Below are 284159 nucleotides of genomic sequence, written 5' to 3' on the forward strand. Positions count from 1 at the left end.
TCACCTCTACCTTGTCTAATGCTCTTCAATTATCATGTACCACTGCCAAGTGCAAAAAAAGATTTCCAGCTCCATACAATCCAGGGTTAACAGGTAGTCTCTTGAAATGTCTTAGAAAGAAATACAATCTTTATAAGAAAACTCAAAAACAACCATTTAACTCGCGTCTGATAGCTCGCTAAAAAGCGTACTCCAAGGTATTGTGCAAGCTGCTCAAAGACGCTAAAAAAGTTACTATGAGAGCGAAATCATCAGTGCGGGAAATGACGTGCGAAAGCAATAGAAAGTTATAAACTCCTTCCTAAATGAAACATCGGTGAATCCTTGCCAAACAAAAATAAATTCACACAACAGTACATTTGACAACCCATCTGACATTGGAAATGCTTTTCTAGACTATTTGACACCCAACCAGCCAGTTCCGCCTGAATCGCTCAACACCAATTTCGAACGATTGCCGTAGTTTTTTTCTTTTACCCACTTCGCCTGAAGAAGTGTGTAGGGTTATTCACAATTTGAATGACACGGGTCCGGGATTGGACAACCTTAAGCCTTCAGTATCAAGTTGATTGCGCATCTCATCTCTGGTGCATTCGCCCACATTGTAAATCTTATCTTTAAGACTGGTGTATTCCCATTCGTATTGAGAAACGCCAAGCTAACACCGTTGTTTAAGAAAGGGGACAGACTTCACATATCATACTACTACCCCATAGCCGTATTATCCTTCTTTAGCAACATTATTGAAAAGCTACTTGCTCTGAGGCTTACAGGTAACATATAAAATTTAGCATAATATCGCCGAATCATTTCGGGTTCATGGCTGGGTATTCCACTGAACTTGCTTTAATATTTCTCACTGATAAATTTAAAGAAGCCATTGATGCGGGATGTATGGTTGGTGCGCTGTTTATTGACCTGTCTCAGGCTTTCGACTCTCTTAACCATCACATATTGTTTAAAAATAAATGCAATTGGTATTACCGGCCCTGCTCTAACGCTAATAAAATGCTATTTATTCGATAGGGAAACAAACTGTGTGCATTTGTGGTACTTACCCCGAATTCAAATAACGAATATAGGCAACCCACAGGGATCTCTTCTTGATCCTTTTTTACTTTAAATTTTTAACAATCATCTCCGGCAATGCCTTAAATTTTCATCTGGTGTACTTTATGCTGACGATACCACTATCTTTACAACTGATATGAATTTAAAATCGCTAATTGTGAACCTTAATGCTGATAGTAATAATTTAGCTGCATGGTGCCAGGAAAACATGTTAACCATTAACTCGTCCAAATCTCTATTAACGGTATTCAACTTCTTTGCTAGCACTACGCCACTTTTTTAGGTGTTGAGCTTGATATAATTTATCAAGCTCAATACGAATACGAATACTTTAAATACGAATACTTTCATTACGAATACTATTTAAAGTTGGTCCTTATTTTGGGTTGAAGACTCTAATTTCATTGTACTATGCTTTCATTCATAGTCACATTATTATTGCATATCGTCTTGGGGAATACATACCCGACGCACCTGTCCCCCTTGCAACATATCCACAATCAAGCCATAGGGATCATTACTCATAGTTCTTTCCGTTGCAGGTCTTTACCGCTGCTTCGTGGGCATAAAATTTTATCGGTGTCTAATTTGGTGAAGTATTCTCTTTGCATTATAGTATTTAAATTTTTCAGCGGCAGGCTTCCTAGTCCGATTATCACTGCCAATCAGCTTCCACTTCAGAGCTGCACCCGTTTTGTCCTGCACAACAATGTTTTACTTCTTAAAGCTAACACTAATTATGGTAAACAAGTGGTGCATTTTTCTGCTGCTTACGAATGGAACTGTTTGCCTCACTTGACAAAACGTGCCTCAAATATTTATTCATTCTAAAAAAGCTTACGTGCTCATCTTCAATCAATTTTAGTTCATTTTGCTTGCTTTTTTCACATGTTTTGTTTGCTTTTTTACTTTTATTGTGCAATTTCAGTTTTGTAACATCTCTTTTGTCTGTCACCATAATACTGTAACCACTGTTTGTTAAATCATTTACTTGTTGATGCTTGTAATATAGGAGGTCCCCCTGCTGTCCGTGACTTCGGGACCTCCTCCTGTATATACCCATTGTATGTTGTTTCTTCGTGATGAGTAAAGCCCCATCGAATCGATGTGAATTCGGAGGCCAGTAAGCCCCTATTCACCAATCATTATGATTATAATACGAACAAAGATATTGGGTATCACGTATAGCTTGAAAATGTGCTGGTGACGATTTTTTTCATCAGCTAATTATAGTGTTCCCTTGAGTTTGCTGATTTCAACGCCCAGAAGTAAATAATTGTGCCGCCTATGCTCAGCTAGCCCACTTGCCGGCACATATTTGCGTTGCTTCCGCACAGAAACTATAAACGAGCCTCAGTGAGCTTACCGCCACTGATTAGCGTCACCAGTGTGGCATAGCCGAGAACGCATGAGATAAAAAACATCCACTCCGAGAACAATTATGCAGTTGGATGGTTGGAAAAGCTATTCAAGAGGTATAATAGGTTTAAGGAGTAACTTTTTGAAAACACGTGTAGAATGCTATTGTTAGTTGCAACTTGAAATAGTTCAAGTGACCATGGTATCGCGAACTATGTATGCCCCTTGATGGTTTATTTAAGATTTGTCTTTGAGCTCCTCGCCGTGTTGTCTGATCTTCTGTTCGAAATAAACACGTGTTTCCTTTTCCCCATGCTGCACCGTCAATCTTGTTTTGTTAGCGAAAGGGGTTTGCTTTGCGGTCAGGGGCCTAGACGGTTTGATTCGCTGACCTTCGTCTGTCAAATTCTCACTCATGACACGTTGGCGTAAAATACAGCTACTTAGGAAGTTACGCTGACGTCCCCCTTCGATGTTGTTTTGGAAAGACAGGTGACGAGAATTTTCGACGCCATGTTGCCTCGCAGAAGACGGCGACCTCAACGCCAACGCCAAAAGGTACGTACGGCGGGCGGGCGAGGCCTGCCAGCTTCCTCTAGTTTGTACAACATACCAGCAGCTCATGAACGTGCGGCACAACAATGTTCAACTCCGAGACGCAGAGCTATCACGTGATCTTGTGTGGGTTTGTAAACCAATCCGATGACGTGGCCCTAGCGAGAAGTTTCCGCGACGGTATTTCGTACAACACAAAATGAAACGATGTGTTGGCTAGGGCACCTTGTTACGAAGTTTTGCGAACTGGGACAACGAAAAATTAAGATGACGCCCGTGGACCGAGGGCGTCCACGTGGGTCTCCTGAACCCTTGCTAAGCCAGGTGATAGATTTAAATAGTTCGAACAACTGTTTTATTTTAGCATCACGTCTGTGCATTCCTAGAGAGTGCAAATGCCGCGAAGAAAGCTTTTTGATTGGTTTATTGATGTTTTCATACGAGTGCATGGCAACGTCTGGCTATCTCATGTTGTGTTCTAAGCGGATCACGTCTTTACTTCGTTTGTATTCCGCAGCGGCATTCATTTTTTTCATAAGGGTGCTTCGTATGGGTCACTGTTCTAGACTCTTCTTGTTTGGCCTAAACTATTATCCATCTAAATTTATGCTCCCACGAGAGCTCAGCAGATACCCGCGTGCTAAGGAAATGCCGTAGAATCCTATTCGGTTACGGCCGTCTGGACGCGTCACTGTATTTCCTAATTTTTGGTTGCTTGTGTATTCATCATGCGTTTTAAACAGCACTGGTTCACTCCAAAATCTTTATCGTTTTCAGAAGCTGGAGTCGTTTTTAAATATTTAACATACATACTTCCCACACACCTCTGGTGTTAGCACTGTACATTTAAAAAAGCGCAGTGTTCAAAAGGCCCTAAGCTGCCGAAAAATGCTTCGTACACCAAGAAAAATACAATAGCGGGCAGATAAAGCATGAATGAAACTGAACGGAGCACGCCAATAAGCAGCAGCGCGATGTGGTTGGCTCGGTACCCTAGCGCGGATCTCAGTAGGGCCGCTGCACTAGTCTTCCAGTGGTATCCCTTGCTCAGTTCAGCGTGGCCTCACAGTCTATTATCCAAAAAGCGTACTTAACTTATCAATGTTTTGAGATGAAGCGGAATTTATAAACAGTCATTTATTAAATGCAGCGCATTTCAGTAACTCACGATGTCACCCGCGTTGACGTCCGTAGTCCGCACCGTCGTTGTCCCTACTATATAAAAAAAAATTCTATCCGGCGCCCGGTTTCGATCCTTCGACCCTGCGGGCGGGACGCAACGTACATGGAGCTCTACTCACTGCGCCACAAAGCCGACACAGAGTGGGACGCTACTAACGCGCCTTATATCGTTGACTCACTCAAATTACTGCTGACGAGCGCTCTCTGGTCAGCAGTTGCCACAAGTGCAACAACATTAACGTAACGCAAACTACTTAATGTCGTGCGCCACCGGAAATGCTCTGCATTTGATCGTGCCCCTCGCGAGGGGGATGTTTCGCACTTGATCGCACTTCCACTGCTCTCTGCGCATGCGCCCCGTCGCTATAGCAACGGAGGCGCGTCGTCTGCTTCCAGGACGCCGCGGCGCCAAATTGAAACGGGTGGTGAGCGGTGGTGCCGCACGCCGCTCGTCGAAACACGCCGTCGGAAGCGAGAAACGTCGTCGCCACATCTACGATCGAGATAAATAAATGCAAACGTAAAGCGCCAGACATTCGGCGCATTTACCTCATCCTAGCCATTCTTACTTAGCAACAATTACGCAACATGTACAAACGATAATGAGGGATGCGTTATCATCTCTTACGTCTAAAAACACACCGCAAATTTTTTGCATTCCCAACTCATACGCAATGCTTTTTATATCGTCGCGGGAGTTCTTTGTGAATGTGCATAACTTCTTCGGGAATTTGACTCCAATAAACGGTCTGTCCCTCTGAATTTTGTTAACGTCGGAAATATAGCTACAGCTTCATTATGTTGTTAATATCAGAAATGCCTTTTTATGAACGTGACACTGCAGACAACAGGCCCGCAAGTGACTCCTGATGGTTATAATCTGCCTTGGCATTTTGTCGTTTTTCCCACCACAAAGGTTTTTACTTCTTGGAAAATTCTCTCCCTGTTCATCGTTTTTGTACCTTATGTCTCTGGCGATTTTGAGGTTGATTTGATGACATATTGGGCTTCCGAGTAATATTTGCAAAAATCTGTCAGCGATGTGGCTCAGGTTTAGCGGCGACTTCTTCAAACCGACTGACGAATGTCCGCTAAGCGAACAGTTGAAAAAATATCCCGTATTTTTTAGCTCACCCAGGACTTGGAATGACTCACTCATGAGTAGGTTTTCTTCTAAAAAAGCTTTCGTTGCAAGCGCCGGAAATGTTCTTTCTTCTTTGCGCTTGCAGCGAAATGCATCTCTATCTGAACGGCGTCCAGTCATCCCATATCTATCACTTGAGTGGTCGTGACAAGAGGCTCTGGAGCATCGGTCACGCTGCTGCAAAGCCAGAGTTGTGCTTTTCAGGCGAGTCCTATCATTATTAAAAAGCCTGTCGAGAGCAACCCTTAGTCATATTGGTACCACGGCTGCCTAAGCTTCAATGATTTTGTAGTGTGAAGCATATTTTCTGCGAATGAGCGGCATCAACCAGGGGCGGTATTCTCGTAACTGTCCCTTTTGAAAACGTCCCTTTTGCGTCCCTTTCATCGTGACGTACTTCCGGTTAAGAAGTGGACGTGGGCAGCATGCAGGAAGGTTGGCAGTAGGTTTGCTGCGCTTGGGTTACGTTCCTTCCGGTTGTTTGCTGTTAGCCAATCAGGGCTCGCCAAAAGGGACACTTTTGAAAGGGACGCAAAAGGAACAAAACTCGAGAATACCGCCCCAGGACGTGGTCTGATAAAGACGAACGCACTGAGAAGGGCTCAAGGGCGGAAAGGAGGTGTATGGGGGGGTGGCTCAGGGTGTGAGACATTGGGGGAAGGTGCCCAACTTACGATGTTGCTTCTAGTTTTTTTAGACGTCAAGTCATCGCTTGAAGGGAGAAAAGCTTAAGAGAGGCCATTCGGACGTCTTTCGAGAAGCCAGAAACGTTCACTTCAGAGGGTCTTTCTTTCCCACTTCATTTATCGCACCCTCCCCGCTTCCTCTGCCGTTATTCCCTCTCCCGGGACGGTTGATTCATGTATGCTCCTAGCAACCATAAGATATGGGCTCCGCCACCGTGTGACGAAATCTGTCGGTAGGCCGGCCTTTCACAATCGCTACTACGGGGCTGTTGTAAAAACCCTCCTGCTGAGGTCATACAATCGTTCGAGATCTGCTACACTCCTTCTTATGAGCGAAAAGTGGTGGCGGAAACGGCTTTCTCTAGCGCCCAAAAAGAGGAGAGCTAGGAACATGGGTGAAAGCTCGATTGGAGGTTCATCGGAACAGTAAGACATGTTCCTTCGTTATAGAACGTTCTAGGATAGCACGATTGTTTTGTTGTTGCATCCTCAAAAAAATATTCTATTCTGATGTTGGTAATTTTGGTATCGGCCAATTATTATTTAAATTTGCGTTCACAAAAATAATGACAGAGATTAAAGTATAAAGCGCATACTCATACAAATATTTGTTTTGTGCGTGTGTACATTGGCTCTTTCACACGGGTACCAACACGGTCTTAATGAAAACGCACCAAGCTCACTAAACTGTCAAGGATTTTTGACAGCCTGAGCTTGCAACGGCATACTAAGCGATACTAATGCTGACAGTAAAAGCTTTGAAAATACAGTCTCAGAATTGTTGTTTATTAAGGCAATTATGAGCTTCGCTTCCGCGTTTTCTGAATATTATGTGGAGATATGGCTGATTCCTGTGCAGGGTGTCACCTCGTGATCATTTGCACTCTCCGATGAAAAAGCCAAGAATAGAGGAAAGTTTACAGGGACGAATAGGACACTAATAAATTCATATTTATGAGCAAAGTTGAACAAAGAATTTACTGACTGGATGGCGAAATGACGTTCGTAAGAAATGACTGATTCTTTGAGCACCGAGCACATAAAGGCGTACCAAGGAATTCGAGATTTTGTGAGTGTTATCCCGAAGTGGCATGGGTGCTAGACAAGGTTTTATACACTTCCTTTCTTGGATAATTGCCCTCATGTGTTGCGGTGAATATTTATCAACGTTGTTGGACCGGCGCAAAGCCAAAATATCTTTCAAAAACTCCAGCAATCCATAGAAAGTACTACAAGAAAATGGTCTGTTTAGCCTTCACTACCCCTGAAACGGAGAGTATTTAAGTGTGGTAAAATTGCGTTTTAACTGATTCAGTTGCGTCTTAAGCACGTTCGAATATCGAATATCTTAGCGCGGAACCAATAAATTTGCCGTTATGCAGAATGGCTCCCGTCCCGTGTTGGCATCCGTAGCTGTTGACTGGGTCCTAAAAAAGGGTCTGGACGAGTACAGCACGCATCCTCGACGTCCCTTTGCCACATGTTCGCCCGCTGGCCTAAAGTGCACCTAGTGAAGACGTTGTGGCATTCCACTTAAAAAAATGTCGACAAACGGTGCACGTACCTGCGTCTACTATAACCTCCACGTCATTTAGAGCTTTTGTTAGGCTCAACGTAAACAAAATTATAAGACGGTGCTTTGGCGTAACAACGCACCCTTTAGGGGTGATTGGCCAGGGGTATAATCCTGGCTGTAAAGCCTTCCGTAGCGCGTGCACCAAATCTAATTCACATCGCATTAAGTGTGGGACTCCAAATCGTTACTAAATGAAAAATTTCAAGCAGCCTTCATTTAGACACAAATACTTTGCTACTCCCATCTCGTAAGAAATACGTAAGTGTGTCAATTTCCGCTAGAAGTGTTACCCATAGAAATGCTCAGCAATTTTTAGTGGAGCTCCCTAATTTTGAATGTCCCAATAGTCTTTTTATTTTGAAATATTCTTTGCTGCATCTCAAAGAAATCGAAAAAGCAATGCTCTAACCGTCAGAAAATTTGTAGTGCCTTTAATCTTGCTTACGCCTGGCCAGCCCCATAGCGCAAATGTACTACCCCCCTGTGATAGTACAGCACCACTCCTCCCTAGTGCAGACTCCCAGAGTCCATTATCTACGCGAAGCCCGATAAGAATACTCAAGATTCGTTCTGCGGCCTGCTTGTGACCACTCAAAATTCTGACAAAAGCTTAACGGAAAGTGGGAGAGAAGGGGGCGGGGCGCGGAACACATGACGCCACTTATTTTTCTTGTTTTTTGGAACGGTATGGCATTGTTTAAAAAGCAGATAAAAGGTGTGATTCGAGGTTATCGACACAAAGCAGAAATAACATTAAGGCATGCTCCGAATCCGCCTAAAGAGTTCTCCGCTTTTCTAGATGCTACCGGAAAAAAACACATACAAAATTCGGGACTGCCTATTTCGGTTGTGCTTGGTGACTGTCGTAGAATTTCAAAAATTTGCTGCCAAATCATTAGATGACGCCGTAGGTGAAAAATCTAAAGTCCTCGCACAAACAAAATTACTCTTAACTTCGTTTGACATTTTCTTGATGGAAAAGAACAATGGCGCTTTTTCGGAGAGCGGTGAACTTCAGGTTTTTGCATTAATAAATTTCGCCTTCAAATGAAGATATCAACGGCCGTCATGTAGCAAATATCTGCTTGTCTTTTTTCTCAAGGCACGATTGAAGCCTGGAAAACGGGACAAAGCCTTTTATGCATAGACTTTGGACATCGCCATTTCCTCACTGGGGCTGTTTTCAGTGCTTAAGTAGCAATGTTTAGCTACTAAATGCACTTTGATGTATTAAGTCGCAACAGTTCAAACCTAATGTGTCTATCTTGATGCCGTATGAGTTTGGGGTGGCGATGTTCCGTTTCAGAATTCCAGGAGAAATTAATTGCACTTTCCCGAACGTTGTTGTAGAATTCGACAACCTGCTAATGTAATACATGTTCTCAAAAAAGTAAAGAAGACATACGGGACAACAAAAATAGTTAGAATACAGCAATAAAATATGAAGCTGTTTCAACGAGGCCCTTTGCCCTGGGGACTGAGAGAGTTATAGTGTCAGGAAGTGTGACGTAAGAAGGAAAAACTGATTTTCTTTGGACACAAAGCAGGTCCCAGTCTCCCACAAAAAGACGAGCATTGGCTGCTTGTTCCCATTGCTTGCGTACGTGATATTGATAAAATTGCGCAATATAACATGCTGCACAGGCGTCGTGGCTTTATTGCAGAATTAAGTCACTCAATAAATTCACTGTAGGAAGTTCGGGCACCTTTTTCTCAGAAGAAGACAGCTGCACCCCTCCGTAAGTCGGCGTATTCACTCGTGAGTACACTCATTTGTACGCACTCACGAGTGAGTACGATCTTGAGTGAGTACACACCAGAATAAAAGAGTGAGTACGATGAAGAGTGAGTGACGACGTAAGAGCAGAACTCTCGAGTACAGTACTCATGCGTACGCAGTACTCGTGAGTACATAGTGCTTATAAGTATGAGTACTCATGAGTACAGTATTCGTAAGTACACATTGCACAAGACTTCACAGTACTCGTGAGTACATAGTCCTGATGAGCACAGAAAACGTAAGGCGAAGCTCATTACTCTCAGTGAAATCCAGAAAAACGGCTCGTTCCTAGCTGCGTAAAGCTGATCTTCAATATCAGCCAAGGTGAAACCGGCGTCCAGTGCGGTTTTTATTGAATGCATCGAATCGCAATGGGTAACTGACTGCAAAAAGAACAAAAAATGTCGTTGTGTGGGTTAAAATAACAACAGGATGTGTGTGGCAGGCCTGCTAATCATGATATTTTTGAGCTACGATGCATCAAAGCAGTCCCTGGCTCAGTGTAAGCAGCTACGAATGTGACGGATGGAGCGTAAAATATGCGTCTTGCACACAAGCATTCTTACCTGAGATGAGGCGGCAGGGCAGCCGGAAATGAATAACGAGCCAGCTGTGCAAAATGTCTTGCGAAGGTTCGCCACCGCCGCATGAGTAACAACATTCAGGCGCATGTAGACCGCCTTTCCTCAACAGGTTAGCTTCAGCTCTGCGCAGTCGCTCGTCGAAAAAAGAACCTAAACGTTCGAAGGCAAATATGGCGGTGGTTCATTAAATTCATGATGCACCCACAGTCTTAAGAAGATTGGAAGACAAACAGCAGTGCATTTAGCGTTCTTGGCTCCCAATAAACTCGGCAAGATGTGTGCGCGTGCGTATGAACATTCGGAAACAAAATGGCTACGTCTTACCTCAGCTCACCGTGGATATAAAAAACAAACGCTTGGTTTAGCCTGTTTAACAATTGTTTTACCTGATAACCTTTGATTCAGGTGTAATTAATATACTTAGGTACACAATAATCGTTAAGCAAGTATGAAGGCTGTGCATAGGTCGGCGGCTACACATGTGACTATCATTAAACTTCGGTAGACACTGATCATTAGCCACATGTGAATAGCAGACATAATCAGTCGCTGTATTAGCATGACCGTAATTGTTGCTTCATACGATTTGGCTTGTAGGCGTCCTCTCTCGTAAAGGAGCTCTCCGGGCGATATAAGCGTGGTGGTCAGACGCCGCTTTCCCACGGCGGCTCAAAGCCTCCCGCTCTTGCGCAACGCTCATGGAAGACAGCCCGGCCTCGCTCTTAACCATGGCCAAGGTCGCACTGTGTAGGTGAGAGAGGTGCTCCTCTAAGCAAGCGCATGGCGAGTCACGTTGTCAGGCGGTGACCTGCAGATGCGTAGAGTGCATGCGCTATTCCGGCGCCCGCAGCGGCAGCTAGAGCACGTGGTGGCGGCGAAGCTTGGCGCGGCGACTCAAGTGGTGCTTTGCTAAGGATACGGCGCAGCAGCGGTAAAACGTAGGTCAAATTCGTGGCGATGGTGCAACTCGGCTGGGCAAGGTAAACCTTTGCTTTAAAGCTATCTGCGACCTTTCGCCAAGTTCAAAAACGACGTGGTTTATACCATTATTGTGCCAGCTGGCCTAAACAGCGGAAGCTTCTACATTACGCAAATAGAACACCCATCCAGAGTCAGTGGTGGAACCTGGTGGCTCGCCGCACACTCACCATCCTGCAAGCATAGCCAGAAATTAGAGTGGTGTAGAAAGATCAAGCACTAAATAGATCTGCGCATCCGTGAGCTGCTGGAAGTTCACAAAATATATAGCAGGCTGAAGTTCTCCAGCGCTCTTGAGGCCACACAAAATATATAAGAGTGGTATTCATTGAGTGAGCACCCCATCTGTTACAAAAATATTTTAACTTAAGCACCGAAATGTCCAAACATAAAGCAGTGGCGTAAATGCTTGCTTTTTGTTCATGTTTTAATGTTAGTGGGTGTCTTTTCGCTATCCGCTGATATAATGAAGCTTCCTTTTTATTTATGTCGAACTGTGGGAAATAAACACTTTCGTTGGTAGTCATGTACGTAGTCATGTACGTCATCATGTACGTACATGTACGTCGCCTTTCTTCATCCCGTCCTGAACGCCGTTTTGTTCATATAAAAATCCATGCAATGGATGTGAAATAGCTAGACCTTTATTTAAAGTATTTGCATATTGTGTCGAAATCTAATTTTAATATGTCCCACTGTTTGCATCACACTTCATTATTAACGCGGTAGCCTCCTAAGGCTCATTTTTCAATTTTGCTGTGGCTGCTAGCCGTCCGCTATCACCCGTGCTCATCAAGCCTCCTCGGAAATGCGTCATCGCTGCCATCCGGAAGCTACGACTGAATCAGCAAAATTCAAGGGATGGTCTGAATCGGGGTAACTGAAGCTTGGAAATCAGGACGACACTACGCCAGAGACGAAAGAAAGGACACGCATTTTTAGCAGGCGCCGCGCCTGCGCAAAGAAGTTTGTTCAACACCAAGTCAGTTTTAGCACACTCCACAGACACGGTAAACAGCCATGCCCGCAACGGATGCCACCACATCAAAGCGTCTTTCCACCGGAAGATGAAAATAAAATTCTGGCAATACATGAGCCGAAGCTACACCTGGGTCACGGGGCACGTAGCAGCGGAAGTTTCCGGAATAATCTCGACCATCTGGTGACCTACAACGGGAGCCAAAGAGTCGACACATGGGCGTTCCAGTTTTTGCTTCCATCAGAAAGACGGCAGCCGGGCCCGGGAATCGAAACCACATCCCTGGGCTCAGCAGCGCGACACCTTACACACTTGGCCACCCCGGCGTGGTTTCATCAGGACTAATGACGGCACCAGCATTGGGTCACCCAACTAAGCCAGGGGGCAAAATATTAACTCTAGTCTCTCAAAACTAAAGGAAGGCATTGAATATGAGTAGAAACGAGCTATAATTAACCAAAAGGTCTAATCCCATGAATTTTCAAACTATGTTACAACATTCCCTTGGTTCGGTTTCCGCTGTAAGGTACGTTTGGCAAACGACAGAGGGCGCTACACGTGGCCAAGCTAAGAATGACAATAAAATAGGTACGAATGTCTTCCCACAGCAAAGTCACGTAAGAGTGCTCGGCGTGGCTCTAAGGTAAAGTGGCAAAGCCAACCTCACAATCGCCAAAAAAGAGAAAACTGTAACCAATTACCCCCATCACAAAACGCCTAGCCAACAGAAGGCAGTAATTGAGAAAGGAGAATGAGCGGTAACACCCATTCAGCCACTAATCATGGGCTGGATATTGCAGAGCTTACCGGACCAAAAATTTACCGGCACCGCTGAAAAAAAAACACCACCATCGGGAAAGCATGTAGGGCAGTCCTCGGCATCGTAATTTTAACCGTGAGATGCATTGACAACCGGAGATCCACCAGGGTAACAGAATGTACAGCCAGAGATGGGTCCTGAAGAAGGGGAAGGCGATAAAATCAAATAGGGAAGAATTAGCAGCATTCGGAGGCAAAGAATAGACTCAGGCAGTGCAGAACAAGAACGGTGAATGGCAATGAAAGAGGCCTTCATCCTGCAGTCGACGTAAAGAGAATGTTGTTGATGATGATGACAATGAATAGGTCTCCAAATTGTGTCTTTATAACCCTCTTGAAGAAGTCAAAGAAATTACTCTCTTAGCATCAAGTGAGTGGCGGAGAAAACAAAATCGGGACGGGCTTTTGTATGCAACACAGGTTACCCCTATGAAACGAAACGACTGCACGCCTTTGTAGACAGGTCACCAATTAAGCGACTCCGCATGAAAACTCTCCTCTACCAAAAACGTGGATCTAAACCCACAGAAGAACAGGCACATGGCAGGATCAAGTTCATTTGAGAAAAGTTTCAAACCCATGAGACCACTTTATCAGCCTAATCCGTCACGTACGAAAGAGGCAGCAGTTGTCGTAGTTGACTACTTAGGCCTTCTTTGTGAATGCAAAACCCTTCTACGTACAGGAACAAAGAAGCGAAAGTTGGAGACATCCTCTTAGCAATCCGACTTGCGGAAGTATCGAATGGATACGTAAAAATTATTACAGGCTCTCAAAAGCCACTGGACTCTTTTCTGCAGGAACATTACCCAAACGCTTCCGTAATAAACTCCCTTTCACAATTCACAAAATTAATAACGTCACCTGGATGCCCAGACACGAGGGTCTGGAAGAAATAGAGGCACCGAACAGGTGGCCCGGGAACTCACGTACTGTGATCCTTACGACCGCAACTACAGCCCGTTATATGTGGTGCGAATTTTGCCAGCGAACTCGCAGCTGCAGCGCTACTCGTGCGGCAAAACAATCTACTTTCATATTTTCGGTGCTGCGGCAAATTTCCAAACGCCAAGCGGCGTTCACAGGAGCAGCTAGACTGTTCCAAACATTTGGCAATGTGCCACAGCAACGATATTAGATGGTCTTGTCGCACGAATGGCCCTGAAGTTGCAAATTCGCAAGCGATATTCACAAGGTTCACTGTGCCCCCCCTCCAAAAAAATGCCACGAATATCTCCTCATCCTACGCCTAGGAACGCAATTTCGTCCCTGGCTACAAGCTGGTCTCAATGCCGAAGATTGGCATACTCTGTGGAGAATAACCCTACACAAGCATGTACAAATCTAAGTGGGCGAAAATGTTCGGTTGAAACATCACACATTAACTTCACCATGCTAAAATAAAAAAAACGTCCATGCTCTTCCACACGACCTAGCTATGTACAGGGGTATGCTCAAGGGAGAACAACTCAAACACCCCATTATCCACTTTTATCAAGACACGGAAGGCAGCTTTGACCAGCAGGTTATCTTAAGATCAGCGCGAGATGTGGAGAGGGCAAGAATATAGCTGCTATATCTGGTCCCCTAGAATTTAGTTTCCACCACGAGCTCCCTACCATCTCTTTACTCCCCTTTCTTGAAGCTCAACTATTCCTTTCCTAACAAAGATCTTCATACATTCTCTCTCCCTCACTCTCTCTGTCCGCTAAAGAGCGAAAATGTTCTGTCCTGCTTAGCATCAGAGAATAAACACTTTTAAAACGCTGACACTGACACCTTCTCGCTGAAACTTACTAACAATCAATCCGCAGCCGAAACCTTTCCCGCTTACATCATAAGCCACAGCAACACGAAGGGACTTTGTCTCTCCTGGGCCACGGCTATTAAAAACTCTCCCTGAAGGTCTTTCTCTCTTCGGTGACGTTGAGAGCTAGTGAAGCTTAGGTCATAAATACAGCCACTGTGTTCGGAAACGTTCCCTGGCGTTGAAGTAACGCTATGGCGTCCTGCATCTTCAGACCCATACGTAGATGTCACTTGCAACATTGTTACTGTTCAGGAACGAATAAAATGGTTGTTTACACGCGGTGTGGCAGACACCTTTGCGGAGGCTACATTTCCCGTAGGTACGACGCATATTTCATCCCCGTACAGACAACGGACATATACTCAATGGTCATGAACAACTCATGTGTCATAGAAGAATGTTTCAAGCTCATTGGGAAATGATAGCGTCCTTTATTTATCTACCCCTCAGCTACTTTCTGCGGCTTGATCATTGAGGCGTATGCTCGGTCATAATAATCACCATCATCAGCCTGTGTACGCCCACTGCAGGACAAAGGCCTCTCCCAAAGATTTCCAATTACCCCGTCCTGTGCTAACTGCGACCAAGGTATCCCCGCAAACTTCTTGATCTCATCGGCCAATCTAATAGTCGGACGATCCCTGCCATGCTTGCCTTCTCCAGGCATCCACTCTGTTCCCTAATGGCCAGCGCTCTTCCCTTCGCATTACATGCCCTGCCCACCCCCATGTCTTTGAAGAACGGTTGAACACAGCTTTGAAGACACGCAAAGGAGGAGATTGTAGAAGAACACACACGCTGGGATGTGTAGAATGTGTTTCCTACTCCTTCCTCATGTACGCGTCTTCAAGGCTGGGTTCCACAGTTCTTCTAAGTATTTACCAACAAGCCCAACATAAGCTCTTCTACCCATTTCCTCTTCTTAATTTCTACTAATATGTCCTTAACACGCGTTTGTTCCCTGACCTACTCCGCTCTCTTCTTGTCCCTTGATATTACACTTATCATCTCCCGTTCCATTGTTCGCTGGGTTGTCCTCAATTTAAGTTGAACCATTTTATTGAGCGTCTAAGTTCCTACCGCGTAGGTGACCATCAGTACAATGCAGCTGTCATACACTTTCCTCTTCAGGGACAACAGTAGGCTACCATTCCTTATCTGATAATGCCTGTAAGATGCACTCCACCCAATTCATATTCTTCTATCTCTGCCTCGTGGCTAGGATTCAGTGTCACAACTTGGCCTAAGTAGACATATTCGCCTACCGCTTCCACTGCCTCGCCGTCTATCTAAAGCCGCTGTGCTCTTCCGAGGATATTGAGCATTACCTTAGTTCTCTGCATATTAATTTTCCGGCCCACGATTCTACTGTGCTTGTCCAGTGCGGTAATAATGCTTTACAATTCGTTCCTCGAGATTAGCAAGGCAGCGTCATCAGACATTTTTGAGGTTACTCAGGTATTCTCCACTCGCTCTTACGCCCACCTTTTCTCATTTCAACGTTTTGCATACCTCTTGTAAACATACGGAGAAAAACATTACGGAAATTGTACCTCCTTGTGTGACGCCATTCATTATAGGTATTTTACTGCACTCCTTGTGGAGGACGACCGTCGCTGTGCACCCATTGTAGATATCCTCTAGCATTCTTCATTAATGCTCGTCCACACCATGATTCTGCTATGGCTGGATGACTGCTGAGGTTTGAAGGAGTGAAATGCTTTCTCATGATATATGAAGGCTATATATAGTGTGTGTTGTACTGCTCGCATTGCTCTATCACCTGATTAATCGTGTGAATATGGCCTATTGTAGAATAGCCTTGACGATACCCCGCTTGTTTATTAAAAGTTGACTGAAATATAAGGTGTCAGATATTCTGTTAGCGATGACCTTGGTAAGTACCTTATCGATGACTGGCAGTAAGCTCATCGGCCTCTATTTTTTCAAGCCCTTCGTGTCACATTTCATATAGAATTCTATTGTGTTCGCACCCTTCCAGGATTCCGGTACACTCGCGGTCATTAGGCATTGCGTATAGGTTTAACAGTTTTTCTAGTACAATTTGGCTGCCTTTTTTTAAGAGGTCAGCTGTTATCAGATCCTCACCAGGTGCTTTGCCCCCATACATGTCTTTCAAAACCTTCTTTACTTCTGTCGTTACTTTTGGGATGACTACTTCCTCAAAACGACTTCCTCATTTGATATTATCCCAAAAGTTGCGGTAGTATAGAGATCTCTATGAATTTACTCTGTGACTATAATTATTTTATCCCTATTTGTGATAGCTATGCCTTGATTGTCTTTAAGTGATTGCATCTGATTTTTCCCTCGGCCTAAACGCCTCTTCACTGCTTTCACGCGTCCTCCGTTATTACTCAGTTTTTTCGAGATTTCGCACAAAAGGTTTGGTCGCGACCGTGTACCACGTTTGTATAAATTATTTTACCAAAATCTACACTCTCTTGACGTGGCGGAAGTTGGCTGCTTTAGTTGCAGTGAAATCTTGTTTATTAAATTATTCTTACTAAAGAAACGAGCCGGTTAAAATTGTTCTGCTAAACTAATAAAATAAGAACACTACTAGCGGGAAATACCTTATATCTGAAACACACTGGCCGCCCCAGAGGGCTCCAGTTGAAATTTCAAATTGATCGCTAAGACACTTGACAGTATACCAGGAAGGCCAACGAAATACACCACAAAATTGAATGTCAACTGCAGGCGCGAATGGTGTTCCGGAAAAAAAATCCAGGGCAATCTCCACTAACGTGAAACCTGGGGAGGGGCGAAGCATGCAGCGTATAAGTGTATTTAAAGATTGTTATTCTCTCTTGTCCCACGCCGTGCGCTGGATGGGCACCCGTGAAGTGCCGCTGGCCAGGAGCAATCTCGCGCTTGCTAAGGCGATGGCGCCCTCTGTTGCGTTGAACCAGATTTAAGGAATCTAATGAGAGATAGACTGGCCGTAAGTTGCCTTCGTATCACATCCCACAAGAGGCTAAGAAGTATGCTTGAGAGAAGAAAACCTGGCGTTTGAACCTACTTTCTAGAGGGAATTTTACAAATTTTTGTCATTATAGCAATTAGATCCGGATTACTCTTGTCTGGTAAATTAGTTTAAATCATGCTAGTTTATTTTCAAACGGTTTTATCTATCATTCACGTGTTTTTGACCATCGTTAGCCAATTTAATTTACCGTGACGACACGAGACGGCACCGACAGCCCGAGCCCGTAAGGTGCAAACCCCCTAAAAGTTTCATATTTAAAGGGACACTGAAGTGAATTTGTCAAGCTCCCGTTTTTGCTTGCACTGTGTAGACTGGCTCAAATTAGCACACTTTTCATCGTTTATCCGGTTGACAAATCGGTAATTATTTTACAAAGCGCGAAAGAAGAAAAACTACCATGCGCGGTTTGCGGCGGCCGCACAAACTAAGCTATGACGTTAGGAGGAGGGGGCGCCGTGATTGGACGATGCCCAAGGTTAGCAATCAAACAAGTTTCGGTTTCGGTTTCGGTCTGTAAAACAACATGTTTGACATTCGATGGCGTCGTTGGATGGGCATTCTCAATATCCCAGTTATCGTAGTACCACGCTTCTGCCATGTTGTCGGCTGTAAAATGCATCAGATAAACCTCCCAGGACGGCTTGGAATCGTAGCATTCACTATCTGAGGCCTACGCAGTGCATGAACGCCCTCCGCGTCCCCACAGACGCTCAAATGCATGCGCTTTTCCCCCATATTTGGAGCTTGCCTCGCTCATGCCTGTATGGTAAAAAGCGTGTTCGCACCAGGCCAAGGGTTTGTTGATTCTGGGCTGTGCCCACTGCCCGCAAGCAGTCGGTGCTTATGGCAACAGCACGCCAACGAGAACTCGCTAGCGCGCCAGTGCCAGCCTGTGCGAGTTCTGTGGACTAGTTCGTGGAGCAATGAACGTTTCGGCCCAAAAAAAGGTGAACTAAATATAGAAAACATCGGCGGAAAACAAAAAAGTTAACTCACAAAAAAAAAGCACGTACCCGCGGGGGATTCGAACTTGTGACTGGCAAAACCTAGACATACCTAGACTTAGCGCTCCAAACGACTAGGCCACGAAGAGCCGCTGGCGGCGATGGAAATTTTAGGTATATAATGTATAACCAGTTTACACTTTTATTTCGTTTTAGTATTTCAAGCAGCTTAGGTGACTATTTGTTGTATTGCGCTCATGCAGTAAGCGTCCCCCGAGTTTCCAACATAGCTCACGTCTAGCAATTGCATTTCGTAGACGGGAAAGCGTTCGCAGATGCGTAGTCGTGCTGCTGCCCGCTGTGCTTGTTCGCCCAGCGCAAAAAAGTGCTTCCCGCACCCCTGTTTTACGCTGAACGGTAAAAATATCAGTTGATTTTATTTCCTTAGTACCTATATTGACTTCGCTCACTCTTCTCCCCCTTCAGAGGCCTTATATTTTCCTACTGGCGTACCAGTCAGCGAAGCGTCGCATGTGCGCTTTTGCAGTGCTTGAGTGAAGCGACCTTGACTTGGAGCTAGATACAGAGTACAAACTAACGAAGTAAAGAAAGCCGCATTCTTCCATTCCCAAACGTGTTGTGGCTTAGTTTCAACTGATCGAGCGAATTGCGACGACCCGTCGGCGGCCGGCAGACTAAACGGTGGGCCGACTGACTCGGTCGCGGAAGGTCGGCGAGCCGTGCAGTAGCGCAGCCAATTGTCAGCTCCTCTCCTGCTGACGTCACACGAAAACGCCACAGAAAATGGGCGAGCGCAAAGAGAGGAGGACAACATTTTAGAATTGATTTTTCTACTAAATAAATTTGCGTAAACGCGCACAGAGTGGTCGAAACAGGGCCCAGGGACTCCGGACTACAGTTTGCGCTCGTAATCCCGCATTGTTTACAAATCACTTCAGTGTCCCTTTAAGGTAGCCTTGCCGTGTTTGTAAAGGTACCTTAGAAAAGGCAGCAGAACCTGTGCCTGATCAGAGCGCCCAAAAATGACTTCTTGTGGAGTTGAAAATTTTTCAAATATATGCAATTGTAATCAAGCTTTAAAATTTTTCCCATCTAATGTAGCGGTGTTTGACGTCCGCAGGAACAATCCTCTGAACAGGGTGAGAAATGGTCGGGCAGTGCCGATCGTCTACCCTAACGATGACGGTGGCTTCGAGCTGGACGAGGGCGCTCTCCGACGCATTCTACTGGGGAAAGATGTCGCAAATAAGCCAGTCGTGGTGGTATCAATCGCTGGAGCATTCCGAAAGGGCAAGTCCTTTCTGTTGAACTTTTTCCTCCGCTACATGCGCAGCGAAGGAAAAGGCGATTGGCTGGGCTGCACAAGTACTCCCCTTGAAGGCTTTTCCTGGAGCGGTGGAATCGACCGCCACACTACCGGCATTCTACTCTGGGATGAAGTGTTCCTGGTTTGTACATCATGTGTGGTTGGCATGCACCCTTCGTGATTATTGCCACTTTTGCAGGTTACCAGGACAGATGGCAGCCAGGTGGCAGTACTACTCATGGACACTCAGGGAGCGTTTGACACTTATACCACCGTCAATGATGTTGCCACCATCTTCGCCCTTAGCACAATGACCAGCTCTGTGCAGGTCTACAACCTTTCCCAGAACATTCAAGAAGACGACCTCCAGCACCTTCAGTTCTTCACAGAGTACGGCCGGATGGCTCAGGTGCGCACTGGCTTAGCTGAAGGATATGCAGACTCTGCCGTATATGCAGACTCTGCCGTATATGCAGACTCTGCGGTAGTCTGCAGATACGGTCTGCACAACTCTGAAACTTTAGCGGACGTTGCTCGACTTATTTTTTGAGGCCGCCTTCCCTAGCAACCAAATGTTTATATTTCTTTAAGCTTTCCCAGAAACTAAGGTGCCGCCATTGCCACGGCCGGGGTGTATAGTTTTTGGTAAGAAAAATCCGTCAGTCTCATTTTTCCCCTATGGCTCACAAGTACAATGATCCCAAAAAGAGCAGTTTATTAGATTTTCTCTTGTGTTTAGAAGGCAATTTATTAAGGATGATAAACAATCGGCCAGTTTTTATACACCTATACGTTCTAAACACTTACAAGGAGCTCTATCACCACGCCAGCTTCGGTACCCTGTATAAGTAACATCAAATAATTTGCTTTGTTCGCGGAAGAAAAAACACTCCGAAGTGTTACAATTGATTGCAGATTTTATTCACGTAAATGTTTTGCAGGGATACCACTTAATTGTGCATATCATTGTAATAATAAAGTAAAAAATTGAGGAAGGCACAGGCACATTAAAAACTAATGAAATAATTTATCATTTCCTGTTTTTAGTTTGCACAGGCTCAGTGCGTTTTGACCTTAGCATGTTGAAGGGGACTTCCGCACGCTGTTGTTTCTTATAGCGTTTTGAATTTTGTGGTATTGATACATTATTTTAAATACTGTACTTAATATGTTTGATGTATGACAAATCTGCAAGTGTGAATTCATTTCAGATTTATACATTTAAATTTAAATGCACATATAGCTAGGGTAAATATTTCGCAGAAATATTGAAGGCTATATTGCACATTGAAAATATTTCTACGAATGTTGAAAATTTTAAATGGCGTAATGTTTTATAATACGTGCTACTGTCTGACAAAGACGGAGTTGGGCCAACCAGCGTAGTGCGTCTACAAAGCTTTTTCATGTTGGCAATGCGTTACTCATCGATAGTTTTTCCTGTCTGCCTTGCCGAGTTAGCTGCAGACTCAGGTCAAGGTGCTCTTCATCCCAGCTTTCATCAACGTCTTCCTTCACCGATATCGGAGGAAAAATAGCGGTATCAATTGTATTATTGTATTTGCAGCAGCATGATGGCTCACACGCGCCGTTCCAGAAGCTCGTGTTTCTCGTTCGTGATTGGGCGCACGTGTCCGACGCTCAGCACGGGGCACAAGGTGGTCAAAATATCTTGAACAAGCGCCTGGACACTTCTGGGCGGGACAATGAGCAGGAGATATTGCGACGCCTCATCAAGTCCTCTTTTTCTGAACTTGGCTGCTTTCTCATGCCGTATCCTGGGCGTCAGGTACTCAATTTTGTGTTCCTATTGTGTGCACCTTTGGAAAGAGAAAAATAACGCAGGTGGCGACCGGGCAACCAGCTGAGGGCTGCCTTCCTGATATGGAAGAGGATTTCAAGCACCACCTTCGGGAGTTCGTGGAATCGTTGTTGGGTAACGACAAGCTTGTGACCAAGAGGATCAATGGCACGGAGGTTTCCTGCAAAGAATGGGTGAAATACTTCTCGGTGCGCCAAATTTCTATCCAGCACTAATCAAATCACAAAAAGGAGAGCTCTGAAAATACTGAACTCTAGCATCTTTCAAGTAGCAGAGAAATGAGTCCTGAGAAATATTTTCTTGAAGTACCCTGAACCTTGTTAGGCGAACACAAGTTTCCACCAGTTGTATTTAATGTTGCAACCTTGCAACACACTTCCTGTAACGTAGTATCAGCGTCTTCTTTCAATGCACCTGTAGTGAGGATAGTAAGTTGGAGTCTTTTTTCAAGTCCAAAGGCGATGCTACGAACAAGAGCACTGGATCAGAGCTCATTACACTTCTATCAGATGATTCGTAAAAAAGTTTTGAAAGGTACCGGAGCAGCACGAAAAGGTTGCCTCCTCTGATAAGGTGAGGAGAATGGCAACGTTCACGTGTATTGATGGACATTGATCAAAGCAATGATCTATGCAGGAAGAAATTAGTTCCCGAGCCGTAATTTTTAATCTACTTTATAAGGATAGCCCGAAGACTGTGTCAGCGATTTAGCGGTTTTTAAAAGCAGAGCCATTTAAGGTCTTCGTTGTGCCGTCCATACACTAAAAACTACCAAAAAATGCCGAGCGATTTACCCACATGGGGGATTGGCCAGGATTCTAATGCGCCCGCTACAAAAAGCTTTAATTTTGGATCTTCAGCCTCTGAGTGGAGAAAGAGCATACAATCACAGTCAAGCATTGGTTAAAAATTCTGAAGTCGAGTTTGGAATGAGCATTTTACAGAAGAGCTGTTTCAGCTCTTGCTTGTGCTTTTCATACCCAGAAAAAACACTAAAAAATGCTGAGCAAACGTACCCTCTGGAGGGCGGGGGGGGGGGGGAGATAAAACGAATATAATGAGCCCGCAACCAAAAATAGTATATTAGAAACTTGAGCATTCGCATGAAGAACGAGCATATAATAACAATCAAGAGTTACTAAATAAATTGAAAGTAGAGGTTGAAACGAAGGAATCAGCTGCACCAAGAAAATTCCGAGTGTACGGATTCTCGTGGGGCATCAGCCAGGAATTTAATCAGCCCGCTACATGAAACTGTAAATTATAAACTTTAGCAATTGCATAAAGCAGAAGCATATATTCACAATCAAGAGTTACTAAATACATTTGAAGTAGAGGTTGAAACGAAAGAATGAGCTTGCACGAAGAAAATGCCGAGCGCACGAACCCACGTGGGATTTCGGCCCGGTGATGCGCCCGCTACACAAAAAACTTGAAAATAGAAACTTCGGAATATGAATGAAGAAGGGGAATATAACACACGCAAGAATTCGTAAAACATTCTAAAGTAGAGCTTGGAATACGCTTGTAACGGCACAGCTCTTTAGGATCTTGTTTGCGCCATCCATACGCAGAAAAAACCCCAATGAAACTCCGAGCTACGTACCCACGCAGGGAATTGGCAAGGCGATATGCCCCCTATACAAAACTGTAAATTAGAAATTTGAGAATGCAAATAAAGAGACAGTATATAATCACAAGCAAGAATTGGTATCGTCTATTTCAATGGTCTCAAACACGCGGGCCGCGGGCTGCATGCGACCCGAGGACCGATCAATTGCGGACAGGCCGGCTCAAGAGTGTCTTCGTTCATTTATTTTTACCTGTTTTTTTATAGCGGCTGCGTGAGTGCACGCCTGGTTCGCGTAGCCATAGGGGCAAATGGTCAGAGACTGCCCGAAGCCGCGCCCCATCTTTTCTGGGATGCAAGAGCGGGGTTATGAGGGGATTGCGTACGCAGCTCGATGTTTATTACGGAATGGAGCTATCCTTGCGTGGTATGCCGGCAAATACTACCCGGAACAGCACCTTTTTTCGCTATGCACGGGACATCATCAGGAGTTGCTGAGGCTTGTGTTTCTTAAAACCAGAGGATCAGGCGCAAAATGTCTCTACTTGGGATCCAATGGCCATTAGGAAACATGGCATCGTCAAAAGAGGCATGCGGAGCGAATCACCTTCTTAGTTGTTTAAACAAAGCTAACCGCTCCGTCGCATGCTCTCGGAAGTCCATATGAGCATGTCCGATGTCGCCTATTACGCCACATGTTGCGAGCTGAAGTGAGTCGATGAGGTTGAGCTTATGGCGCCACGCCGTTATGCGCGCTGAGTTGGTCGGGATGCGGAACAGGAAGGATGCCTCTTTCCTCTTCTTTGCTTTGGTACTTCAAGGTTAACGTTGTGGTCGCCAAAGAGATCGGAAATATTTTTTCATGACTGTGTTTAAGATGCGGCGTTCTTCTGGAGCCACTTTCAGAAAACGAGTACAGGATATCGCTCCACAGGCTCAGTTGTCCACCGCTACGTTTCCAAGCACTGCTAAATGGGAAGGAACCCACTGGTAGAGAACGTTAAATTCTTTTCATTTAACTGCTGAAGTAGAGGTAGGAAACGTTGACAACTTTTATCTATGGGAAATCTAAGCTACAAAAGTTGTAGGGCTGACTTGGAATCCGTTAGAATAACCGCATGCCGCACGCGAAGCGATTCGTTTTTTTTATGGCCGCCTCGCTCGCTATACACCCCGCCGTTGTTGATGACGTCAAAAGGTCAATTCCAGCCGCCTAGGAAACGTTCATGCTGACAATCAGAAAGGCCGCTGCGCTGGGGTTTAATTGTCTGTCGACAGATCCGTCCGTAAACAAGGGAACACATTCTCCGTACGACCCTTACGGCGATTGTGTTTTCTCTTGAGCCACATTCTCGCTTGAGCTACTGATGTAGATATCTTCAAGCGAATGTCCGAAATCTCGAGCTGACACTCGAAACTCTCGAAATACCACGACGGCTACAAGTGATGTTTAGCATAGTCTATAGTATAGTCTCCGAGACAGCTTACGGAAGGTTTCGGGAAATGAGAATAGATGAAAATGGAACAGATAGCATAGGAAGTGACGACAAGCGGCTTACCTTGTACTTTGGAGGCGCAACGCGGACAAATTTAGAAATAGGTACGACCGGAGGAAGTAATTTAACAATGAGCAGTTAAACATCATCGCTGATTGGATGGAAAATAAATCAATAAATACCCAGACAAAAATTGGGATCACGATGAAATGTTTGCGTTCATAAAGGGTAAGATGAATGGAGCAAAGCAAGGAAACCGATGGAAAGGAAAGAAAAATCCGAGAAGCTGGTGGAATACGGAAATAAAAGAGGGTATTGACCAGCGAAAAAAAAGGAGTCGAGAGAACATAGAGATGCAAAAGTAGCTGGTATGGAACCGGGGGTAGTGAAGAAAACGTGGGACATCTACCGGGGGAAAAAACTAGAAGTGCAGAAAATGGTGCAAGCAAAGATCAAGCAGAAAAGTGAACAATGGATGGAAGAAATACGGAAGAAGGACAAAAGCCCATCCAAGAAGTTTTAGAACAATGTAAAATTACTAAGTTGAAAAAATGATATTCGTCAAAAATTCTTGATTGGTGAGGAGGGGAAACAGTTAGATGCAGAGCACGCATTGGCGCATATTCATCGAGTGATTTGTGAGGAGTTTAGGGCAATATATGTAGGGAAGCCTGCAGCGATAACATCAGTGCCACAAAAGACTGCGGAAAGTGAAATAAGTTTGAGCAACCTTTACTGGAAAAAATCAGAGCAAAAGGTTTCCCCCCAAACAGCAGTGGGTCCGGACGGAACACCAATGTAACTGATAAACCTGCTTGGGCCTAAAAGTAAGGCATCGTTTATGACGGCAATAGATACGGTGATACAAACCAAACAAATACCGGAGGATGAGCTAGAAAGTAGGATGGACTTAATATATAAAGACAGAGGCAACAAATCCACTATTGATTCATACAGACCATACAGTAACGTCAGTGCTGTATAGATTCGTAATGCAGGCGATAAAATCAGAAATTCAAGCATGGATGAAAGAAAATGACATGCTTGTGGAACTGCAGAATTTATTTAAACAATACAGGCGATTGGATGATAATTTGTTCGTGATAACGCAATGCATTGAAATTGCGAAAGCGCAGAATAGATCATTAGGGGTTACGTTCTTGAACATTAAAGGGGCATATGACAACGTAAACAAAAAACTTCTGTGGAGAATGCTGAAGCTCCAGGTATTCCATGACAAGTTATTACAGTTCTTTATAACAATCTCTAAAGATAATAGCGTGCACCTTACATGGGAAGGGCAGAAATGCGCCCAGCTGGTCAACACCCATAGGGGACTGAAACAGGGATCCCCTTCGAGCCAATACTGCTTATGCTTTACATGGCGGGGTTAGAAAAGAAACTGGAAGAAAGTCAAGTAGAGTTCATCCGAACGTATATGCTGCAAGGCGAAGTGGCACAACAGCGTATTCTGGGAATGCTATACGCAGACGACATTGTTCCTTTAGCTGATAACCAGACCGATATGCAATTGCTCATAAATATTAGCGGCCAGGAAGCCACCGATCTCGGGTTAAATTTTAGCGCAGAAAAATTGGGAATAATGATTTTCAAAGACACTAACACTCACGCAGTGTGGCGAGTTACCAAGAGTGAAGGAATAAAAATATTTGGGAGTGTGGATAAACGAAGGGGATAACTACTTAAGTACTCACGAGGAGCAACTTAATGGTAAGGTAAAGCGAAACGCAGCTATAATGAAGCATAGAGCTCTGTGGGGGTTTAACAAATATGAAGTAGTGAAAGGAATGTGGAAAGGAGTAATGGTTCCCGGCCTCACATCTGCGAATGCTGTACGCTGCCTAAAATCAGAGGTTCTATCAGACGTTCTATCAAGTGTACCAGGGAACAGTAGGCCGTTTGGCCTTACGCGCGCATAGAAAAACAATTAACGAAGGAGTGCAGGGAGGTATGGACTGGGCTTGTTTGAAGTTCAAAAAGCGCAGACTAAAATATGTTTTGAAAGGAAGTTGAGAGCAATGGATCAACGTAGGTGGGCAGCTATGGTGTTTAGGTACCTATACTTGAAAAGCGTGGACACGTTAAGGAAGACTAGAAGGCTATCGATGAAATATGGAAAGAACAGTGGAGAATCCAAAACAGCCATTGTTACCTCAAAAGAGGCAAGACTGATAGAAACGGATAAATGGAGAGAAAAAAGTTAAAACGTCGTTATAGATGTTGAGGGCTGAGAAATGGGACATCAGAAAGGAAAATTTCCACGATAATTCCCAGGGCAGTGCTTTGCTTTTTGAGGCTAGAGCAGGTTGCTTGCAAACTAAGAGCTTTGTGAGGAAGTATTCACGAAATGATGAGGTATGCGTGGTCTGCGGAAAAGAAACAGAAACTATGTGGCACATTGTGTTAGAATGTGAGGGTATATCCATCCAAATCTACATGAGGGAAATATTTGGCTTCAAGAAGCCCTAGGATTTTAGGGTAGCACAGAGGGAGTTAACTTCAAGGCTGTCGAGGAGACGAAAAGAAGATTAGAATGCTGGTGGACGAAAAGCAGAGAGGGTAATATTGCCTAGGACAGTTACCACCTGTAACAGGAAAAAAAAGTATTTTGTGCCTAATAAGTTTTTTGCGCCTGCCCTAAGCAGCGGTAGTACTAAACGAAGAGTGTAAAACATGGGTATATTAGTCCTTTTTGGTAAGATGATATGTCATCGCCCCTCTACAAATGGGAAACCAATAGCAATCATCGTCATCGTAATCATCATCCTTATACTTCGGGCGGTAGTAAAAACGACAAACACATTCTATTATCTTTATCCACTGCCCTTGATGAAACCCTAAGTACTGACACTCTATCCGCAGTTCGACTGCAAGTGCCCAAATTAAGGAATCACGTTTGCCCAATATACTTCGGATGGCAGTAAAAAGGACAAACACGTAAGATAAGCTTTATCCACTGACCCTCGTGAAACCCTCCGTAGGGACACTCGATCCGCAGTTCGACTGCAAGTGCCTAACTTAAGGAATCACGTCTGCCCATTATACTTCGGATGGTAGTAAAAAGGACAAACACATACAATAAGCTTTATCTACTGACCCTATCGAAACCCTACGTAGTGACACTCGATCTGCAGTTCAACGGCAAGTGCCAAACTTAAGGAATCACGTTTGTTTATTGTACTTCGGATGGTAGTAAAAAAGCCAAACACATAATATAAGCTTTATCCACTGTTAGTGACAAAACCCTACGTAGTGAGAGTTGATCTACAGTTTTACTAATTGTGACCCAAAACCTCTTTAGTGTGCTCTGTTACGCTGTTGGTTTGTGGATCATACATGTGTTGTTTTTTATCCAGGCCAAGGTTATTATACTGTAGTTTGAACTGAGGAGCATTTGGGTGGCTTTTCGCAAAGTAGAAAAGCTGTTTGAGAGCATGAAGTGTAGCGGGAGAAAAATCTTCACTAACCAAAATATCTTTTTCTTTTAGCTTCGTATGCACAGAAAGTATTTTGTCTTTTATTTTATAGGAGGAGAATTTAACTAGCATTGGACGACTCTTATTTGACACTTAGGTTCCCAAACGATGCGCACATTCAACAGCCCTGTCGAATGATTCCGCATCAACTACGGCTGTCAGGACATTTATTTGTTTTTTCCGATTGTTGCCATGTTTCACGAGGGTCAAACTTAGGTCGGCTCAAGTGGCCATGGAAAGAGTAATGCTAGGAGTAACGTTTAGAGACAGAAAATAAGCTTCGTGGAACAGAGAACAAATAGAGTACATAAAAGTTCGAATAAAAAGAAGAACTGTACTTAGGCTGGGCACGTAATTAGGCGCAATGGCAATGGTTGGACTACCAGGGCGACAGAGCGGACACCAAGAGACGGGTCTAGGAAATGAGGAAGGTCCAGTGCTTGACTGAGGGATGAAATTGGAAAATATGTAGGCAAATATTGGACTGCAGCAGCGCGGGACAGAAGCGGTTGGAGGTCTGTGGGAGAGGACTTCGTCCTGCAGCGAACCTACTGGCCTTCTGCCGTTGGTGGTAAGCTTTCAACGGCCGGTTCTCCGACGAACGGAGAGGGACCTCCGGCTCAGCTGTTTCTCCTTCCTTTCCCCACTGGTGCAAGCGGCACCAATGGTTCCAGGGAAAATTAAATTTTGTTCTTCACGCGCTTTACGAAGCTAATGCAAAGGCATACTTCTGTTACTGCAGAATATTACGCATTCGAACTGGTGCTATAACCTTCCCATGTTCTAAAAAAGCAGACTTCAACAAGTTACATTGCATAATGCGGCTTGAAGTATGATGCAGTAGGCTCAGGAATACAATCCGTTTGGCTCATGGTATAGCTGTTACGCCTGTTGACATTACACATGCACGTTAGAGTATGGAATTTTTAGGAGCGGAAACGAGCTAACGCCGCTGACGAAACTTTTTTATTTTATTTCTGATAATAACTGTATATCATATCAGAAAGGTTCAATATACAATTGCCAAGAAAGCTTTGACCCCACTAGAAAACGAAAGTGGCTGAAATTCACGGATTCTTCTTGTTGATTTGCCGGGTGTGTAATTATGTAAAACTGCGTGTGTGTTTTCAAAAAGGGATCGAGATGATACGATGGAGTGCTCCAAACGTGTGTACCACAACGCAATTACTAACTCTTGGCCTAGCTAATAATGGTGGTTTCGGTTTATGGAACAGTACCATAGGCTGTAACAGGGCTACAATGTCAGCAGCACGATGGGACGCGCTAACAAATGTTACAGCAATTTCACAACCTTATCGAAACCCAATTCAATGTTTGAAACATTGCAGAGCTGCCAATGGATCAGAAGGAGATTCTTATGTAGACTTATAAAGCAAAGGGTCAGAGACGGGGAGCGGTCGCCATACAAAAGAAAGCGTGCAAAACCAACCATATCCTTCACGTCCACCCCTAGCTGCCCCATCCTTGTTTAACGTTACACTCTCACCTAGAGCTGCCTGTTGCCTTCTTTCTTTACAACAATATTTCATCTTCGGAGTACAAATGCGCACATTTGTCATGTAGGCTTCAGTTGTAATCTTCATGCTGAGTTTTTTCTACCTAGGTAAGCATGTCTGGAAAATCTGAAAAAAGCTCACTTTGTGCACACAAAAGAGCAAATTCTTGTGCTCAACACGAGCTGTAAGGGAAGGGTAACTGAATGCGCGAACATTTTTGTTATATTATTTCTGGCAGGATTCGTTCATAGTGATAAATTCGTGGTCTGTATTGAAACTTAGCATGTGACTTCTCACGCGTTACTTCTTAAGATTGCCCCTGCATTACTAACAGGCGATGGCACCATTTTATTGAAGCCTTTTATCCTTCTATCTTGCAGAAGTACGCCAAAATCTTCAGCGGAAACGAGCTTCCTAAACTCAAGACCGTTCTAGAGGTGGGTATAGGTTCCTTCTTTGAAGTATGCCGTGAAAACAAGGTGTTCTTTCAGGTGACGGCTGACGTAGACAACATGATGGCTCTAGAGAAAGCCAAGGAAACATACTTGGACGGCATGGAAAAAGTAGGTCACAAATGATGGTGGCCAAAATAAAAATTGTCAACAATTATTATTCTTGTACACAGGCATGTGGACCAGACCAGCCATATCTAGACATTCCCGAATTCACCAAGCAGCACATTCTTCACAAAAATGCTGCAATTACGTTTTTCGAGAGCTTACCGAAGATGGGAGGCGATGTCTACTCCTTGCCATACGTGGAGAGACTCTTAAAGGTATGGTTTTGCCGTTGTTGGCTGAATAAGGCCCTTTAGTGCATATTACAAGCATGCAGTTTTTTCTTATTCGAATTTCATTTAGGTCAGCAAAAGTGTTTCTAGTTGCACATTCAGTGGTGAGCAAAATAAGTACAGTGCACACTGAACAACAATCTTTTCATCTGTAACTATTTAACTACTTCCATGAAAGTTTTTATTTAATATCAAACGCTTCAAATATTACTCATTTTAAGAAGTTACTTCAATAGGGCACAAAGAGAAAGGTGGCAAAATGTGATTGGCTCAGTCTTGCCGCGAATTACAAGAAAAAGTAAAAATCCCTTCTTTTCTGCGGAGAGAGCTCGAAAACTTAATAACAACAAAAAGACCATAGTAACAAACAAATATCTTTGTGTAAACACGTATTACAGGTTTTGAACTAACCAAACCTGACGTGTATTTGAAGGATACTGACCTACAATAATCACAGCAGACATACCTGCTCTTTTAGTGCCGAACATTACGTGTTCGGTCCTTTTAAACAGATAGGAAAAAAGCACAAGATACATTTTGATGGAATAGTAAAAGAGAAATCACCAACTGCGCTGCCACTTTTCTCTCTGCTGCACGCCAGAACAATGTTTATTTTATTCTTTTTAATATTTTATTTTCACATTGTCACTGCCCACCATAGCAATTGTTTTCCAGAAACAAATTTTACTTTTCATAGTTATACGGTCACAAGTATCAAACGAAAACACATGACGATATGAGAATGGCTGTATTGGTTGGCATTAGGAAGTTATGCCTTGTACTTTGAGGAAAACTTTATTAAGCGATACGTAAGGGGCCGTGATGCTCAATAAAAACCTGTGCTGCGAGTGCGGTGTACGACAAAATTCTACGTAGTCATTGGTCTTCTCAGGTTTCGAAACCTCGATGTCCAAATTAACGTCTTTACGTCCCTCGCGCTGACGAAAATGGTGTCGATGCTGTGTAAAGCAAGAGTAAACAGTGAGCAGTTTTTCCATATTACGAATATTGCCTGTCAGCACGCCTTTGAATGGCGCTTGCTAGACAAGCGGCCTTTATACAGGAAGACGAAGGCAGGGATTTTACCGCATGTAGAAGAGACAAGACGAATGGGCATGGATGGGTGCTGCTTAGTACAGATAAGCCCTGTTTTCCTTCTATAAAAATTTATTTTATAAATGCTCACACATACCACACAACTTAGGAAAACCGGCAGGAAATGCTCGGAGTTTAACAAGAAACTCCAATACCCAAACATCACAAGAGAAACGCTAAGCAATCTTGCTACCAAGCAAGCAAACGATTTCTGCCAAAACAAGCATCGAAGGCAAGTAGAAACAGCAAACAAAAGTATAAACAATGTAGGAAGTTAGTGAAGATCCTAAACAAGAAATTTCCCACCGACAGGTTTTCTTTACGACACAGTCCTTTTTTCCTGTCCTAGTAACCACATTTTTGCACAAAATGTCTAGGACACCTAAGCACTCGTTCAGGCGTACGGAACGCAAAACAATTAGTTTTGAATTGCAGAAATCGCATGCCCGAATTGTGTGTGCCACCACGTTTCAGAGCTACTGTTGTTTGTACAGTCTAGCGCTTACTGCCGTATGCGGTGCTTTAATACTTTGTCCCCATATTTGCTAAGCTGTCTTTCGGCCACTCATGTAAAACGAACGTGCGAAATTAGCAACTTTTATAAAGAATTGCTGTGTAGAAGGCAAAGTGTTAATTTCTAATCTCTGTAGAGTAGGATCTGGTTCCTACAGACGCATATTCCAGGGGTAGGCATGTGTCCTCTTGTTAGCACCATCATTTTCTCTTCGCGACATTTTTTCCCTCTTTCAGTTGCTATGGCTGAGTTGCGTGGCCGATCGTCCTTGTTAGGGCTATATATATACATATATATTGTGAGCAGTCGCGGCGTTTCTTTAATGTGATACGCAGCGCTAGCGACATCATCACTATCGCCGCCAGTGTGAGCACTGAGGTTTACGCTTCCCAACCTCTTGTACTCAGGCCCGTCGCCAATACCACCTGTTAATATACATCATCATCATCGTTGGAAGCGCGCTCACTGGTACGTTCGGTCTGAGCTGGGTAGTAAACGTGGTCTGGGAGATCTCGTATATATATATATATATATATATATATATATATATATATATATATATATAAAGAGAGAGAGAGAGAGATATGGATGGATGGATGGATGGATGGATGGATGGATGGATGGATGGATGGATGGATGGATGGATGGATGGATGGATGGATGGATGGATGGATGGATGGATGGATGGATGGATGGATGGATGGATGGACGGATGGATGGATGGACGGATGGACGGACGGACGGACGGACGGACGGACGGACCTGCTCCGCTCCCTTATGGGCAAGACGGAAACGAAGGCTACCACACACCATCACATCAGGCGCCTCATCCACTCCTACCCCGGTACGGAAGACCCGCCGCTGAGTAGTCTCAAGCAGTCTCTCCAGGAAGACCCGACGCAACCCCCAGCCCGCTACCCGCCCTACAAAGGACCCCCTAATCCCTCTCTCGACGCCCCATTCACGCTGCAGGAGCTGGAGGCTGCACTCCTGAAGCTCACACAAAACACCACCCCAGGCAATGACCAAATTCCCAACAAGCTTCTCCGGAACCTTGATCACGCAGAAATTGACCATCTCTTAGATTACTATAACCACCATTGGGCTGCTGGCACTCTCCCCCAGCAGTGGCGGCATGCGGACATTACGTTGGTCCCTAAGACAAACAAACCCATTACCACCGCAAACCCTCGTCCCATCTCCCTCACGTCCTGTGTTGGCAAGCTTTTAGAACACATGGTGCTTAACCGCCTCACTCCTTGCATCGAGGACAACGGTTATTTCCACACTACCATATTTCGATTCCGCCCGCACCTTTCTACTCAGGACATACTCTTACAAATCAAAGCGGACATCATCGATCACCTCACCACCTGGAGCAAGAAGTCTATCCTTGCCCTTGACAGTAAAGGTGCATTGGATAACGTCACACACGAGGCCATCCTCAAGGGACTAGCAACCACAAACTGCGGTCCGCGAATGCACGCCTATTTCACTGCATTTTGCCAAAACCGCACGGCCACCGTCCGCCTCGGGCATCTCCGATCCACGACTTTCAATCTCCGCTCCAGGGGGACACCGCAAGGATCAGTGGTGTCTCCGCTACTATTCAACCTAGCGATGCGAGAGTTGCCACCATTACTTAGCGCAATCCCCACGGTCAATCATGCTCTCTATGCTGACGACCTTACACTGTGGGTGGCACAGAGCTCCACCGGCCGGCAGCAGGATTCGCTCCAAGCTGCTATTGATGTCATTCAGGAGTACCTGCAGGAGAGGGGCCTCAAATGCGCCCCAGAAAAATCTGCGCTCATCACACTCTGCGCTCGCACGTACAAGAAACGCACGGACCCAATTCCAGATCCTGACCTCTTCATCGACAACCACCCAGTACCCAATGTCGCCTCACTAAGAATACTAGGACTAAACATCTCTAAGAACGGTAGCGGGTCTAGCACCATCCCCCAACTCCAGCGGACGCTCACTCAACTCACTCAACTAGTCCGCTGTGTTGCCCACCGTCGGTTCGGCCTTCAAGAACACGATGCGGTTCGCATCATTCAGGCATTACTGACCAGCCGCCTTATGTACGGGACCCCATACCTGTCCATCAAACCTGCGGAGCGAGACAAGCTCAACGTGATCATTCGCCAGGCTTATAAGACCGCGCTCGCCCTTCCGCCCACTACATCCACCCGCAAGTTGCTTCAATTAGGAATCCACAACACCTGGGAAGAACTTCTTCAAGCGCACAAGCTGTCACAGCAACGACACCTTCTCCTTACATATACGGGGCGCTGCACACTTCAACGCTTCGGTTATGCCATTCCCCCAGCCAACGACTGCCAGGTTGGCATACCGCCTGATATCCGGAATCGAATCACGGTGGCTCCTGTCCCCAGAAATATGCATCCGGAATACAACGTCGCCCGCCGAGCGACTCGTGCGGCCGCGTTGCACCGGCTACATTCCACTAGCTCCATCACTCGGTACACGGACGCTGCCCGCTACTCCGCCCAGCGAGCTTACGCCGTTGCCGTTGTCGACCACCGCTTTCAACAGCTTTCGGCAGCCACTATCCGCACCACCACTGCCACAACGGCCGACGAAGCAGCCATTGCGCTAGCAGCCACTACAGCCAAAGACTACGTCACCGTACTTAGTGACTCGCAAGAGGCATGCCGCCGATACCTTCGTGGCCTCATTACTCCCACAGCTCTCCGCATCCTTCAGGCTAATTACGAACTACCCGACATCCAACTCATCTGGGCACCCTGCCACGCTGACCTCTCCGAGAACGATGCGGCCCACGCCGCTGCCTGCCAGTATGCACGCCAGGCCGTCCCCACCGGCAGTCTCGTTGCCCAGATACCCCTCTCACCCCCCCCCCCCCTGATCTCCTCACCCACTACCGCCTCAGCCACCGCAGATAGCCTAGCGAGGGTCTCGGTTCTGGCAGCCTTGATGCCTAGGTAGCATAAGAGGGCTTCCCGCCAGTAACCCGCTCATGACAGGCTGTAGACGTTCAAGTCATGCCCCGGGGGTTGAAAAGAAGGTCCCCTTCTCCCCGTGTAGTCAGAGTGGCGCTGGCTACCACCCTCAAGAGTCAGCTACACTTCTAGTAAATATAATTAGCCCAGAAAGCGAAGGAGAACACAGTCGCCCAGATAGCCGAATTGGTAAGGCATTCGACATGTAATCGAAAGGCGTGGGTTCGGTCCCCACTCTGGGCGCGTGTTTTTCTTTCTTTCTTTCTTCTGTATATGTAAAAAAAATGTTTACTTAATTAACCGTTGTGAAAAAGAAAAGAGCCTAACCACACCCCTATGCCTCCTTTGGCATTGTAGACTGCTGACCTATCTTTCTGTATATATATCCTTTGGCATTGTAGACTGCCGACCTATCTTTCTGTATATATATATATATATATATATATATATATCAGGGTGTCGAACCGAAAAAAATACCGGTTCGGTTACGGTTCGGGTTCGGGTGAAATAATTTCGTTCCGGTTCAGTTCCAGTTCGACAAAATCACGTACCGAACCGGTTCGCGAACCGGTTCGGGAGCTTGAACCGGTTCGCGAACCGGTTCGATGAGTTGAATTGTCACTGAAATTAGAAAAAAAATATTTAGTAGTTTAAAGCGACAGTAAAATCAAAACACAAACAAAAACTCAAAATGCTGCTGTTCCCCAAGGGCGGAGGCGCAATTGCAAAGCAAACTTTAAACATTCACGAGATACTAGAAAAACAGATGAAGTGGTGACGATTTACCACGTACTTTCTCGTCCAGACTTTATGTTGTCCTAGCGACTATTCATATAGCAACCGCCAAGAGATATGGCTGTGGGATATATTTTCTGCCTTTTCATTTCTCGCAATCGTCGCTATGGAATCGCCCATCACGCTAATCTTGAAGCCTTAAATTTAGGTCTGCGTACTGGCGCGTTCAAATATCAGCGCTTAATAGTGTGCATTACAATCAGTATGTCATCGTACCGCCTGACCCCCGGCCATCGTTCCGTGTGCTACATTGCGGAATCTTATAACAGATTATGCTGTTACAAAATGAAAGGGAAATTTGACGCGCGGAGCATGAGATGAACATTTTTGGGTAGACGCTCTTTAATTCGTCCACAGCAGTACTCCCTTCCGACCCGCCGCGGTGGCTGAGTGGCTAAGGCGCTGCTGAGCGCGAGGTCGCGGGTTCGATTCCCGGCCTCGGCGGCCGCTTTTCTGATGGAGGCGAAAAGCAAAAACGCCCGTGTGTACGAAATTTCTGCGCATGTTAAAGATCCCCAGGCGGTCAAAATTATTCCGAAGCCCTCCACTACGGCGCGCCTCATCGCCTGCGCTGCGTCGGCGCGTTAAAGCCCACAATCAAATCAAATCAGTACTCCCCTCCGGAACAAGTAGCAGTAGAAGTAATGTAGCGAATTGGGCAGTCAGTACAAGTGCACCTTCGAAAAAAAAAAGCAGATCTGAAAGAGACAAAACTGCAGAACAAACAGAAAAGATGATCGCTGGGCGAATGGGACAGTGTGATGTACCGGCCTGCCTTTCTGCACGTGTCATCTGCTTTATTACTGTTTCTGCTTCCAAGACAAGGTCAAAGGCTGCAGTTTCTTGCCAAGGGATTGAGTGCGCACCTTAACAGTTTTCCCTGACATATCTGCAGTTATTTGTACTTGTAAAAAGCGGAACTTGTCCACTGTACTGTCCCCAAAAACGGTCGTGGGTAAGGGACGTCGAAGCCACTTGTGGTCAGCAGCAGGCGGTTTAGCCACTGAGCAGCTCCTGCGGTCACACTTGTCAAGTATTAACAATTTGCAGGTGTCGGACCTTTTAAACAAATTATGAAAAGGAGGAGAAGGAATAAACTTTATTTATGCGAGCCTTCGGTGCTGCTGTCTGGACACCCGCCTGGTGGGGGGAACAAATTATGAAATGCAAAAAGTTTGCACACATCGGGTATGGGCTTTCGCTGCTGCGCACTGGAGCACTCCTGCAGCCTGATTGCTCCCCTAAAGTCGCAGCTAGAGAAGGGCAAAGTCGTTTTATATCCCCTGCAAGCTGCGGAGAATGACATTTCGTTTGGTAAGCTTGCACTACGCTCGCGCTTCCAGCAGCAACAGACCATTGCTACATTGGTGCTCATTCATTTCTCTTGCTGTTACATAGAGCGTGGTAGCGTTCAATTGTCTGGAGGGGAAAGTGCGCGAGCGGGTACGAAGTTGACGGTACGTGGAAGAAAAAAAGGCCTGAATTGCATTGACTGTGCAGTGTCAACAAAGGAGGGTCGAACCGTTTCGGCATGAACCGGTAACCGTTATTTTTTTTTCGGTTCAGTTCCGGTTCGGGTTCAGCGTGCTCAAAAAATAACGGTTCGGGTTCGGGTTCAGTTCCGGCAAAAATACCGGTTCAGTTCCGGTTTTCGGTTCGGTTCGGTTCCGGTTCGACACCCTGATATATATATATATATACAGAAAGATAGGTCAGCAGTCTACAATGCCAAAGGAGGCATAGGGGTGTGGTTAGGCTCTTTTCTTTTTTACTACGGTTAATGAAGTAAACATTTTTTTTAATATACAGAAGAAAGAAAGAAAGAAAAACACGCGCCCAGAGTGGGGACCGAACCCACGCCTTTCGATTACATGTCGAATGCCTTACCAATTCGGCTATCTGGGCGACTGTGTTCTCCTTCACTTTCTGGGCTATTTATATTTACTAGAAGTGTATCTGACACTTCAGGGTGGTAGCCAGCGCCACTCTGACTACACGGGGAGAAGGGGACCTTCTTTTTAACCCCCGGGGCGTGACTCTAACGTCTACAGCCCGTCATGAGCGGGTAACTGGCGGGAAGCCCTCTTATGCTACCTAGGCATCAAGGCTGCCTGAACCGAGACCCTCGCTAGGCTTTCGCAGAATAATATAGTAAGGAAATGAGGGGCTCGTTGAGTAAATACAGAAAGATAGGTCAGCAGTCTACAATGCCAAAGGAGGCATAGGGGTGTGGTTAGGCTCTTTTCTTTTTTACTACGGTTAATGAAGTAAAAATTTTTTTAATATACAGAAGAAAGAAAGAAAGAAACCTGACCATATATATATATATATATATATATATATATATATATATATATATATATATATATATATATATATATATATATATATATATATATATATATATATATATATATATATATATATATATATATATATATATATATATATATATATCAGTGTTTTTGAACCGGAAAAAATACCGTTTCGGTAACGGTTCCGGTTCAGGTGAATTCATTTCGTTCCGGTTCAGTTCCGTTCGACTAAATCACAACTCCAACCGGTTCGGTGAGGTAAATTATTAGCGGAATGCAAAAAAAATCCTTTGAATATCAAAGGGAGGACGAAAACTAAAACTAAATAGAATTCTGTGGCATTCGAAATTCGGGTTTTTCCCAAACACGGAGAAAACTTTGCGCTCACCGCTTAATATAGCGCATCAAAAGAGGAAAAAAAAACGGAACAAACTCGGCGCTTCCTATTCCCGTCGGCTTACGACATTGGCACGAATATAACAAAAAAAACGAGCCTGCGTTTGGAGCTTCCCGCGCAGTCTCGGATTGGCCTTCAGCTTATGCGGAGACAGTATAGCAGCAGCATGAATAGTCATACTTGAAAAACTTAACGCCGTTCCACTCAACGTGAAAGCTGTGGGAAGTGCAGAGCAGTGATTCGCCATAATGGGCTGTAGCGGCGTTATACGGTCACTGCGACCACCCAATGCAAATCTAATTTCCCGCCTTCGCAGTGTTCGCGCGCCCCCTGCCTGAAACTGCGCCAGTTGTAATTCTGTTCTTTTTGCGCTTGCTTTTCCTTCCGTACGTGCCGGCCTTGGACTTCCACTTTTTTAAAGACGATAATCTTTCTTGGGCTACTTGAACCCCGAAACTTTGGTCTATCTGTATGTCTGTTTGTCTGTCTGTCTGTAACTCGACTCAGCCACCCGGCCAAAGTAGAATGCTTACGGCGCAATAGTCTTATTTTCGTTTACTATCGTAAAAACGAACCCAAAGAGCGTTCCTAACTAAATGAATGCTGGGGCTGCCGGTTAATTAGGTATATTGTGCCTCAAATTTGCCAACAGTTTTTTTTTTTTTTTGCGCTAAACAACGGGGAGATGTATGACAAGAACCAGCGGTTCACGATCTTCCAATGCGTATGACTACATAAACCGCTTGGCTTTCGAAGCCTCTGGGTTACGCCGCGACGACAGCGGCTACGACGGAACGCCTTGCACGTGGCTCTACTTGGGCTCCGCAAGCAGGCTATGACGACAAGGCGCGGCCCTAAAGTGCTCTGCACTTAAAAGTAGCTTCAGTAAGCCTGATCCCGAGGTTGTGTGCTATAATCGACTTAGGGAGGAGTCTAGCCAAGCAAAGCTAGCCAAATCAAAAAAGGACGCTTGCGCGAATAAATATGCCGAAAGATTCTGCAGTACGTTTGTTTTGTCGTTTCCCCGAACATGTCGTATGCGGTTTTATTTGTTGCGTTCAGCTGAGCTATCTATAAAGCCGGTCGTGCTCTAGCCATGCCGGCCGCGCTAAGCTAGAGTTCCGTCTTACGCACCCTATAGACACTGCGTTATCGCAATGAGTCGCTGCTTGCGGCAATAAACGCCATGGAAACAGTGTCAAAATAGGGACCCAATGTTTAAAACATGGCTCCTAGAGCAAGTAAAACTCATAAAACGAATGAACCATTAATACTTTATATTCGGAAGTTAAATCATGTCTTAGTGGCCCTCACTACTACATTCGAACAATAACCAACAGTCCCACCAACAAGTTATTTTAGAAAATCTAGGGGTAGGTGATTGACACAGCTGAAAAGTATAGCCCTTCACAACAGATGTCAATAAAGCGCTCTCAACAATCTCTTGATCAATCCGCGAACAAAGACTACGCAAATGTGGCCTACACCCTTACGTCATTTACAAATGGACAACCCCTGCAGGGTCCCAGCTCCACCACTGCCCACGTTGTTGTTGCGATGGCACAACAAAATTATTTCATTTATTCTGGCCCTGTCCCGCCTTCTACAAAGGCCGTGCGAAGATTTTAGCCCTTGGCTCGGTACCTACATCCGAATTCGAACACATATGCCGGGTGCGGGAAGATCCACCAACCCTTGATATGGTTACCGAATGCGCTCTTGAGAATGGTCTATTCAAAATGGTGTAGCAGCTTGTCCGACTCCCCTAGAGTGCACCACACATGCTCCGTGTGCCCGGTTTGTGTGTGAAAATTGAGGAGAGAAAAACGAGTTAACTGTGAACCCCATAAACAGCGAGCCTTTTCATGAATATCCAGAGAACTGTGTTAACAGTGAGCACCTTTTTACCTCTCTCCCGCTAGGGCATCTGGCCTCCTTACATCAATAAAGCAATTCTCTTTCTTGATCAATCAGCGAGTGCTACTACAACCAGTATTGTTCGGTGTCCAAGCTCGTGGAAATATTCCTAAAAGAAAACTGCTAGCCTACGTAGAATCCTTACAGCAACATACACTCAACAGTGTCGACACTTCTTGCAGGCAAGTATTGGTTTGCTTGCCCAAAAGACTATGTTTTACGCAATAATCAAATGCGGATGCCAACAAATCATGTAGAAGAAGGAAACTGTAGGCGATGCTCCAGAGTTCCATATTACACCGGTTCTCCATTTTGGACAACAAAATGCTTTCTCCCCTCGCGCTAGCATTGACCCAGACTTCTCAGAAGCACTACCTGAGTTCTGCCGAGAAATCCGACGTCACGGTTTGGTCATGCATGGTCGTCGAACCACGCTGTTCTGAAAGAACCGCAGCACCATTCACCAGTACACAATACTAGAGATTCGATAACAAAAGGTTGTCCAGGGTGTAGTCATTGCCACATCATCCTGGAGGTGGCGTTCCCTACGGTAACGAGCAGTAGGCGTACGCAAAAAAGATCCCTAAATGCGTCAACTCATTTTAGTGCTTAACATCCAAAAGGAAGCATTTAGCTTCAGGATATCGAGCGTGAATCCATATCCTTGTCCCGCATTTTGTACCAGCATTTTGGTTCACAAAGATCAACAATTCATTACTCAGGTGTGGCGGTTTTTCTGTGTGGGGCTGTTAAGCCACGTATTCCTGTAATTGGTTAGTAGCCTAACAAACTTGTCAAGCTGCCAATTTTTAGGACGTTTCAATTCATCGCATAAGTGAACGCAACTCTTGTTGTCCGCACAGGAAGTGCAGCAGTCGTACTCGAGGTTCATCGAAATCAACCACAAGAAGAGACCGAGACCCGCATTCACTCCGTCGCCGTTTTATTGGAGGATGCCCACCTCGGATCATGCGACATTTCTTGACGCATTGGTAGAACCCGTTTATATGTATCTGCGCTTGGTTAGCAAGGTAAGACCGCGTCGTTCTGTTTTCTGGAGCTGCACTGATGCAGCAGGTTGTTTTTTTATGGCGCACACCTCTGGCGGCCATCTCTGGGCTCAGCCGGTTGTCGGCGTAACCAGGGGAACGATGGCGTGGACCGACGAGTGAAAAAAAAAAGCGAACGATGAAATAAATCAAAGGAGGGGATTGTCGCGGAACTGGGAGGGGAGAGCGGTTCGCCTTGGCAGCGCGAGCCAGCGCTCTCCCAAGTTTGCGGGGGGGGTAAGGAGGGGCAATATGCTGTGCCCGCACGAGGCGCTCGAGGGCGCGACGGTCGGCGAAAAAGTGAGGGGGCGTGCGCGTGACTATGATGTGCGTTCGCTTAAGACGCACTTCGCGGCCTCTTTCTGAGATGCACTTCGCGCCGCAGACGCAGAGGCTCATCATCGCTTCCGTCGAGAGAACCCAAGATTGAGTGTTCCCTCAGCGCACTGCTGCTGCTCCCAAATACCGCATTAGGGAGTATCGTAATCGGCAGCCAATTTTTAGAGAAGCAGGTATGAATAACAGGAGTTCTCATTTTCATAAACGTACGAACAAGTCATTTACAAGCGTGCACTATAAAAGGTATGCAGTCTAACAGCCACCAGCGGGCGAGAAGCTGGTGGAGCAGGTGGCTCTTCGCTATATGTAAACTTTTATCCTTTGAAAGCGGAAACGGATGTGCCTCCTGCAAATTAGTAGCGAGACCAGGTGTTCCTCCGCAAGGCCTCAAATATTGAATCTCTGAAGCTTAGATTTTTAACACAAACAACAAATGAATTGAACGTGAATTCACTTATTCTTGAATTAAATGCGCGGAAGGCAGATAAATTACATGAATGTGCACTTTAAGTAAAACCTGTGAATTAGATTCCAGAAACAACTGTATAAAGTAGAACTGCGCTCAAAACTGAGCCTGAAAAGTGACGGTTACAAAATTCGTTTATTGTGTTTTTTTAACAGCGGGGCTGTTGTACAAGCCCTAAGTTCGCCGTTGCAGGGAAAAAAATGAGAGCCGTTCCACTCAATGTGAAAGCTATCGGTAGTGCAGAGCACTGATTCGGCATAGCGGGCCGCTCACTGCTACTAGCCCATGCATTTCAAATTTCCCGCCTCCGCTGTGCTCTCGCGCCCCCTGCCTGAAACTGCGCCATCAGTAGTTCTGTTCTTCTTGTGCTTGTTTTAATGTCGTATGCTGGAGCGGTTTTCCGTCATTTCGAACGCGTAATTTTTTTTTCGTGCGGGGCTGGCGCTGTTCTGTGTGATTTCGAACGCGCCATTTTTCTTTTGCGCGGCTGGAGTCTTTCTGCAGCATTTCGAAGTCGTCATTGTTTTCTTGCGCTGTCACTTTTATCGCTTACTGTCGTAAAAAAACAACCCAACGATTGTCCCCAACTAAATCAACACGGCCACTGCATGTTAATTACGTATTATTTGTCTGCAATGTACCTATACTTTTCTTTGCGCTAAACAACAGGGAGATGCATGACAAGCGCCAGCGGTTCACGAGTTTCCAACGCTTATGACTATATAAACCGCTCGGCTTTCGCAGCCTCTGGGGCACGCCGCGAACGACAGCGTTATCATGGGACGCCCTATTGCTCTACTTGGGTCCAGCTACAGAGCTAATTGAAAAGAAATTTGAAAAGACAGCCTGCTTGGGAGAAGTCTCGCGGCCGCCGCATTTTCTGGAAGACATTATGGATAATTGTAGAAATGGCTACGTGTGTGCCAATCCTTATATCCCGCCACCGCTGCATCGAGTCGATGACGATGAGCTGGTGGAAGGTCACAATGCTGAGGATGATTTAGCATCCACCATTCCCCGCTAAGAAGACGACGACCTCTTCGTTGCATATGACGAGGGTTACAATTACCTCAACCGTGAAAATAAGCATTGATACTGAAACTATATTATGCATCGCGCAATTCTCACCTACAACAGCTCCGACATTCAAGTCTTGCGCGTGAGTGAAAGCCCTCTGAATGTTTTTACCGTGTTATTACTTCAAAGCGCAGTAAAGACACTTTCATCTACAGTGAATATTACAGGCATCTAACTTTAATCATGTGGGAATGGCCCAAGCAGCGTAGCTTTGCTGCCGTCAGCTTTCACATAATATTTTACGTAGCTCCTTACGGAAGCTTTTTACCTAACCCCCGAAGGATTCTGTTGCGACCGTTGGTGTCAACAGAAAACTCCCACGAACAAAAAATTACACCATCTTCCCGTAGGGGAACCCTGAGTAGTATGCAAAGCAGCCATTGGGTCAATTCAAGTGCCCATTAGTTTTCCGTTCGTCAATTCCGTTATGTTGAGGTACGTAGCTACCGTTATATTTACAGTTTGGTTCCTATGGTAACTACCAAACTTATCACTTACCGGAACTACGAAATGGGAAATTGCATTGAGCCCATGGCTGTTTCGCATACTACTCAGGGTTCCCCTAGAGGAAGATGGTGTAATTTTATTAGATGCGACGGGGCGATGTCCCTCCCTTGTCGTTGTTGCCCCGTCCACACCCCCACTGCGCATGCTGGGCTTGCTGAACGCCCGGTGGTGTCTTACCCTTTAATGGCTCCTGGAGCGACAGTGTTGCCGGTGTCTTCCTGGGCCGGCACGAGACAAGCACGCTTCCCCTTAAAGGGATCCTGGAGCGGCAGTGTTGCCGGTGTCTTCCTGGGCCGGCGGATGGATGGACGACGGACGACGGAGCCAAGAGCAAGAGATGCTTCGCATCTAAAAAAGAAGTTGCTGGCACCGTCAAGAATCGAACCTGGAACGAATAGAGAAATGGAGCGAGAGCTTGTTGTGCTACCCATTAGGCTGCAAGACCACGCGGAGACGCAGGAGACAGACGCTGCACTCAGCTAGCACATCTGCGGGTTTACCCTTTGCGTTCTCACGGAATGGAACGTCATAGCGTCACGCAACCTCTCGCGCCGCTGCGTGCTCCGCTCCCGGCATGTATAGCTGCCGTGTGCGCGCCTTCCGCATGCACTAGGAGTTATAAAAATTAAAGGAAGCTCACACCAACGCACGCCATCGCTTTTCTCCTCGGCTCTTCGGTCGACCTCGTCGCCTTTGTCATCGGTGGGAGAGACGGAGGAGAAGGGAGATCCTCTAACACCGGGTTTGAGCTTCCTTTTATTTAAAAAATAGAGTTCCCACTCGTATTCTTCACCAATACAACTCAAGCAACCACCGTTCATTAATCATACACTGATTTAACCTCAGCAAGAATGATCTATTTGAAGTAATAAACGGTGTGGTTAAGTGCATTTTACTTGCCTCTGTTTTCACTCTTTGTAGCGCCAGTTGTGTGAATTCGTGACGTCGCATGGGTAATAGTTGTGGCGTCGAATACAGCTTTGCTATATGGCCATTGTGAAAGTGTCCCCATACCAAGCACGCAGAATGGTGTGCTTTAATTGTCATAACATTGGTCATATTTCAAAGTACTGCCCCTCCCAAACCGTGTGCCACTTATGCGGAAAAAAGCACCCAGAATCAGACGACTGTGGCCCGACGATTTACTGCGTGGTCTGTGATGAGTTCGGTCACATTTCGCTGAACCCAACTTGCCCTGGACGCGTACCTGAAACCACCCAGAGCTCTCCTTCCAAAGATAAAGCTCAAGAAATTTCCTGGGTCGACCGTGTCAAGAACAGCACTAAAGAAATATACTTTCCTCCACTTACAGCCCCTTGAAACGAAACAAGAAATGTGGCCAAGACAACCTACCAAAATCCAGAAATCGCCACCATCCTTGCTCAGTTGAATGCTCTTCGAACTGAAAATCAGCAACTTAAAGCTGAAATCGCTGAGCTCAAGCGAGCGCATGTACCCAAGCGGAACCCCCCAAATAACTCTCCGTCAAAACAATCTATGGAGCCGCTCACAGTTCGAGGCCGCAGCCCCAGCTCTAAGCGAACCCCTACCTCTCAGGCCAAAACTGACCCCCAGATGACCCAGACGTTGCAAACAATTCGCACGGAGATCCATCAAGAACGGCTTGTACGGTTGGACGACGGCCTTCGCATGCAAGAAAATTTTGAAGGTCAACTCAACCAAATCAGAGACCTTCTCCAGCAAGTCCTTAAATCTATGCGCCCTACGGAACCCATCCCCGAAACCCCAAGAAAAGTTGAACCACGACCCAAACCATGACTCCAACATCACTCATAGCCCTACACTTGAACTGCCGAACCTTCTCCTCAGCGAAAACAGTTCTGACCAGTAAAGTAAAGCAACTCAGACCAGCTTTCCTCCTCCTTCAAGAAACTTTGGATACCCCGAACATTTCTGGCTACGACGCTTTCGTAAATCCCTCGATATCACGAAAAGGAGCAACCCCCCGGTATGCAACAATATTGGTCGATGCGACGATTCCGTCTGTACAATTATTCCGTCTGCACAAGTCTGTACGCCTCGAACTCGAAGATGCACGAAGTTGTGACCATTTCTGCCCAGCCACCCCACGCTAAAAAGTTAGTCTTGGTGTCCGCCCACTATCAACCCTACTCAGCCTCCACCGGCACCGGCTCCTTCACATGGCTTTAATACCTTATCAATGCACATTCAAATACCCGAATTATCGTCGGGGGTGACTTCAATGCACATCATACAGCACGGGGATATTCAACAAATTCGGCTCACGGAATAAAGCTCGTTGAATTTACTGAAATCCTAAATATTCAACTAATCAACGATACAATATACCCTACCCGCTTCGTTCTCCGTCCATCCCAAAAGGATACCACACCAGACCTTACGTGGGCCTCGCCAGGTCTAACTAAATCATGGGTACCCTGCTCTACAACGTGGGGCAGGGATCACTTACCTATTATCATCCGATTTCGCGGCAAAAGAATCCGGGACGGGCGGAACAAGAAACAGTGCACCCACCTTATTTGGTCTTCCTTCCGAGATGATCTGCTTCAATACGACCCCCTATGCATGGTACATACCTTGCAGCAATGGCTGAAATTATACGGAACTCCTCTGCTGCTGCAATGGAAACTATTACATGCGATGAAGATTCCCCTACCTTTGACAATCACCTAGCCAACCTTTGGAAGCGATTGGAGTACCTCACCCAGCTCAACCGCTCTACTGGAAGAAGGCACAACATACTCTGACGTATCCGACATCAGTAGATGGTCATTAACCAATACCAAAAAGAACTATCAAGCGACAACTGGGTAAATCTGTTTCACAACCTCTGGAAAACACCAGGTTATGTTTCTTTATGGAAATTTTACCGAAGCCTTGGGGACAAAAAACGCATTAAGACGCCAATAATTAGCACCATCATGCTGAGCAGCACGAATCCCATGGATACCGAAGAGTTGTGGTTCGAAAGCTTCTGTCCACACGTATCACAAACTCTCCCACCTCCTCCACCCGAAATCCCGATCCCGGAACCGTGTTTCGACCTTGAAAGCCCTTTCACAATCGCTGAACTTTCTACGGCTATTCGTCCAGGCAGACCGAAGTCTGCCCCCGGACACGACGGCATACAATGGACCCACCTACGCAACATTCAAGAACCAGCTCGATATAAACTCTTGGAACAAATCAACGATTCATGGGAAACCAGGCAGGTACCTCCACATGTCAAGCTATCCCTCATCTATCCCTTACCGAAACCTAACAAGAAACACACCTCTCCTAACGATTTTCTTATCTTCGGCCAATCTCCCTCACACCTGTCCTATGCAAACTCATCGAACGACTCATTAACAATCGAATAGTGCACTACTTCGAGTATGCCGAACGATATCTTCACGCTGCGCAAACTGGTTTCCGCCGACATCCTATGGCTGCTGCGACGTGTCAATAATCGCTAAAGCTATTCGAGACTCCAGGACTATGTACTCGCACTGGACCTCCGAAAGGCGTTTGACTGCGTCAGCCAGAGCGCCATCCTCGATGAACTTGCTAAGGCCTTTCCTAGCCAACGAGCACAGGCATGGATTCGAAACTTCTTAGAAGCCCGCCCCATGAAGCTTCAAGGAACATTCCCAGGTTGGACCACCGGTACCTTCTACCTCGACAGAGGAGTTCCTCAAGGCTCGATCCTCAGTCCCACACTCTTTAATCTAGTCATGACTAGGATCGCCCGGAACCTTCAAAGAGAGACTAGTGCAAGTTTTACTTTTTATGCGGACTATATGACAATATGGACCGAGTCAAGGGACTACCCGCATGAATGAACTATGATTACGGCCCCCCAAAATGCAGAAGAAAGCATTGAATATACCCTACCGGATCTCGGGCTTTCCTTAGCTCCTAAGAAAACAAAATTTCTGTCAGTTTTTGGCCGCAATCCAGCTCCTGACTTTAGCCCACCTTGCATCATCGTTGGAACCACACCGATCACCGCCAAACTCGACCACATTCGTTTACTAGGCATCCCCGTCGGTTACAAAAGTAACCAGACTATATAGCTGGACCAACTAAAACAGAAATGGAAGTCGACTCAACATGCAATTTGAAGACTATCTAAGGAAAGCAAAAAGCAGTGCAGACACTTCCCCGCGCCATCGCAGTCGGTATTCTCACATATGGAGCCCTATCTTAAGCATTTATTTGTGCCCAATGACGCACTCTTAATGTCCTTCGCAAGGTGACTCTTCGTACCATCACTGGCTTACCACGCCATACAAAAATGTCTAACTTCCAATCTCAGGCTGCCCTTCCACCAATTGATTTGATTTGATTTGATCTGATTTGATTTTTTATGTCTTGGCAAAAATCAAGGGGAGGCTGAGACTAAAGGCGAACGTGGCCTGACACAGGCCTCAGCCACCCGATTTACAGCGTACATAACAACACGTCTGTTCACAAATTTAAGCATGATAGCACAATCGTAATAGAGATATAGCACAAAGCAAAGTCATTACTACACTTCTGATATATTATATAAAGCATAGGTCTCAGATTCACAAAGGGATCACAATGTATACATAAACGCAGTAATTCGTACGCATGAATTTTCATCAGTTACATTTCAAAATAATTACATTTCAAAAAATAATTCAAGAGTAAACCGACCAATACAACTTCAAGCGGAAAATTATCAATCCAGGTGCCATACTCACGGCCTGAGATAAGCAAGATCTCATCCCCTTACCTGATTTTCCGATACCCACTCCACCGTGGCAACGACCTCTCCTGACCATACAACACTCCACTGGTCATGTACTTCTAGAGACGATCATATCCCGAGTATTCCCCGACAACCGTATCCCGATCATATCCGGGCAGTCGATCATATCCGGGCCCCCACCAGTCACTTGATAGAAAACAGGCTGTAGCCCTACGAATATTGCAGACCAATTCATTTCCAAACCCAGTCCTGTACCACCAGATCTACCCCGACTTATATGACCCGAAATGTAAATTTTGTTCAGGGTGGGCTACCCTCTTACACATGATGTGGAAGTGCCCGCACATCGCTACGAACCCACACAAACACAGCACATATTTGCTAAACATACACAACGATGTGCAGTGGGAGGCCACGCTGCACAGCTCTACCGCTGAAGATAAACAGGCCCTGGTCCGAATAGCAAGAGAGGCCGCTGACTCCAATGGGGTCGGCCGAACCCTTGCAAGAAAGAAGACATAAGACCAGTCTTCTTATTTGGGCCCAATAAAGTCTTTTCTCTCTCTCTCTCTCTCTCTCTCTCTCTCTCTCTCTCTCTCTCTCTCTCTCTCTCTTTCCTGACCGAACCAACAACAACCTACCCCATCACCCGCACAACGGCCATTTCTAGACAAAAACGTCGTCAGAGGCTATTCAGCACAAAACAACCAGACCAAATCGACATCTATACTGATGCCAGCCTGGCACCACCAAATTTTGTAACTGCCTGCATTTCCGCAGATGACCGAACCATTATATGAGCCCGACACTCCAAAATTACTGTCACACCCACGGAAGCGGAACTACTCACCATTACCCATGCTCTTGACTATTAATGTACGACCGCCATCAACCCATAGCAAAAAAGATCAGAATAATAACCGATTGCTACGAAGCATTTCAAGAACTTTGACGACCAATTCCAACGCAGCCTTCCGTAAACCAAATTATCAGGCAAACAATGGCCCTACAACTGTATGGCATTCAAGTCCGCATAGACTGGACTCCTGGCCATGATTTGGCGTCACCGGGGAATGAGGCAGCCCACGAAGCTGCGCAGGAGGCTTGCTCTTTTCTCTCCTCCACTGACCCCGCCGTCGCCCAGCCTCCAGACCTTCCTCAATGCTTGGACACGACCGAAAGTACCAGCGTACCAGCGTACCCCCCGCTACCGGCATACACCGGTACAAACACGGAAAGAAACTCCGACTGAAGCAACTTACGCCGAGGGATCACGTTTCCAACTGACCTTCCTTTACAAGAACCCAAGAAATATTTATTAACAAATTCTATACAGATCCTTCATTTTCACCGGAAACAATTCGCAAATGGTACTACCCCCCCCCATTAACCCGAAATGTCCATACTGTCAGCAAGACGTCAAGGCTGATTTGCAACACCTGTTCTCGATATGCCCCAAATTCTCTCGATACCGGAATTTCACTTCCCCAAACCAAGACCCCTCATCCCTCAACCCGTATCAATCTCCTCCCATTAGATGAACGCACCATTAATCTTATAATACGCTTCGCCACTAAGAGCGGTTTAGCGCGAGTTATATAGCGATGGCCTACACCAGTGAATGCACCATTCAATGCTGAACAATTGTCCAGTGAGAAAGTGATGCCACCTCACGAAGGCCACAAACTCACTGTAGACAAGCCCCCTTCAACCATGAATCCTCCCCTCCCAACTCCCCCACAAGGCCTGCGGCCTTCCCTTTTCGAATAAAAGATTTAGCAACAACAATGGCTACATGTCAAACCACATTCCAACAAAGTCTCGCGGCTCAATGCGACCTGTCAGCTGTCCACAATCGTTGAGGGATTTGGGTTTGGGTTGGTGTGTTATACAGACAGTGCGATGCCTACTACGCGGGACGGAAACGGACAGCCAGATGTCCGTCTACTAGAATAAAGCTCGAGTCCTTCCAGGGTTTAACTCCGTATGGTACAGACGCGTGTCGCTCTCCCGGAGGAAGAACAGCGGGAACCGAAGTAGCGTCTGCCGGAACAGAAGCGCGAATGGGTGTGAAAACAACAGCAAGCCGTTACCACCGCCGTTGCCGCCGCAAGTTCCAGATAGTCGAGTAGCTGGGAATCTCTCCCGGATGAACAGCAACTTTGACGTGAACTAATATTTCTTGTTCAGCTTGAAGGGGTTAAAGCGACAATTTGGGCGGTGCCTATCACTTCGAAGCACGCTCACATAACCGGTAGCCCATTTACGCAGGCATGGGTTGGGCGTGGAGAGAGGAGGACGGGGGCGTGCAAACTCAGCTATATGTTTCATGTTTTCACTGACTTCATGTTCGTTGTGCTGGCGGGATATTTAAACGTGTAGGCCCACCGTCCCAATGCGAACTGTCCGGTGTCCCCAGTGGACGACAGGATTGAATTGGTGTGTTACGAAGACAGTAATATGCTTAGGACGCGGGAAGGAAACAGACAGCTCCATGTTCGTCCGATAGAATAATACTCGAGTCTACCCAAGTTTCATGGGGATAAGTGCTAATTGCTCAATCGCAAATTACAAATAAACGTGTTTCGTTTTGTGCACCTCGTGGACTGCGTCCATTTTCGCAGGGCAACCTTTTCCACAGAGTGAAAGGGCACTAATTTTTTACACTGACTATCCAATGCGTTTATTGCTTCAGCTGAGAGAAAGCCGGCCAGTAGCCGCTACATCGCTTTAAAGACGTTATTCTCATGCTAAAAAACTCCAATATCAAGAAAGAGATCAATTTTACAAGAGCAAGTTTCCAAGCTACTTGATGGGCATACAGGAGTAATTTTTGGCTGACGCACTTTGTGACCTCCTATTACAAGTAGTGGATGTGTTTGTTGACAGCGTGTTAAAAACAGTTACGATTTAGAAAAAGTTCAAAAGGTGTTGCAGAGTCCCTTTAAAAAATCACACCATCTTCAGGCCGTGAACGATGCCGAGGGTGCGAAGCACTTGGACGTAAGTTGCGTGTATTGTGTGAATGAGTGTTATCGTCCGTGCACGATGATGCCCTCAAAATTTATAAATGATTTTGGGTGCAGCAAGCGCACTGTAAATGACAAAAGCCACCCGCAAGACAAGTCGCGTCCTACGCGTTGCACCGCAGCGCCTTCTCGCGTAGTTCGCTGCAGTCACTATAGCTACAACTGCAATTCAGCTCCGTTCTTCGAAAATTATGGCTGAAATTAGCGTTGAAGTGCACGAGCCAGTTGTACAAGTCGATGTTCAGAATGTTAACGTTGAAGTCTCCGACAAGTATAAATGGGTCGCTGCTCCACGCCCATTCGAACGACGCGCCAAAGCTGCACTTTGATCTCGTGTTTTCGCGTAGCGCCCTCTCGTGTAGCTCGCTGTAGTCACTGCGCACGGACAACGGGGAACTTGGGGAGACACCGTCGAATGGCGGACGGACATTGCGAGGTCTTAAGGTGCTTCGCACCTGAAACGCTACAAAATCCAAGCAGACACATGAAGGCATAAGACCTCGACCAATGCCTCAATGCTCCGCAACCAAACTACCCGATGCCGTTCGATCCTGGCGATAATTAAAGCTTGAGGGTAAAAGCAAGAACGCCCATCTTTAGACATTTAGGCGCACGTTATTATCCCCAGGGTGGTCAAAATTAATCCCTAGGCCTCCACTACGGCGCTCTTCATCGCCTGTGTGGCGTAGGCGTGTTAAACTTCATAATAAATCCTTACTAAAACAGTCATGCTGCTTCCCGGGAGTAAAGAAAATAGTGAACGCGTTTATCGGCAGTGTTGCGGGATCACTTGAAATTTCTGCACGGTGTGGGCGTGAGGTTGAGACGCCGCCCTGCCGCCGTCGAGTCGACCAAGCACTTGTCCGAGAGCCGCTCCTGCGAATTGTACACGTGGACATGTGTAGGACGTGTATAGGACGGCACCTCGCTTTCGGGGCGTTGTCAGCATTCGTCTTCTTTCGGCACGTTGGGTGATGGGGAAATCATGCTTATAAAATTATAACGGTTACCAAAAAGCACCTTTTTAATGTTATCTCTGCGCAAGCAGCTTTGTACCTCAGAGGAGATAAATACCCGGATAGTTTAGCATGAAGGGCGAGGTCTTCTTTTTTACTAGAAAATTCGCTCGAGTGTCCGTTATAATCATTATATCATTTTAATCACAGTAAACTCGTAATGCATCTACAGAACTTCGTCGGATGATGTCAATGTCAAGAGTGTATCGTTGACAGGGTATCGCAAAAGAGGCAGAATAGAAATGCTTAGACAACAAACTGATCACTGTCATCAAAAGAAGAAAAAACAGCACGTGTTCGCTGCTTTCAGCCCACAGCGTTATCTAAACGTGTACTCTCTATTTTCCCTCTTCCTTTTTGTTAATTGAACTGTAGTAGAAGCATGGCAAGGGTCATTGCTTAATCGGCAAAACCGTCGCAGAGCAGGTGGCGAATTGTTAAGTGCGATGCTGCACTAACGAAATATTTCCAATAAGTTTTTTTCTTCAGGTCACTTTTACATTGCGCCGCGGTTGTGGAGTAATTTGCCTCATGGTTCAGAGTAGGATGAAAACACCAAAGGTGGTGGGTAGTTTTGATGGTTGTAACAGTAGCAGCCTTAAAGTCTTTTTCTTGGCCAAAACAACAAGCCGAGCATGCACCGACCACCCGGGCGCCCAGTCTTATTCTTCCCCTTCTGAGCTAAGCCAGTCGGCCAAGTGACGACGGACAGAGATGGGGAGGGATCCGAGCCGCATAGCTGAGCCTTCGGGCAATAAAATAGGCAATGCGGTAAATCAGCGTAGGCAGTGGGTCAGTTGGTACAACAGGGGCCAGATAGCAATAGGCGGGAGGGAGTAATCAATTGTGTAACACAAAGGTAATACAATGCAGAAAGTGTTTTTTCCCATTTTGTGTTTTTTGTACTGAGTGTGCTTCCGCAAAGTAATGTTGGTGAAATTAATTTCTGTTCCAACATCTCTGTCTGTTTCTTTTCAGGTGGTTGACATGCTGCTAAACCCAATTCGTTTTGGCCCAGACATGGTAGAGAATTCAGGCAATTCAGATTCACGCCAGAACGACTGGTAGGAAAAGAGCGAGTTTGCTTTTTTTTTTCTAAAAATGCTGTCGAGGGCATAAAATACTAAAAATAGAATTCCTAGAACGGTGCGCGGAGCTTTTACTAATTTGGCCAACGTCGTGTAAGTCAACGGGTACGGCGAAGCAGAGTCCACCTCGCTGAATTTTTCGAAAGGCGTTGGGAACGCACAAGATCCGCGTATAATCATTAGTGATCTCTACTTGAACTGCGACATGGTAAAAAGTTCTATAAACAAACGGGGACTCACGGAAGCCGGTCTGTATAGGTTTTTGCGCGGTTCTCACTGTTTTCGCGCTTTCTACCATGCAGAAGTTAAATTCCTCCCAGCCAGACATTCTGCGTTAAATAGTCCACTTAAACACAGTTTTAATGACGTTATTATAGAATATAGAAAACACACTGCTGACTATCAAGTGCATTGCCTGCAGTCAAAGCGCGCATACGTATGTGAAAACATTGCTGATCTATGAAAACTGCAGCGAAATGACAAATACTACGACATCAGTTGACACGATAATTAGGTATCGGGGTATTCTCTTCAATTAAACGCAACAAAAACTCTGCTAACACGAGCATCATATTTTATGTCTACAACCAAAGGTTCCAAACATCGAGGGCATTTATAAGTATTTACGGGCTCTGAATGCGAAACCATTGATTTCGAAATAAACCATGTTTAGTTGTCCTTCTGGTTCAGCGCTGCGAGGCATGAGTTTTAGTTTTGCGTAGGGCTAGGTTTTCTAGTTTTGATGTGCAATATGGAATGGGGTTATATTTTACACTTTCCAGGTTATCCCATTGCCTCCAGACAGTAATCATTTGAACAGCTATTGACGAAAATTCCACCGCGGTTCAGGGCGACCCCGGTGGTTGGGGCCTGTGACGTCACTGGGTGAAACCAGCGCAGCGCGTGCTTCAGTGAGCTTACTCTTGATGTGGTTCAGATCATGCGTAGCCACTGCCTAGCAACGGGCCCGTTTATTGAATGTCCGACGCACGTGCTGTAGAACGCTTGCATACACGGGGATTAGGAAGCCAGCATCTGAATCCGACCATACATTTTTTTCCGCAATGGGCCATCTATTTCCTTGACCCTAAATCTTCACGAGGCACGTCCTTTCGTGTTTTTTTTTTTTTTTGAGCGAAGCTCTTTAGCAAATGGTAATTTTTCGTGTACGTAGTTAAGAAAATAGGCAGCGTATCTGCTCCTGTCGTCGTAAATGTCTACAAAAGAGGATAATCTTTGTCGACATTTGCCAACTAAATGCATCCCTTCGCTTTCCCGCTCACTTCTCATGTTGTCCCTCTTGCGTCGCGCTCCTCCCAAGGTCAACACGCTAAAGTTTTGCTCAAGTAAATTTAAATTTACCGCGTTCCACTGCTCCAGGCCAGGTGCCTCGATGCCAGCGCTGCCATACAGTGGAGACACGCGTGAATCTAGGAGCCCTACTTCAACATTTCTAGAACCACGTTGCCCTTCTCCACGTGCGTTCCAAGCAGGACGTGGAACCTACCTAGTGGAACCTTTCGTAACAGTTGCAGCTTGATCTCTTAAAATGCCGCCACAAGCTATAGTGGCGCATGCGACAGCAGGCGACAGTGTGAATTTTTTTTCTGCACAAAATGTAGTATTTTATTTCGCAAAAATCAAACATCTATGAATTTTTTTATAAAGGAACACTGCAAATACCACTCATATATGGATTCTCTGCCTTGTATTTGCGCAATGTCTTGTTCTTGTTCAACAATGTTGGTCAGTATAAGCATATAAACCAGACTTAGACGTGTAGATTTCGCGGTGAGTACATAAGACTATTGAGCAGACTTCGTTTCACTTTGGGCCGGAAAAATCGTTTTTCTTTAAATTGCATATGGGTGTACTAACTGTAAAAACTTGGATGATTGAGGGTGGTTTATGAGTGCCTTGGGGCCCCGATTGCTTTCCATGAAAAAAGCCAGAGACCATCGAAAACGTGTTCATAGATTGTTGAGACGGGGTCTTCCCAAGGGACGTGTTACAGCGTACCTTAAAGAAAGATTTTCCTGTAGATAGTCATGGAATTAGGTTTTTAGCCATAGAAAATGGAGTGGGTGTTCCATACGACTTCATAATGTTACTGGCCCTACACGGTATATGGAAGGCTCGCTATATGGAATGATGTAGATGCGAGGCCATGGAGGGAATATTTTTGTGAAAATGTCCGCTACATAGTCGCGGTGTCGAAAGCCGAGCCTGGTCCGCCCGAGTGGGTGACTGTGCTGGAGAGTGTGGCGAGACTATCGCCTTTTTAAACATTACACACTAGCAAGGTATGTGCTACTGCATTTTCAAGTGGTGTGATTTTCTTGATGTTTTGCATGTATCTATTGACCCAAACCAGGCAATAAAAAAAGGCTGAAACGAGTCACAGACAGACAGAGAGGCAGACAGATATACAGACAGACAAATATTTCTGGGTTTAAGTAGCCGAAGAAAGACTATCGTTTTTAAAATGCAAGAAAGTTGCCGGGCGCCCGCCTCTGTGCGCGGGTGTCGCGGCAACCACCCGGCAGTTAAAAAAAAAACCAAGAAGAGTGACCCGTGAGAGCGCGCTCTTGAGCTTGTGCCTCGCGGTGACCGCCCAGCACTTTTTTTTTTTGCGGTCCAGCACTTAAAACCCCGGTGCCCGTTTGTCACGCCAGACATACCCATCTAGAAAGATTGCCCAAGATCCCCCCCCCCCCTCCAACTAACGTAAAAAAAAACTCCAGCGTAATCGTGGCAACACTTTCGCTATCGCAATCACCCTGCTCGCGTCATTTGATGGCCCCGCTCACGATATAGGTCTGTGCGTTCGTCATTCGCATGCCTCTTAGAAATGCGCGGGCTCGGGCGCAGGGATTGGTCGCAACAGGTCATCCGCACGCCCAATGAGGAGGCCGGTCGCCTCAAGGCTCGTCGCGCTGGGGTTCGTGAACGCAAACAACTACAGAGGGCCAGCACGGACCACGTGACCACAGAGAATGCTGCCAAAAGGCGTCCGTGGGCCCCGAATAACGAATCCGTTCACCGCAAGTGGGCAAAGGTGCGAGAGCGGTGCTGGCAACGTCCAGCGGATACCACTCGTCTGCAGCGGGAACTTCCGTCGCTAACGACAGCCAACGCTAGGTTCAACCGTGAGAGGCGAAACGTGCTAATGAACACACAACGTTTAATGACCAATTAATATAAGTTACAAAAATTAAGAAAGCTAACGCGTATACCAACAAAGATGAAGCAAAGGCCGTTGCAGCAAAGAACATGTAAATCGGCTGCAATCGTGGACTTAAACCGTAATGAATGTTGCGTACACCTTCGCTACATTCAAGTCCTACGCGTTAGTGCGAGCGTCCTTCATTTTTTATTAGAACGCCTCTTTTAATATACGCCTCTGAGCCAGCCCTTTCCCTAATACACTTACATCTATCTATCTATTCGAATGCCATTTTTAACCATGCGCGCGGAGCAGGTGCAGCCCACGCCATAAAAAGGGTGGTGGTCACGTAGCGTTGTTTTCACTGGTGCAACGCGTTCTTCCACAAGCTGCATCTCCCGCCTCCACCGCTGCGGGTCGGGAAACGACACCTGAATCCCTAACGCTAGCTGCAATCCTTCTAGAGTCACCAGCCTCATCATGCAGACCCACCCACTGTCTTACATGCCGGGCCCACCCGTGCTGCTCCACAACAGGTGAGCTGGTCAGCTGTCATTGCACCCCCGCCCACTGCTCGTGACCAGTTTCCCTCCCAGCCCACCCTGCAAGCACAACCTCCTGACTCCCACATTCAAAGCCTTCAAAACGAGAATACCAACTCCAAACAGCACTAAGAAGCTACTACTAAACACACGGTCACCCTAGAAAAGCACGTTGAGCACCTCCTCTCACAAGTGGAGCTGTTAGTCAAGCAACAAGCTCAGCGCGCCCATGACGCCGATGTCTTACCACTCCCCACGCAAATGGAGGTGTCAGTTCAAGACCACGTTTTGCGCCCCGAACACCCGACTCTTGCCAGGGACCCTGATACCACACCCGTTAGTTCTTTCGCCGCCACTCCCGTTCTGACAGATAAAAGCCATCTTGAACGCCTCATTCATGATATGGGTGAACGCCTGAACAGCCGATTGACCGCGCTTGATCGGCGCCTCCATGCCATGGAGGAAGCAAATCGTCAGGCCCGTAAAAAGCCGAAAAAGCGCATCTCTCCCCACACTGCCGGCAATGCTTCTACAACGTTTCCAATATGCCAATGAATAATTCCTCACCGCCCACGAAATCATCCGCTTCCAAACCTTTGTTAACCATATGGCAATGGAACTGTCGCTCATTTCGCAACGACCGTCTCTCACTCCCCTCGCCCTCAAACACTCGCCAGTCGTGATCACTCTGCAAGAAACTGACACAGACAGCGTGTCACTTCGGGGGTACACGACATATGCCACCGACGCAAGATCTCGAACAGCCGTCCTCGTTTAAGCCGCCCAAACAGCTCAAACCCACGCCCTACCTACCACAATTGATTACACATTCATTGAGCTCCTGCCCCGCAACTAGTCGCAAGCCAGCCTGTATGTCCTTAACATCTACAGTCCTCCAACCCAGCCTATCCCAAAGATCGACTGCCTTTTGTGAACCCTCCGACAACGTACCAGAGGACACAAACTGGTGGTCCTCAGGGACTTAAATGCACAGCATACGGCCTGGGGTTACCCCAGAAACAACAAAAAGGGTGCAGACTTACACGAAACTACTCTGCAAGACCAACTTCAGCTTTGTAACTCTCTCCACGTTCACACCAGACTTGGCAACAGTGTCTCGCGCGACACTACCCCAACCTGACGTTTGCGTACAACATCAAACGGTCTACATGGTCACGTCTGGACGAAACTCTTCGTAGCGACCACTACATAATACAGTTACAAATCTCCCATCGAATGAGCGAGCAGCCAAAAAATCGACACTGCGCGCATAACAAATTGGAAGAACTTCCGAGAAACCACCCCCGCTGATCCGATTACAAGTCACGAGGAATGGACTACCATGCTCATTCAAGAAACAAGAAAACACACCAAGGAACTTTCCCTTACACAGGATAATTCAGCCATCTATGCCCATCTCCTCCACCTCTGGGACACCCGTAGAGGGCTAATCAGGCGGTGGAAAAGGAACAAGACGAACTGCAAGCTGAAGATCCGCATTGCGAAAATTACGGCAGAAACCGAAGCGTACGCCCGTCAGCTGAGCCAGCAAAACTGGACGCAGCTCTGCAACAAGCGGCAAGGAACGCTGGGAACCCGCCGCACATGGTACCTGCTGCGTTCCCTTATGGGCCCCGGTGAATCTAAGGCGGTCGCAGCACACCAGATTCGCCGATTAATCCACGATTACCCGGGAACTAAAGACGACTTATTGGAAGAACCTAAGCAAGCCTTGGCGGCCCCACCTCACGTCCAACCCACCCAGGCACCCGACTACAGAGGCGATCCGAAACCCAAAATGGACGAGCCGTTCTCCATTGCCGAAATTGAGGTGGCAGCGTACAACCTCACCCGAAACACCTCTCCGGGTCGAGACAAAATACCCAACAAATAATTGCGAAACCTTGATCATGCCGTCTTAGAAAATCTCCTAGACTACATGAATGAGTGCTGGTTGGCGGGTTCCTTGCCCCCATAGTGGAAACGCGCAGATGTCACTTTGATCCCCAAGCCCGGCAAATGAACCCCAAGAACCTAAGGCTCATTTATCTGACTTCATGTGTCGGCAAATTGTTTCAACACATGGTTCACAACCGGCTCTAGCCCCACATTGAAGACAATCGCTACTCCCTGACACGATGTACGGCTTCCGCCCACATCTATCAACCCAAGACATACTACTGCAGCTTAAGGAGAAAGTGCTGGACGACCTTAAAAGCCACAGCAAGCAAGCAGTCCATCTTGGCCTTCGACATTAAGGGGGCATTCGACAACGTTTCTCACTAAGCCATTCTTCAAGGCCTCGCATCTACAAACTGTGGCGAGCGCACATTCCAATACTTCGTCTCCTTTCTAATCCAGCGCCCAGCAACAGTGGGCATCAAGCACCTTCGATCCGACGCATTTCAAACCCTACCAAAGGGCACTCCGCAGGGGTCGGTAGTATCCCCAATACTCTTCAACCTCATCATGAAAGACTTACCACCCCTACTAAAAGCCATCCCGAACATTCGCCACGCAATATACGCGGACGACCTAAGGCTCTGGGTCCCCACTGGATCTCCGGCTGACCAGCAAGACGCACTTCAAGCAGCCATTCAGGTCACCCATCAATACGTGAAAGCCCGAGGACTCGAGTGTGCCCCCGAAAAATCTGCCCTTGTAACCCTGTGCAAAAATCATATAAGAAGCGTCCAGATCCCATATCCGTTCCAGAACTTACCATTAATGAACAACCCGTCCCCAATGTCCCACAACTACACATATTAGGCCTCACCATACCTTAGGATTGCTCAGGCGCCCAGACTATCCTTCCCTTGCAACGGAATCTTAACCAGCTCATTCACCTCATCCACAGGATCTCCCATCAGCGATTTGTGCTACAAGAAGCTGACACCCTGCGCATCATTCACGTCCTCCCCATTAGCCGCGTTACGTACGGGACACCGTATTTGGCCCTGAGACCCGCAGAGAAAGAAAAGCTAAACATCGCCATACGCCAAACCTACAAGGCCGCCCTTGGACTGCCTCGAAAAATAGCAACAAGAAAACTTCTACGGCTCGGCGTCCATAATACATGGGAGGAACTGGAAGAAGCTCATCGTATCTCCCAATTCACGCGACTTGAGTTCACGCCAACCGGCAGGGTACACTTACGTGGCTCGGCTACAGGCCTCCCCCAAATGCGAACACAGGCAACGTGTCCCCCTAACCAACCGGCAGTACATCAAAGTCGCACCCATTCCTAGAAATATGCACCCCATCTATAACAAGGCACGCCGAGAAGCGCGGATACGAGCCCTTACAAAACGCTTCTCGAACTCTCCCTGGACTCGTTACACGGATGCCTCTCCATACCACCAACAACCCTCCCATGCCGTGAGTGTCACCAACGCAACGGTGCGGAACTGACGCCCGCTACAGTTCCCACGACATCTATTGAGGCAGTAGAAGAACTTGCCGTCGCTCTAGCCGCCACCACTGGAAACGACTACCTCATTATAATGACATACTCACAAGCCGCCTGCCGCAACTTCCTGCTAGGTCGCATAGCACCCACGTCCTTAAAAACTCTGCGAAGTGTGCGCCAGCTCCCGGAAATTCACATCGTCTGGACACCCGGAAACGAGTCATTCGAGGGGAACGAGGTGGCACACGCCGCTGCCCGCGTTCATACCTACCGGGCCATTTCTCAAGAATGCGAAATCACGCAGCCTCTTCGCTCTCCCAAGCCCGCTACTCTTAATTCATACACGGACATCCTCCCCCATTACCGCCACGAACGAACGACGACGCTACCCACCACCACATCCCCATTTATCCAGAGCAGAGGCGACTGCCTTTCGACAACTCCAGATAAATTCCTATCCTCACCCCACTATCCTCCACCCCACCCTCTACTACTCTACATGTACTTTCTGCCCCCAACCCGGCACCCTGTCCCACATGGTATAGGAGTGTCAGAAAACCCCATCCCTTACTCCCAATCCTCATCCAACGTACGAGCAGTGGGCGGTCCAGCTGGCCAGCTACGACCTCTCAGTCCAGCGGAGCCTGGTGGAGAGGGCTAAGGCAGCCAGCGCGGACAAGGGCTTCCCGGACTAGAGGAGGCCCCCCACCGGGCGGGCGTACAACCATCAGCACCTGAAGGTCGTATAAATAAAGTTTATTCACTCACTCACTCACTCACTCATTCACCCCGTCACCATACATTTATCTAGTCGGCACTATGTGTGGTCTTTTCTTCCTCATTTCATTTTATGTTGAGGCTGAGTAAGGACAACTATCAGACTTGCTAAGCTTCAGGCTATTCAACTTCCTGGTGAGACGTATCGCAGTCTTCAAAGGTTAATCCCCTCATGTATCATGAATTATACTTACAAATGGCTTAAGTCGACCTACAAGTATTTGAGGCAAGCAACAAACCGGCAGTCTGGGCTAACGTCGTGTAAATACATGCCTATCGCTCGTCTCGTTTGTCCTCTCGACGAGTAACATCAATGGCGACGTCATCATACCTCTCTTAGGCTCAAACTTCGAATCGTCTGCGCAGAGATGTAATCGTCGAAAGTACGCACCCGTGTCGGGAAGCTCCAGCCCCGCCGCTACCAGCATCGGACTGCGTTACTCCTCCTGGCATCCCCTGCTCTTGAGCAGCCGATTGAAGCTAACTAATATAGACGCCCCGCGACCAGTGGAAGATCCCGGGCGTTGTATTGTCGTGTGGCATCCACAGCAACATCGCGGAAAATGCGCGGGAACTGGCAGCGCAAGAGTCCTTTGAAACACATCTCGCGCTTGGAATAAACTCGTGACGTGGTGCCCCCGGGTCTCTCTCTTGCTACGGCGCACACCAGCGAACGTCCTTAAAACACCGTGCCCCACCCTACCCTTTTACGTGGCGGCAAGCCTTTGGGAGCATATTCGTTGCCTTGCGGACATCGCTGCTCCGGGGGCGCTATTCACCAAACTTATCATCACCGGTGGCGACGAAAGCCTCACTGGAGTGGCATAGCCAGAAATATTTTTCGCGTGTTATACGCCACCGGTAAAACGAAACGCAAAAGGGGAGAGATCCTGCACCCCAACAAAATTTTTGTCATTTTTTGTCTTTAATAAACCAGCACCCTTCTTTTTACTACTTTTTCATTCTACCATATCTATTCGGTGAGTAAATAGCATGGGCGATAAAAGGGCGAAAGGAATTTGGAGGGAAGGATGCGGAGCTCAGGAAATTTTGGGCGGTGTTCTGACACCGAAGCATCCCCCCGGTATTCATGTTATCTTGCCCTTTCACCACATCCGCCCATCTGTCGCTGTCGCCCTGAACGAGGCCCCCCTGGCCCAAGAACTGAACAGTAGCACAGCCCCATTCACAGTCCCCTGTGAAAAAGAAGGTGTGTGAGGCGCACTGCCTGCGTATGTGGTCTAATGGCCGACATCCTGAAAACAGAACACCTCACCCTCAATCCTGCTCCGTCTCATTTGTTTACTGTCACGTGACAATATTTGGAACAACGCAAAATATTCACCTCGAAAAATCTTTTCCCAGCACCGAAGGTGTTTGTGGCAGTGAAGTCGCCTGTATATCGCTTTCGTTTATAGAAATAAAAGTCACGCGTTTCTAAAACGTTCCCTATAACACAATTATGGCAATGCAAAATTTATGCATAACACAGCACCTTTTTTTTCCAAAAATAGGATAATGAGAAGATATCTCAAGAAAAAACGTTTGGCATAGCCTTCGTGTTCTTGAATAATTGCTAAACTCACTCTTCCAATGGTTAGTATATGCTCAGTATTACCAGGATCCATACGGGCAACAATTTCCCGCTTCTGAAAGTCGCACAGAAGCAAAATGCTGTGAAATTGCTCAAAGGATGTGCGCTATTTTCTTTGTTTCTAGAAAATATCATTGTTTTTCTAAGCTGACTTTACTTTACGCACTTGTGTTTAGCGGTGTAGGCGACATGTTGATTACAGAAGCCGTATCTCTGACGATGCCGTCGACAAAATTAGAGTACAAATTCAATACAGACCAAGCTAGCAGATGCAAACGTCTCAGAAGGTCTTACGACAATCAGTGAGCAACGTAACACAGTCTTAGAGGACTGCGTTGTTTCAATGAAAGCTGGAAGGATGCTACATGGATGTTCCCGTCAGATTTGTCGATCGATGCTTCAGTAGTATCAAGGACTTGATGTTTGTTGGGGGACTGTGAGTGCTTTGTCTGATCCCATCCCTTTCAGCAGCGCCGAAGAAGCCTTCGCTGACTACACGCGTTATCTGCAACAAATGCACCTGAGGACAGAGGAGGACGAGTTCCTAGGAGTAATTTCACCGTCGGAAGAGTACGGTATAAAAAAGTAAGCTTCATTTCCCCTTCATTTTCCTGTTCTACACGTGACCCACGCATTACAATCTGTTTTCAGCTTTTCAGAACCCAGCCAGATTTGTGCACAGCGCCGCCACGTTAGTTCTAAAATGAACATTTTGGTTCGTGCAACGCCGGCTACTAAGCCCGTTGATCTTCTGCTGGTTGGTGTGCACATTTTTAGGTTATACATAAATGGAATTAGCAACATAGCTCCATGTCGCCTTCTGTTTAGGAGGGCGCGCTGTTAAAAAGATGTGGGGAGTCAGCCGGGGCAAGCAAACAACCCCAGCGAATCTACAGGGCATGGGTGACGAGGGGGGTGGCCGTCTGATTCACGGCTTTCGCCGGAAAGAATCGTAAGAATGAGACAGAGCCTCGAACGAAGCAGCAACAGAAAGCCTTATATTTGAACAGGCAACATACGATACAAGCACGACGACATAAAACTTTAAAGAGAGGGAACTTCGAAACAATTACAAGTGCGAGAGAGTTCAAAGTTCGACAAACTGATAGAATCAAGCAGCGTTAACAATGGATATTACGAGGTCGAGCAGTTTACTAAAGGAAAACAGTTGCATGCATATACAAAGTCCCACAATATTCACCGACCGAGCCCGATGATGCATCGTTGACGAAGGCGATTCGGCTACCTGTGAAGCAATGGTTCGACGTAGGCCCGGCCGTCCGAACACGATCACGGTGACTCAAGACCTGGGAGTACGTTGTAGTCCTCCAAGGCACGGATCGCCGATAGTAGTGCGCACACTGGCAGAACCCGTTGTCACATCCCGACGTCCAAACGTAACTAATTTGTCTCGACTAGTGTTGTCACCTAAATCTCGAAGAATCCGCCACAACAAGCCCAAAAGCCCTCTAAAATCCGTCAAATATTTTGTAATAACCGCCAAAAAATCCGGTGATCAATATCTGTGTTTAGCAGTGTAAACACGGAAAGAAATAAATATACGGAGCAGCCAGGAAGCAATTAAATTAGTCGCGAGTGGCCTGAAGTATTTTCTCAATATTTTGTCTCCGGATTTCAGTTTTTTAAGTTTAAAGTTGTTACTGCATTCTTCTAAAACATTCGTCCCAAAACGGGTTGTAAAATAAATGATGGGCAGAAGACGCTGAATAAACAGACATTTTGGCTAAATTTATTGAACTTAGTTTGAGTGAACTAATTTAATTCATTTTATTAAATTCATTTTAGAAATGAATTCATTTCAGTAAATTCAGTAAATTCATTTCAGTAAATTCATTCAGTAAATTCATTTTAGAAATGAGGAAAATAACAGCACCCCTTGCATGGATATAAAACATAAAAATAGAGGTGTATATTGTTAGGGCGCTTGGTCAAGACCAGGAGAAATTATTGCACTGCTGGAGGCATGCATCTGTTCGAGTAACCTGTCCCCAAGCTGATGTCTTTTCGCCCATGGGTCTGACCACGGCATAACTGTGTCTGGTGCGAGCCTGTTTCTCAGCTTTGCTTTCAGTGTAGTATTGAACCTACTAGACAACTGTAAACGAAGCTCTGTTTTTATTTAATGCTTGTGTGTTGATAATGACCTTACTTGATAAATTATTCTGTTATATTCTGCGAGTGAAACTGTTGTATGCTTAGAAAGAAATGTCAGCGCATACGGTTTGCAATTTCCTAATTGTGTAAAGCGATACCGTGAACGTTGAATGTATTCATTTTCCCTCTGTATGCAAATATTTACTTCTTTTCTGTTTCTTTGTCAACTTTTATGTTTTCGCTGACCACCGCTTGAAGATTCCAATGCGGGGTACTGCGGTTCTGTCGGGCTGCCATTACGACAGCTCTTTATGGAGGCCGCCAACATCATGTATTCACGATGAGATGTGAATAAATATATTATTAGCAAAACGTTATATTACTACATTGCAGGAAGGGGGTGGAGATTGGCCGGCCAGTGAAGATACTAGGCACCAATGACGACCACAACTTGGAGCTGGACATTGAGGCACTCAGTCGAATTCTCCTGGCCGACGATGTGAAAGACAAACCTGTCGTGGTGGTTTCGGTGGCCGGCGCTTTAGCTAAAGACAAGTCCTTCCTGTTGAAATTTTTGCTGCAGTATATGCACTGTGGCGGCCAAGACGACTGGATGGACGACACTAAAGTTGCGCTGGGAGGCTTGTTTGATCGTGAGGGTGGCGACGGCGACGCAACGGGTGTCATGCTCTGGAACCAAGTCTTCTCGGTGAGAAGCAACGATTTCTCCTTTCATGTTGACTATGACGGGCACTATCTTAATGCAGATACTCCGCAGGTAACCACAAGCCAGGGCCAGGAACTGGCCGTGCTTTTCATGTACACTCAAGGGACTTGCGATGGCGTGTCCGCCATGGAGGACTGTGCCAAAAGTTTCACCCTGAGTACTGTGACCAGTTCGGTGCAAGTGTATAGCGTCTCGCAGAACATCACAGAAGATGACTTGCAGAACCTGCAGCTCTGCATTGATGAGTTTGAAAGGCTAGTGAAGCAGGTGCGGTGGAGTACGCCAAGCATGCTCGACAGACACTAATCTGCGCTACTTCTTTTTTCCCAGGGCAAGAGCGATAAACCTTTCCAGAAGCTTATGTTCCTAGTCAGGGACTGGTGCGACCCCTACGATGCGCCATACGGCGCGGAAGGAGGCCAAATCATCCTCGACAGGCGGCTCCAGATCTCCGAGGGGCAGCTCAAAGAACTGCAGCAACTGCGGAGCCGCATCCATTCATACTTCACAGAGATTGGCTGTTTCCTCATGCGATCCCCTGGTCCGAAGGTATGCTTTGTTGTGCTGTCGTGCGACCTCTTAGGATGAATGCTTATGACAGAGAAAATAATAAAGGCATGTTTAGGGGCTAGTTGGTACAGTTTTGAATTCGATAATAACGTGCGCTGCATATTTGGACGGGGGACACGGACAGTGAAAAAGACAAACCATACGATGGTGCGCAAGCTAGAAACTGGTTTATTGAAAGCTTTATCGTTATTTATAAGCATGCGTTGGTGAGTGTACATTAATAGGGTAAACATGATATCTTCGTGCGCGTGCGCTCATGTGCAATTAGACTTTTCTTTCATCATTTTTATCTCTTTTTCTGTGAGCGTTATTGTGGGCACGCTGGTACGTTTCTCAGGTTCCACAGACAGCATACTGAAGGCCTCAATCACTTCCCGAACCCTTCGGTCCTTCGAGCGTGACAGCACACTTGCTTGCTTTAGCTTGGGTCTACATCCGCTTGGGTTTACACGCACAAGGGCAGGGATCTTGTGGCGTAAAGCACGTCAACAAATTTGTCGACTGCGCAGTTGGAGTTGTCTACAAAATTCCATTTCCCTGCGGCGCATCCTACATTGGACAAACGGGCCGATGTTTAAATGAGAGATTGCGGGAGCACAACAATGCTGGTAATCAATTACAATCTCCAGGCCACCTTGCAGCCCACTGCTCAAAATGCGGATGTAAACCCAAGCCGTTTACTTTCTGCTTTCTTTCCGTCGGAAAGAAAGCATAACAGTCCTAGCCAGGCCCCCCGGGAAGAGGAACGTTGCCGCCGAAGGCCATGGCTTGCAGACGAAACAGTTACCGCTGCCATCGTGAGAGCGTCTTGACCACACCGGTGCCTAGCTCATACTCTGTGAAGCAATGGCTACGTCACGAAAAAATGAAAAGTAACCGGGAGAGCGAAATGCCAGCTCTATCTACTTATTTCCAAGCAAATACCGCATCGTTGCTCGTCGAGGAAACACCGAGAGAGCTGCTAAACGTGAGATATTTTAGTTTAAACAGAATTTCGTTCAGCCTTTAGTGTCCCTTTAACCCCACTTTAACAGCAGAGCTGTTGAAGCTTTTTGTTCCGCCGTTGAGGGTTAGCAGAAATAATACCAGAACATCCCGAGCAGATGCGAGCCTGCGCCTCGTAAGGACCGCCCCGAGTGGTCCAGGTTTGCTCGCGGGCTCGCGCCGCGCCAGGAGGAAGGGGGAGGAAAACGGAATACCAAGAAAATATACCGAGTGCCTTTCTTATAGGTATTTTACTGCTTTCCTTATGCATTATGATGGTAGCTGTGGACCCATTGTAGATATCCTCTGGTATTCTTACATAATGCTCATCTACCCCCTGGTTCCGTAATGCCTGAATGACTGCTGAGGTTTCGAGCGAGTCAAAGGCTTTCTCGTAATCTATGAAGGCTATATATAGGGGTTCAGTATAGTCAGTGCACTTCTCCTTCACCTGATTGATCGTGTGAATATGGTGAGGGTCGCTCGTTTTCGGCAAGCTGGGCCTTCGAGAACGCTGTCCAGCGTTCATGGCGGAATCTCCAGCGTACGGCTCTTCTCGCCAGTTCACGTGCGCTTGCGTCTGAAGTGGGGAGCACATTTGCAATGTCCGAGCTCATGCCACAGACGGCGAGTTCCCGAAACCGGTTTACGCTGTTTCTAGCGCGTGCTAACCAGTTTGGGTGTGATGTGAAAGGCTGCGGACAAAACCATTCGGGATTGCCATGTGTCCGACGACGGGAGAGGGCCGCCGGCTCTGCTGTTTCCCCAGCCTTGCCCTGGTAATGCAGGCTGCGCCAATTTTTAGGGGCGAAGCTCCTTAAAGGGGCCCTGAAAGGCATTTTGAGCAAACTAAATGAACTAGCGCACTCGTTAGATTGGGTCGTCAACGTCAGCTGTGCCAAGTATTACTCTTTTACGCGCAGCGGAAAGCTCACACTTTTGTTGCAAAGTCTGTCGCTTTTTTCTCACCCTTCCCTTCGTATTTTTGGACGCCGCCATCTTCACATGTCTACATCACCAATTCCCAGATGTTCGTCATGAGCTAGACATCCTGCTATTGGGCGGCTTTTTCACGCACTTCCGGCAATTGAGATGCGTCGTCTGCTCAGCGTCGGCTCGCCGGCTGATCTGCCAGCGGAGTGCCGGAGTACTTGGACATTTTACGACAAACGAAACAAGTGTAAACAAACGCTTAACCGTGTGTATTGAATGCAACACGGCCATAACACGACATGGATTTTATCTTACGTGAGTACGCACCATAAAGAAAGCCCCGTGGCACTTCTTTCGTGCAATCGCAGACAACACCCTGAGCCGAATGTCCGGGTTTGACGCGTACATTTTATTCAACTTCAAAACAATCCAGAGATGCGTTTCGAACGAACGCAACGTCACAACATGCGTTGCAATTCTGAACCGCGATTGACAGACGATGGGTTGCCTCCTCCTGCCCGTTGTAAATTCGGCACTCACCTTTCCGGGACGAACAGCAAGCCACTGAACTCTGGCACGCAAGCGAGAAGGCTTTTAGCCAGGCACACTACACATACCCCATGCGAGGTTGAGTCGTACGTCGTTCGAGAAAGATAATCCAGACCATGGGAAGCACTATCCACCCGCAGTACAACGTCGCATTTCATCGCGAAACGAACGCGTCCACTACACACAGGAGGCGATGCACACACAGACACACAGCTTCGGTAGAGTGTACTAGAAGTCGCTGCATTGGCTTAGCTGCAGGCTTCGTTCGGACAGTCAGCGATGCTACGACGATACAAAGCTGCGTGATGGCGACGTGCTAACCACTTCACGTATTTAAAAACACAGGGGCAAAGAACTTGGTTCATCGGAAGCAAAAAATCTTTCCTCCATTGTTGTGCCTGAAATATACTGGCTAGTGTGCCGAGCGCGGGCTCCAGGCGGGCGCCGGGAGCGATGTACGCGGCCGGCTGCCGCTTGGGACGCTGCCGTGCGGTAGTGTGCGCGTTCGCCCGGCCCGAGCAGATCTCGCGGTTGCCTCCGCGCTGCGTAGCAGACGGCAGCGGCAGAACTTTCCAATCCCGCTTGCGGCGAAAGCAAGCGAAAGCGACGGGAATTCTGTCGCGCGACGAAAATTTCTCCCGACCATTCGACAAACACGATCGTCGCGCGACAAAGTGACGGAATTCCCATCGCTTTCGCTCGCTTTCGTCGCAAGTGCGAACGGGCCTTTATGCGCAATCTCCGCCCCACATAAAACAAGCTCTTGCTTGTCGCCTGAGCATACGGTTGATATCTGACTACGTTACACTGTGCTTGCCAGTGTATTTAAACGATGTCACTAGGTTTGAAACGTACGCGCTCGGCGTGCAGCTTAGTAAACGCAAGCGGTCTCACATACGCACGCTATTTTGCTGCTAATAGAGTTTTAGTACAGCGTTTGTGGCCTTTGCATACGCTAAACGCTAAATTTTTGCGTCCCGCTACGTAAACACCGCGAGGGGAGTTTGTTTTAGTAGAGCGTCTCATCAGTTTTGCGTAGCGACACACTAATGCATACGGCGCCATCTGTCAAATGTTTTCCGAAATGTCTCGCCGGCTGATCTGCTAGCGGAGTGCCGGAGTGTTTGGACATTTTACGACTATCCAAACAAGTGCAAACAAACGCTTTCCCATCAGTGTTGAATGCAACACATGGGTGCAGCTTGCCAGAACACGGGTTCTCGCTGATCGAGTGCGGCGTTGGTTTGCTCTGCGCCTTCCCGTTCATCGCCGCTGATAAAGCGATCCGATCCGGCGCGTTTTGTGCACGGGTTCTGTGTCGGTTGAAAATGTCTTTTTTCACATGCCGCCGGTAGTAGGAATTATAACCGCCGAAAAATAACACCCGGCACCAGCGGGGCCACATCTGAGACCGCGCTTTTTGGATAAACAGTGCGCGGTGCACCAAAGGGAACGAGCGCACGATTCTCCCCGCGCGGCTGCGAGTTCGCCGCCGATACCAACTGCAGCTACCTACACCGCGAAAGGGCAAGGCCAGGCCGCACACATGCGGCCAGGTCTTTCGTTCGCTTTTCCAGCCTTTAGAGGAGTGTCCATGGTGTCTACAAAGATGAAAAAGCCGAAAGAGCTGGCGCGTAGCAGACGGCAGTCTGTGGGAGCGCAATAGAGGAAGTACGTCACCGCTGAGGAGCGGAGCATCATGGGAGGGGAGGCCAACAGCGAAGAAACAGTTGAAAGGAGGAGGAAATACGGCGCGACGATTATGCGCGGTTTTTGATTTACGATTTCTCAGCTAATACTCATCGCTTTAACAAAATTCTTGCAGGAGGAGATTGCTAATACATTGCTTTATTTGGTTACATGTACATCCATGCATCGGCGGAAGGCATTTCAGGACCCCTTTAAGTCATGGGTCTGTCCATCCCTTGTGGCTCGTGGTACGTGACCGCCGCATGCTTTCGGATATGTCGCAAAGTGGGCCGCGTTGCACGCACAAGAACCGGCTGCAACCGGCAGTGCAAACTCGGCACCGGGAGCGCGAGCTTGTCTGTGTTCGCCAACGGAGGCGCGAGCGCACGTGCACTGCGAGGGGGAGATCACGCAAGAGATCACGCCACGAACGCAGGCAGTCGTTCTCGGAGATCGAACGAGACGCAAGGACCTTTGCTCGTTTCCTCTCGTCTTGTTCGGGCACAAGTTCGCCCTAAATAAAAGTTCTTTCTTTACCGTTGTGTCCCATCCTACGTGACAAATTGTGGTGGAGGTGCGGGGTAGTCCTCGATGGCGCGGGGTCTTTCACCACGTCTGGGCCTGGGAGCATTGACTCCGAAAATAAAAGTTGATTTGTACAATGTACGCACACAGTCTTACGTCTTCCTTAATGATGTAATGGGCGAACTTTCACGGGAGAGTTACGGTTACCGATGATCTCCCCCTCTCGAGCTTCGCCCCACTTATCATCATTCATTCCGTGGATATGGCGTGATTTTTTGCTTGAACCGCACAGTCCCAATACCTACTCCTGTGCTGCTTGCCTCCTCGACAATTTCTATCACACTTCTTGGCCTACCATATTTCACATTTCCGCTTCGGCGATGACTATAGTTTTGTGGTAACGCTCCGCGGAGAAACTAAAAGCGCGAATGGCTCTGCTGTTAAAACTGGTCCTTATAGTTATTGCTGTTGACAAACGTCTAATGGAGTTGGAGTTGGTGAAGTTGGTGCCTTTTCGAGTACGGAAAGCAGCGAGCCACTACAGCTTCCATTACGCGAGACACACGGTCGACTTGCACTTTCAACGGTTTACCTCCACTTTCAATGGTTTTGCTCGCCACCTCCTCCTGTAAAAGAGTCGCGATGTCGTCTTCTCGTAAAAATAAAAGGATTCATCACTACCGTTAGGCCGCCTACGCTTCTTTCCTTTCCATCTGAATAAAACTGCTTGCAGGAACTTTTTTCAATCCGGTAGGCTGAAGTCGCAGATACTTTGAAAGCTAGGAGGACACATTTGAAGGGTGCTAGAACCAGCCATCCTCTGTCACGTGAAGTCCTGCATTGTTTTTTTTTTGCACCCTCCAACGTAATCTTACAGCACTGTGCATGTTTACCAGTGCTAGCGAGACACATGCCTGCTCAGCTCTGACGCTTCCCTTATAAAATCCCGCCCAACCAGACACAGATCCTGCCTGTGCTCAGCATTACTTCCCTACTCAGAAAGGCGCGGCGGTTTCTGTACCTCCTCCCACCGTATCTCCTTTTTAGTGTTGGGACAAATAATGCCGTCCGTCGTCAGAACTACTGTTGAAGAAAAGAGTAAGGAATCGGTTTTTGGTAGTAGGGGAAGCCCATACTAGCTCGTTTGTTGGGTTGGGTGTTCTGTACAACAGGCATTTGTAGACGTAGGGCAGCATTGCGTCATAGTACGTCTGGGTTTGTAGGCGCAGATAAAGGCGTCCATCTTTGTTGTTGGGACCGACACCAGGGAAGGAGGCATGGCTGAGGCCTTTTTTATGAAGTTATAAAGGATATCTATATACCTGCTTCTGAGTTTGAGGTAGGTGAGAATTTTTCATAGGTTATTTCCGTTACGTCGACTTGGAGGTGTCTTACCGGAGCAGCACCCCAACCTCTGTGCTTGCTCAAATAAATGTTTATTCTCCCTTTCAGATCGCTCGGAACGCCCTGGCAGCTGTCGAAAGTTAGCTTGGCGTATTATCCGTGCGATATGGATAGTATTGATGGTGGGTAGCCATCGTTGAGAGGTGCCCACATGAGGCTAGCAGCGACCCTCAAACATTGTCCCCGGACTGAGGCCCTAAGGCAGAGCGTGATGCTCATCGCATGGGTCGGAAGCAACAACTGAAGGAGTTTCGCAGTTCTCGTCCCAACTTTCCTCGTCCCGCTCCTGATCTTACACGCCACAAAGACACTTACATCCACCAGGTGCAGACACTCTCCCTCCGTTGCGACCTGATTCTCCATCGTATTATGACCTAAACTGGGATGCCACACTGTCAGGTTGCGGTGTCCATCCCGACGTACAACACAGTTGCTGGACTTTTTCTTGCACCATGCATCACCCCATTTTCCTCACCCCACTTTTCGCTCCCCTTTCCATAAACCTTCAACGGCCGGGCCTCTACTCCACTGGATCTTCGCCCGATCCTCTGGCATCGCCTCTCCCGCCACAATTTCCATATACGTGAGCCTGAATCCTGCAGAGCACCCGATTAAGCGCATTCTCGGCCCACTAAATCTCCCTTTTCGCTTCGAATAAAACTTTGTTTCGCTCTCTCTCCATCCTGTGTTATCTTGGAGACATATTCGCTGGAAGTTAGTAAATACTACGATGATGATGCTGTTGATAATGGAGATGATGACCGTGGTCGCAGTAAAACCTGCGCCGGCTGTGCTTGCAGCGAGTGCTAAATACGGTTTCGTTTTGGGTGGTAGTGGCGAGTGTGGCGAACGTCAGCGGGATTTCTTGGATGTTGCGAGGTACCAAATCGGGAACCCTGGTTTACGTTAAGCCGCTGCGTCCACGTATCTGCTGAAGGAGTTGGTCACGTAGGGTCTAAGAAGATATCGTAAACACTGTGTTCGGCGGCCTTTATTGTTAACGCGATGGTTATGGCATAGAATTGGGGTTATTTTGAGGCTGGAAGCGACGTTCGGTGAACGCAAGTGGGCGATCCCAGAAAAGCGTCGGCTAGCTGGGATTTCAGAATTTGGGTCAGTCTACTATGAAGGCCGACATGCAGGAGCTGCTTAGCCCGGGTACAAGGTTTATTTAGTCTGTCTTGCGGGTCAGAGCTTAGAGTTTTCAGTGTTTGGGGACTTCAGCTGGCTATGTGATGTTTCGTGTCATGTGTGGCTGTCGAGGAGTTATAGGTGGATGCGACTTGTACCTTCTCCCGCTGGGTCATGGCGGTGCGTACAATCGGACGAATGGAATTAACTATATAGTTGTTTGGTATAATTGCATTGCCGCAGGGGTGCGATTCGAGGGTATTGACTTGAGGAGCGGGAACTGTACTGATCGCACCAACACGTTAGGTGATGTGCACTTCCTTGTCTCCCCTGTTTTGTTGTATGCTTAGCCCATCTCTACCAACTCGACCAAATCATTACAGAAGTGGACTCGCGCTGAGTGTGTGGTAAGGGCAGTACCGCGCTCGTTGGTATTTGCACCTCCTTACCACTTCTATTTAAAGAAGACCTCAAAAGCATGTGCAGCTTTCCCGCTCATGGCAGTCATTTCAACAGTGATTACTCCGTAGTTATTAAGCAAAATGAAAATTTTTGTCGCGCAGCTAGTTTTGGGGGCTAAAACTTTCTTTGTGCACAATTTCAAGTCTAGCACGTTGCGCAAGTAAGCTCCAGAGCCATTGACACTATCCCATACAAATGCATAAGAAGTAAGATTTGACAGCGAAAAACACAAAAAATATTCAGATTCCTGGAAACTTATTTTAGTTTTCATCTCCATGTTGCCTTCTTGCTTTGTTCCAAATATTACTTTCCTGAAGTGATTTTCCTAGGTTCCAGAGAGGTCGGAAGTGTGAGCGGGAAAGGTGGGGTTGTAGAAGTGCACATAATGTACATACTTTCTTTGTGCTTTACCTCTTGAGGTTGAAATGATTGCTTCGAGAACAATGCGGTCTGAAAAGAATCATCTTTGCCTGTCGCACACGGTGCAAATGTACTTTCAGGGTAGGAAGTATCATCGCGGTGATTTCATGCTGTCGCAGGTTGCCACATCAACGTCGTTCGACGGCCCTCTCTCAGACATCGAAGATGACTTCAAGAAGCAGCTTCAAGACTTCGTGTCGTGTCTACTGGCGCCAGAGAATCTTTTGGTGAAGAAAATCAATGGCAAAGAGATATCTTGCCAAGACTTGATGACCTATTTTCTGGTGAGACACGCCTCCTGCTCACATATCAGGCCTTACCGAGCTCCTCTCTTTCAGCTCTACGTTACTGCTCTCGAGGAACAAAACCTACCGGAACCAGGTTCTGTGCTTGAGGTTTGTAACGTAAATTTCCTCGCAACTTCGGAGGGTTATATTAGTACCTAAACGTTCCAGGACACAGCAGAAGCAAGCGCCATGGAGGCGGTGACCTCCGCCAAGGAATTATACACAGGCGGCATGGAGCAGGTAGGCTGATATTGTGTGCTCATTAAAACAAGCAGAAATAACTACGTTTGTTTTTTGCGGCCTCGAAACAATAGTTTACAAAGAGTTTTGATGTCCCCTAAAATGAGATTGATGCCGCGAGTTTCGCGCTGCTTTTTCGCTTGTCACTTCATCAGGATTTCAGCACCGCTGCTGAAGCTATCTAAGGCTATGCGGTGAGCCCAGAGTCGAGTCTTCATTTTCTTGATTGTTTTACACTGGTTGGGTGTCGCGTGGACCTACCAAGGCTTTCTGGCCGTAGAGGGGAGGGCGACGTGATTCATCCCAGGAAGCGAGTTGGAGGTTGCAATGCTGGCGCTAATACTTTTGGATGCGTGGGGAATCAACGCCCAAAAGCACTGCACGAACTGTGTTCTCACTTCTCCGCTTTTCCTTTGCTGTGCACGCGTGTTTGCGCGTGGCGTTAAGGGAGAAGGGGGGCAGACAAAACTACTGGATCCGTCATAATCCGTGCAGTGTATTTACGCTTTGATTCCGCTTGCAGCCAACAGTCTTAGCGTCAGCGTTCCAACTGCCGACTAGCTTCACGTCATGAACCCGCGTCGCCTCCATCTCTACGGCCACAATTCTTGGTATATCAGAAGTATCCAGCACTTCCTGGGATTTCAACAGGCGAATAGGAGCAGCTTTTTTATGCGAACACACTCGTGGTGCTTTCCTTAGTTTCACCTCTTTTGTGCTCTTTTTCCATTTCACTCATTTCTTTCTATCAAAATACCCCAGGCATTGAGTGCTGCCTGGTCCGGAAGTAAAACACCCTTCCGGATGCCTCAGAGGTTGCACTCGTTAAGTGCGACCATGCTAGAAAGGCTCTTAGGTACAGAAACAGCACTTCCTTACCAGAAAAGGATCTTGCCACCTTGGTGGAGTAGCTGGCCCCCACTTCTTGTGAATGACCAATATAATTATCGGCCCCCAGTCAACAGCAGCTGTAGAGTAGCTGATCACGGCGGCGGTCAGGCCAGCAATACAGCAGAGGGTGCTAGGAATCCCTGGGTCTGGCCACGCGGCCCCTGGAACTTGAACTTGGAAACGTTCAACGCACGAACTCTATCTAGCCAGGGATACTTAGGTGTGGTACTAGAGGAGCTCTCTGACGTTAAATGGGATGTTATTGGCCGAAGTGAGGTCCGAAGAACGGAAGACGTCATAGAACTGAGTAGCTGGCATATTCTGTGCTATTGGGGGCTTCACGAAAAGAAACAGCACGGAGTGGGCTTTTTAATTCACAGGGGCATAGCCGGTAACGTAGAATTTGTCAGTGTTAACTCAATGGTGAGAGTCATTGTGACCAATCTAAACAAACGATACCGGTTAAAAATAGTACAAGCCTGTGCAGCAAGAGCTAGCTACGATGATGAGGCCATAAATCATTTATTACGGCGAAGTCGAGTCAGCAATGACTAAGGGAAAAACACAGTCTGCAATTTTGACAAGAGAGTTTAACGCAAAAGTAGGCAAAAACAGAGTAGGAGAAAAATCAGTGGGAAATTTTGGAATAAGCACTCGCAACAGTCCAAGAGATTCACTAGTTGGATGAGCCGAGAGAAATAACCTGAGGATATCGAACACTTTATTCCGCAGACAGCAGAGTAGGAAATGAACATGTAAAAGTTGCGACTGGATGGCAAAAAATGAAATTGACTTTATTTCAAGTGACAACCCAGATATTGTGCAGGACGTGGAGGTTCTAGGAAAAATTCGGTGCAGCCATCATAGGATGGTTTGGTGCAAATAAGGTTGGATCTGAAAAGGGAAAGGTAGAAACTTGTAAGAAGTAGTAAACCGAAGCCATTGCCTTAGCCCTCATCCAATGTTCCAGCAGAGTCATCATCACTGACTCTCAAGCAGCCTGCCGCAGTTTCCTTTCAGGGAGGGTTGCACCAACGACCCGGCGGTTACTTCAGCGATACCGTCCATCTCACCGAGTGGCGATCGTTTGGACACCTGCCCATGCCTCTGTAACGGGCAACAACTTCGCCCACCAACAGGCTCGCGAACTGGCCTACCGAGCCCCAGAGGTCACCGCAGCTCCGACGCCACTTCTCACCTATCAAGAAATTGCCCAATTTTACCGGACCACCAGACAAAAATTCCCGTGCCCTCACCCATGCCTCAGCAAAACTCAGGAAATAACACTCCGACAATTACAAGCAGGCACGTACGTTCACCCGGTTCGAATGAATTTATTGTTTCCCACACAGTACTCCGCGCTATGTAAGTTTTGTCCACAGCTAGGTACCCTCCAGCATATAATTGTGGAATGCGCTCACAACCCAGCCCTACCACCCCTCTCCACCTGTTCCTTTTTCTTAGCTGTGGGAGACACTGTTGACCAGCTGTCAACCGGAGGACCAGACTCTCCTGGTGACACGGGCCAAGACGGCGAGGGCAACGCATGGATTCCCGGACTAGGGTTCCACTCTCACATTTGAGCTCATTAAAATGTTTTGTCTCTCTCTCTCAGTTCGAGACAAGACACAGGAGTTTAAAAAACTCCTACAGAACATATTCGCGCCTTTAGAAGGTGAGAAGGAGGACAGTGTTCGCACCCTAAATGGCGACGTAAAAGCAGCCATCACAGAGTCATCAGCGGATGTTGGAAAAGCGGAATGTTGGAAGCAAACTGGCAAACTAACACAACACACAAAGGAACTTGTGCAGCGTAAGAACATGAAATTATCCAGTACGGTATATCAAACTGAATTAGCGGAGCTGTCAAAATTGATTAACAGAAGCAAACAATGGGATTTGTGCATAAATAATGGCAGTTGTCGACGAAACGTTGGAAATAGGAGGAATCTTGAGGGCAACAAAGAGCAAGCTGGCGCAGACTGAGTGTACAGAGTTAGAGACGAACAGGGTAACGTTCCGCGCAATATGGACGCGATAATAATAGTTGAACGATTCTACACCAGCCTATACGCCAGCGACGTTGGACCAGGGGAAGCCACTGAGCCTACAAGCTTAGGCTGCAATGTTCCGCCAGTAAGTAAAGATGAAGTAAAAAAGGTGCTTGAAGGCATGAAAAGTGGGACAACGTAGACAGCGCCTGAGCAACGTGGAACAACGCTTGAACAACGTGGAAATCAGGGGGATTCCAACAACACAGGGCGAGGATTGTAGCGCGATTGTTGTTTCGGTAGGCAACCAGGCCAAGTGCCCGATTTCGGCTTCTCATCTAGACATCGTTCATCGCGTGCCGGCCAAATCAGGACAGTGCAACATAACTGCCCTATTTTGCTCACGAGCAAATAAAAACGAATTTGTGAAGATGGCTCGTAAGGCCCGGCTGAATTCGCGAAGTCTTGATTTACCAGGAGAAAACCCAACGCCCGTGTACATAAACGAACACCTATCACCTGATAACAGACGATTGTTTGGGAAGGCTGTGGCACTCAAAAAAGAGAAAAACTGGCGCTTTCTTCGGACTGAGAACTGCCAAATCAAAGCCCGTCAATCCGGAAACAGCAAGGTCTTCTGCATCGTGTCCGAGTCTGACCTAAGGATCTTTGCCTAGCTTCCTGCTCTGGGCCCAGCTAACAATTAGATCACTTCACAAGGACATCCTACCTTTCAACCTCCGAACTTGCTTCATATTTTTCGGTTCCCTGTAGATAACTCATTCATTTTAATGCCAGAAGCCTGCGCAAGCATGCTGTTGATATCGCCAACCTTCTGTCGCCCATAAAACACCACTTCTCGGTAATCTGCATCAGTAAAACATGGTTAACATGAAACGATAGAGACTTGTACGGTTTACCCTCGTATTCTTCTGAATATTGTCATCGAGGCAATAGCAGCCATGGCGGCGCAGCCATATCTGTTTGGTCATCAGTCAAGTATCGCAGGGGTTTTGACCTGGAAATTACGCAAGCCAACTGCGAGTCTGTTTGGATTGAATTCGATGAACAGATATTCTTACAGGATAGAAGAAACTTAGTCATCGGATGCATTTACCGTTCGCCGTCTTCTTCTATTAACGAGTTTTGCCTAGGTCAAAGTGACACATTGCATGCACTATCATCAGAACGCAAAAATGCAATCATCTTGGGAGACATAAACATTAACCTATTAGAAAATAAGAGCCCTTGCAATGAATATAAAAATTGTCTCAATGGTCATGGGTTTGAATGTATCGTGGCCGTTCCAACCCGATGTGCCGATAACGGACAGCGTACGCTCATAGACCATGCATTATCAAACTTGATAACTCCCCCCAGTGCTGGCGTACTCGAAGTTTCCATAACTGATCATTACCCTCTTTTTGTCCGAATCAATTCCTCTGTCATTAAAGATGGCGTGCAGTTCACGAAGAGCAAGGTAGATGCATCTATTCTTGTTAAACTCATCCGTACTTCGAATTGGGCGGCAGTAACTTCCACACAGAACTCTGATGAGCATTTAATACTTTTTCTGATAATATTGCTCGTCCGCTAGAGTCAGCAACTGTCACTACGCGCCGAGATAGATTATCTGGTCCTCAGAACGACTGGATGACAAACGGCCTTCTTAGATGCATGCGGAAAAAAGAAAACATGTATAAAAAAACAAAAAACAACCGTATAAATTTTAAAAAACGTTACAAACAGTACTGCAACGTCTTAAGAGCACTACTGAAGGAAGCTAAAAGGAAGTACTTTGAAAATGTAATCGACCGTGCTGGAAACAACGTTAAGAGACAATGACAATTTATAAATTAAATACCTTCTTCGGCCGATATCGCTGTACCGCTCCAGTAACCACGGTTAATACTGAAAACGTCAGTTACAATGATCCACAGGACATAGCAAACGTCTTTGCAGATGCTTTTGCGTTCAAGCAAGCTCATCCTGATGAAATCTTTCAGTCCAATAACTCCCACCTTCCCCACAGTTTTTTTTTTTTTCTTTTTCCTACAACGCCCGAGGAAGTTTGTGCTGTCATACGCACCCTGAAGAACACTGGCCCCGGCCTTGACAACTTCCACTCTTGCCATATCAAACTTATCGCACAATATGTTTCGGGTGTTTTTTCATACATCGTTAACCTTATCTTCAAAACAGGGCTATTTCCGACTGCTTTGAAAAAAGCTAAACTAGTTCTGTTTTCAAGAAAGGTGATAAGTGCCATGCCTCTAACTATCGCCCAATTGACATTTTGTCATTTTTAGTAAAATAATACAAAAGCTCTTAGTTGAACGATTAATGAAGTACTCTAACAAATTTAATATCCTGTCGCCGTATCAGTTTGGTTTCAGCGCTGGTTACTCAACGGACCTCGCCCTAATTTCCTTAACCGATAAAATCAAAGCGGCAGTAGATAGGAGAGAATTTTTTGGCGCATTGTTTATTGACTTTTCAAAGGCGTTTGATTCTATTAACCATAAGATATTGTTTAGCAAACTGAACTCAGTTGGTATAACCGGCCTTACCCTCAATTTAATCCAAATTTACCTGCTTAATAGAGAACAAGTCGCACGTGTGTCAACTTATTACTCTCTGACTAAGATAACAAATATTGGTGTCCCGCAGGGGTCAATTCTTGGCCCATTATTGTTTCTAATTTTCAATAATGATCTTCCTCTTTGTCTCAATTATTCTAACAGCATACTTTACGCTGATGACACAACAATTTTTACAACCGATAGGTGTCTTGGTTCATTAGTAGATAAACTTAATACAGACGCATCTAATTTAGCGACATGATGTAAAAATAACTTGCTGAGCAATAATGCTGCCAAATCAAACTTCATGACTTTCACGTCACATCAAAGAACCGTTGCCGGACGTCCTTGCATTACGCTTGGTTCTAGTCGACTCTTTCCATGTGACAGTGTGGCATTTCTTGGCGTAGAACTTGACAAGAACTTAAAATTCAATAACCATATCGCATCAATAGCAAGAAAAACAGCTTATGGTATTAGAGTGCTCTATAAAGTTCGTTCCTTTTTTTAGTGAATGCATCCTTATATCACTTTACTGCGCATTCTTACACAGTCACATAGCATACGGCATATCATCTTGGGGAAATACATACACAACTCATTTATCTCCACTACAACATATTCAAAATCAAGCTATTCGAATTATAACCTTCAGCCACTTCCAATCGAACGCCGTTTCTTTGCTTCGTTCTCATAATATCTTGTTGGTTTCAGAACTTGTTAAGCATTCCCATGGCCTATTAGTTTATAATTTCATTAATGGGAACCTCCTCCTTCAGTTAATTAATACTGACCAATTTCCTCGTGGTAAGAACTTGACTCGATTTTCGATTTTCGATTTTCTTTCGATTTTCCCCTCGATTTTTTTAAACATGAACTATTTATTTCCAAAAGTAACAACAAACTACGGAAAGATTTCTACTAACTTTTCGGCTATACACTTTTGGAATACGCTGCCGCTCTCTATTAAAACATGTCGACTGTGTATACATTTCAAAAAACTTTGCGGGCGTTCTTATCCCAACCTGAATAATGTGACTTGGTTGTATCATGTTTAGTTTTGTTTCTTTATTCTGTGCATTTCTAATATGATTCGTGCTTATGATGTTCTTGCTCATACACCATTTTGTATCTTGCTAATAATGTTTTTTTTCCTTGCATTGCTACTCTGTTTCTTGCTTGTGTTCTTTCATACCTACCGTTCCTTATTTTGGTGATATTTGTTTTTTTTTTTTTCTTTTTTTTACATAGACTGCTAAAACGTTTCTTGCTGATCATGTTCTTGCATATATACCGTAATTTATCTTGCTGATATTATTTTGCGTTCCGTTGATTGATATATTTGTGCTTATAACGTGTTTCCGTCGGTTTAATGAATAACAGGAGGTCCCCCCCCCCCCCAAAGTCTCTGACTCTGGGACCTCCTTCTGAAATCTTGTACTGTACACATTCTTATTGTAACACACAATGAAATAAATTCAAATTAAATTCAAAATTTCGTTTTCGGACGAGGCCAGCGCCATGCAGCTCGAACGGGGAACTCTGTGACGGATCGTAAATAACTAGAGGGGCTGCTATGTCTGCGTTGCAGTGCGGTGGCAGAGGGATCCGTGGAACGCACATTCTACTTATATTTTGTGGTCAGTGCGTGCCGCAAGGTGGAACAAGCTCTGGGCGAGCATGGGTCAACGAGTGATTAAGCGAAGCTCGCTAACTGCTCGAAGGAAATCACGGAGGATCACGGTGCAGGATCGTGTTTGTACAGCAACGCCTCCGCTTGCAGTCAAAAAGAGTCCGCGGATGGATTTCACTTTCCCACCAAACGATGATGGAGATTCCGGAACCTAATATTTTCCCGTCTTGATTATGGCTGGTGGCTGGTTGAGTGAATGGCACTGGCAACCACAGCGCCTCAAATTTTGACGTGGGTACATTTACTCACCTACGGGCAGGAACTTGGAAGCTCACTAAGAGGGTTCAACTTAAATTGAGGACGACTGAACGAGCAATGGAACGGAAGATGGTAGGTGTAACATTAAGGGACAAGAAGAGAGCGGAGTGGGTCAGGGAACAAACGCGTGTTAGGGACATATTAGTCGAAATTAGGAAGAAATGCACGTGGGCAGGGCTCGTAATGCGAAGGCAAGATAACCTTTGGTCATTAAGGGTAACACAGTGGATCCCTAGAGATGGCAAGCGTGGCAGAGGGCGGCAGAAGGTAAGATGGGCAGATGAGATCAGGAAGTTTGCAGGGATAAATTTATCGAAGTTAACACTGGACCGGGGTAATTGGAGATTAATGGGAGATGCTTTTGCCCTGCAGTGGGCGTAGATAGGCTGGTGGTGTGGTGACGATGATGATGATGGTGGCGTTTCATGGCGGTGCCAGATGGATCCTGCCTATCTAATCCGGCAGCACGTTGTTCAATGGCAGACGCTGAATTAGTAGCCCCAGTGGTCCAATACTCCACAGCTCTTTGGGCGAGTTTGTGGTTGTTGCTAATGTGAGCCCTTCTAAAACACCTCTTTTGCTGCAGGTGTGTGGAGAGGATCAGCCCTTCCTCAGCGGCGCGATGCTGGAGCACCACCACCTAGAGCTGCGAGAGTCGGCGATGGAGCGTTTTTCTGCCATGTGCATGGACCACGATGAGGAAATTTCCCAGCAGTACCTCGACAGACTCACAGAGGCAAGTTCCCGAGTAAATGGGTGCGGCAACGCCAACACTGGTCAACACTGTTAAGAAGCCACGAACGCTCGACTTCCGATAGAAGCTGTGCAGCCTGTGGATGGCCACCAGCGTCGTCTTTAAAATTTGGGCAGGGTGCAGTGACAGTTCGGGGTGAAGCAGCTGTTGGGGATGCTTCCGTATTTCGTGGCCGTGTCTCTACATCTACCGTCCCCACACAGCGGCCAGAGCCTATTTGAAAAATCATCTTCTGCCTATAACCAATGGAATTTTCATTTCGCCTTCGGCATAGTTGTCTTATATCAAAAAGCGGAACATTGACCTCACTCAGCCACCCTTATCGCAGGAAACACGAGAGGCCAAGCATGGACTGGATAGGCGACTACACTTCTTAAAACATGTTTTTTTACCGTAAAGCTCAGTGGGTTTACGTATAACAGCGGCACTGCCTATAGTTCAGGATAACCATTCGAGAGTGATCCAGCACGAAAGCCTCCGAACCATGGCACGTGGACAAGCGAATTACGCGGTGTTCGATGGGCGACGGCCACAGAGGCAAAGGAACCTTGCCGCCCCTCATGGATTCGCCATGGCCACGTGTCCGTGACGCAGTTGCCGAGGTACGATACGAAAGAGAAGTGTCTCGCAGAGGATCGTGCCTCACTACGAGGAACGACGCCCTGAGCAGTGGCGGGGATTTGGCCAACGCCACCGTCTCTCAGACGCAGCGGAAAAAGAATGATGGCGCACTCGAAGCCCCGAATGTGATCGTCGTCGTCAGGCCAATCAGGCCGCCTGGGGCACTATTCGCGCCTGCGCAAATTAACGGCGAATTCGCCATTTTTTTTTTTTTTTTGCGTAAGCAAAACTTAAGCAACCATTGGAGCAGGAGGAGTAGAAAAGCGAAAGGAAAGGCCGAGAGGTTATCCAGGCTTACAGCCCGGGTTGCTACTCCGCACTGGAGAAGGGGTGTTCAGGGGATAAAAGAGAGGGCAGGCGAAAAAGACGGGAAAAGAGCAGGGCCACGCACACACTTTAGTCCCACTATAGTCTCTCAGCTAAACCTGTGTCCTTCATAAAAAGCAGAAGGGCTTTTGTTGCCTTCTGCGAAGTCGATTGTAGGGGTCGTTGACCTAGAATAGTCTCTAGTTTGAACTGTTGATTGTCCAATCGGCTGAGCTCGGCTGCCAAAACGCGTCTTTCCGATGAAGACTGGGGCCAACAACAAAGCACATGTTCGATTGTCCCTTCAACCTCGCAGGCGTCGCAGTGGGCACTACTGGCCATCCCGATGAGGAAGGACTAGGCTTGGCTTGTGCATTTATAGATATGACGACATGCGGTGTGATTTGACACTTAGTTTATAAAAATCCCAACCAAGCTATAGCATATTGCCCATAAAAGATATGAAAACACTTGGCATATGTTATACGAATTAGGGCTGCAGCTGAGGCTGACAAGAGAAACCTTTTTCTTCAGGTTAAAAGCGTCAACACCACAAGCCGATCCAATAACGTTGATCCAAAAGCGAGCGAAAGATGGTATTGAGCTCCATAACATCTCACAATCTTTTCAGCTCATCTATTTATTTCTTTCAGTCGATTTCAGTAACATAATTGAGATCTCTGCTTCATTGCAAGCATTGTTGCGTTATCACCTTCCCAACCTTCACCACCGCCACGCTATCGTCTACTGCTATATGTTACAAGTTCAGAGCGTGTATATAACGCGGTATATATATATATAAAGAATATGACAAAGACGCAATGTAAATTTCACCGACTAGGTGATGAAAGATAAGTTTGAAATGGGTGTCGAACATTTCCCTTAAAAAGGAAATAAGCATCTCGATATTTGGTTTTTCCCTTTATGTCGCTGGTCATACCTGTGGCAAATGAGCTGCAAATATGGAATGCCACCCGTTGGCGTGTTAAAAGATTTGACCTTTCTACAGCTTGCTGCAGCCACGACTTTCGGTAAATACCTTTTGCTCTTTTAGACGCAACCCTCCTCCTTCACTGCCACGCTGCGGAAACTATTTCTTTGGCTTTCATGTGGATGGTACAATACAGGATTTAAAGGGTGTGTTTGCGTTTTTAGAAGTACAAAAACGGGGCGTCAAAGACAAGACTTGTACAAAGGGACAGGACGGGCGCAAGCTCACAACTAGCTTCATTGGAAAAATCAGCATGAATATACAATATTTATTGAACATGCGCACGAATCAGTAGGTTTTTCTTGTTTTCTTTTTTTCTTTATCAGTGCAGCATCCTGTTCAAAAATACAAACTCATTTCGTACAACGTAACAGAAAGCTCGCTCACACAATTTTCATAATTTTCACGGATAAAAAAGGCTTCTATGAGCTCGCCAGTGACTTGTTCCTGGCTTCTCCTCAGCACTTTTGTTTCATTGAATAGCGGCTGGCTGACATGGCTTGTCTCTAAAGGCAAGGCAAGGGGGTGGAACATCGACCATGGTTGATTTTGCATAGAAAGCTGATGTTTCCTCAAGAGGTCATTGACACAACGGCTGGTCTGGCCCCCATATTCCTTCCCGCATGTGAGCGGTATGGAGTATACAACCCCTGTAACTCATCTAACAATCTGTGCAGCATGATTCTTAAGGCATGCTGTGGTCTTGTCTAATCATTTGATGATCTTGGGGCACAAGCTAGCCAACTTGAGAGGGGCAGAAAAACACTACCGGCACTCCGTGTCTGTTGGCTTCATTTTTCATGTGGTGCGTAACTCTGTGAACATAATTTACCCCACTGGATTTTTGCGGTCTTTTTGCCAGAAAGAACTGTTAATTACTAAAGGGACAGCCCTAAGTAAACCATTCAGAAAAAAAGTGCTGCGGATGTTGCTATTGTAACTCGCATGCAGAAACAAGCTGAACGGGATTCCTTGCGGACTTATCTCCATTGTGGACAAGGCTCCCGTCATTCGTTTCTAGGTGAACGTCTACGGTCGGAGAGAACATTTTATTCCAAAGGCGGATGCTTTAAGCGTTTTTCTTGCTGTTCAGGTTATTTTTGTTGTTCCGCGCGCAGACAGCGCAGCACAAAATGTCTTTGGTTGTTCTTTTCTCAGTACGTACATACCACGGTCGTGGTACATACACACTTGAGGGATTGCCCAAGAATCCGAAACTTTGAGGGGTATTCTGCCCACTTCACAAAATGAATGATACTATGATTTGGAAACGGAAATGTTGATGGATAATGCGTGCCGCGTTACACATGAACGTGATGTCACGTGAGTAGAATAGGCGCACACAAGCACGCAGAACCCTGATTCTAAGGAATCTCATATGTATGCTGACGTAATTGGGGCTGTGAGACGAAAAAACAAAAGTGCAGAGAGAGAGACGCATTGTAAGTGTAGCAGAAAAGAAGGTGGTGGAGGTAATTCGAGCGCAAAGGCAAAAACTTGAATGCGAGGAAAGCGGGGCGAGGCAGATCATGGAAGACCTCATGTCGAAGCCTTGCCTAACAGGCTGTCTGCGTCTATTCTGCAATTTTTCAGGAGATTGACCGGGCATTCGAGAGCTTTGCAACCTGCAACAAGAGGAAGGAGGTCTTGGCGGCGGCGCGTACGCTGGCAAAGCTGTGCGCTTTGGTGCTGGCTTTTTACATGGTTTCCTGGGCGTTTACCCTAGTTGGCCTGCACAGCGTCGCCAGCCTCGGCAAGCTGCTTTTCGGCCTGTCCGTTGCTCGCCTCGTCTTCTGGAACTACACCCGCTACAGTGGCCGCGTTAAAAACGTGCGCGCCGACATTGACACCATCAAGAGCATCTTTTTGGACAGAGTAAGTGCTTGCCCTTTCACTTTGTCTCATCTTCCAGCGTGTCGTATGCCGGGCTGCAAGCAGCAGTAGTGTCCGCTGGACACATGTAAATGATAAGAGATGGTTATTTACATTCTCATCCTAATTGTGACGCATTTTATTCCCACAATAAGACTAAATTATGGCGGAAAAGGAGATGAAATAACAGCACAGAAAAACAAGTTTTCTCATGTGGTCCTACTTTCATAAGAAAATTTTAGTCGTAACACACACACACACACACACACACACTTGTATATATATATATATATATAGAAATAAGGGTTGGCAGTCGAGAAAACCTCGGAAAGCAAAGGGGAGGATGTGGTAGATCATTGAAACAGATTAAGAATTTGGAAAGAAAGAAAGTGAAGAAAAAATGCCCGCCAGGTGGGATCCTCCTCCCACCTCCCCTTTGCTTTCCGAGGTTTTCTCGACTGCCAACCCTTATTTCTGTGTTATTTTCAACGAGCCCCTCATTTCCTATTCTATATATATATATATATATATATATATATATATATATATATATATATATATATATATATATATATATATATATATATATATATATATATATATATATATATATATATATATATATATATATATATATATATATATATGTGTGTGTGTGTGTGTGTGTGTGTGTGTGTATATATTTATAGAATATGTAAAGAGGGGGATACAAAGCAAGAACAATAACAAAGAAGGTTTACTCACGTAGAGGCAATGGGACTACCTTCATCAGAATACAGTTACATGATATTGCTGCCCATCGCAGAGAGGTGACTCAGATTTTAGATGTATGATATAAGGTAGTTGTCTTTTTTTAACCCTTTTGAACGATGGTCTTTTCGAGGAGCGGATACATGCAAGCGCAGACTATTACTTTTAGTTTGTTGATCTTGAAATTGGTGCGTATGGTTTAGTGTAAATATAAATAATTCATATTCGTCTTATTAGACGCCTGAGGTGGAGATCTAAGCCATGTTTTATCTTTCAAGTGCTATTGAAGTTATTGTAGCCATGTTTTATTCGTTAGTATTTTTACCGTTGTCCTTGGCTCATGAACGTCAGCTTAAAGAGAGAAGTAATGTTGTTTTAAATTTTTTTGTGCACCTGAACGATCCCCTCTGGCTGAAAAAAAAAACAAGATAAAAAGAAAGATATGTGCCCCTTCCTATATTGCAAAAATCTCAAGCTGTCACTGCTGCTCAATCTTCAGGCCACGTGTTCTTGACCTTCAGGCCGCGAGCTGGCCAGCGTGCACACCCACTGCTTAAGTGAAGGGTAACGGAGACACATACGGTAGTATGGGCATTCCCACATGCGTGGGTACGGGATGAAGAGGGTCTGATGAAACGGGAGTTGTAGGGGTATTGGATGTGATAAATGTTACGTAGAATGGTGCTAAACGAAGTTTGAGTTTGGAGTCTGCGCCAGAAGACGGCGTCTTGAGTGTTCAGATACGCGTGACGCTGCAGTTTGTGGCGGCCGAGGCGACAGTAGTGGTAGGTAGGCTCATTTCAGCAAAGTTAAATGATTGACATCACAGGGAGAAAGGCTGAGTCATTTACTGTAGGCGATAATTCTAGGCAAATGACATCTCGGGTAGCGCATTGAGACGACTCATTATTTGGAAGGCGTGTCCCGGAGACTATATGATTTGACTTTATGTGGAGAGAGCGACGGAACGGTTTTAAAAAGCTTGATGGCTAGGGAAGCTTCCCGAAGCCATCATGGCGGACTTGTTTCCAGGTGTCTGAGCGAAGTTTCAAACTTTTCGTCGGGACATCTGCCATATAGGTTCGAGTCTTTTCACACTCCTCCATCATAACGTTCTAGAGTACCTCTATACAAAATTTGAACGTACTTTCGCGTAGAAGTTTATAAATATCAACTTTTTAAATGCGGAGCATTTCTTAGGCTCGCGATGTCACTCGTCTATGTTGTCGGCGCCGTCCACACGCTCACTGCGCATGCGCGTCGCGTCGAGGCGCAGGTGCGCGTCTCTCCCCGTACCCTCCTCGCTCTCAACAACAGGTGCGGCGGTGCGGGAGGAGCGCGTGTACCCCGTGCGCTCCGTCGCTCTCAACAACAGCTGCGGCGGTGCGGGGGGGAGCGCGTCTGTGCGCGCATGCGTCGTAGCTACCCGTGCGCTGCGTCGCGCTCAACAGTAACGGCGGCAGGGCGTGTACACGTGATAACGGCGTGGTGGGTGCGTGGAAAGTTCGCGCGCTTGTGTACGGAAGTGTGCGCATGCGCGTCTCTCCCCCGTACTCCTCTCCCTCGAACGCGGGCGGTGTGTATATAAGCGGCGGAGCGCGCGTTCGGAATTCAGTCAAGGGCGTCTTTGCTTGGCTTTCGCTTGACTTGACGCTTTGCTTGACGGCACCAAGCAATAAAGACAGACTAACTTTACACTCCTTGCCTTCGCTTCTCCTTCATTCAATAAATAAGAATAATAAAGACGAAATAACAATTAAGCATTCCCAAAGCATACCCAATTACGCAACATTCACGCGATACCCCCACCACTCTGCGACGCATTTACTCGAGTTCCCCCCGTGGGAAGATGCGGGCGGGGTTTTTTTTTTTTTTTTGCGTGCAGGGTGGCCGCGTCGAGGTAGGTGTTAAGGCAAGTTGAACAAATCTAGCTAACTTCAGAAGAGTTGCAAGCTGGGCGAGTTGGAAATGCATTTTGAATGGAACCAGGCGCAAACGTAACAGGACGCAGAAAGGAGTACACAGGACAAGCGCTGGTCTAACAACTGAAAAATTTATTAGGCAGAAAAGAAATATATAGGCAGAAGATACCACGCCCCCAAACACCAAAAAACAAACAAAAACCGTAGAACACTGCGCAAACAAGATGAAACATTGCATGCCAAAATGGAAAAACAAACATGCGCCAAAATCAACTCACGAGCCGCTGAGATACATGATCTCTTTTGCATGAAGCAATACACTTGCTTGGCTAACGCACTTAGCTTTCCTATCATCAATGTGGTACGCCTCAACGATTTCCCGTGTTATCTGGCGATTATGCTTGAACAAAATGACAGTCTCAGAAAAATTCGGAGTGCAGCCACACTTCTTGCAGTGAGAAGACAAATGCGACGAGGCTGCCCCTTTCAATGATAACTGATGCTCACGTAAACGCACATTCAGGCACCATCCAGTTTGTCCCACGTACGTGAGCCGACACGGGGAAAGGGGAATACTGTAAACGACACCCATAGCGCATGGCACATAGCGGTTATCATGTTTAACCTTACATCCTACACTTTTTCTGCCAGGACCACCGCTTGCCCTACTAGCAACTCTGGCGCAAATAGAGCGTAGTTTGTTGCGGGCGGTTATAGCAACCTGAACACCGTATCTCGAACCAACTCTCTTCAGCCTGTGCGTAATGCCATGAACATACGGAATGACAGCAATGTTTCTTTTTGTTTCAGCCACATCTTCAGCAACCTCTTTCTTTGTTCCAGACTTAACCAGTTTCACAAGTTTTTCGCAAGCCCATGACAACACTGCTTCAGGAAATCCAGCCTGCCGCAACTTTCGCACTTGCTCTTTAAAACTGTTTTCCATCAAATGCACACAAGACTTAGTGACGGCAGACCGCATGCATGATAAGGCAATTCCGTTCTTTACTAGCTTGGTGTGACCAGACGAAAACGGCAACAATGGCTTCACAGATCGTGGAGCGTACATCCAACAAATTTTCCCGTTCCCAAACCGCACAGACAAATCTAAATACTGAATACACCCTTCTTTCAATGCTTCAAAGGTGAATGATAGGCCAAGCCCCCTTTGTTTGAAAACCTTTAAGATGTCAACCGTTGACCGGAGGCAGGAGGCTTTGTCAAAAATGACCAAGTAGTCATCCACATAGCGGAAAACTTTGTGCACCATACCTTTTAAATCCTTATCAAGAAGTCGGTCAATTTTTGCAAGGAAAATGTCGCTCAAAATGGGGGCTACCCGAGAACCTATACACACCCCCGACTTCTGCGCCAGCACCTTATCATCGCGACATATTACCAAAGAGTTTAAATAAAAGGTGAGTAGCTCCATAAATGCCGAGACAGTAATGCCACTAGCATTCCTGAAGGCCATTCCGTCGTTTTCTATGTTAATGCACTCTTTAACAGCAGGCAAAAGGTGTACATGTGGGAGTGAATAAAACAAATCCTCTACGTCGATGCTAATGGCAGAGAAATCTGAAAGGACCTGCGTATTAAGGTACTCCGCCACTGCAAATGAGTTGGGAACCAGAAAAGGATCATCAACACGCAAAACAGATAGACACTTTTGAAGATACCTAGAAACACAATACTGCCACGTGTCTCGCTCCGTGACAATGACACGAAAAGGAATGCCAGGCTTGTGTGTCTTGACAGTAAAGCTAACTTCGTCGTCAGGGTGGCCACTGGAATGCCATTATCGAGTTATCGCGGGGCTATTCCGATGTTTTTTAAGTTAAAGCAACTCGCTAGGCGCATTTTTAGTAAATTTACACGCGAAAACTCTAATCTAAACAAAATACTCACCGTAGCCGCCCTATTTGGTGCAGCGGCCTTCCAAACATCGCGAAATCAGGAAGTTATTCACCCAACGGGGCTTTAAACAGTTGAAATAGGCTAAAACCCTTCCGCTGCATCCGATAGGCACTTAGAAAGAAAGAAAGGCTGAAATAAGTAAACAAACCGTAATAGGCACTAGCGTAACGAGCCGAGCAGTGGTATTTAATTCGCAAATATCACTATTCGTTAGGTAAGGTAAAAGGATTGTTTGAAAAGCTAAAGAAGACCTTCCGCAACATCAGACACTGACCAACGAAGCGGAAGAACTCTAAATAGCTTCAGCGCTATGCCGAAACCGCCGCGATCATACCGATCTGGGAGTACGGAGGCGATCAGGGCGACACAGGTAACAAGGCTGCAAGTTGAATAATTGGACATCCTCTGGGGTAACCAACTGGTCACTTGCAGTAACCAACCGAGCAAGGGCTACCTGTATATCTAACTGGCTTTTATGTAAAAAATGCGGAAATAGAATTTCTGAAAACCTGCCATCGTCCCAAGGACTTCAGGCTTTAGAAAGCACAGGGTTGCCTCATTTTCGTGCAGGCCTTCCAAAAGGCCACGGTTATTGCGGTAACCTGTTTTACAGCATAGAATAGTGTTCTGATGGCGTGGAAGCACTCTAATACACCTTCAGAGGCCTTTTTTTTTTAGCCAGCTGTGCTTCAAACTAGCCATGTTTTGTAGCTATACACTTCAGCACAGCATTGAATCGTTTTTCGAACGGCCCGATGTAAGCGGAGTTCCCAACAGCGCCCCAGCTTACTGCTTCACAACCACGGGTATTAAAAAATTGCATCAAATCCACGCTGTCAAGATGGTAGACAAAGTGATTTTCAATTGCAATAACACGTTGTGACAGGCAAGGTAAAAAAATGTATTGCATGGAATAATGAAAACACCGTTATTCACAAAATGGTAGCGGTGACAATCCATAATACACCAACGTAACGCACAAATATGGGCTGTGAAGCGGGAGAGTTTTATTTACACCTTCCGATGGGCACATCTTGAGAAAAGAACGCCGCTGTATAGAAATAAAACATGGGAGTAGGAATTGTACGAAAGAGGTTAGTAATAGCCGCAAGGGTAATAGCTGAGTAACTCCACAAGGTGACCACCTCACATTTGAGCCGACTAGCTGTTGTTTTTCAGGAGGCGAAAAACCAAAAAGGTGATGCTGGAAAGATCCCCCCCCCCCCTTTGAATACAGTATCCGCTGATGTAAACGATTCTGCACCACTCCACTAGCGCGCTCCTCAAAGTTTAGGGCAGCGCCTATTCGAACTTCTGAGGTACAACATTATCCAATCATATCTTTCAACCTCTAAGCGTTGACTTGTATTCTACCTTTTGTAACAATTGGAACCAGAAAACATTCCTTCTGTACCTGTGCATATTCCTCATATCAGGATGGGTGGGGATTATTTTTTATATTGTTTCTGGTTCTGCTAAAAGTAGGCACAAAATATGCAATGTCAACCTTTCTGTTCTTACTAACGCAGTCTCCTGAGAGTGACTGGCATTGAATGAAAAGCGTTGTGAAAAATTTTGGCTTTTGACGTGCTGATCCCGTCAGCGGCATGCTCCAGGAAATTTGTGCCAGAAAGAGGTGTGCGAACATAGAAGGTCTTGTGGCGGATCAAAGACATACAAAAAACAACGGTAAATTTTTCAGCCTAAATATTTTCTGTTGAATGCGAGAATCCAAACTGCGCGTGTGAATTCTGTTTATGCCCATGTACTTCGGACGTCATTTTCTGAAGTTAGGGAGGTTTTTACTCATGTTTGTGTTGCACTAGCCTGGAGCTTACGCAAAGTACAAAAAATTTTACCCCTAATACGAATCAATAAAGAAGTACAGCAAAAAGTCATAAACGAACGGAAACATATAAAGCAAATATCCCGCTGCTCCACGATATAATGGGCCTCCTCGATTTAGCAGTCCTGGACGAACCGCGGGCAGTCCGAGGACTGCGTTCGGACCGGAAGTTCCATAGAAGTACATGGGAAAATCGAGCACCTGATAGCGTCTCGGGCAGTCCGCGGACGATCCGGGACTGATAATCGAGGAAGCCCAGTATACAAATGGCGGCTCCTCTCTTGGCCTGGCCATTTTTCAGAGTGTGAAAACCAAAACGATTGGATTTCAATTATATCTCACACAGTAGAATACCACGGGGATTTACTCTAATAAACGAACGCGAGTGGGACAAGCCTCGTTTGCAAGTTGTTGTTGCAGCTAGAATAACTCAGGCCTTGCCACAAACTATGCATTCTGTTTGTTTAGTGTTTTGTTTTTAGCGTCCGGCAGTGCCAGGCTGTGTTATCTCGGCTTCAACCTAAGTGGTTGTCGTGTTCATTTCTTTTCTATGCCGCACGGGCTATCTTATTTCATTAGGAGAGTTTTTCACCCTGACGTCTCCAGCTAGAATACTCTTCTTTGATCTCCATTATTCTGGTTGTAATTCGACGGTTCGAGTAACAATCACTCCGAAAGATAAACGCCCGCCAAGCAGAAATCACGCCATTGGATTTGGCGACACTCACCTGCGCACGTCATTTTTTTACTGCTGCTTCGCCGCCTTCGCTCAACTAAAAACTAAGAAAATAATGTGAGTTGTTAAGGCAGCACAAATTGCTGCTATAAACTTATTTTTCCTTCGAAGCAGCTGCGTTCTCTTTGGCTACGTGACAATATTTTTTGCTTGATTAGAGCTTATTCGTAATATTTGGCCGAAACTAATCTGCGAGCCGTCACATAAAGTATTGGCAGCGATAATTCCGACTTTCGCTTTCAGGGTATCACTACGCAAGCAGCATTCAAGGAATCTGGCGTCCTCTGCGAGAAATTAGCGGTTAAAGACGGTGGGGGAACGCCCCGAAGCATGCAAGCGTACATCTCGTCAATTCTATTGGGTAGCTCTATATTCAAACCTGCCGATAGTGGAGAATGAGATCTCCCAATTGAAAGAGGCCGCGTAAAATAGGTGATCGAAAATGGTAGCCTAGCCGTAGTTTGCAGTGACTGCTGCAGATAAAAATATTCTCCGGTAGCTTCGCAGTGAACTGAAGAATTCTCCAAGTCGATCACAATTTGTTAAAATTTGCAGCAGCCGTTTACTTTTGCTGCCGTCAATTAAACCTTAAAAAGATTTTGCATTTGCACGTGGCGCTTGAAGTTGCATGTTGTGTACTACTGGTGGCTCACCAAATTCGTCATATAAAATTTGAAGCGGCGGCGGGTTGGTTTTCTTGCAGCTGCAGGAGCATTTATACGAGTCAGCGATGCGGGATCGCGCCGTGCTGCCACACCTGACAGATGACGAAGATGAAGCCAGGAGGCCACCACCAAACTTTCGCTCCAACACCAGTTGATAGGGAAATGCCAAGACACACTGCCGAAGTACCTTGTACTAGGCGTATCTATTTCTGTTTGTTCTACTATTGTAGAGGAATAAAAGGGGAGGCGACCTTGCTACCTTGCTGCCCTTACAAATTGAAGACGTTCCACTCAACGTGAAAGTTGTCGGAAGTGCGGAGGAGTGATTGGCTATGATGGGCTGTTATTGTATCTCTGCTACCACCCATCATGCTCTTCGCCTCCTCGTCTCACTCCTCGCTCGATGAATTGAACGGAGGTTTGTGCCATGCAATTCAAATCTCTTTCCTTCGCTGTGCTCACGCGCCCCTGCCTGGAACAGCGCGAGCGGGAGTTCTGTTCTTTTGGTGCTTGCTTTCATCCCGCACGAGCCCGCTCCTTACAGCGCAGTTTGGAACGCGTGCGTCGTTTCTGGCGGCCACTTTTTAAGTGCGAATGCACTTCTTAAGCGAGCCTGAAGCGTCCGCCGCCGTCCGCATTCCGCCGCCGTCCGCATAGCAACAGCAGCGGGTGCGCGCGCTCCTCGTCTTCCTTGGCAACGGGGGGAGATGGGCGCGCGCTGCCTGGCCGCTGACATGGCACATACCCACGTGGGGGATTGGCCAGGAATCTCCTCGTCTTCCTTGGCAATGGGGGGAGATGGGCGCGCGCTGCCTGGCCGCTGACATGGCACATACCCACGTGGGGGATTGGCCAGGAATCGGGCGTGAGAAGGGCTAATGCATCCGCTTAAAGGAGTACTGACACGAAATTTCAAAGCTGAGATCCGCTCTAGCAATCAAGTACAACGACAACACAAATAGGTGTCTGTGCATGGCACATACCCACGTGGGGGATTGGCCAGGAATCGGGCGTGAGAAAGGCTAATGCACCCGCTTAAAGGAGTACTGACACGAAATTTCAAAGCTGAGATCCGCTCTAGCAATCAAGTACAACAACACAAATAGGTGTCTGTGCATGGCACATACCCACTTGGGGGATTGGCCAGGAATCGGGCGTGAGAAGGGCTAATGCACCCGCTTAAAGGAGTACTGACACGAAATTTCAAAGCTGAGATCCGCTCTAGCAATCAAGTACAACGACAACACAAATAGGTGTCTGTGAATAAATGCATCTTTCTTTCTTTGTAGTTGTGTGTGTGTGTGTGACCTCTCTTTCGCGAACATTACCGAACCGCGCAAATTCAACTCGTGCATTCGCACTTTCACATTCTTCCCCTCGGGGAAATGCGGGGAATTTTTTTGGCTTACTATCACAAAAAACACCCGACAGGCATTTTGAACTAATTGGGCGCGGGTGCTGCCAGTTATATACACAAATTTTGCCTGAAATGTATTACCAGTTTTCTTTGCGCTAAACAACGCGGAGATGTCAGACAAGCGCAAGCAGTTAAATAGTGTGGCGCGGTTATGTCTATATAAACCGCTTGCTTTTTAAAGCCTCTGTCGTCCGTTACGCTGTAACGCCATGGGGCTCTACTTCAGTCCTTTATCTCGTTGCGCCGCCCGATTTAGGCAGTCGCTAGACATTGCGAAGGCCAACGAGCTACGACTACAAGACGAGCTCCTAAAGTGCTCTGCACTTACAAATCCCGGCAAGTACCGACTAGCTTGTTTATTTGGCTTTTGGGGGTCAACCTGCTTGTCAAAATACCGGGAATCATGCAATCATGTTAAAACAAACTCCACCCACGCGATACCACACCTCTTTTTTGTGTGGGCTTGAGCACATGCAGCGCTGAATTTTTTCTTCTTGGTGACGGTACCCGTGCTTACCTTTGGGAATATCACGCTTGTTTACGCTGCTCCCAGCTGTCAGCATGTGAAATTACGCATACAGATTAAGGCGAGGAGCCTGTGAACGGTGTAAGTCACGATCTGATGCTTTCCTTTCATTACTTCATCTCCGCGCTCCTGGTTACTCTCCAAGTGAGTAAACCACCTTTTTTCATCAAGCTGTAGGCAATAAAAATGATGTTCAGAGGAGGCGCCTGTGAATGGTATGATTAAGTCACTATCTCATGTTTCCCTACATTGTATAATCTCCGCACTCCAGTTTTCTTTTCACGCGAGTACATCATCTGCGTCCCCAAGCTACACCGAAGTAAAGTGGCTGCTTAATTCTCCAAGCTATAAGCACTCGAAATAACGCCTAACCACTCCAACGAGGCCTGCGTAAACGGCGTAAGTTACAATCTCATGCTTAGAACCTCTTTTTCTTCATCTGTGGGATCCGGTTTTCTTTTCACATGAGTGAATGAACTCGTTTTTTAAGATCCCACCACTTGCTGCAAGTTTTCGCTGCAATTATGAGTCTTTACAGCGGAGCAATTTAAGCTTTTAGTTTCGCCTTGGAAACTATCATCATCGGCGAAGTGGACAGGGGGAAAAAGCTAGGCCAAAAAATTCCCCGCATTTCCCCGAGGGGAAGAATGTGAAAGTGCGAATGCACGAGTTGAATTTGCGCGGTTCGGTAATGTTCGCGAAAGAGACATCACACACACACACACAACTACAAAGAAAGAAAGATGCATTTATTCACAGACACCTATTTGTGTTGTCGTTGTACTTGATTGCTAGAGCGGATCTCAGCTTTGAAATTTCCTGTCAGTACTCCTTTAAGCGGGTGCATTAGCCCTTCTCACGCCCGATTCCTGGCCAATCCGCCACGTGGGTATGTGCCATGTCAGCGGCCAGGCAGCGCGCGCCCATCTCCCCCCGTTGCTAAGGAAGACGAGGAGCGCGCGCACCCGCAGCTGTTGCTATGCGGACTACGGCGGCGGACGATTCAGCCTCGCTTAAGAAGTGCATTCGCACTTAAAAGTGTGAGGTAAGGTTGCGATGAGTCAAGGAGCCAACGAGCAGGTTTTGGCAGTCGCGCCTCAAACGAAAAATGTGGTTAGGGAGGTCCTTTGAATTGAACTCGCGACCTTAACGTCTTGAAGCCAGCTTCCTAATCACCGGGCCACCGCAAAGACCCGAGGGGTATCAGGATAGCAGCGGCGGCGGGCAGTAACATGTGCTGCCATTGGAAAGAACAAAAAGCTGTGTTGGCGTGCAGGCCGCTACATTTACAAAACGAAAGGCCTCATAGGAATTGGCACGAGTGTTAGAGCCAAATCGGTTTATTTTATAGCGGGAAAATAAAAATAACAACTAATTTAGGCGCCAATAGCCTGCAAAAACTCTTTAATCTCGACTTACCAGGGAGCCTCATTGCGAGATGGGAAGGAAAATGCACACGTGTGCTTGGGAGGTTGGAATTGTATCATAAAAAAACCGGAAGAAGTGATAACTTAACCCTAAAATTAGCCACAACAAAAAAGAATGCGCGCCAATCCACTCTCTGAATGTGCTTGGAAAGCAAAGCTGTAAGCGGCACCCACAACGATTACCCATGTGACATCCCTTAAACTCACTCACTTGGCTATACAAACAGTGGAACCAGAGACAATTGAAACGCACTTAACCACACCCTTTAATTACTTCCAAGAGATATTCTTTGGAAATGTCAAATCAATGCATGATTAATGAACGGTGTTTGAGTTGTATTGGGGAATCCCATGAGTGGAAATGTTTTTTATATAAAATTGAACGCAGCTCAAACCCGGCATTAGCCGATCTCACTTTTCCGTCTCTGCCGCCGCCGACAGAGGCGGCAAAATCTGAGAGAGATGGAGGAGGAGGAACAGGTGGAGGAAATACTTTTATTCAGATTTCTGAACAGCCCAGAGGGTGGGCCAGGGGCGTGGTTCCCTCTTCCCTGGCGCCTACATGCATTCCGCGCCGCCTGTGCTCTGTCCACCAGCTGAAGCTGGGTAGGCCGAGAGGGGCTGTGCAGCAGCATCTCCCATGTCTCTTGTTCGGTAGTTGACGGAAAGGGAGGAGGGTGCTCAGGGCGAAAGTCGCACACCCCGATTATGTGGTGGAGTGTTTCCATTTCTGAGCAAAATTTACATTCAGTGTCGCAGCCATTCGGGTGCATTGAGTGAAACGCGTCCGTTGGAATGAGCCGTAGAGTAGTTCCGTGGAAAGTTCAGGGTGCGGTGAGGGTAGGGTCTGTCTCTGAAGGCGATAATGCTGGGTTATGTCTATGAACGTGACAAGCGTGTGACTGTCCTCGTGCAGCTCCATAGCATGAGGGTAAAAGCGCAGGCTTGTTGGTGGGCGTATTGGTTGCCCTCCATGGAAGCGTGAGCAGTCGTCTAGATGAGCTGAATGGAACCGGTTGGGCAGTGCTTATTTAGCACATGCACTGCAGCTTGGGACACCCACCCCGACTGGTAATTCTGCTAGGCTTGTTGGGAATCGGTGACTACCTTCCGAACCCATGGTTGAGCGAGAGCCAAGGCGATGGCTTCCTCTTCTCCTGCCGTCATGCCTTGGATCTTGAGTGAGGCACACGCAAGGAGATTGGTTCTGGTAGTAGCCACGATGATGGCGTACTGCTGCCCTCGATGTTGGGAGGCGCCTGTGTAGATAACTGCATGATCCCCACCTATAGGGTGGTGCTGAGCGCTTGAGCCCTTGATTGTCGGCGACCCTCGTGGTGTGTGAGGTTCATATTTCTAGATAAAGGAGGGAGCTTCTTCTTGTCGCCAAGAGTCCGAGAGTGACATCTTGTGCTGCCCAGCCAATCTAATGAAGGATGCGGCGACTCACTTCAGTTCTGCTCAATCGGAGCTTCTGGTTAGAAAGATGGCCCTCTATCAGCTCTTCCACCGTAGTGGAGCCCCATCCTAAGCAGCAACTCCGTGGACGCACTCATGGGAAGACCAATGGCCCGCTTAACTGCATTTATTATCATTATATCAAGCATCTTTATGTCCTCCTTGCCGAGAAGAAGATAGGGGGTGACGCAAGTGATACTCTAGAGGACGAAAGCTTGAATTAACCTAAGCGTATCTAATTAATCTAATTAACGTATCTAATTAACCTTGAATTAATCTAAGCGTAGAATTAATCTTGCTTGAGGCCTCGCTTCTTGGGGGCAACACGCCTGATCATGTGTATGATTTGATTGCTGCTGTGTTTGAGGCGCTGCAAGGATGCGGCACTCTTGGTGTTGGCCTGGAGATGTAGGCCCAGGATTTTGATGCTTTGGCTTGGAGTGAAGGCCTGGCCATAAAGGAGTATTTGAATCTGTTCCTTGATGTGTCGTTTGGCGTGAGGGCGGACGACAAGGAGCTGTGATGTTTTACGTGAACACTGCAGCCCTAATGGTGGGATACATCGATACGAGTGCTTTGAAGAGAAAGGCACTTACGTACGAGATCGATTACTTTGTGGCCGTTTACACTTTCTGTAATTGTGAGCTTGCTGCCTTCGGTTTTCGTGAGTGACAGTGGCAGCCAATTGTGGAACTCCCACGTTTGTAGTCGTCATTTCATCAATAGCCAATAATATACAGGCTGCCGAATGTTGATTTTGCGTGCGCAGTCACTGGAGTACTATCCAAGGAACGTCATGCCGCAAAAATTGTTTAAATGCGTTAAGTATTAGCCGAGTTATCGCTCATTAAAAGGGGCCACCCATAAGGCCTGGGGCTCTCCTCCTCTAATGGCTCTTCCGAAGCACTGTGGAAGCCACGACGTCATCGACCCGGCGCAAGACCACCGAGAGAAACTGGGCAATCCATCACCCTCCTTGATGTACGTGCAGTCATTGGCTGCGCTAAGCCCTGCGCGCGCTTTTTTTTTTTTTTTAGCACTCGACGCGCATGCTCCGCCCACCAGATTCCGGTTGCACCAGTTGCACGGTGAGCCTGTCGCTGTGGTTCGCTTTCGCGGCGCCGTACTGGGCAACGTCTCGTGCGTCATAAAGGCGCGTCAGAGCCAGAAAGAACTGCGTCAGAGCGCGGCAGTGTGGCGGCAAGGTATGGTTGGTGAGCCAGGAGAGAAAATGGAATCTTTTTTTAAGTGCGAATGCACTTTATAAGCGACCCTGAATTCCGGTGACCGCCGTCCGTCCTATAGCAACAGCTGCGGGTGCGCGCGCTCCTCGTCTTCCTTGGCAACGGGGGGAGATGGGCGCGCACTGCCTGGCCGCTGACATGGCACATACCCACGTGGGGGATTGGCCAGGAATCTCCTCGTCTTCCTTGGCAACGGGGGGAGATGGGCGCGCGCTGCCTGGCCGCTGACATGGCACATACCCACGTGGGGGATTGGCCAGGAATCGGGCGTGAGAAGGGCTAATGCACCCGCTTAAAGGAGTACTGACACGAAATTTCAAAGCTGAGATCCGCTCTAGCAATCAAGTACAACGACAACACAAATAGGTGTCTGTGCATGGCACATACCCACGTGGGGGATTGGCCAGGAATCGGGCGTGAGAAGGGCTAATGCACCCGCTTAAAGGAGTACTGACACGAAATTTCAAAGCTGAGATCCGCTCCAGCAATCAAGTACAACGACAACACAAATAGGTGTCTGTGAATAAATGCATCTTTCTTTCTTTGTAGTTGTGTGTGTGTGTGTGTGATCTCTCTTTCGCGAACATTACCGAACCGCGCAAATTCAACTCATGCATTCGCGCTTTCACATTCTTCCCCTCGGGGAAATGCGGGGAAATTTTTCGTGTTTGTGCGGCCCCTGCTTTACGCGGAGTTGTAATATTTGGTATCTAGGTTGTCGTGAAGGGGTACTCTAGCGACTGCGCGATTGAAATGGCGACCTTCGGAAGCCTACTTAGGGCCCCTTTAAGTATTGTTTGCCGAGTACCCCAAAACATCGTGTATGTAATGCCTCGTGAAAAAACCAAAAATGTGCGACTAGTTGCCTCAAATAGGGTGTATCAGCCAGAGTCCTCTTGCACAGACGCAGTTCCGACATCTTGGAAGAAGTTAGGATTCGGAGAGGAGTGCATGGAAGTGCAAAATAAAACAGCAAGATCATTCAGCCCTCTGTCCATCTACGACGATGGTTGAATGCGAAGCTTTTTTAATACGAAATAGAATGGGAAAGAGTTAAATTCAAAGATGCTGCAACAAGACCAAACTGCCTGCTGGTCGAATTCGAAGCTCAACTAGTCAAAGTTTAAATCCAGAAGGCAACCAAAGAAATCCACACGAGAAAGCTTTGCGATAGGCCATCATCGTCGTTAGATGGAGGTGTGCATAATTTTTCAAGCATAGGTGGCAGCTTGTAAAACTCGCCAGCAGCATTCAGTTGTGAAACTGAGGACAGGTCTTTGGCAACCTCTCGTCTCTCGTCCTTCAGCCACACGGGAATTGTGCTTTTGAAAAACCATTAACCAACCAGCCAGCAACCGTTGCAAGTCTTGTAAAGCACTGCTTTTCCACGACAAGCAATAACATTCTATCATACGGTGTTTATTGTGTAAACGATTCCTGATCACTGTTGTAAGCGTATTTCCGTGAAATTAAACACGTTTCTAGCGTCATTCATCACAATTTCTGTTTTTGGGTAAATCTTAGAAGGAATATTGGTCTTTCGCTTGTGCACAACGCCACTTCGTCATCAACTGCCAAAGGCCAGCGCCACAGCATTCCTGGATCGGCTGCACATACCGGCTTTGTAGGAGCATTTAGCTGTAAATATATTCTTCAATACGTCAAACTGCACGCAGACATGAAAAATTTGAGCGGTGGTGCCATACAACGGCCACCCGGTCCCTATAGAATAAAGAAGTTTGTATGCTTAACCTCACATTATCAGTAATCTTACTGCTACCTGGCAGGTAAGCCACTTTCTGACCTACACACTCGCTGCCAGAAATAAGCACTGCAACCTGTATTCAGGTCAAGTACACAAAACCAGCCCTTCCCAGAGGACACGCCGGTTGAACCCAACAAGCCCAGCCGACAGGCCTGTCGGTTGACCGCCGGCAGACGAGCGATGCACAACGAGGGCCTCTTTTATTCCTCCACAACGGTAGTACAAAGAGAGAGAGAGGGCCCGCAACAAGGCACTTGGGTGGTGTTGAGGTGAGTCTTGGCGTTGGAGTCGGCCTTGGCCATTCAGTTGGCCTTGAGCCGGCCGTTTGGGGGCGCCCGCGTGCCTTCGCCCGCGCCCCCCGTCAGGTGCGGAGGCAGGACCCGGTCCTGCATCACAGTCTTGTACAGCGGCTTGAGCAGCTGAGGGGAAAGAGAGAACAGGCACAGTCCTCGTTCACTTTTATCCCACCCGAGGGAGCCACAGCCTCGCATCTGCAGAGTACCGTATTTTCCGGTGCATAAGTCGCGTTTTGTTTCCTGAAATTTTCTTTGGTGCATCGGCGCAGCTTATGTATGGAATAAATTTGGTATGTGGTGGCCGCACGTGGCCCGCGCTCAAAAAGGTGCCTGTGCGCTGCGTGATGTCAGCATACGTTAAGGGACACAGCTCTGTGGTCTAAATGAATGAATTATAGCGAGTTGGAGGAAGAAGACTTCAATGGTTTTGCCTAAACACAGCCTGTAAGTACATGCCATCTGTGTGTATCAATAAGCCATTTTTGAGAAGTTAGTTCTGTCTAGACTTAGGACGGTAGATGCACGTGTCAAGCACTGCTTACCGGGGGATGTGCTCAGAGGCGGCGGCCACCGTAGCCATGTACTTTCGCCGCACTTTCTAACAAACTGATCCTCTCGGAGTTTACCTGATTAACAAGCGCGTTTTGTACACCGGTGCGTCTTATACACGTTTTTTTTAAAAACTGCTGTTTTGACGGGGGTGCGACTTGTACAAAAGTATGACTTATAGAACGAAAAATACGGTATTTGTACCGTATTCACACACCTTATTGTAACACACATGTAGGTTTATGCAGGAAAATTAAAAAAAAATAATTTGACACCAATTCTACCACGCAGATGTGGAACAAGACACCACGCACCTGGCGGAAGACGTTTTAGTTGACGCATGTAACTGTGGCAGCGAAAATCACTTGTGATTCGCAAACTTCATTAAAACTGATTGATTGATTGATTGTAGGGTTTGACGTGCCGACGCGGCGCAGGTGATGAGGCATGCAGGGCTCCGGATTAATTTTGACCACCTGGGAATCTTTAACATGCGCCGAAGTCTCATACCACAAGCATTTTTGCTTTTCGACTTTCTTAAAACTAAACCGGGGGACACTGAAAGGGTTCACGATTATAGGTGCCTTGGCATTCATAATTTTAGACTTGACATGCTAATCGCAGCAGCAGCAGAAAAATGTGCAACAGCTGACTAAGGTGTGCCCTTTGAGCAATGGGTGTGCCAAAATTTACTCACGTGATGTTGACAGATTGTTTTTGATTGAGTTCGATTTTCAAAGCAGTTTGTGTCTATGGCAATGCTGCTGGCCGCTTTGAAGCTTATTTTCCTCCTGAGCCTGATTGCGATGTGCACACAAATTTAAAGGGACCCTGCAACACTTTTTGAGCAGTGCAAGTAAACCTGCACGACGTTTAGATTACTCTGCCAGGAATACCTGAGCCAAATATTACATGTGCACATGAAGCGGTGAGCGCGCAAATCGCTGTGAAAGACACTGAAAAACCAACTGCGCTCTCTTCAGTTTTCCTCATTATGCAGCCCTGGCATGGCCTAAACAACGTCATTGCAGCCATGGCTGTCCCATTGGCTGTCACTGGTCAACTTTGCGAATTATTTCTCGCATTTCCTGCGACGATCTGCCGTCGTCGGCACTATGTACTAACCTCTTCTATGCGTGAACCTGTACGCACAGTTTTGGCGTTTCTTTTGTGTTTTGAGTGTGCACAGAGTTTGAGTGAACTCAATGTTCCCCTTTCCACGAGACCACTCGACAACAAACGTTTATTGCTTCAAAAACGCCCTACCAGCCTGAGCGCTTGCTTGTGAGCAGGCAGCGATGCCTCCTTTTTTGTGGCACCAGACTGGAAATTGAGCCCTCCACGTTTCGGAGAGAAGGAGAAACTCCCCGGCCTCTGATATATCGAAAGTAGCCGAAGAGAATGCCGCGAGCCGCCACCCTCTCCGGGAGAGAGCGCGCAGCTTTCGTCACGTTGTCCACAGTCGAGTTGAGAGGGAACAATTATGCGCGAATTCTCATTGCGTGTAGTTTCGGTGACAGTGAATGGATTTTCATAATTCTTGCGGTAGGAGATTGCTGAGACAATAGACTTTACCCCAAGAAACATTCCGAGTAGTGGATGGTAAGTGCTGCAGGGCCCCTATAAAGGCTACTCTTAGCAAAAAAAAAGGTGTGCAAATAAGGTAAGCACTCTGACACTTTTCACAGGTTGAATCTGTGGGTGCTAGAAAGCTTTCTATACTGAACAGCAGATGACCAACTTTGTTGTTCATGCCGAACTATCCATGCTGGGAAAGCAAGACATCAAGATTGCGTGCTTCTACATTTTACCCGAAAGTTCGCCCAATTTTTTCTTGATATCCCCTCCCCAGAGTTTTGGTTGGCAGTGCGGCCACTTTTTTGTAGTAGTTTTTCGCACCTGACCCGAAAGTTCGCCCACCCTGTGTTCTTCACTTAATATCTCACTGCTTTAGGTGGGCGTTCTTTCGGAACTGTACGGTAGACCCCTGCTAACGTCCCGGACCCGAGCGCTTCCTCTTTCGTTATGCCCAAGTGTAGTGGATGGTCTTTGGGCTTTGTGTATAACACACATACACTTCCATTGAATGGTAGAACTCCTCAATCACAAGTGTCACGTTGTCAAGACCACCCTTTTCTTCACATACAACCTTCCCTACTATGTGCGGAAGTGGACTAACCTGCCACTGTTTCTTACAAGCAGCTCACTCCGATTCACCCCCATTTGCAACTAATTCTTCCGCCTGCAAAGGAAAGTATGACATCCACCTGAATGCAGCCATACGGCTACAAAGGAAAGCATACAGCTTCCTCAGAAACTTCGCAGTTGAAAAAAAATTCGTCCTGGTCGTGATTTTTCTTCAACTGCGAAGTTTCTGAGGAAGCTGTATAGCTTTCCTTGTCAGGTGGATGTCATACTTTCCTTTGCAGAAACTTACTTCACCTTGGGGATTTCCCCTAATTCTGGTCAATTCTTCCGCCTACGCACCACCCCATTCAAGGACAAAAGGCGTCTACTCACGCTGGCCCAAATGACATTGGCAATGGTGTCGATGTGGGCGCCCACCTCGCGCATGTCACCGCTGTAGCGCACGTAGCCCCACAGGCAGAGGCTGATGAGGGACAAGCCCATGAGCAGGTTGCAGAAGTTGGCGAAGGCGTACAGCCCCACCAGGGCAAAGGCGCCCGACACAAAGTAGAAGGCGAGCACCACCGCAAAGAGCGTGGCCGGCGTGCGCGCCGCCGCAAAGATGTTCTTGCTCTCGTTGTGCTTGGCAAAGTTCTCAAACGTCTGGTCAATCTCCTGCATGTGCAACGAGGGGAAGTGGGGGATTGCGGGAAATTAGTCGCCAAAGAGCACAAGTTGCCAAATCGACACATGCCAAACCTGTAAGCCATGTCAACGGGTGTTATACCGCAGGGTTTAGTCTTTGGGCCTCTTCTTTTTATGCTTACATGTAAACAATTTTCCAACAGTGAATCCACAAGCCGTGTCAACAGGTTTACCTCAGGGTTCCACCTTGGGGCCTTTTCTTTTTACCATTAAATGTAAACAATTTTCCAATAGTTGCAAGACGCGGAAGTACTGGAAGCTGGGGAGTTGGAATGATGTTCACGAGTGAAACTAGCACTGCAAGAAAGACAGAATAAAGAATACACAGAGACAGCGCTTTTTTTAAAGCACTTGGAAACCTTAATGTAGAAGCAAAAATTAACATAACTGAGGGACTGACAACATTTCTAACTTGGTGTACTCGCAGACAGCCACATCTCTACTTTACTTTATAGAAACAAGGTACACAGTCTTTCACTCAACAAGATATTACAGTACGAGTGTTCATATGCAAGTCTCTAGACCGCTAACATTCAACACATCACTTATACTGTGGCACCTGCCTTGAAAAAGGCATGCACTAAAGGAAACGAGTTACAAATACATGCTCAAAGGTCACTACTGGCCATCACCCTGTATCTTGTTAGGACAGGTGAATGCTCTCAACCCTGCATTAAAGATAAGTTATTTCACACCCGCTCCTCTCAATTACTGCACAATCCTACTGGAAAGAGCAGTCCTTGCATAAATTTAGCCCCTAGTTTCGTCTACACACGACAACACTCGGAATTCTGACATTTTCGAGAAGAACTGCTCCAAGCGGATGTTTGTTCCAACTGCTTCATGTACTGCCTGCACACTCCACATATGGCCTAAAACATGCTCAAACAGTCCACACTAGAACACAGTTTAATATCCTGCTTGTGCTGGGCTTGTTTAAATCCCCAATACACTTCATACGTATTGCAACAAAGTGTTAGTTAAATTTGCCCCCAATGTCACAACATTGGGGGTGAATCTGAGGACAATGAGTTCAGGACAAAGAGTTCAGTACCCTGGAAGCCTAATCAGAAACTATGTGCCTAATTACACCAAATGAAGTTCCAGCTTTTCCTTGCTCTTGAGAAGGTACCTTGCTTGGTTTTATAAAACCCTGCCCTTGGTAAAACCCTTGGTTTTACCCTGCCCTTAATATTGTCGATATAGAATGCGCATACCGCGCCAAATTTCCTAGCTGTACATAGTAACAAGACGTATAAAAATACTTGTATAAATGTGCCAATATAAAGTCCCACTCTCATGTACCACCCACTGAGCTGTTGGTAGTAAGCTTTGGTGCCAATGTCACCTTGTCATGTACCGTGTACCACTAGCTCCCAAACGCCAATCTTCCTTTCATGAAGCAATGCTTTGAGTTGTATGAAAATATGTACAATATTAGTATGCATTTCCAAGTGCAATAAAACACATGAATATTGTATGCTGATCTCTGACCTTCACCCACCCTTTGGCCATGGTTCTGAACAAGAGTAAGGTACTCATTTTAACTCAAGTTTTAAAAATATCAAAAGATGAAAAAAAAAAAAAAAAAAAACGAGACAAGAACATTTTCTTCGTTTACAAGACAAATCATTACCAGAATCAAGGTAATGTAACAACTGAGCGATATCCAGGATTCATGCCTAATTCGCCAATGCATTCTAAGCAGAGACATACTGCATTTATTCGAATATAAGGCGAGGTTTTTTTCCAACATTGCTAGCCTCAAAGTCATACCCCGCCTTGTATTTAAAGCTCAGTGTATGAGTGTGTGTGCGTGTATCTATATATAATATATATATATATATATATATATATACATAGTGAATCAGAATAGGAAATGAGGGGCTCGTTGAAAATAAGGCAGAAATAAGGGTTGGCAGTCAAGACAACCTCGGAAAGCAAAGGGGAGGATATGGTGGGTCATTGAAACAGATAAAGAATTTGGAAAGAAAGAAAGTGGAGGAAGAGCTGGCTACTACCCCCAAGCACAGGAAAAAATTACATTGACATAAATACCCCAGAAAGTGGAGGGGGAAAATAGCCCCGCCGGTAGCGTAATGGTTATCGCACCAGACCGGTATTCTGGAGGTCGTGGGTTCGGATCCCACCTGGCGGGCATTTTTTCTCCACTTTCTTTCCAAATTCTTTATCTGTTTCAATGACCCACCATATCCTCCCCTTTGCTTTCCGAGGTTTTCTTGACTGCCAACCCTTATTTCTGCCTTATATATATTTTATATATATATATATATATATGGCGATTTTTCCAAACTGCACCCTCGCCGTATAGTCGTGTTTGCCTTATAATTTATCGAATAAATACGGTACATATTTTTGCAACTTCACATGCCTTCTCTACCTACTTACAGATGGAAATTGGATTCCCCACCCAAAATAACCAACTGTGTGGCTGGTTGGTACTGTCACACAATGAAAAGTAAGCCAACAACATGATACCCCGCATCACCACTGAACCTTTCTGTTCTTTGTCCTTTCACAATCAATCTGCCGACCACTTCTCTTGCACCAACAAGGTAGACGGTATCGTGTGAACGCTACGGCAAAAAAATTAAAAAATCAGCATTTCCAAACTTGCCCGAAAACTACTCCACCACCATAATCCACACCCCGAAAGTGTAGTTTCAATCATCTCGGCATATCTTAGGGTTTCCACCTTGGCTTGTAACTTTTCCCGATCGAACATTCGTGTAGCCTCTCAGGGATACATAGCTAATGTGACTCGGTGTTAACCTCGCAATCGCGTGTAGGGCAGGAACACACCCGACCACCATGCGGTTATTACTCTGGGCTGCCGTGGAGGTAACAAAAGCAAGACAGAATCCTTCATAAATCCATTGAATAACAAAAAAAGGATGATCAGCAGCTGAACATAACGAAATCATTTATGCCTATGCTAGACATGAACCAACAGACATGATGGTAACAAGAGGAAAAACAGTCAGGCAGGCCAGTGTACAAGTTTACCGAGTATAAAAAGAGAGAAAGGCAACATTTTACAACTTGCGTAGAAAAAAAAAAAAAAAAACTGTCATTCTTTTGTGACAATGGCCACTGCATCAAAACACGGCCTTTTTTTTTTTTTTTCAGAACAGTTGTGATTCCATTCTGCCGCACGCCATTGTTTTTCTTTTTTTCTGCTGTTTCAGTTCTCTGTATTCCGTACCTATCAGCGAACTGCTCCCAGCTTTCGCGAAGCACTGTTTGGGTTTAACAGACCTTTGCTCGAAGCCACAGTCCTCCGATGCTGTATGCTCAAATAGCAATACATGCTTTTTTAGCCTTTTACTTTGGAATCTTCTTGCGGTTCTACAAGTCAGAACAAGATATTGAAACATGAGCAGAAATGAAAAGCTTTGTGAATGAAGTTATTTTCCACCCATAAACGCTTAACATAAACGCACAGAGCGTCCCAAAAAGGTACCCATTACTCTGACCTACTGCATGCGCAGAGTGCTGACAACTTATCCGAGTCAAGCAATGAAAACTAAGAAAGTTACGTTCCTACATGACATTGTGAAAATGGCATCGCAAGCTGATGATCAGTATTTCCGAAACATTGCCGTACTATTTCATAAGCATACAGACTCGCATAGGACTTTCGTGCAAGAGAATTTTGTGGTGTCGAGGTACCCACTCTCAACACTGCCTACAAATTTAGTCAAAAAAAAAAAAAAACCCGCACATATTTTTGCTTTTTTACCTAACTTTGGAACTGCACAATCCACCAACGCTCACATCTATTCCCAAAGCCTAAAAAGTTTCCACTGCACTGCCCATAACTATACAACTAAAAAAATAATAAAAAAGAAAGGCTAACCAAAGTTTTGTGCTAAATTCTCTTCATTAGGAAATCACACTTGACAAATAATGTTCTTAGTTATCAAACTCACTTCTGAGAAATTTTGGTCCAGTATCCATATCAGCCATATAGCTAAAAAAAAAAAAAAAAAAGGAAGACCTTGATCGCCATAAAATGAAGCCCTCCCACATGGCGAGCAAATGAGATGCAGTCAACCAACAACTGCTAAATATGCCACTTTTATTGCTACTGTATGAACACACTAATGTATTCACCCCACTGAAACTAGTCTTCGCGGTTAAGCATGTTGCAATACACATGTATTGTGCTCTGGAAAGGCCAATTCGCGAAGGGTTTCAAGGATCGAAGTGACAACAGAGAAATAAACATCAAAGAACAATTGACTGCAATGGCATATCTGAACCACTGCGATAAATAACAAGGGGATGTGACGATAGCCTTTGACATGACAAGCTCGCAACACAAATGGTTAATTTTGAAGAGACAGACATGCGAGCCTGATTTCAATGCATTAGTGACAACAGGGAAATAAACAAAGAACAATTAGAACAAAGAACAATCAAAGAACAAGTAGACATGACGGTGGCCTTTGACATGACAAGCTCGCAACACAAATGGTTAATTTTGAAGAGACAGACACGCGAGCCTGATTTCAATGCACCCGCGAACTGCTACTACAAGAAAAAAAAAAAAAAACAAAAAAAAAAACCATACCCGTCTAACACACAGCCACGTTTTGCAACCACCTGTTTCACCCCCGCAGAACATCCCAGCTGTGGATTTGTGACTGCACAATAGACAGAGCGGCAGACACATAGCGCTGCGTTCTTTCGCGGCAGAGAATACAATGCGTACTCCATATTCCTCGTGCCAGCCTCGTGATAGTCGCGGTTCCCAGGGGTTATCTCTGCTGCTGTGGCCACTCATTTGCACAGCTATCAGCGCCCTATCAGCGATGCGACGACTCGCGTTTGGCGGGGGTACCCGCCGCCAGAAAGTGAAACGCAATCAACCGGGACTGTCGACACAATCTGCGTGTCAGCTGTTGCCGCTCTTCTTTTCATTTTTCTTTGAATTTTTGAAGGGCGCCTTCAATTCAAAGATTTTATTTTTTAAACATCTGGATTACTGTCATGAAAAGCATCCTGATATTAAATACGAGGTCGAGAATTAGTTTTCAATATTCACGTCAACATTTTTTATAGAAGCTACCGACAAGTTTTGACATAAAACTGCTGAATTTGAATTTTTATGCGGCCTGTCTGTAGACGAAATAAAGAGAGCCTTAAGGGTTCCTTCACGTTTCTAGATCTCTTATTTCAGTGGTTACGTATTTTCAATAGTTGAAGAAAAGAAAAGAAAGATTTAATTACAGATCCTATTTCCTCACAGAGAGAGAGAGAGAGCGAGAGAGAGAGAGAGAGAGAGAGAGAGAGAGAGAGAGAGAGAGAGAGAGAGAGAGAGAGAGAGAGAGAGAGAGAGAGAAGAAACTACATGTCAGCAAAGTGGCCCTGGAAACGCAAAGTTTTTTGAAAAAAAAAATTAGCCAACAAATTTCAGCACATATTTTTTACACTTCACCTAAACACGCAGAAGCACACGAAAAAATTACTCACAACAACAGAAGCGACAATTCATTCTTTTTTTAAGAACCGTGCACCAGTCAAGGAAAAATTATTTTAACTTATGGATGGTGGATCCCAAGTGAAAATCTGTATTAAAATTTCCAGATAAACGCTACGAATTTCAAGTTTCAAAAACTGACTTCAAAACAAGGTTCAAAAACTAGAACTAATTTTACAGCTCATTAAATTCTGGTGTTTGAAATGGCACCCAATTCAAAATGGTTCTTTGCCACTGGTGCTCCCAAAGTTTAATGGGGGGACACTGCTCTTAAAACAGCTTCCTCTAATTGTTAAGTAAACTCTGTGAAACTGGTCAGACTTGCTGTCTCTTCTCCACTGATTTCAAATATGTCATCATTTTTTTAGTCCGTCGATTAGTTCCCGAGATAACTAGAGATAATTAGCCATTTTTGGAGGAACAGTAGACAAAACAGTGTTAGCCATAAAAATGCAATGTTCATATTTTTCAATACTATGAATCCTGGTGAGTGCAATAAGAGAATCGGTTATTTTATGCACCGCTTGGAACTAATTTTACAGCTCATTAAACTTTGGTTTTTGAAATGGGCATTCGAAATGGTTCCTTGCCACTGGTGCCACCAAAGTTTAATGAGAATTAGTTCCAGGCGGTGCATAAAAAAACCGATTCTCTTATTGCACTCACCAGGATTCATAGTATTGAAAAATATGAACATTACATTTTTATGGCTAACACTGTTTTGTCTACTGTTCCTCCAAAAATGACTATCTCTAATTATCTTGGTAACTAATTGACCGACTGAAAAAAATAATGACATACAGTAAAACCTCGTTACAAGAGACACTCAAGGGAGCCAAAAAACGTGTCTCTTGTAACCAAGGTCTCTTGTATGCAATGTTGCTCACATGGCGGACATAGGAAAACCAACCAAACTGCTTTCATTCAAATGTCTCTTATAACCAAGTGTCTCTTGTAACAGTGTCTCTTGTAACGAGGTTTTACTGTATTTGAAATCAGTGGGAAAAAAGCAGCAAGACTGACAAGTTGCACAGAGTTGACATAACAATTAAAGGAAGGTGCTTTGACAGCAGTGTCCCCCCTTAACTGCGCCATAATCTTGAACACACAAGCCGTTTCTGCTTTTCACCTCCATTTCAGAAACAGCCACTGTGATCAGGAATCGAACCCACGTAATTGGGCTCAGCAGCACGCCTTAGCCACTGAGCCACTGCTGCGGGTAAGAGGACATCCAAGAAAGCCCGGAGGTCATAGTTCTTATAATAGGCAGGGAGCTCTCGAAAACATACCTGAGTGAGCCTGTCGAGGTACTGCTGAGAGAACTCCTCCCCACCCATCTTGCGCGTGGCGGAAAACATCTCCCTGGCCGACTCGCGCAGCCGCAAGTGATGACCTTCGAGCATCTGGGGGCTGAGGTAGGGCTGGTCTCCACCGCACAGCTGAGACAGAAAGGGTGTCACGTGAGAAACAACCCCGACGCTGCATCTGACCACAGAGAGGCAAGCAAGGAGCACACCTGACGAGGGTGTCATGTGAGCCACAACCCAAACGCATCCAACAACAGGTAGCGTTGGTCTCCAGAGTACACGAGCAACATAAAGAACATGTGGAGGGGGTGTCACGTGAGCAACACCTGCCAACGCATACAACTGCACAGCGGCCGACGATGGGTTTCCACAGGGAGCAACCACTGAGCGGATAAAATGACAATCGGACACCTGTGGCATAACTGTACCGAGTAATTCAGTGAAATATTAGCTAGTTGCTACGAGGTTTCTTTTTCTTATAAACTTGGGCATTTGTTCGTAGTCTGCGAATCGGTATTATAAAAATTATTTTAGCTTTGGCCTGTATGGGGCGGCCTTTAGAACTTATGACGCACGTCTAAAATAAAGCTTTTTAAATTAAATTAGAAAAAAAAAGACATTAAGCCCCAGAAAAAACATTTAACTGGAATTAGATACAGTAGCCGACCGTTTTTTTTTTTGGACTCCGAGAATTCGGACTTGCTGCATATTCCGGACTTTCCCGAGGAACCGCCATTTGTACCATAGGAGTAATGGCTCACGGATTTTTCGGACTGTTCTTTTATTTGGACTATTTCTCGCTCTCCTCTAGGTCCAAAAAATCGGTTGGCTACTGCATTTTGCCACGTTCCTTAAGACGAGACTTTTGAAGTCTGAAGTCTGAGATCTCCTTCCTACGAGATACCTGTGCACCTGATTTTCCCAGAAACCGGATGATACATAACAAAGATAGAACTTACAACAACCAACTCTTACCCGTAAGCCTCCTCAAACATGGTACCTCACATCGGAGCTAAAACTTGGCCATCCCACCAAACCTCGCCTGGTCTGGGGAACCCTGTCAAATACCCATTTGCGAAAAGGTTGACATCAAAGTCATCATCATCATCATCATCTATGCGACACAAGGGAGAAATGAAGCAGGTTTGGCGCAAGGTAACATGGGGAAAAAAAACGCAATGCCTTTTTGCAGGCGCAATTTCATAACCTGAAAGCACGAAAATAGATGAGTATACAAAAAAAAAAAAAAAATGAACACCGAGAATAGAAGTAGAATATAAGAGCACTGACGTTCAAGAAAGGAGGGTGATAACCAGTTAAGGGTATACAAACGGCAATGAAAAAGAATGTATCAGCAGAGCTGCGACAGAAAAAAATTAAAGCCGTTCCACTCAATGAGAAAGCTGTCGGAAGTGCAGAGTAGTGATTCACCATAATGGGCTGTGGTGCCGTTATCCGCTTAGTGCTACCACCCAATGCAATTCAAATTTCCCGCCTTCGCAGTGCTCGCGTGCCCCCTGCCTGAAACTGCGCCAGCGGGAGTTGCGTTCTTTTTGTGCTTGCTTTTCCTCCCCTGTGTGCCGGCGTTGCACTGCCACTTTTTTTTTTTGCTTACTATTGTAAAAACCAACCCAACGACCGTTCCTAACTAAACAAACACGGGCGCTGCTGGTTAATTACTTATTATTTTGCCTCAAATGTACCTGCAGTTTTCTTTGCGCTAAACAGGGAGATGTGTGCCAAGTGCGAGCAGTTCACGCTTTTTGAACGCTTATGACTATGTAAACGGCTTGGCTTTCAAAGCCTCTGGGTAACGCCGCGATGACAGCCGCTACGATGAAACGCCGTGTGGCTCTACTTGGGTCCAGCGAGCGAGCTACAACGACAAGGCGAGCCCCCAAAAGTGCTCTGCACTTAAAATTAGCCTCAAGCACCGAGTGTCAGCATTTCTTTTTTTAATCTACAGGTGTTGGCTCTTATCTAACGCTGCTAATCTGTCACAGGTCTCGGCAAGCCGGCTCTTATCTAACGCTGCTAATCTGTCACAGGTCTCGGCAAGCCGCACAACAAGAATGTACGTTCACTTCCCAGTAGATAAATAAACACTCCAAAACTCGGCTTTTCAGGGTTGCTGGAATGTGTTTTCACACCCCAAACACATAGGACAAAAGACTGCTTTGTGCAAGGCGTTGCTTTTGAAGCCTAAACTCGGAACTTAACGATCCAGGGGGAACGCCTGTGCTGATGGGCATATAGAAGCAGAAAGCCAAGGGTAATTTAGACTACCTGTGGCACTTTAATTTTCATGCAATGCCAATCACACAGGCAATTACACGACGACGAGATTTAAATGAGCAACTTTGTAAGTAGCCAAAGCCCCGGAACGATTCTGTCACATTGGCACCATAACGGGTACCAGATTATTGTGCCTCAATCGCTACCAAAATTAGGACAAGACAGACAACTGTAACCATGCTCCTGCCTCCCCTCCCCGAGTCGTTGAATAGCATAAGCACATAGAAACCACTCTGACAATGCATTCCTGAATTAAAGTTAATTAAAAATGCTTAATTAACCAAAATAAACGAGCACTGACCTGCTCCATGCTGCTTGTGTACTTGTCCTTGGCGGTGGCCACGGCAGCCAGGTTGTTCGCTTCTGCAGTTGCCTGGAAAAGTTTGAAGACCAAGTTAAGCCTTGCGCAAACACCCCGCTGACAGAAATGCAGTCACCAACCTCAAGCATGGACTTGGGTTCCGGAAGCTCGTCCCCCTTGAATATATTCACGTAGACCTGCGGAAGACATCGAGGCATTGAAAACGCCGCATTCTTTTGAAACTGCTTTGAAATCCTGACTCATCCATTCGAATGCTCAACTTTCGGTACTATTTACTGCATTGACCAAGTTACGAACAGCATTGGCAGTAAAAATTATTCAAGTAATGCCCTCTGCCTTTTCCTCATTTTTACATCAAAGCAAAATTGTTCGTACGCTCTATTTTGCATATAGTAGTAACTGATACTCATTGTTTCATAGTTAATTTTTGTAGATATTTTTTCTCCAGCACTTTTATTATCTTTATATTTACATTCATTCCCATTTTATGAAAGTCAACATCTACACTAGTGTTGCTAATAAATAAGTGATTGTCAACGGGTTTATGATAAAAACTTAGTACTCAAATTTTCTACTGGATTGCTGCACATTATTAATTTATGCACACTCCAGCCCGCTTATAACAAAACATTGGGAAGCGGAAATTTATATGTTTTTCGCTATATCTGGACATAAAATACACGTATACAAATAATAACGGAAAACGAAGATTTGTTCGTTATAGCCAGGATTTCGTTAAAACCGGGTTCGGTATAAGTGGGCTAAACTGTATATCTATTTTTATAGGGGATCCCATTCCGGTCTGTGACTTAACACCTCTTCTGTGTATCCCAACCATGTACTGAACCTTCTGTTTTCTTTCATCTTTTCCTTTGACTTGAACACAGCTCGGTGTGAGTCTTGCTTGCAAGATATGCGTGAGGGACGACTTTTACCTGGAAATACGCTAACAGCTCCTGGCAAGAGATCTTCTGGCCATTAATTTCCTTAACCAGTAGATTGTCCGGTGCCAGTAGGGACGGGACGAGGTCTTGAAGCTGCTTCTTGAAGTCGTCTTCAATGTCTGAGAGGCGGCCGTCAAACGACGGTGCGGTAGCCACCTGTGTAAAGCATAGCGTCACCATGACAACAAATGCAGGCCAGCGAAGTACAGTCGCACTCAATATTACGTGGAACGCTCATTAGCTTTCACATGTTATAATCCTCAAAGTGATGATGCAATGGGAGGTTATATACACCTAATGCCCACTTATCTTTGAGGCCAATTCTAAACGTAGCATGTATAAAGGTGCAAGAATTAACGAATACTGTAGGCAATTACGAGTGTGACAACACTTAATGCAGTGGCTTAGACAAGCCGGTACACTGAGGCAAAGCCAACAAAAGGGGAGAATAGGGGTAACACTGCCCCAAATTAATCTCATTTACAGCAAGTAACGTGTTTGTAGGGCATTCTAAACTGTCGAAATATCGCACACTAAGCTATTCCTGGGCTATAAGGCACACCATAGTGAAAGGATAGGGACTCTTGACTGCCTGGGGATCTATTACATGCAACAAAATCTCAACACAGGCATTTTTCACCCCAATTAGAAAAACTGCTACGTTTGTGCAAAATTCAGCGACTGTGTTGGCCGCATTCAGCAGAAATGCTAACCTGAAGAGAAGAAAAATTAATCTGGCATTTTATTCTCAATGACACCACGGGGAGAAGACCAGCTCCCGAGAAGCAGCTGAAGACTGCCCACGTGGCCGGTAACTTAGCATCGTTGAAAACGGGTGGTGTTATCAGACCGCAAACAAAACACTTACTTCCCTGCACACGCCACAAACAGTCAGATGTCCAAGGTAATTTATCTTGCGCACTTAAACTATGTTACTGTTTCAGTTGTTACAGTTGGATTTATAACAGCAAGACACACTGCCACCAGTGCCACTAAGGTGCCCAAGTGCACTAGGCCTAGTTGCCACATGAACACCACATTGCCATTCATTTTAGTGACATCTGTAAACAACCCTTCCTTGTGAGATTTTGACCACACTTGTCTACCCAATTAAATAAACCACAAAATAATAGTCTCTCCTGTCACTGAACTTGATATGCAGACCTCTTGCATGTGGTGCAACATTTGCCATCCATTGTGCTACACAACGCAGACACCATAACTACACCATCAATTGAATTGAAGCCTGCACATTTGATGGCAATGTCAGGAGAAGCACTTCCAGACGGTTAGAGGTGTTAAATCAGGAGAGAGTTACTAAATGCCCCTTGAAACAATGGGCGTGGTTCCTATGCCCGACAAGTGCCACACAATACCCCGCAATGCAGTTGTGCATGTTAAGAACAACACTTTGAAGAAGAAAGACAAGTACGCCGACCACAAGTTAGTCGAGTTTAAAAGAAATTAACGTTTCGGCTCCCACACGGAAGCCTTGGTCCTTGTCTTTCTTCTTCAAAATGCATCCCGACCAGACGGGCTTACGTCACTTCCTTGACTTCTAGGAACAACACTGCGCCATAGAACATCCCTTACCTACAACAGCTGCCAGCTTTTAATATAACGGGGAAATCCCTACATTCATTATACTCCACTGATGACAAGCCATGAGAGATAATCAGTCAATACACCAAAATCCATCCCTGCAAGCTGATGCAACTGTCCGTCAAACCACGTTTCGCTACGTCCGATAGTTTCGTCTCCCATCTGCGTTCGTTCACTGCGCGGTCGTAGAACGTCGGGAGGCGCACCTTGAGACCCGGGTGTGGCATGAGGAAGCAGCCGATCTCCGTGAAGCAGGAGCGGATATGCCTCCTCAGCTGCTGCAATTCCTGGTGCTGCCTCTCCGAGATCTGCAGCCGCCTCTCCAAGATGCTCCGGCCGCCCTCTGCGCCGTACACCGCGTCGTACGGGTAGCTCCAGTCCCGCACCAGGAACAGGAGCTTCTGGAACGGCTTCTCACTCATGTCCTGGAGGCCAGCAAAGAGGAACAGCGGTGATCATCATCATCAACAACAACACCCTATTGAGGTCAACTGCAGGACAAAGGCCTCTCCCATTGACCTCCAACCGCTTCCATCCTGTGATGCCCGATTTCCTTCTTTGCCTCCAAATTTTGTTACTTCATCGCTTCATCGAGTTATTGGCCTCCCCCTTCATCTAGACCCAACTCTCGGCATCCATTCTGTTACCCTAATTGTCCACCGTTTGTCAGTTCATTTCACTACATGGCCAGCCCAGGTCCATTTATTTTTCTTACTTTGAACTATGATACTTCTGCTTGATTTTTTTGGTCCCTGATCCAGGTAGCTCGTTTCCTGTCCCTGAGTGCTACTCTTAACATTACTCGTTCCACCGCCCGTTGAGCCGACCGAAGTTTGTTTTCCAGTTGTTTAGTAAGGTGCCAAGTTCCCGCTCCATACGTCATCACCGGCAGAACGCAATGGTTGTATACTATTCTTTTTCGCTTTTGACCGAAGTGCACGGTTGGGGACTGCCAAACCGCTCCCCACTGTCCCCCGTTGCACACCTGCTGCGCCAGCCTGCCGTACTCGGTGAAGAGCTGTAGGTGCTGGAGGTCGTCCTCTTGGATGTTCTGTGAGAGGTTGTACACCTGCACCGAACTCGTCATGGTGCTAAGGGCGAAGATGGTGGCGCAGTCTTTCACCGTAGACTCGCAGTCAAACGCCCCCTGCGTGTCCATGAACAGCACGGCCAGCTGCTGACCCTCACTCGTGGTCACCTGCGAAGGAGGTCCGGCGTCAACCAAAGACAGGAACAAACGCGCCATCGCAGCAGCGCTCACCAAGAAGACTTCATCCCAGAGCAGGATGCCCGTCGTGTCACGCTCGCAGCCGCCGCGCCAGGAGAACCCTCCCAGCGGAGCGTTCGGGTCGCCCAGCCAGTCGGCCTGGCAGCCGCTGCGCATGTAGCGCAGGAAAAAGTCCAGGAGAAAGGACTTGCCCTTGCGGAATGCCCCCGCCACCGAGACCACCACGACGGGCTTGTCTTTCACGTGGTCGGCCAGCAGGATGCGGCTCAGCGACTCCTCGTCCAGCTCGAAGCTGTGGTCATCCTTGGTGCGCAAAATCTGCACCGGCCGCGCCGTCTCCACCCGCTCGACCATCGCGACGCCGTCCCTGCAACAACAAACCGCGTCGAGTGCGCGCGCCCGAGTCGTGACTAGTGCAAACGAGCGCGACTGCGCGCAGATCGGGTTGGTCGCAGTAGCGCGGCTAATCGAGTCCCCCGCGAGGGCAGCAGAACAGGAAAGGCTGGCCGCGGGGGTGAAACTTACGTCCTTGTCCCGTACTCCTCCACGGCTGAAATTGCGCTCAGGGGCTCATCACCTGAGCTCAGGTGAGCTGGCTGCCGATGACATCTGCGCACCCCGAAATCGAGCCCCGTCGTCCTGCTAACCGGACGGACAAGCTACTCCTCCCTGCCACGAAGCCAAGACGCAGATACCGCCCGTACCTACACAACACTACCTGCTTGCGAGACGTCTACTTTCCTCCTCCAACAGAACAGCTTGACGGTCCCCCGACTCTTGTACGGCTTGCACAAGACACGTTACCAGCTCGGAACCATCGGAACCTCGAAGCTGGCGCTACTGTTCCACTACGGACCACTGACCAACTTTGACCCCGCTTTCCTTAAAAACAACTTAAAACTTCAAATTTTTACATTTTAAAAACTAATATCAATACGAGGTAAAATATTTTAGTAAATTTTTGCCTAAAAACGTTTTAAAATTTTCTTTTTTGCGAGATTGTGGCGTTTTACATACAGCGCCACTTTTGTGCGATTTAAAATGAAGGCGAGTGGGCTGAAAGCCGCGAGGAAGGTGAACCCCGCTTGTGGTTCACAAGCGTAAAATTGTCAATATTTTGGGTTCGTGTTGATAAACGTCGGTGGGGTGCGTCTAGGAACGGACATGTGCGTGACTTAGCGTGGTTAGCGCGACGCCGGGTTAGTTTTGCGGCGCGTTACCAGAATCCGCGCTTTCGCGAGGCAAGGGGGAGGTGGTCCAGCGAAGGCGAAACTTGGGACATCAGCTGGGATAGTTTCGGCAAGATGGTTCTCCCGAATGACTTACCGGAACCGGACAACTTCGGTGATGATGGTCTGTCAGTGCCAGCCTACCAGATGCATCACGTCTCGTCCGATTCGGACTCCGAGGTTGGCGACGGGGACAATATCGACGGCGGCGGTTATCAGCTTCTGCCACAGGACCCAGATCAGACCAGCGACCAGGTGAGTTGGAGCAAGCTGTCAACGCCTGGTGTGCGAGTTTCCAGGCGTAGGCTGTAGTGAATTTCGGCATGAATATGTGTACAAGTGAGTTTATGAAAAGACGGTACTGCCAGTAGGGTGTGGTTGTAAGTGGAGCCGAAGGGCTTCCCATTAACAGTCCTGCTGACGGCCTTAGTTTACGTCTCATCCCTGATGAATGGCGCCTTCTCCGGTTATGTCATAACATGTTCTGTCATATCACGCTGCCGACACAGTCTCCGAGCATTTTAACAAGGGACGGGATGTTGTACAGTTGTGGTATTTCATCAAACACACACTACGCAGAACGAAAGGAGTATCTTTCTCCAGCAGCAACTTGTAAACTGTGCACAAGAAACAACGGAGACCAGAGAAGGAAGCACCCTGCATTGTGTGCGTTTCCTTCTCTAGTCCCCGTTCCTTTGGTGTGCAGTTCCAGATATAGAACGTTCTTCATAAAGGTATACTACTTTTAATGCATTCTCTGCCATCTGGTTTGTATAAAAAGTTCAGTTGTTCTTCGATATGTCCGTGTGATGTGATTTGATTTGATTGGAGGGTTTTAAAAAATGTCAGCAGCCATCAATGTGCATTGAAGCTGTCGTCTGCAACAAGTGTCGCTGTCATATCATGAAGAGACGGGAGAAATGTTGCACCTCTGTGGAAGCCATTTCTAAATTTTCCTTTATGAGAGCATTGGCTGAATGAGGGCCTACAAGCACCGATTCAAGAGAAAGTAAGTGTTAAGTCTTCGTCGTAATACAAGCTTCTGGTGTCTCATGCACCAGACGGAGCTGCCGTTCAATTTGACCTTATAATGTTGCACACTTCCGCTGTCGACCTTATTTTCTTATGCAACTTTTCGTTCACACACAGTTCATGTTCGCGCAGAATTTTCTGAATCCGGTTGGGGCCACCGCTGCAAGGAAAACACATGTGAACTGTTCGCATAAATCAAACGGCTGTGGTTGCACATTGTGCAACCTTTCAAGAACAGGTTTATGAAATCAAAATCTTAGATCACCGTTCTGATAGCCCAGACGGGATGCATTCACATAGCTTTGTATTTTATATTGTGTACCGCGTTTGTGTAGCCATTTTTGATGGACGGTGTAGTCCAGTAAGTGGTAGCGGTGGTAGGCGCATGCTTCTGACGCTTGCATTTTTGGGGAAAGCATTTCCTTGTTGAACCTGTTTGCTTGTCATGCACATAAGCTATACATATCAATAGCACGATATGTGCTATTATGTACGCATATCATGCACATAAGCCACTAGTTTGCATGTTCACATCTCATTCCCATGCCCACATCCACAGGCCATTCACATCAACCACAGCAGATGCGTGCGAGAGAACACACAGAGGCATTTGTACCAACAGATGGAAACTCACGGTATCTTTCTGCAGGCTGCTTGATGTGGGACTTGAGTTGAGGGCTGTTTTGGGCCCTTAGTCTGGTCCCAGTCAGCTACGTGTGCAGCCAAAACTCTCTTGGTGTTTATTCAGAGTACAGGAATGGACAGAGTTTTAGGGCCAAAGCCCTGGTTGGCGGCGTCTAATGCCGTCGTCGTCTCGTGTAGTCACGCTACTAAAACACCGGGACACTCGTTTACGCCTCGCGGTAAAACGCTTCGTGCTTCAAAAACAAGAGACTTTTACAGCAAAGCTGTATAACTCTGCACATCAATGGTTTTATCTCCGTTGGCAAAAACTCCAAGGTGCAAAGAAAACACTTATAAACTGCATGCTTTGCCCCTTCCCACATTTCACATTAGTGGAGATGTTTTTTGTAAAAACCTCTCCTTGTATGTTCCTTTCAATTTTGTGCGCGTCATCCATCTTTGAATTATAATTTTTTTTCATTTTCCTTTTTATTTCTGATCATCTGGCATTCTGTCTAGACTTTGGACGGTATATGCACGTGTCTAGCACTGCTTTCCAGGGGAGGTGTTCAGTGGTGCGTTCAGCCGAGCCAGCACAGTGGCTCGGCTAACATCACCGTTTTTGTTAAATGTACTCTCTCTCTCTCTCTCTCTCTCTCACGCCTTTGTTTTTTGGTCCTACAGCAACCCCTGTCCTGGTGCTGTGTTGTGCGTAGTTTCTAAACGGCCGACCGCTGCGCTGTCCTTTTTCAGGAGGACCCTGATGATGACGAGGACGCAGTGGACGCCCCAGCTGGTTCCCTCGGGCTGCCCGAGGTAGGCCGAGCGAGCGGCCGCACTTGCTAGTGGTTTCTGCTAACGCCACAGTTTGCGCCTTGCAGGCCCCCGCCGAGTGGCGTCCCACCGAAGAGATGCTGAGGCCTGCCGAGCCGCGGCGTGTGGAACCACTAGCTCAGGGTGAGTTCCACCACATTGTGTAAGCATACTAGCTCGTGAGCCTTTATGTACTTGCGAGTAAATGCCAGTCGTCACGTAGCACACGCGTGCCAAAGATTCCGTACTTGTGAAAGACTGCATAGTTATTACTGGAGACTGGATTTTAGGCGAATGCCTATTTTGTTCCTTACATTTCTGTTACCCCACCGTGATATATTAGCATGAATTAGAGTTTAAAAGGGGCCTTTTATGATGTTTTTATAGTGCTTATAAATGCCTATTTTGGCTGATTGATTGTGGGGTTTAACGCGCCGACGCAACGTGGGCGATGAGGCGCGCCGTAGTGGAGGGCTCCGAAATAATTTTGACTACCTGGGGATCTTTAACGTGCGGCGAAATCTCGAACACACGGGCGTTTTTGCTTTTTGCCTCCATCAGAAAAGCGGCCGCCGCGGCCGGGAATCAAACCCATGTCCTTGGGCTGAGCAGCACAACGCCATAGCCACCGAGTCACCGCAGCGGGTCTGTACTCATGAAAGACCGCATAGTTATTACTAGGGACCGGATATTAGGCTAATGCCTATTTTGTTTCTTGCACTTCTGTTGCCTCACTTTGATATATGGGCATGAATAAGAGGTTAAGAAGGCCTCTTATGGTGTTTTAATAGTTCCTATAAATGCTTACTTCGGCATTTGTGCCGAAATTCCCAAAATGCCTGTTTTCAAAATCGGCGCCCATATAAACACTATTTCGCCTCAAGTTTCGCTTTCGAGTGCGGTTCGAGATTGCTGTTCATGTCACCAGGAAGGTAACATTGGCTGTTCGGAACTCTATGGGGTTCAACCTAGTCGTCCAGTTCAACTGACTCCTGCAAAGCAACCGCTATACTCGGGAACAAGTTAAGAACGGCAATAGCTCATATACGGTATCACTCCACCGAAGCGACGGACCCGGATGTCCACGGGTGCGCGCGTTTTGAAAGGAGACTGCTATGAATGCGTGATGTCACCTGCCTTTTCTCACGTAGCTTGTTTATCGTCGCCGCAGTAGTTTATAAGCATATTAAGTCCAAAAAATCACAAAAACGGCTTGCGTCGTGTTAAAAATATTCCCATTAATGTAGTACTTGCACCGTGCACAGTAACATCTGGCTGCGGTGTCGAGGCACAGTGGCAGCTTCCGTTGCCATTCTCAAGTTGTATGCGAGTATAGCAGCAGCGAAATGGAACGCTCATTCTCAGTCAAAGAGGCACGATTTTGAATCCAAAAGTTTGGAGGTGTTGGTAGTTTCCTGTTGCCTCTGCAATAGTTGCTTCCACGCCGCAATGGTTGAGCAGTAAACACGCCTTTCTTAGTTGTTTATTTGTACGGAAACATATGGATTTATGCATTGCTTTATTGTCTCTGAGCAAAAGTAGTGTGGAATGGCCCTCCCGACTTCGTATATCTTCGACAGGATGTCTCGTGTTGTGCACAATGCAATGGTCTTGTGTGTTCTGTGCAACACAGCTGAGTTCAGAGGATTGAGGAGCACCCGCCACGGTGGCTCAGTGGCTAAGGCGTTGCTCTGCTGAGCACAAGGTCGTGGGTTCGATCTCCGGCCGCAACGGCCACTTTTCTGATGGAGGCGAAAAGCAAAAACGCCGGTGTGTACGAGATTTCGGCACACGTTAAAGATCCCCAGGTGGTCCAAATTAATCCGGAGCCCTCCACTACGGCGCGCCTCATCACCTGCGTTGCGTCGGCGCGTTAAACCCTACAATCAATCAATCGGGATTGAGGAGCAGCGTGTGCATTATATCTACCGGAAACCTGTGTGTGGGGAATAAAGCGAGACATAATTTTTTCTCTCTTTGCGTACTTTTTTTTTTTCTTCTAGTGAACATAACTTAGGAAAAGCGTGTGTGTTGTGCCACCCCTGTTCTGTATGCATGTCGTAACACTACCATGAATGAACTTTGCCTTTCTCTCTCTCAGAAAACACACACTCGGCCACATTTCGCACACCGATCCAAACCACCCGAACGATTTAAAATGTCTGCATCTTTGGCGACGTATTCCCGAAATTTTATACCATCCTTAGAAGGCTACGGAAACAACATTGGGGGAGACAAGCCACCTAGAAAATAGCACCATTTCACAGGTAACGTGTAGTGGTAGCATGTACTCTTCTTTCTCACCCATCTGTTGGCCAAGCTGTCCACACATAGCCTAATCCTCTATGCACTCAACGCCATCTCGTGCTTGGGTGTGTTGGAAGTGCTCGCACTTATGAGTATGTTGATCCTACCGTGCGCAGCGCAAATCCAGGCCATCCAGACCGCCATGGCCGGTTTCGAGCTGCCCAGCTCGCATGTGCCTCCCTGGGCCCGAGACGTACCGGAGGAAGAGTGGAAGCAGTGCCTGTACCGCAAGCTCCGAGGACTGGCAGCTGAGAGCAGCCAGGACTCTACGACGGCAAAGCAGAGTCACACGACTAGCCTTAATGAATAAACAACGCGCTACTAAAATTACGACTGCTTTATTGCGGCGTTGGTCAGGGTTCGATGTCGTCTTCCTCCTGATCCCTGTCTGCAAACAGTTCCCGTGTGAGCTCCCACAGGATGTCCTGCACGAAGAGAAGTGTGTGGGTATCCCACAAGGTGGCGTTCTGGGTCCGCTGCTTTTGGTTGTGAGCGTTCAGCTGGTTTACTCACGGGATCAAGGTCACCTCCGTCACTGGAGATACAGCTCTCGCAAACTGCATGAAGGGCCCTGTGTGAGAGAAATGTACAGGGTACATGTTGTGCACAATGAACTTATGCTGTTGGCACGAAAGCCTTTGAAGCTGTCTCCATCTGACCACAGGCGGTTTTTTCCAGCCCCTGATGAAGCTAGACGTGGTTCACAAGTTATAATTCTTCACACCTACAGGTAGATAATAGGTGAGGTGAAACCAAAACATGCAAAAAAAATGTAGCCCCTTGTGTTCCCAGAAATTTGTCTGTACGATGCATGATACGCTTTCTTGAGCTGCTTTTTGACAAGCAGAGATGAAGAACTTGCAGAGGAGCCAAGTGTTACGACTACCTGCGAAGCTGTTGTGGCATTTCACCCGCTGCATTTACATATCTCGTCACTCCCTGACCCTGCACCACAGCATGCCGTGAACCTTCGTAGCATAGGGTAGGCGGTGGTTGCGCTTCAGTACGTCATACTACCGTGCAGAAGAAAATTGTTGCAGTTTCAATCTTATGGTTGTTTTTATCGGATTGCTTATCTGCTTTATAGGTGGTCCGTATAGTGTGGAACGCAAATAACGAAGCGATGTGTATAACGAAAAATTATTGAGAGAGAGAGAGAAAGCTCTTTATTAGAGGAAAGCAGAGATGTCTGCCGGCATGTTGACGCCGACATGCTACTCTGCGGGGTACGGGAGGAGGGAAAAAAGTTGCAATAGGAAGAAAGGTGGAAGAGAGAGAAGATAGGAGAAAATAAAAGAAGTGAAAAAAAAAGGAGGAAGCGTGTGCGTTGGGGTCTGTCAGTGCGACACGTGAAAAGTCTATGGGTGGTTGTACAGTGCAAGAATGGTCTGGTCCTATATCAGCTCAGCGACGCCGATGTCATTGAGATATTCAAATAATGCGGTTAGCACTTTACGCTGAGAGGAGGGAGATGGCCATGGTCCCAGAAGTGCTTTTAAAGTCAAGGAACTGTGGTTGAGGCACTCGATCTTCTGTGCGAGGTTGTTTCTTGCTTGATAGTATGTAGGACACTCCAGTAAAATGTGCTCGACGGTTTCTGGTGAACCGCAGTTGTCACAATAGGGGTTCGAGGTTAGGCCAAGTCCCACATGCTTCATTATACAGGCATTTGACTGTAGTGAGGACTTCTTCTGAAAGTGCTAAATATTATGTACTTCAAGTAATTGTATGCTCCTGAATATAACTGTCAGTCTAATTGCTCAGCAACATAGCTGCATCCTTAGCCTGGGCCTGTACTAAGCGTCATATTTACATACGTATGAGTGATGGAATTCTCAGATAATGGGTGGCCTGGGTTTTAATAGCATTCTGCAAGCATTCTCGGATAATGAATGGCAGCCTACCATTGTCCCTGAAGAAGAAAGTGTATGACAGCTGTGTCTTACCGGTACTCACCTACGGGGCAGAAACCTAAATTGAGGACGACTCAGCGAGCAATGGAACGAAAGATGATAGGTGTAATGTTGAGGGACATGAAAGCGAAGTGGGTCAGGGGACAAACGTGTGTTAAGGACATACTAGTAGAAATTAAGAAGAAATGGGTGTGGGAAGGGCATGTAATGTGAAGGCTAGATAACCGGTGGTCATCAAAAGTAAGAGTGGATCCGTAAGAAGGCAAGCGTGGCACGGGATGGCAGAAAGTTAGAGGGCAGATGAGGTCAAGAAGTTTGCGGGAATAAAGTGGTCGCATTTAGCACAGGAACGGGGTAATTGGAGATTAATAGGAGAAGCCTTTGCCCTGCACAGAACGTAGACATGATGATGAAGATGATGAAGTGCTCATGGCTGATTTGACTGCATAGTTTCATGCAGCACTCATTCACTGTTAGGCTTCCCTTTTAAATTCGTATCTGCACTCAACCAGCTCTTGCTTTGCTACTAATCTACACACTCGAAACTTGTTCCCAAGAAAAGTCCTCCACCACTCACTCGCTGGACAGCTGTGGTTGTTGCACCAGGCGTTCCGTCAGCAACTCCAGAAAGTCGAGGTAGGGGGCGCCCCTGTCCAGTCCCGACTCTTGGTCTTCAAACTCAAGCGGGGTGTTGTCCTCAGCATCTTTCAGAGCTGCTGGCGCCATTTTTGATGGTTGCGCTTGTCGCAGAGGCCCCTGGTAGCACCAAGGCATTTGGGCGAGCCGGGACTGTGCCGGGTGTGATGAGGTGGTTGGGCGTGCTTTGGCGGGCTGGCAGCGGTCGAGCAAGTCGGTCAGCTTGGCCACCGCCGCCACACCGGCACGACTGACCTGCTGGTTCTTTCGCCGCCATTTATCCTGTATGGTAATGATCATCATCATCACGGTGATGTCCACTGTAGAACGGCTAGAGCCTTTTTGCAGGTCGTTGTGCAGCATCATGCTGTTTCGAGTGAAGTGAGATAGAAAAGAACTGTGGTTTGATTAGGTCGGGTTAGGTTCATCATCAGCCTATCTACGCCCACTGCAGGGCAGAGGCCTCTCCCATTAATCTCCAATTATCCCGGTCCTGTGTTGACTGTGACCAATTGATCCGAACTTCTTGATCTCATCTGCCCATCTAACTTTCTGCCGCCCCCTGCAACGCTTGCCTTCTCTAGGGATCCACTCTGTTGCCCTTAATGACCAGCGGTTATCTTGCCTTCGCATTACATGCCCTGCCCACGTCCATTTCTTCTTCTTGATTTCTACTAGTATGTCCTTAACATGCGTTTGTTCCCTGACCCATTCCGCTCTCTTCTTGTCACTTAATGGGTTAGGTTAGGTTACATTTAAACAGCCTTTTTGAGTATGTGATGTTGCACAACAACCTGCCAACAAACTCCCCTTGCAGAGCGGTGGTGTTTCCCACACATTTTCTACCGTTCCTACCCTTTCATTCTTTCGCTGTTTTCTGTTTTCGCCTTCTTTCCGGCGAGTCTTTTGGCAGCTATTTTTGCTACCTTGGCAGCCTGCCTGTTGTCATCTTGCACATTAACTTTCCCGTGTTTCAGCTAGGATGTCTTCTACACGAGTTTGTTACATAGTGCGTAAAGCTTGTTTCCGGTCCCTAATTGTTACACCTATCATCCTCCTTTCAGACACTTTTGCGGGTCACCAAGCGGCAGTGTGTTTTAAAGGGATGCTGATCAGTTTAGTCAAAATTATACCTGTGGCGGCAATAGACCCAACTTATTACCCGTAACTATCCGTTGCATTGGTCACCAAAAGTGTAGAGTCTCTGTTCATCCTTACAGCTCTTGGAACCAAAATATTTAACGCAGAACAGTGCAGACCTTGATGACTTTTCAGGTGAAGGAGATACCAAACTGGTGACTGGTCCCACTGTGGACCTGTGATTATGAGAGATTATTGGAGCATTGCAATGGTGTGTTGACGGTTGCGGTGACGTCGCAGAAGTTATGTTGATAATGCTTAGCCAGAAATTCAGCAGGACTACTGCATTTTCGCACGTATAACCCGCCCCTGCATATAGTCCGCACCCCACCTTCCGCCCGCCGGAAAAGAAAAAAAATCTTCTCATATTGCCCGCACATTTGATGCAGGAAAGGTAGCACAAAAGCTACTGCCCAAGCATACCAAGTAGACAGAAAAACCGTACATTTGGCAAGTAGAATACACTGCCAGGCGGAAGTCACAATTCACTAATAAAATTCAGTTGTTAGGGTGCACTCGTCCTTCCTTGTTCTTGTATGTTTTAAGCAATTTGCCATCGCGGGCTTAGTCAGTGTTACTGCGTAGGAGCTTCATGGCAGAACGCACATTGCTGTGGAGCTGCCCTAAAGGAAAAACCCCGCGCATTATCCGCACCCCTACTTTGCCACTGAAGTTTTTGCATTTTTGGTGCGGGTTATACGCGCGAAAATACGGTATATGTCACAAGTTGAACTTGGGCCTAAGCGTTCATACCTAGTGGCAGGGTTCTGCTGTGACTGCATTTCCTTCCTTGCATGTCACATCTACACGCAGCCAGTTATAATGGTGTGACTACTAATTCAGAATAGAGTTGGTCATCCCTTACTGTCTCGATTCTTGGGTACAGTGCATGCAGCAATGGACATATTTACCTCTGCTGAGTGTGGTGGCAGTCTCGGTGGCTTGGCACGTTGGGCACAGCGCTTGCCGGTATCTATGGCCGCTGCATAAGGTTAACAACAGTTTTGCCACTGCTGTACATGCCTGAATGAACTTACTCAGGTTCAAGCAAATTACACTTGTGCAGCAGCACTTATGACATATAGTCATATGTCATGTGGCATGTGTTACATCACATACACTCGTAATGACACCTAAGAAATGTCATATGCACTCATATATCATGTCATAATGTCATATGACAATATGTCATAAGTACTGCCATATAAATGCTGCTGCCATATAAGTGATACATGGCAGCAGCACTTATATGGCAGTACTTATGACATATAGTCATATGACATTATGACATGACATATGAGTGCATATGACATTTCTTGGGTATCATTACGAGTTCACGTGATGTAACACGAATATACAAGAAGGTTTATGTGGCAATGCAAAACACAAACCGAGAACTACGAAACGTGGTGAGTGTTCTGGTCCCAAAGAATGCGAAACGGTGGCTGTTGTCACCTGTGGCTTGCTCAGTGGCCAACCAGTGGAGCATCATGTGCCTCACCGCCAGCCGCTGCTCGAAACGATCGACCACCCTGGCTGGTAAGGGCTGCCGCCACCTGCCACATGCTGCCGAAGGATGCCGTCGTTGCCACATGCTAGCCCGGCATTGGTGACCGTGGTGCCCTGCAGTGACGGAGGTAGTACAGGGTTCATCAACACCACAGGTCTTTTAGTCTGCAATTCTTTTTTTATGCATACGAGAATAGTGTTGCAACTAAACGAGAGACGCCGACTAGAAGAAACTGGTAAAACATTAAAACAAATGAACAAGAGATGTTTTGCGGAAGTGAACAAGGCTTTTGTAGCCAAGCCGAAATTAACACCTCTTGTCAATTTGTTTTTAATGTTTTACCAATTTCTTTTGGTTGGCGCCTCTCGTTTCGTTGCAGCATGTTTCATCCCGACCAGACGAGTCTTCTCCAAACCCTCGACTTTATAGGATATTTTCATGACCACCAGGGCCTTACGATATTAGCCAGCCATCTTCCTTCTCACTTTAATCAAAGTGAGGAGGAAGATGTCCCCTGGCAGTACGTAGGCCCAGAGGAGAAGGAAAAAAAGAGGCTGGCTGGCGGATCCCTCCCATTCACCATCTTGGTTTGTCACCCATTTGTAACTAAACACTCTTCTCACCCAACACTTCCGATTTCCATGTCACGAGGTCCTGAACTCGATTTGTCATTTTAGGCTCCCTAGAACTGCTAATAATTTTCTGGACTGCAAATAAAAGAAATCCACAATATATATCCTTCTCGTCACTGCCTTCCTCATACCTGAACAAAAGTGTTATATGCTTGACAACATGTGCACGGTGAGCATGAATGCGTCCGCACAGATCAAGAGGAGATATATGAGGATACATTTTAATTTGCTACAATAATTCTATATGTATAGGGCATCAAATGGCTTCTATGTGTGTAAAAACGCCGCTGCAAAGTGGTCGCTGTAATGCGTTTTTTTTAACACGAAAGTGTTTTATTCCCGGATACACGAAGATTTAACTGACGTCATATCCGTCACGGAAATGACGCCAGTACAACGAAGCAAGCGGCCTGTAAAGGGTGCAGCCCTGCACTTCTTACGGGAAAGCAACCTTCAGTTCTAAAGAGTACGTTAGGCGTAGGGTTGTTCGTTTACTGGTTTTTTATTTTAACACGAAAGTATTTTATGCCGGGATACACCAAGATTTCACTGACGTCATATCCGCCACGGAAATGACGCCAGTAAACCTTTGCCGAAGCGACCCGCCAGCAGGACGTCGCTCGCCAAGCGCACCCACAAGACAGCCCCTGACCCGCAAAGCATCCTCATTTTGCTGCAGATTACGCTGCACATTTCACTTTCGTGTTTTACCTATTTCTGTGACAGGGGAATCAACCACGGAAGGGCTAGGAAGGTTTCCTTTTTTTTTTGTTTCCTAAAAGTGCATTTCTCGTGGGTTAGTGAGTGTTAAATAGATTCGCATATTTTTATACTCAGAAATTTTGCTTTCTAAGCATGTAACTTCACAAACCTGCTGGCTTGAACTCTCGTTCTACCATGAATTTACTTTAACTTCAGCTTAAAATGCGACGTTAATTGCTCTCCTGTTCCCTTTAAAGTATGTAGATACTTGAAAGCAACTCCATTTGAATTGATAATTAAATAAACTAAATATACCCATACCACGTTTTATTAATGAACATGTGGAAGCTCAAAACACTTTTAACTGCGGTTTGAAAACAACGCTCATTTCGCGCACTGTTGAGAGAGAGAGAGAGCTCTGGCCTATTTTCGTATCTCGATCGTTTCAGTTTTGAAATGAACTTTCAATTCCCGCACAGCGCACCTCCTAACATGGCAGCGTGCAGCGATACTAAAAACAAGGCTGCGCGGCGTGCGTGAGACTTGCGCGCCTAAAGCGTGGTTTGAGGATGGTTACAGGCATTGCAGGCATACATTAATTCGTTACACACAGTTTGGTGGGCAAACCAGGCAAACCTAGTTGTTCGATTTGCTGTATGAAAGCAGCCAGCACACCAGAAGTCCGGAAACCATTTTTGCGGACATAAGACGCTGCTAGGCGTGAAGGAACATCGATTTGATCTTTACGTAACATCGCTGCAATATGCGCACGCTCACAACAATACGCATAATATGTTTCTCACCTCAAGCCTGGTTCCGTACCACGCAACCCCGAACGATCGTGGCACATAACTGTACCCATGGCAACGAACGAACAACTCAAACGGTAGCGAAGCGTTTCGACATGGAGCGTGCTGAAGTCCACGAAACCAACGAAACACTGATGCGCGTCAATAAGCGCAAACCAACGCTTTAGCAAATTAATAAGGCTCGAACATTATTAAATTACTAACCAGTTTCTGTTTCTAAAAAAATACCTAATTCGAAACTCCCGCGTTAAGCAATGCGGCTAGTGCTGCTTTTTGCGGCGCTTGTGTGCAAACTTTGCGTTTTTATGACAATATTCCTGATATTTAAACGTCATAAAAATAAATTAATACACATTTGAACAAGATAGCCGGCCACGTTAACGAGTTCAGAGAAAAACAATAGTGTTAGACGTCAGCGCCGGAAGACCGGACCGGAAAGGCTTTACGGTTGCACTTCCCCCCCGCATCTGACTGTCCAGAAATCCTCCCTGTTCTGTGGCATCGTCACATGACAGCGTCTGCATCGACCACCTTTAACTGCAGTTGCGTTATTGCCTGGTATAAAAGCTTCTCCCAAAGTCTCAAGAAGCTGTAAGTTTCGGCTGAGAACACCGAAGTTTTGACGTAAAGAAGCGGAATCCACCCGTTCAGCCGCCATGGCTCTCAGCGACTCCGATGTCAAGAAACAGGTGCCTAGGCAAAGCTCCCCAGTTTCCCAGCGGGCGAAACTAATTCTGTCTTGTTGTCTTTCAGATTAAGCACATGATGGCCTTCATCGAACAGGAGGCCAACGAAAAAGTGGAAGAAATCGATGCGAAGGTAACTATCCGGCTCCCTTGAGCCGTTACGGTGGCCCGTAGTGATGAAGGGGGGCAGGGCACGGCGGTCTGATTTACGTATCTGCACTGTACGCAGTCGTTTTTGCTTCAGTAGGAGTGGTTGCTGCGTCTTTGCTCTCGTGAAAGCCAGGGAAATTATTGTAGTGCGGCTGTGGCCCGGAAGAACGTCCGTGCACTTTCGCCGCAGGTGACATGATTTTGGGTTTGTATCCCAATTTTGGTGGCGCGCACTCCAATCCCCCTCAAAAAATTTTGTTCCAAAACTTTGTCAGATGGACGAAAAGTTTGGGGCAAGTTTGATATGAATGCAATTAAATGAAGTGCCTAGCCCGGGGTGGTTCGATCGTGCAGCAAAGTGAAAAAAAAAAGAAGAAATTAGTTTAATTTTCTCTTGAAGCATTCGGACACTCGCGTTCAGTGCAACCCCTTAGTTTTTCTTTGGTCAGTGACCTGGACGTATCACTGTGAAACATCATATAGTCCAATTTTTTTTGTTTGCCTCATTTATTAGCTGCTTCACTGTATAAATGAAAGCATATTATGCACTCAAATGTTTATCATTTGTGCCTCGGATGTTCTCGTTTTACTTTCTTAAAGCATCAAGATTTTGCTTTTAGTAGAACTAACTGCGAGTGCACGGGTCCTGCATCGGTCCAGGTTTATTACTGGCAGTTTCAGTTTCAACGACATCAGAAACAACGCTGTAATTTTGCTCCAAACACATGCAGTCACTGGGGCAATTAGTGCAGAGAAATATGTAGTACAACAGTACACAATTTTTATTTATTTATTTATTTGTTTATTTAAATACCTTAAGAGCCCAGGAGGCATTACATAAGGGGGGAGACATACAGGAGGTTACTACAGCATCAGTAAAACAGCATGTCGCATATGATACTAGTAATCGAAATGGCCAATAGCACAACCAACATTACTAATAACGCAGTAAGTAATAAACACAGTAAGCAGTCCGCCATAACAGAAAACATATTACAAGAAATAGCAATAAACATTCTCTACGCACACGTTATAGATTAAATGCAAATGGTAACTAGAAATTATTGTCGACTTCCAAGTGAGTGAGTTAGTAATGAAGATTGGAAAAGCGAGGGTTCTGTAATAGCGACGATGTTTGAGGGTAGTGCGTTCCACTCGTTTGTGGATGACAAAGTGGTGAAAATTGATATTTCTTAGTGTGTGAGTGTATGGGATTGACCTTATGTACATGATCGACATGTACAGCCGTGAGCTGAAGTAAACGGACCACGGGAGCGGTGGCCAAAACTAATCGCTGCGCCGTCTGGTTGCGCGGCGCCTGCTGTCGAGACCGCGTACAGCGCAGGCGCGGCCTAGCAGTACAGCACGCATGCCGCTATCGCTCGCTTCTTCGCATTTGTCTAACGCTTCGATAAAATGACGCCAGGTGAACCGCGCTGCCCTTTTGCTGTCTGCTGGTCAATACACCTGTGGAAACGGCGCGCTGGCGCAATGGGCGCCAACGCGGCTCTGCTGGCAAAGTTGGTGATTACGTCGTGCTTCAAGTTTTTTTTTTTTTTTTGCACCCCACCCCACCCCCGCGTCGTATATTCAAGCAGAAAATGAAGCAGGAAAAAAACAATGTCCAGTCGAAGAAAACAAAACGAAACACCATCTTTGTCAGTTTTGAGCATAGATGATAAATTATAGCGTCCCGAGAATTTAGCGAACTCGAAAAAGTATTGATGCTAACCTTACATGCTACGGTTTTGACAAATACTGCGGTGTTTAGGTATGTACTGCGTTGCTTTATGAAACCTGGTTTGCCGTATGCGGCATATGTGCCATTTTGCAATTGCTCGGGAAAATCCAGATTGGCAATTTTTTCAGGTTCGAGGCACCGACACATACATTTAATGTAAAAACTGCATTGCGATAGGAGATACCTATTGAACCACGCCTTGAATGCCGAGCGTCTATCGAACCGCATGCAAACTGCATTTTTCGATTACACTTATTTGCACTTGAAAACATCATTGACAATTCTTGCGCACTTCTGTGACACGAGTTGAAATTGAAGGATTTGATCCAAAGGAAGATAAAAAAATTACTAGCTTATGGTGTACGGTATGCGGCAAACAAACGACAGTACACTTCAAAACAGCCAAGTTTATTTACACGTATTATTTTACAAAGCGTTACACAGGGAGGGCCGTCGTTCTCAGATGGGGGTCCGCAGACAGAAAGAGGAACGTGAAGACACTTCGGACTCTGTGGGTCCCTCCGCGATACTCCCGAATTCCTTTTTTTTTTCCAAACCCTGCCACGAACTAAAGAAAGTGGATTTGCCGCATGACATGTTTGAATACGCCTCCACACAGAACAAATTTTTAAGCTGGCTTTTTGAACAACGTATGAGTTATGCAGAAAAGCCACACTCAAAAGGCGGGCATGGAGATATGTTGCGCGACTTTGGCTGCAAGGGTTTATTGTGAGACAATAGGACACGTATCACCGTATTTCATCGTGGGGTCCCCCACCACTTTTGCAAGCCCAGAAGGAGTCTTCGGCGCGCTACCGGCAGAGTTCCACTAGCATACAAAATCGGAGGTCACAAATCCTAAGTCCTGCGGGCAGCTAGCCCTATTTACTTCATAACGCCATACACTTAAACTTAATTACAAAAGTCCCCCTCCCAAAGAGACGTCACAACAGAGAGTGACGAGGACCTATCAATTAGTCAACACTAGGCCGCTGAGCGGCCACAAAGACAGTAAATTAGGGTGTACACAAATAGCCATGGGACCCAACTCTGTCTCTCTCATGCGGAAATTTGAGGGCGTTTATCAATGTCACGCTATCAAACAAATAACAAGACAACAGATCTCAACTTAGAAACTTCATTACTTAACAAAAGAGTGCAGGTGCTCCGTAAATCCCTAGCCATGCGATGCACGCGTAAAATTAAGCTCCGCGCAGAAGATTCCCTTCTTTGATTGCCGGCGCCAGTATTCTGAGAAGACGGGCTGAGCACGCATTACAAAAGAGCCATCACTCACTCCGCAAATATATCACAACAAGCAAAATAGTCGGTACACCATCTTGAGCTAAGAGAAAGCACCCACGTTGGTTGGCCATTTTTTTTCGGATGTATTTACTGCAATGCTTTCCCGCTGGGACCTCGTGATACCGAAAAATAAAAAAAAAAAGGCTACGAGCCAACGCAGACACAGTACGCTATGTGCGGCAGCGAAGCACCACGGCCGCATATCAGGTGAGTCGCATCGTTTTCAATGATAGGGCGGTGCCCGGCAGTGTTCCTCTAACTGCGCGGCGTGATTCCCCTGGCGCTGATTTATCGAAGCAAGAAGCAGTTGCGAAGAAGCGAGCGATAGCGGCATGTGTGCTGTACTGGTAGGCCGCGCCTGCGCTGTGCGCGGTCTCGACAGCAGACGCCGCGCAACCAGACGGCGCAGTGATTAGTTTTGGCCACCGCTCCCGTGGTCCGTTTACTTCAGCTCACGGCTGTACATAACATGTTGAACATGTGTCCTCATTCGCTGCCTGTCATTCAAAGCTGCGCTTGCACGAGTTTCCAACTATTCGTGGTCTGCTAGCCGCTGGAGCCATAACTAGAGGAGATTGAAGTGTTCTCCTGCATCCTTTGAATTTTGAAAACATTCTTCCTTGTTACCACTGACAGATAGTCACTTGTTTATGCGTACCCGTTTCGGACACAAACAACACGTATCACTTGAAGCAAGTTAAAGGAGCCATGAAGACAAAATACAAGTTGTGTTCATTAGAAAGACTGCTTAGTCCCGATAACAATGACACCAATATCATCACAATCTTCGAACAAATAACGGAGATATTAAAGAAAAGGTGTGAAGCAGTCGCGACCCCCTAGCCAATTTGCCGCAACTTTTTTATGATGTCGCAGAACCTTGTTTGTGCGATTGGCGGCCGCCTAACTGACCTGTCGCGACGACACATGACTGGACGTCTGCAATGGGGCCTCTAGTTCCATTTGACTGCTTCACTTGAATGCTAACGTACAGTTAACGCACTGAAAATTGTTTTATTGTTGGCCCGTATGACGTCATTCTTGCTCATAACACGTCACTGTGGCGCAAAATTTGAAAGTTTTTAAATACTTCTTGCTTTTTTTTCATTAAAAAACATCTTTTGTGGCTGTAATGAAGCTGAGTGAGATACTGAATCCTAGTTCTTTCAAATTAAACGAAGTTGTATTTCTCTTCATGGCTCCTTTAAAGAGAACGCATGGCGTTTTGGTCGTACTCACTCGGGTTCCTCCTTGCACACTATCTGCAGTGTCCATCGAGTCTAGGAGCGCAGTTCGTTTATTTCTGAAAAATTGCTTCTTTGCACAGGCTGAGGAGGAGTTCAACATTGAGAAAGGTCGCCTGGTTGCTGAACAGAGGCTGAAGATCATGGACTACTACTCCAAGAAGGAGAAGCAGGTGGAACTGCAGCGCAAGATGTGAGCGCCCCGTCTGAATTCTCGCCAATGCTTCTGTAGTTCCAGGCTAGGACGTTGGGAAATTGTTTTAATGACTGGTCGGTTAGCGCGAAACGTTCAAAATACTTACGTCTCAGTGCGAAATGTTCAGAGTTACTGGTCACGTTGTGTGAAACATTCCAAATTGCGCAGTGCGAGGCATTCAGTGGTAATGTTTGCCTAGCACAATACGTTCGGAATTGCTGATTAAGTAGCGTGAAATATTCAAAATTGCTCATTGTGTAGTACGAAATGTTCAGAATAGCTGATTGCGTAGTTAGGTTACGTCTTATGTTTGGCCTCTGGAGAGCAGATTTCAAAAAAAATATATATATATTTTATTGTTGACTTTGACTTGCAGAGCGAAGGGAAAGGAAATTGAGGACTGCTTGTAGCTGCTGTGGACAGCACGCGATTGCAGCGCCAGGTTTTCCTCGAGTATATATTAAGGCAAAGCTTTCTAGGCCTCAGTGATGGCGTTGACATCAGAGTAAAACGCACTGCAGGAAAGTCAACTTTACACGGTGGGTTTCACAAATGGTACATCAACCTTAGAACACATAATGCAACAATGGGATGTCTTTGCACACCTAAGGGACCCTTTGTAGTATGCAAAACACAGTTTCGCAGTACACACGGTTAGCGATGATGACGAAAAAATGCATTCTCTAAGCAGGGTTGGACTTTGGCTTCGCACTTTGGTGGTGTGGGGTTGGACGCTGGCTTCGGACTTTGGCCGTTTGGATTTTGCACTTTGGCTTTGACTCGGGTTGCACGAGGGAAAACTTTGCGTTTCAACCATCTTTCTCTCAAGAAAGGGGCTCTGATTTTTTAGTACGGCTCCAATTGTGCGAATTACGTCCGACGAATGCTTGGCAATGCTTTCAGCATTGAAAAAACCCTGGCTCCGTGTTCCCCCTCCAAGGCAGGAAAGGAAGAGGCTGTGATGTGTTTTCTGGTTCCCTCGTCTTTTCAGTCAGAGCTCGAACATGCTGAACCAGGCGCGGCTGCGGGTGCTTCGTGAGGGGGAGCAGCACATCAACAATGTCCTCGAGGAAGCCCGGAGCCACCTGGCAGACATCACCCACGATCCACCGCGCTACCAGGCATTGCTGCACAACCTCATCCTCCAGAGCCTGATGCAGCTGCTTGAGCCACGGGTGGGACTTTAATTGATTGATTGATTGATTGATTGATAATGTTGTCCCCTTTATATTGGGGGCAATGACACGTGTAGTCGCACTGAGAAGTTGCCGTATTTGTTTTCTTAATAAAAACTGTGCTAAAAAGGACAGGACTATGACAAGACACAAACAGGCGCATTAAAAACACGAGGGAAGGCTGATGCGCCGGAAGCGGTATATATTCGTGTTCGTCTTTCCAATAAAATTCAGTTGCGAGTCTGCGCCCATCCTGTGCCTCATCGTAGTCCTGTCCTTCGTAACACAGTGCTGCTTCCTTAAAGGGGCCCTAAATAGGCTTCCGAAGGTCGCCATTTCAATCGCGCAATCGCTAGAGTACCCCTTCACGACAACGTGTACCAAATATTACACCTCTGCGTAAAGCAGGGGCCGCACAAGCACGAAAAAAAGATTTCACTTCCTCCCCTGGCTCACCAACCATACCTTGCCGCCAAACTTGCGCGCTCTGACGCAGTTCTTTCCGGCTCTGACGCGCCTCTATGACGCACGAGACACTGCCCAGTGCGGCGCCGTGAACGCGAACCACAGCGACAGCGCTCACTGTGCAACCGGAATCTGGTGGGCGGAGCATGCGCGTCGAGTGCTAAAAAAAAAAGCGCGCGCAGGGCTTGGCGCAGCCAATGACTGCACGTACATCAAGGAGGGTGATGGATTGCCCTGTTTCTCTCGGTGGTCTTGCGCCGGGTCGATGACGTTGCGGCTTCCACAGTGCTTCGGAGGAGCTACTAGAGGAGGAGAGCCCCAGGCCTTATGGGTGGCCCCTTTTAATGAGCGATAACTCGGCTAATACTTAACGAATTTAAACAATTTTTGCGGGATGACGTTCCTTGGATAGTACTCCAGTGACTGCGCACGCAAAATCGTAACATTTGGCAGCCTATTTAGGGCCCCTTTAAAGGAGCGCTGACACCAATTTTCGGCGTTAATATTATTGCACAGTTCGCTTCCTTCACTCAACAGAATACCCTGGCTGAAATATGAGCGGCCTGCGACGCGAAGAACATAGTTCAACTGGATCTAATTTATCGCGCCAACGGAGCAGCGCGCGGAACGGCACTCAGCAAATGGATATCAGCGTGACATCACTCCAGGAGAGGAAAAAGAAGTGACGCGAGAGCGCTCGCCAAAAACGTGTGACGTTACTTCACGCGCGCGGCCCCACGAGCGGCGAGCGGGCGCAACACCCTCTCAAGCGGGCGCCGGTGACGTCCGCACAAAGCGGTGAGGTCAAACCGGGAGGCTGTCGTATGCGCCGTTCGGGATGAAAGCGCGGGAATTTGAAACAAACAATTTTCAGGCCGTTCAATGTAATGAACTATCGCGCGCTGAAGTATTTGAAGTGCTGTTTCAGGTTCGCCAGACCATTAAGCATCGATAAAAGCAATAAAAGTGTAACATAAAATTTTCGTGTCAGTGCTCCTTTAAGAATACTGACACGAAATTTTCCCGTTACGTTCATTTTTTCCCCGCTGCTATGGGCTCCTGCAAACACACTAATCACAGAATGGCACATTCGACGGTTGATCGCAGCATATATAATTATTTACAGCCTCGTTTATTTGTGTCAGTTTTGGTTTCGACGAAACGAACATCAAGGCGGCTGCCGTGACAGAAGGGCACTCTTGACGTCACTGTTCTCGTTCGACCACGGTCGGTCTGGAAACGCGCACATAGTTGTGTGTGCCGGGGACGTCAGTCCCAAAACTGTGATGTGAGACACAACGTGGAGCAGTGGGCGCCCACAGCAGCCAGCGCCTTGGCTACATCACGGGGCGCTGATGCAGGTATCGAAAGGGTATCTGTTCTGAGCTTTCTCGTGCGTGCAAGAATTCAAATTGATTTGAAGTATGTTATGCTGAGCAGTTATGGTTGAAACTTCCAGGGAGGTATCTCACTGTAAAAAGGAAGGTTTTTTTTTCATAGATATCTCTCAGCTTTGAAATTTGGTGTCATTGCTTTCAAATGCAACAGCAACTAGCCTAACAACATGGTGTACTAATTGTGTCGGTGTTGTACCATTCAAATTTTAGCGCTGCTCTTAGCAGCAGGCCCAAATTAAATTTTGCCCACTACTGGTGCCACGGCCCTCCACTGTTCCGTTCTGTTGATCTTTTTGTAAATGTAGTGCCATTGACGGATGCAGTGGCTGCTTGGAGGTGCTGTGGAGGAATAAATAGCTAGAGAAACAGATTGGGCCGGGCAAAGGTGTATGGAGTGCCCCAGGGATGTACCCTGAGCCCTCCCCTGTTACATTTACCAGGGAAACGTGCACTAGTTGGTGTTTGCTTAACTTTGACATGGTAACAGCGTAAAAACGAAGACTAAGGATGAGAAAGAGCAGACAAGGTGAACACCAGTTTCGCGTGTTTGTCCCGTCTGCTCTTCCTCATCATTAGTCTTCCGTTTTGTGCTGTTACCACGTTGAAGTTAACCCGCCTGTGTTCTTTTTCTCCTCCTCACCTGCTGTCGATTGATGAACCGAATGTGGAGTGTCATGGCGTTTCCTGGAGTTGTTTGAATTGGAATGGTGTCACAGGCATGGTGGGATTGGTTGCCCATGTGTGTTGTGTGAGAGTAGGTTGTGGGATGGTGGAGAGGGAGAGATGCTGTTCCTCACAAAGATGGATAGGAGGGCTGTAAGGACAAACTGATACGTTTCAACAGAAAAATGGTGTGTTTAAGGAATGCTAAGAGGGAATGATATGACTAGCTTACAGATACACTAGTGGAGCTTTGTTCTCTCTCTCTCTCTTCCCGGCCGCGGCGGCCGCTTTTGTGCTGGAGGCGAAAAGCAAAAACGCCCGTGTGTACGAGATTTCGGCGCACGTTAAAGATCCCCAGGTGGTCAAAATTAATCCGGAGCCCTCCACTACGGCGCGCCTCATCGCCTGCGTTGCGTCGGCGCGTTAAACCCTACAGTCAATCAATCAATCTCTCTCTCTCTCTCTCTCTCTCTCTCTCTCTCTCTCTCTCTCTCTCTCTCTCTCTCTCTCTCTCTCTCTCTCTCTCTCTCTCTCTCTCTCTCTCTCTCTCTCTCTCTCTCTCTCTCTCTCTCTCTCTCTCATGAGGAATGTACTTTATGAATGAAACTTGTGCTTATCGTTAGAAAGGAAAAAGGGGAACCTTTCATGTTTGAAACGCAGACAGACGAAACACAATGAGAGGACAACACGAGCGCTCGTGTTGTCCTCTTCTTGTGTTTCGTCTGTCCGCGCTTCAAACATGAATCAGATCCAACTAGCTCAACTTTCCGTTCTACGGGGGAATCTTTGATAGATGCACGGAATTTTAGGAGTCGGGGAGTAAAATAAAAAAAATGTCAGTAAATCGGAACTCGCATCATTTATTACATTGCTTTTTTTTTTTTTTTTCCCCTTCGGATTTCGTTGGATTTATGTTCAGATATCTGCAGTTGTTTTCCCGCAAGGCGCAGGCATCCAAGACCGCTTCCAATTCAGTTCATAACACAGGAAGGAGAATAGAGGAAAGAATACTTCATGAGAGAGAGCTAGTAACGCGTGAAGCGGTGGTGGCTGAAGGGCCGTGGCCTGTTCGTATCTATTCCTCCACAATATACAAAGAAGTATTTCTTCTTAGTCCGTGTACTGACAACAGGAGAGGGTGTCAGGAGTCGCGGTGCTGAGCTAAAATGTGAAAAGGGCAAATTATTTGGCAAAGTCCGAAATGCAGGAACATTCAGTTAGTTCGGTATAACCTTATGACAGATACGTGCGGCTAACTATTTAGCTCGCGCGGAAACTCTGATTCTCTGAACAGCGTCTGCGTCGAGAAGGCTATGTAAAGTAGACATAGGTAACACTGGCTAACACCAAAAACCGAACAGGATTCCACATAAAGATCTATCACCTGCGAAAAGAGTATGCAGGGAAATTTTCAGGGAATTCTTGAGAAACCTGCGGGAAAAAATGCTATAAAATGGGTATTTGTCAACCTAGAAATCGGAATTTTCCTCCCCAGTACGGAACATTACTGAGTGCAGTTGGAGTAGCAGCGCCTGACGATAACGTGCTCGCAGCACTCAGCACACTTATTGCAGCCATTTCTGTCCGTGCTGAACTAACACACTGGGGCAGTCGATGTAACTCGCAGCGATGTGTTGCACAGGTGTCGGTGCACTGCCGGCCACAAGACGCAGCCCTCTTGAACCTGGACGCCGTGGCGCAGAAGTTCTACTCGGAGACGGGCCGGAAAGTTGACCTCAGCCTGCAGCCGTCTCTGCCGAGCCACATCTGCGGTGGGATTGAGCTGCAAGCCAAGAACGGACGCATCCGCATTTCAAACACCCTCGAGGCGCGCCTTGAGATGATTTCGCTCCAACTGCTGCCAAGTATCCGCACCGCGCTCTTTGGAAGGAACCCAAACCGCAAATTTGACGACTAGTCCTAAACTTTATTCCCCTCAACCCCTTCAGGTAGTCAAGACTGTACATAGTGAGGGGCTCAGTGGCCTATTGCTGCGTCCATAGTTATTGTAGAAAATATGGAAGAACTGCTAGGTTCCCCTCTGTGTTACAGGGTGTACATGTCTTGGTTGTTCCCAAGCTGTTACGAGTTTGCTTATTTACATATTTGAACTTGGTTGTAAATGTGCTGTAATAAATGCATGTTCAAGCAACACTGGTACCTGTCAAAACTTCAAATGTCTGCATTGGGGAGGGTGGGGAGTTTTTTTTTTTTTTTTTTTTTAGTGCTTTTGTACCATTCAGCTTCATTTTAAACCATTGCTTAATTTACAAAGCCATTGCACCACTTACGAAGTTTGCCCCGGCTGTCGCCTGGCTCACAAATACACCTCGTTCATGCCTCGTTTTATTTTCTACCCAGGGCCATCTCTCGTTGCCAAGCGAGTTTAAAAACGAAAAAAAAAGCACAACTAGGTCAGCCTACGTACCCATGGCAACCGGATGAACTGTATCGGCAGTGCTCGCAAGGCAGTTTGTGTGTAATCGCTATCGGCATGACGTCATGGCGCCGCCCATGACGCTGGGAGTGCTCATCACGGAAAGCAAATGGTGCTAAAAGCGATCGGTCGCTGCTGATCTGCCGGCAATGCGTGGCTCTCAACGTTCTGCAACCCGTGTTTTGCCTACTGACATCTCGGAGATGAAATTCTCGGACCTTTCGTACCGCGCCTCGCGGCGTGCTTGGGAAGCGAATCTACGAGCTGTGATCACGGAAAAACTCTCGGCGACCAGGTACGTAATTTCGAGACCTTGAACAGATTTTTCACGCCGCGTAGCGCGCACTTACGTTGCCGGCTGTTCCCGTGTAGCGGAGAAACTTTAACGTAACGCCACTAGATATTCAAGAGCTGAGTCGTTCGGGATGCTCATCTAGGGGCGTGTCCGCGTCCGGAGTTGGGAACCCCCCCCCCTTTTCCGGTTTCGTAACCCCGTGTTCAGACCTGCGTAATACGCGCAACTAAGAGCATCGCTGGCAGACTTGCTTAACACGGTCCAGCGAATCCAAGGGAAAGAGGTTACTCTCTTTTTAGTCGCAAAGGCTCATTTTATCGAATAAAGGGCTGAGTCTAAGAATAGCTTCATGAGCATCCGATGCAGTGCGTCTGTTTATAGAGCGGACGATGCTGACATCCGTAAACCTGCGTAAACGCTTGCCCGAAGTTTGGTACGACGTGATCTACCCTTTGGTTGCGCTGACGAGCTTCTTACTTTGTCGCGAAAGGAGCATCCTTGGAGCCAGATAGTTGACAGGCAGGATTTGGCATTCCAGTATCGGCTGCGAAGTAAGTGCAAATGCTGCTGCTTTTCAAGCGGCCTTAGCTGTGCACGAAACGAGCTAAGCTGTGGAGAAAAACACCCAGGTTAACGGTTGCAGCGAAATAAGCGCGTAAAAGTTACTGGCTTCAAAGTGGAGAGGTGCGTGCGATTTTCCTTTTTTGACCGTTCCAAGGCCACATCCCTCCAACTTCGAATGGTGGTGTGTGTTTACGGTTTGGCGATGACGTTTCCGCGCTCTTCGAGCGCTGCTTGGAATCGCACTCATCTGCATGTGCTTTTTACCGTAAACATGAAACTACATGGCGTCGGTGGTGCCCTATTATTCCCTCTTACTTTGCTAAAGGACGTAATTCATCCCCAGTGCGGTTCGGACTTCAAGGGATCAGTCTAGCTGATTTGTTTCGGCGGCAACAGTTCGGGCGCGAAACGTTATAGAACGGTAATGTTTTTTTTTTCTTTCTTGTTTTTAACTAACCAGGGTAGAAAATACTTTTTCTCCCATAAAAAAATTGCCTTCTCTCATTTTTGTAAGTATGCTTCAAGTGTTATTCACAGTAGCACTTTTTTTTTTGCTATGAAAACCGTTTTGGATAGTGTCACTCGCAACTTTCATAGTCAAGACCATGCCAAGGGTCGCCCCCTTTGAAGTCCTGCATTAAACTTTATGGGGAACCATTTGGGAACCTTCTATTATGGGGGTCCTTTATATGTCCCCACTAAAGGAGCCATGAAGACAAAATACAAGTTAAGAAGACTGCTTAGTCCCGATAACAATGATACCAATATCATTGCAATCTTCGAACAAATAACGGAGATATTAAAGAAAACGTGTGAAGCAGTCGCGACCCCCTAGCCAATTTCCCGCAACTTTTCTATGACGTCACGGAACCTTGTTTGTGCGATTGGCGGCCGCCTAACTGACCTGTCGCGACGACACATGACTGGACGTCTGTAATGGGGCTTCCAGTTCCATTTGACCGCATCACTTGAATGCTAACGTGCAGTTAACGCACTGAAAATTATATTTTATTGTTGGCCCGTATGACGTCATTCTTGGTCATCACACGTCACTGTGGCGCAAAATTTCAAAGTTTTTAAATATTTCTTGCTTTTTTTTTGTTAAAAAACATCTTTTTCAAATTAAACGAAGTTGTATTTTCTCTTCATGGCTCCTTTAAGTCCCGCACAGGACATTGTGGGGACTTCTGCGCTGGCAAAAAAATATATAAAGACAAAAATGACTCGTGTTCAAACTACTGCTTTCACATTTCTGCAGTATTGTCACATTTATGGTGGGAGCAGCAGTCACGTTATTGGGTCGCTTCGTTGCCTCGCTTGACAGTTGACAGAGCTGTAAATGCCAAAAGCACATGCTGCTCATCTCAGAAGAGTGCGCTGCCCATGAATTTCTAAGAATATGCCAATGTGGCTTTATTAATAAATCAGTGGCAGGCAAGTGTAATTGTCCTACAGATAGCAAGGACTTTGTTTTTTTACATGGTAGTGAATTGCTGGAGCAGAAAAGATGCAGAGGAGCTTCAGCTGTTGACTGGTAAACATCTCGGGTCTACCAGAGCCTGTGCTTGCTGGGAACTGGAAAAAGTTTTAGGAACGCCTAAAATTGTATAAAAATGGTGGGCTTTGTTCAACACCCCCTTGTACGAAGTGCTGCATATTTACACGATCTAAATGTAGTTACTGCTTGGCTTTCTAGGCTCTAGAAATATTTGGTAATGAACATTTTCAATTTTGCATGTCACATTAAATCAAGCCACAAGTGTGTTGTAACACTCTCCAACCATGTGGTCATGATCGCTAGCAACTTTACATGTTGTGGCATTGTAATCGTGCTATTCCATCATATTCTATCAAACTTCAAAGGTTGCTGCCCTAAATGCTCTGCCCAAACATTTGGCAACAATTTTAAGCTGTGCCATGCATTCCAACACTGCTTTGTTCGTCAGCAATTCGTCTTTTCGGCGACGACTACACAAAATTAATCGAGAAAGAGCATTCTGGCTCGGTTTTAAAACTAACGAGACACTGTAGTGAATCAGTTCCTCATTCGTTTGTGGCTGCATTGTTTGTTTCACGCATGTAAACCTTTATTTCAGTATCTTCCAGGTGTATGATGCCATAGAATATGTGCAAAGCTCAAGAGGCAAAATAAATCAGTATAAAAAATGCAAAGTTATCAATAAATATTATGTTATGTGGCGAAATTTCTGTGCTGAAGTGACTTACTTCTGAAACAAATAAAATCTCGCATGCATTCGACATGCGTAGTGTCTTTCGTCTCTCGCTCCTTGCTTGACGATGAAATGTAAAGTTTGCGCTTGCGATGGCTTCTGCAAAAATAAATTCAATAAATTACCAAATTAGTAGTGCTATCAGTCCTTGCGACATCTGTGCTGGTGTCGAAAGCATGGCAGACGTCAAAATCTGGAACGAAAACATAGTTTCGCTTGAGACCAGCATGGGGAAGCGACGCGGTGGTGAAGACGTCGCTGTATTTGAAAGAAAGCACAGTTTACTTTTTCTTGTAAAAACACGGGAAGCTAGCGTCTTCCTTTATTTCTTATTAGGGTGAGGGCAAGGAAGAGGAACCCTTAGAAGAAAGGTGACCATGTTCCCAGTTGCAAAAAATTATTCATTAGATAACAACTAGCCACAACTTTAGGGCTTCGGGTGGCGCTTATTGTCATCTTCACTGCCCTTATCCCTTGTCTGGGTTGTGGTGAGAGACTCTGTTCGTGTGCCATTTATTGCATCCCATTACCATCTTCCCGGTACTCGCGTATGGGGCAGAAACTTTGAGGCTCACTAAGAGGGTTCAACCTCAATCGAAGGCAACTCGGCGAGCAATGGAACGGAAGATAATAGTAGGTTGGTGTAATGTTAAGGGACAAGAAGAGAGCGGAGTGGTTCAGGGAAAAAACGCGTGTCAAGGACACATTAGTAGAAATTAAGAAGAAGAAATGGCTGCGGGCAGGGCATGTAATGTGCAGGCAAGATAACCGTTTCTAATTAAGGGTAACGAAGTGGATCCCTAGACAAAGCAAGTGTGGCAGGGGGCGGCAGAAAGTTAGATGGGCAGATGAGATCAAGAAGTTTGCGGGGATACATTGGTTGCAGTTATCACACGACCGGGATAATTGGAGATCCATGGGAGAGTCCTTTGCCCTGCAGTGGGGGTAGACAGGCTGATGATGATGGTGACGACGACGATGATGATGATTAGCCTGAGGCTTCTATTATTAAGCAATAGCAATCATCATCAGCGTTGCCCTCTTTCCTGACCCAGGTTTTTTTGGTAAGAGCCCGCCGGCGTGAGTGACCGGGAACAAGCAACATGGCCGCCAACATCTGGCAGGATGCACTCAACGCCGGTAAGCTTTCGATGACACAGCAAAAGCCACGTTGTTTCCTTCTGCAGCACAACACAGCTGCATGACCACATCGACCCTTTTTCATCGGCAAGCTTCCTATTCGCAGGCTTTAGCAAAAGACCCGAGGTACAGTCTTTGTCAAAAGTTTTTAGGCCACATTAATAGTAATAGGCCACAAAGAAAGGGAAAATACCAGCGTTTCTCTTCAATTAAGACTGAAGTGTTTTATGCGTGGAAGCTGGTGAAAGCACCTTTCTTGCTGTCGCAAAATAGTTTGGTCACACCTCAGCATTGAGTTTTGTGGCGTACTAACTTCTGGCACGGCCTAGAAACTTTTGACAACAGCTGCACCTTTTATGCCTTCCAAAGGAACTAACTGTGCAGTATCTAGTATCTATTTGTAGCTTAGCTTCAATAGCAATACCAGGCAGTATTGTTATTGAAGCTACAAATAGATACTAGGTACTGCATAACAATTATGCGTAACAATAACTGCGTAACAATTAGGCAGCATCTCTACGCGTTGGCAGAGATGCTGCGTAATTGACGAGGCAGGAAAAGTGTGTGTGCATATAACAGACATAACCAAGGTTACACCCCATGGGTAGATGGATAGTCTAAATTTGGTTGATTGTATAGCTGCAGTGCATTTAAAACTACGCAAGATGTTTCTCGGGGCTGGACTCATATTGTGCAGACCCAAGAAATTGACCGTGCAATGCAATTTGTACATTCTATGATGCAAACCATCAATGTGTACACTACTATAGGTGTTTTAGTATAGAAAAAAGAGCGTAGGTGCTTTAGCTGCAGTCAAAGATGGGTTGTCAAGTGAGCAAGCTTCGAAGCAAGCTTTGAAACCGGTTCTTTCTTTTTCTACTTTTTTAAGGCTTTGGAGAAGTCGTAAAGAAAAAGGAGGCTAGTGGCTAATGAAAAGTGTTCGAATATAGCAACATAAGTAAGTGATCTGCACTCATTTGCTCGATGCATTGAAGTACTATAGTGCAAAACTAGCCAACAATCAGGAAGACATTCTATTCAGTGACACATTGGCAAATCAGCACGAATTGTACACACGTGCACACTTTTAAAAAATAATTGTTAATTTTTTTTTTGTTTTTTAGATTTCTGTTGCCACTTCGTAAGACATTAAAACAGGCAGTCAATCAATACGTCAAGAGAGTTTTATTGTAAGTCATGTTGGGAAGTTAGAGAAGGATGTCCTTAAGGGGGACGTGGCAATTAAGTAAAGCTATTTTTGTTATTTATGGATCAAATTTAGTCAAATTAGGTGAATTTATGTATATAGCTAACCTATGGTAATTACAAAACTTAAATCAGTTTAAAATGTCTTGTGTACTTTTTGAGTTACCAGACTAATTACCTTCCCAAAGTTGCCTCAACATTAACTAATTAGGCGAGATCTCAACAAGACTATTATGTCAGCATGATTAGGAAGGCCTAGTCTGTGCAAGGAAGCTATTATATTATTGCTTTATTGCCTTTAAGTATCCAAAAAGAAAGACCAGAAGTTTCACTTTGTTTTTCACGTGAAACTGTTTCCAATTTCGAAAGAAAGGTGAAACTTTTCTTGTTCTTTTTTACACCTAAAGGATATAATTCAATAATCTGATAGCTTCCTTGCACAGAATAGACATTTCTAATCCCACTGACGTAAAAATCTTGTTGATCTCTGGCCTAATTAGTTAACTATGCTGAATGCAACTTTCAGGCAATTAGTCCTTTAACTTAAAAAGTATACAAGGTATCATCCATAAACTGATTTCAGTTTTGTTGTTAGAATGGTTAGTTTCATAAATGCTTCTAATTTGACTCAAATTGGTCTATAAATGAAGTCATTTTACTTGCCACGTCACCCCTTAAGTGAAAGACTGCGTCAGGACTTCCTGCAGTGACAGTGAGCGACTCCCATCTCGTTGTTGGCTCTGGTGGTGCGAGGTAGCGCATTAGCGGCCCCCTAGAGTGCTCTGTGTGTGTGTTCACGTGTGACCGTGCCAACTCTCACCCCCCTATACCTGCCACAAGGAGCACTGCTATTCTGTGTCCGTCTGTAGGCCTGCCCAATAGGGAAGGCTACACAAGCTCACCGCTGAAGGTAGGTGCAGGGTCACCACCACTGCTGTAGTTTAGTTTTACCCGCTGTGGTTTAGTTTTGCAAATGTATATTTCTGCTTTGTGTGTACGCTGTAAGCATTTGCACGTGCTTCTTTGCTTTTTCTGCCGTAGCAACTTGTTGCAGTGGCCAGGGAAATATACTGTTCGGAGGAGACCTACATGTTCCCAGTTGCAGTGGCTAGGTTTCTTCTTCTGAGGAAATTTACCAGAAAAATCGCAAAACAACGAAACACAAGAAACTGCGAACAGATACAGCTCTGTGTCTGTTTGCATTCTCTTTCTTGGGTTTGGTTGTTTTGAACTGTTTGATCTTTTAAAATGTACCAACGCCCAATCTTCCATTTTAGAAGAGAAAAACTTCCCTTTTTTTTTTTGAGATATAATTTTTATCCCTGTATCACAGCATGTCCGGTAGCCAGCATTCTCCAGGATGTTTGGAGAAAACCAGGTTTTCATTTCTGCATTTATAAACGCATATACTGAACCTTTGATAGCAGACGTCTGTGTGCTATTCTTCCTTTTATTTTTTCCTGTTTGATTTCAAGCTAATTCCTGTTGCAGGTGTAACAGTTTCTGCCGCAGAAAGACCGCATCATATTCTAACTGGCACAAGTGGTATGGTGCTTGATAAATTTCAGTTTGACCCTGGATTGGTGGGGAGTTATCGCACGGTGTCTATTGTAACTATTCACTTTGAGGTAACGACACAAAAACCTAGCACCCGTCGTAGCTAAAAGAGGTGGCGGTAGTAGCGGCCTGCTAATGCAACAAAGTCATGCTCGTAACGTTGCTGCTGCTTTGCATGTCTGAAGCGTGTTGGGTGCAAACATTGCGGACCATGCAGTTCTACAGGTGCATGCTTTTGGCACTGGCCACGTCTCTCGACTGCTTGTACAACTTTGGAACGTTGGAAGGTGGAGTTGGTTGTGCCTGACAGGCGCCATGTTGGGTCGAAAGACCCAAGAGGAGGAAGATGGAAGGTGTTGCACCTGTGGATGGGAGACACGCAGCTTAAAGGGAACCTGCAACACTTTCGATAAGCGCTTTCACTCTTTCCTTCACATCTGAAACCACTGCGAAAGCTATGGTTATTGCCAGCACGGAGCGGCAGTGCGTGATTTGCTCATCGCACCAGATACGCCTTCCATTTCTGCTTTGTTTTTGCGGCATTTTTTTTTTTGAAGTTGCTATCGAAAAGCGTTCATTGCTGAAACTGAAGGAAAACTGGCCAACAGCCGCTACATGACCTTAGTAACGTAATTCGAGATGCGAAGGATGTCAAGACCGGGAAAGAGAGAAAAATCTTTTGAGCGAGTTTACAAGTTATCTGATGGGCATAGAGCAGTAATTTTAGGCTGAAGTACTTTGCAACCTTCTAATAGAAGTACTGGGTGTGTTGGGTGACTATGTTCTGCAAGCATTTAAGATTTCAAAAAAAGTCGAAAAAAGCGTTGCAGGGTCCCTTTAAGGTGAGTGGATGGCGTTCTAGCTCATATTAAAGGAGGGAGTGTCCTTGGGCAGAACATTAGCTGCATGAAACAGATGGCCTGTGGACAGTATTACCAACAAGGTTTCAGTGGTTTTTTGGGAGAGAGGAGAAGATGGTGGAAGTGTAGTAATATGTGGATTAATGTGGTAGTAGCATTTTTAAGCAACTCTTGGCGGATTTTAGTGTATATGATGGTGGTAGTGATGGGTTAAAGATACTTCGGACTAGCTTTCCCTTTCTGGTAGAGAGTGGCCAGAGTGGCAGCAGAGGGTTTGGTGAAAACATTTGTGGACAGGGATCGGCTGACGACAAGGATGGCGGGGGTGATGATGAGGGTAACTAACATTTGGCAAGGCATCCTTTTTGAATAGTTTGTGATGGGCCTAGAAGCAGAGAGTTAACAGGCTAGGTGGAGGAGGAAATGAAAGTATTTGTTTGGCGCAGATTGCGTGATGATGATAACGATAGTCACAATGATGAGTGCATGGTACTTTAGGCAAGCCATCCTTCTTGGGTAGTAAGTGGCGGGGTCAGAAGACAGTAAGGGCCAGGTAGAGTGATGAACTGAGAACATTTGTTGGGCGGAAATTGAATGATGATGGTAATGATGAGGATCACTTTGCAAAGGGTTCTTTTCGAGCAGTAAGCAATGCGACTGGAAGCAGAGGGTGGGAAGCTGGGCAGGTTAATGAAATTAAAACATTTGTTAGTAGAGATTGGATGATGATGATGATGATGATTAGTGTAAGTACATAGGGCAAGCCGTCCTTTTCGGGTAGGAAGTGATGGTGCAGAAGAGATTAAGCGCTAGGTATAGTGATGGAATTATAACGTTTGCTGGGCAGAAAGTTAGATGGGCAGAGGAGATCAAGAAGTTTGCGGGGATAAATTGGTCTCGGTTAGGACAGGACCGGGATAATTGGAGAACCATGGGAGAGGCCTTTGCCCTGCAATGGGCGTAGATAGGCTGGTGGTGGTGGTGATGATGATGATGATGATGATGATGATGAGTGTAAGATACATAGAACAAGCCGTCTTTTTGGGGAGGAGAAAGTGACCAACTAGAACAAAGCAAGGGAAAGGTAGAGGGATGAAATGAGAATTCCTGTTGGACAGATATTAGATGATGATAATGATGTATTCAGATGTGTGTGAGCAGCTGCCCTCTTACCGGCCACCCGTGCAGAGCGTGCCACGAGCGCCTACGAGCGGGCGCTCGACGAAGAGAGCGTTCTGGTTGCCATGGGGGACATGAAGCCGTCGCCCAACGGCGACAGCCCCGTGGTGGAGCCCGCCAATGTGGATGAGAGTGGCTGCGTCTACCTGACCGGCTCCCGGCGCAAGGTGGACTTTGTGCTGGTCTACTCGCCCGCCAAGAACCAGGCCGTGCGAGACATCTTTGAGGAGGAGCTTGTCAAGGCGGGACTCGTCCTGGAGCACGTGCCGCAGGCAAGGCTGCTTCCTTCCCCTTCCTGCTGTGTATTTTAACCCTTTCACTTGCACTCCTGAGAAACTCGGGCGACCGCATGTGCGCACACCCCCTGCGACGCCCTAGTACTGTATTTACACGATTGTGGGTCAACTCGAATGTAGGTCAATCCCCAACGATCTCCCGCCACTTGTCAAGAAAATAAAAAATAGAGAACACACGAGCGTATTCCGCAACCAAAATACATTGCTCACCTGGCCTACAGCTCACCGTCGCTGGTGTCTTCACTAGTGCTGCTGCTGCTGTCACAGCTGCGGCAGTCTCACTGTAGTCGTTGTCCAGTGTGAGCCCAGTAAGAGCAGGAAAAGAAGTATTGCGAGCGAGCGAGCTTTTGGAATAACTCGTATACGCAATAGGTAGAGTCGGAAAGCAAACACGCAGTTGCAACTACATGCTGCATCTGATGGAGGCGAAAAGCAAAAACGCCTGTGTGTTCGAGATTTCGACACACATTAGAGATTCCCAGGGGGTCAAAATAAATCTGGAGCCCTCCACTACGGCGCACCTCATTGCCTGCTTTGCATTGGTGCGTCAAACCCTACAACCACTCGACTACATGTTGCAACTAAACTGTTGCGTCCCCTATCTCTCGTTTGGCTTGCCATCGCCGGCGAAACAAGGCTCAGTTTCAGTACGATTGTACGACCGAAACAAAAATCTCCCGAATATGCACCCGTGTTTGGTCAAACCTTTCTCCAAGTCTGGCCAAATTGCGCTGGAGCCACCTGACAATCCAAATTAATCCTTCATCAAGTGGCATCGTTATCAGTGAAGAGCTTTACAAGCATATTCGGTCATGCGCGCAAGTTGAACTGGTCAGTAGTACCACAGAAACGCTGAGTGCGAGAGGCACTTCAGCATAGTAAAGAAAAATTGCACTCAGTTCCTAGCAACCATGCCTAGAGCCCCTCACTTTTTGCGGCGGAACATTTCGAATTCTGCGATTCTAAATAGGGGAATCTGCAAAATTCCGCGGCAACATCGAAAAGGCATAAGGCTCATGTACAGTTCATTTTTTAGACACTTCAGACTCCTGACATGCTAGATTTCATTTAAAACTGACAGAAGCTGTTGTGGCTGAACATCTGGTGATGCTTTGTGCTTTCTTCACCAAGAGAATGGCGCTTGTGAGACACGATGTCGCCATAGCGACTGAATTACTTTTCTGCGTCAACAGAGTTGATTGGCACCGACAGTTATTTAAGGGCAGTGGAAGAAAGTGTTGGAGTCAGGTGTTCCATCCCAGCCCAGAAAGCCGGGACATCAGAACCTTCACCTGGCTTTTCTTGTTTAGAAAGAAATGGCGCCAAGTCCCTGTCACTAGACTTGAGGTCTTGGGCAGACTTTGGGTACACTTTCCATTCAGCAGCTAGGGCTAGGGATTCTTCCCAAAGTCCAGGAACGGCCCCAAACTCTGATCTCTTCTCTGAGAGACACCCAACTTGCAGGGGATCCAAGCACCTCACACTCTTGAAGAACTTCCAAGTGTCACAAGTATATTAGCGCCTTGCTAGCCACTTCACTCATTGCACCCTTCATTTTGTTTGCAATCTGACGGGCCCTGTTGTGTGCGTTGTTCTCTTTCTGTCGCTATGGCTAGGCCCCTTGATTCGGGTGGAGGCTGCGCCACCTAGCCACTTTTATTATTTGACAAGGTTGGAATATGCAGATACAAATTGAAATTTTCAACAGCAAAAACGTTGCAGACAAATAATAGAAACTATTTTGCCATTAGTAATAGAAAATACCACTTTTCCGCCACATTTCACCAAATCTATCGTTTTGGGGACGTAGCGCCACACTTTTAACAGGTTTTTTGGATTTCCGCGGGAAAACCTTAATTCCGCGATTTTTTGCGGAATCGCGGAATCGCAGAAAGCTAGGGGCTCTAATCCATGCCTGGCACAACGCTTAGTCGCATTCCTTTGCAAAGTGTCGCAGCAGCGAATATTGTCGCCCTGGACAGGATTCCCAGGACGTCCTGAAAAGGGCTGCGCCAGCCACATCGAAAATTTGGCAACTGACCAGTGGTTTAGCTTGTTAGTAGCTTAGACAAAACATTTCAGTTCCTGCTCTGTTAAAACTAAATTAAAATGCGTGTAAAGTGTTCCATTCTGCTCGGTACTAATTTTTCTATCCCAGCCTCAGTCAGATCTCCCTAATGCCATCCGGGCGAACCTGACAGCTCGGCGATTGGCTGAGGCCGCCAAAAGCAAACGCAAATTTTGCCGAACGAGCTGCTTTTGCTTATATGTAATACATATTCATTTTACAGCAGTAAGAATGGTTCGGTAAACAATGGAAGTTACGAAAGTACACGTAAACATGGAAGTACTGATGCGCACTGCTGTTGGCACTGGGCGCACTATGCTTGTTTTAGTTGCACAGCACTCTGCCGCTTTGGGGTTGTCTCAGACGACACTGACCGATTAGCGTAAGCGACAGTGTTACGTGACCCTGTTTGTCGAGCATACCCCATGTTTCACTAAACGAACGCTACCTATCGTGACAAAAACAAGCCCAGGGCAAATATGGTTAGAAACAAAGCAAAGGCAGGCAGCAGCCCCGCGCAGTATGGTGACGCCATCTAGGAGGACTAACGGTAAAAAATGCTTCCATAGTCTCACTGCAGAGTAAACAGCGCACTAACGTTCGCTTGAAGACCTGCCTTTGTTACGTCATCCCAGACATCATGAAACACACAATTCGGAGGGAGAATCGAAATTTTAACTTAAGTTTATTAATTTCTCGGTGAATAAAGCATCGTTTACTGCCGGACAAGTGCTGGGGGCACTTTGAAACATGAAATCTTTCGAATAAAGTTGTTTGTCTGTGTGGCCCCTTTAAAGGGTTATGAAGAGAGCCTTCAGTACTCCATTGCGCGAAAAACTGGCATTGTTGTTGTTTGGAACAGTCAGTGGGTGGCGCAGTAAAAAGTACGTAAAAAACACATTTGAGTTTGTATGGAAATTGAGCCTAGGTTTCCAGTGTAGGAGCCTATTGGGTTACGAGCTCGCTACCTCAGCGTATTGTCAGCAGCGGAACTAGTGTAGTGTGTGCCGCATGGCACGGAATGATGACGACACACGAGTAGAACGGGCGCTCCCCCAGCCACGGAGAACTCTGATTCTGAGGAAGCTTTAGTGTTGAAGGCCAACTGCACTCAAATTCCACCTCGGCCAAATTTTACGTATCACCAAACCAACTTGGACATGACTGGTAGCTCCGTGGAATGCGTTGTTAATTAGTTGGAAGGGTTTAAAATAGCTCCGTCGCAGGCAACGCTGCACCTGCTGGCAGATCGCGCAAGCAGCGGTGAAGCGGAAGTGACATTGCGGCCAGCCCTGCGCTTTTTGCCTACGGCCAGCCAGGAGAATTGGGCGAGCCCCGCAGGGCACTCTTCTCCTAGGGCTGTGGCGAGGGCGAAGCGCTGCACGCGAGTTTGCTCTGGCCGGCCGGCCGCATGCGGCTGGTCACTGGCCGGCTGGGCCGGCTGGAACGTCGCTTCAGCCTGTCCGTAACGGCCGTGCTTTTCCCAATTTCGGTTTCAAAATCTCCGATTTTTGATGGTCGTTTGCGCCACGGATATGCATACTTCGGCTGTCATAGTTTGTATGTAGCAGTATTGTTAGGCAGAACATGCGGAAATACCGTTTTCGAAAGGTTGAAATTTTGAGTGCATTTGGCCTGGAAGTATTGCCGGTATAACTGTCGAAGTGATCCGGGGCGAAGGACAAAGGAACGAAAGCGAAGAAATATATCCAAACCCAGTGTAGCGGTTACAGAGTCTTTGATAAGTGTCACCAGTGGCTTCAAAGTACGCAAGCAGACTTAAGGGCCCTGCGAAACTGTTTTCGCCACGAGGCAGCAAGTAAAACAGAAGGCTTTTTTAAACAGTGAGCAGCTTTATTTTTTACTCTTAAATGTAACCATGATGTTAGAAAAAAAAATATGCTCACTTCCGGTTCTTCCAGGAAGAAAAACACATTCCGGATCAACTGTTTTTTCTATATGGTGCATCAAGGGTTGGCATGGTCTCTTGAAAAAAAAAAAACAGTATGTAATGCTACTTTCTTACACAGAAATTTGTTTTTTCTGAGGTTTTTTTGGGGGGGAGGGGGGGAGCTTGTGCCTGTACTTTTTTTATTGTGCGTTGAATTTTTTATATGGTGTACTAGAATCAGGTTCTTTAAACTGCGCTAGTGCGTTTCTGAACAACCTTCAAATAAAATAGCAAAAGCAGCAGTGAAATTAAAAAAAAACAGTAAAGAGCTTGGGCGTTTTTTTTTTTTTTTTACTTTTGCGTTAAAAGAATGCTAGACACGGGAATTCAAGCAGAATGAACGTCTAGAACTGTGGAAATTGGTTATAGTACTATATACCTCCGGCGAAGTGCTGTTATTATGGCTGGTTGACCGTCAAACGTGTGTGTACTACTTAGGTTTGTCCCCTGAATTGCATCCTGAAAGCCATCTGGAGAAGGTGGACTTCTGCTCAAGGTTTAGGCTCCACTGAAAACAAACTCCTGCACAGGGCTTTCACTCTGGACCATCCTGTATGGTTGGAAGGGGTTTTAACAGCAAAGCTGACCTTGGTTGCGGCTTTTATGGGATTAAATGTTGCAACACGGTCGCACCGATGTGGAGAGGGATGAGAGCAAGTGCCAAGCACACAAGCAGCAAGTTAAAGATGCTTTCAACAACATCCTTATACAGGCAAAGCTTTTCTGAACCACTAAATGCAGTGGCGATGTTTATACTTGTCAACATTGTTGAGCAGAAAGAAAACATTAAGGATACGTGAGGCCAGGCATCAATGCATAAGTGATATTAGCATTGTTCTTTTAATTAAAAGGACATGGCTGCTTGATTTGTTCGCAGCGCCCCCTTGTGGGGCGCTCCAAGTTCAGAGGAACAAAGAGGTTCCAGTAAATGGCACGAGTGGTGGAACACGGCAGAAATGAATTAGCGTGAACGGAAATCAATATGCTGGCTTTGAGAAGCTCTGTGAAGTTTAGCCTTGCGATTAGGGAACGCAAGGTTACTTCGCTGTTAATGTCGGCATTCACGACGTCAAGTCAGTGAAGCGGGGCTAATATCTTAACACAAAAGTGTTTTATTCCGGGATAAACAAACAGTTCAGCGACGTCATATCCGTCACGGAAATGACACCAGTACAACGAAGCAGCCTCTACAGGGTGCACACCTTCACACAGAATCTTCTTGCGGGGAAGCAACTTTTAGAACTAAAGAGTACGTTATAGTTGGGGTTTTTCGTATTCGGGTTTTATATTTTTACACGAAAGTGTATTCTGCCGCGATACTCCAAGATTTCCCTGACGTCATATCTGTCACGAAAATGACGCCGGTACACCTTTGCCGAAGCGACCCACCAGCAGGACGTCGCTCACCAAGCACACCCACAAGACAGCCGCCGACCCGCAAATCATTCTCAGCCGCAGATTTCACTGCACATTTTACTCTCGTGTTTTACCGATTCCTATGACAGAGGAATCAACCAGTTTTTTTTTTTTTTTTCTAAATTTTAAATTTTTTAGCTTTTGTTTTTCTTCTCAAGCTTACTGCTGCTTTCTCTTGCAGAACCCAAGCGGCCTGTGCTTTGTGAAGATCCACGCACCCTGGGAGGTGCTCAGCTGTTTTGCGGAGATTATGCGCCTCAAGATGCCCGTCAAGGAGGTACCCAGCTCACTCGAGCCATGCTGTGTCCTCTTTTTTTCTTTTGTCATGTCTAAGCTGGGTTTCCAGAGTTGTGTGCCCAAGTGAACACCACGGCCTCACTGATGCGCCGTATTAAAGTTTGTGTTGCCTTGCTTTTATCATTTGGTACGAAGGCATTGATTGTTTGGCATTCTTGTAAACAAAATAGAATTGATTGATATCACCTCATATATGTTCAGTTACTTTATTTGAGTGCCACTGCATAACGGGGACTCGAACATAAAATTTTAGCTTCAGTACCTTTAGAAAACATCTGTTTCAATGACCTACCATATCCTCCCCTTTGCTTTCCGAAGTTTTCTTGACTGCCAAACTTTGTCTGTCTTATTTTCAACGAGCCCCTCATTTCCTATTCTGATTCGCTATATATATATATATATATATATATATATATATAGTCAGGTAAAAGATAAGAACAACTTTGCGGTTAACTTGTTTATTATAAATTAGTCCGACAGTTTCGGAAGTGGAACTTCCTTCCTCAGGGACAATCCCACAATGAACACCGAATCCTTATGCACACTGCATGCGAGGGAGAGTCTCTCCTTCTCTCCCTCATAAGGAGGGGAATACGCAAGAGAACGTAAAAAATCGGGTAACAACAGGGCACTTGCTGAGTGGGGAGGATTTAAATTTAAAAAAAAAGGAAGAAAAAGAGGAAAGGCGGTGGTTTTAGTGAGAAAACAGCTCTGGTGGGGGAAGGGAGCGGGACCAAAGGTTTCTGTCGGCCCGCTGCGGCTGGGATGAAAGAGAACTGACAAACAAAATACAGACAACGCATGAGCACAGATGGGAAGAGCGGGGCGGTGGTGTAGTAACTAAGGACGCGGTCTTGGCCCGGCATTTGTTTCGTGGGTTCAGAACAGACCGTTAAACGGAGAATCATTGCTTTTACCAAGAAACCGGTGATAAGTCTACTTTGTTTGCCCTTTGAAGGGCCGCGACATGGCGACAAAGAAAGGCACTAGCGGCAGCCAGCGGCGAGCCGCATAGCGGTCGGACCGCGCGGAAGACAGGGATCAAGTTACACAGGGGCGCGGCGAGTTCGGAGAAGGCGACGAGTACCCCGTCCGTCCTTGGCCGCAGCGTAAAGTAATGTAAAGGCACACATACGACGCGACAAGCGTGAAGTTCAATGGAGGGCCGACACAGAAAACCACTGAATTACGACACCGCTATGTCTCAACAGAACACGACAATCTCAAGGTACGGCCAGATTGGCACTGCCGTTCAACGTCACCTCCCTCTCTCTTCTTACTCTTCTTAGTTGTCCCAATGTGGACAGCATTTATCGCGCAGCACGTGCAGTGCGGGGCTTAGGCGGCTTTTTTGGGCGGCGCTCCCTCTCGGTATGCGCCCGTTGTCTGCTGAGCTAATGGCGGGTGGTCCTGAATGAAAAAAAAAAAAAAAAACTTTTATGCTAGGAGAAAGGGGGTGGAACAATGTGCATCCACTTCCTGTTGTCAATCAACGTCCGTGGTCCTCCGGAGGCACGACATGCTGCCAGCGCTCTCGTTGATACCATGAGTCAGCGTTTTGAACTTATAAATAAGGTACGATTCCTTCTGTTCGCGCTCCCGTTTAGTGTGAAAACCGGTCTCTAGCAGAGTGACTTTAATTTGGTCGAATGAATGTCCTGGGAGGCTGACATGTCTTGAAATGGGCAAGTTCGGTTGTGTTTTAGCGTGAGAACGGTGGTTGTTAAAGCGTTTACGGAAGGCGGTTTCTGTTTGTCCGATGTACTGCATGCCACAGATGTCACAGTGAAGCATGTAGACGACATTTTGGCTGTCACAGTTTAGATGCGCATTTATTTTGAATACGTAATCTGAGGAGCTGGCTTTAGCAATAGTGGTGGTAGTCATGTGTGAACAAACCTTACAACGTGTTTTCTTGCATGGCTGGCATCCCCGTTGAGTGCCCTCAATGGCAGTCGTCTTGGCTCTGACTAACATATCTTTCAGGTTTTTTCCGCGGCGATAAACAACTCGGGGGGGCTTTTGGAAAATTGAAGATAGCCGGCTACTTTGTTGCAGTATATTAAAATGTCTCGAAAGAATGTTATTAAGTTTGGGCAAAGCAGATGAGTGGGTGAGGACAAGATTTGTCTGGCTTCCTTCATTCCTGGGATTCCCTCCATGTAGAATTTCCTCGCGGTTTAGGTTACGAGCTCTGTTGATGGAGTCATCGACCACTGCTGCTGGGTACTTTTGACGAATGAGGGCATTTTTTAGTTGTTGGGAGTTGTGGTCAAAGTCGGCGTTGTCAGAGCAAATTCTGCGGTATCTGTGGGCCTGGGAATAGGGAATGCTCATCTTGCAATGCCGTGGATGGTCACTTTCAAAGTGCAGATACTGCTGCCGATCTGTGGGTTTTCTATATAGGGCTGTGATCGTGGTCGTGCCCTCTACCTGAATGGTGACGTCGAGAAAGTTCACCGATGTCCTTGAGATATTATGCGTAAAAGATATAGAAGGGTGGACCAAGTTGAAATCCGAAATGAACTTATGCAAGCTTGCCTCGTCATGCGGCCAGACAAAAAAGATGTCATCCAGGAATCGCTTGTATATGAGCGGGCGAACGGGTTGAGCTTCCAAGAAGGGTCCCTCGAGTGCCGCCATGAACAAGTTCGCGTAATTAGGTGCCATTTTTGTGCCCATAGCTGTGCCGCTAATTTGAAGGTAATGTTTGTTTTCGAATTGGAAATAATTGTAACGAAGCACCAGGTCAAGTAGGGTAGTAAGGGCGTGCTCATTAATCTCTAGTGCCATATCAGCGTTTTGACATGCCTCCACGGTATACCTGATGCCGTCTGAATGGGGGATATTGGTGTAAAGCGATGAGACATCCATTGTAACCAGGAAGCTGCCAGGGGGGATTACCAGTCCAGACATCTCTCTCAAAAAATGGTTTGTGTCCTTGATATAGGCCGGAATTTTGGGAACCGCGTTTTTCAAAATAAAATCAAGAAAGCTGGAAATTGATTCTGTTGGAGTGCCATTGCAAGATACAATAGGGCGGCCTGGATTGCCAGGTTTGTGAATTTTAGGGAGTAGGTAAAAGCGTCCCGGTGCTGATTGGGTGGGCGTCATTGCTTTAAACATGTCTTTAGTTATATCGCCATTTTCAAGAAGCCTTGTGAGTTCAAGGGTGATTTTCGATACGAACTGCTGTGTTGGGTCCGCAGGAAGTTCCTCATAAAAATTCTCATCACTCAGTTGTCGGAGTCCTTCCCTAATGTAGTCGGTTTTGTTAATTACGACTATTGCTCCGCCCTTGTCCGCCGGCTTTATAACAATGTCATCCCGTTGGCGGAGGGAGAAAAGGGCCTTGCGCTCATCAGTTGATAGGTTGTTGCGGACAGGGTTTGTTTTCTTTAATGCATTCAACACGTCTTTTTGAACGGCCGAAATGTACATATCGAGATGTTTGTCCCGACCATCGCTCGGTGTCCAACATTTGTCTGATGCTCCCGGAATTTTTTTGTCTGGGTTCGTTTCCCGGTCGTAGAAGTATTCACGAAGGCGTAAGTTCCTCGCAAAATTGTCTAAGTCCTGGTACAGCTGAAATTCATTAAATTTACCCATAGAGGGACAGAATGTGAGACCTTTTGACAGCAGTTTAAGTTCAGATTCTATGAGCGGTACGTCCGATAGGTTGACAACGTTGGATTCTGGATGCGCCGAACTTTCAGATGGGGTTTGACTCACAGGACATACGCTTTTCTCCTCAACCAAGGGTACAGCAGCTGGATCATCCGGAATGGAAGAATTCTCAGTTCTGGTTTGGTTTCCTGAGCATCCAACTCCCTGCTCCCTAAAGGAGTGATCTGGAATGGGGATATTGTCTCTCCGCATCTTTTTAAATTTTTGGTTCATCACACCTCCTTCTTTTTGAAATTCGTATCTCTTGAGTTCCATTCTTTCCATTTCGGATATCTCCGGGCTGCTCCGAAGGGAGGTTTCCAACTTCTCTAATTCTAATGTCTTTCTTTCTCCATGTCCTATTATTACCTGCATTAGCTGCAAGGATGCGTCCTCAAGAATATTGTTCCACCGCGCCATTTCATCTGCATTAAGATCGGTCATTGCCGGTGTCAGCCTTAGCCGCAGTCCTTTAGGTATTTTACGTGCTGTTGCATATGATTTTAAAGTAGCACTGTGCAAGTTGTAGCGCACTCGCTTATCTATGCTTTTGCGAAGAGAGAGGAAGGCGCGCGACCAGGGTCGTGTCGTTCGGGCCGTACCTTTACTTGGGCGGAGTCAGTCGTTGCGAACCCCCGCGTCAGTCGTCTCAGGGGGGGTCTGGCGTGTCCCGTTGGGCCGGCGTGGCGAAGTCTTCGGGGTCACAGCTGTGGTGGGAGAGACCTCCGGAGAAGGGGGAGCCCGCTGACGTTCCCGCTGTGCCGGCGTTGCACCTGGTGTTGGGTTGTTCGGTGCCCGGGGTTTAAAGGGTCTCCGCTGCCAGCCGAGCGCCCTGAACGAGAGAGCGTTGCGGAAGTGCTCCGCCAGCAGCGCAACGCCCTCAAAACTCGCGTGGAGCCCGTCAGCAGCAAAGACCCTCCGTGCCGGTAGTTCGTGGAATGCGTGATCGATGTAGCGGACGTCTGCTCCCAACTCCTTCCGCTGGCACATGCGGCGGACCTCGCGCACAAAATGGGAGGCCTCGCAGTTGAATGATCTGACAAACCGCCAGTCTCCACCTCGTCGGCGCCGGTTCAGGGTGCGGGGAAGGGGCAGCGTGGTGTGGGGAAGGGGCAGGGTGCGGGGAAGGGGCAGCGGTGTCGTAATTCAGTGGTTTTCTGTGTCGGCCCTCCATTGAACTTCACGCTTGTCGCGTCGTATGTGTGCCTTTACATTACTTTACGCTGCGGCCAAGGACGGACGGGGTACTCGTCGCCTTCTCCGAACTCGCCGCGCCCCTGTGTAACTTGATCCCTGTCTTCCGCGCGGTCCGACCGCTATGCGGCTCGCCGCTGGCTGCCGCTAGTGCCTTTCTTTGTCGCCATGTCGCGGCCCTTCAAAGGGCAAACAAAGTAGACTTATCACCGGTTTCTTGGTAAAAGCAATGATTCTCCGTTTAACGGTCTGTTCTGAACCCACGAAACAAATGCCGGGCCAAGACCGCGTCCTTAGTTACTACACCACCGCCCCGCTCTTCCCATCTGTGCTCATGCGTTGTCTGTATTTTGTTTGTCAGTTCTCTTTCATCCCAGCCGCAGCGGGCCGACAGAAACCTTTGGTCCCGCTCCCTTCCCCCACCAGAGCCGTTTTCTCACTAAAACCACCGCCTTTCCTCTTTTTCTTCCTTTTTTTTTAAATTTAAATCCTCCCCACTCAGCAAGTGCCCTGTTGTTACCCGATTTTTTACGTTCTCTTGCGTATTCCCCTCCTTATGAGGGAGAGAAGGAGAGACTCTCCCTCGCATGCAGTGTGCATAAGGATTCGGTGTTCATTGTGGGATTGTCCCTGAGGAAGGAAGTTCCACTTCCGAAACTGTCGGACTAATTTATAATAAACAAGTTAACCGCAAAGTTGTTCTTATCTTTTACCTGACCGTTTCTTCTGGCCCGTTGCAAAACTCATCGAAATCTATATATATATATATATATATATATATATATATATATAGTTAATCACGAACTGAAATAGTTGCTGTTAATCTAGTCAAGTGCTCCTGTAAAGTATAAGCTAGTCCAGCTGTCAGCGTTGTTTTCCTTGCTTAACTGTGTGTACCTGATGCATTGTTCTTCATTGCGTTGTCTTTTTTTTATAGGCCAACGAACATGTGCTTTCTTTCTCTTGTCCTTTCCCTACAGATCTTCGCAAACAGAGTAGTAAGTTGCACAGTGCTTGGTTAATTTGCAACTTAAACTAACTTTACCCGGACTTACATTAACAACCAGAATCGGCAGTCTAGCGCCCTGATCCAGTGACCACCGATTTTTTACCGCCTACTTTTCAGCCCACCTGACATGGTTTTGTGCGTGCGTGTGTGTGTTCCGATGTAGCCTGCTGTCCACATGCTTGGGTTTCTCTTCCGGGTTTCCTCGATTTCTTGGGGTGTGCTTGTGCTTTTTGTGTGTACGTGCTGGGATTGCAGAGTTGGAATTGTGGAGTTGGAATTGTGGATTGCAAACCTTAAATTGCAAAGTTTGAATTGCATGTTTTAGCCAGCTGTCACTCGTGGCAGTAGAAGAACTAAGAGTGGGGTCATAGCGTCATAACTTACAACGGACGTGAAATGGACAATTTCAAAGAAGGCAAAATTCATTGACCAGATTTAGGGGAAACCCCCAAGCTAGAGTAAGTTTCTGCGAAGGAAAGTTTGACATCCACCTCAAATGCAGCAGTATGGCTATGAAAGAAAGCTGTACAGCTGTCTCAGAAACTTCATAATGAAAGAAAATTTCATCCCAGTCCAGGATTCGAACCCGGGATCTAGGGCAGTTGCTCTACCAACGGAGTTAATCAGGAGGCTAGCGTCTGTAGTGCGAGAGCGAGTTTATCAACTCGAAGTAATAGGCAGGTGTTACTCAACCAGATTTAGGGGAAATCCTCAAGGCGGAGTAAGCGGGCTGGAGTGGAGCGACTGCCCTAGATATGCGGTGGTCCGAGGTTCAAATCCTGGACCAGGACGAATTTTTATTCCACTATTAAGTTTATGAGAAAGCTGTACAGCTTTCCTTTGTAGCCGTACGGCTACATTTGAGGTGGATGTCGAACTTTCCCTCACAGGACAGAATTCAGAGCTCCGCTTGAGACGTCTGGCTTATGTGTTCGCCTACAAGTGGTAACAAATGCAGAATTTGAAAACGGGAATCAGTCTTGCCTTGGCCATTGGGTTCAGTTACGGGTGCCGGCCAGTTTGCATTTCATGCATTCAAACATAACCAACATAACAGGGAGTCCAATTCTGCAACCCTTGTGTGTGTGTGTTGTGCATGCTTTTTGAGAGCCACCCTGTGTTGGTGGCTGCTTGAGCCCATTTGAAGTGCCGCAGTGTGCAGGGCTTGGCTTTGGCTGTGGCTAAGAGCCCCAGCCAAACACCCTGCCATTGCGGTGGCCCCTGGGTGCTTGCTGTGTGTCGTACACTTCCCCTGTGTCTGTGGTTTGCAGTGGAGCTTGAGGCTGCAGGAGCGGAATGCAATGATGGACTGTGATCCTGTAAGCACCCTCTTTTGGCCTTCCTCTCGACCTGCGCGTTGGCCGGCGTTGCTGAGGTCACAGAAAAAAACAAAGGGGAAAAAAAAACCTCGCACAATATTTGCTCGCCGTGGCATTGGCACGCTGACTTGTTGCGCGACAGGCTCTTTTACAAAAAAGTGTCGGTAGGGTGACCAGGTGTCTCTTCTTTGTGCTTCGGAAATGCACGATTTCCCACTTTTAGTGGGTGAAGGCGAGGCCACTCTTAGTTTCTGCTAACATAACTCTACGCAATAAGCATACTGGAGACACTAAAGTTCTTTAAAATGCATGTGAAAACACCTCATCTTGCGGAATTTCAGTGTTACAGAATTTAGCCCGGCCGACGTGTTCCAGAAGCCGATGCATCATGTGTTTATATCTGAAACTGCAGTTGTGCAAGTTAATGAAAACATTGCTTTTCCTTGGTTCCCTTTCCCTAATACCCCCGAAATTCCCGGTTGTGATATTCCGTTCCCCATTTTGAGGGCTGGGGTCACCATAAGCATAGGAAGTGTCTATCATTGGAGAGCCCATAGGAAGAGCTTACCATTGTCTGCTCAAGTTTGTGTTCGGGCAGAAAACACAAGCGCGCGACTTTTTTCTGTGACCTTAGTTGCTCACTCTTCTCCCTCATTTACTACTCTGTAGGCAGTAGTTTCTCCAGTTGTTCTTGCATTGCGTTTATCGACTGTTGGAAACCTGGTAGCACCAACTGCACCGGAAGTACGCACGACTGATACATTAACCATGCCGTGACTTATTAGTTACCACCAAACGTAGTGGTGTGCACTAATAAAAGTGATGCCTTTGTAGAATCAGGCTCACTGTTGACTATTTTTAAATTAAAAGCAGTGGTCACAGTGTTGAGCCTTGGGGGATCCCTAAGTTTTACACGTGGCATTAGAACGCTGCAACTAAATCAAGCGGACTCTTTCTCCAGCTGGAGGTGCGTGCAACGAGGCGCCGTCAGAAGCAATTCGCCGTCACCTTCTCCATGTCGAAGGAATACCTGTAAGTGGGTTGATTGTCCGTGTTGTGCAGCGAAGCACACACTCGTCTAACCCAACTCGCGTCTTTCACGACAGATTCGACATCCCCGAGCCAAAGGAGGACTTCTTTAGTGCCGCGCAGCGCGCGCAAATGGTACACTTCATACTTCAGCGCAAGTCCTTCTCCCGCGACTCTCAACACCGTCACTTCGGTGTCGGCCGGCTCCTCGCCGACGGAGTCTACCTCGCTGCCTACCCGCTCCACGAAGGCGGTCCCGACCGCACGAGTGGCGAAGGGTCCGCGGCGCCACGGACGCAACTCCGCCGGCGCTGGGCCTCCGTCCTAGCCATCTTCCGCTACCAACCGCTCGATGAAGTGCGGCGGTACTTTGGTGTCAAGATTGGTCTGTACTTCGCCTGGCTCGGCTTCTACACCACCATGCTGGTGCCAGCGTCCATCGTCGGCCTCGCCTGCTTCCTCTATGGTGTCGGAACGTTGTGGAGCCACCGGCCCGCGGTCGAGATGTGCGACGGGCCGTCTGGCCAGCTGCTGATGTGTCCCCTCTGCGACAACGGGTGCGAGTACTGGCGGCTACGCGACAGCTGTACGCAGTCGCGGGTGGGCTACCTGTTTGACAACGGTGCCACCGTGGTGTTCTCGGTGTTCATGTCCATGTGGGGTGCGGCGTTCCTGGAGCTGTGGAAGCGGTACTCGGCGCGCATCACCTACCAGTGGGACCTGTCGGGCTTTGACACTCTGGAGGAGAACTCGCGGCCCGAATACCTGGCGCGGTTGTCCAAGCTCAAGAAGCTCGACGGCGTGGAGCTCATCGAGCATCAGGAGAAAGGGGGCGGCGGCTCGGAGTCGGTGCCCTTCTGGCGGGTGAAGCTGCCCTTCGGCCTGCTGTCGGTGTCGGTGGTGCTGCTGCTGGTGCTGCTCGCCATGGCGGCAGTGGTGGGTGTCATTGTGTACCGCATGTCGGTGCGCGCCACCCTGGCGCTCCGTAGCGAGGAGATGTCCAGCTACATCCCACTGTTCACGTCCACGACGGCCGCCCTGCTCAACTTGCTGTGTATCCTTCTCTTCAACATGGTGCGTTTGGACACGCTGCTGGCTTTGTGTGGTTTGTTGTGTACAGGGTGGGGCGACGATAATTGGAACACTTTAAAAATTTTTCCTGAGCGAACTGCCGCTCTGTTCGCACTCAAACTTCACACGAAGGTTGCATTTTGTGGTCTATTTTGTTTGACACCGGGAACAGCACCAGCACTTACCTGGTTATTCTGAAAATAAATAAAAACGATTTTCGCCTATGGGAAAATGGCGGCTGATTTAGACGTGTGAGCCAGCGCAAGTTGATCTTGGAACGACGGCGCCACCTGGGGTATGCCGAGTGAAACGCACGTTTGAGATTCATGGTAGGAAGGAGAGAAGTGGTGCAGCACATGATCAGAAAATACACCTAGGAAGGAGCCAAATGAGCTAGCAGACGATCAGAAAACCCGCTTTCACATTTTCTAATCGTCTGCCACACCATTTGGCTCCTTCCTACCGTGAATCCCAAACGTGCGTTTCGCTCTGAATACCCCAGGTGGCGCCGTTGTTCCAAGATCAACTTGCACTGGCTCGCACATCCAAATCAGGCGCCATTTTCCCATGGGCGAAAATCTTTTTTAATTTTTTTTAGAATAACCAGGTAAGTACCGTCGTTGTTCCCGGTGTCAAACAAAATAGACCACAAAATGCGACCTTCTTGGAAAGTTTGAGCATGAACAGAGTGGCGGTTCGTTCAGGAAAAAATTTTAAAGTGTTCCAATTATCATCGCACCACCCTGTACGTGTGGGGCAACATTAGGCATGGGTGTGACCGGCAATAGTTAGGCCTATCAGGTCCATTGTTGTAGTGTTTCACGATTGTGCCAGCAGTGAATGTTTGAAAGTTTGAAATGTCCCGGCCGCGGCGGCCGCTTTTCTAACGGAGGTGAAAAGCAAAAACGCCCCTCTGTGTGCGAGATTTTGGCGTGCGTTGAAGATCCCCAGGTGGTCCAAATTAATCCGGAGCGCTCCACTACGGCGCGTCTCATCGCCTGCGTTGCGTCGGCGCGTTAAACCCTACAGTCAATCAATCGATTGAAAGTTTGAGAGATGTGCATTGCTACCTGACAATGTAATGACCTCGTTAACACTGGCTGGCAATCTTAAGAGCCATGACAAAATATGGTAAAAATGCATTGTGGTAGCCTTTGTGACCTACAGTAAACAAATTGTAGAAGAGCCTTTTGCATTGTGATGTGTCCAAGGTGTGCTTGACATGTGCAAAATACAAACCGTAACAAGTCGTTCTCAACAACGGCAATGCTTTCTTAGTATCCGCTGCATGCCTCGAAGGTTTTTGCTCTACCATGTATACAGAAAACGCCTTCTCTTGCAGGTGTACACTAAATTGGCTGTCTACTTGACAGAGATGGGTGAGTTGCTTTCATGTTTTTACACGACTGACAGCCGTTTCGACAACCCCCAAGCCCAGCTTTCCAACTTAGTTCATTGACAACTACTAAGAGGCCGAGGAGTTTGTGTTGGGGATAGTACAAATACAGTGTGTCATGTATTGCACCGATAAGTGAGCGTCTTTAAAAATTTTTTTTCTGAGCGAACCGCTCCTCCGTTTGTGCTCAAACTTTACAGTAAGGCTGCATTTTGTGGTCTGTGTTGTTTAACACCAAGAACAAGAACAGCACTTACCTGCTTATTTAGAGAACAAAGACTATTTTGGCCCGTGGAGAAACCTCAGGGCCATCTTGGCAATCTCGACCACTGCTGTAATGTGGTGCCACCTCGGGTATCGGCAACAAAACACGCGCTGCTTCGCGAACCTTTTGCGAACCAGCATTGAGTGTTTTGCTGTGGATACTCGAGTTGGCGCCACCCTACAATGGCGGCCAAGATCACCGAGATGGCCCCCAGGTTTCCATACGGGCCAAAATCGTTTTTATTTGTTCTCTAAACAAGCAGGCGAGTGCCGTTGTTGTTCTTGGCGTTAAACAAAATAGACCACGAAATGCGACTCCTGTGTAAAGTTCACGTGCGAACAGGGCATTGGTTCGCTCAGGCAAATATTTTTGGTGATGTCCAATGATCGGTGTACCACCGTGTAGACTTGCGCGAGTCACAAGGTGAGTGCGAAGAAGCTGACAAGATGCGGATAAAGAGCTTATAGGAGTGCCCTTTTCACGCAGAGATGCCTCGCACCCAGACCGAATATGACGACAGCCTGACGCTCAAGATGTACTTACTGCAATTCGTCAACTGCTACTCGTCCATCTTCTACATCGCCTTCTTCAAGGGAAAGTGAGTGGCGCTCCCGTAGGGGGAGGCTTTCCAAAACGAAGCAGGCAGCTAACAGAACCGCCCGACCGCGCGCAGGTTTGTCGGCCGACCGGGCAAGTACAACACCTTCCTCAACTACCAGCAGGAGGAGTGCGGGCTGGGCGGCTGCTTCGTGGAGCTCTCCATCCAGCTGGCCATCATCATGGTCGGCAAGCAGGCCTTCAGCGCGCTCTCCGAGATGGCGCTGCCCTACGCCATGCGCCTCTGGTCCCACCTGTCGTTCGTGCGCAGCAGCAACCACGAGCACCAGCCGACGCACCCCTGGGAGCGAGATTACCTGCTCCCCGACATGGGCTCCACGGGGCTCTTCAACGAGTACCTCGAGATGATCCTCCAGTATGGCTTCGTGACGCTCTTCGTGGCTGCCTTTCCCCTGGCCCCGCTGTTTGCGCTGCTCAACAACGTACTCGAGATCAGGCTGGATGCGCTCAAGCTGCTCGGGTCGTACCGGAGACCAGTGGCGGTGCGGGTTCGGGATATTGGTATCTGGTACCGCATCATGGACTCCCTGGGCAAGCTGGCCGTGCTGACGAACGTGAGTGGGTGGTTGTGCGGACGCTCTTCTTTTTCCCGCAGATTGGATTGGCGATCTTGTTTCTGATGAGAGATTGCTGTGTGTCAGCCAACTTTACGCCTGAGGAGAGTTGAAACTTGGGCTGGTTGGTACATACCGTATTTATTCGAATATAAGACGAGGTGTGTTTTTTTTTTTTTTTTTTTTGAAATCCGTAGTTTCAAAGTCATACCCCGCCTTATATTTGAAGCTCAGTATATATAGATATATGGCGATTTTTTCGCTCTCCAAATTGAACCCTCGCCTCATAATCGTGACCCCCTTATAATCGAATAAATACGGTAACTTTGGAATGAAATGACAGCACGTCAGATAGGAGTCTTCCCCTACTCTCCTTCCTGTCCTGTCTGATGCGCTGTTATTTTTCTTTCGCAGCTTTACACATTGTTTGACAGTCTAACTAAGAGTGGAACCGCGGTACAGTTCCTTGCGAAGGGCGGTAACAGGTCTGTGGACACTAAGGTAGAATGACGTGTTTTTTAAGGAGACAATGAAGTAGGTTGTTGACGTCTAATTACGTGGTGAGATGGATGCCTAGCATGTGTAGGCTATGTTCAGAGTGTTCTTGGGCTGACTTAAGCTCGTTTTATAAGGAGACGAGCGTGTTTGAAAGTGTCATCTCCTTCGCGCCACCCTCTCCACAAATGTGCTCACGTAAGTTCTTACGGCACATTGGCAAGGCGAGTCCGCAGGGTATTAGCAGAGTGGCGGCCCATTTCTCCAGTTCAACTTGCACCTGAACAAACAAGATATTTGCACTAATCACAAAATGAGTGAAAGCAGAAATTGTGAAGACTTGGATACTGTAAAAGCATATCGACAACCACTTTGGCATCATTACGATACACCGTAGCACATATACGTGTCATTATCGTATACTGTAGTAACACCGTTCATAAAAACATCGTAGTATAATAGCATAAATAGCGTTAATATACCACGCTTTCGCGCTAGTCCAGCCTTGAAAATTTTCATTTTCACCGATTTCGTTGTTAATTTATATTTTTCGTTTGTCGTTCTACATACGGAGTGGCATAATAGATTTCCTCCTCATGTGCAACAAGACGGAAATAAACACTAATAAGTGGTTGTTGTTAGAATGGGGGAAAGAGGACATAGAGGCCCGCAACCGTCTACCATAGAGCAAGAGGGAAATGTGTAATGGATTGGGGGGAAGAGAGAGAGAGAGACAGAAAGAAAGAGAACAGGAGGAGAGGAGAGAGAGAGAGAGAGAGAGAGAGAGAGAGAGAGAGAGAGAGAGAGAGAGAGAGAGAGAGAGAGACTCCACGAGTATCAACAAGCCAATCGCCTACTACCATCACCTTCTCCCCCCCAGGCGGTGATCATCGCCTTCACATCGGACCTGGTCCCCCGGCTGTACTACCGGTGGCGGGTGTCCCCCACCAGCAGCCTGGACGGCTTTGTGGACTTCAGCCTGTCCTACTTCGACGTGCAGGACTATGACGAGGGCGTGCGCCACGGCAACACCTCGGGGCTGCTGGGCGCTCGCTACTGCAGGTCAGGGGGGATGACTAACCGATGGTGGTCGCTGCGGAGGCGAGGGCTCTTGACGTCGCGGAGGGTGCAAGTCAGCGCGTATGCTTTAATTAAGTGGGCCGTGAAGGCGCGTATGCTTTAATTAAGTGGGCCGTGAAGGCAAAATGCAACTGTGTTCGATTTCAAAGTACAGTCAAACCTCGTTATAACGGAGTAGTATTGGGACAGTAATTTAGTTTGTTATACTATCCGATATTCGTTGTAATAGTAGTGCTAAAAATCGGTTCAAACCAGTCAATAATCTGGCCCCCGCAACAATCCTTGGTACAAAAACGCATTAATTTTAATCTTTGAACCTACTATAAACAAGGCAACCCTTATCTTTCTCCTTGTGGCATTTCAAGCTCAATAAACCAGAACATGAAACGGGAAATTACAACAGACAAAAGTTCATTTGACAAAATAGGTCTGTGTTCCTTTTTTTTTTTTTTTTTTTTTGTGAGAAAGGATGCAACGTTTGTCTGGTGGCTATTCACAGCACTGAGCGGGATGAAGTTTCCCACAGTGTTGACGAAGAAAGGGGCCTTTTCTGCTTCTGCAGTTTCGGACGCTGGGAGTTTGTCCAAGTAGCTTCTCAGCCTACTGGTCAAATATTTCTCCGTTATATCCGATAGTGCGCGCAGCTCTCAGTTTCACTTTTGTTATAAAAGAAGTCTCATTCAAATGAAGCATGACCAACCAAAGTTCGTATTTAGTTCGCTCTACCAGAGTTCGTTATAACGAGGTTGAACTGGATTAGCCTTTGACAACTCACTCAGCTGCATTACAGCCATGAAAGGCGTTTTTTTTAACCGACAAAAGGCAAGAAGTATTGAAAAAAACTTTAAAATTTCACACTACAGGGATGTAGTATGGGCAGGAGTGGCGTAATATGGCCCAGCTTTGAAAACACAGTCATCAGTGTTCTCGCTGCACTGTAGCATTCAAGCGATACGATCGACTTAACGGCACCGGAAGTTGGCGCCGTGCCTTATCACCGTAGCCGGATGTTTCTCCGCGCGGCGCAAGTAGGGCGTTACTGGGAATATTTTGAACAAGGCGTGAGCCGTTCCCGTGATTTTTTGGATGTTATATGCTTATAAACGACTCCAGTGACGACAAACAAACTGCGTGAGACGAGGCAGACGATATCACGCATTCATAGCACACCCCTTTCAAAACGCACGCGCTTCGACGTCACGGGTCCGGCGTTTTGGCGGAGTGATATACTACATGAGGTGGTGCCGTTCTTGAGTTGTAACCGAGTGTAGAGGCCTCACTGCAATTGTCTGCATCTAGGCGGAGGCCCAGTTGGGTGGCCGCAAATTTCGCGGGCAAGATTCCGCGACGTCATAGAGATTTATAAAAGAACAATCTACAACCAGTGCATACCGCTGGTTATGACGCATGGAGCTCAAACTTGGCGCCTTACTAAACAACTAGAGAGCAAACTTAGGTCGGCTCAACGGGCCATGGAGCGAATTATGTTGGGAATAACACTCAGGCACAAGAAACGAGCTACCTAGATCAGAGAACAAACTAAAGTTGACGACGTCATAGTTCAAGTGAAGAAAAAGAAATGGACTTGGGCTGGCCATGTAGTGAGACGAACCGACAACTGGTGGACATTAGGGTAGCAGAGTGGATACCAACAGATGGTTCTGGAAGAAAGGGAAGGTCAATAACACGATGGAGGGACGGAATTCGGAACTTCGGGGGTAAACTGTGAACCCGAGCAGCGCAGGACAGGAGCTGTTGGAGGTCAGTGGGATGGGGCTTTGTTCTGCAGGGAATATAGTGCGCTGTTGATGATGATGATAATGATAGACACCTCCAGAAAGTGACTGGGGAGCTGCCACCACTTCAGATGTCTTCTCTAATATTTCAATCATTTGTCTGGTTTGGGATAAATTGGTGTCATTGTTACCGGGACGAGGCAGCATTCCACTTGTACTTTGCTTGGCTCAGCAATGGGCGTAAAAGTTGCCTCAGGCTCACAAAACCGTATTTATTGTTTTTGAAAGTCTGTTTAAGGCTATTGATTAATATAAAGGGATAGTGAACAGAAATCACTTGTTTTGTCAGAATCATTTAAAAGATTCGTGCTACCTAAACAAGAAACTAAAATATTGCCCCTTTTTCGAGCCACGAGAAGCCATGTTGTAAGCCAAGCCAAGCAAGAAAGGAACATGTCTAGCTGCAATCACAACTGCCATGACAGCACGCGACTGCAATGATGGATTTCCATCTAGTATAAATAAGCATAAAATTCTACCCGAGGTTATTGTCCCTCTTATTTTTAAAGAGAAAAGCTTATGTGCCTGTTGAACAGAAAAATTTCTTGTTGACCATTCAGAGTGAATGGTACAATGACGGCATGTTAGAAGAACAGGTGCATCCCAGCCGTGAAGAATGCTGATTGTAGGGAAGAAGTTGCGTGTAGTGAGGGTGACTTTATTAAACAAAATACAATTTTTTAAAAATTCGTCTGAGCTCTTAGGTTTGCTTACGTATTGCAGAGGAAGCCACAATGTTTTCGCATTCAAGGCACGTAAGCAGGCTTAAGTGCCCCAATAAATTATTCTTCAACATTAAATGAAGTTGGCTCTGCGTTGCGTCATGCGTTGCGTTTAGTTCAGTTGCACTGCTAATAAAAGTTGAACGTTTGCTGGTAATGGATTCATCCACACAGAACATAGATGGTGCCCTTTTCACTAGTGGCAGCGATTATCTTGAAGTAATTAGTTTCATTCAACAGACTTTTTGGTGTTTAGTAAGTCTAGGTCGGTTTAGTGGCCACAGAGATTGCTCCTAGCAGCGTTGCTTGCAAGAACTTCTGCGGTGTGGCTCCGCGCAGGTACGCCGACCACCGCACGCCTCCCTGGGTCGAGAACCAGTACAAGCGGACAGCCGAGTACTGGGAAATCCTGGTGTGGAAATTCGCCTTTGTGCTGTTCTTCGAGGTAAGCCTGTTTTAGTGCAAAATCACTATTACCGTACCTCTGCTAGTTTCGCGAGAAATTCAGTAATCTTGTTTCGTAAAGCCTTTTTCATGAAGCTTTCCTGTATTTTCCAGTTTATTACTCGCTTGCAATGAGCTAGGGTGCGACAGCCCAATGTTAGGCTTAATGTCTCACCCTGAAATTCTCGTCCAGTGCCCACAGCTCCACATCTGAGTATGACATTTGCTTTGCATGTCGGTAAGGCTGAACTCGAAGATTTACAACGTTAAGCCTAAGCAAATGACATAAATTACATATTGTATGTCAAGCTGTGGGTACCGCTTGACATCACAAGCCCTTGAAGTCAAACATCAGACCTAGGGAGACGTGTACACGAGAGTTTCTGCTGCAACTACACCAAGGTTATACATTTTCCCACAGTAACACATACCCTTTGTACAACATTGCCCAAAACACTTTGTGAGAGATGTCCGCCCGTTTTCTTAAAAGCCAACCATACAGTACATACCCACCAAGTAACTCGTACCTGCTGTAGTTGACTCTGGTTACAATCACACCGCTCAGCATGTACCACGAATCTCATGCTTTTGTCGTGCAATTTGCTTGGAAACAGAAAACATAATTGGCATTTTGTGTTTCGGCTCTAAGTGGCAAAGCATTCAGCTTGGTATTTGGCTAGTTTTGCGTAGCTTAGTTGGGTTTATGCGTATCTGCGGGCGTTACCCAAAGTGTACATTACATTCATCGAAGACACTTTAAAGTGCATTTTGATGCTTCGCAGCGAGCTAACCGGCATGCCCAATGCTCTTTTTGCAGAACACAATTGCGTTCCTGATGACCATTACCCGATGGATCATCCCTGACGTCCCCAAAAAAATCCGGGAGAACATTCGAGAGGACAACCGGCTCACCAACGAGATTATCATCCTCCAAGAGTTGCGTCGGCGACAAGTCGACGAAGCCCCTGCCATGGCCTGAATCTCGCCCCAAATCTCGACCAAGGGGGCCTACGCATTCAGCCTGCCTGCTGCCCAGTGTTGCCACATCCACGCATCTCCCCTGACCCGCTACCCGTTTTCAGCCTACTTTGGCTGAAAATGCAAACTAGCGCCCTCTGTGTTTGTTTGTGCCAAACACACTCAGGATCAAAGCACTGGTAAATTGTTTATGGGCGACACCTGCCACCGTTACTGTACTGTTGCACAATATTTTAGCCTGCTCTAAAATAGCCTGCGTTTTGACGTAAGCTTTGCGTACCTGTTTAGCATATGGCATCGTGTGAAAATAACGCTTGTTGTGCAATTAAGTTTGTTGATGCACTCCCAGTCATCGCTGTGGCCCATCGACTGTGCTTGTTGTGAAAAGACACTCCTGGCTTGTTAGCCCTGTGCCCATTTGGGACAGCTTGTTGAGCTTCAATCATAAGCACGCTTCTCTCACTCACTGTGCTTTGAATGTAATTATTTTTGTTAACTAACTTATGCATGGTGCCAACTGCCCGCGCAAGCGCCGCTCACGTTTATAAATATGCGAAACTTGTTATCAGTGTATAGCAAGAAACGCCGCGACTGGAACAATTTTTATGCACGAGTTCCTAACGCCCAGAGTTGTCACTATTGTTTTAATTAAAGGTGTGCCATCGTGAACCACAATGCCGTGTGTCTACTTCAATCGTCTTTGGGGGGGTAGTTTACAGTTTACAGCTTGATCGTGAAGGAGGCGCCGCACGAACAACCGCGTTCGGCTTGCGGGTTGTCCACGATGCGGAAGGCGGAGCGAATCAACTCCTCCTGGTAGTCGAGCGTGGAGCCGCGTAGGAGGTCCAGCGAGGCGCTGTCGACGACTACGCGAGCTCCGTCGCGTTCGAAGAGCACGTCGTCCGGCGCGGGCTTGTCCTCGAGTTGGAAGCGGTACTGGAAGCCGGAGCAACCGCCGCCCTCCACGGCGACGCGTAGAACTCGTCCGTCGCTCACGCGTCGCAGCTTTTCGACGCAGCTCTGTGACAACTTCAGGGCGCCGTCTTCCGACGAACTCGCCTTGGTAGAGCCGCTCCGCCGGCACCGAGCTCCGATTAGCGAGCCCAGGAGCGTGCTCCGTGCACTAGCCGCGCACTGCACGGTGGTGAAGCACGTGCGAATGTACTGCGTCAACATATCTGGTCGTTGCACGCACTGACGATTTCAGTCTGCTAGGGCACTTACATGTGCGCGTTGATCGGACGTCTGCTGCGGCGGATTCACTAGGAACATGTTCGCACTAGGAGCACGGCTACAAATACAACATAATTATTCGACTAGTTTGTTCCGCGTTTAAACTACGTGCATGTTTTTCGCTGAGCACCGGTTAAAAGCACGGCACAACGGCGAGAATTTCTGGTATCGCCGAATTGCACGGAACACCACATACGACGGACGCAGGGTCACAGGCGCTAAATTCTACCGCGGCCCACAAGTGGAAACTAAAAACTACCGCAGCCGACCTGAAAGCCATGTTGCGGCCGATAATGAAGCCGCTCAGTATCGAACTGCTGACTCATAATCAAAGCTTTCATTTCATAAATTAATTTTTCCTTAAACAAGAGTCCTCGTCGTGAAATTAGCGCTAAAGCAAGATTTGGTGTCAATAAATGACAAACAAAGCTATGACATTTTTGTTTATTTTTTCGTTATCTTTATCTTGCTCGAAGCGGGTTCGATTTGTTGATTTGGCAAACATTGACCGAAGTATCCATAATTCTGCGGCGTGAAACAAAAAGAAACGGCTGCAGGAAGGTTTGTGGGGCGCTTTGGCTACGTGCCCTTGGCACTGCGCAGAAGCTTTTCGTCTCTTGCGCGCGCGTGCCTGCCCCTAGCGACGGCTTCCAGAATCCATGTGCTTCTTCCTTCCTCCGATGTGTGTGTGTCTGTGTGTGCGCGTTCTATGACACGCCGCTCTCGCGAGAATGATTGCGAACAATAAACTCGCACGCGGCGATATTTTAAAGTAGTCGACGAAGCAGCGATCCCGTTCGTCCAGGAGGACTCCGGTGGACAAAAAGTAAGCTACGATGTGGCAACAGTGGAGCTCCGCTCAGCCCGCGGCCGCCGCTGTAATGCCGGCGGCGGCGGCCTCGGCCGGACAGTCTTTTGTGCCGGGCCTCGGAGTGCTCGGAACGGTCGGTTGGCCCGCGGCTGCGGCGGCGGCCACCCCGGCGGCGACGCAGCCCGCCGTATCGTACGCCTGGCCGCAATGGACTACGACGACGACGAGTGTTGCGGTAGCGCCGACGACCGCTACTCCGGCCGACGCCAGCGCGGCAGCCGTGGCGCCGGCAGCCGCCACTGTTGCCGCCACCTCGACTCAGGAGGCCGGCTCTGCTGCGACGCCCGAGGTTGGTGCTCCGGGGCTCGTTGTGTGACCACCTGCTCGCCGTTTTCTGGCCCCGGAATCGCACTTGTGCGCGGTGGACTTTACATCGAACACGAATCGCGGCGGCCCGCCCGACGGCACGGCGGGAACGAGCCGCTCTCTTTGTCGGCCGCTCTGGGGCCTAGCTACGCCGCTTCGCTACTTGATACCGCTCGATCTAAGCGCCTCTTCGCGAGAGTTGCATTTATTTGCCCGCTATCTCGGCGTGGCTTTCCTTTGCCGGGGCTTCGAATGGCCGCCACGCGATTCTACCCATAGTTCATCGCGGTTCGGTGGAACACCCGGGGTTTTGGCTACGTAGCTGAAATAATCGAGGAAATGGCCTTTTATTGGCGCTAATGGGTCACCGTCGCGGCGTTCCAGCCTTCCCGATCCGTATTCCGAGCTGTTGGATAGAATCGTGGTTGAGTTCGTCGTCTCACGGGGTTAGAATGCCGGGGGCTTGGACTCGTTGTGCAATACTGGTCGTTCCTTCCAATGTTTCGCAATTTCGGACGCGGGTATTGATGTTCTGGACGTCAAAAATGGTCCAAATATCGTCAGCAGGCATGTAGAATTGTCGGTATAATTGAACCGTAACTCGGAGGCTTACTACAAAGAACGTTCGTTACAAGAGCTACGTGTTCTCGAACTCTGTGCTTTTGTCCCCTCGTCAGCGTCCACAAAGATCAAGGGACACCTGTTGGTACCTTTCAGAGTTCAGAATTTCAGTCTATGGACCGCGAGTGGTGTTAACTCTACTGCTGTGTGGCACCTAATCTCTAGCCGCAACTATCTCGCAGTATTCTTGCACCAATCTTATCGTCTTGCCTTCTTTGCTGTATGTCTGTGTGTATGTGGGGTCATCTTTCATGAAAATCACACTTGCGTGCTGTTTCTTCCAGTTCCGTTCAAAATTTTGATGCGGAAAAAAAGAATTGTCTTCTAGGCACTGCTGCTGATGATAGTGGCTCTGTGCAGTGTGATGCGAGCATAGGCGATTAGAATGGCATGATCTGTCTTTTAGGGCTGCATTCATCGGATTGGCGGAGGCTAGAAAGATTTCGAGCTGGTGTATTCCTTGGTTTTGGTTTTTCGAACAGGATGGTGCTAGTTTTTGTGTGTGCATGTGATGTTTTTTGCAGGAAAGAAAGTTTGCGTCGAAGGAAGCGAAGCTGCTATTCCTGTTCTTTCGCACTTCCTCTACTGTCTTGTGGTGCATATTTCATGTTAGGAGTGCTTTTACTTTTGGCATGAAGACAAAGTTACAGCCATAGCCACTATGCTGTCTGTCTCGCTGGATGTCGCACCCTGTATTACCATTAGCTCATAAAGACATCATAACCAATTTTAACACTAACCAGTGGCATCTTGTATGGGAATAGACATATTCATCAATATATGAGTGCCACATCATAGGTTAAAAAGTGTCCAAGTGGAGCCATATTATATTTAGGGCTTCCTTAGAAGGCACCTGACTTATTGTTGCTTTTGTGTAGCACGAACTTGTAATTTTGGGAGGCTTGGGACCTCCTGTGGCAGTATTGGACATCGACGTTCTTTGGAGTGCTGTGTCCTCGGTTGCCAAACATACTTTCTAACTCCAATTTGACCATTTTGTCATGCTTAGCATTCCTTGAAACAGTGCTCATGGGAAGGCTAAGATTGACCCTCTATCGTGTATGGTGGGAAAAAGCTGAGCTCATTTTCTGCACTGGACATTTTAGTCCGCTCTCTTGGCAGCACTTGCAAACTTCTGCCACATTAAGCTGTAGGATAGTAAATCACCACACCACTGGTGTAGCTGCTTTGTAGCAGTGTCAAGAGGAAAGGGTGCGAAAGACTATGAAGGAAAAGCTCTTAGAAGGGTAGGCAGGGGACAGCACGCGTGTTAGGCTTAGCTGGGCTAGTTTGAGGTGCATTTAGGAGGGCCACCAGTCTCATTTCTGTTAGCTTTGCTCCTAGCTTGAAGTCCTGATGGGAGGGGCTGACTGGTTCTTAACAGACACGGCTGTGAGTGTACTGCCAATGCCACATGTTCTATTAGCGTGCGGCAGAAGTGAGTTGTCGAAGCATAATGGCCGGGTAGTTTCAGCTTGCTTAATCGCATTCCTTTTTTGTTGTCATGTGAGCAGTTTCACTTTTCAGTGGTCGAAGTGTTTGTTATGGGGTTGTCAACCCAACCAGTTTTCAATACCCCATCTGCATCTCTGCTACTTTTTTTTGGATTCTGCTGTGGGTCAAATTTCCTCTGAACCTCCATTTCCATGATTAAATGCGTTGGTTAAAGGGCCAACCATTCGCCGCTTCCAGTCTGAGCCTCTGCAAGCTTTTGGATTCCACTGTGGTTTGAATTAGCCTTGAATCTTTTCCACCTGAGGCTTTTCATCGGCTTTCTGTCCCCTTCCCATACGATTCTCCCATTTTCCTTTCGGGTTGAAAATGAGCCACGGTAGCATTACGGATCGCAAGTTTCGGTCGAAAAGTGTGGTGCAAGTATGCTTTTGTGCATTGCGAACAAATTTCTGCAATGTGGCTCTAGAATTTGCACTTGTTGGAATTTTTGAAAAGTGGAGAGCCGCTAATTTACTGTGGACACTACACCCTCGTTACACCCCAAGATATTACACCCCTTATGCATTGCCCCCTTGTGGGGTGTTTGAAGGGAGTCAAGTGAGGTTTAGATGACCAACTCTAAGAAAACGCACCTCTAAGAGAGTGGTCCCACGTGCCTCTAAACTTTCATGCCTTATTGTTGAGCCTGACTGCTTTGCACCAGCTACGGCAGTCGTTCATGTGCATACCCTGATTAGAACGTTTAAAATGTAGTGTGTCCAGTACAAAAAAAACAAGGGAAGAAAATTACCAATGCAAACATTGAACTGGTCTATACAAAATCTATTGACCGGAAGTGCCACAGGCAGAGCTTTAACGGCTTGAGGCTCGAATCAATTGAAGTGATTTTGTCTTATTAGCTACTACTGGCTTAGGGACATGGCTTAGGGCTTAGGGACAATGTTCATACGTCAGAAGCCGCTTCAAAGGTTTTTGTGCTGATTGTTTTTTACTTTGTGTTTTCGGAAGGTTTGTGTTGTGCTATGTGATCCGATTACGCTCTGTCGTGATTGATGTGGTGTCTCTTGTTGTAGGCTGCTTATACCAGTCCCAGTGTTTTGTTGGAGGTACACTGAACTACGTTTAGGAATTTTGGGGCGATATTAGGAAGTTTAACTTTATGAGACATTTCCTTTTACTCTGGGGAGCGTCAAGTTCGTGACCACTTGATGAAAGGCTGCAACGTTTCACAGGTGTCCAACCTGGCTTACTGCTAAAATCAGCTGTTTAAATAAATGAATCAAATGGTTCTTTATTTTTGCCAGTACCTCACTCAGTGAAAAAGCGTGTGGCTGGAGAACAAGCCGCTTTTCTTATGGCTTAACAAAGTCGTTTAACTTGTAAAGCGTCAACCTGTCGAGATGTTATGAACTTTGTTTGGGTTCAGGGACTTCTTGTAAGTACATGCAGGCTTGTAATTCTTTAATTGCTTTCTTGAAGGCTTGACCGTCGATTTGTGTTAAGAGGGTGGTGCGAAAGCATTTTTCCGCGAAAGAAAAAAAGTGATGTGCATAAATCAGCTGAGGAAGCTTTTAACATGAGCTTCGCTCCATCTTTAACCGAATGAAGTGATCATTGTTTACCTTTTTGATGTAACCAAGAGCAAATGATTCGTGTTTAACATGTACTAGAGCTATTATAGCTTTCTCAGTGCTTCTCTGGCAATGGAGGGTGCTTTTTTTCTTGCTTAAAGCTTAACACTTTTCTGTCCATGTTCTGGGATTGAAATTCAGATTTGTCAAGGTGGCATTGCATTGCATTCTCGCAAAAAACGGCTGACTCATTGTTGCAAGTAGCATGCCATGATGGGCTCGTTAAAAATCATAACCAGTCCACTTTCCACGGTTCTTGTGATATGACAGGTTGGTAAATGGTTGCGAGTGCTGACAGCGGCATGAAATGCTGCTTGTTAACACTGTTGTGATTATTACCCTAGAGAAAATGGTAGCTATAAACGGCCATAAACCAGTTGGGACCGGCTACCATTTTCTCTAGGGTTGTTCCTTCCACAGTCCAGGGTGCCTCACGTGGTGTTCTGCAGCCTAACACTACAGCAGACCTTTTCTATGGCATCGAAAAATGAGCAGGAGGAGGAGGAGGAAGAAGAAACTATACTGAGGAAAAAGAAATTGTGGGGTGGCTTCCTAGTCTGGAAGTCCATGGGCAATCTTGGCTCTGTCGGCTCGGTCAACCAAGATCATCTGGTCGTCGAGGCTCGAGCTGGATCACGTGCTCTCCCACTGCTCACAGGAAGGATTGGGAATGGAGGAAGGGTGGAGTTTCAGTCGCACTCCCAGACAATGTGATAATCATACTAGTAAAACTTGTGACAAACCTGGTCAGTGGCTATCTTGGAAAAGTCTGTCAACATGGATAAAGTTCTCACTTCAGCTTGTCGAGAACGAGCGTCAGGAGCTTCATTTGCCTGGTGACCGTCAAAGTTGCATGCAAGGTGTAGAGTTGTGGCTACAAGTCACGTGTGTGTGTGTCACGTGTGCGTCACGCAGGACGCGGAGCGCATGCAGCAGCTGAAGACGCAGGCCCAGGCCTGGCAGCAGGCACAGCAGCAAGCCTGGCTTGCCTGGTCACAGCAGTGGGCCGGATGGACGTCAGCCTACGAGGCGGCCCAGCCGAACGCGGCCACGGCCACAGCCGCTGCAGCGGCCGCAGCGGCAGCCCCCAAGGTGAGGCTGTGTGCCCCTCGCTTTTCATATCATTAGCAGTTCGCATTTAGTCTTTCTTGTGGTCATTATCTAGCCTGTTCGAATTCATTTCCTGCACAGTGTTCCAATTTTGTCAAAGGCACAGAGCAGTGACACCTTGCGCCGTCTAGTAGCGTGCTTTGGACGAGCGTGCATCCCTTACGGGCCATGCACGTGTCCCAGCCAACTGGCACGGCAGTTGAGGCATACTGAACGAGACTTGCATGCTAGCGACGCGTTCTAGTCTTGCGGATTTTATTGTTTATGTCACTATTTTTAGCAGTTCAATTTTTCCTTCAGCAGTAATTTACTTTGTAAGCAGCAAAACCAACTGCAAAATTTGGTTTTGACCGACGATGCATTTAATTGCCATGTTTGATTGTGCTTGATGCCTTATCCCATGCGTGTGCCTTTGACAAAACAAAAGTACGTGTTTGAATATAAGAAGGAATAAGAGGTCACTATTCATAAAGCACTTCAATATTTCCTTCAGTAGTAATTTGCTTTGTAAGCAGGGCAGAACCAACCACAAAGATTGGTTTTAGCCGACGATGCATTTAATCGCTGTGTTTGATTGTGCTTGATGCCTAATCTCGTGCTGCGTGCGTTTCTGACAAAACGGAACTGCCTGTTTCAGAATGTGAAAATGAATAGAAGGTAACTTTGCTCAAGAAGGTGTTTCTTATTTTGATCCTCTCGAGAGAAAAAAAATACGGCCACTTGATGCAAGCTTTCTCTTGCAGATGGGCTCCTCTTATTTGAATGAGGATTAAGAGGCAGTGGGAATAAAATAAGGGAAAAAAAAGAAAGTTCCTGAGGTTTGTCACTCCTTGTGCATCGCAAGCTAGTGTATCGCTAATAAAAAAAGGTGCACATTTCAATAGTGGCGACGTTTTTTTTTTTTTATGTGAAGTTGCCATCAGCAATTTTTGTAATGTAAAACAGTTGTCTTTGGGCCATCTTCAACATCAAAGTAGGTGCCTTTGTTCTTTCTTCCGCAAGAAGACCTGGTGTGAGCCCTGTTAATAGTGCACTCTGGCAGTGGCCTACATTGCCCTGCAAAATGTTTAGTGTTAAAAATGTGGATGCTATGAAGCAACAAGGGGGTCTGCTAGCCACAATGAAGCGTCTGTCTCAGCTCTGTCTGGCTTCATGAATTGGTCGCTTGGATTGTTTTAGGCCTTTTGGGTTGCCCCGGACAGTGGTAGCTTTTAAATGGAGGCATCGGAGGAGACCTTGGGTTTGTGCAGTGTCGTCACCCTGGGCGGAGGTGCTTTTTAAAAAGTACACGTGCTCGACAATGGTGTGGCCAGCCGCACGTGCGTATAACTTTGTGACCGAGACCGTGTGGAGGCACTTGTTGTCTAGCATGATCTGGAAGCAATAAAATTTTACTACCGGCCTAAGAAGAATTGCCGGCGGAAGAGACTTTGTGTTAATCGTAAAAACTGTCTGCTCTCTTGTTATGCGAAGCGATGCCCATTCTGCGTGTTTGCGGTGCCGAAAGGGGCAGAGATTTCCTGGAGAGTTTTAGTGCTGCGACCCTTCTTGGGGCACTTCGTAAGATCGGAGAGAACGCCCTCCCTCGAAACGTGGCCCCACCCCCCTTTAGGAGTGAAATATTCAGTATGCTAAAAGACGCCAAAGATTGCCCACCTCCTGTAATCGATAGCTTTAGCACCAACCAGTGAACAAAATAAACGTGAATCATCTATTTCCCAAGTGTTAATATGGTCACTAATTTGTCCTTTCCGCACTTAAGCTGGAAGTTCGCCTATTTCACATTTTTTTCTTGATATCTCTGCAGTTTTTGGTTGGCGGTGCAGCCACTCTTTTGCAGTTTTTCACACCTGACTCGAAAGGCCGCCCACCCCTTATTTTTGACTTGATACCTGTGAAATTTTCGGAACTTTACATTAGTAGTGTTTCGGCTTGTGGCGGTTGTTTTGTTGATTGTTGAGGAGCTGACATCTCCCTGCAGCTCGTGTGAATGAAACGTCACGACGCGTTGATGAAATCTGTACATTAGTTGAATGCAAGCCCAGGTTTTTTGGGAATATTTTATATGTGTGAGCAAAATAGGGTAGCAAAAAACAACGCGGCAGGAATGGGCGTCCTATTCGCGCTTTCCCTCTTTCCCCCTTTTTTCACCTTTGGTCATCATTCTGTTCGAGTGGTTGAAATTGCACAAATATGTTTGCAACGTATTCCTTAATGCTCATGTCCTCGTTTCAGTTCTCAATACCCCTCCACCTTTCCTTTCAATACAGTCTTTGAGGTCGCGAGGGTCCAGGGTTGTTGCGGACTGGAGATGTTTTGAAGAGAACGCCTAAGAGGTTTCGCCAGAGTTTGGAAGTAATCGTACATTTTGCACACTTTTACTATGGAGGTGACCCATGCATGACAACTTCTCTGAATCCAACCTAAATTCTGCAAATTTAATGGCGTTTTTAAATGTTTTCACCCCAAATGTTAGGCGCGCGCATTATTTGCCTTCCAAAAAGTTTCAAGGTGTTTCGTAAAAGCTCCTCTTACAAATGACATAAAATCGCCAACCAGAGGTTTTTTTTTTTTTTTTTTTTTTTCCCCTCTCCATCTGGTGAATGCAGCACACGGAAGCAATTTGAGATGAATAAAGATTTGACACCCATCAGCCAGAGCAGAGGCACAGGGGCGATTCAGCGTATCAGCCAAATATTTGCAGCCCTGGACAACTCCAAATATGATCAGAGTACAAAGTGGACTCTTGTGTAGGAAAGCCAGAATTGTACAAAGTGCAAGTGTAGCCAAGGCACTCTTGCTACGACTTTCGTGTGGCAATGCTAGCAAGAACTTCAACTTTTCCCAAGTTTCATTATGGGGCCTGCTGAAGGATGCGATGAATTTCAATCACACAGGAGGAGTTTGGCTGTTCTGCTGGCTAATACCCTCATGATTCTCAAAGGGACACTGAAGGAAACCAGAAAGTTGGTTTCAAACGATAGTCTGACCTTCCCAGCCATTTTAGCATTGATTCATTGCCGAAAGGGGCCTAAATTGCTGAGAAATGGCTAATCAAACTTGACAGGAAATACACACTGTATTTGCAATATGTGAATAAACTGAAACTGTAAAACTGATCAAACGTGATGCAAGCAGCAACTGCAGTCGTTCTTTGTGTCTCAGTAAACTGGGAGCAATCAAGGCAACAGTGATGTACAGCGGTATAGAAGCAATCGAATACAACTTTACCACGTACTGAGCGGTTTGGTCAGTTTCGGTCAAATCATCCGTGCTTTCCCAAACTCCCATGTCCTTTGTAGCGCCGGACCACTGAGGAAAATGTTCCTTTAGGGGGACCCGTGATCAGAGTTGTTGCTTTGTTGAAGAAAAACATGTTCCTTTGAGGCCCTGCAAATGTTGGGGTCGAACCAACCGCTCGTGCATAGCTCGCGCGCTTCCTCGAAAAGCAGTACCGCCGCCCCAAGTATGGACGAGTAGCGCCATCCAGTGGCAGCCGGAAAAGATGTTGCGCACGCCAAATGATTTAAGCACTTCCAGTGCAAGTTGTGCGATACAGCCAGTGGCAGCGGCACCTGCCTTCACGTCGTTATTTTCTACCTTACTTTTAAAAAAAAACTATGTATAAGGGCGGTGTATTTGTGTTCTTGGTGAGCTAGCCTATTGATCCAGAGCAATTTGTATTTTGACTTCAGTGTCTGTTCAACTGGTCAGACTTTGATGCGTGCAGGGCAAAAAAAAAAGAAGATAAAGTTTGGGAGATTTCTTCGTTTAGAGGGTCATTTAAGCGTTGCGTAACACTTCTTGGATGCTAGCAGACCCCCTCCAGGAACCTTTCAAAGGGGGGACCCCCTTATTTGTGGCATTACCATTATACGAGGTGTTTAGCTGTAGGGGAGGGCTTTGTGGATGGGTGGCAAAGTCTTGGATTTGTGTTTTCCACGTTTTTTTGTGATCAAATTGCGAGACCTTATAAAGTTGTAATCCTTCTGGTAGTTCGCTTCAGACTACGTACATCAGAAAGGGGCTAGAATGTGATCTTTGTAGCTCCCCCACCTTTGCCTTTAATTTTTTTGTATAAGTTCTTCCAGTGCGAAGCTTCTGAAAGGGGGTGTATAACGTGTTCTCCTGTTACAACTTGACATTACAGTTTGGGGGGCAGGGCATGGTGCGACGTTTCGGTACTGTTGTGGCAACTTAGCGCCGCTTTCTGCCGATTGCAGTGGTTGTTCCGGCAGGGTTGCATGTCTTGTTCTCCTAAAATAACACGCCGTGACGTTTGAGGGGGAAAGGGTGGGTGAGACAAACATGACTCGACACGACATTGATAGGGTTACAAACATCTGCCCCCAGAGGTGAGTACCGGGGCAGAAACTTGGAGGCTCACTAAAAGGGTTCAACTTAAACTGAGGACGGCTCAGAGAGCAATGGAACGGAAGATGATAGGTGTAAGGGATAAGAAGAGAGCAGAGTGGGTCAGGGAACAAACGTGTGTTAAGGACGTATTAGTAGAAATTAAGAAGAAACGGGTGTGGGCTGGGCATGTAATGCGAAGGCAACATAACCATTGGTCATTAAGGGTAACAGAGTGGATCCCTAGAGAATGCAAGCGTGGCAGGGGGCGGCAGAAGGTTAGATGGGCAGATGAGATCAAGAAGTTCGCAGGGATAAATTGGTCATAGTTGGCACAGGACTGGGACAATTTGAGATCTATAAGAGACGCCTTTGCCCGGCAGTGGGCGTAGATAGGGTGAAGATGATGATGACAAACATCTGTTTGTCCAAGCTTCCCATTTCTTCCCCGCGGTGACGTGATGCTGACATTGGCTCACGTGACGTTCTGCACCGCAGGCGGCCCAGCCAGCGCCCGTGGCCGCGGCGGCAGCGACCACGCCGGCCGTGCCCACAGGTGGGGCGCCCTCGGTGGACGCAGAGGACGCCGAGTTTGAGCGCCAGTTCAAGGAGTGGGAGAAGAGCTTTGAGAGCTGGCTCACCCAGAACCGGGACCACCCGGACAAGGAGGCCTTTGCCCGCTACGAGACCCAGTGGAAGCAGTGGCGCCAGCAGCTCCTCGACCGCCGGCAGGAGATGCGACAGTCCAAGGCCGCCGCCGCTGCCGCCGCCGCCGCTGGTGAGTGGGCCTTCCGTCACTGAGTCCAACGACTTGAACTGCCTCTGTGTATGATTGGTCGCTTTTCCTCCTGTGCTCGTATGACCCGTTAGAACTTATTGTTACTAGGCAGATGCGAACTATTTGCACTCTATGCACAAAAGCAATCTATTCTCAAAGAATCACAGTTGAATGCAAATGGTCTAAGGCCGAGGAATCCAGTGCAGCTCGTGCCAGTCTGCCTCTGGGTGACCTCTTCGTCTTCGTTTTGGCTTGCCTTGTGCGACCCACTGATGCAGCGCTTACCCATAGATGAAGTGTACGATGGACTGGCCACCAGGCGATCCAGTGCATTGCCATGTGAAATGTCACAAGTTCCGTGACATTATGTTTGAAGTAGTTCGGGGTAGCTTTTGAAGTGGGAGGCGGTGGAGATGTGCCTTACTAACACAAGAGGTGGAGCCGCTATAAATGGGCCATGAAACACCATCAGTTAGGCTAAGTATGAGCCTGCTACTTGCAGGAAGTTGATGTGTGGTGTCCTGGTCTTCTGCGTTCCTTTTGTAACAGTATTCAGAAGTTTCTAACTGGATTGAGAAGACTCGTTGGGGCTGAAGTGAAGAGTCAATAGCTTGTGAAATAGCATTAACTGTAGCTTCCCCTTGTTACCGAAAAAAATGTGCTTTGTTGACCTGTTGACCCCACAAAGTGTGGGGGTAAGTATGCCGTCTTCTTTCAAGGTCAGACGGCTAACAAACTTCACGACTGCCGTGTATCGTGGCGACACTTCAAATGTTTAAAGGGGACCTGAAGTGTGAAGTGTCTGTTGTGCGTTTGTGCTGCAGAAAATCTTATCGGGTGCATGGAGGTCGGGGTTAGCCAGCATGACCCACTCTTTCAAATTTCCCTTTCCTCTTCAAGAATGTGGTCGTGTATTAATTTCAATCTACTGGTGGAAAGAATCCCTGACACACTACTACAGGGCGCCCACAGAAGGGGTAAATATGAGCAAGGCTGCATCTGAAGTTATGCATTCTAGGGGACTCCTTGCTTGTTTTTGTCATACGTCTAGGAGCTTGGTTCAGCAGGAAGCGTGTAATGCGCTCTCCTCCAACCTTTCCTGCTATGGACCTTGTAGATACTGGGAGGTAAAGGCACGTTGAAGCAGGGAGGGTTTATCCGGGCAACTGCGACCGAGCTGATATCCTGTAAATCTAGGATAACGGTGATAGGGTGATGATGAAGTAGAAGAATCTGCCAGTCGATAGAATGATGATGAGTATGTACAAGAAGTGTAGCTGAAAGTCAGGGGATTGCACGTAGCAGTTCTCACAATACTAACAAGCTTTATACTTCTGAGGATGCTTTTCCAGGAAGGAACAATCTTTGTTACGAAGGGATTGCCCAAGCAGTTTTTCCAGGAACAGTTGTTTGTCGAGTAGGAGGAGCTGATGGGCTTCCTCGCGCAGGTGCAGGTGGTGCCCAAGCACCCGGCCAGGCGGCCACCGCCAACAGCCTGCAGGCTCCGGCCGGAGCCGCCCCAATGCTTGCCCAGCAACAACAACAGCAGCAGATGATGGCCCAGCAGCAAGTGCTCGCCCAGCAGCAAGCCATGCAGCAGCAGCAGGCCATGATGCAGCAGCAGCCCATGATGCCCACAGCCGCGGGCGTGATGCCCCAAGCTACCACCATGATGGGCGCCCAGGGCATGACCCCCGCGGGCATGATGGCCCCCGGGATGGTCCCCCAGGGGATGATGCCGCAGGGCATGATGGCCCCGGGCATGACGCCCCAAGGAATGGCCGCCGGCATGACTCCGCAAGGGATGGCCGCTGGAATGACGCCCCAAGGGATGGCTGGCATGGCAGCGCCGGGCATGGCGGCCCAAATGACGCCCCAGGGAATGGCTGCCCCGGGCATGACCATGGCGGGCATGACGCCGCAAGGAATGATGCCGCACGGCATGGCCCCCCAGGCGATGATGGCCCAGGGGGGCATGATGGGCCCCGGCATGATGCCGCAGGGCATGATGGGCATGCAGGGAATGCAGGGCATGATGCCCCCCCACCAGCAGGATCACGGCATGGGGCCGCCCCACCGGGGGATGGGCCCTCGAGGAGGCATGGGCCCACGCGGGATGGGCCCTCGAGGAATGGGCCCTCGAGGGATGGGTCCACGAGGAATGGGCCCTCGAGGAATGGGCCCACGAGGAATGGGACCAAGAGGAATGGGCCCGAGGGGCGGGATGGGTCCACGAGGCGGCATGGGCGGCGGCCCGCGGGGCGACATGGGGATGCGCGACGACATGGGCATGCACGACGACATGGGAATGGGTGACGACATGGGATCTTCTCATGGCGGAATGGGAGGTCCGCGAGGAGGAATGGGACCGCGGGGTGGAATGGGCCCACGCGGCATGGGCCCGCCAGGAGGGATGGGTCCTCGGGGCGGCATGGGCCGAGGGGGCATGAGTCCACGAGATGGCATGGACTCAAGAGATGGAATGGGTGCGCGGGAGCCCATGAGCCCCCAGGGTGGCCCAAGGGGCGGCCCTAGGGGCGGAGGACGCGGCGGTGGACCACGGGGACATCCTGACGATCAGTTTGGAGGAGGGTTCCAGTCATCCATGTCCGATCAGCAGGAGCAGCAGCACTACCCCGGCGGCCAGTCTGAAGGGGACGGAGAGGACGATTCTGGCTTTGGTGGCCGGCCCTTCCCCGGACGGGACGGGATGCGCGGACGCCCCCCGCGAGGAGGGCCGCTTGGGCGAGGTGGCCGCGGCGGCCGACCCTTCGGAGCACGACCTGGCGACGACTCTTTCGGAGGGGACCAGGAGTACGGAGGCGGCGAAGAGGATGATTTTGAAGGTGGGGGACCCGACCAGTTCCGCCCGCCACCGCACCAGGGCTACGGTCCTCCAGGAGGCAAGTTTGGAGGACCACCGGACGATTCCTCGGAGTTTGGAAGGCCGTCGCCCTATGTGTGGCAGAACCCCAACGCGCGCGGACGCGGAGGACCGCCTCGGGGACGGGGTGGGTTCCCTCCCCCCGGTCAGCGGTTCCCCCCTCCGCAGTGGGGTGGCCCTGAGGACAGGAGACCGGACTGGGATGGTCCGCCAGAGAAGCGCTGGAGGGCAGGTCCGGGAGGCGACGACATGATGCCCCTTGAGGGAGGACGTCCCAATGGAGAGCCGCCACACGTGAGTGCTTCCTTCTCCCCCTACTGCATGCTTTTTCGCAAATGTGTAAATTGGGATAGCCTGTGGGCACTTTGACAAAGTTTTGCCAGGCACGGAAGGCTGCGTCAATTTTACAACTTGGCATAGATATTTGTACCACTCGGCGTAAAACCTTCCTGCTAGTTTCGTTATCTCATCCACGTTGTGTGCAACGTTGGTAATTTTTGTCTCCGATTGCATACCAATAACAAGCTCCTGCTTCGTTGCTCCTGAACTTCCTCCGTATTATGCTTGCCCACTGTTTGTTGCGTTGCCGGTGCGAACGTTAATAACTGCTTCTTTTGACGGATTGGGACAGATCTGCTTCCGTTTGCTCCTTTAACCCTCACACTTTCATATTCCTGCGTTTTTCAGTACCTTTTTGTTTTACGAGTTTACCAGGGCCGTTTCTAAGTTCCCTTCCTACACCTGCCGATTCTGTGGTCATCGTACCTAGGTTGTCATTCAGCTTGTCTACGCTGTCGTGGTCCTCGTTACCTAAGACATCAAATTTGTCCTGAACCACCAACGCTCTGCACCCTTCTTTGTCCGTATGGGCTGCGAGTATGGTTTTAGCAGTGGAGCTGTTGTGAGTCGAACGTGTTCGTCTGTCTGCTGAAGGTCGTGCGTCACACATGGGTTGGCCCACTAGTGGCCTTGCAGAAAGCGGTTCCCAGACTTACGGTCTCACAGGGGGGCGGGTTCATCTCCTTCTCTCTAGGGAAGAGAGAGGGAAGGGGCCCGTGTGCTGCTGACGTTTAGCTGCTTATTCCTTTGCGCGAACCGTAGAATTTGTGCAGTGGCAGCTCGGGCGAGCGCCCGCTGGCGTTCGGGTCGACGCAAGGGAAACACAGCTCCTCTGTTTCAGTGGATTTCACACTGTGGTGAACAGGGTTAATGTTTCGTTCATTTGTTCCACCTCCTCCTTTATTAAACCTAGCCCAATTCAGCTGTACACTATCTGAAATCACTGCTTTTCATTTTGCCTAGCACCCTAACACCATGCACAATACCTGGACTGGCACTTCGAAAGCACTCGATTGCATGTTGCTCGAAAAAGCATAGAAAAATAAACGCGCGTAACAAAACGTTCGCTGTCGATCTAGCTAGGGCACAAAAATTCGTTCAATGTCTTACAATGCCAGAGGTGGCTGACAATCGGCGCTGGAAATCGAGCCGATCAGGCCTTGCCAGTGGTCTCGACTTTCAGCTTTCCCTGTCTTAATCACACACTGTGAGAGTACTCAGAATGATTCCATTCAGAGAGGCGCATGTTGAATTCAGCGAGTAACTCTTGAATTCAGAAAGCAAACGTATACCATAAGACAGCCTTGTGCAAGGGTTGAAAAGGGGTCAGAATAAGAAAAGGCCACTGCGCATTACAGAAACCTTCGTGAAGGCACCCTTATCAAAGGTGCCTTTTTCACAGCAAGTCTGGCACCTACAAACGAGGCTAGCACGCAACGCGCCAACCTGCGTACTGCCTGCAGGTGGAACTTGCCTTTACAACCAATAAGAAAAGGACACCCCAGCAGCGGCAGGTTTGAGGTGCTTGTATCAGCCAGCTCTGTCTGTGGTTGGTCCCCGTAGAGAGCTGTCTTAATATCGCAGCAGATAGTTGACCGCTGCTTGCAATATTAGGAGAGTTTGATGTCGGGCCTGTTGGTACATGATTTGAAGAATGGTGGAACCCAGCCTTGAAGACGTGTGCACGAGGAGAGTAGGACAACACACATAGGAGGACTAGCAAATAAAATTTCAAAGGAAAAACAAGGTCAGGGCATGCGCCATAAAAACTAAAGTATAAACATACCAGCTGATGATGCAATTCAATGTCGGCTCTTTTTCAAATACTCAGCATCTTTGCCTGATACCTACTCTTCCCTCGTGTACGTGTACCCGCCGCGGTGGCTCAGTGGCTAAGGCGTTGCGCTGCTGAGCACGAGGTCGCGGGTTCGATTCCCGGCCGCGGCGGCCGCTTTTCTGATGGAGGCGAAAAGCAAAAACGCCCGTGTGTACGAGATTTCGGCGCACGTTAAAGATCCCCAGGTGGTCAAAATTAATCCGGAGCCCTCCACTACGGCGCGCCTCATTGCCTGCGTTGCGTCGGCGCGTTAAACCCCTACAAGCAACCAACCAACCTCGTGTACGTGTCTTCAAGGCTGAATTCCACCATTCTTCATTGCAACATTAGCACGGCTGGCAACCCCTTAGGCAGTTTTTTCCCACACTATTGTCCCCTTTATCTCATGTGGAACTTTGTTCCCGCCATGAGCTTCATTTTGGTGAGCAGTGATGAACTAGCTGCACCTACCTGTGTCGTTCCTCACATGCCATCTGGGCTGGTATGCAGGCGTCAGGACGGCTGGCGCAGGCGTGTGACTCATTTTTGCGTGCAGAAAACGCTTCATTCTTTTGAGATTTATCAATTCTGCGTGCATGGTGTATGAAACGGGCAAACGCAGCGAAGCTCTTGTCGTAGTCTGCAGTGTTTGTTGGATCTCTTCTCGGCTGTCCAAAAGCATCTCGTCTTCCGGGAGCTCCTTTTTCTGACGGAGGATGCGCCCCACAAGAGCCAGAGAAACTTCTTGACGTAGTTTTTTTGCGTTGCGGAGGCCGTCAGTCACACTCGGTGGTTCCCACAACCTGACGTTGTCTCCTTCGTGAACTTTTGGAACTAGACTTTGTTTCCAAATCGTACATCCACGGCCTATGCAGAGCAGCAGTAGTAGTAGTTCCGTGTGGGGCTTTTATTTCTTGCGACGCGTTGTAATACAGAATGTATCAATGCTACTGAAGTAACTAGTCCAAGCCGTAGTCGTCAGGCAGTCAAAAAAAAATTTCTCCCACCTCCCCTCGCGGGAACCCCTGTGTAGATGTGACGCATAGGGGGTTCCGTTGTTGTTTCCGTTAGGTTGATTCTCCCATCGCGTGAAACGTGCCATGAACCCCCTGACGCGGCTATGACGCAACACAATCCACTTTAATCCAATCCAATCCAGTGCCCCTCGCGAGAGAGTGTTCGCTATCGGAGGGGAGAGGGGGGGAGCGGCGGAGAGCACAGCTGGCGCGGCGAGGAGAATGGGGGAGGGGTGTGGACGGACAACGACGCCGTATGGAGGGACAAGGCGAGTGAATGAGATGCAGTCGCATCTAAAAAGTGAAGTGCATAACAGTAGTACGGCTTAAAAGGGCGGCCAACCGCTTTTTTTAGAGTCCATGTCTAATTTTGCACCAAACGTGCATATACAAACACAGCTGCGCCGGTTTCAATGCGCGATTCAAATGAAGTTATAGAGAAGACTGCATTTTACTTTTGCTTTAGCTGGGGACAAGTTCTCAAATACCTCTTTTCAACTCGCATGCAGTTAAAAGTATGTTGCCGTGTGTCATGGTTGTAAGCATTTGTTTTGGCAGCTTACATAGGGCTAGTAGATCTAAAAATTCCGCTTTAAAACTTTCTAGTGCCCTATCAGGAATATTGTTTCAGTTTGAACCGGTTTAAGTGATGCCCTTTGATTTGGGATAGAGCGCGAACACTCGACAGAAATCGGTTGTCCGTCCCCTTCACCAGTTATGGCAGAGTTAGGGATGGATGCTTGGGCATTCGGCGCGACTACTTTTTTTAACCTAACTATGGTTTAAGCTGATTCGAATGAAATTTAACTGTAACCGACATAAAAATCTCCCCCACAGGTTGCTACTGACGAAGTCGAGGGTACTACTGACGACGCCCTCGACCCAGTTGCAGACCTTGGCGAAACTAATGACGCTGACCTTGACGAAACTAATGATGCTGACCTTGGCCAAAGTAACGATGCTGACCTTGGCCAGACTAACGATGATGACCCTGGCCAGACTAACGATGATGACCTTGGCCAAACTAATGAGGTCGACGTTGGCCAAACTAATGAGGTCGTTTTTTCGTTTCCTTAATGAATTCTTATGGCAGGGTGTAAGCATGTGTGGTGTGAGAGCATGATTCTTACAGGGCAGATAGCTGTACCTTTGTTGTTTTGTTTGTTCATTTCATAGCCTCAAGGCTTAGTAGATACGAGGCGAGCTGTAGCTTTCGTGCCTTCTGCCATTTGAGGTTGTTTGGTTAATATTAATAATATTGGGCAGAAGTGAACATTCCGGAGGCCTTATTAAACTGAAGCTGCTGTGGTCGCTCGGTGTAAGAGCAGAGCACCTCATGAGGCCCTGTTTTGAACCCAGACGGTATTGCTCTTCGTGTGGCAGTCACTGCTGCTTATAGCTGGTGTCAACCTAGCTTTGCGACTGATGTCGCCACAGCTGGTGGCCAGACCAAAAAGATGAGATAATGCAATCCCCATGCCAGGTGGGAGCCAATCATTTGGCCACACGGACATTCGAAAAATTGCCCATGGGATGCATTGGTGGTTGCGGGGTAGGGAATCAATGAATTGCTTCCATGCGCTTGCAAAGTGTGGATAGAACACGGCTCAGTTCTTTATCAGCGTTGGTGGTGAAATGTCAGCGCTTATGTGTGCAGCACATTCGTTGATGTGCTCCTTGTGTAGAGCTATGATGCAGTTACTGCCGTATGCCACCTGGGAGTTCTGTGTGTAATCACAAAGTGAGCGCTGCATGTCGGCTGCTCGAAATAGAACATCCTGTAGCAGTGAGTTGATTAGATTATGCGGGGTACCTTTTATCACATAAAAATGTTACCTAGCAAAAGCACAGCAGGTGAAGCAATCCTTGGAAGTGTTTATTGGTAGTCTTTGCGGGTGCATAGATATGAACGAAGGCATAGGCATCCTTGAAAACCACTAATATAATGAATGTCACTTAAGGAAGCAGCAAATGGCAGTTTTTTGCTGTTGTGAAATTGACCTGCTTGCATAGAATTTTTCAGCATTAGGCGTGGTGTAATACATGATGCATTGCTTAGTGCATGTTCGTATTGGGACACGTCTCCCAGTAATGGCTGGTTGTTACAGCCACAATTCAAAGGCAGCAGTCGGAAGTGTTACTACATGGTGCTGTTGCGGTGCACAGTTCTCGTGCTCGTGTGGGGCGCGCCTTTTTCTGGTAGATGGCACCAGGAGTCTCGTCTTTTCAGGACCGGGAGTCCTCCCCAATGGGACGACCGCGCCAGCCGCCGCCCTTTGACAAGGACGGCCCAGAGCCTAAGGATCGGAAAGCAGTGCCGGAACCTGGCCCTGACGGCGCGTCCAAGCCAGAAGCCGAGCCGCCGCTGAAGCCCGACGGGGAGCCAGGTGCGAAGGACGGAGCCGGTCCCGAAAGACGTGGTCCTCCTGGGGGGCCCCTGCAGGACAGGGGACCGCTGGGCGACCGAGGACCCATGGGTGACAGAGGACCTATGGGAGGACCCATGGGCGACAGAGGACCTATGGGAGGACCCATGGGCGACAGAGGACCCATGGGCGACAGAGGACCCATGGGCGACCGAGGACCGATGGGTGACAGAGGACCTATGGGAGGACCCATGGGCGACCGAGGACCCATGGGTGACAGAGGACCTATGGGAGGACCCATGGGTAATCGAGGACCTGGACCTATGGGCGACCGGGGTCCGATGGGTGACCGGGGGCCTATGGGCGAAAGAGGACCTGGACCTATGGGTGACCGGGGACCCATGGGCGAGAGAGGGCCTGGACCTATGGGCGACCGGGGTCCGATGGGTGACCGGGGACCCATGGGCGAGAGAGGACCCGGACCTATGGGTGACCGAGGACCCATGCCTGATCGGGGACCGATGGGAGACAGAGGACCTGGACCTATGGGTGACCGAGGGCCAACACCAGACCGGGGACCCATGTTCGATCGGGGACCAACGCCCGACCGGGGACCCATGTTTGATCGGGGACCCACGCCTGACCGGGGAGGACCGGACAGGGGACCCATGCCTGACCGGGGCTCTCCACGTCCTGGGCAGGTGAGTGGCTCCCTCATTTTGGGGCACGTTTCAATTGCTTGGTATTAGGGAGTTACAGCAGAGCAGAGGACCGGCCCCTGTTCAGCTCCTGGAGAACTGTTGGCTACCGAGTACCGTACCGGAACCAGTTCTTTGCATCTGCCATAACTCTCTATTGTGTCCTTATTGCTTTTCAGTGCGCAAATTCAGTCTTAGGGCTCCTTACAGTAACAATAATAACTTAAATTATCTGCCTCTGAACATGCAGGGGCAGAGTAGCTGCAGAAAAAGCTGTTATATAAACTGCCTCACTGGGCTGCGTTGTCCTTCATACCGAGCAGGAAAATAGATTCGAGCAGATGCGAGGCGCAAACTGACGCGCAAACTTGTATCTGTCTGGTCCATATAAACTTGTGGGTTTAATGTGCCGAAGACTTTTTCTTGTCGCCTGGGGTTTCTCGATGCACCGCAGCAAGTTGTCGATCTGCTTTTGAACTAGCTCAGACATCTAGTTTCATGCTAATATATACTGCTAGTTCAAAACCTGGCATTAGTGTCCAAGTGCACCATGCTTCAGCGACCATGCTGTCGTGTGCCACAGTTCTCTGTGGCACACGAGCTTTCCGTCATTACTTGGCATGGCTTGCCAACAAGCTAGAAATTTGCCTGTGCCTGCAAAAAAAAATTATTTAAACTTGTGTTGTCAGTGGCAAATAGGGGAGCTCCAGAATAATTTATTTGTCAGGTATTGTCTAGAAACTTCGTGTAACATTAACAGGGAAAAAAAAGGAGTTACATTGTTTTATCGATATTGGCTTCAGGAGCAGAAAGAAGCCATTTGGCTAGCCAAGCCAAGTAGGAAAGGAAGGTTGCTAGCTGCTATGGCAGTGCCCACGATGGCACACGATTGCAGTGACAGATTTCCCTCTTGTGTATATCAGTATGAAACTCTATGGCACTTCAAAGGGTTTGAATGTGAACCTGCTGCAGTGGCTCAGTGACCAGGGAATTGTGCTGCTTAGCCCAAGGATGTGTGTTTGATTCCAGGCCACTGTGGCTGCTTTTCTGATAAAGGCAAAAAGCAAGAACACCCGCATGTCAAGCTTTCGAGGCAAGTTAAAAGTCCCCAGGTGGTCAAAATTAATTCGGAGCCCTCCACTAACGGCGCACCTTGTAGCACGAGTGTAGCTTCGGCACATTAAACCCCCATAATCAGTCACAATCGTGTTTGAACGTGCCCACCATCGTAGCTTCGTTGTTGACTGTTCAGGACGCCTTCGGTGACGGGGAGTGGGACGGCTTCGACGAGAGCGGTCCGTGGCCACCGGGTGGACCGCGGGGTGGGCCCCCGCCCCACTTTGGGGGTGGCCCCATGCCTCCCAGGGGAGGGCCACACCAGCGCCGCCCACCCAGGGGATTCCCGCCATCGCGGGTGAGTGTGACACCTCCTACTTTTCTGCGCGACAGAAAAACGTTCATCGTTCCGCGAGCAAACCTGGGGAATCCTGCAGTGTCCACTGCTAGTAGTGTTGTCCTTAGGGGGCACGTGGCTTTCAACAGGAACTTTATTTCTAAAGCAGTATTAGTACCCTGCGTCTCGACCGGTTTTGAGAGCAAGTAGTGACACCTTTTATATGAAGCCTTTTTCGTGAGGCCTACTGTATTTTCTAGTTTATAAATCACTTGGAAAAAGGTTTTCGAACAGCTGAGAGAGAAGGCGGCATCCCAACGTTAGGCCTAACGTCACACTGAGAAGTCGACTGGTACCCGCACACAACAGGCAGTTAGTGGTGAATTGGTTCTCACGTCGTAAAGCGCGACGTGGAAGTTGCTTTGCGTTAAGCCTAAGCATAGGACGTTGGGCTTAGCGTCATACTTCGACGCCAATCGCTGGAAACCAGTACCTATGGGAAGGAGTACTCAAACGTCAATCTGTAGGTTTTAATTGATGTACTCACGGCCTGTTCTGTGGACCAGACAACAGAATAGTGCTCTTTTTTTTTTTTGTTTTTGACGTTGACCGGTTGATGTTTAACTTTGAGTTACTGCTGAAAGAGCACTGCTCTTCGACTTCTGTGGCCCAAAAGTGGCGGCTAGAGTTTTGAGGCCAATGCCCTGGGTTCAAGCCCCAGCAGTTCCTTTTTTTTTTTCTTTCCAATGAGTTTTTTTTACTGTAAAATCTTCTCTTGAGTCCATTCTTCGCATTGTTTTTGTATATGAGGTTGGAAATGCTGACTCAAGGAAATTCAGTGCAAAGATTCTAAGCACAGCCCTCACGCAAGCGGGAAGGTTCGTTTCGTCACGGACCTGGTAGGGAGCTTTGTAGGGAGCTTACTAATTGCATTGAGGTGTCACCATCATGCAAAAGTTATTTTAGACTGAAGTGAAAAAGGGAAAAAGTAGTTGGTTGTAGCATCCATAGTAAGGCTGGGAGGAGGGGGGGGTGGATACATTTTGCCATGGTGTTGAGGGTGTTCTGATGATAATGATTATGGATGGGCCAACATTGTGGTAATCTTAACCGCTGTTGGAGTGTCACCGTCGTGTGAGAGTCATTTCAGGCTGAAAGGGGAATGCGGTTCCAGCTTTCGTCGTTAGGCTGTCAGACAGGGTGGATTTGCAGCATGGTGATGATGATGACGATGACGGGGTGGTGGTGTCTCCTTGCGCCCAGGGCGAGCCGCGCGGAGCCATGCGGGGTCGACCTCCGCCTCCGGGGGCCTGGGATCGTCCCGAGTGGGGTCCCCCTCCACCCTGGGGTGGCCCCATGCGCGGTGGGGGCCCCCGCCCTCCCGGCCCCCCTCCCCCCGAGTGGAGGCGTCCACCCCCACCACACCACATGTGAGTCGGGTGTTCAAGCAGGAGGAGGAGCAAGCGGAACAGGGCAGTGAGCCACCCACCCACTAACCGATCCACCGCCCACGTTTACTAACCCCGACATCTCCTTTTTAATAAATAACGTCACCCTGGTTAGAGAGAGCGAGAGACTCGTCTGTGAAAAACTTGGAGGGGAACCCTCCCCTTCTGAGCCACCATCACATCACCACTGAGGAGTTTTTCGAGGATGAACAGACGTCCATACACTGCGAGCTGTGTAGTCCTCACCCGTCAGCCCTATCAGGACTGGTCCTCTGCCCTTCTATACCTTTCTAGTGCTGGTTTTACCTTGCTATTGCTTCTGTTCCCAACTACCGTTTGTGGTCTGTTATCCCTGGCTATGTACGGATAAGCTATGCAGTAGTCATCTGCCCTGTGCGGTCCATATCGTTAATGCTGCTTCCTGTAAGCCATTTGATCTATAGCTTGTTAAATGATGAGAAATCTGCATTCGCGGCTACTTGCTTGGGAAGTTAACTGGCAAGGCACACGACGTGTCCGCAGAAGCTGACGCGTTCAATTGCGCGGTGTGCATTGAAGGTCCTAAGCGGTCAGTTATGACATTGTGGCTAATGGGCAAATTTCAGCAATGATAGGCATTTGTGAATCCGTGGAAAAGATGCTTTTGAGTTGCACGTAACTTAGCATATGAGCGTACCTCCGGAGGTGGCACTCGATTATATATCCTAGTTACAGCAGAAATGAGTTTGGAAGCTGTCACCCAATGGCTTACTATCTTTTGCGACTCGGGAACCAATTGTCAAACCCAACTAGCTAATTACGTAACCACTACCAGATAATGTGTAACTAGTTCCGAGGCTTGTTTTAACAGAACTAATGATTTGTAATTTAAAGGTACTAGTTAAGTAGTTCTACTTGTCCTTTACTCCAGTAGCAAGTAGCTCATCAAAATTTGGCACATAGCCAAGCAAGTGATCTCAAACAGTTGGCAACAAGTTTGCAGGCTAGGGAATGACTGGCCAGTTGAAATGAAGAAATTGTAATTGTCTGACTGTAACATGGTTTTCAACACTTCGAATTCCAAATTTTGTTGTGGCACGTCTGCCGTTATACGTACAAGTGTTATGAAAATGCCTGACATTTACAAAGTGACATGCTCGCTTCCGCTCACAAAAAACAAATATCTTAAAATCTTTTTGCTCTTCAAAAGAAGGGAATTTATAAGAAACAAGGGTATCTGGATATTTTAACTCTATTTCAGAAAACAGTTGTACTAAAACTGTACGAATGCACGCAGGTGACGAATGTAGAATGCTGACTTAATTTTCCTGCCATGAAAATGAAGGTAGTGATGACGAAAACAGGCACAATAAAAAAACAGAAAACTTTCACATTCATCACAAGGCAGCGGAAAAAAACACGTAGGGTGGCACGTCTTTCAAGTGTGAACATGCCAGCTGGGCCAAACATTTCGCGCGCAACCACAGGAACACGCAGGGACATTTAAACATTAGTCGTGGTTTTGCTCAATCGAGCCCCGTGTGTTTGGGTCACTTGGTACCGAATAAACTACCGTATTTACTCGCGTAATGAACCCAATTCTTTTTCCAGAAAATTCGGCTTGAATTTGGGGGGGAGGGTTCATCATTATGCGGGAAAAAGTTTCAAGAGATTTTTAAAAGTTGAAATTTCATACAATGAAGTTGTGAAGAGAAGCGCTGTCGGAGCCTTACCATTTTCGTAAAAACTCGTAGGTAATTATGTAATGATACAGTAGAATCTCGATGATACGAATCTCGCGGGACCGCGAAAAATATTCGTATCATCCGAAATTCGTATGAACCAACACAGACCAAAAAATTGAGCGCTGAAAAAAGTTTTCGTTTATTTCTTTTCTTACTTTGGCGTGAACAAATCCGTGATTTTTTCTGCTTTTTTTTTAACCCCCACGTCACAAAGCAGTCCTTTCTGGAGCGCGTAACGCTTCGCCTAGCTTCGCGCTTGTCTCCTCTCTCCCGGTATCCAAGCTCGCTACACGCCGCAACAGTCAAGCGTGAACCGCATGGTGCGTTTTTGCACGCGATTCGCACGCCTCGGCTTTGTGCGCGCTGTATTTTCACGGCCACATTGACGATTTCGCGCCCGCGGTATCTCCTACCTCGGTCAGAAAAAGACGCTGACGACTTGCGAAACGCTCGAGACAGCCCGCTGGCTCCGCCCGAGATGCTTAGGCTTAGCACTCCGGCAGATGTTTTCTCAGCGCTTTCACTAGCGGCGCGGATGGTGTTTTATAGTACCGTTTTCGCCAACGTTATCAGCTCCTTTACTGCACAAGAAACTTCGTGCCTGCCTTGAGCGGCATTTTAAAGAGCGGCTAGAAGCAGTCGCTCAAGCGGCCGTGCCACTTCGCGGCCGAAGCCGCCGCCATGTTGCCGCCGCCGGCCGCGGCGCGCGCAGCGTGCGAGAGGTTTCGCGGCGCGCATGGGGCGTGCGGGGCGCGTTTTCGCGAGCAGAAAACAACAGCCCAGCCATTTCTGGAGAAAGAAGAGTGATAAATGGGGAGAGAGAGCCGTCACTTGCTTGTTCGGCAGTCGGGCGCCTCGCCGGCTCGTTCGTATCATCCGCCGGGCCGCGTAGGTCCGTTCGTAACAGCCGAAATTTTTCCCATTGCAAACAATGCAATTTTGCCGGGACTTTTCAGAAATTCGTATCATCCCGAAATTCGTATCACCCATAATCGTATCATTGAGATTCTACTGTATTTCTTTTTTATTCCCAACATGCTAGTGGCCCCCTACTCGCCATGGAGCTGTCCTCCTCACTCAAGTCGCTCGCGGCCTCACATGCGTTGTGTACCCACAGTGCAGCGTCTTCCGTGCCGTCAGGCACTTCAAAATTTCTTTTCCGACACCGGGAAACTTCCCTTCTTTGGGCCTGCAAAACACGGCGATCCCTGTTCGCCGCTGAAAAATCTCGTTCTTGCCTGTAGCGCACACACACCGGGTCAACACTGAAGTGCCGCCCAGCCGCACGGTTTTCATATGCTTAAACGCATGCTCCACCACCTTCAGTTTAAAACCGGCTGTGTAGCTCATGTACTGGCCCATCGTACGGCACACACCAGGAGCGCAAGAAAAGGTCGGAACACAGCTGAACAACAAAACTACGGAGCGTAACGGCCAATTCACGGAACAGCAAGGGCAGAGGAGCGCGGAGTACGTTTAGTGCTTTGTTCGCAAGCCGCCGGAACCAGCCGGAACGGCAAAGAGCAGGGAAGGAGTGCAAAGTACGTTCCGTACTTTGTTCATGCGCTGCAACGTTTTTAGGGCACAAGAAGGTTTGTTTTGCGTTCGGCAGGTGGCGCTCCGCAAGCGCGCAATTTTTAAATTGTGAGCCACAGCATTCGTGCTTACGTCTCCGGCTACTGTTGAGATTTCTTTTGGTTGGAATGTGTTTTTAGCATTTATGCACGTACTGTAGCATGATATCAAATTACGGCAATGGTCTACGGCATCAGCAACCGCTGAGATAAATACATATTCCCGCTGCATTTTTTATTGAAAGTGACAAAAAAGTAAATTCTCAAGAATGAAAGTGGGAGGAGGGTTCATTACGCGAGTAAATACGGTAACATTGCCTCGTTTAGAGTGATGAGTGTGCTTCCAGAAAGTGGAAGAGACATTCGGGAAGAGTATAAAAAAAGAGAAAAGCTGTATCTTCTTCAAAACTGGGCAGTGTATGAAACATCATGTGTTGTGTTCGCATTGGATGTCGTGTTGCCTCAGTGATTAGAAAGAAGAGGCAGAAAACATCTTTCCTAAATTGCTTACGCTGTTACCATGCCTACCAAAGTTCTTTGTATTCTTCTTTCAGGAGATAAAAATTTACCATTGCATGTGGTATCGGCAACAGGAGTGAGAGGACATGATATTCGTTGTATGTTTTCGTACCTCTGTTTAAATTACTGTACATATCGAAATATGCTTAAAACTTGAGCAAAATAGATATACCGGCAGTCTTGGAAAAAGAAAAAAAACCTTTCTTGGTTGTGTGCGAAGTTGGAAGGGAGCTTTGGTGTTTCTGGATAGAGATTTGGTATATCTCTTATTGCTGAAAGCATTTTGTGCGGAGTAAACTCCTTTTTAAGGCCTCTTCCATCTTTGAACATATTTTGTGCCATACGTAGCCAAGTACATAGTGAAGGCGGGTTTTGTTGAAATGGGGTTTTGTTTTGTGCATCTTGCATCGGGCAGGCCTCGCTTTGTGTGGCATTGTTGTTTTTAAAAAATCTGCGGTCTTTTCAGCTGCTTTCCCTAAGTTGTCCTCCGAAAAAAGTAGACAACCTCGCGGATATTTCGGAAACTTGGAGAAGAGGGATTTGTTCTTTTAGATTGAATATCCAAATTCTTTGGCATAAGCAATGAAAAGAGTGAGCAATGTAACCTTTCTGGGCGTCAAAAATCAACCAGAGGTTATGCCAATCACCATCTGGTGATTTAAGAACTGAGAAATTTTTGAGAAATTTTAAAATCCTTGTTCACCTTTTAATTTATCTAATGTGTATCTTCTTATCTTCTCAGGAGAGGCAGACATACTCATTCTCTCATCTTTGAGCAGGGTTCGAAACTCTTTAGCGAGAGTGGTGCGTAATTTGAAAGTTCGTTTGAAAAAGCGGTCGTTGCGAGCCAAATGTCTTCAGCTCAGGGTCAAGATGTTCGGTTTTTTTTTTTTTTTTTTTCTGGATTCGTGTAAAGTTCTGACTGGCTCTTCCCTGCACTGGTGGTGCACTGGTGGTCCGGAGAGAACGGGGATTTGTGCGAAACAGAAGATGTGTGGAGGGCGTTGGAGAAAAAAAAGCGGGGGTTCTTGGTTGTGGGTGTGGACGCAGGTACCCTGACGAGCCGCCGTTTGACTGGGACCGGCGACCGCCGCCCCCCTGGTGAGTCGGCGAGTGCACGCACGCCGCTCCGGGGCCGGTCGCGCTCAAGTCGACGTCGTCCTCTGCCCGCATGCCGCCGCGTCCTGCGATGTGCACGGAGTCTTTCTCTTAGGCGGCTTCATCTTCCCACCGTTTGTTTGTGTTTGTCAGGGCATTATGTTCTCGGAGAGGCGAGCATCAGGCCGAGGCATTCCATTTTGTTTTGTTTGGTTTCTTTTACTTTTCGCTTCCTTGGCATGTGTCTGGCCATTTTTTTCATTTCTTTTAAGGTGCGGTTTGTTGGATCGAAAAATGGACAAAAATATAACGGTCCTATGAAGAAAGTCTTGCTTCTTTTTTTTTTTTTTTTTTTTTTTAGAACTGGCCGCTTGTGCTGTATTCACCTAACAGGGAAATTCTCCCGCATATTTTTGTGAGCGTTTCGTTGTTTCTTTTGGGCAATGTGCTAGTTTACTTTCTATTGGGTTGGGATGCTGTTGCTGTCTCGTGTAGTCCTACAAGGCTTTGTTTGTTCAATCTCGAATGATAGAGGCTGCGCCTCACTGGGGTTAATTTTTCTGCTTGCTTGTGTGAATCCGGTCGTCCAAACATTTTTTTTGTTTTGTTTTCCATTCGTAGCGTTAAGTTTGCATTAATAACATCCCTAGAAGTCCATTCTCAGATTGTAAGTTCTTTTCGGCTCTGCGAGTAGCAGTTGCCTTACGTGGTCATCTTGTTATTTTCTTGTCCAAATTTCAAGCAAGGCAGTGTGTTCTTTGTTCCATTTAAAAGAGCGATGCTCTGATTCCCACTGTAATAGTAGACAAAGCAGAGTCAAATGCGAGCGCCAAAACGACGTACCAAAGCTGATAACGTTGTTACTATGCTGTTTGCCATACCGTAAACCCTCGCAACAGCCATTACCTATGGCTACATCACTGTTAATTCGAGGACATGTGTCGTCACAGCTAAACAAATTGTGTCATCTCAAACATTTAGGCTCTGTCGCGTGTAGACTGCATTCAGCTTTCTAGCCACAAATCTCAAAATTGCTTCACAGTGAACGTGTATAACAGGCAGTACAAATGTATTAAAACGGTACAAATGTATTAAATGTATGCGAAGCACACATTCGTATAATCAAGCCTTCCTTTACATCTGTGCACGCATTGTTTGTGCACTGTTAAGGTCAAAAAGCTTTTCAGTCTTTGTGTTTTACATTTGCAGCCAGCGCCGCGCGCTGTTTTAAAAAATAAAAATTGTCAAAAAACTCGGCGACTTCTAATGTACACGTCTGCTAGCTGCAAGCGCTGGCTTGTTGCAGAACGGTGTTATCACTGCCGTGGGTACATCCTGAACAAAGCTAAAGTGCACCCACAGAGGTGGCGAGAAGCAGTTTACAAACGCTAGTTTGTTAGTCAGTAAACGTGACAAAAGCTTTGGGATTCTTTTTTACATTTTGTTCTACCATCTCAGAAGTTTATAACCTAGCTTGTGGAGGCATCTAACGCGCTTCAATCAAAAACGTCACATCAGAGGATCCACCTGCTGCAGACCGATGGCCCGTGGCCATCGTTGAAACCTTTCGTGGCCTATCTGAGCTGAAAGAAGAGTTTGATACAGGGTCCTGAAATTGATTTTTTTTTTTTTTTTTTTTTTTCGTGCTTCTCTTGCGGGACATACGGAAGTGTCGCAACTCCTCACAACCACTGATCTCTTCGCAGGAGCGAAGCAGAGAACTTCAGACCTTTTTTTCTTGTTCTTTTTGTCTTGTTTTTCCTCGCTCGCAAAGAGAGAGAGTGCGCGCGTTGTGTTGTGACGCTGTGTTCCTCCTTCTGTGGGGGGCTGACTCCGGCCAGGGCGGAGGACTTACCCGAGGCCCCGTGGGAGCCCGAAGTGATTGACTACGGTCACCGGCCAGCGGACCTGCCCGGAGGTAAAGACGAGTAGCGGCCGCACCCCCTTCGGCCGGCCGTCGTTGCGAATAAAGGGCCTCTCATGTATGTTGTTGTCACCGGGACAGCGAGACAACCCCTTGTCTTCTCTCGCTCGACCGCCCCCCACGGGCCGCTGCTCCTGCGGCGGGGGGGCGGCGGGCGGTCGCCCCCCACGGGCTGCACGCGTCTCTCGTCTAGATTTTTGTCGTTTAAACTTTGGGCAAACGGGGTGGAGTTACGCGGGGAGCTCATTACACTCAGGTGTCATTTATCTATAGTATTTCCTATTGTTTAAACTTTTGGAAAGAAGTTTGGTTAAGTGTGGGAGCTAATTTACACCCACAGGGACCCGTACTGTTTCCCTCGCTGTTCACCTAAACCGCACTGCTTACCTAGGCCACCCACGTCATTTGTCTATCTTCGTTATTAAACTGAAACAAACTAAGTTGAGTTAATCGTGTGAGCTCATTACAGCCAGGCGTCGTTTATCTATGTTTCTTATTGTTTAAGCTTTAGGAAAATGAAGTTGAGTTAAGCGTGGGAGCTAATTTAAACCCGCAGGGACCCGTACTGTTTCCCTCACTGTTCACCTGCACTGCTTACTCAGGCCACCCACATCATTTGTCTAGCTTCGTTATGATTTAAACATACAAACTAAGTTGAGTTAATCGTGTGAGCTCATTACACCCATGCGTCGTTTATCTATATTTCGTATTGTTTAAACTTTAGGAAAATGAAGTTAAGTGTGGAAGCTAATTTAAACCCACAGGGACCCGTACTGTTTCCCTCGCTGTTCACCTGCACTGTTTACCCAGGCCACCCACGTCATTTGTCTAGCTTCTTTATTGTTTCAACTGAGACGAACCAAGTTGAGTTCATCGTGTGAGCTCATTACGCCCACACTGTCGTATACCCGTGTCGTTTAATCTAGATCCTCAATCACTTCAACTTGGGTCAAACTAGGTTAAGCTTGGGAGCTCGTTACACCGCCACCCACGCCTTTTTCTAGCTTCTTTATCGTCTAAACTTGGACAAATGAAGTGGAGTTCAGTGTGGGAGGTCACTACACTCACGGCACTTCGTGTCAGTCATCTAGATTCCTTATCGTTTAAAAATTAAGCAAATGAGTTCACTACAATGCTGCCCCGACGGGCACCTGCATTGTTTATATAGCTTCTTTATTTAAAATTTGCACAAAGTTAAGTGCGTTCTGCCTATCCATACCAACTGCAGCCGCACCTTTTTCTCGTCATTTAAACTTCAGTTAAGCACCATATGTTACGTCAAATATTTGCTTGGCCAATTCAGTTGTCTTCAGCAGCGCACCAATGCAGTTATTTTGACTTCTGGAAGGTTCTGCATTTCTTAATCAGTGACAGAGAGCTCGTATTTACATAGCAGCAGCATTCGGAGTTGGCACGCCTGGAAAAAAAACTGCACTAGGCGATGCTAGTTGTGGGAAAAATATCTCGTGCTGCATTGACGTATCCGTAGTACATTCAATGGGTACGTCAGAAAATTCTGTGTTGAAAGTGTTGCACGGTGCAAAAGTGCTTCTGATGTGAGAAACGGGTTCACCTTCCAAAACATCACCGCTCGCATGAAATGGAAAAAAAAAAAAAAAAAAAAAGTCCACAAGTTAGCACATCGCAGGACCTACCCTCAAAGTGTGGAATAGCTGTGCCTTGTGTAATGACCTCATCGTAAAGCGGAACCCTATTTATCTGAAGCACTGCACTTCTGAGGGATTAACAGCCTATCTGCAAGTTTTTTTTTTTTTTTTTTCCACTTAAATGTGAACATGCTTCCCGAGTAAATTTTGCGCTGCCATTAACTGCATTGGTGATACCTGAAGGAAAACGGCATAAATCAAGTTCAGTCGCTAGTTTCTAGCTGAAAGAATGAAGCGTAAACTTACCTGTACTTCCAGAATTTCAAAAAATGATTGCCAAAGTTAAAAAAAAAAAAAAGGAAGTGCGTGGAGCTACTGAGCACGCGCACAGTTTGTTGTCTGGCGGCCTGCGTTGAGATTTTTTACCAAAAATAAAACCGACTCGGATGGTAATGTAGCTTGCACTACTGTAGTACGCTTAGTGCCAAGAAAAGGTCAATAAAACTTCTCAGCGGTACAAAGGCACTTGCGGCGGTACTTGTGGAGCACACAGTAGTTCCACGCCATTCGAAAGCGGCAACCACATGAAGCGTTTCGCTCACGTCTGGCGTCCGTTGGCGTCTCCTAGTGGCAATGTGAAACGGACGTTGGAGAAAACCAAATTAAAAAAAAGACAGAGCCAATGCGACCAATTATGCAGTCTTTAGCCAACAAAGCAATCTGGTAGATGTTGGTGGGGTAGATTGTGCTTTCCAACGCTTTTCCAGCAAAACACTGCATGTGGTTGCCGCTTTAGGTTCTAGACTCGCGGGAAGAGCAGGCAGGGTTTGCAACAAGGCTTACATGCAGAGAGCAGGTGAACTAAGAAACTGCGTCTTGAACTATCCAAAAGTCTTGTCCTGTAGAACTATACGTTGCTAAGAAGCACACAATCTTATTAAAGTGCAAAGCGCACTGCAGCTTACAAAGTTTGATAAATAACTTTCTTCACTCGAAGCCCTACAGGGAGCTTCAATTTAATTTTCAAGGTTAACAGTCAAATGTTTTAGCGATAAAATATTCGCAAAATCCTAAAACTTTAACTGGACATAGCATTATTGTTTATTGTTTATTGTTTATTGGGTGGTGCCCACCAACAGCACTAGGCCTTCTTGGGTGGTGCACACAAAAGGGACAGGGCGACACACAGATAAACAAACGGTAAAACATGGAGACTGGTTATGAAGTGCAGGGATCACAAAGTACATAGTACCACCGCACACGCGCGTGCTCGCAGGCACGCACACGCACTCACACACACGTAAGCACGCACGCATGCGCGCGCACACACACACACGCACACACACACACGCACACGCGCACGCGCACACACGCACACACAATTTATACATTTAAGGAATTGAGATTACAGTCAGGTACATTAGCACGCGCTGAGACAGGGCTTGTGACAAGGTATACATTGGCATACACGCAAGTTCAGTACAATCCACCGTCGTAACTTACTGGGGAACGTGGATACTGGTAATAAGTACACATAAAGCAAAATTTATATGTATGCACGGCACATACGCTCGTGAGTGCAAACAAAACATACATACACGCATGCCCACGCGGGTGCATGTGAAGGTGAACAAGTGCAGGCAAATGCGCACGTGCATGCATGCACACACACCTGCGGACACACATACATAGGTGCACGGGAGTATGTGTACGGCAAACGGTGCAAGTGTAGAAAATGGGAAGGGTAGGGAAAACACGAACACGAGATAACTTCTATACCATACTGAATGGGCAACAGCGGCTTCAAATGCATGCATTTTTCAGGGCGCGTTTAAAAGAGTTAACATTGCCGGAAAAGACGTCCAAAGATGCACGAAAGTCATCATTGTACACACGTTGCACACGGCACACTGGAGACAGCATCTCTGAGGTGGTCACATCAAAGCAAAGGTGGGGGCGGAGAGCTCGAATTGGTGCCCTTAGCCGAACAGAGCTCACTAATTTCGGGCTGTCGAATCTGGAGTGGATACACTTGAACAAAAACACTAAATCGCGGTTTGTGCGTCTAGATTGCAGTTCTTCGAGCTTCAGCCGCTTGATGACATCCTTGTAAGCGTATTTCTCGTGTAGGGTGTAGCGGCGAGAGAAGATGCGCGTGAACCTTTTCTGAACCCTTTCCAAGCGCAAAGACGACGACGCACTCATGCAGTTCCAGACTGCCGATGCAAACTCCAGCTTTGGGAGTACAAGGGCTTTGTACAGAGCAAGGAAACACGAAACTCCTGAGAAGTCCCTTGTTGCACGAGAGATAGCGCCCAAAGTCCGAAGAGATGAGCGTGCGAGGTAGTTTACATGCGGTGTGAATCGTAGTTTCGAATCCATCAGAACGCCCAAATCACGTGTTTCGCTTACTCTTCTTATCGTCAGAGAGTCGAGGTGGTATGGGAAGGTTAAAGGAGAGGTTTTTCGAGTGTATGAAATTGTAACGGTCTTCAATGGATTCAAATCTAAGTAGTTAGTTTTGCACCAGAGGGAGATTGCTTGTACGTCGCGTTGAAGCTGGGCGCAGTCCGCCTGTGATCCCACTGCGCGATAGAGTTTCATGTCGTCTGCAAACTGCAATAGAGATGAATGCTTTATAATTAACTGCACATCATTCACAAATAAGTTAAACAATAAAGGACCGAGAATAGAGCCCTGGGGAACCCCGGACGGTACAGTGAAGCTGCGAGACTTAGCACCAGCGTACTGAACAAAGTTTGTTCTCTGTTTGAGGTAGGTTGCAAACCACTCGCAGAAAGCAGGAGCCAAGCCATAAGAAGACAGTTTGCGAAGGAGCAAATCATGGTTTACGCGGTCGAAGGCCTTGCTGCAGTCGAAGTAGATGGCATCCATTTGTTGACGTGAAAGTATGTACTTGCTGGCGTCACTCAGAAAGCAGGCAAGGTTTGATTCGACGGACCGGGCAGGTATAAAACCGTGCTGATTACTATGAATGAGGGGCCGGATTTTGGACAACAGATAACGGTGTACTACTTTTTCGAAAACTTTTGAGAAAGAACAAAGGAGAGATATTGGTCGGTAGTTCCCAGGCACCGACGCATTTCCGGACTTATGGAGAGGAAAAACAACGCCGGGTTTCCAATTTGTCGGAAAGTGCCGCTCCTCAAGCGAGAGACAAAAAATGTGGCACAGCAACGGCGCGAAAATGGCAGAGCAGCCTTTTACAATGAAGCATGGGATGTTATCATGGCCTGAGGATTTCTTCGAAGGTAGGCTGCGGATAGCAGCCGTGACATCCTCAACGGTTATGTTGGGCGTGTGTATGACATCACCTATCTGCGCGAGCCGAAGCGGGAAGCCGCTGTCGCGTGACGAGGAGTACGCGGACGAGAAGTGTTTTGTGAATTAAACCGGCCGAGCTTCATAAAAGAAAGAGCGCACTTTAAGGTGATCCGGGCTCTGCACATTTGTCGTCTAAGTGGGCGAAAAAATAGAAATGCATGAGGAGTTCTGATGGTGTTAACGCTTCTGGGCTGACGCAAGCCGCAAACACGTATTTGCTGTAATTGAAATAAACAGCAATATTTACTCATCCTAAGTGTGTTGCACGACTCTTGTGTTCTTGACGGTGACATAGTAGTTGCTAAGTTCCTTCACTGTGAAGGGAAATCATCTAGTTTGCGGTTTCTGCAATGCATATGAACATACGTTCAGTCGCATTACAAAAAAAAAAATCATATTAGCGATGTGGTTGCAACAATCTAGACTAGTTGCAAACGAGTTCTTAACCTTAAACTTTTTACATAGCAAGCTTAACTGAACGAGGGGCCTCTGTTAGCATAATGTAATGTATTTAATACTCTGCGTAAAAGCTAATGCATATCGTATGCATTTTGTATGTATATATCATGTGTAGTCTATATACACAACTAAATACTATATAATACATACCCGGCGCATTTGAAGTAACTTTTAGCCACACGTAATTTTGGTAGCTGTACACAATCAGTTTTTAAAAACTTTGTTACAGTACATCGCTCTGAGGCCGCAGTAAGCATAACATAAGCATTCCGTAAATGGTTTTATACGTAATCGTATATGAAATCGTATTCAACTATACACAATCGTATCTATCTAAAAGGTAAATATGATATCTTCTACTTGAGTCAAAGCATAACATAAGCATTCCATAACTGATTCTATACGTAATCATATATGAAATCGTATTTAACTATACAAATTCGTATCTAAAGGTAAATATGATATTAATATCTTCTACTTGAGTCAACCACATCTGCTTTTAGTTCCAATACGTTTGCTGTGAAATATAGAGCAGCCAGAAGGCACGCACGCCTTCTAGCATAAACTAAGAGACCATTCCTAGAATTGGCTGCGTTTCTCTATAGTAGACGTTTCTTCAAGTTTGGTATGGCAAAGTTTAGTTAAGCTTAGTTGTAACAGCAGCAAACCTGCTCATTGCAGTCCACTAGCAAGTATAATGACAGAGTTTTGTGAAACGACAAGAGGTTGTCTGGCTGCAAGCATTGGAGCAGCATTGCTTTATTAATGTAAAGTGAACAAAATAAACGAGAATAAATATTCATTCAGCATTTCCTCATAAACAAACTCTGTAGGTTAGAAATCTCGTGGTCGTTGCTTATTTTGCAACGTTCTTGTGACTGGACTGCAGTTTGCAAGATTGTGGCTGCTGCTAAAACCTTGGATAAGTGGCCTTCAAATAGAAGGTCATTCCACCTCTAAAGTGACGACTAGAAATAGTTGGTGCAGTGAAATTTCACCTAAACAGTATTTGAGTAAGTCTGTAAATAGCCAACGATAACAGAGAGCCTCAGGGAGTGAAGCGTTCATCGAAACTCGTTGCCTTGGGCAAGAATTTTGTAAACTACATTGCAACCTAAACTGACGCTAGCACAGGCGTGTTGCAAACCAATGCAACACTTAGCTCTTAAAAATACAGATGAATGCAGTCTAATTCAAGCCAGGCTCGTTTTTAAGCGAGCCCCTAATCATGAGACTTTCAAGTCTGTTTTGAATTGTCAGGCTGAGATTATGCCATTATGCCACAACATGGTTTATCAGTTTGGGATAAAATTTCACTGCACTGAACCATAGTTATTGGAACGTTAGCAGCTCTTGTATGTTATACGAGAGTAGAATGAACAGTTGGGCTGCCTTTTGGTGTCGGCCTTTGGCACCTAAGTAGGGTACCTGCCACTTGGTTGGCCAATCCAGCAAACATTTGCGTCAATAAGAGTGTCTGATTGTAGCAGACATAGTAGTTAAGTCAAAAGTGTCCAATAGACACTTTCATGCCATAAACTACCACATTGACGCGAGAAATACAAGACTGAAATTTCAAGCCGTACAATTAGTTCCCTTCAACTAAGAAATTATGCTCGATGTATTTTTAAATACAAAAAATGCGAAATGCATTAAAAGATTGTTGAAAGAACCCTCTGGGTCAAGCGTTTTCTAAATTGTACGTGATAGGTGTTCCTGTTGCTTGCGAGTAATTTAGTGTAACAGCCTATAGTAGTCACCAGCAAAGCTTGTAAGATACAAAAAGTGCAAGAAGCCATAGTTTTAATAATTATATCACTTATACCGCATTATTCTTTTTTATAGTGCTAATAAACGAACGTCCTATAGAGCGAGTGCCAGGTAGACTTTTATCATTAATGGGGATCTGTAATTTATTGCAGATTGCTTGCTTTAAGTACAGATTACCTTTTAGTAACTAGCACATTTCGTGTAGCTTACATTAAGAATTAACTTTCGGAACATTAAATTTTCCATGAATAGTGAACTTAATCATGTACAGGCAAGTGTGCCATCTCACTCTGTTTGTAGTTAAGAGTTTTAGGCAAGATAATAACTACAGAATTCGTGAGAGATCCTTCAGTCGCAAATTAATACAACAGTGAGAGAAGTACTAAATGCAATGGCTTTTTGGAAAATTTGATTAAGGTATTTTTCAAAGATTTAACGAAGGGTTGTAAATCTAATTTTTGGTGCAGCAATTCAGTCAAATGGTGCGCTGCAGCCCGCTATCGGCAAAACTATTTGAGGGCCGCATGTTTCTTTTCAAAGAAATATATTGATAGATATTTTTGGCTGCATTCATTAGCTAAATAGTTGGCAATTTAAGCTCTTGATTTTTATATTAAAAGTAGGGCGAGATGGTCCGCACGATGCCGTGAACGGTTATTACATTTTTTGTTGCTGGGAGACTACATTTTGAATTTTATTGGCTCCGTTGAAACTTCCTGTATAAAGCTCAAGCAAAGCTATAAGTAACTTTTAATAAGCGCAGGCTAATAGTAAGCAGTAGGTACAGGCAATCTTATAGTAACTTACTGTAGGTAACTTATTGTAATTTTATAGCAAAGCATGGGGAAAATTGTATACTAACTATAAATAAGTACAGGAAGTTGTAATTTGTAGTAACGTATAGTAAACCTGTAGTAACGTATAGTAAACTTGCATAGTAACTGTCAATAAGCACAGGCAATTTTATAGTAACCTACAGATCACTACTTACTGTGATTTTATAGCAAAGCGTGAAAAAAATTGTATAGTGACTATCAATAAGTGCAGGCAATCTTATAGTGGCCTGCAGAACTTATTGTTACTTATAATAAAGTATAATAAGCACCACAAAACTTCTCTATTAACTGTTGAAAAGTATGGGCGATCTCATACTAACAAACAGAACGAAACCTGTTGTAATTTAGTGTAAGATGCAAGCACCAGAATACTTTAGTAACTTATATTAAATGCTGGTGATGTAAAAAACTGCAAGCAACATATAGTAAGCACAAATAAAGTTACTGTAACTCTTAGCAAGGGGAAAAAAAGTCAAACTTGAAATGGCATGCTTATAGTTTACAAGTATGGCAACTGCACGTTTAAAGAGGATGAAAAACTTCGTGTTTTGGCTTACCACTACCATTAGAACCAACCACACCGCCTAAACTGTGGTACTCTATATTTTTTCCTGCCAAGTGTACCTCTGAGGCAGCAGGTTCTAATTTGAAACAGACCTGATCGTCGTGATAATGTTATAAATGAAATCGAAGCATAAACAAGCCTACAACAAAGCTATAGTAGCGAAGTAGCATTCGGAAGCCTTGCAAAAGGACTCTGTGCCATTCATCACCTCTGGTCAACGTTCTATGAGTACGTGAGTACGGTAAGAATAGAGTTAAGTGTACTCCTGTCATACGGGCAGCAAAACTAGCAGTCGTAATAAATGTCTAAGCAGTTGAGCTAACTATAAAGCGCCAAGAAGCCTTTTGTGAATGTCTGCTGCTGTCTTTCGGGGCCCTTAAAAACTAAAATTCGTGGTGTATGTTCTCTAGCCAAAATCAAAGAGCATTAACTGTTTCAGTGGCATCCTAATGAAACATAAACATTGGGCTCTCTTACGGAAATATTATGGAAATTTTGAACTAAGCAAGTGAGTACAGCATTCTAAGTATGATTTTTTGTAAGCCACTACATAATCTGCACCAGTAGAGGGCTGTAATATGCCATCCAGAAAAGAGTTGAATCTGCAAGGTATCTTTATTTGATCGCAAAGTAACCATGCAGATGCTATCACTTGCGTTAAGTAATTAGATGAATAGGATAAACCGAGATAACTGATCTGCAGACATTAAAAGAAAAATGTAAGTTGATCACGAAGTAACCATGCAGATGGTATTGCTTGCGTTCAAGTAACTAGATGAATAGGATAAGCCAAGAAAACTGATCTGCAGACATTAAAAGAAAAATGTAAGTTTATGACAAAGTAACCATGCAGATGGTATTGCTTGGTTCAAGTAACTAGATGAATAGGATAAACCGAGATAACTGATCTGCAGACATTTAGAAAAAAGTTGATCGCAAAGTAACCATGCATATGCGATCGCTTTTGTTCAGATAACTAGATGAATAGGATAAACTGAGATAACTGATCAGCAGACGTTTAAAAAAAAGCAAGTTGATCGCAAAGTAACCATGCAGATGCTATCACTTGCATTCAAATAACTAGAACAGGATAAACCGAAATAACTGATCTGCAGACAAAAAAAAAGTAAGTTGATCGCAGAGTAACCATGCAGGTGCTATCACTTGCTTTGAAGTTACTAGAATAGGATAAACTGAAATAACTGGTCTGCAGACATAAAAAAAGAAAGCGACAGTCGTATTTTATTTAATGCACTTCAACAGAATTTTAGTTGGCTGCAAAGGTCAAACTGCTTATGACGCATCTGCAGCTTTAATGGCATAGGGTCAGGAGCAGAATGTCGACGCCTGTCAGTTTTGACATTTCGCGCCAGCCTAGAATGGTTTGCTGTAATTTTATTTAAGTCTGTGTTTGTTACGGACTGTACAAAAAACATTGGCTTTGAAGTGCTGGAGAACATACATTAGGGAATTTTGGCTGCCGGTTCCTTTGATATGGTACCACAGGTACCCTTATATAGTACCCGTGGTATCCTTAACACGGTATTCTTGACGCGGTACCCATTAATTGACGAGAATGGGAATTACCCCAGTAACTGCCAGTTTTGCTGACCGTGTGACAGAAGTTGTCTCTATCGAGCCTAGAGACACAAAAGACTGGCCTACAGATAAAAAAATTAAAAAAAAAGGGTGTTCTGGCAGGATTAGTGCTGCTGCATGCAGATTCCAGGTAGGTGAATAGAATGTCTCGGTGTGCTTGCGTGACTTGCACCTGGTGAACACCACAGGTGGTGTTTTCGTCGCTAGCAAAAAAAATAAGTTGTAAAACAGTTGGAGAAGCAGTGTAGCACCACGATGCAGCTGTGTTGGATGGTTTCTCATGAACGCTGCAGCCTTGGTGGCTGCATCAATAGCAAAAATGAAGCTTGCGGCACAATTATTAGACGAGAATTAACCTGTTCGTAGGCAGCAATGGCCTGATTAGCCATACACTAGCAAAGTACAACAATGGCTACATTATTACGGTAGCAGACAAAATAATTTTGTAACTTAGTTCAAATCGACACTGCAGTCTTGCATTCTAACCAGAGCTTCCTTGCATAAGGGCAGGCATTTTAGTTGAGCATTTTAAAGTACTTGACGAGGCGGTGGGGGCAGTCTTCTCAGATAGCAATACAAGTGGAGGGGAAAAAAACATTGATTTGGGATTGTGTCCTGTACTCTGCCTATGTATTTGGGAATGGTAAATGATAGGGCCTTGCGGAAAGTAAAAAAAAAAAAAAAAAGAAAAGGCTTAGTGTCGCTCACATAGCTCCTGACAAAAAAAAATCCTAAAAAATGGTCACCCCCAACCAGCTGTACATCGTGGTGCTAACTTTAAAATAAAGGTATTAAGAAAATGCAGATAAATGCTACGAGGCTACAATGGCACAAACATTGCAACTGGAAAAAACTCCTCCAGACATTTTTCTTTAAGCCATCCTCATTATTTCTTAGCTTAACTTCACCACAGAGCTTCTTTGTTGTATGGTTACTTTTCGTGTCCTCGAAGTGGACCACACCACACTGAACGGCACCTAGGCGTTGGTCTAGCAAGAGCACATGCATGTGTACAGTTCATCAGATTTACTGTGAGGTCCATTTGGGACATATTTCGGCAGTGCTGAAAAGAAATTCCATGTAAAGAAGCCAGCTTTACAGGGCTGTAAGGGTTTTTACAAGGGTCTGGTACATTTGAACCGGTACCGTTGTAGGTGGTGGCAGCCGGCCTGAAGTTGCAACCGAAACAGCTGTGTAGGGGGTTTGAAGATAAGCCATATTGTGAAAGTGCATCCCAAATTGTCAGGCATTATTTGAACAGGTGGTTGCTCAAAGCTGCCTCTGAAGCCATCAAAAGATGAGTAGCTTCTCAAAGAGGAATTCTCGTACCATTTGGTCTGCTAAAGGCTATTTGAAATTCTTCGTTAAAATATTGGAACTAAAGCAGACTTCTTTCTCGAATAATTTTAACGCTTAAAGATATCCTAATCTTTGAGGTTTAGCGCCATCTAGTGGTACGCGCCACAAACGTATTTTAATACTTGCCGCACGTCTTCACGAAGTGAAGCAAATGGTGGCTGATAAGGGTCATGGGAGCAGAGGCACAGGCATGCTTTCATAATGGCACACCTGTTTTCTATAAAAAGGGTGGCCAAGTATTTCAGGGTACCATCATTTGCAAAGCCTGTCTGCCTTTCTAACATAACTGGTCAAGTTTGGTACGTCGAAACAAAAGATATGCGCTCCTTCAGTTGCATGCATTGAAGGCAGGCAGTAGTGGCAGGTGTCTCAAAAACGGGTTTTTCGTGAAGCCAAGAAACTAGGGCTTTATGGTAAAGTTGAAGCAATACAGGTTAAGGCATTATCATTTCTATTAGGCTGCTCGAAAAAAACAGAGCAAACTTGCATTTGAACACCCACATGCCTTGTGGAGCCAACATTCATAGACGTGAGGCAATACTTCCATGAAAACTCCGTGAAGTCTTGTGTGGGCCAGTCTGCAGCTTATCAAGGAGACAAAAAAAAAACTGCGTGGTAATTCTATTTGGTAATCGAGGAGTTGTACCAGAGGCCATTCTCTCAAAACAAGGACAGGAGTGCCAATAAGGCAGTGAGGTGCAGCTCTTCTAATTCATCCCCACAGTTTGTAAATTCACAAGCTCAGTATGACAATCCTTTACCAGCCGAATGTGCGGTAGCCCTGCGGGGTCCTGTCGCAGTACGGGACGATGCGTATACATCTAGCGACACTAGATGTATGCTAGCCGCCGAACTAGATAGTAGCGCTGGTGCGACAGCGAAGCAACTACGGTTGCTCCCCCTTTCCAACCACATCTTCCCGTTTTCGCAGGAACAAAGTTTGAGTCGTTTGACTATGGCCACGGAAAGAGCGCCGAGTCTGAAAAGAAAATGGAGCCTAGAGGTAAGTACTGGCGCCCAGAGTGGCCAATTCCCTGCCCTGGCAGAGTAACGCTGTCCATCGTTTGTTCCATATCGGGTGACTTGAAGGGGGGGGGTGTGAAGCCAAAGCAAGCAACCAGGAACAAAAAAAGTTCGTGAAAACATGGAGGACAGTGAACATGGTTGAGGAAGTTTACTGGTCACTGACGAAAGTGATGTTTTGGGAGCCCTATGCCTCCCTTAGCCATAGTGCCGCCAAAACGGCATTTGTATATTTTTTTTACTTTGGTCAGTGATCGGTAAACTGCTTCAACTGTGTTTCCTAACCAGGCGGTATGCCGTCAAACCCTCGACTGCGCGGTAAACAGGACAAGCAGTATTCCTTTGTCGCCTCTCGACGTACCCAACTGTACCGTATTTATTCGAATATAAGGCTAGGTTTTTTTTCTTTTTTTTTTCTTTTTTTTCCAATATCCGGTCTCAGTCATGCCCCGCCTTATACTCGAACCCCAGAAATATACTTTTTTTTCTTTTTTGACTCTCCAAACTGCAACGTCGCCTTATAATCGAATAAGTGCGGTATCTTAGGTGTGCGCACAAATCGCCTCCAGTGCATCAAGCAGTCGCTATTTGTTTGGCACGTCAAGTTTGCCGTTTAAATATGTGTCGACCATGCAGGCATCTGCTGAAATGAGCCGTCGGCTTCCCTTTGCCATCTGGCAGGTGGAAAGTGTGAGCATTGTGTGGATGTAGGTGGTGATTGATTGATTGATTGATTGATTGCTGGGCTTGATTATTGCACTGGCAAAGCTGGAGTTGAACCGCCAGGAACTGGCAAGTGTGGCATAGGCGAGAATAAGTGTGATTGGCCAACAAAACGGCGAAGGTATTCACCTATGAAGCAAATGAACACAACAGGTTCAGCAGTGCCCAGAGCCCAAGCCATCCTGAAATTTTGTCCATTTGTCGTTGAGTCTAATCCCGCCTCCACTTGTTGTTCTTAACCTTTGTGTGTTAATGAGTGAAATAATGAGGGATATGACGATTGTGCAAGAAAATCTTCCTCCTCGTATCGTGCAACTTTTTTGACATTTTTTTTTCTTTTTATATGCTTTTGGACTCGCTGCCTCCGGTTGGAGTTAGTGGGGCTCTTCTATTTTCTTAATTAAAGGGGCCATGCAGACAAAATGCGTTTTATTCGAAAGATTTTATGTTTTATGTTGCTCCCAGTGCTTGTCTGGAAGCAAGCTTTATTCTCTGAGAAATTGACCAATTTGAAGTTAAAATTATGATTCTCCCGCCAAATCGTGTGTTTCCATGACGTCTGCAGTGATGTCATAAGAACAGGTCTTCAAGCTAAACTTGGTGTGCTGCGGAGCCTCGTTTACCGTTATTCAACCTAGATGGTGCCACCATACCGTGGCAGGCCATTATCTGCCTTTGCTTTGTTTTTGACCGTATTTAAACCTGGCTTGTTTTTGTTCAGGTAGAAAATAATGGTTTCGTGAAGCATGGTGTTTGCTTGACAAATGTGATCACATGATCACATAAGACACCGTTGCTTGCTTCAATCAGCAAGTGTCATCCGAGACAACCCCAAAGCGGCGGTCTGCTGTGCAGCTAAAACAAGTATAGTGCGACCAGTACCTACAACAGTGCGCATTGGTACTTCTATGCTTAGTATTTTCATAAATTTCATTGTTTAGCCCACCATTCTTACTGCTGTAAAATGAATACGCAGTACATTCAAGCGAATATAGCTCATTTGGCAAGCTCATAAGCCTGCCTACTTTGCGTTTGCTTTTGCCGGCCTCAGCCAATCGCACAGAAGGGCACATATGACATCATAGGTTTCCTTTTTCCCTAATTAGGTAGCTTATTTGAGCGAAGTTTGCGTTAAAAGTGGTGTCAGTGTGATTCTAATCAGGCAATCTTTCGAATGAACCCAACTTGTGTTTTGTCTGCATGGCCCGTTTAAACTCACCATGGATACTGCACGGGTAGTCCCAGAAAGAATTGCAGGAAGAACTCATTAATTCAAACTGCAAGGGGACGTCACCTCAGTTCAAATTAATAAACATTCAAACTAACGAAAGTGGAGTACAAAAGACGTACAATGCAATCGGTGAAGCAGTAGAGCACGTCAGCAACTGAATGCTTGAAAAAGGCTGCGATCAAAGCCTGCCTTTTATGCTTGAAGGCGAAAGCCAGCACTTCTTGCGCTAACAAGCGAATGTAGCAGAAGGCCTCCTATTTGCGTACTCCAAAACTGAGGAAGAGACGGGTGCCATTCCATGCGGTCATTTCTTCTGAGCAATGGCCGTGCTAGTGCTTCATTAGCCACCTCCTCATGGTCACTGGCAGTGACAGGCGACTTCTAACAGTGACAGTGGCAGTGACTTCTGACATCAGAAATGATTTCCATGAGTGAAACTTAAGCGCAAAAATTTTACAGGAACGAGAAAGGGAACGGCCAAGGCGTGCCTGTAAAATTTTTGCGCTTAAGTTTCACTCATGGAAAGTGTTCACCAACTAGCTCGTCTCTCCATTTTGCTTCAGAAATGATGCCATCGGTCAGCACGCCCCACACCCTGAACTCGTGTCCGCATCCTTCCAAACGTCCGCCATGGGAGTTTTAGGTTGCTTTTATCCGATTTAACTTGTCTGTTTTTCTCTCTCTTCTGTAGGCATCGCAGCCTGATGGGTAGGCAACGGGGTCATTTCTGTGACTGCGCATGACGGAGGCCCCGCACACTCAAATTGACAGGTTTTTCAAAACATTGGCTTCTATGGAGACTTGGCCGGACCAAATCGTACAGTTCGAATTATCCATACATTTGAATTATTGAAGTTCGAATTTACGAGCATTCATTGTACAGTAAAAGCTTGTTAATTCTAACGCGGTTAATTCGAACTCACGCCCTGGTGCCGGCACAGCCCTGTATATTTGAATGGGTGACGACTCCCGATAATTCGAACGCGTCGGTATCCAGAACGGTTAATTTGAACTGTGCTCCCCTGGTTTCCATTGCTCCTCGCAGAAGAAGTTCCCCCCAGAGTGATTACAATGTGTTGCAAATCCAAGCCAAACCAAATTTACTAGAGATGCAAAACAACGAAACAGAAAAACAACAGCGTGGTGTGCACTACGCTCCTGCAACAGCTTATTTCGCGTCTACAGAGGGCGCCGCGCCACCAGCGCATGCCATTATTATTTGCGAAACATTACTTCTGAAATCACCTGCCACAAACGTGTAGTCCAGAGGAGGCTTCTTTGTGTTCTGCCAGCGCAGTGTGGTGCAATGTCTGTTCATTCTAGCGACCTCCCGCTAGTTCAAACTCCGCTTAATTCGAACAGTTTTATGGTTCCCTTCGAGTTCGAATTAACGAGCTTTCACTGCATATGCGAAAAGCAAATGCTGGGTGGCTTCCCGTTCAGTTTTCAGCTCGTCCGTGCGTAATAGTTGAAGATCAATAAATCTGCTTGTCGTGGAAAGCGGGGCGTGTTGGTGCATGACCTGAAAAAAGCAGCAGGATGGCAAGGACTGCGCAGTCCTCTTTCTTGTCTCTGTCCCTGTCATTTCTGGCGCTGCATTTATAAATTGAGTGGGTCTTGTAGCGTGCTTGTACACGAATAAGGTGAAGGTATATTCACTTGTGCACGGAACAGATATGGTGTTACCGAGAACGCAAGCGGTACTAAAATTTTGTCCATCCATCGTTCACTCTGGTCTCACCCTCACTCATCGTTCTTACCCGGTGTGTGTTAATGCAACGAAATAATAAATGATGTAACGGTTGTGCAAAGAAATCTTAGTAGTATGTCAACGTTCCTTCTTTTTGACCATCCTTAACCCTTCAGGGTTGATGACGTACATTTACGTTCCCTGCAAACACCTTCAAAATGGTCAATGACGTGCATATACACCATCGCTTGTATGTTTAAAAAGCGCGCCTTTTTCGATCATTTCTCTCGCTTTACATGTGCTGCCACACTGCAGAAATACAAGAAATTTCTTTCTTGTATCAATGGCTTTTCTTTTCTTCTTTTATGCTTTACTGCACGGTCACGCTTGGGCATACAGCGGCTAGTTCTGATTCCGTCCTCCGGACGTCCCTTCCCGCTTCTTGTACCCACGAAACTTTTTCGGAATTTTTTTTTGTGTCACTCATGAATAAACCACATGTATGCAACAACAAACAATTTTTTTCTCACTTTATAGTCACCCTAGAAATATTGCAATTTTTTCTCGAAATAGATTCGTCCAAAGATTTTGAAGCAGCAAAAAAAAAAATTGACCCCAGGGGGTCGCATTTGACAAAAAAAAATTTGGCCCTCAAAGGGTTACCTAATTTGTGTATCTTTTTGGTGTTCGGTTGCATCATTTTCCTACTCCCCAACGAAGCCCTTCTTGGCTGGCTGACGCAGTAATGGACTACGGCCACGGGGCGGCAACACGCAGCGAGCCGATGCACCCCATGCACCGCGACCTTATGCACCGCGACGCCCTGCATCGAGACGCCCTGCGGCACGACCATCACCACCTGCTACGGGAGCGCTCTCCACCGGTCATGATGGACGACCTGCTCTTCCCAATGCCCGGTCCGATGGACGACCTGGACATGCGGGCCGGTCCCCCGTCACCGCCGCCTGCCCGGTCGACACCGCCCGGCCCCCCTCCGGTCGAAGAGCCGCAGACAGTTTCAGTGGAGGACCTGCTGGGCCACCCTGGGCGGGAGTCGCGGCCGCCGCTGCTGTGCGTGGTGGTGCGCGGCCCGCCGGGCTGCGGGAAGTCGTTCCTGGCGCGGCTGCTCAAGGAGCGGGAGATGGGCGCCGCGGGCAGCGTGGCACCGCGGGTGCTCGCGTTGGACGACTACTTCATGCAGGAGGTGGAGGTGGCCGACACGGACCCGGACACTGGGAAGCGAGTCAAGCGAAAGGTGTGTGCGCCGATCTCTCTCTCTCTCTCTCTCTCTCTCTCTCTCTCTCTCTCTCTCTCTCTCTCTCTCTCTCTCTCTCTGCGCGTGTGTGTGTGTGTTCCTGATGATTTCTGTTTGCGGTCTCCACTGAAGTGCAGCGGGTCCTTGTGGGGAATGCTGGCATGGGGCACTGCACAGGATAGTAGTACCGGGTGTGTGAGGTATTCGAGAACAGAACGTTGGCGTCGGGCACAACAGAATATCTCCAGCAAAATCAGACATATTTTCAGCAAACTTTGCGAAGTACTTCTGTTATGGTTTAATTCCATAACTACTCGACGAATCCGCCATCAGCAGCAATAAGTGATTCCGATTCGGCTTCACAAACAGCTGCACGCACGGATCTGGTGCTCCTTAGAGATGTTGGCCATTGAGTTAGAAATGGCGGCCCTCAGCCAGTATTTTGTATTATGCAGTTCTTTGTTGGCCTCTCTCTGAATGATGCCCCAGACATAGCAGTAAAGAGGATTTAAATCTGGAGAGCTAAGAGGCCACAAGTTGGGCCTGTTGCGCCAGGCTTGTTTATCAGCGCCGTCCTGCGCCGCACTGCCTGAATTGAGCCACTAGATACAACCGCAATGATGCCCCATGCCCGATAACTTGGCTGAAACATCGTGTTTTCGGTCTCATCAAGGCGGTTATGGTTTCGGTTTCATCAAGGCTATGAGCGGGTATGAAAGTTGGCTTTGGCTTAGCCTTAAGGCCGCAGGCTCTAAGCGCCTTCTCCTCCTTCTCTTTGCAGTTCTTTGTTTTGCATTTGCACAGTTTTGTTCGCCAGTGTCGGCCGCTGCGCCACAATGAATGAAAAATGACCAAAAGTAAGATACTTTTGTGGTTTATCGCAAACAGGATGATATTCGCATGAGGGGTCGTAGTTTATTAGAGGTAAATTTAGTCGCCCATTTTTGACGATCCTGGCTTTGCTGCCCGCAACTTTTCGTAGCGACACGTATTCTTGGACAGCTTCTAGGACGCTTTGCGCTCACTTGTTAATTCGGTTCGCTTTTTCTGTGAGGTAACTACTTATTTTTGCCTGTGAACTTTGGGGTTAGTTTTGCTTAGTTGGGGACGGTCCAACATTAATCATGACTTCTAACACGCTCTAGTTACGTAGTCTTCGCCCAAAGTTCATGGACTTCCGCAACTTTGTGACGGACGAATACAAAACTATGTCCAGCATCGCATGCCTTAAAAGAGCTGTTCGATAGAAAAAATGCAAGCAAACACCTTGTTTTACAGAATGCCACCATGAGTTCGCCTAAGCTGCCATTTACCGGTCGCAAAGCAAGCCTGATATCTGATTCCCTTTGACTCTGCACGTGAGGTTTGAATTTTGAACAGCTATAATGAGGCGCGCGCACTGGGGCCGATGGTGGATAACTCCCCACATTGTAAGCCTCCAGATATAGTACAAGAGCTGCGTTCCCGGGTCAAAGTTGGTTCTAGTGCATAGTAGAACACTTGAATAGCAGATAGATAAAACGCAACTTGGATGGAGCTGGCACAGTGGCCAGCGGGGAGGTTAGGGAGGCACCACAATGCTGTGAAATGGTGTTGCATCTGTTCCAAATTGCATTTCTCGCTGCTCCAAACCTGCTCCAAAAATGCCTTTCTGGCTGCTCCAAACCTGCTCCAAAAGGCCTTTCTGGCTGCTCCAAACCTGCTCCAAAAGGCCTTTCTGGCTGCTCCAAACCTGCTCCAAAAGGCCTTTCTGGCTGCTCCGAGCTTGCTACAAAAAGCACTTTTGCATTCTTCCAGGACTGCTCCCAAGCCCATGTACCCTGTTCCACCCCTGAACTTGTCTTGGCACTGACCCGCAGTTTAACAAAGTCCAAATGGGCATAAGATGGTTAAAAAGTGGTACAAGAGTTATAGCCGTGGAAGAATACAAGTTGCTAGACATGCTATAACAGAGTGCTTGCTATTTGAGGTGCGTATTGCACAGATTACTTGCTGGTGTGCGCAGGTATCTTGATGCAAGCATGGCTGGCAGGTGTATCCTTTGACCCCGCTCTTGCAAGACCACTGACAGTGATCCCCTTCTGAGCAAAAGTTGCCTCCTGCCAGCAGATTTTCACCTTAGCTTTAGTGCTAGGCACTACTTCAGAGGGCATGACCATTGGCAGGAAGAGTGGAACAGGCAGAAAAGAAATAAGTTATATATGATAAAACCAAAAATAGGTAATTCAGTCACTGGTGAACGAGAAAGGGTAATTGAGGTAACTCTCTAGACTGCGGATAGGCCATATCCATGCTACACATGCATACTGTGGAAAACGTCCAGGGAGGCAAGGGAGGAGGCCGTCGTCGATAGAAAGCAGATATATTTACACTATGTACAGAGAACCGGGTGCTAAGCAGCCATCTTGACGCCTCGCCTGGTCGTCGTCTTCTTCTCCCGGGTACGTTCCGTTGAGCCCGGTAGCAGCCTCATCCTCGTCTTCCTTAAAAGTTCCAACATTCTCCCACCCGAGAAGTGTTCTCGTACAGGGATAAACGATTTGATGAAGGCACTGCCCGCGTCCTTGCGAATGTTGTTGGTCCGTTCATGTTCAGCCGGTGACTTGGTTTCTTTTTTTCTGATCTTCGGCCTTCTCTTTCTTCTGAACTTCGATTTTCTTCTTACTTTCGGTCTATGTTTCTTCGTGATGAGTACGGAAGGTGATGAGTCACAGTAAAATCTTTTGCTGTAGGTCAGACTGGGCGCCGACTTCAGATGTAGCTTCCTTGATGCCTTGAATTTATAAACGACATGATGGTTGCAACCGTGGATGCCTACACCCTGTGCAGCGTACGCCTTCGCAGTACGACGTTCTCCAGATTCCCTCAATTTCCAAACACTTCTAGTCGCCTTGTTAATCATGAATGTCACCTTGCTGATGGCAGTATTTTTATCGGGCTCATTTTCTCAGCAAGAGGATGCATAGAATTTGGCAGTGTACCTCAAGCTGACGTGGACGTCTGCGGTTTTTGAGGGGTCCGAGACTTTACGCTCAGGACGTTCAAGCCGTTCGTATCTTCAAGCCGTTCGTATCGTCAACGTGGTGAAGTGGTTGCTGTTGCACTTTTGTCTTGGTCGCATGTCTCACGCCGTATACGCACTCCTGTCGCAGCCGCACATCCGAAATATGGTTAGGCTTCTCTTTTAGTGATGACTTGTTATTGTCCGGTGTAGTTTGTTCTACGTTTGTCTGTACTCCACGAGCATCTAAATTTACTTCCTTCTTTTGAATGTCCTTCTGGGTATACACTGCACGTACATATCTTATGACCACAGGGAAGTTCTCAAGTGCTTCAGGCGAGAAGGCTTTGCCAGGAATGCCCTCCGAAGCCCATTCGTCATTCACGATGTTCTCATCAGGTGCGTATGCGGTCGACATGGATTGCGATGATTCGTTCTGGCTTTCTTTCCGCTGCTGATGTGGTGTTTCCAGTATCACGGCATCTTCAGGTCTCATGGAGGGATTCACAGTTGTCTGGAATATCTGAAGCGCTGTCTCAGCCGAGTGGTTATTCCTAGCGGCATATGGTGTCGTTGGGGCTGGGGATGCAGGCGTGCTTGAACCTTCCTGAAGTCGATGTCGTATTACTGAAGCGCACACTGATGTCATTGTTGTAGTTCGTTCGCGAAGTCTTATTTCCAGTAAGGTGATTATCCTGCGAGCTTCTTCCACCGACCCTAGAGCGTCGTCGTGTTGGCCGTTGATTCTGGTTCCGCTAGCCAGGGCATCCAACTTGTCGCTGATTGCAGCAAGTCGGTCGGCGCTGTGTTGGAGCCTGGCAGAAGAAACAGCGGCCTCGACGTCTTTGGTTTGCTCCAGAGTTGGCGTTATTTCGGTGATGAGCTTCCGGTTGAAGTCGAGAAGGCTTCTTTGAGCAATCTGCAGCCGGTTCATCTGCCTCGACACCTCCTCCTCGCTTCGGGGTGGGCAATGCGGTCGAAGAGTAGATTTCCGCTCCATGGCTCACCTCGTCGTGGCGCTAGACGTCCCGGGTTTCGGCACCATGTGGAAAACGTCCAGGGAGGCAAGGGAGGAGGCCGTCGTCGATAGAAAGCAGATATATTTACACTATGTACACAGAACCGGGTGCTAAGCAGCCATCTTGACGCCTCGCCTGGTCGTCGTCGTCTTCTCCCGGGTACGTTCCGTTGAACCCGGTAGCAGCCTCATCCTCGTCTTCCTTAAAAGTTCCAACACATACCTATTGAGAGGTACAAAACAGCCACGCTGCTCGAGATGTGGAGGGTTGTTACCCATCATTCATGTACTAGTGGACTGTCAAATACTTGAACCACAAAGAAAGCGCCACTTTCCAGAATTGTATACATGCATGATACCTCAACATTCATTGCTGTTTCTATCTGATGAGCCAGTTTTTTCTCTTAACTGTGTTTCTAAGTACTTGTCAGAAGATATGTGTCATATCATCCATGAGCCCAGTCACCATCGTGCCCTTCAGCCCGTGCCCTTCACCCCACGCCACCGTCCTTGCGGTAGCAAGGACGGTGGCGTGGGGTGTAGTAAATTCATGTCATTGGAACATTTGTTTTCACTTGGTCCTTTACACCAATTTTAACTATGTAGTTTTTATTTATACATAAATTTTGTAACCTACTATTATATATAGTCTCTACTTCATTTTTCTACTGAACTAATCCTCATCACAGTACTGGCGCTCTTTGTCCTTGACGCCAAGAAAACAAACCTAACAGCATCATCATCGTCTCCTTCAGAGGAATGAAGAGCACAGGAGGTTTTCATTTCCTGACGGGTCACTGAAGCACTGGGGAATTTCAACTGCCCAAATCGTCATCCTCTGATCACGACCCGACCGTGTTCCCTGCTTTTGGTGGTGCTGGTGTTTCATTGAACTAGCCTCCTGCTTGAAAATTCGCACTTTCAGGCATTGCTGTGGCGTGACCGAGACTTGTTACCGTTACGTAACCGGTGGTGGCGGTGCTCTTCTTGCAGGAGTTCCGGTACGAGTACGAGGCAGACATGGAAGATGCCTACTTCAGCAGCCTGCTCAAGTCGTTCCGTAAAACGGTCGACGGCCGGCTGTTCTCCTTTGTGATTGTGGACGCGGTGCTGGCGACCCTGGCGCAGCTCGAGCAGTTTGCGGGCTATGCCCGTACGCACGGCTTCCAGGTGTACATGTGTGAGCCCGAGTGCTTGGACCCTGAGGAGTGCCACCGAAGGAACACACATGGACGGTCCCTCGAGGACATCAAAAAGGTGAGTCGGCGGACACTACAGGCGCCAGTTTCTGCAAAAAAAAAAAAAAAAGAAGAAACACCAACAATTCAGAAGATACAGTTTGGCTGATAGTTTCTTACTAATGTATGCTAGAGGGAAATCTCAAGCAGCAGTCGCTTGCGAGTGCACCGCCATAGTGCTTTGCAGCATTCCCTGCCTATTTAGCTTGGCTTGGCTCGCCATGTGGCTTCTTTGCGCTCCTGACGCCAAAATCAAACAAAAAAAGTAACTTTTTTTTTTTTTTTTTTGCATGAAGCTTTTAAATAATCCGTGCCAAAGGGTTGGCGCTAGAATGAATGAACATTGTGCACACTGCGTTGGCAGAACACAAAGAAGCCATCTCTGGACTCGTTATCACGTATTAGGCACTACTGCAGGTTCGTGACAGGTGATTTCGTAAATAATGTTCATGGAGCTCGAACAGCGAATGAAATTGATTGATCAGCCGGTTTTTTGTTTGTTTGTTTTTTTGTTGTTGTTTTCTGTTTCGTTGTTTTGCTTTTCCAGGAATTTGGTTTGGTTTGGATTTGCAACACATTTTAATCACTCTGGGGGAACTTCTTCTGCGAGTAGCAATGGAAACCAGGGGATCCCAGTTCAAATGAACCGTTCTGGATGCCAGCGCATTCTAATTATCAGGAGTTTTCACCCATTGAAATATACAGGGCTGTGCCGGGACCAGGGCGTCAGTTAAAATTAACTGTAAGTTCAAATTGACGAGCTTTTACTGTATTCTGGGAAAAAGTTGACCGGAACAGCCAGACCTTTAACCAACTTGTGAGAAAATTCACGAAATTTAACCTTGAACACCCAAGTAGGGCATACTCCAACAGCGGACAGCTACGGTCGTGTTGTTGTGTACGGTGTACGGCCATGTCGGGCATGGCCGGACAACAGACCACAAGGGGTGGAAGCTTCCCAGGTGGTCAAACTTAACCTGGAGCCGTCCACTACAGCCCAGGTGTATAGCTTTGGTGCATTGAACCCCGAAATTTGAGTAACAGAGCAACTGCCGGGCGTGTGCCAGCGTAGACTTGACATTGGCTTAGGTATCTCGCCACATCAACCAGTACGCGCAGCTTGACATGCAACAAGTACAATCTCCAACGGGTACTTGTTCACAGCATTAGACCTCGAAGTGTGATGTTGGGCCTAATGCCCTACGTTTGGGCTTAACTGCAGGTAACCTTGAAGTTGGGCCTTTTGACCTGCCAAGCAACGTTGTACTTGTGTTTTGAGCAGCTGGTAGTGTTGCCGACATAGTGACCTCTCGGAGCACAAAGTTAGGCCTAACTTCAGGCCATCGCATGCCTGCTCCGCCCCCTGCTGCTGCCTCGCGCAAGCAAGGTATAAACTGGGAAATACAGGAGGCTTTGCACATTTCCTGCGAAACCTTCAGAGCTAGGCTAATACCAGTGCTTTTGCACTAAAACGATAAAAGACTTGGATTGTGCACATTGTCGTACGTGGCAGTTTGGCTGCTACCAAATTACTAATGGGATTGGTAGGTGCATGTTCTTGTTCTTGACTCTTGAACAAAAGAAGCAGCACTTGATCAACTTTTGGTACATGTTACACAATGCTTATTGCTGTTTCCGCAAGTCTTGGCCCTGAAACTGTATCTTTCGCAGTTGTGTACATGATATGTAATGTAATATGTGTGTAGTATTTGCATAACGAAAACTAGTACTTTTTGGGTGAGAGGGCCAAGGACAGATGTGCCCCTACCCCCTCCCACTCATGTCATTCTGAGAGTTTTCAAATTAGCCTAGCCTGCCACCAGAGACGGTTTGTTTCACTGCCTCGTTCGCGCGCGTGCAGATTGTCGACTCGTGGGAGCCTGCGCCAAAGCACTACCCCAGGGTTGACTGCAGCGTGCTCATCAATGAGATGGAGTGCGACATGGTGAGAAATGCACCTCGACCCAAGTGGCCGTTGCGGTTGGATATTACGCATTGAGAGCAAATTCCACGGGGGAATCGAGTTGGTGTGGACACGCTGTTCGTGCTACCAAAAAATGCATCTGCACCGACACCATGGAAGGGGGGAAACAGAACAGCTGTTCGACAGGTTGAGGCGAGACTGTGAATTTTTAACTGAGCGGTCCGCAATTTCCACAGGACTGCGTGCTTTAGTAAATCGTAATTTTTCATGTCCGCCATTAAAAATACCAAGAAATTGCCGAAGGCGCGCGCGTCAGTGCGGGCCTTACGGCGACCGCCCGGCCGTTAACAAAACCAAGAAAATTCCTAGAGCTCGTGTGTGCATGCCAATTTCGGCGCACGTTAAAGATCCCCAGGTGGTCAAAATTAATCCGGAGCCCTCCACTACAGCACGCCTCGTCGCCTGCGTTGCACCGGCGCGTTAAACCTTACAATCAATCAATCGTGTGTGCGTGCCTCGCGGCGACCGCCCAGCGTCCCTGGCGCACGGTTGTCAAGCCAAGCATACCCACTTAGGGAGATCGGCCAAGATTGGCAAAAAAAAAAATCTCCATTAGCCACAATCGTGGCCACATATGCTCGGAACGAGAAAGATTCCAGCGTTCCCCGTAATTGCAGCAACGCTTGCTCGGAATGAGAAAGACGTGTCATAGCGTACGCCCCTCCAAAGGGGTGTAAAATGATTATCACTTCCAGAAAAATGAAGGAAGGTTACTCTTATACTAATGTGACGGAGTAAAGGTCATTGCGGCAGCGAAGAAGAAGCACATCGGCTGCAATTGTGGACTTAAATGTTCATGATGGTGGTGAAGGTTGCTATAACTTTGCTACCTTCAAGTCTTGCGTTTTAGTTGGAGCTCCCTTCATTTTTTGTCATTTTCTTTTTCACCAGGTGGGTGGAATGTGGGGGGAAATGGAGCCGCATTTCGACCCTGTGAAGTGCACGTTCTAGAGCTGTGCGTTTGATTTCTTTGTAGCAATCCATTACTTTCGTGGGATGTCATTCTTTGATGCTTCCTCTTTTTCTCATCTTGAGTTAGTTTGTATTTTATTTTTTACCCTCAATGTGGTGGTAAGGGAACTGCATTTTGACCTGGTTGAACTAACTGGCTGTACTGCCGTAGTGGCTAAGACAGTCACCTATGATGAACCAAAAAGGGTGACTGCTTGTATATAGCTGTGCATTTGACAAATTTCCAGCAATCCGCCGCACTCGCAAGATGGCATTCTTTGATGCTGCCTGCTCTTTACCTTCTTTTTTTTTTTCCAGGCTTGATGGAAACACAGCCGCCATTTTGACTCTCTTGGAGTAATTTTCTGTACTTGCGTTAGTGGCTAATCTTAACCTCAGCGTTTTGGATCTAGCAGGAGTGTTGTAGAGCTGTGTGTTTGGTGAGTTCTTAGCAATCCGCCAATTTCACAGGACTGCATTCCCCGACTTGATCGAAGCACAACCGCTGTTTTGACAAGGTTAAAGTCGCGTGCTAGATGAGTGGCTGAAGCACTCTCCTGCTGCATAGTATGTTGTTCTTTAAAAACGGAGCAACGGCGGCCATTTTGTTTAGTAAAACACGCCGCGGTGGCTCAGAGGCTAAGTCGTTGTGCTGCTGAGCACGAGGACGCAGGTTTGATTCCCGGCCACGGCGGCCGCTTTGTTGATGGAGGCGAAAAGCAGACACACCCGTGTCTACGAGATTTCGGCGCACGTTAAACTAGGGGGTCCAAACTTATCCGGACCCCTCCACTACGGCGTGCCTCATCGCCTGCGTTGCGTCGGCTCGTTAAACCGTACAATCAATCAATCAACTTCGTTTAGTGGAGTCAAAATGTGGAAATCCTTGCATGTTGCTGCATGTCAAATGATGTCGGGCACTCTAGTCGTCCTATGCGGCACCTCGTAGCCAAGTTGTTGCCTTAGAACAGTAACCATTGTTTTTTTGTCTGTTTTTTGTTTGTTTTTTAACATGCTTGGTCTTAATCGTGTTTGAACGATGAACAACAACTGTGTCAGTGTCTGAGAATTCATTCGTTTATGGCTCTGCCAGGCCCCGTGGAAAAAAAAAATTTGTTCTTGCATACTGCGCATGCATAAACACTCGACCCACCGTGCTTTGCAACAACAAACGGAACTCATAGGAACTCCGGATGGTTTGTGTAGCGGATCAAAAGATGCTGGACTGTCTAGTCGTCCAATGTGTGTGTGTGTGTTTTTTTTTTTTTTTTTTTTTTTTGAGCCAAATTGCCGGGTTGTCACTTGGAACTTCGAACTTTTGTGTAGGAACTGATGTGCTTATTCTTAATCTTGTCAGAGTGATTAAATGAACACCAACAAGCTATGTATATGTCCGAGAATGCGTTCATTTGTGGCCTCGCCGACCTCCATTAAATAGAGAAAAAAAATTTTTGTCCCCGCGAACTGCACGTTTCAAAAACGTAGCCTGCGATGCTTTGCGACAGCGAACGGTACTTATGGCAGACCGCGTCCGGCCGGTTTGCGTAGCGAACAGTGCTTGCATGGGTCGCAAAAAGAGGGGCGCAGCCACCCGTTTCTGCTGAAAATGGTGGATTGGTAACATTAGAGCGGTGCGGAAGACGGCTGTTCTTCCCGATATGCGGCAGCTGCGAACTCTGTGAGTGCAGGAGGAAGAGCTGCCGCCGGCAGACGCCGAAGGCGGCAATGGTGAAGGCGGGACAGCTGATGCGGATGAAGACGAAGAGGACGAGGAGGAACCTGTGAGTATCAAGACATCTTGTAGACGTCTTGTAAATGTACTAGAGGACTCTGGCAGACGTCTTGTAGATGTCTCTGTCTTTTATACCCCTATCACACGGGAAGTGAATCGCGAAGGAGTTTTCGAGCGTGCTCGACGCACTGCCACTGCTACAGGGCACGTTTCAATCGCGATCGACAAGTTGCACCGGTTGCACTCGTGTGCGCCAGGTGGCGCTAACAATGTACTTGCAGCCGGCGTCTGGTAACTTCGCGCGGTCGTACGTATACGTAACTATGTAAATATTACCTCACGCTTATTTGGGTCAAGTTATTTGACACAATTTGTGGCGTTAGTTGAAGTTGTCAGCTTCTGTGCCATTGCTCAGCGGGGACGAGAGTATCGCTGCTTTCGTTCGATCACGCTTGGAAGCCTCGATCGCGTTTGAGAAACCAAAATTGAGTTCGAGCGGGATCGAGCTCGATCGCGATTGAAACTGCCGTGTAGCAGGGGCCCGATCCGGATTGAGCTCGATCCAGATCGAGCTCAATCCGGATCGACTCAATCGCGATTGAAAGTGCCCGTGTGACAGGGGTATTAGATGTCTTGTTAGTGTACTAGAAGACTCGGGCAGACGTCTTGTAGATGTCGCTTAGATGTCTTGTAAATGTACTAGAAAACCCGGGCAGGCATTGTGTAGATGTATTGATACAGTTACAGCACAAAAAGGAACAGAGACAAGCAAAATGAGAGGACGAGTGCTGACCGCCACTGCAATTAGTGTAACAAAAATAAAAGGGCCCAAGTCTACACGCAAGTGAAACCCGACGAACTGGAAATAAGGCTTGGTAAACTTTACGGTTGGGTGAGTTGGCAAGTCGTGTTGAAGCAGTTACAGCACGAAAACTCGCCCAACAGTATACACTTTTTACACCTTGCTGTGAGGCTCTTGATGAGGCTCTTTTCTTTGGTTTAACCTTGCACCCTTCTATTATTGTTACATTCATTGCAGTGGCCATGTCTTCGTTCTTTTTCGCACTGTAACTGCTTCAGTATGACTTACCAACTCGCCTAACAGCACACCTTGCTAAGTCTTGTAGACACGTTGTCGACATGCTTGGGTAGCTTGGGTTGACATCTTGTAAACACCTTGTGAATAAACGACAAGGCTTGGTTACAGACGTCTTGTAAGCATCACTTCGACATTTAGTGAACAAATTAGGAGGTTTAAGAGGGTGTACTGTTGTGCGAGTTGGTCATCATCATCATCACCAGCCTATCTATGCCCACTGCAGGGCAAAGGTCTCTCCCATTAATCTCCAACTACCCCGGTCCTGCGCTAACTGTGACCAATTTATCCCTGCAAACTTCTTGATCTCATCTGCCCATCTAACTTTCTGCCGCCCCCTGCAACGCTTGCCTTCTCTGGGGATCCACTCTGTTACCCTTAATGATCAATGGTTATCTTGCCTTCGCTACATGCCTTGCCCACGCCCATTTCTTCTTCTTAATTTCTACTAAGATGTCCTTAACACGCGTTTGTTCCCTGACCCACTCCGCTCTCTTCTTGTCCCTTAATGTTACACCTATCATCTTCCGCTCCATTGCCCGCTGAGTCGTTCTCAATTTAAGTTGAACCCTCTTAGTGAGCCTCCAAGTTTCCGCCCCGTAGGTGAGTACCGGTAAGAGGCAGCTGTCGTGCACTTTCTTCTTCACGGACAATAGTAGGCTACCATTCATTACCTGAGAATGTCTGCCGTATGCACTCCACCCCATTCTTATCCTTCTAATTATCTCTGCCTCATGGTTGGGATCCGGGGTCACAACTTGGCCTAAGTAGATATATTTGCTTACCACTTCCACTGCCTCGCCACCTATCTCAAACCACTGTGCTGTCCCGAGGCTATTGATCATTACTTTGGTTTTCTGCATATTAATTTTCAGGCCCACAGTTCTACTCTGTTTGTCCAGTTCGGAAAGCATGCTTTGCAATTTGTCCCCCGAGTTACTTCTTAGCAAGGCAACGCCGTCAGCAAATCTGACGTTACTGAGGTATTCTCCATTATCCGAGTTGGTAGTTTATGTTAAAATAGCAACGGCGCGAAAAGGAACAAGGACACAAGGAAACAAGGACCAGACAGTGCTCATCCTGCTGTTTACTCGTGTCTTTGTTCCTTTGCACACTGTAGCTATTTCATATTAGAAGGGTTGGGTAGACATCTTGTAGACATCTCTTAGAAGTCTTGTAAATTCACCATCGCCCAAACATCTTTTCACCCGCACAGGTCCACAAGCCAAGCCGATGGGAGTTGGTGACTGACACCGAGAAGAAAGGAGAGCAGCTATGTGAGTGATGCTTCTAAAGTGCCCGCGAGGCATTGCCCTTACCTCTCATTTCTCTCTTTCCAGTGAAACTGGACGGTCTGAGCAGTCAGCGACTGAAGCACACATCGATGGATGACTATTTACAGTTGCCGGACGACTATGAGCAACGGGACAGCCAGCCGGGAAAGAAGAGGGTGGGTGTTGCTGTTGTCTGTGAAGGGCAGACGACGCGTTGGTATATCTGCATATCTGCAGATAACAGATGGACTGACTTTTGCGGCATCTGTAGAAGGCAGACAACGCATTGATATGTGTGTCTGTAGACTACAGGTGTACGGATACTTGCACCATCTGCGGGCAGCATATGCACTGATATTTGCATCATCTGTTGACAGCAGAAGACAAATGACATCTTTACATCTGTAGACGTATTCGTACTTGAGTAATGTGTAGATAGAAGGCGATGCATTGATATTTGGATCATGTGTAGACGGCTCATGCATTGATACCTGCATCATGTGTAAGTGGCAGACATTGCCTGTTGCGTCGTTGCAAGGCCTTCCAATGAGGTCAGCCAGTGTCTGGTTCTATTAAAGGCATCTCTCTCTTGTGATAGTGTTGGAAGTGCACGGTATCATTGCTAAAGGAATTTTTTAGAACTTTGAGCAGCAATGAAGTCTTGAGGACACGCCTAACCGCTTCTTGTGGGCTTCAGTGAGAAAGCATAAATGTTCAGTTGAACGCCTAAGACGCCTTGCTTCCACTTCGCAATGTGGCCGCTTGAGACGCTTTACTTTGCAGTTCGCCTGAATGCTTTCGAATGGCTTCTATCTGTCCCTACACTTTGCACCACTACTCGTTCCTGCCATCGTGTAATGGGACAGTTGGCAATGGTGGTGAATTTCGCGGCTTGTCTGTTCGCTTGTTTGTCTGCACTCTTCCGGTCCTTTCATCTGCGATATATCGGCGTAGGCAGCTGCCTCGTGCTACAGCCGCATTTAAGCTCGAGCCATTCAATGCCTCGCACCATGTAACACTTCCCAAGGAGCCATTTCACTGCTTCCAGTGCTGGTGCAGGCTGGTTTTCCTAACGGGCCATTTATTGTTTTAAGTGCAGAGCACTTTAGCTCGCCTTGTTGTCGTAGCTTGCTCACTAGACCCAAATAGAACCACGCGGCGTTTCGTCGTCACGGCATAACCCAGAGGCTCCGAAAGCCAAGCGGTTTATATAGTCATAAGCGTTCTAAACTCGTGAAGTGCTGGCGCTTGTCATACATCTCCCTGTTGTTTATTTGGCGCAAAGAAAACTGTAGTTACATTTGAGGCAATGTAGGCGTAATTAACCGGCAGCAGCTGCGTTCATTTAGTTAGGAACGCTCGTTGGGTTGGTTTTTACGATAGCAAGCGAAAAAAAGTGGCAGTGCAACGCGGCACGTGCGGGAGGAAAAGCAGGCACAACAAGAACGGAACTCCCCGCTGGCGCAGTTTCAGGCAGGGCGCGCGCGAGCACTGCGAAGGCGGGAAATTTGAATTGCATTGGGTGGTAGCACTAAGCGGATAACGGCACCACAGCCCATTATGGCGAATCACTACTCTGCACTTCCGACAGCTTTCACATTGAGTGGAACGGCTTCAATTTTTACCTTAAAACCCATTTCAAAGATGTGGCATCACCGATAGCTGCACTCATGCTCTTCCTTGTACTGCTCCCTGATTACCTTCACTACTGTACTAGTATGCACGTCAAGTCCTCGTATTGATAGCGAAGCACTGATGTTCTATTGTAGCCCTTCCCCCCCAGTGTATGATGTACCCTACCGTATTTATTCGAATCTAGGCCGGCCCCGATTCTAAGCCAACCCAGAAAGTCCGAAGCCACGAAAAAAAAAAAAAAAAAACTTACCTCGAATGTAGGCCGAACAACATTGCTGCTAGCCTCTGAATGTCATCTCCATTGCGGCGCACGCAAATATCCTCTCCCGTTGCGTCCTCTAACGACGGACATTTTTTTCATCCACGCCGAAGTCCTTTGAACGTTTAACAACTCCGCGGCTAAAACAACTTTTCTTTTAAAAGCGGCACTATAATGGCACCGCTCGTTTGGTGCCATTGCGCTGTCAAAACCAAACGCCACACCACACGCAGGCCGCTATCCGCACAGTTCAAAATGGCGGCATCACCCCAGCTATGGCCCCTTTTAAGTGGCTACTGGCTCGTCTAGTAATGGCTACAGTACTTTCTTTTCGGGGTGGCGCTAGCTGCGCACCACTTCCCTCAATTTCACTTTGTAATTGGCGCGTGTTTCAAAATCCTCGAATCAAAGCCGACCCTGGAGTTTGATATATCAGTATTTCAAAAAAACTATCGGCTTAGGTTTGAATAAATACGGTAAGTTGTAGTGCTCAAGTTAGTAATCAAAAATCTGCTCTGTTCACAATCTTCGTGCTGTCGTTTGCGTCCCTCTTTCGTAGGTGCGGTGGGCCGACATTGAGGAGAGCAAGCAGCAGAAGCGCGTCCGGGACATCGGCTTTGTCGTGGGCCAGACGGACTGGTCCAAGTTCACAGATCCGAGTCAAGCCGAGAAGGCACTCACAAGAACCAAGTACATCTGATTCACCACACCCTTCCACCCACACCATCACGCAATGAAATCTAGGTCCATCTGTCTCGTGTGTGTGCATCGTCTCGGATACTTTCTTTTTTCACCCCCGCGCAAATGACATTTGTCACGGCCACCGCCACCCCACCTTGTTTTCAGTAAAAACGGTCAAACCATGCTCGTGCTCTTGATTAAGCTAGAGCAACCCACCATGGTGGCTTAGTGGCTAAGGCTTTGCGCTGCTGTGCCCAAGGACGCGGGTTCAACCGCGGCCACCGCAGCTGCTTTTCTGGTGGACGCAAAAAGCGAAAACGCCCGTGTGCAGAGATTTCGACGCGCGTTAAAGATCCCAGGGTGGGCAAAAATTATTCCGGAGCCCTCCACGACGACATACGTCATAGTCTGGTGTAGCTTTGCCGTGTAAAACCCTAAAATTTGAATTTAAGTTGGAGCGCTGTCACGGCTAAGTAAGCCGGCCTTGGTCGTGAGAAGGTGTCTCCTTGCTGGCACTGTTTTTTCCACATATATACATATGTTTGTGCATATTAATATATGTATAGCTGGCTGTGTATATATATGTATGTATGTGTGTGTATATATATGAACACATACATACATATAATTAGCTTCCAGTGTTAACGCATTAATGTCAGATGGCTGAATGAATATGCCAGTAACGTGTTGATGCCGGCGCGGGCTGCACAAAGCCCCCTGTCTCTTGGCGACTGCTGGGCCACTGGGCGAGGCGGCGGAAGATATGTGTAGCTTGTCACCTGCTGCAATCGCATGTACTTTCGTAATGGTCATCCTTTGTTTGAGATTTTTCGTCTCTCCGTTTCTACGACTAAGAGCCTTGGCCACTCACCTTGTTTGGCCTATATTTACGCTTAACATTTGGTAGCTGCACCGTTAAGCCTAGTGACGTGACAAGCAACATCAAACTTATTGTGCCTGAAGCTGCGGTACCGGTCCACAATGTTGGGCATCATAGAATAACGCTAGGCCTAACATCAGGCTGGCGCATACGACACCATTTTGTACTGGTTCCCAGTGTTTGGTCTCGTAGCATAACACTAAGCCTAAAATTAGGCTGGCGCATATGATACCATTTTGTACTGGTTCACAATGTTGGGCCACATAGAATAACGCTAGGCCTAACATCAGGCTGGCGCGTATGACGCCATTTTGTACTGATTCCCAGTGTTTGGTCTCGTAGCATCACTAAGCCTAAAATTAGGCTGGCGCATATGATACCATTTTGTACTGGTTCACAATGTTGGGCCACATAGAATAACGCTAGGCCTAACATCAGGCTGGTGCATACGACACCATTTTGAACTGGTTCTCAGTGTTTGGTCTCGTAGCATAACACTAAGCCTAAAATTAGGCTGGCGCATATGATACCATTTTGTACTGGTTCACAATGTTGGGCCACATAGAATAACGCTATGCCTAACATCAGGCTGGTGCATACGACACCATTTTGTACTGGTTTTCAGTGTTTGGTCTCGAAGCATAAAGCTAAGCCTAAAATTAGGCTGGCGCATACGATACAATTTTGTACTGGTTCACAATGTTGGACCTCATAGAATAACGCTAAGCCTAATATCAGTCTGACGCATGCGACATCAAGTGTCCAGTTATCAATGCTGTGCTCTATTTCGTTGTGTTGTGTTCACAGCCAATGCGGACGTTGGGGCAGCATATATCTGCATTCGTAGCCAAAACAACTTGCCTTCTTTTTTTTTTTTTTTTTTTTTTTTTTTGCGTACGGACTATTAAATGTCTCAGCCAATGATAGTTCAAGATGCTTTTGCATCTGGGAGCAGTAAGCCATTACGAGCCTGCCAGAGCTGTGTTGCTCCGAACTGGTTCTGTGCCATACATGCCAGCCTTAAGGTTTAATGTTTCACTACGGCATGCAAAGATATGCCATTTGCCGTAATGACACTCTTGGTTTAAGGTGTTCCGCGCAGCTCGTTCACCTTAAATCTCTCTCGAACGTAGCATCGTGGAACAAGACCAACAGAATTCTCAGTATCAGGGCACGGAGATGCCACTAAAGCAAGCCACGTTTTTTCGTCTCGTTGGCAACCTGCATTTTATAGCTTCTTACATTTGCGAGTTTCTGTGTCCTGTGATGCTGTCTTGTAAACAAAGTCACAGCCACCCAAAAAAGCCGGAGGAATAGCAACAGCGGCAAGTGAAATTGCATGAACACAACAATGCAGTGCTAAGCAAAAACGCCTGTGTGTACAAGATTTCGGCGCTTGTTAAAGATCCCCAGGTGGGCAAAATTAATCCGGAGCCCTCCACTACGGCGAGCCTCATCGCCTGCGTTGCGTCGGCGCGTTACACCCCACAATCTATCACACCATTTGCAGTGCTTTGGATTTAGCAGCGGCTGGCGAGCAATGGTAGCTGCTGAAGCTGTTATAAAACACTGCACGTTGTTCTTCTAAAAGCGTTATACCCCTGTCACACGGGCACTTTCACTCGCGAATGAGTCTATTCGGATTGAGCTCAATCCGGATCGGGCGCTGCTACACGGCAGTTTCAATCGCAATCGAGCCCAATCCCACTCGAACTCAATGCTGGTTTCTTGAGCGCGATTGAAGTTCCCAAGCGCGATTGGACGAAAGCGGTGATACTCTCGTCCCCGCTGACTAACAGCACAGAAGGCGACAACTTCAACTAACGCCACAAATTATATCAAATAACTTTACCCAAATAAGCTTGCAGTAACATTTATATGGTTCCGTATAACTACGATTGCGCAAAGTTACCAGACTCCGGCCGCGAAGACATTTTTAGCGCCATCTGGCGTACGCGAGTGCAATCGGTGCAACTTTCGAATCGGGATCAAAACGTGCCGTGCAGCAGCGGCGCTGCGTCGAGCGCTCGAAAAGTCAATCCCGCTTCACTTCAATCCGGATTGCAAGTAAGTGCCCGTGTGACAAGGGTATTAGAGCGGATGCTGTGTTACTCTGGGTAGAAACCCAGAAAACGGCTCATTTCTCAGTCTGTTTGACCTTCAAGCTCAGCCAAGGTCAAGCCGGCGCCTCATGCGGTTACGCGGTGAAAGCATCTAATCAATCTGTTGTTCCAAGGGGAGGGGCGCAGAGAAGGGGGATGAGGGAGAGAGTGAGGGCACGTGCCACTAGAAAATGGTACAAGAGGTGCTGGCTTCATCGAAGTTCACCGGGCAGTCCCATCTAGTACAATTGCGCGCGCTGTCGGCGCGAATACCAAGCTGTTACTCGCCAAGCGTTAACCGCATTCAACCACAGCAAAATGTTTTTAGTGATGTTTGCTGCTGCGATTGAAAACATTTTAAACCTGCCCAACAAATTTGGCTGTGTTTAAGGCCACATTCAAACGCACCCTATACACGACTTCGTTGCTGTCTTAGTGGATTATTTGCAATGTTAAGCACTGTTGTAATCTTAGGGTAGAGAGAAATGATGGCTGCTTTGGGAACAGAGCATTAAAGTGAACATTGACGCAGTTTTTTGTTTTTTTTCGTCTTAAGTAAAAAAAACGAGGCCACCGTTAGCCTAATGCGTGTTACTAACAAAATTGTTCTTTAAGCCAAATATTTCCTGTAAGTTTTCATTCGTGTGCCTACTTTTGTTTATTTTGTAATTGCCCAACATTTATTTATGCCATAATTGCCGTTCAAAAAGTTAACACGCCTACTACGACGTTTTCATCTGTGGTGATCATCACGGCGCACTTCGGTTGTTGTTGCTTTGGGCGTCTAATTAGACTGCTTCTGAATTGTAATGCAGTCCAAAATTACTTTTGAACACACGTGCACCACACTTTACTCATCTGATGTCTTTAATCTCATTAATAAGGACTACTGTATAGCAAGCCATACGTAAGTAATGTCACTCCTTTCCTTAATGCCATTATACAAAAATGACATTCTGTCCCGGCTACAAAGCACACTTCTAATAAAAAAATAACATGGTATAGTTGTTACGGTGATTGGGAGCTTTGGGAGCTCATTAAACAAACGGCACCGGTGACTACATCGAATTAGTCGCCCATATATTACAAAAAAAAAAGCTATTTACACTGTTTAGCAGCACTCATTTTTTATTTAGAGTTCATTGAGACCTTATATTACAAATAGAGGCTACCGGTGATTTCGACTGCATGCAAAATTGGGGAGTAGGAACCCACTAGTGGCATGTGCACAGCCCGTGGTTCGCCTCTGACATGATACAAGTGCCTCATTATGTTCGTGCTGCTGACGTGCCTATTTCAAATTGCACTCAATTTTAGTTCTATCTCTCAATCAGTTCTGCCGTCTCCCATTTCATCCGCATCGTGCGAATGTTGCACAGCTCTCACCATTAATTTTTTACAAAAGATATAAAAGGTGCACGTTTTTTTGTTTTTTTTTTTACATCAAAAGAACAGTTCTCGCACACTAGCAGATGCCTATTCCCCTGCACTGTGGGGGGATAACGAAAACAGCCACTTGGGGACTTGAAACACACAGAAATGGAGATACTGGAAGCCGTGTTTCCCAAATGTCGCTTGTACTTGGAAACAAGTACGATAGCAGATTAAACAAGCTCAGCCGAGATCATCTTTTTGTTGGCGCTAACCTGCCCCGACATTGGCCGAGGCAGTAATACCAAGATTTTTTTAACTTTACTCAGTCACCAGTCGCTACACTTCCATCGAAACCTCCAAACTGCCTTCTGTACTGCCTCGACAGGTGTGTCTGGTTACTGTGGACCTTGCCAGAAGTCACGCACGATTCTGGTTTCCCGGTCCGATACAAGCGTCGCCGTAGGGCCCTCTCACGCTCTCTTCATTTTCTCCTGTGCGTTTCAACCGCTGTATACACAAGTACACAAGCTCGGCAAGTTGTGCGATCTTTAGAGCAATGCAGCCGCGAAAATTTATTAGCCCTCCAACAGGGTGTCCAGTAAGCCTTGCACGCTGGGTGCTTGGCTCGTGGATGACGTAGCCTCGGGTGGACTAGCAGGCATGCTAGCAGGTAGGTCATCGGATTGGCTATCGGCCGTAAGCTCGGCTATACGTCGCTTCTTGGCGTTGAGTACCAGGCTGAACTTCGCGTACAGCTCTTCTTCCATATCCTTCTTGAGACGCTCGAACCTGCAAAGATGCCACCAATGATGCGCTGTTACGTTAAATCGGTACATGTGTACAAATGCACTCAACTTTGGGCCACGCCAGAGCAAAGTTAACTTGCTAGATTACAGCTCGGTGGCAAAAAAGGCGCGTAAACCTAACATCCAACGCAAATGCGCAGTTTTTTTTTTTTTTAACCACCTATACCTGCTCAATTCTTCTAGCGTCCGGGCTTGCTCGGTTCGCGATTTCTCAAGCTCCTCTTGCAAGCGAGCCACTTTCTGTTCACGACGTTGCACGATGCGCACTGCGGCCTCCAGTATCCGCTGTCCGTCGCTGTCGTCGACGCGCCGCAGAAGGGTATCGCCCAGCTTTCGTTGTACGCCGTCTGCGACGCGTTTTTTCCACGAGAAGCGAGCCTGCGAATCTCCGAGAGGCTCCAAACGGTAGACGAACTCGGAACCGCCCGCGGTGAGCGCGACCGCACGGTCTTTGTCGTCCGGTTTCCTCGGCATGCTGCCCTCGAAGCAATCGAGTCCGTTGCCGAAAAGGAGACGGTACGTCTTGGGTTCGACCACGGTGTGGAGGAAGTAACGGGCGTTGTCGACGTCGATTGCGTGCACGAACTCGTCATCGTCTGGAAGATCGGCCGCACACGGGCTGGGCGTCTTTGAAGACATAACTGTTGGCTGAAAGTTGTGCCGTCGCCACTACCGCTCTGAGCCGCTGCAAATCAGTGGCCGTACACTTTTTCTCGAAATAGAATTCATACGCTTAGTCAACCGCTTGACGTAACGTTATTCAGAGTCTGCCACTTGAAAGAATCTCTATTCGTAGTTCGGGTTGTTCGAACGAAGAAAACGAAAATGGGTGTTGCCGGCCGCCATTTGGCCGCTGTGCTTTTTAGCTTCGGCTTCGACTTCGAGCGTGTGTCCGATGTGCTAGCCAAGTGCCGAAGCTGCAACTGCTGAGTATTAGTAAAGTAATTAAAACGGTATTATGGGCACGGTATTTTTATAAGTGGAAAAAATTAGAAATAAACTTTTTTTGCTGCGTAAAGCATAGCGGAACGCGAAGTCTGGGTATGTCCTGCACCGGCACCGGCTTGTCTGCTTGCTCGGAGGGGCCTGCGCGTCCAAAATGGCGCCGGTGGCGCGGCGTCGGTGCCTGTGACGAGTTTAAAACGCTCGTGGACCGCGTTTACGTCAACCACATCGCCTTCACCAGTGTCGCTGCCGTGTCCAGCCGTTTCATAATCGTCAGCGATGGCTGCCAACATGTACCGCGTTGGGGGTACGTAACCGCACGCGGTGATGTTGAGAGGCCGCTGGCTAATTAGGCCTAATTATAATGAACTTTCAGCTCTGGGCCCGGCTCTCACACGAATTCGTGCATGGCCGCCTTGTGAGCGCCGAATGCTGGTTAGAGATTGTCAGATAGTGCAGGAAGCCATCATGTGGGTGGGCAAACTCATTTTAAAAGGCTGTTGTGTCGCACTGTCGTGTTAACTGTGTAGCGCCGGTAACTTGCCCGCCCGTAACCCCCATGGTAGTACGGCCCGGCACCGGGACCCCGTGCGTTTAATTGTCCGGTGCCTTCATTTAACCGAACTTGCATGGATTCCGTGCTTACTTGGTATTGTTTTTGTTTATTCTATCTTTTCAAGGACTTCATTATATAAGATTTCTGAAATAGTTTTGGGTGAGACCGCTTCGGAGGCGGATTGGGGAGAAACTAGCAATAAATTTAAAAATAGTTTAAAACAGCATGGACGCGCCGACGAAAGTTATGGCAGCTGACAGTGGCTTCGGCCACGTAGTTTTTAAAAACAGACACTGGGAAGAGGTTTGCTACCCTGGTTTCAAAACGTGGTTGGTCTTGTGAAAACATCTTGTATAAAAGGTCAGAAGATGTTGAAACAGGGAAAGCTGACCTTGCTATGTCGAAGATCTGTTGGCGCCTAGAGTTTTTCTCTGTCACGTCTTGTAGGAAGAGTTGACACAACGGCAGAAATAGTAGAAGCTTATAATTTGCCCAACTCTCGAGTGGTGGTGCAAGTACTTTGTGCTGCAGCTAGCCTTAGCATTCAATGCTTGAGGGATTAAGATGGCCAAGCAGACAGCTCATGTGATCATGTTGTGTTTGGGAACGACTGGCTGACTGAAGCCTTCTCGGAGTATGATACCGGTGCTACATGAACGTTTGAAAGTGCTTTTGAGTCGATTGGCCTGCGATATTTCAAATACCATTTGAACTGGAAGGAGTTCTGCCTTCTACACAACAATTCTCTAAGGCAGTTGAAAGTTTCCGTGCTCACCCGCCGCTGTGGCTCAGTGGCTTAAGGCCCGTTCACACTTGCGACGAAGCGACGCGACAAAGCGACGAAGGCGAAAGCGATCGCCACCCTTGCTGTTCACACTTGCACGCGACATCGAGCGATGGGCGACGACTATTTTTTGCTTTTCTTGTTATTGTCTCGCGCTCGGAGTGAGACTTCACGGGAGCTTCGCCGCTTGTGGAGACACAGCATCCAGGTGATTTGACAGGATATGACGTCAGGAAGTCTCGCCTCCTGCTTCCGCTTCAAAAGCGACGGCGCGACGGAGGCGAAAAAAATTTGGTCGAGACCGATCGCTTTCATCGCGCTACGAAAGCGATGAAAGGCGGCGAAAGCGACAGAAATTTCCGTCGCTTTCATCGCTTTCGCTCGCTTTCGTCGCTATTGTGAACGGGCCTTAAGGCGTTGCACTGCTGAGCACGAGGTCGCGGGTTCGATTCCCGGCTTTTCTGATGGAGGCGAAAAGCAAAAACACCCGCGTGTACGAGATTTCGGCGCACGTTAAAGATCCCCAGGTGGTCGAAATTAATCCGGAGCCCTCCACTACGGCGCGCCTCATCACCTGTGTTGCGTCGGCGCGTTAAACCCTACAATCAATCAATCAAGTTTTCCCATTCGCCCGCCATGTTTTGGTGTCGCCACTGCTGCCCTGTTTCGTTCTTGACAAAAATTTAATTTAAAAAAACACAATTATTAGGAATGAAATTGATAGCAACCTACAAGCACGCTCAAAACACGCAGTAACAGCCAGTTCATTCTCTTTTTCTTTTTTTTGCATATCTGGTGTTGAGAGTACCAAGTTACCTTGTAATCGTAGAGCGAGTGATGGAAAACAAAAAGAAGTGAAAAATTATGACGATCGTGCACTTTAAACACCAAGTTTTACTCGTCAATAATTGTTGTGTATTTACGGCATGCAGAAGCTGCGACAGAGTATGACTGCTCACGTTTCGAAGGCCTTTGAGAACCTCAAAGGTTTGACTCAAATGGCATTTCAACCAAAGGCCTTTGAAAAACGTCGTGTAGCAGCTCAAAGGTGTCATTTGAGTCAAATGACATTCGACTCAAAGGCCTTCGAAATGCTTGTGTAGCACTGATATAACTTGGTACTCTCAAAACTGGCATGAAAAAAAAAAACGAAGTTTTGTGCATGTTTTAACGCTTAAAATCGTTATTAATCTGATCATGGAAATTGCTTTTTTTTTTTTTCGATTTTTACTCAAATTAAATTTTTGCCAAGAATGAAACAAGGCAGCAAGTAGCAAACCAAAACATGGCGGGCGAACGTGGAAACTTTCAACTGCCTTTGAGAATTGTCGTGTAGATTGGCGGAACTCCTTCCAGTTCGAATGGCATTTGAAATTTCGAAGGCCACTCGACTGAAATGTCCTTTCAAATGCTTGTGTAGCACAGGACGGGTAAGGATTTTGGACTAGGGTTTGGCCTAGTCTTTTATGCATTATGTTGGTGTTCTTTTTGTGCTTATTTAAGAAGCATACATTGGGTGTCTTGCCTCCTAAGAAGTAAGAGCTTGGGCTCGCTGCGTGTAAAGCACTTGCTTCACTGCATCAACCACCTGGGGGGTGCTCCTGTGAGCAAGCATCCACCAAAAACTGTGGGAATGAATGGATGCCGTTGCTGCAATAACTTGGACCAAGGGCTGGTTTCTAATCCCAGCATCAAGCATGCTGCCGAGGAATTCAAAGCGCTTTATGATGTGCTGTTCAATGAATGTCGGGCGAAAACGTTCTACAAGGGGTAGCATGCAAAAATCAAAGCCCTTAACCCTTTCAGATGCTATGTACACCACTGTGTACATTTCAACCCTGGGTTTTTGGTTTGTTTTTGTTTTTGCCAAAAAAATACCGAAACAACGTTTTCGCTAGTTTAGCATAATTTCACATCTGTCGTCTAACTATGAAGAATTCAGGGTCACCTGGCAGCGAGTAAGATTACTCCAACCATAAACAAACAAAATGGTGATGCACGCAATGGCTTCAGCGGCTGAGCTTCCCCATTTTCCCAAGTTGTGCGGCCCTAAAAAAATTATCGAAACAATGCATATCACGCAAATATATACTTACGTGGAAATATTCAGTGCTACTTGACGATCCTGACCTCTGTGACACTATGTACACGATTCTCTACGTGACTGTGAAAATAAACTCAAGATTACGTTGGGGTCAGTAACCTGCCATTTCATCTTATTTGGCGAGATGCACAGCATAGAAACAACAACAAAAATTTTGTAGGGGGAATAGCGAGTGGCGTCTGAAAGGGTTAGAGAAAGATGGTTAAACCGCAAAGCTGCTTCAACCATGTTGGAATGGCGTAGTCGGATAGATGTCGGCTTCATAGCACGAAGTACTGAGGTTGGATTCTGACCACAGGAAGCGTTCCCCCCTCCACCCCCCTTTTTTTTTCCTTCAGGTGCTTGATATGCCTTTGCTTGTCATCATCATCACTTTGTAAAACCCATTGTGTAAAGTTGGCTTTTCTGCACTGCGTTGGGGTGACGGGACAGTCGCCATCGGTGAGGTGTAGAAAAAGCTTCACTTTTTTAAAGGCCAACTGCACTCAAATTTCACTGCCTCCAAATTTACTTTGAACGTACAGTACGTATCCCCAAACCAACTGGGACGTGACTCCTAGCCCCGTGAAATGCGTCATTAATTCGAAACGTTTAAAATCGCTCCATCACAGGCGACGCTGCACCTGCCGGCGGATCGCGCAAACATGAATGAAGCGGAAGTGGCATTGCAGCCGGCCCTGTGCTTTTTCCTACGGCCAGCCAGGAAAACCGGTCGAGCTTCACTGGGTGCACTTTTCCTAGGGCTGCAGCAAGAGCGAAGCAGTGCATATGTTCGCTTCGCCGGCTGGCCGGCTGGAGCGTTAGTTCAGCCTGGCCATAATGGCTGCGCTCTTCTCGGTTTCGGTTTCAAAATCTCCGATTTTTTATGGTCGTTTGCGCCGTGGATACGCGTATTTCAGCTGTCATACTTTTTCTCTTGCAGTATTTGGGGCGGACTATGCGGATATAACGTTTTAAAGAGGTTGAAGTTTTTTTAGTGCAGTTGGCCTTTAAAGAGTGCACTGTAGCTGTGCTCGTATTGGAGAAGTTCGATGTTGGCTAACCAGAAACGACCGGTTTGTGTTCAACATGGGCTTGAAATGTGCTTGTTGAGTCAACTAACTCTCTTTGTTAGTTTCTGGGATCGAAAAAGTGCAGCTTTCCAGTATGTGAATCCCAGTGTCGGTGAAATCGGCTGTGGTTGATTCCATTTTGCGTAATTCGCCCAGGTCAATAAACCTGTTGCTTCAACAGTTTCAGTGGCCTATTAATGCCACCCTGGTTAATTCAACCTGCAAGCGATAGGTCAAATGTGGCCTATTCTGCAGACAGAGCTGTGCTCGACGAAAGCTGCACGCTCTCTTCCGGAGAGAGGGGTGGCTTGCGGCAGGCCGGGGAGTTTTCTCCTTTTCTCAACAACATGGAGGGGCCTATTTCCGTTCTGGTGCCACAAAACAGCAGGCGTGGCTACCTGCTCGCAAGCACGCGCTCGGGCTGGTAGCGCGTTTTTGAAGCAATAAACGTTAGTTGTCGAGTGGTGTCGTTGAAAAGGGAGTATTGAGTTCGTCGCTCAAACTCCGCGTGCACTCAAAGCACAAAAGAAATGCCAAAACTGTGCGTACAGGTTCAGGCATAAAAGAGGTTGGCAGATTGTCACAGGAAATGCAAGAACTAATCCGCGAAGTTGACCAGCGACAGCCAGTGGACAGCCATGGCCGAAATGGCATCGTTCAGGCATGCCAGGGGGGCATAATGAGAATTGAAGAGAGCGCGGTTTTTCTGCGTCTTTCGCAGCGATTTGCGCGCTTACCGCTTCACGTGCTTGTGTGATATTTGGCTCGGGTATTCCTAGCAGTGTAAGCTAAACGTCGCGCAGGTTTACTTGCACTTCACAAAGGGTGTTGCAGGATCCCTTTAAGCTTCAGCTGGCTGACTCACTATGCTTGCAGAGCCTTATCCTGAACCAGCCTTGTACGTTTAAAACATATCGGTGCTGGTCGAGCAGGCAGAGTAGGTAAAGCTTCAAGATGAAACCTTCACCTGCTTTGTATCTATTAAGTCGCTCGATTTCATTGTACCACAAAGGTAGAATTGAACAGAACTCAACCGTATTAACGCAGCTGTGAACACCAGCGGAACTCCAAGGAACTAGTTTTCTTTTTACAATGAACAGATTGCAAAAATTGTGTTTAGAGAACCCATAGTTGAACGCTGAATCGGGGCCTCGTAGCCTACTGTAGTTTCGCGCACATAACCCACTCCAAAAATGCGAAAATTTCAGTGGCCAAGTGGGGGTGCGAATAGTGTGCGGGGGTTTTCCCTTTAGTGCAGCTTCACTGCAATGCACGTTGTGACGCGAAGAACCTACGCATAAGCCTTCCATGGCAGCGATTGTGCAAAACATACAAGGACAAGGAAGAAAAAACAAGGACGAGCGCACTCTAACTACTCAATTTTATTAGTGAGCTGCGACTTTCGCCTTGCAGTCGGTGTATTCTACTTTCTAAATACACGCTTTTTCTGTCTACACAGTATGTGATGTGTTGCTTGAGCAGTAGCTTTGGTGCAGCCTTTCCTGTACCAAATGTGCAAGCAATAAGCAAGGTTTTTTTTTTTCTTTCTTTCTTTCTTTTTTTTTTTTTTTTCGGGCTGAAAGTTGGGGTGCGGATTATGGGCAGGGGCAGGTTATACGCGCGAAAATACGCTATTTTCTTTGATGCTTAACCCCTCAATAGCTGTGAAGTGGCATCTTGAAGGTAGAACAGTGCCATAACGAAAGTTTACGGAACTTATCAACTCCCCTTGCTTCGTGGAGTCTGAGGCTCTTTTTTGCCTGTCTCCACTGAGAAGGTCCAGAAGTTATCAAACTTCATGCATGTGCTGTCGCCGTTCACGGAGAGAGAAGGGAGGCTTGATTTCAATGCCAAGATCATTGGCCTTGGTTTCCCAGCATGTTTGATGTGCAGTCACCCATCTGCCTGTATTATTCAAAGCTTAACTTTTCTTGAAGCCATTGATGTCAAGGTCAATTCACTCTGTATGCAGCAATCAAGGGGCCGTAATGCCTAGCACAGGAGCTAGCAAAGAACTTGTATGCTAGGGAAATCCTGAACGGAGTGGAGCTAATCGATGTCATTTGCACCTGGTAGAGAATATATTGTAAACTCATTGTCAGTGGAGCAAAACCCTTGTCGGACATTCTCTTAGGCTGTCTACAACGTTTGAAGATATCCTGTGATAAATAAAGGAAGGTTAGGAACAGTGTAGCTCTATGTCCATATGCTTTGGAAACTTTCAGGAGGATGAGGATTGGAACATTAGCCATCACAGTCCTGCTACATTTGATGATGATGATGTTTTTTTTAATGCATGGCTCATACCCTGCTGGGGATTGCACAATGTCTTGCTGCGAAAGGCAGAAATGCCAGGTGCAATAAAATGAAGTATAAACAAAGAGCAGTAAACTGGCGCCCTGCGGCAAAACCTCGCAGGCCGAGTGCCTTCCTTTGGTCAATAAATGGTTTACAACAACTACTACTACTATTCTTTCAAAGCTTGGCACACACCTCTAGGGTAGGGATTGGCTATGGTTTTGGATTGGGGGGGTTGAGAAGCTAATCAAGTCAAGGTAAAGGAAAAGGTGCAGACCAGTGAATGTTGTACCATGAGGACTCACCAACAAAAGATGGGGAGCTAACGTAACCTATAGTTGTGTAGGAGGAGGAGGAGTAAACTTTATTTAGGTGAGCCTTAGGTGTTGTCTGGGCACCCGCCTGGTGGGGGGTTTCCTCTAGGCCAGGATACCCTGGCCTGTGCTGGCCACCCAGGCCATGCCAATGTTGAACAGTAGTGGAGGTATCACTGAGCCTTGTGGAGTTCCTTTAGGTATAGTTTGGAAAGTGTCGGAACGGAGGTGCCCGATTTCCACTGTTGCAGTGCAATTGGTTAGGAATGAGGCAATGTAGTAGTGGGAAGACAAAAAAAATGCATAATGGAGAAACCCTGGCTTAATAAAATGTGTCCAGTTGATGGTGATGATTATGGTCAGTGAGTGTGGCGCATACCCACTGGGGAGATTGGCCAGCCTTGTGATACTCGCGAGGGTCTGGCTAAGAAGTCGCGACTGGTTTTGCCTTGAGTGTGTTGTACTAGTCACTATTGGTGTATTTCTTCCACTCGTTTTTAAATGTGGTGTACCTAACAATGCATCCCCTTACATTAGGTAGCTCCATGCTGCATTGCCTGTAATGTCGTCCCAGCAGCTCAAATTATGACTAGCCCAATAGGAATGATGCTGTCAAAGGAAAGCATCTCGGAAAGCCTCTCGGTGTATTCCATCCTGCAATGTGGGTTGTGTGTGCGCCGCCTTCCGTTGTTTCCGCCGCTTGTCATGGCAACCAGTTCGATAGTGAACTCCCCAAATGACTTCTGGGCTGACTTTGTACACTTCTACTAGTGAAAGTGCACTCTGTTGGCCTCCACTGTTTGTGGGGTGTGGCCTGACACAGCGTTTGTGTTCACTATTTTTATCGTAGAATAGGGCTCAGGCTGTGGCAAATACATCAATCAACGGCACAGTGTCATAGTTGCCGTCGTGACAGCCTTTCGTCATGCTCACAAACTCGGCATTTTTGTGAACCATGTGCGGGAGAGGCCCGATTTATTTACTTTTTTTTTATTTGTTTGTTTATTTATTTATTTATTTGTACATACGGCAACCCTTCAAGGGCTATGGCAGGGGTGGGTCCAATAGAAGGGAAAAAATACGCATGCGCACACCCTACAATTCAATGTTATGTGCTCTAGAAAAAACACTACACAATTCCATGATACAAAAAGTACGTATCTGTATACATAATGATGAAATACCCGCCATTATACAATCAGTAAGGAGGCAGTATAGGAGAGCATGATAAAGAAAAAGTGAATTCCCTTTCTTGACACTACGTATGAGTGCTGGATTGAGGAGTGAAAGGAGAGGAGGAGGTGATCATAAGGAGACACGTGAAACTTATTGTTAGATTGTTTCACGAGTGGGCAAACAGGCCTAGCACTGCAAAGGAAAAGGTGGGCAGATGCCTGTACCCTATGCTGTGCATCTTCTCACTGGGCTAAGCCTACTGCTTCTGGCCCAAATGTGTGATAAGACATTGCAATACAGTGGGTGCTGTGATGTTCATATATGTGTAGCCTGTGTGTGTGTGTAAGAGCAACTGTAATCGCCGCTGACTTCTCACCATCATTTTCTTCACTGCAGACTATGTCTTCTTCGAGACGTCCTCCACGGCCCCCTTCCAGATCAGGAGGATTGAGGAACTGGTGAAGGTGAGGAACGAGGGCTGTTGCAACGTTGTTCCTTTTTTTTCTGCGCTGCTGTGGTTTTCGTTAAAATATCTGTGACTGGATGTTTAGGATGTGAATGGCGCGTGTTCTGCCAACTAGCCTGTATCTTTTTTTTTTTTTCTCTCTCTCATGCCTTGCCATATTGATTCCGAGCGTGACTGAAATTGAGATCGGTTGCATTTTGGATTTTTTTTAGCATTTGAAGACTCTGTATAGCAAATTTTATGCCTTTCCTTTATTTTATGGCAGCAAACCACGTTAGTTGTTGCACTCTCAGGAGCAGCAGAAAGCAGCGCAGCAGTCAGTGCCCAGAAAAAAATGCGATCTGCGAATAGTTCTCAAAGCCAATGGCTGCCACCAGGAAAGCATGCTTTGCCGTGTTCGAGTTCAGAGTGAATATATAATAGAAAGGGAACTGCGCAAAACGGGTGATACACAAGACGAAAAAAAAAAAAGGACAACCAGTACTGCTTAATGAATGAATTTATGAATTTATTGTGCGGGAAATGAAAAGAAAAGACCAAGAGAAGGCGTAATTTGTCACACGGAAGGGTGGACACCGGAACAACGCCTGCTGGTGTGGGGACGGGGGGAAGGGGTAGTGGTGTGTTGTGCATTGTTTTGTTCGTCCTCTGTATAGTTCTTTTTTTGTAGTTATTGTTGTTCCCCTCCTTTTTTCATCAGTGAAGCAACATGCCCAAGCCTCAACCTTAGCATGCCTTATCTACGAGTAGAAGCTTGTTACCAGTAAGCACAAAACAGTGGGGGGACTGACGGGAGATATTTTCAAGCAGGGACATGCTCAGAGTAAATGTCGTCATTGTGTAAAGTTTACCATCCCTTCCTTAATTAAGAAAGTTTAGGGAAGTGCGAAAACTAAAAATGCGTCCAACCTGAAAATGTGTCCAATCGATCGTGAAACCTTCAAGGACTCAAATCGTAAATGAAGAATGAACCGATGCGACGATTTTTCACGTACGGATGGAGTAAACACGTCTACGATCTAAATGTATTATGAGATAAGGGTATACTATTGTACTCCTCCTTTCAGGATTGATGTGTGGATTGTCTTGTCTCAAACCGTTCCTTTTTCGCAATTTTTCAAGTAACCGTTTTGACACAGTGGAAGAAGCCGGGGTTCACACGCGTGCTGTGTGCAGAGGAATCTTATCAGAACTTTTTGGTCAACCAACCGGTCTATGGGGAAATGGGCGAGTTATTTGACGAGATGCCACGGGTCCCGCTAAGAGAGATTTCACTTTAAAAAGCGAGAGAAAGAGTGGTGGTCGAGCTTGGCACCAGCTGACGGTTCCTTCCTCTCCCCATCGCAGACGGCCAACGGCAACGTCGAGGCCAAGGTGATGTGCTACTACCGCCGCCGGGACCTCTCCCTGGAGAAGCCCCTGGGGACGGGGGGTGCGGGGGCCCTGCTCGAGGAAGAGCAGGAGCGCGAGGCCGAGCAGCTGACCGAGAAGGAGCGGCACCAGCTGCGGCACCGCGAGCTGTTCCTCTCGCGCCAGGTCGAGACGCTGCCGGCCACCCACATCCGCGGCAAGTGCTCCGTCACCCTGCTCAACGAGACCGAGTCGCTGCTCGCATACCTCAACAAGGAGGACGCCTTCTTCTACGCGCTCGTCTACGACCCCCAGCAGCGGAGCCTGCTGGCCGACCGCGGGGAGATCCGCGTCGGCCAGCGGTACCAGGCCGAGGTGCCCCCCTGGACGGGCCTTCCGGAGGAGAAGGAGGAAGGGAAGGGGGAGGAGGCCCCCCCGCTGGAGACGCTGGTCTACGACCCGTCGCACGGGCTCAACGACCGGCAGCTGGACCAGTTCCTCATCGTGTGCCGGTCAGTGGGGACCTTCGCGCGGGCCCTGGACTGCTCGAGCTCGGTGAAGCAGCCCAGCCTGCACATGAGCGCGGCGGCGGCCTCGCGCGACGTCACGCTGCTGCACGCCATGGAGCTGCTGCACCGCACGGGCTACGACCTGGCGGCCGCGGTGGCCGCGCTGGTGCCGCCCGGCGGGCCCGTCCTGTGCCGCGACGAGATGGAGGAGTGGTCGGCGTCGGAGGCGAACCTGTTCGAGGAGGCCCTGGAGAAGTACGGCAAGGACTTTGCCGACATCCGGCAGGACTTTCTGCCCTGGAAGAGCCTGAAGAACATCGTCGAGTACTACTACATGTGGAAGACCACCGACCGCTACGTGCAGCAGAAGCGCGTCAAGGCAGTCGAGGCGGAGAGCAAGCTCAAGCAGGTCTACATACCCAACTAGTGAGTGGCAGCGATCGCTCTCTTGGTTGGCCACAGGGCGGTTAGGTGCGTAGGGTGATGCTTTGGAAGGAAGAAAGTAAGGGTGTAGAAGGAAGGCGGGGGGAAGTTAAAGGAGCCATGAAGAGAAAACACAAGTTTGGTTCATTCGAAAGATTGCCTCGTTAGAACCATAACGACACCACTTATAACGCAAACTTCGCTCAAATAAGCTACATAATTAGGAAAAACGGGAATGGTCATGCGACCCACCAGCTCATTTCCCACAACAGAACCTATGCCGTCACATGGGCTAAGCTCTGCGATTGGCGGAGGCCGGCAAAAGCAAACGCATGTTAGGCAGGGCTTACAGTTTGCATAGCGAGCTAAATGCCCGTGAAACATACTGCACATTCTTTTTATGACAAAGAACGGTGGAGTAAACGGTTGAAGTTCCGAACGAACACGCAAGCGTGTGCGCCAATGCGTACGAAACAACCGCCTGGCCGAGCTCGACATCTCGCCGTCGCGCAGACGAATTTTCGGGTTCGAGGCGCTCTGACCTTGGAGGAAAAATGCCGTAAACACCGCGCATTGACGCTCGTATCTTTCTGGTCGAAGCAGAGAGCTCGCGCGAACGGCTTTCCATACACGACACCGGCCAACTGGCATAAGCGATACTGCTACTGAAGTTGAACTATTATTAACCGTAATAAAAATACGGCACATACGTACCAGTCTGTATTCGTCCGTGGCGACGGCGCTGACGAGGCAGCGGTGCCGACGGCAGGGCGTTCGTCTGTTGTGGCTATCGCGGAATGGTCGCTTTCCCGTCCACCGCGTATCCCACAACTCTTGCCGCTCGTGCACTTAGAAGCGTTGAGCGTTCAAGTGGTGTGAGGTTGTTAAATGCAAGCCGGAGCTCCTCGGCGAGAGTTTTGTTCTCCGGATCAGGCGATTCCATGACTAGGGCTGCGGGTGCACTAGGTTTTACTAGCATTTTTAAAATGGCCGCCGTCTCGGTCGACTCCCGCGTGTGGGTGCTATATGGAGTCGACATACTAAGTATCTGTTTCATGGACCGGCCCGTGTGACACCATTGCTCACGTCACCAGATGTGCAATTTTAGCGGGAGATTTAAAATTTTGGCTTAAATTGCCTTATTTCTCAGTGAATAAAGCATCATTTGCTTCCGGGAAAGCGCTTGGGGTACTATGAAACACCTAATCTTTCGAATAAAACAAACTTTTGTTTTCTCTTCATGGCTCCTTTAACCTGGCTAGAGCTTAGTTTGCTGTCCTGGACATGGGAAAGGGAATATAGGCAAAAAAGAGAAAGGGGTATGCCAGCGCTGAAGCACTAAACGTTAATGTTCAGTGATTATCACTGGAGTCTTTCAGTCTATAGTCTGTTGTTTAAGTTTGTCGATCATGGAAAGTGTACGAGTGAGTTCCTTAGTCGCCTTCTGAGCGGATGGCAGAGAAGGCCAGTGAAGTGCAATCTTGCACTGATGCAGGACTGTCTTTAGCTGTCTGTCTCACATTCCCGATCTCGTCCCTTCTGTACAATTGGTGCTGCTAGGTTAATAAGACAAGTAAAATCTCCAAGCAGTGTGCTCTGTTAATGAGTTTACAAGCACCCTACGGAGGTATGTCTTGTTTGATTAAATGTGTTTGTCTATCAGAGCTAGAGGAAGAAAGGAACATTGGGAACAGCTTTGTTCTCAACTCCTTGGGGGCTGCTGTAAGCTGACAAACCCTTCACAAACATTTTTGACCCTCATTACAGGTGGTGGCAGTTCGGCAATGTTGGGCAACATGTAATCAAAACAGTAAACTGTTCACAAGCAGCAACTAAGAGTTGCAGCTCCTCCGTTTGCTAAATGGCCCTTGAGCTATCTCTACCCTGCCTCCCACCAAGAGCTTCACTTGCACCAGCTTAAGGCATGCTCTGCCTGCACTAACACCGTCACCCTCAGTTGTGTGCTGTAGGGTGTTTGGGGGTGTGTTTGGAGGCATGGCGTGGCGACGAACTTGAGCGGAGTGGGGAGTCACAACTGGCGCCACCTTGTGCAGCAACAACAAGGCGGCGGGCGTCCTGGGAGGCCCCGAGGGAGCCACGGCTGGGGGGCGGCCCTGCGAGAGCTGCTACAGTGAGTCCCCTTCACCCTTCTTTTAACCAGCTTATGCACTGTAGCAAAACACAGGGCTGCCTTTGGAGGCTTAGGCAGAGGCTGTGTGCCGATTTCGTGGCAGCTGTTCGATAGGCTTCTACTGCATGTCTTAAACTGAGGATGACTCAGCGAGCAATGGAAGGGAAGATGGTAGGTGTAACATAGGGACAAGAAGAGAGCGGAGTGGGTCAGGGAACAAACGTGTGTTAAGGACATATTAGTAGAAATTAGGAAGAAGAAATGGACGTGGGCAGGGCATGTAATGCGAAGGCAAGATAACCATTGGTCATGAAGGGCAACAGAGTGGGTTCCTAGAGAAGGCAAGCGTGGCAGGCGGCGGCAGAAATTAAGTTAGATGGGCAGATGAGATAAAGAAGTTTGCAGGGATAAATTGGTCGCAGTTAGCCCAGGACCAGGATAATTGGAGATGCATGAAAGAGGCGTTTGCTCTGCAGTGGGCGTAGACATGCTTATGATAATGATGATGATGACGTGTCATTCAGTCGGCTGAATTGGTCAGGATTCATGGCAGGGAGCCCAGCAATGCAGCTTTTAACTGAGCAGTCTATCTGCTGCGGACTTGCCCTTCCTGGAGTGCACTGACCGAAGGTTTCGCGTCTACCGCAGCCATGAATTCCGGCCAGTGGTACGCCTGGGGCCCGGCGCACATGCAGTGCCGCCTGTGCCAGTCCTGCTGGACCTACTGGAAGAAGTTTGGGGGGCTCAAGTACCCAACGCGGCTGGGTGAGTCATGCTTCTTCCCTGCTGCGGCACCCTTTCCGAAATAGGCACCGCTTACAAGCGAGAGCTGCCTTACTTGGAGGTTTATTACCCAGTTGGGTATGTGCAGCTGTGGCAATAAAAAGGCGTGTTTGCACTCTGTTTACCAAACAGCCGAAGTTCTTGCCAACAGTGTAATGGAAGTTAACCTATGTATGTGCATGGCTGCAGAGTCTGCAGATGTGCTGGGCACGGAGCGGCTTCCAGCCGGCATGGCATCACATCGTCCTCATCGTTGCACCGTCACTGGTTGTGGAAAGGTAAGCGTGGCGGCAGCCACTTGCAGATCACTGCTTCTGCGTTGGAGACACCCCGGTTCGACTCCCCTCTGCCACGCGCATTGCCGCAGGAGTTCAAGCTCAAGGCCCACCTGGCACGGCACTGTGCCACGGCGCACGGTCTCGCGCTACGCGCCGGCAGCCCGCGTCCCGTGGTGAAGACGCGCGCCGCATTCTACCTCTGCACCACGGCCCTCACGCGGATGGCGCGCCGCTTGGCAGGGCCCGCCGCTCTGCGACCCCGCCACGCTGCCCGTAACCCATTCCTCCCAGTCAACTCGGCCGCCATCCGACTCGAGTGCCAAGGAAAGCTTGACCCGGCCGCCATCGCCGCTGCACCCGCAGCGGCAATGGCAGCAATGGCGGCCGCGCGACGGCGACCCCGCGACCGCGGCACTGTGGTGGACGTGTCCCACCGACTCGGCACCCCGAACCTGCCACGGCCCGAGTGGCTCCACCCGACGCCACGCGAGCAAATCCCGACGCCTGTGCGGCACGCTTTTCCACCACCGGCCGAGCGACCGCCCCCACCGCCGCCGCCGCCGCTACTTCTGCACCCGCCATCGCAGCAGCAGCGCAAGCGACCCGCCCCGGAGTCGTCCAACGGGGGGCCGGGGGGTCCCCGACGGCGCCTGGGGCCACCCCCGCCCACGGTGCCCATCAACGGTGGCCGGCCCAAGGTGGCCACCATCACGCGGCTGGGCGGCGGCCGCAAGCACCTCATCTCCTGGGTGGACGCACCTGACGACCTCTACTTTGTGGCCACCGACGCTACCAGGTGGGAATACAAGAACGTGCGAGTTAACTCTTTTGTTACAGCGGAGAAATGGGCGATTTTGAGTGCTTCCCACAGAACTTTTCTTTTTTCTCTTGAGCTACTGGACACATTTAGCGTTGCTATGCATGAAATTGTAGCTTATAGATTGCTCTTTCAAACACAACAGCAGTTTCTTGAAAGGTACAAATATTTACAGTTTATTGGTCAACTAAACAAAAAATGCATAAAAAACGTATACACGCAATACATTTAGGCGATTTTACTGCGCCCTAAAATTATTTTAGGAATTCTACGATACGCAAGCAGTTTCTACATTTCTGAGCTGTGATTCAATATATTCATCAACACTGTACACCAAGTTCTGGATTTTTGCGGCCCACCAACCTAGCAGCCCTGACGGCTGTGCCACTCCGTGAAGCACCTTGAGAGTAGGCTGGTCTCTCTTAAATATGCATCCAAGCGTACTTAGATGTGTTCTCACATAATATCCTTATCTTTTCAGTGGTGATAAACAAAAAATGCAGTGCTCTTGACAGGCGGTGCGCGTTGCTCCGCAGCGCTAATCCGACATGAGCGCCAGGCTATCTTGAAGGTGATAACGCGATACGGCGCGGTGCATTTGGCAAAATATCCCTGCCACACATTATCTGGACCGTATACATGAAAGTAGAGCCGCATTCTTTAGCCAGGAAGCACGTTTTGTTTATAAATACAGTGCGAAGTCCAAAATGAACCTTACCCCCAGTACTTGGTGGCCAGTGGCTGGTAAGAAAAGAGTTGAGGATGCGTCAGGATGGGTCTAGTAGCTCCATTAGGGGCCTTGAAACGAGGAACGTTTGAAGCCATCAGAACTCCGTATCCAATATCCTATAGGGATCCGATATCCTATAAGGCAGTAAGGAAAGAGTTAATGACGCATCAGGGTTGGTCTAGCAGCTCCATTAGTGGTCTTGAAACGAGAAAAAGTGCGAGCTTTGTCGAATCGTTCGTTTTCTTTATTTCGTCGGGCAGGCGGCTGCGGAGGCAGCTGAGCACGGGCGAGCTCCGGCGCTGGGCGCGGCGGCCGTGCCGCAGCCGGACACCGCCCGAGCAGATTGTGATCCTGGACTGAGGAGGAGCGGAGGCTAGCGGAGGCTGCACGAGTGGCGCTCCTCGAGGCAGCCAAACGCCTGGTGGAAGGGCGCCCACTCGCGCAGCGCCAGGTTGACCCTGCGAAAAAGAGCACAGCCGCGGAGTGAACGTTATCGGGGCACACGTCAGCACCACTGCCTTGTGTTGTTTTGTTTGGTTCTTTGGTCCTCCTGCCCACCTGTCCCTGGCCTCCAATCGGTCGTCCCCCTCGGCACAGAAGCCCTGCATGCGTGGTGAGAGAGAGATGTCACGGCCGACGCTCGAACGCCGGGGGCGTTCCTGTCGCTCACCGTGGCAAATGCGAGAGAGAAGAGCTGGTCACCCGACGCGTCCGGCAGCGCGGCCAGACGCACCTCCGGCCCGCCCTGTCGTTGCTTGTACATCTGCGTGCGCGTCATGGCGAATAAGAGACCCGGGAGCATTTTTCTATGCTCCAAAGCTATCTGTTGTGTGTGAGCGTGAATGCGTCATGGTGAATAAAAGACGGGGCATTTTTCCATGCCTCAAAGCTGCCTGCTGTGTGTGGGTCTGAATCGTACTTACCGCGTACGCGGCCTGGAGGGCGACTTGGTCCAGTAGTGCCTCGACGGGATCGGCAGCGTGGTGGCGCACCAGACAGTTTTCGGCACGCTGCAGTCGCACAAAGCTGCTGCGCTCCCACCAGAAGTGGAGCGCTCCCGATTCGTCGTGGAAGGCGCCTGAAAGTGTCGCGAGGCGAAGCAGTCTTGCCAGGGATTCTGCTGGTAGGCGCCGTAATAAGAACGCAGGTAAGGAACTATTGGGTTGTCGTTTAACAGCAGACCTGTCTAAGTGTGAGCTTGGTCTCTTGGCGTTTGGCAAAAGAAATACCAAGAAAAACTCCTTTGGCGCGAAGCACCTGGTACAACCTTCGCGCAGTGGCTTTAGCAAAAAACCGAACGCCTTGCCCTCGTGAGGAGCGCCCGTCGTCGTCCAGGCATGCGCCACGTGGGGAGCTCCTGCCTTCGGCGCAGCGAGCACATCTGCGTAGGGGGAGCCTTTTCCCAGCTAGCTATGACGTCATTGCGTGCGCCGGCACCGGTCAACCTTCGAGAACACTACCCAGCAATCGTGGTGTAATCTCGCGTGCTCCGCCCGACAGTTCATGTGCGTTCGCGCCTCAAGTGGGAGGCACAGAAAAGCTCGCGATGTCAGCGGGCTCGACTCGGTTGGCGGCGGCGACGACTTGGCGGCCGTTAATGGCGAGAGTGACGGTCTCGGGGAATGTGACATAAAGGAACGTGCATAGCCTCGCTCTTTCTGCTTCCTCTCTTGAGATCTGCTGTCAGTGTGGGGAGAAGTTAGGCAGACCCACAGCTCAGCTGTTTCTCCAGCTTTGCGCCACTAGTGCAAGCTGCGCTTTTCTTTTATTATTCTTTTTTGAGTCCGGAGTGAAGCACGAACAAGTCACGGGCGTCGCAAAAGGCATGCACGTTGCACGCCATACGATATGTTCGCAAGCCGACAAATTACGTTGAGGCAACAGAAAAATTGGGCCCATCTCCCCGCGAGGGGGACTCGAGTAAATGCGTCGCATAGGGGGTGGGTGTATTGCGTTAACGTTTAGTGTTTGGGGAGTTGGTGGTAGTGAATGCGTTGTATCAGCAGCTTCTTGACGTAGTTTGCATGAGTCAAGGATATAAGGCGCGTTCGTAGCCTTCCATTCTGTGTCGGCTTTGTGGCGCAGTGGGTAGAGCACCATGTACCTTGCGTTCCGCCCGCAGGGTCGTGGGATCGAAACCAGGCGCTGGTAAGTATTATTTTTTTATATAGTGTAGGGGGAGGGGTGCGGACTACTACGGACGCCTAGAACGGGTGACATCGTGAGTTAAAGAAATGCTCTGCATTTAAAAAAAAAAGGGGGCCGTATTGCATATTGTGAGGCCCTCCTCCACTCGGCTGAGGGGAGGATTCCGCAATGCGTATAGATGAGAAAATTTATTTCAAGGACCTCTTCTATTGGTGGCTCGAGTGGAGGAAGAACTCGGAATACCAAGGCTAAAGTGTGCAGTTGCACTGTATTGCCAAATACCGTACTGTCAGCGAAGTTTCCGAAAATTTAGCCAAAGAAGGAAGTTCTGTTTTCTACTCGCGAAAGGGGCCCTAATGCAACTGACATTGGTGCAGTGATGTAAGCCTGGTGAGTGTTGAAAAGTGGTTCGACTGGCCTAGGAGAAATAAAGGCACTAACAGGAAAGATGCCTTAGTTCGGCGTCAGTTTCATGCGCGAGTTTAGAGGCAGAACTAGTGAAACAGCACCGTTCCAAAAATAGCCTGGGGCAAGTAAGCATTGGCTGCGAAACTGGAGAAGCCCCATTAAGTTTGTTTATGTTGGCTCCAATAAACTTGTTTTTAAGTGCGAATGCACTTAACTTGTTTTTAAGTGCGAATGCACTTTATAAGCGACCCCAAACCATCCACCGCCGGCGGCGGCGGCGTCCGCAGTGCTCCTCTATATTTAAAAAAGAAACAGCATCCGGCGCCAGGTTTCGATCCGAGGACTTTGAGGCCGCAGCGCGACGCTCTACCGACCAAGCCACGGAAGCTTTTTTTTTTTTTTTTGCCTGCTTGGCGACAACACACAACGCACTGCACAGTACACTAATTAGTAGCTCCAGCCACCAGTCGGCTGCTGGGGGTGGTTTAAAACATCTTAAACTGCGCTAGAACATCCAGAATGGGTAACCACTCAGGTTTTTCCGGCATGACTCTATACACTTCTCTTATATAAACAACGCTTTCAATGAAGTACTCCCGCACCGTGCGAGCATTCTCTTCAGCATTTTGAACTGCCACTCGAGTTTTCCACATAGAATGCATACTAAGTGCCATGAACATATCATAGGGCACGCCTCCATCATTGTTTACGGGCAAAAAGCGAATGCCATAAGGCGTTAATAGTAAATCTTTTTTCAAGGTTCGTTGGAGGATGTCCCAGTGGAACACCGCGTCCCAACAGTCCAGAAAGATGTGCTCAATTGTTTCCAGCTTTTGGCATAATCGACAGTTAAGTGTCCATGGGTGCACATATAGTCCTTTTTCCTGCAGCCAGGGTTTTACCGGTAGCGTGCCGCTATGAAGTTTGAAGAAAAAAGATTTAACGGATGAACGTACTGGCATTCGTTTCACTCTTTTTAGAACATCTTTTCCTGAACCTACTGCATACAACTGACGATAAACCGGTACAGGTAGACACACATCAATCATATCTTTGTATAAACTCTTCCGTGGTACACTACTCAAATACTCCGGGGAAAACCTAACCCTCAAAATCTTAAAAGCATCCACGACTTCGCGCAAGAACCCACGCACGCGTACACATCGGATTTCAGAAGTTGAAACTACATAGTCTGGAATAGCATCACGTAGTCGGACTTGCACCTCAGTACGTAGAAAGCAATCTCTCTGCTCTCTCAGAAACATAAACCTGGAAACTATTTTTGACCAAGCCACGGAAGCGACGGTGATATCAGTGTTAGTGACGCGCCTTATATCTTTAACGCATTCAAGCTACGTCGTCAGCGGCGTGCGTTGGCGACTCAGCGGCTTGATAACTGCGTGGTGTACACGTGATACTACAAACCCGATGGAAGAGAAGGCGGCGAGGCGGTGGGCTGCGGGGGCCGAGCGCAAGCGCCGCAAGCGGGCCGACAACCGTGCATTCGCACTTTCACATTCTCCCCCTCGGGGAAATGCGGGGGAATTTTTTTCCTTCAAGACAGCTGCGTCGTCTGTGTTAGAAGAAAGACTTTCTTGGGCATTTTAAATTGGCATGGAGTTACAATGTATTCTGTGCATCCCAAGCAACCACGGAACGTGCAAACATCTAATGCAAATTTGGACAGCCACTGCAAGTCCATGTTTGGATGTACGAAGGACGTACATTTTCGTGTGTCTGAAGGACATCCGCTCGTGGACGTAGCAAGTTACCGCGAAGCAGCAAATAATGGCGTAAATTAAGTATAAAAGCAAAAACAGAAAGCCTACTCAGCTTTTCAATTAAAAAGATTGTGTACATCAAGATCCTCTTTCGAATTAATATTGCAAGTTTCATTGGTATATTACTAAAATAAAGTCTAATTTTTAAACTTTTGAACCACCTCACTGACTCCGACGATGACCTCTTTGGGGAAGTGTATATAAAAATTGAGAACCTCTAACGAAACTTGTGAAGCAAGTTCCCCGTGTATATTGCCCGTTTGTGCATTGGTGTTGTATGGTGTAGTAGAACGTATGCTTCTCGTTAATGAAACGTGTGATTCTGCAAACCTTTACTGAACATCCAAAATGCATCTTATTTTCGGACGTCCGCATGGACGTACGTGGTACGTCCATCAACTCTGAAACGGACGTCTGCTAGAGCCGGAATGGAAGTACGTTGGCCGGCCGAGAAACGTCTGGTGGTCGCTTGGGATGTTCGCACAGTCAGTATATTATCTCTATGGTTCGCACCTGATGATGATGATGGTTGGATGTTAATGGCGCAAGGCCAACTAGGGCAAAGAGCGCCAAAACACGGTTCGCACCTCCATTATTTCCTCCATGCACTTGCGGTTAAGACGGACCACTGACCCGTACTATATAGAGTGAACTATTCTAGTTCACTCTACCCGTACGGTGCTTGTATGCTTTCATGGCATGTGGTGCCACTTCCACCCCCGCTTGCTTTAAAATTATCGTGAACTCGTTTTAACTCCTTTGCCGTAACGCCCAACAATCCTGCCGTTGGCAGTTTCAAGCAGGGAGGTGCATCTGCTTAAAAAGTCTTCGAATGTTAGACTAATGAGTTAATACGCTGCGCGTAGCCCCAAGGTATCCGCGGTCAATGCATCCTCTACACTGACGTGGTGGAAATTTATTAGGGTGGAGGCTCCGACATTTGCATGTCATGCATGTACACCCCGGAATAGAAGTCTCCAGGCTGTAATTTTAAGGAAGGTAATTTCTCTGCTGCCTAGTGGTTAAGCTCCTGCTACACATCTGGTGACGCGGGAAAGCATGATGCCGTCCCAGGCAACCACCGGACGTCGGCCGTTAGCCGTGCGTCCATTCCGGCTCTAGCGGACGTCCGTATGACGTCCGTTTCAGGGCCGATGGACATACCATGTACGTCCGCTGGACATCCGGTTTTAACACTTCCGTACGTCCAGTCGGACGTCCGAAATTGGCTGTATTTTGGATGTTGAGTAAAAATTTCTAGAATCACACAATGACATGCTAATATCCTTACAACGATTAACACAGTACACCGCGCAGGGCTAACGCACTACCGGGCAGACGGCATACATGAACGCAGTGAACGTGCTTCACATGTTTCGTTATCGGTCCTCAGTTCTTATATATCTTCCCCAAAGAGATCATCGTTGGAGTTGGTGAAGTGCTTCAAAAAAATTTAAAAATTAGGCTTAATATTAGAAATATTCAGATGAAACTTGCAACCTACAAGCCAAGGTGTTGATGTACAAAATCTTTTTAATTGAAAAGCGCAGTAGTGTTTTTCGTTTTTGCTTTTATATCCAATTTAAGGCATTATTTGATGCTTCATAGTAACTTTTTACGTCCGTTGGCGGATGTCATTCGGACTTCTACATCCGTTTCTGGATGTGATGATGATGATTGCATTTTAATGTCGCAAGGCCAACTGGGGCAAAGAGCGCCAAAGTTTCTGGATGTCCACTGTACGTCCGAAAATGTACGTCAAAACATGGACGTCCGTCCAAACTGGGCCTTGGATGTTCGGCTGTATTTCGGACGTCCCACGGGCGTCCGTGGTTTGGGTTGTTGAATTCTCGTGAAGTGCTGACCCGCCAGACAACAAAGAAATTAAAAGTCGAAATCGTGTCCTTAACACTTTTGGCCCCCGAGGCGGTATTCTCGTGTTTTGTCGCTTTTGCGTCCATTTCAAAAGTGCGTCCGTTTTGAGCTAGCCCTGATTGGCTAAAAGCGAACACCCGCGGATGTGACGCCATGCAATCACGGTGGAGCTGTGAGCCGCGGCTTCTCGATCGGAGCAGACGATTTTTCGTCGCCTTGTTGATTCGCTGGCGGATAGTTTAAAATAGGCTTAGTTGTTTAAAATGTGTTTAGAGGAACAGTTGCACGAAAGCCAACACAAAGTATACAACTGGAAGTGCGTGACAATAAAACGGGTGCAAAACGGGCGTTTTCAAAGCGGACAAACACGAGAATACCGCCCCAGGTGTCCCGAACACGCATGCAAGTGATGGTTCCCCAAAGGATGTAGTCTTAGCTAAGGAGAGATGCTTGGACTCACCGCGGTACAGGGCGACTTGGGCCAATTGCCGGGCCAACCGGAACCCAAAGCGTGCCGCGTCCAGTGGCCTGCAATGTGTAGCGCGTGCATGCGTTTAGCGCTTGAGCATTCTGGCCCATGGGTAAAGGGTCTTGCGGCAGTTGCACGTTGTCATCGCTGCACTTACAGGGCATTTCCAGGTGGCGAATATATGGGGTCTCGCAGGATACCCACAGGAACCACTGCGTTGTGGGAGATAGGCAGTAGTATTAACTCTATGGGGAGAGGTGTGTAAGCCCTCCATAGCGGGGTGTCACAGCAATAACTACGGCAACATTGAACTTCATGCTTGAATGCGCTCAACTTTGCACGAAGGCCACCTCTTGAGGTCGGTTTTTTTTTTCTGTAGGAATGCACTGACACAAAAATTTTGCATCTTGTTTTTTTTGTTGCGATAAGTAGCTTGTGACCTACTTATAACCTGCAGAAACCTCATTTGCTTCAGCGTGCGATGGTTGTTCAATTAGAGGCATTTTCAATGCGGCCAGTCGCAGTTTCGGTTTCGGCGAGTGCCGCGAAACGATGGATTTTGTGGATTGCAAATGCTACCGCGGCTACAGAACGACGCGCGACGCTCGAGACGGTGGGTGGCAAGACGCGCGCTGGGAGCAGCCGGCCGGCCTGCCTACAGGTCCGCCTACAGATGTGTTCGGCTTAGCACTGCGGCGGATATTCGAGTGCCGCTCTCGTAAGCGGTGCACATGCCAATTTTTAATGCAACAAGCCATCGCATCATTAACTCCTTTCTCATGTAAGCCACCATGGCCGGGACTTGGGGACAATTTCGTGAAGCGGTAACAAGCTATCACTCGAGCTACCTGCGCCGGCCTGGGCCACTTCGCGGCCGTGGCCGCCGCCTGCACAGCGACCGTGCGGCTAGCTCAGTGGGCTTTTCGTGCCTACCGCGCGTTTTCGCATCCAATGGTAATAAACAGTAATAGAAACAGAGTGCGTGGAATCGCTGTAGAACTTTGGTCACGGCCAGCTGCCCGATGAGCTGACGAAATCACGGCGCCTCCGCCGCCAAGGATCGGGTCGTTCGTTCTCGAGAGCAGAAGCTCCGCCCTCCGGCCCTCCGATTGGAGCGGCGAGCCGGGCGAGCCGGCGAAAAACGCCGGCAGTGCGGAAGCGGCAAACACAAACTCGTGACGTGTTTGGATGTTGTGTATGTACACAATATCCTCGGGATGTCGATTGCGCGTGGTCCTCTGCTGGCTGCTCGGTTGGGTTTCGCACACTTTAAAATTGATTTTAAATATGTTCTAGGCTGTATTCGCCGCTGATATTTTGCAGATGATGTATATGTGTTCCCACCAATCTATCTCCGAAGTTATCGCGCTTTCAAAATTTTGTGTCAGTGCCCCTTTAAGCTTGTTGCCATAAGTTTCTGCATTATAAAAAAAAATTTCAACTGCTGGTGTACGCTAAGCCTATTTCGGTTTTTAGCGTGTATCCTGGTAGAGAAAATATTTTCCGGCCATACTTTTTCTCGGAGGCAAAAACTGGTTTTTCGAACCAGGCCAATGCTGTCGCCTGTACTATCTTTAACGTAAATAGACTGGAAACTGGAATATAAGATGAGTAAAAAAATTCACGCATCTCCACGAAGTGAATCATGACGAGTGGGCGAAGCACTGGTGATCGTTCTTACCGTAAATCACCCGTGAGGGGGCTTACTGCTGCTAAAACGATTTCCAATCCAATACAATTAAATTTAATCCAATCCATTTCAATCCAATGCAATGCTCCTCGCGCATGCACAGCGCGGCTCTCCAGGAGCACCCTCTCCCCCTCTAACCTTTTGTGAACCTTTTATTTTGTTCTTGTTAACCTTTAGTTCACAGATGTTTCGATTTACACGGTGCTGTGCCGTGAGCACGGACGCCGGACGGACAGGCCTCGGCCTTAAAGGGACCCTGCAACACTCTTAAAGCAGTGCAAGTAAACCTGCGCGACGTTTAGATTACACTTCCAGGAACACCTGAGCCAAATATTACACGTGCACGTGAAGCGGTGAGCGCGCAAATCGCTGCGAAAGACGCGGAAAAACCAACCGCGCTCTCTTCAGTTCTCCTAATTATGCACCCCTGGCATGGCCTAAGCGACGTCACATAGGCCATTGATGCCCGATCGGCTGTCACTGGTCAACTTCGCGGCTAAATTCTCCCATTTCCGCCGTCGTTATCGCTGTGTACGAACCTCTTCTATGCCTGAACCTGTAGGCCCAGTTTTGCCGTTTCTTTTCTGCTTTGAGTGCGCGCGGAGTTTGAGTGATGAGCTCAATACTTCCCTTTCAACGGGACCACTCGACTACAAACGTTTATTGCTTCAAAAACGCCCTACCAGCTCGAGCGCGCGCTTGCGAGCAGGCACCCATGCCTGCTTTTTTGTGACACCAGACCGGAAATAGGCGCCTCCACGTTGCGGAGAAAAGGAGAAAACTCCCCGGCCTCTGATATATCGAAGGCCGCCGAAGAGAACGCCGCGAGTCGCCCCCTCTCCGGGAGAGAGCGCGCAGCTTTCGTCGCGTTGTCCGCGGTCGAGTTGAGAGGGAACGATTATGCGCGATTTGTCATCGCGCGTAGTTTCGGTGATAGTGAACGGATTTTCAAAATTCTTGCCGGAGGAGATTCCTCAGACAATAGACTTTACCTCAAAATACATTCCTAGCAGTCGATGGTAACTGTTGCAGGGCCCCTTTAAGGTGCTTCGCCCCTAAAAGTTTCAAACTCCATTGCCACATGTTCCGGCTTCGTATTTTTTCACGCTGTTTCAGGGTTTGCTTTATTCTCTATAGAGGAGACCATGTGCCAACCTCTCACCTAGTTCGTTGGAGTCCGGCAAGTAGTGGACGGTGGGTTCCAGGTAAGGTAGGTCCCAGCTGCAGGTACAAAAGTGCGTTCGAAATATTAAAGCAAAGCTTTACTAATCTCGTCGAACTTTTCGCTGTTGCGGTAGATTTGACTGCAGCTGCGCGCGTATCCTTCGCGACGCATCACGTGACGCGCCGGGCCGGGCTCCGCCGACGGCCGCGTTCGCTAGGCGGTGCCGCTGTCGGCTTGGCGCATGCGCTGTGCGCAGCTGGTTCGCGCCTGACCACGTGACTCGCCCCGTGCATGCGAGCTTGGCCATAGATGAGAGAGAGGCCGGGCCATCTACTCTGAGCGTTGCGCGGGATCTGGAGGCATTGAGCCGTCGTCGGCAAATGGTGTCTGACCACCCTGCGGTTATCGCCCAGCAAGCCGTTCGGCTCGGAAAGCGTCGGAAGCAGGAGCACAACCGTAGACAATGGCAGGCGTTGTGCGAATGGTTAATAATTACAACTAAATGAAAGGTTAACGAAGTGAAACCACGACTTAACCAGGCTAAGCCAAACTTTCGATTTGCATATGGTTAGCTGAACTAAGCCTTTTTTTTTCGACTTGAAATTGTAGCAACAAGTCGCAGTGGTCCGTGTGGACACCACAACTTGAAAGCCAAAGGCAGTGTATTAACCGAGAAGGCCAGTACAGTTAAGCTGTTGCCTCGAAGTTTGGATGATTCCTAGCTATTCGCCTGTTAGCCCCAGGCGGGACCAGTTGTTCCCCATGATGGAACCAGCCAATTTCGGCTTAAAGCCGGTTGCATATTTTCGCCTGGGGAAGGAAAAGGGCCGGTGAATCTTAGTGTTAGGTATGGCAAATATTGCAGGAAAGTGCGTGTGCAACCGACTTGGAGCGCTGTCGTAGCCGATACCGAGCTTGGTTCAGCAACGAACGCCGATTTAGAACTTGCCTGAACCCAGGTTTGTTCACACCCTAGCACGGTGTAGGGTGAGGTATCTTTCAGATCCTGTGCAATAAGTGTTTTACGGTTACAGAATATTGAGCTTATTCTCTTCTTTGAGTTCGAATTCAAATCTTGGTTTTTTAAAAAGGCGTATTATTGGAACCGTGGATTAATTCAAAGTTGCAACGCTTTCGCCTAAGTTGGCGGAATTCAACGTGGATGGCCATGGCGCGAAAGGAACTGGAATCCATTGCCATTTTAAGTTTTTTGGAATTCGTATGTATGTCAAAGGGACCCAGGAATTTTCTTGATTTTGGGTTAGAGTACGTTTGAAATTTAAAACTATAACGCGAACAAAATGGCGTGGCTTGCACCAGTGGTGCAAGGCTGGAGAAACAGCAGAGCTAGCACACGGCCTCCGCGACCGGCTGCCGGCGGCGCGCTGACGCCGGCAGCCATTCCTCCATGCCGGCAGCCGATCGCGGAGGCCATGGCTGGCAGCCCTTTTCCCTTCGTCGGAGACCCGGCTGTTGTGCCTCACACAGATTTCCGAACATGCCACGTTCTCCAATACTGACAGGCCGAGATCGTTTTGTCCGCAGCCTTTCCCATCTCTCTTAAGTGGACCACGTTAGCACGCGCTTGAACCAGTGGCATCTAAATCAGCGGCCACCGGCTTCGCGAACTCAGCGTCTGTGCTCCCCACTTCAGGTGCGAACGCACGTGAACTGGCGAGTAGAAGAGCATGCGAAAGATTACGCCACGAACGCTGGACAGTGCTCTCGAAGGTCGAGCTGGCCGACGCCGGACGCTATTCACGAGGCGCACGCTGACGTGCGCAAAGTATTTTAAATGCAGAGCATTTCAGTAACTCACGATGTCACCCGCGTTGTCCCGTCGTAGCCCGCACCGTCGTTGTCCGCACACCTCCCCCTACACTATATAAAAGAAAATACTATCCGGCGCCAGGTTTCGATCCCTCGACCCTGCGGGCGGAACGCAATGTACATGGTGCTCTACCCACTGCGCCACAAAGCCGACACAGATTGGGACGCTACGAACGCGCCTTATATCGTTGACTCATTCAAATTACTGCTGACGAGCGCTCTCTCGTCAGCAGTTTCCACAAGTGCAACAACATTAACGTAACGCAAACTACTTAACGTCGTGCGCCCCCGGAAATGCTCTGAATTTGACCGTGCCCCTCGCGAGGGGGATGTTTCACTGCGTCATCTCTCGGTCGCGGTACCCGTGGCGCCATCTGGCGGAGGCGCGGCACAACTCGTAGCACTTTCTTTGAAAAAGCGCCTCGAAAGCGCAGTAAATATGAAATAGGAATTTTTTCTTTGTATTTTTTTTGCGAGCTCCTCACGTGGCGTAAGCCCATGCGCAAGCCTGGCCGACGCCGGGCGCTCCTCGCGAGGCGCACTATCACGTGCGCTCGGTCTAAATTTTTTCCTGTTTTTTTTTTCTCTGGTAACGCTGCACGCGGAACTAAAAGCTTAAACAGCCCTGCTGTCAAATTGGCTGAACTTGTGGTGGCGGATTGCCCAGCGAAGCCATTTGGGGTGGCGAGAATTCGCACAGAAAACCGCCCAAGCAACCACCGGACGTCCGTCGGCCGTACGTCCGACGTACGTCCATTCCGGCTCTAGCGGTCGTCCGATAGACGTCCGTGGGACGTCCGGATTTATCACTGCCGTACGTCCATTCGGACGCCCGCAATTGGGTGTATTTCGGACGTTCAGTAAAGTTTACAGAATCAGAATTGCTGTATTAACGAGATGCATTTGTTCCTCCAACAAATACTACACTGCGCAACACTAACGTACTGCCAGGACACGATAAGCTCGCGTCACACGTTATGTTAACGGTTCTCAGTTCATATATACCCTTCCCCAAACAAAAAGATCATCGTTGTAGTCTGTGAGGTGCTTCAGAAAAATAGGCTTAATTTTAGTAACACTGATGAAATTTGCAATATACCATGAAAGGTGCTTATGTACAAAATATTTTTATTTGAAAAGCAGGGTTTCTTTTATATTTCAGTGCTTTTTTGCTTTTATATTTCATTTACCCCATTATTTGACGCTTCGTAGTAACTTTGTACGTCAACGGGCGGCTGTCCTCCTTTGGACATACGAAGATGTATACATCCGTTGCTGAATGTCCACGGTACGTCCGCAAATGTACATCCAAGCACGGACATACAGTGGCCGTCCAAAGTTGTCATTGGATGTTAGGCTGTTTTTCGGGCGTTCCACGGACGTCTGTGGTTGCTTGGGCGGCAAAGGAGTGCACAGAACTGCTGAGTCTTGCCGCCGGGCGGTTTGCAACGTTATTGGCGGCGGGAGCGGTTGTGTCGCGTTCGACGCCACACTCTCTCCACCTGTCCCGCACCTCAGCTACTGCCGCACCCTCTGTGTTCTGTGTTCGCGGACATTTCTCGGCTTCGGTACCCCCCTCATTCCCCGCTCTGGGAATGCATGCGGGGCTTGCATACAGGACAGTTGCAAGTTGGGCGAGTTGGTACGTGTTCATACTTAATCACAGCGCGGAGGACGGGACAGACAGAAAGATTAACCACTGGACAGGCGCTGACTCTCAACTAAATTTATTGAAAACCCGCAACAAACATTTATATACTGAAGGCAAACAACGCCGCACGTGTCAAAGAGCATACAAAAACCAAAGAAACCAGATAAAAGTGCAAACGGGAACATGGCTTATTTGTCGTTATCCATGAACTGTACCTCTTTATCAGTAAGCACCACTGAAGGGTGGCTCACACACTTATCGCCCCTCTTGCTAATGTGATAGGCTTCAACTATCTCATGGTGTAGCTGCTTGTGAGATAGTTTGGGCGCTACACCGTGAGATAGTTGAAGCCTATCACATTAGCAAGAGGGGCGATAAGTGTGTAAGCCACCCTTCAGTGGTGCTTACTGATAAAGAGGTACAGTTCATGGATAACGACAAATAAGCCATGTTCCCGTTTGCACTTTTATCTGGTTTCTTTGGTTTTTGTATGCTCTTTGACACGTGCGGCGTTGTTTGCCTTCAGTATATAAATGTTTGTTGCGGGTTTTCAATAAATTTAGTTGAGAGTCAGCGCCTGTCCAGTGGTTAATCTTTCTGTCTGTCCCGTCCTTCGCGCTGTGATTAAGCATAAACTTGCACACAGGGTCTAAAGGTAAACAGCTTGGCGGTGAAAAGCTGTGCCCCAACCTTCTACTGGGGAATTGCCATGTAGTGTTCATAGTTTAGTAATCTTCGCCGTGCATTCTTTTCCGGATCTTCTTTCACAGCGATCGGGTGCCACTACAGCCGAAAGCGAGAAACGGCACATTTTCCCCAGTTTTGTTTTCGGTGTGTGTGGCACCGCTCGCGACAGCGCGAGGCAGAGTTTTTCTTCATATATAGATGGAGGCCCTTCAACGCCGGCAGTCATAGATGCTGCCTCCCATACAGGAGGCTGGTATCTGCGACTAATTTAGCCGGCCAATAAAGATGTTCTCTATATATATATATATATATATATATATATATTTTTTTTTTTTTTTCCTGTCTTCAGCGACGCAGCCTTTTTCTTCATAAGACGTGTTGCTGGGCGAGTTGGTTCATATTACCGAAATAAGATTTAGCGCAACGAAAGACACGGATGGTGGAAAGGACGGGACGGGCGCTATCATAGCGCCCATCCCGTCCTTTTCACTGTCCGCTGTCCGTGTCTTTCGTTGCGCTAAATCTTATTTCTGTTTTTCTTCATATTTTGTTTCTGTTCTGCTTTTATCTCGCCTCTCTTCGACGTCGTTTTAGCCGGCGTTTTGTTTTATTTCCGTAAAAAAACAATTGTACGTAATCTTTTTATTCAAAGGCCGCCGAGTGCTTGTGTTTTCTTTCAAACCTGCCGGAGGCTACCTACATGTGCGCTGCGCAATGGTAACATGTCTAGATCGTGCCACCAGCGGTATTAGTATGTAAAGCGTTTTTTGTAGGCTCGCTGTCATGTGTATATATGGAAGGCGCTAAACTGTTACAAGGTTTTCCGCTCCAGGAAAAACCACTGTTACACGAAAATGGCGTGTGACTGAACCCACAAAACCCCAAGTTACTCCATATACCCGCCGCGGTGGCTCAGGGGCTAAGGCGTTGCGCTGCTGAGCACGAGGTCGCGGGTTCGATTCCCGGCCGCGGCGGCCGCTTTTCTGACGGAGGCGAAAAGCGAAAACGCCCGTGTGTACGAGATTTCGGCGCACGTAAAATATCCCCAGGTGGTCAAAATTAATCCGGAGCCCTCCACTACGGCGCGCCTCATCGCCTGCGTTGCGTCGGCGCGTTAAACCCTACAATCAATCAACCAAGTTACTCCAATGAATGCTACGCATTCAAACCATCTTGTTGAATGATAACGGCCTACAATGACGGGACGTTGCGTCAAGGAGAAAGTATATGTGAACGAATCGAGCCTCCCCATTCGTGCACTAACCCCCTTTAAACGTTATCCGGGAGCCGCGACTAGGCCTGTTCGTGACTGGAATGGTGGAGTAGAGGGCGCGTACACGCGTGCCCGTGTCCTCGCCGTCTCTTTCGCAAACCCGTAGGTCATTGAGTCTTTCGAATGTCAAGCGTAGGCTTGTCTGCCTTTAAAGAGCTTTCCAGCCGCCAGTCGTGGTCAAGCTCTCTCTTTCATCGGTGGCCTTGTCAACAGGCGGCGAGCGGCGCAGCATTTAATGTAGCACGCAGCCACCGCCCACGGCCTTTCCTTCGCGACTGGCAAGCGCTTGACAGCGCGTCGTTCGGAAAACGCGGCTGGCTCGTTCCTTTAGTCTTCCTTCACTGTCGAGCCGTGAAATATCGCCGAGTACGTGTACGAGCAAACTTTGCCCTCCGTGTCGTATCCGCTCTCTCGGCTCTCGCGTCGGTTCTTTCGGCGTTCCGCTTGCGGTTTCCTCTAACGCTTGCGAAGAATTGCCACTTGCGAAGTCCATGCCTGACGCAAACGTACTGTTATACGTCCTGTTAGGAGAACTTAAGGGGGGGCACACTGGTCTTAGAAACTTTTGTTTTTGCTTTCCTACCAATTTTGACAAAACTTTATTGACTTGCTCAGTTTTTTTAGCTGATTTGAAATATCTAATTAGTTTTGATGTGAGGTAACTAGTTTCCAAGTTAATTAAAAATTTCCCTTGATTTCTCGAGAACAATACGAAAAAAATTATTCAGCAAAAGACTACCACAGGGCATGAATACATACCAGAAATTGTGGAGAATGAAATGTGGGAGGCAGTTTTTTTTTTTTGCAATCACATACATGTTTACATTGATTCTAACTTGTAGATTTGAAGTGCTCCTGCTAACCAAATAAAAATAACGCTAATTAAACAACTACTGAAGCAGAAAATGCAGCATCTGCTCCCCGTATCGCATAGTTTAAACATTCAGCTTCCCAGTGCAAAAGAAATGATCTTCCTAGCTGCACTACTCGCTGGGATGTACCTCTCGAGAATTTCGTATCACTGTGGTACCACTCGTGGCAAAAAAATGGGGTATCATGGGAAAATTGTTTTTCTTTGCTTAAATCGAGGCTCTATGGCTTTTATAACTACCTGGTACTGTCCCACGTATGGAATTTTCGGAGAAAAAAAACTGTGCAAATCACGAGAAAAGTGATACCTAAAAAAATGCTTTTTGGGGCAATTTTTTGGTTATAAAGACTCATGTGCTTCCTATGGCGGTGATTTTTTAAGGTATGTCAACACCTTTAAACAGGCGTTTTTTTTAAATACTTTTTTCTTCTTACATTTTGAGAATTCCCAAGCATTCAGATGTGTCCTGCAGAAAGAATTATGTTTTTATCTTAGTTCAAAAGTTATAGCCAACTTTATAACAGCTGGTGGATGGTTCTGAAACCGAGACTAAAGTGGTGCAGTAACAGAAACTGATAGCGCAGCGAATATCAGCAGCGTGCGTTAAAAATTTCATGGTATCTTTTAGTCTGACACGTAAGAGATTACTGAAAGACAATTTTTGAGTCTTCCTTTTTTCTAAGCAATGCTTTAAATTCCTGTAAGGGGGATGCGTGACCGCACAAGCACCTCTGTTGTAATTACTTTGCGCGGGCTTTATGCTCCTGCTGTGAATGCTAGCACGCTCATAATTTTTATAGGTGTTATTCTTAGTAAAAACAGTAATAACGTAGGCCGGACATTTTAATAAAAAGGCGTAGCCAGGTCCAGCATGAGAGGCGACAAAAGCGACAGTTTCGTGACAATCGGTACACAGTGAATGCTCCAATCGAAGACCACGTGGACGTGAATGTATCGGTTAGTGCTGCAAAGCTTGGGTTCTTGCAGAAGAATTGTGAGGTGCCGCTGCGAGAACCTTTAGTTCAAGGTGATAGGATTATATGTACGCGGACCCTATCATCTGTTTTTGCACTACTGACTTACGTTACCTAAGACGTCCACGTGGCCTGCCCGTCCTAGCTGTAGAATCTCGATAAACGGAAATCGCTTAAACGGAATTGCCGCTTGAACGGAACAGTAGCCCGCAAGAAGGTTGGTTTTGTATTCAGGTAACGTAAAAAAAAAAAAAAAAGCTCTCGGTAATCGCAACTAAAATTTCCGCGTCACCGAGTAAATGGAACCACAAACGGAACTTCTTGTGAAACCCATATTCGCATGAGAATCAGTTTTTTTAGGGTTCCGGCTGTTTCGTTTTTTTTCCCCCCCATTTTTTAGCCTCGTTGGTCCCGTTAGCCGTGTTAGCGCAACGAATGCAACATCGCAGCTCTTGTTCTATAGCCGTTCGGTCTCGATTGAAGACACCGAGGTTACAGGGCTCAGCTCCTACCGCCTCGTTCGTGCCATCGTGGTGCTATTCGCGCTTCATTACCGCGTTTCCATCTTCTAAATTCGGTTACTCGCAAGCAGTCGCGCAGTTGAGGCCTCTAGCCTCCGTGAAGATGCAGTTGCAAGGACTCAAACAAAAATAATTGACGCATTTTGTAGTCCACAGCGACTCATTGTTGCCTAATCAACTTTGTGAATGCTGTGCCTAAACCTCTTGTAGTTTTCTTGCTTTCTGAAAACTATCTGCTAAATTCACCTTGTAGGGCTTAGAGTTCCATGCAATGGTATTACGAGTGCGTACGCACATAAATTTGAACTTTTACACGTCTATCTCAGTAAACGAAACTCCTGTTAAACGGAACTAGTTTTTTCGGTCCCTTGAAGTTCCGTTTATCGAGAGTCTGCTGTACACACATTCTAGAGGCAGTTCTCGTTTGCAAACACGAGGTTGGTGGTCTATACCAGTGGTCGTACCAGTGGGTTCGCGAGAGCATTTCAGGAACCCGCAAAGCCTTTTCCCAAACTGTCTCCGCCCATTCATTTCTCCTTTCTGCCAAGTTATGCTGACAGTGCAAAAAATGTCACTTCGCACACCTACGGCCTTGCCAAAGAAGCTTAACTCTTTGGAATACTCGGGACCCTTCAACCACTGCAACGCTCTGCAGCAACACGTCACCAATTTCAGACTAATTACGGACTCTCATACAGCGTTACACGAGCTCAACAAGGCCTACACTCACAATGCGACTGCCAATCACATCATAGCACTAATACAGACCCTCCAGCAACAAGGCACGATTGTTCAACTTGCGTGGACACCTGGGGCGGTATTCTCGAGTATTGTCCCTTTTGCGTCCCTTTCAAAAGTGTCCCTTTTGGCGAGCCCTGATTGGCTAAAAGCAAACAACCGGAAGTGACGTAACGCAAGCGCGGCAAACCTACTGCCAACGCCCATTGCTTAACCGGAAGTACGTCACGATGAAAGGGACTCAAAAGGGACGTTTTCAAAAGGGACAGTTACGAGAATACCGCCCCTGGTCACACGGTTCGAGCAGATGGAAATCAGCAAGCCCACGACGCTGCAAGGGAGTGCCTCCTAACCTCTCCTCCCATGATTTCCAACCCTCCGCCGGCGCCTACTCCAGTAACATGGTATTTGCTTACAAAACTTGTTGCTGAGCTAGTTGGTATATACACCAAGAAAGAAGAAAACGTGGCGCAAACTAGACGTGGACGAAGAAAACAAGGTAAGTTAGGGTATTTGCAGCGCCAACGCTTGCAACAAGAAAGCCGTAAGCCACTCCAAGACACTACCCCTCAGGGCTTCCTGCCTGCTGGAACCCCCCTCAGACGGCAAGAAGAAATTTTTATTGACAAGGCCTACACAAACGCGGCATATACCCCAGACGTAACCCGAAAATGGTATAACGGTGCCACTTCCCTCACATCCGCACCCACGTGTACCTTTTGTAGGCAGGCTACAACGCCTAACCTGTATCGTTTAATCTGGCACTGTACGACATTCGACAAAGGCAGAGCCGCCCTGCTTGATAAATGGCCGCTGCCATCTGACGCTCACGCGCACTTACAGGTATACTCCGGAGTAACGCATCCTTACTCGGAGCAATAGGCCGATACGCACTGGAGAGTGGTCTCTCAAAGCAGTGTAGAGTGGGCCTGGCCATGTGTTTTTTAGGCGGCCCACAAGAACGAAGACGCCTACGAAGGGACCTGTGATCCCACAATGAACTTTAGTGGTATCCCTCTTCATCCCCTCCCCACTTACCTCCTTCCACTCCTTAGTGCCTCCTTAGTGCCTCCTTTAAATGAAGTATATTCATTCATTCATTCATTCATTCATTCATTCATTCATTCATTCATTCATTCATTCATTCGTCGGCTTTTTGCCCAACACGCCAGCTATGCGAGAAAGCCAGAAACACAAAATGCGACATATAAACGTTTGGGTGACCTTTAACTGCAAAAGCAGATCGTTTGACATTATGACTCGGATCCTACAGACCATTGTGGGGCCATCCATCACTTTTGCCAGGAGGGTGCCTATCCGTAAGCCATATCCTTATCCAATGATATATGCACTTGGCACAACACGACGCAAACACTTCAGAGAACTCTGCAGACGACACATTCCACTAAACCGTTTCAACGTTCTAGGGGAAGCGCCCCTCTGTTTTCTGTAAAGCTTATTTTGAAGTTTGGCATATATTCACTTTTTAAATCTTATTTCATACCATGCATTATCATGAACTGGCTCTATACACCAGCCATCTCCGTTGACTTTCTAATTCATTTCATTCTTATTTTTTACTGAAATACTTTAGTATCTACTGTCACACTATTCACACAAAATAACTTTTTGGGTGCTCTTTGCCCATAGTCGACCTTGCGCCGTAACAATTCAATCATCACTATTATCAGTTTTGCAAGCTCACAATTGGTTCAAGGCTCAGTCATGGTTGAGAATTACTGGTCTGTACTATAGATGGTATTCACTGAAAAGTTTAGCTATCAAGTCATTCGCTTGGCAACACTGGAAACATCCACGGACATGGCGCGGCTTGTGCCACTGCGCTCGCGTGCCGCAAAAAAATTAGCAGTGGCTTAGCTCGGATATGCCAGAATATACGTAGCGTGAGCTAAGGTTCAGCTGGTTATTCTTAGGTTTCCTGGTTGTCTAGGATTAGCTTATTACCATGCCTACTGATGCTAAAACGATTTCCAATCCAATGCAATTTAGTCGCGACGGAGGCGGCGGCTCCGCCGCGCCAGTTGTGCGCCGTGACAAGTCACTGTTCCTCGCGCGTGCGCAGCACGGCTCTCCAGGAGCCACGCGAAGCTGCTCAACCTAGGCCAGTGTAGCTCACGTAACAAAAAAAACACAGACGTGCGTCGTATGACCCGTTTTTACCCGATTCTCAACGGTGGGGACAACAGAGATGTTATTAATCGCACTCACGTTAAGGTTTACTTTGCGTTTGCTGGGGTGGAGTTTGGAAGGTCCAACACACATCATGCCCTTAGCACGGACAAGTACCGCCACCCCGCGGAGCCCGACGTTAGCAGTGACGGCGTACTCACACGGTTGCCTGCATGCGTGCCTCGCCAGTGAACACAACCTATACACTCACAGCGGGGGCAGTCCCTTGCCGGCGAGCGCCTTCCAGCGCTTCAGCATGACGGCCGAGCGTGCGCGGAACCACTCGAGCAGTGCGGGCTGCTGTCCCAGCGTGTCGGGCACCTGTCGGTAGATCTGCTCGAGTACCATCTTGTCCTCGACGAAGGCCGGGTAGAACAGGTGCGCCTGCAGCGCGTTCAGCTTGTGCACCGCGCGCTGGCTCACCGCCTCGGACATCCACAGGTAGCCGACCAGCTGCCGCTTCAGCTGGTCCGTGGCCGTGGCCACGGCGTCGCGCACCGCGCTGCGCGCCTGCGAGCCCACGGGGGGCGCCAGCAGCGCCGCGGCCGCGTGCCCCATGATGGCGCGCAGCTCGCTGAGGCACAGCCGCTCGGGGCGCTCGGCCTGCGGAGGCGCGCTGCGGCCGAATGGAGGCAGACAGCATTCTTGAGTTACCTGAACGGCAACATTTTGGTCTGTCTGTCTGTCTGTCTGTCTGTCTGTCTGTCTGTCTGTCTGTCTGTCTGTCATGGCTGTGTGCGTATGTATGTATGTACGTGTGTATGTGTGTATGCATGCATGTATGTATGTGTGTATTATGTGTGCGTGTGTATGTATGTTTGTGCGTATGTATGTATAAATGCATGTATGTATTTAAGGAGCAATAAAACTTGGAAGATGGTAGGGAACACAAGAAAACTTCGAACAAGGTAGCGACCACGATTGTTGCCAACGTTTCAGCAGTGACTTCCTTCCTCAAGGCCTGCATGTATGTATGTATGTATGTATGTATGTATGTATGTATGTATGTATGTATGTATGTATGTATGTATGTATGTATGTATGTATGTATGTGTCTGTCTATCTGTCTGTATGTTTGACGGGACGCTTAAATGGCTATGGTTACATGTACTTTTAGCGTCTGCGAACAGTCACGTGTCTTTCAAGCGCGAGGCGATGGAAACCGAA

At 47.2% G+C, this 284159-nt stretch overlaps 11 protein-coding genes across 23 annotated transcripts; 6 read left to right on the plus strand and 5 right to left on the minus strand.

The window, feature by feature from the left end:
• Positions 1-6225: 6225 nt before the first annotated feature.
• On the plus strand, positions 6226-96501 carry LOC144142311 (atlastin-3-like). 5 transcript variants are annotated; one of them, XM_077673717.1, is made up of 21 exons: positions 6226-6423; positions 10535-10688; positions 19622-19949; positions 20007-20216; positions 21375-21596; positions 21653-21817; positions 30090-30146; positions 30201-30272; positions 30335-30484; positions 41386-41553; positions 53707-53792; positions 63773-63889; positions 65813-66128; positions 66198-66413; positions 66477-66695; positions 74933-75097; positions 75152-75208; positions 75269-75340; positions 83342-83491; positions 87021-87302; positions 95174-96501. In XM_077673717.1, the coding sequence occupies exons 2-21, from the start codon at positions 10636-10638 to the stop codon at positions 95288-95290; spliced, it is 3222 nt and encodes a 1073-aa protein (XP_077529843.1). In that variant the 5' UTR covers positions 6226-6423; positions 10535-10635; the 3' UTR covers positions 95291-96501. The 5 variants fall into 5 exon arrangements, with proteins under 5 accessions (XP_077529843.1, XP_077529841.1, XP_077529842.1 ...); XM_077673715.1 differs by lacking the exon at positions 10535-10688 and having other exon boundaries at positions 95174-96500; XM_077673716.1 differs by lacking the exon at positions 10535-10688 and having other exon boundaries at positions 63776-63889; positions 95174-96500.
• A 6654-nt stretch (positions 96502-103155) lies between these two features.
• On the minus strand, positions 103156-120648 carry Atl (atlastin GTPase). Its single transcript, XM_077673723.1, has 10 exons — positions 120379-120648; positions 119887-120220; positions 119611-119823; positions 118832-119050; positions 117015-117179; positions 116199-116255; positions 116059-116130; positions 113445-113594; positions 106338-106619; positions 103156-103391 (listed from the first exon to the last, which is right to left on the minus strand). The coding sequence occupies exons 2-10, from the start codon at positions 120205-120207 to the stop codon at positions 103275-103277; spliced, it is 1596 nt and encodes a 531-aa protein (XP_077529849.1). The 5' UTR covers positions 120208-120220; positions 120379-120648; the 3' UTR covers positions 103156-103274.
• Positions 120649-120885: 237 nt separating this feature from the next.
• LOC144142317 (uncharacterized) lies at positions 120886-126186 on the plus strand. Its single transcript, XM_077673729.1, has 4 exons — positions 120886-121337; positions 123492-123554; positions 123620-123695; positions 125975-126186. The coding sequence occupies exons 1-4, from the start codon at positions 121158-121160 to the stop codon at positions 126166-126168; spliced, it is 513 nt and encodes a 170-aa protein (XP_077529855.1). The 5' UTR covers positions 120886-121157; the 3' UTR covers positions 126169-126186.
• LOC144142316 (uncharacterized) lies at positions 126178-133340 on the minus strand. Of its 2 annotated transcripts, XM_077673728.1 has the most exons (6): positions 133195-133340; positions 131003-131170; positions 130459-130529; positions 128349-128689; positions 126372-126429; positions 126178-126283 (listed from the first exon to the last, which is right to left on the minus strand). In XM_077673728.1, exons 2-6 carry the CDS (start codon positions 131139-131141, stop codon positions 126212-126214), a joined length of 681 nt encoding a protein of 226 aa, XP_077529854.1. In that variant the 5' UTR covers positions 131142-131170; positions 133195-133340; the 3' UTR covers positions 126178-126211. The 2 variants fall into 2 exon arrangements, with proteins under 2 accessions (XP_077529854.1, XP_077529853.1); XM_077673727.1 differs by having other exon boundaries at positions 126178-126429.
• A 316-nt stretch (positions 133341-133656) lies between these two features.
• Vha26 (V-type proton ATPase subunit Vha26) lies at positions 133657-144378 on the plus strand. Its single transcript, XM_077673743.1, has 5 exons — positions 133657-133889; positions 133954-134019; positions 138410-138519; positions 139514-139697; positions 143865-144378. The coding sequence occupies exons 1-5, from the start codon at positions 133857-133859 to the stop codon at positions 144138-144140; spliced, it is 669 nt and encodes a 222-aa protein (XP_077529869.1). The 5' UTR covers positions 133657-133856; the 3' UTR covers positions 144141-144378.
• A 308-nt stretch (positions 144379-144686) lies between these two features.
• Positions 144687-178030, plus strand: LOC144142319 (anoctamin-2-like). Of its 7 annotated transcripts, none has more exons than XM_077673732.1 (14): positions 144687-144954; positions 148805-148889; positions 151587-151640; positions 153701-153963; positions 159604-159699; positions 166860-166907; positions 167869-167939; positions 168014-169010; positions 170350-170386; positions 171155-171266; positions 171342-171840; positions 173216-173397; positions 176273-176378; positions 177195-178030. In XM_077673732.1, the coding sequence occupies exons 2-14, from the start codon at positions 148853-148855 to the stop codon at positions 177354-177356; spliced, it is 2664 nt and encodes an 887-aa protein (XP_077529858.1). In that variant the 5' UTR covers positions 144687-144954; positions 148805-148852; the 3' UTR covers positions 177357-178030. The 7 variants fall into 7 exon arrangements, with proteins under 7 accessions (XP_077529858.1, XP_077529862.1, XP_077529863.1 ...); XM_077673733.1 differs by lacking the exon at positions 144687-144954 and adding an exon at positions 145497-145638; XM_077673734.1 differs by lacking the exon at positions 144687-144954 and adding an exon at positions 147014-147134.
• LOC144142324 (iron-sulfur cluster assembly 2 homolog, mitochondrial) lies at positions 177986-178834 on the minus strand. The gene has a single exon (XM_077673745.1). It carries the CDS (start codon positions 178529-178531, stop codon positions 178076-178078), a length of 456 nt encoding a protein of 151 aa, XP_077529871.1. The 5' UTR covers positions 178532-178834; the 3' UTR covers positions 177986-178075.
• A 287-nt stretch (positions 178835-179121) lies between these two features.
• Positions 179122-241027, plus strand: LOC144142318 (uncharacterized). Of its 2 annotated transcripts, XM_077673730.1 has the most exons (18): positions 179122-179748; positions 184388-184564; positions 189434-189713; positions 191162-192891; positions 196606-196824; positions 197999-198835; positions 200085-200246; positions 201489-201655; positions 206541-206591; positions 208430-208506; positions 220984-221055; positions 225463-225974; positions 230987-231250; positions 233093-233176; positions 235855-235947; positions 238211-238271; positions 238335-238444; positions 240722-241027. In XM_077673730.1, the coding sequence occupies exons 1-18, from the start codon at positions 179425-179427 to the stop codon at positions 240860-240862; spliced, it is 5361 nt and encodes a 1786-aa protein (XP_077529856.1). In that variant the 5' UTR covers positions 179122-179424; the 3' UTR covers positions 240863-241027. The 2 variants fall into 2 exon arrangements, with proteins under 2 accessions (XP_077529856.1, XP_077529857.1); XM_077673731.1 differs by lacking the exon at positions 196606-196824 and having other exon boundaries at positions 179125-179748.
• Positions 241028-245743: 4716 nt separating this feature from the next.
• Positions 245744-246894, minus strand: LOC144142322 (uncharacterized). Its single transcript, XM_077673742.1, has 2 exons — positions 246172-246894; positions 245744-245988 (listed from the first exon to the last, which is right to left on the minus strand). Exons 1-2 carry the CDS (start codon positions 246642-246644, stop codon positions 245775-245777), a joined length of 687 nt encoding a protein of 228 aa, XP_077529868.1. The 5' UTR covers positions 246645-246894; the 3' UTR covers positions 245744-245774.
• Positions 246895-247074: 180 nt separating this feature from the next.
• Positions 247075-263615, plus strand: Mta1-like (metastasis associated 1-like). Its single transcript, XM_077673740.1, has 8 exons — positions 247075-247257; positions 255631-255698; positions 257048-257985; positions 260037-260113; positions 260762-260878; positions 261086-261174; positions 261264-261970; positions 262982-263615. Exons 1-8 carry the CDS (start codon positions 247230-247232, stop codon positions 263079-263081), a joined length of 2124 nt encoding a protein of 707 aa, XP_077529866.1. The 5' UTR covers positions 247075-247229; the 3' UTR covers positions 263082-263615.
• On the minus strand, positions 263474-283657 carry LOC144142321 (endothelin-converting enzyme 1-like). The gene is made up of 5 exons (XM_077673741.1): positions 283204-283657; positions 272255-272313; positions 269560-269614; positions 269394-269461; positions 263474-263799 (listed from the first exon to the last, which is right to left on the minus strand). Exons 1-5 carry the CDS (start codon positions 283548-283550, stop codon positions 263528-263530), a joined length of 801 nt encoding a protein of 266 aa, XP_077529867.1. The 5' UTR covers positions 283551-283657; the 3' UTR covers positions 263474-263527.
• Between the last annotated feature and the right edge of the window lie 502 nt (positions 283658-284159).

Source organism: Haemaphysalis longicornis, unplaced genomic scaffold, assembly GCF_048455015.1.
Source record: "Haemaphysalis longicornis isolate Haplotype H1 unplaced genomic scaffold, Haemaphysalis longicornis Haplotype H1 scaffold_6, whole genome shotgun sequence".
Classification (NCBI taxonomy): domain Eukaryota; kingdom Metazoa; phylum Arthropoda; class Arachnida; order Ixodida; family Ixodidae; genus Haemaphysalis; species Haemaphysalis longicornis.

Excerpts from the sequence above, each read along its gene's own strand:
- Atl (XM_077673723.1), bottom strand. The coding sequence starts at position 120,207 with ATGGTCGAGCGGGTGGAGACGGCGCGGCCGGTGCAGATTTTGCGCACC. Across the intron at positions 119,824-119,886 it reads TCTGGGATGAAGTCTTCTTG|GTGACCACGAGTGAGGGTCA; the intron begins GTGAGCGCTGCT and ends CCTCCTTCGCAG. Across the intron at positions 116,131-116,198 it reads AACCCAAGTCCATGCTTGAG|GCAACTGCAGAAGCGAACAA; the intron begins GTTGGTGACTGC and ends AAACTTTTCCAG.
- LOC144142319 (XM_077673732.1), top strand. The coding sequence starts at position 148,853 with ATGGCCGCCAACATCTGGCAGGATGCACTCAACGCCG. Across the intron at positions 151,641-153,700 it reads TATTCTAACTGGCACAAGTG|AGCGTGCCACGAGCGCCTAC; the intron begins GTATGGTGCTTG and ends CCACCCGTGCAG. Across the intron at positions 166,908-167,868 it reads CAATGATGGACTGTGATCCT|CTGGAGGTGCGTGCAACGAG; the intron begins GTAAGCACCCTC and ends CTCTTTCTCCAG.
- LOC144142311 (XM_077673715.1), top strand. The coding sequence starts at position 6,326 with ATGAGCGAAAAGTGGTGGCGGAAACGGCTTTCTCTAGCGCCCAAAAAG. Across the intron at positions 30,273-30,334 it reads ACTTGGACGGCATGGAAAAA|GCATGTGGACCAGACCAGCC; the intron begins GTAGGTCACAAA and ends TCTTGTACACAG. Across the intron at positions 66,129-66,197 it reads TCTGGAACCAAGTCTTCTCG|GTAACCACAAGCCAGGGCCA; the intron begins GTGAGAAGCAAC and ends GATACTCCGCAG.
- LOC144142316 (XM_077673727.1), bottom strand. The coding sequence starts at position 131,141 with ATGTGGCAACGACGGCATCCTTCGGCAGCATGTGGCAGGTGGCGGCAG. Across the intron at positions 130,530-131,002 it reads GGCCACTGAGCAAGCCACAG|CGGCCATAGATACCGGCAAG; the intron begins GTGACAACAGCC and ends AACCTTATGCAG. Across the intron at positions 126,430-128,348 it reads CAACCACAGCTGTCCAGCGA|GGCCCTTCATGCAGTTTGCG; the intron begins GTGAGTGGTGGA and ends TCTCTCACACAG.
- LOC144142317 (XM_077673729.1), top strand. The coding sequence starts at position 121,158 with ATGGTTCTCCCGAATGACTTACCGGAACCGGACAACTTCGGTGATGAT. Across the intron at positions 123,555-123,619 it reads GTTCCCTCGGGCTGCCCGAG|GCCCCCGCCGAGTGGCGTCC; the intron begins GTAGGCCGAGCG and ends TGCGCCTTGCAG. Across the intron at positions 123,696-125,974 it reads TGTGGAACCACTAGCTCAGG|CGCAAATCCAGGCCATCCAG; the intron begins GTGAGTTCCACC and ends TACCGTGCGCAG.
- LOC144142324 (XM_077673745.1), bottom strand. The coding sequence starts at position 178,531 with ATGTTGACGCAGTACATTCGCACGTGCTTCACCACCGTGCAGTGCGCG.
- LOC144142318 (XM_077673730.1), top strand. The coding sequence starts at position 179,425 with ATGTGGCAACAGTGGAGCTCCGCTCAGCCCGCGGCCGCCGCTGTAATG. Across the intron at positions 233,177-235,854 it reads ATGAGATGGAGTGCGACATG|GAGGAAGAGCTGCCGCCGGC; the intron begins GTGAGAAATGCA and ends CTGTGAGTGCAG. Across the intron at positions 238,272-238,334 it reads GAAGAAAGGAGAGCAGCTAT|TGAAACTGGACGGTCTGAGC; the intron begins GTGAGTGATGCT and ends CTCTCTTTCCAG.
- Vha26 (XM_077673743.1), top strand. The coding sequence starts at position 133,857 with ATGGCTCTCAGCGACTCCGATGTCAAGAAACAG. Across the intron at positions 133,890-133,953 it reads ACTCCGATGTCAAGAAACAG|ATTAAGCACATGATGGCCTT; the intron begins GTGCCTAGGCAA and ends GTTGTCTTTCAG. Across the intron at positions 134,020-138,409 it reads TGGAAGAAATCGATGCGAAG|GCTGAGGAGGAGTTCAACAT; the intron begins GTAACTATCCGG and ends TTCTTTGCACAG.
- LOC144142321 (XM_077673741.1), bottom strand. The coding sequence starts at position 283,550 with ATGGGGCACGCGGCCGCGGCGCTGCTGGCGCCCCCCGTGGGCTCGCAG. Across the intron at positions 269,462-269,559 it reads TCGCCACCTGGAAATGCCCT|GCCACTGGACGCGGCACGCT; the intron begins GTAAGTGCAGCG and ends TACACATTGCAG. Across the intron at positions 263,800-269,393 it reads CCAAGTCGCCCTGTACCGCG|GCGCCTTCCACGACGAATCG; the intron begins GTGAGTCCAAGC and ends CGACACTTTCAG.
- Mta1-like (XM_077673740.1), top strand. The coding sequence starts at position 247,230 with ATGGCTGCCAACATGTACCGCGTTGGGG. Across the intron at positions 255,699-257,047 it reads GGATTGAGGAACTGGTGAAG|ACGGCCAACGGCAACGTCGA; the intron begins GTGAGGAACGAG and ends TCCCCATCGCAG. Across the intron at positions 260,879-261,085 it reads CAAGTACCCAACGCGGCTGG|AGTCTGCAGATGTGCTGGGC; the intron begins GTGAGTCATGCT and ends GCATGGCTGCAG.
- LOC144142322 (XM_077673742.1), bottom strand. The coding sequence starts at position 246,644 with ATGTCTTCAAAGACGCCCAGCCCGTGTGCGGCCGATCTTCCAGACGAT. Across the intron at positions 245,989-246,171 it reads ACGCTAGAAGAATTGAGCAG|GTTCGAGCGTCTCAAGAAGG; the intron begins GTATAGGTGGTT and ends GCATCTTTGCAG.